The sequence below is a fragment of the Ranitomeya imitator genome, chromosome 4, assembly GCF_032444005.1.
Source record: "Ranitomeya imitator isolate aRanImi1 chromosome 4, aRanImi1.pri, whole genome shotgun sequence".
NCBI classification, from domain to species: domain Eukaryota; kingdom Metazoa; phylum Chordata; class Amphibia; order Anura; family Dendrobatidae; genus Ranitomeya; species Ranitomeya imitator.
The window spans coordinates 322,826,212-323,114,569 of record NC_091285.1 but is presented as its reverse complement, the minus strand read 5'-3'; the positions used below and the strand labels follow the sequence as shown (position 1 = coordinate 323,114,569).

Sequence of the window (288,358 nt, the reverse complement as noted above, 5' to 3'; positions counted from 1 at the left end):
CCTTTAGTAAAATATGTATGTACAGAATGTATACATACATACCTACTTGCATACATACAGCCTTATGAAAGTATTTGGCCCCCTGGAACTTTTCAACCTTTTCACACATATTGTGCATCAAACATAAAGATACCAAAGCTAAATATTTGATGAAGAATCAACAAGTGGAACACAATTGTGAAGTTAAATGAAATTTATTGGTTATTTTACATTTTTGTGGAAATTCAAAAACTGAAAAGTGGGGCGTGCAATATTATTCAGCCCCTTTAACTTGATACTTTGTTGTGCCACCTTTTGCTGCGATTACAGCTGCAAGTCGCTTGCGGTATGTCTCTATCAGTTTTGTACGTCGAGAGACTGAAATTCTTGCCCATTCTTCCTTGGCAAACAGCTCGAGCTCAGTGAGGTTTGATGGAGATTGTTTGTGAACAGCAGTTTTCAGCTCTTTCCACAGATTCTCGATTGGATTGAGGTTTGGACTTTGACTTGGCCATTCTAACACCTGGATACGTTTATTTGTGAACCATTCCATTGTAGATTTTGCTCTGTTTGGGATCATTGTCTTGTTGGAAGACAAATCTCCGTCCCAGTCTCAGGTCTTTTGCAGACTCAAACAGGTTTTCTTCAAGAATGGTCCTGTATTTGGCTCCATCCATCTTTCCATCAATTTTAACCATCTTCCCTGTCTGCTGAAGAAAAGCAGGCCCAACCATGATGCTGCCACCACCATGTTTGACAGTGGGGATGGTGTGTTCAGGGTGATAAGCTGTGTTGCCTTTACGCCAAACATATCGTTTGACATTGTTGTCAAAAAGTTCGATTTTGGTTTCATCTGACCAGAGCGTCGTCTTCCACATGTTTCGTGTATCCCAGGTGGCTTGTTGCAAACTTTAAACAACACTTTTTATGGATATCTTTGAGAAATGGCTTTCTTGCCACTCTTCCATAAAGGCCAGATTTGTGCAGTGTATGAGTGATTGTTGTCCTATGGTCAGACTGTCCCACCTCAGCTGAAGATCTCTGCAGTTCATCCAGAGTGATCATGGGCTTCTTGGCTGCATCTCTGATCAGTCTTCTCCTTGTTTGAGATGAAAGTTTAGAGGGACGACCGGGTCTTGGTAGATTTGCAGTGGTATGATACTCCTTCCATTTCAATATGATCAGTGCTCCTTGGGATGTTTAAAGTTTTGGTAATCATTTTGTATCCAAATCCGGCTTTAAACTTCTCCACAACAGTATCACGGACCTGCCTGTTGTGTTCCTTGGTCTTCGTGATGCTCTCTGTGCTTCAAACAGAACCCTGAGACTATCACAGAGCAGGTGCATTTATAAGGAGACTTAATTACACACAGGTGGATTATATTTTTCATCATTATTATTATTATTATTATTATTATTTATTGTTATAGCGCCATTTATTCCATGGCGCTTTACATGTGAGGAGGGCATTTAGGACAACATTGGATCATTCAGAGATCCACAATGAACTTCTGGAGTCTGTTTGCTGCACTGAAAGTAAAGGGGCCGAATAATATTGCATGCCCCACTTTTCAGTTTTTGAATTTCCACAAAAATTTAAAATAACCAATAAATTTTGTTTAACTTCACAATTTTGCGTTCCACTTGTTGATTCTTCATCAAAAATTTACATTTGGCAACTTTATGTTTGAAGCATGATATGTGGGAAAAGGTTGAAAAGTTCCAGGGGGCCGAATACTTTCGCAATGCACTGTGTGTGTGTGTGTGTTCTCTCAAATAAAGGGAACACTAAAATACTACATCCTACATGAAATATTCCAGTAGTTATTCTCTATTCATGGCATAATGTAATGCGTTGAATAATAAAACCTAAAAAGGATAAATGTAAATCAAAACTAATATCCCATGGAGGTCTGGATTTGGAATGATACTCAAAATCAAAGTGGAAAATCAAATTACAGACTGACCCAACTTCAGTAGAAGTGTCTCAAGACAAGGAAATAATGCTCAGTAGTGTGTGTTTTCCACGTGCCTGTATGACGTCCCTACAACACCTGGGTATGCTCCTGAAGGGACCTGGTTTAAAACATCAGTGAGCTCTTGGCCAGTCTGTGGCATTGGTGGATGGAATGAGAGATGGTCTCCCAGATGTGCTCGATTGGATTCAGGTTTGGGGAATGGGCAGGCCAGTCCATAGCATCAATTCCTTCATCATACAGGAACTGCTAACACACTTCAGCAACATGAGGTCTAGCATTGTCATGCATCATAAATAACCCAGGGCCCACTGCACCTTCATATGGTCTCACAATGGGTCTGAGGATCTCATCCTGGTACGTAATGGCAGTCAGGATACCTTTGGTTAGCACACAGATGGCTGTGCGGCCCTCCAAAGAAATGCCTCCCCACACCATTACTGGCTCCAAAGAAATGCCTCCCCACACCATTACTGGCCCACTGCCCAACCGGTCATGCTGAAAGATGTTGCAGGCAGCAGATCGCTCTCCACGGCATCTCCAGACACTGTCACATGTGCTCAGCGTGAACCTGCTTTCATCTGTTAAGAGCACAGGGCGCCAGTGGCAAATTGGTATTCTGTAGCAAATGCCTAGCGTCCTGCATGGTGTTAGGCTGTGAGCAAAATCCCCATTTGTGGAAGTCGGGCACTCAGACCATCCTCATGGAGTCGGTTTCTAACCGTTTGTGCAGACACATGCACATTTGTGGCCTGCTGAAGGTAATTTTGCAGGACTCTGGAAGTGCTCCTCCTGTACCTCCTTGCACAAAGGCTGAAGTAGCGGTCTTGCTGCTGGGTTGTTGCCTTTCTACAGCCCCCTACACATCTTCTGGTGTACTGACATGTATCCTGGTAGCGCCTCTGGACACTACGCTGACAGACGCAGCAAACCTTCTTGCAACGATTTGCCATCCTGGATGAGCTGCACTACCTGACCCACTTGTGTGGGTTGTAGAGTCTGTCTCATGCTACCACGAGTGTGAAAGCACAACCAACATTCAAAAGAGACCAAAACATCAGCCAGAAAGCGTTGGTACCGAGATGTGGTCTCTGGTCCCCACCTGCAAAACAACTCCTTTATTGAGTGTGTCTAGATAATTGCCAATAATTTCCATCTGTTGTCTATTCCATTTGCACAACAGCATGTGAAATTGATTGTCAAACAGTGTTGCTTTCTGAGTGGACAGTTTGATTTCACAGAAGTTTGATTTACTTTAAGTTATATTCCGTTGTTTGTGTTCCCTTTATTTTTTTTGAGAAGTGTGTGTATATATACAGTACAGACCAAAAGTTTGGACACACCTCATTTAAAGATTTTTCTGCATTTTCATGACTGAAAATTGTACATTCACACTGAAGGCATCAAAACTATGAATTAACACATGTGGAATTATATACTTAACAAAAAAGTGTAAAACAACTGAAATTGTTTTATATTCTAGGTTCTTCAAAGTAGCCACCTTTTGCTTTGATGACTTCTTTGCACACTCTTGGTATTCTGTTGATGAGCTTCAAGAGGTAGTCACCAGAAATGGTCTTCCAACAATCTTGAAAGAGTTCCCAGAGATGCTTAGCACTTGTTGGCCCTTTTGCCTTCACTCTGCGGTCCAGCTCACCCCAAACCATCTCAGTTGGGTTCAGGTCTGGTGACTGTGGAGGCCAGGTCATCTGGCGTAGCACCCAATCACTGTCCTCCTTGGTCAAATAGCCCTTACACAGCCTGGAGGTGTGTTTGGGGTCATTGTCCTATTGAAAAATAAATGATGGTCCAACTAAACACAAACCGGATGGAATAGCATGCAGCTGCAAGATGCTGTGGTAGCCATGCTGGTTCAGTATGCCTTCAATTTTGAATAAATCCCCAACAGTGTCACCAGCAAAGCACACCCACACCATCACACTTCCTCCTCCATGCTTCATGGGGGGAACCAGGCATGTAGAGTTCATCCGTTCAACTTTTCTGTGTCGCACAACGGTGGTTGGAACCAAAGATCTCAGATTTGGACTCAACAGACCAAAGCACAGATTTCAACTGGTCTAATGTCCATTCCTTGTGTTCTTTAGCCCAAACAAGTCTCTTCTGCTTGTTGCCTCTCCTTAGCAGTGGTTTCCTAGCAGCTATTTTACTATGAAGGCCTGCTGCACAAAGTCTCCTCTTAACAGTTGTTGTAGAGATGTATCTGCTGCTAGAACTCTGTGTGGAATTGACCTGGTCTCTAATCTGAGCTGCTGTTAACCTGCGATTTCTGAGGCTGGTGACTTGGATAAATATATCCTCGGAAGCAGAGGTGACGCTTTGTCTTCCTTTCCTGGGGCGGTCCTCATGTGAGCCAGTTTTTTTGTAGCGCTTGATGGTTTTTGCCACTGCACTTGGGGACACTTTCAAAGTTTTCCCAATTTTTCAGACTGACTGTCCTTCATTTCTTAACCCCTTCAGGACATGCCCCGTACTAGTACAACGCATGCCGTGTCTCCCCGTTTGATGTGGGCTCCAGCGGTGAGCCCACATCAAAGTCGCAACATGTCAGCTGTTTTGTACAGCTGACATGTGCGCGCAATAGCTGACAGGCATTTAACCGGAGCTTCCGGCCGCGCGGCCGGAAATCCACGCATCGCTGACCCTCGTCACATGATCGGGGGTCAGCGATGCGTCAGGATGGTAACCATAGAGGTCCTTGAGACCTCTAAGGTTACTGATGCCGGTTTACTGTGAGCGCCACCCTGTGGTTGGCGCTCATAGCAAGCCTGCAATTCAGCTACGTAGCAGTGATCTGATGATCGCTGCTATATAGCAGAGCCGATACAGTTGTGCCAGCTTATATTGAAACTCACAGAAAAGAGCATGGGTCCCAAATAATGACAAGTTACTGTCAGATTGACTGAATGTATATACCCATATATTAGAGGACTAATAAGTGTATACTCCCAGAATACATTTTAACACAAAGAAAATTGGAGTTCCATACACATAGAGATGTGATAAAAAAGTAAGTACACTTTATTGAAAATACAAAGACATACAACAATGTAGATAAAAAGGACGAAAACATCTAGTAAAGAGGGAAGTTCCCACTTTGTGAACAAGCATACGCGAAACGCGCGTCAGGGGGGGTCGATCCGGTACCTCGGCATTTGCTTCTTCTACACCATGGGTAAGACAATTTCCTATTAGATATACTACTACCGCTCTATTACTTTTTTTGTGTGCTGGCCACTACGACAAGCATTAGGGCACACGTTTATATGTAGGCATTCAGTGATCTTAATACACACTGCTGATATATGAACTGGGTGCAATATAATCATTATAGAGCGGTATATACTAACACCTTGGTGTGAATCTGTTTACTTATTGGTTTTGCTGAGGATTTACTTATTTCTTTACTAGGTGTTTTCGTCCTTTTTATCTACATTGTTGTATGTCTTTGTATTTTCAATAAAGTGTACTTACTTTTTATCACATCTCTATGTGTATGGAACTCCAATTTTCTTTATGTTAAAAAGTTGTGCCAGCTTCTAGCCTCCCATGGAAATAAAAATGAAATAAAACAAAATCAAACCTACACATATTTGGTATCGCCGCGTTCAGAATCGCCCGATCTATCAATAATAAAAGCATTAACCTGATCGCTAAACAGCGTAGCAAGAAAAAAATTAAAAGCGCCAGAATTACGTTTTTTTCGGTCGCCGTGTCATTGCATTAAAATGCAGTATGGGCGATCAAAAGAACGTATATCTGCACAAAAGTGGTATCATTAAAAACATCAGCACGGAACGTAAAAAATAAGCCCTCACCTGACCCAAGATCCCGAAAAATGGAGACGCTACGGGTATCGGAAAAACGGTGCAATTTTTTTTTTTTTTTTAAGCAAAGTTTAGAAATTTTTTTTCACCACTTAGATAAAAAATAACCTAGTCATGTTAGGTGTCTATGAACTCGTACTGACCTGGAGAATGATAATATCAGGTCAGTTTTAGCATTTAGTGAAACTAGCATAAAAGCCAAACAAAAAAAACAAGTGTGGGATTGCACTTTTTTTGCAATTTCACCGCACTTGGAATTGTTTTCCCGTTTTCTAGTACAAGACATTGTAAAACCAATGGTGTCGTTCAAAAGTACAACTCGTCCCGCAAAAAATAAGCCCTCAGATGACCATATTGACAGAAGAATAAAAAAGTTATGGGTCTGGGAAAGAGGGGAGCGAAAAACAAAAAAGGGCTGCGGCGTGAAGGTGTTAAAGTAATGATGGCTACACGTTTTTCTTTACTTACGGTAGCTGCTTTTTTCTTGCCATAATACAAATTCTAAGGCTGCCTTCACACTAGCAGTATTTGGTCATTATTTTACATCAGTATTTGTAAGCCAAAACCAGGAGTGGGTGATAAATACAGAAGTGGTGCGGGTGTTTCTATTATAAAAAAATAAATAAAACCAATTCTTCAGCTGTGATTTGTATATTCAGCCTCCCAAAGATCGTAGTAAGGCTCAGCTCATGTTTATCCTACGCTCCATGCTGAGTGCTTGCACCCGGGTTTCCATGTAAATCTTTGAAATATGTCATTTAGGCGGAAGATTCCCTATAATGAGGCAGATGGAGGCCATGCAGACCTATGATCTGGCGGAGTCCGTCTTTTTAGGCATGCATAAAAGTGTGGTCCATCAGTTTTCTGCACCTCTGAAAAGGACAACGCTGAATAGGGGCCAGAGTAACTTTGCTGCTGCATTATAGTGAATGGAAGCCTCAGTGGGTTTCGTCTGAACCACTTCACTCGGAGATTTAGATGTGACCCCTGTTGTAAGTGATCATTGTAGAGCGCTGGATAAATGTGATCCCAAATGTTATGTAAAATGTTCCCAACAAAGGCTTCAACTCAATCCAGAATAAAAAATGTCCCCACTCCGGTCCGTCATCTGTTAATGAAAATATAGGGGACGTCCACCTTACTGGTAGTACAAAGGCTCTGGAAAAGTGCTCTAGCTCCTCGCCCCTCAAAAGAAATTCAGCAAATTCTGCACTCCGAAATCCGAAAGTTCCCTCCATTCTGGGCTCCAGTTACCGAAACCACTTTTAGCATCCACATGTTTGGCATTTCTGTAGTGATGACGGCATGCCTAAAATTTATAGGTATATGTTTTCTGAAGCTGGGGCTGGGCACCGCAAAACACACGCACCCGTGGAGTCAAAATAGTCACTACAGCTGTAGATAAATTCCCAAAGGGGTATAATTTCCAAAATGGGGTCACTTGATGGGGGATTCTGCTCTTCTAGCACTTGAAAGCTCTGTGTATGCTCTGTCTGCAAACTATTTTAGCAAACTCTGCGCTCCAGGAGGATAGCCCTCTGTTCCTCCCAAGTCTCACCGTATGGCTAAGGCCAGGATCACACACAGCAAGATACGGCCAAGTCTCGCTGGTTGAAACCAAGCTCTGGCACCAGCACTCCGGAGCGGAGCGTGCAGCCGCACAGCAATACATGGAGCCGCACGCTCCGCTCCGGAGTGCCGGTGCCAGAGCTTGGTTTTAACCTGCGAGACTCGGCCGTATCTCGCTGTAGTGTGACTCCGGCCTAAGCAGTACTGTGCAGCCTCATATGGGAAAACAAAAAACTTAGTGAAAAAACTAAATAAAAAAAAAAAATACAAAAATTGTTTCCTCCATTTCCTTCCACTCCCTTATTTATTTTAGGGCTACTTCCAGTATGGGAGCACTCAGAACTATGATTAAGAACCAGTCGAAACACGTAAGGCCATGAGTTTCCCTGGTTACTTGCCTTTTTTTCTAAATTTAATGGTTTATGCCAAAATTTTAACCATGTTATACATTAAAGATTTTTGCTTTTAAATAATTTTTCACCAATGGATCTGCTGGTGGATACCTTTCCTTCTTTGATGCAGCCACGTATGGGGTATTTCCACATTCTGATTTCGTTGTCATTTTTATTAGTTTCCCAGTGTGAAAATGTAAGATCTGGGGCTAAAACAACATTTTGGTGGTAAAAACGTGATTCTTTTGTCTTCGCTACCCAATGGTATAAAATTCTTTGGTGTCAATATGATCACTGCACCTTTAGATTAATTCATTAAGAAGAGTAATTTGTAAAACGGGGTCACTTATGGGGGTATTGCTGTTCTCGCACCTCAGGGGCTCTACCAATGTGACGTGGCACCCTCAAACCATTCCAGCAAAATCTGAACTCCAATATGGTGCTTCTTCACTTCTGACCTTTGCACTGTGCCTCAAAAGTCATTTTTGACCACATATGTCGTATTGGTGTACCCTTGCGAACATGCACTACTAATTTTGGAGTCCATTTTCCCCTATTAACCTTGTGAAAACCAAAAGTTGTGGCTAAAAAATGTTTTTGTAATTTTTCCTTCCACATTCCAGTAATTCCTGTGAAGCACCCGAAGGGTTAATAAGCTTCTGGAATATGGTTTTGAGTACCTTGAAAGTTGCAGTTTTTAGAATGGTGTCACTTTTGGGTATTTTGTGTCATATCGGCTCCTCAGTCACTTCAAATGTGATGTCCCTGTACATTTTGTTGGAAAAAAGATTGCTGGTCAATTTTTAACCTTTATAACTTCCTAACAAAAAATAAAGTTTTTTAAAAAATGGTGCTGATGTAAAGTAGACATGTGGGAAACTTTATTTATTTACTATTTTCTGTAACATAACTCTTAGGCATAATAAAAGTTTGAAAATTGAAAAATTTTCCAAATTTTGGCCAAATTTCTGATATTATCATAAATAAATGTAAGTCATAACGAACAAGTTTTACCGCTATCATAAAGTATAATATGTCACAAGAAAACATTCTCAGATTGTAGATCTGTTGAAGCTTTCCAGAGTAAGGCTATGTGCACATGTTCAGGATTTCTCGCAGAAAATTCCTGAGAAAAACCTGAAATTTTCTGCAAGAAATCTGCATGCGTTTTTGCCGCGTTTTTGATGCGTTTTTTTCTGGACATTTCCCAATGCATTTTGTAGTGGGAAATCCTCAAAAAAAACGCAAAATTAATGAACATGCTGCGTTTTTTACCGCGATGCGTTTTTTTCGCGGGAAAAAACGCATCATATGCACAAAACATGCGGAATTCATTCTAAATGATGGGATGCTTATTGTATGCTGTTTTTTGCAGTTTTATAGCGTTTTTGTCGGGAAAAACGCGAAAAAACAGCAACGTGTGCACACAGCCTAAATGCCTCACAAAGTGACACTGGTCAGAATTGTAAAATTTGGCCTGGTCATGAAGGTAGAAAACAGGCTTCGGGGTGAAGGGGTTAAAATGTGACCAGTCTCTTGGCAAATGGGAAACCACTGGCTGTGTTTATTCCACTGCTTTACTATGGATTCTACTGGAGAATCTTGCTACAAGCAACCCCACAAATTAGCTGTGCGTTTAGACCGAACACATTGAAGATAAAGGGAATGTCAGCAGGTATTTATGTAATCTGGCAGCAGCACTATATAGGGACAGAGACCCTGATTCTAGCAATGTTTCACTTAAAGGGAACCTGTCACCTGAATTTGGCGGGACTGGTTTTCGGTCATATGGGCAGAGTTTTCGGGTGTTTGATTCACCCTTTCCTTACCCGCTGGCTGCATGCTGGCCGCAATATTGGATTGAAGTTCATTCTCTGTCCTCCGTAGTACTCGCCTGCGCAAGGCAAACATATAACCTTTTTTGATACATTTTTATTTGCCATTTGTTACTATTCATATACTTTGGTATTCTAATCACCTTCACAGCAAAAAATGAAACTATTTCAGTGAAAAATCATTGCAGTAGATGTTTAATCTGTTTGGCATTTTTTTGCCATTTTCCTTAACCCCTTTCTGACCTCGGACGGGATAGTACGTCCGAGGTCAGATCCCCTGCTTTGATGCAGGGCTCCGCGGTGAGCCCGCATCAAAGCCGGGACATGTCAGCTGTTTTGAACAGCTGACATGTGCCCGTAATAGGCGCGGGCAGAATCGCGATCTGCCCGCACCTATTAACTAGTTAAATGCCGCTGTCAAACGCAGACAGCGACATTTAACTACCGCTTCCGGCCGGGCGGCCGGAAATGACGTCATCGCCGACCCCCGTCACATGATCGGGGGTCGGCGATGCGTCAGGATGGTAACCATAGAGGTCTTAGAGACCTCTATGGTTACTGATCACCGGTGGCTGTGAGCGCCACCCTGTGGTCGGCGCTCACAGCACCCCTCCATTTCTGCTACATAGCAGCGATCAGCAGATCGCTGCTATGTAGCAGAGGCGATCGAGTTGTTCCAGCTTCTAGCCTCCCATGGAGGCTATTGAAGCATGGCAAAAGTTAAAAAAAAAAAGTTAAAAAAAATATAAAAGTTTAAATCACCCCCCTTTCACCCCAATCAAAATAAATCAACTAAAAAAAAATCAAATCTACACATATTTGGTATGGCCACGCTCAGAATCGCCCGATCTATCAATTAAAAAAAGCATTAACCTGATTGCTAAACGGCGTAGCGAGAAAAAAATTAGAAATGCCAGAATTAAGTTTTTTAGGTCGCCGCGACATTGCATTAAAATGCAATAACGGGCGATCAAAAGAACGTATCTGCACCAAGATGCTATCATTAAAAACGTCATCTCGGCACGCAAAAAATAAGCCCTCAACCGACCCCAGATCACGAAAAATGGAGACGCTACAAGTATCGGAAAATGGCGCAATTTTTTTTTTTTTAGCAAAGTTTGGAATTTTATTTCACCACTTAGATAAAAAATAACCTAGTCATGTTAGGTGTCTATGAACTCGTAATGACCTAGAGAATCACAATGGCAAGTTAGTTTTAGCATTTAGTGAACCTAGCAAAAAAGCCAAACAAAAAACAAGTGTGGGATTGCACTTTTTTTGCAATTTCACTGCACTTGGAATTTTTTTCCCGTTTTCTAGTACACGACATCCTAAAACCAATGAGGTCGTTCAAAAGTACAACTCGTCCCGCAAAAAATAAGCCCTCACATGGCCAAATTGACGGAAAAATAAAAAAGTTATGGCTCTGGGAAGGAGGGGAGTGAAAAACGAACACGGAAAAACTAAAAAACCCAAGGTCATGAAGGGGTTAATATTCAAGACAATGTAGAAATATGATTGCTCCAAAATGGCACATGAGAATGTACCTTTCTAGAAATAAAAAAAAAAAGTCTATAGATTTACCACAAAAAAAAACAAAATCCAGAAAATCACATTATATGATTTTTAAATAATGAAATTGCATATTATAGAACAAAATAAGTACGGTATTTGCTCACCTACCATGTGACAACCTACATGGTGAGCTGCAGCATGTGCTACATGTTCACAGATCGACCAGAAGAAGAATTAAATTTCACCTGTCAGAAGTGTAGACTAGTGGCCCTTTTAGAAGAAAAGGTGCGGGGTCTGGAAGAAAGAATAGCAACTTTGAAACTCATCAAAGAGAATGAAGACTTTCTAGACAGAACAGAAGCATCTCTACTGGTCACAGAAGGTGAAAAAAGTGTCAGAGAACCTCCAAAAGCAGATGAGTGGAAGCATGTGACCAAAAGAAGCAAGAAGACCATGGAGAAATCACCAACCACACAACTGAAGAACCGATATCAAATCTTTGTAGAGGATGAAGATGGCACACCTAAGGATGAAGCAATACCAGCAAGCAAAAAAGAAAAGGGCACACAGCAACAAGTGACAGCAAAAAGTACAGCCAAGAAGCAACGAAGAGTGGTGGTGGTGGGAGACTCACTACTGAGAGGCACAGAAGCAGCCATCTGCAGACCGGACATAACTGCAAGAGAAGTATGCTGCCTTCCAGGTGCGATGATCAAGGATGTGACCGATAGGATACCAAAGCTCTTCAACTCCAAGGACGTCCACCCATTTCTTCTGATACATGTTGGCACCAATGACACGGCAAGGAAGGACCTACCGACAATCTGCAAAGACTTTGAAGAGTTGGGGAAGAAAGTAAAGGAACTGGATGCACAGGTAGTTTTTTCTTCTATCCTTCCAGTAGACGGACATGGCACCAGGAGATGGAACAGGATCCTTGATGCAAACAACTGGCTAAGACGATGGTGCAGACAACAAGGATTCGGATTCCTGGACCACGGTGTGAATTACTTGTACGATGGACTCCTCGCCAGAGACGGACTACACCTCAACAAACCTGGGAAACACACATTCGCCAGAAGACTCGCTACACTCATCAGGAGGGCGTTAAACTAGAAGAAGAGGGGACGGGAAGAAAAACATTAGACTTGAACAAAGAAGATCCAGGAAAACATACTCAGAAGGGAGGTAAGAACATTTCTAAAACAATCCACAGCGAGGAGATTGGAACAAAACAAAATCCTCTAAACTGCATGCTCGCAAACGCCAGAAGCCTGACAAACAAGATGGAAGAACTAGAAGCAGAAATATCTACAGGTAACTTTGACATAGTGGGAATAACCGAGACATGGTTAGATGAAAGCTATGACTGGGCAGTTAACTTACAGGGTTACAGTCTGTTTAGAAAGGATCGTAAAAATCGGAGAGGAGGAGGGGTTTGTCTCTATGTAAAGTCTTGTCTAAAGTCCACTTTAAGGGAGGATATTAGCGAAGGAAATGAGGATGTCGAGTCCATATGGGTCGAAATTCATGGAGGGAAAAATGGTAACAAAATTCTCATTGGGGTCTGTTACAAACCCCCAAATATAACAGAAACCATGGAAAGTCTACTTCTAAAGCAGATAGATGAAGCTGCAACCCATAATGAGGTCCTGGTTATGGGGGACTTTAACTACCCGGATATTAACTGGGAAACAGAAACCTGTGAAACCCATAAAGGCAACAGGTTTCTGCTAATAACCAAGAAAAATTATCTTTCACAATTGGTGCAGAATCCAACCAGAGGAGCAGCACTTTTAGACCTAATACTATCTAATAGACCTGACAGAATAACAAATCTGCAGGTGGTCGGGCATCTCGGAAATAGCGACCACAATATTGTACAGTTTCACCTGTCTTTCACTAGGGGGACTTGTCAGGGAGTCACAAAAACACTGAACTTTAGGAAGGCAAAGTTTGACCAGCTTAGAGATGCCCTTAATCTGGTAGACTGGGACAATATCCTCAGAAATAAGAATACAGATAATAAATGGGAAATGTTTAAGAACATCCTAAATAGGCAGTGTAAGCGGTTTATACCTTGTGGGAATAAAAGGACTAGAAATAGGAAAAACCCAATGTGGCTAAACAAAGAAGTAAGACAGGCAATTAACAGTAAAAAGAAAGCATTTGCACTACTAAAGCAGGATGGCACCATTGAAGCTCTAAAAAACTATAGGGAGAAAAATACTTTATCTAAAAAACTAATTAAAGCTGCCAAAAAGGAAACAGAGAAGCACATTGCTAAGGAGAGTAAAACTAATCCCAAACTGTTCTTCAACTATATCAATAGTAAAAGAATAAAAACTGAAAATGTAGGCCCCTTAAAAAATAGTGAGGAAAGAATGGTTGTAGATGACGAGGAAAAAGCTAACATATTAAACACCTTCTTCTCCACGGTATTCACGGTGGAAAATGAAATGCTAGGTGAAATCCCAAGAAACAATGAAAACCCTATATTAAGGGTCACCAATCTAACCCATGAAGAGGTGCGAAACCGGCTAAATAAGATTAAAATAGATAAATCTCCGGGTCCGGATGGCATACACCCACGAGTACTAAGAGAACTAAGTAATGTAATAGATAAACCATTATTTCTTATTTTTAGGGACTCTATAGCGACAGGGTCTGTTCCACAGGATTGGCGCATAGCAAATGTGGTGCCAATATTCAAAAAGGGCTCTAAAAGTGAACCTGGAAATTATAGGCCAGTAAGTCTAACCTCTATTGTTGGTAAAATATTTGAAGGGTTTCTGAGGGATGTTATTCTGGATTATCTCAATGAGAATAACTGTTTAACTCCATATCAGCATGGGTTTATGAGAAATCGCTCCTGTCAAACCAATCTAATCAGTTTTTATGAAGAGGTAAGCTATAGGCTGGACCACGGTGAGTCATTGGACGTGGTATATCTCGATTTTTCCAAAGCGTTTGATACCGTGCCGCACAAGAGGTTGGTACACAAAATGAGAATGCTTGGTCTGGGGGAAATTGTGTGTAAATGGGTTAGTAACTGGCTTAGTGATAGAAAGCAGAGGGTGGTTATAAATGGTATAGTCTCTAACTGGGTCGCTGTGACCAGTGGGGTACCGCAGGGGTCAGTATTGGGACCTGTTCTCTTCAACATATTCATTAATGATCTGGTAGAAGGTTTACACAGTAAAATATCGATATTTGCAGATGATACAAAACTATGTAAAGCAGTTAATACAAGAGAAGATAGTATTCTGCTACAGATGGATCTGGATAAGTTGGAAACTTGGGCTGAAAGGTGGCAGATGAGGTTTAACAATGATAAATGTAAGGTTATACACATGGGAAGAAGGAATCAATGTCACCATTACACACTGAATGGGAAACCACTGGGTAAATCTGACAGGGAGAAGGACTTGGGGATCCTAGTTAATGATAAACTTACCTGGAGCAGCCAGTGCCAGGCAGCAGCTGCCATGGCAAACAGGATCATGGGGTGCATTAAAAGAGGTCTGGATACACATGATGAGAGCATTATACTGCCTCTGTACAAATCCCTAGTTAGACCGCACATGGAGTACTGTGTCCAGTTTTGGGCACCGGTGCTCATGAAGGATATAATGGAACTAGAGAGAGTACAAAGGAGGGCAACAAAATTAATAAAGGGGATGGGAGAACTACAATACCCAGATAGATTAGCGAAATTAGGATTATTTAGTCTAGAAAAAAGACGACTGAGGTGCGATCTAATAACCATGTATAAGTATATAAGGGGACAATACAAATATCTCGCTGAGGATCTGTTTATACCAAGGAAGGTGACGGGCACAAGGGGGCATTCTTTGCGTCTGGAGGAGAGAAGGTTTTTCCACCAACATAGAAGAGGATTCTTTACTGTTAGGGCAGTGAGAATCTGGAATTGCTTGCCTGAGGAGGTGGTGATGGCGAACTCAGTCGGGTTCAAGAGAGGCCTGGATGTCTTCCTGGAGCAGAACAATATTGTATCATACAATTAGGTTCTGTAGAAGGACGTAGATCTGGGGATTTATTATGATGGAATATAGGCTGAACTGGATGGACAAATGTCTTTTTTCGGCCTTACTAACTATGTTACTATGTTACCAACCAGCAAGAATTCTGTCTCTCATAGACCTGTTAGTTTTTCTTTATTCTTCAAATTCTTATTTTTGTGTATGTATGTATATGTGTGTGTATTATAGTTTTGTGTGTATACCAAAATGTTTCTTTAAAAACAAAGAAGCATACATTTTACGTGGCAGACAGAAGTGCTGTAAGCACAGAAATGAGTAGTAAAATTAGCCTGATCCCCATATCAAAATTAGCTGCCTTTATTTGGACCTTTTAAAAGTGTATTCTCATGTTTTTAAATTGCTTTATTTAGCATGAAAATAATTAGTTTTGCAATTGACTTGCTTTGTCTATCTTCTACTGTGATAGCTTTTAGCTTCCATAGTGTAATCCCTTGAAAATAAGCTGTAAACAGTTAACTCCTAAGATCCCAGTCAGCTCCTTCCAGCTTATTGATTTCTATAGTCGTTAGCTGTTCACCTCCTTGTCAGATCCTTACAAGCTGCTCTTATCAGGCCTGCATAATCACAATTCTTACAAGCTGCTCAAGAGTAGAGACAGTTACAAAACGTTTGGGTTCAGGTACCAGAACAGTACCCGACCCCATTCAATTGAATGGGGGGCCCAAACATCCAGTGTTTACCACATGTGCATGACAGCGCGGCAAACACCGCTTCTGGTTGGATGTGAAATCATCCCTGACGGTCAAAAGACAGCGTGAGTGCTCAGCTGAGATCGGAGGTATAAAGTTTACCTCCGGTCACTGGTTTCAACGGATGGGACTAACGCTCCCATCATCCACCTGCTGCCGCTAATAACAGCGAGAGCAGGAGCAGCTGATGGGTGTATTCATTAGCCGCTCCTGCGCAATAAATTAATAAAAAGCCGGCTTGGGTTCTCTATTTTTAATAACCAGCCAGGCAAAACTCACAGCTGGGGGTTGTAACTCTCAGCTCTCAGCTTCAACAAGGCTGGTTATCAAGAATAGAGGGGTCCCCACGCAGAAATTTTTTAATTACTTAAATAATTTTTTTTAAAAACGGCATAGTTTCCCCCATATTTTTGACAACCAGTCTGTTAGGAGTCGAGTTTCCTCTGCTGCACAGGGGGAATCTCGATCCGTCTCCGCTGCGGTCTCCCATTCTCCAGCCGCAGTGGAGTCTGCTCAGCAGGGACGTCGATCCCAGCGTCTCGCTCAGTCTGACTCTGTGCGAAGAGTTACTGCTGCTTTTCCTGCTTCTGCCATTGAAGCCAGTGCTGGGCAGCGGCGAGTGGACGTTTCTGGATCTAAGTCCTTATTTGCACACACTGAGCATGCCCAGGGCAAGATCTCCTGTTGGAGATCGAGGGTCACATGCTCAGGTACTGCAGCACATCCCATTGGTCCTTTTGGCAGGTCCTGAAAGGGCAAAACTTCTGTAGCTGTTTCCTGTGCTGCAGCTATATAAACTGCGCATGACCGCACGGCCATGCGCTAGTATTGTCTTGTAAATATGTGTGTGTGTTGTGAGTGAAAGTCGCTCTTTAAATACCCTCCCTATTGAATGTCTGTTCGCGGAAGGTGTATGTTTGCTATCTAGCGCCCGACTTATCCAACAGCACGTAACACACATTACAGCTACCAGTTGCTGTGTCCGCCTGTACGGCGCCGTGCGCTTGCTCTGCGCTTTCCTGACCCAAGCCTGGGTGGTTAGTGGCGTCCGTCTGTGCGGCACCGCACGCACTCTTGTGCCTTTATATTATTATTTAGTTTCCTTACACACCCAGTTGCGGTGTTGTGCCAGCAAGTGTCTAATCGGACTTCAATCCTAGTTGGGGTTGAGTTCGCTGACTTATTGCTCGTGCTCTATGTGCGGTACCGTGGTCCTGTGACGCAACAGGATCGCTTCCTTCACGCAGGGTGCAGTTAACCCGTACGTGTATACTTGTAATACCGCCATATAGTCCGTCTTACTAGCAGCAGGGTTTTTACCTGCACGGTGGACCTCGGACTGCGAACGCTCCTAGTTCCATTTCATCGTGTACTTGGTGCGTTCCACCAGTCCTAACATAATACTAGCGCCAAGGTCTGGCTAGTAAATGGTGGACGATCAGCGTTTACAGCGGTACATCCAGCAGCTGGAGGGAAGGTTGGCGGCTCTAGAGCGTTCAACCTCAGCTGTGGATGTCACTGCTGTCGCTGTTCAGGCTGCTAGCGTGGCTGCAGCTACCTTGTCCACTGCCACCCCTGTTCCGACTCTATCTCACCTCCCGCTACCAGAGAAATTTTCTGGTGACAGTAAGTCTTGTAGGGGTTTCGTGAGTCAGTGCTCTATACATCTCGAGCTTCTGGCCTCTCGTTTCCCTACAGAGCGGGCAAAGGTGGGGTTTATCGTGTCTCTCCTGTCGGACAGGGCGTTGCAGTGGGCTACGCCGCTGTGGGAGCGTGGCGATCATGTGGTGCAGAGTGCTCCGTTATTCCTGAGCACTCTGAAACAGGTCTTTTTAGGACCTCGTGTCACCCATGATACCGCGCTCCAACTGTTGGCATTGACTCAGGGCTCGTCCTTGGTCAGCCATTTTGCCGTACACTTCCGCACCCTAGCATCTGAGCTGGAGTGGTCGGATAAAGCCCTTATTCCTATATTTTGGAGGGGGCTGGCTGACAACGTTAAGGATGCTCTGGCCACTAGGGAGATTCCCGCCACACTGGAGGAATTAATAACAGTATCCACTCGTATTGACCTCCGTTTTCACGAGCGGAGGTTAGAGCGAGCCCAGTGTAGGCAGAGGTTTCGGCTGGCTCACACCTTCGCCAAACCTTTGGAATCTCCAGTCCAGGCCCCTGAGTCCCATGAGCCTATGGTAGTGTCACGAGCGGGATCTAAGTCCCGGACCGCTCGTGAACTCCAGGTTTGTCATGTGTGCCAGCAGTCAGGACATCTTGCCACCAGATGTTCCCAGCGGACGAGGAAACGTCAGCGTCTAGTGGTAGTAGGTGGAGGTACACTAGACACGGCGACGATTGCCTCCAAATTGTCCTTTAAGGGGACAATAACATTAGGCTCATCCTCCCACTCGGTAGAGCTCTGCGTGGATTCTGGGGCGGAGGGCAATTTTATGTCTTCTGCCTTCGCCCAACGTCATGCAATACCCCTGGTTATGCTACCTCAACCAGTAACGGTACGAGTGGTGAATGGGTCGACACTGCCCTCACAGATAACACATCAGACCATCCCTTTTACTCTGTCCATGTCGCCATCCCATCAGGAGATTATATCTCTGCTCATCATTCCTGAGGGAATTGATGAGGTCCTGTTGGGGATACCTTGGCTACGGTACCACTCTCCTCCCATCGAGTGGTCCTCAGGCAGAATTCTGGGATGGGGTGAATCTTGTGGGGGTAGGTGTTACCGAGAGTGCGTTCAGGTTGCTACTACAGAGGTACCCGCAGATCTATCCTCTCTCCCCAAGCAATATTGGTCTTATGCAGACGTGTTCTCCAAAAAGGCGGCGGAGACCCTTCCGCCCCATCGCCCCTACGTCCTATTGATCTCTTGCCTGGTGCTGAGCCTCCCCGGGGTCGAGTCTATCCATTATCTCTCCCGGAGACGGAGGCAATGTCTCAGTACATTCAAGAGAATCTGGCAAGAGGGTTCTTCAGGAAGTCGGTGTCACCTGCTGGGGCAGGGTTCTTTTTCGTGCAGAAGAAGAATGGGGAACTACGTCCATGAATAGACTACAGGGGTCTTAACGCTATCACCGTTAAGAACAAGTATCCTTTGCCCTTGATATCTGAGCTTTTCGATAGGCTTCGGGGAGCAAGGGTGTTTACTAAACTAGATCTGCGGGGTGCTTACAACCTGATTCGCATCCGTGAGGGAGATGAATGGAAAACGGCGTTTAACACCAGAGATGGGCACTATGAGTATCTGGTAATGCCCTTCGGGCTCTGTAATGCCCCAGCCGTTTTCCAAGACTTTGTCAACGACATCTTCCGGGATATGCTTTCCACCTCAGTTGTAGTCTATCTGGATGATATTCTCATCTTTTCTCCAGATATTGACTCCCACCGGAGAGATGTTGGCAGAGTCTTCGACCTCCTACAGGCAAACTCTCTTTATGCAAAGTTGGAGAAGTGTATGTTTGAGCAGGAGTCTTTACCTTTCCTGTGCTATATCATCTCCGCCCAGGGATTGGTTATGGATCCTGCCAAACTACAGGCTGTGATAGACTGGAGAGAGCCCCATTCTCTTAAAGCGGTGCAGCGCTTTATGGGGTTCATAAACTATTACCGCCAGTTCATTCCCCACTTCTCAACTCTGGTAGCTCCCTTGGTAGCCCTCACCAAGAAGGGAGCGAATCCCAAATTGTGGTCGGAAGAGGTCTCCAAGGCCTTCACTTCTATTAAGTCCCACTTTGCTAGCGCTCCCATCTTACATCGTCCCGATGTGGATAAGCCATTCCTAATGGAGGTGGATGCCTCGTCCGTTGGTGCTGGAGCAGTCCTCTATCAAAAGGATGCTCAAGGTCGGAAGCATCCATGCTTCTTCTTCTCTAAGACCTTCACACCAGCGGAGAGAAACTACTCCATCGGGGACAGGGAGTTGCTAGCAATGAAGTTGGCCTTTTCGGAGTGGAGACACCTTCTGGAAGGTGCGCGGTTTCCCTTCCAAGTTTACACGGACCACAAAAATTTGGTCTATTTGCAGACAGCCCAGCGGCTAAATTCTCACCAGGCCAGATGGTCCCTGTTCTTCTCCCTGTTCCACTTTTCCCTTCATTTTCTCACCAGGGAGAAGAATATCCATGCTGACGCTCTCTCTCGCTCCCTTATGTCAACTGAGGAGGAGGAAGAGGAGCCTCGGCTTATTGTCCCTTCCGAGAGCCTGAGAACCGTAGCGCCGGTTTCGCTAGAGTCTGTGCCTCCGGGCAAGACTTTTGTGTCCATTAATTTGCGACTGGAGGTTCTCTCTTGGGCTCATTCGTCCAGGGTGGGTGGACACTTTGGGACAAAGAGGACATCTGAGCTACTGGCGAGGACGTACTGGTGGCCGCATATGGTCCGAGATGTCAGAGATTACGTTCTGGCGTGTGTCTCATGCGCCAAAAAAAAGGCTCCTCGACAACGGCCATCTGGGTTACTCTATCCCTTGCCGGTGGCAGACAGGCCCTGGGAGATGGTCAGGATGGACTTTGTAGTGGGTTTGCCCAAGTCTCGCGGCTGTACCGTCATTTGGGTTATTACCGATCATTTCTCGAAAATGGTGCATTTGGTGCCGCTCCCACGGTTACCTTCTGCACGGGCCTTGGCAGCGTTGTTCATAAGACACATCTTCCACCTACACGGCATGCCAGACAAAATTGTCAGTGACCGGGGTCCCCAGTTTGCGTCTCGGTTCTGGAGAGAGCTTTGTCGTCTTCTCAGCATTGAGTTAAATCTCTCTTCCGCATATCATCCCGAGACGAATGGGTTGGTAGAGAGGGCCAACCAGACATTGGTCACATACCTGCAACATTTTGTTTCAGCCAGGCAGGATGACTGGGCATCCTTGCTATCATGGGCAGAGTTTGCACTGAACAACGCCGTAGCCGACTCCACTGGACAAACCCCATTCCTCAACTATGGTCAGCATCCACGGGTACCTGTGCCTATGCCCGTGTCTTCCGCAGACTCCAGGGTGGCAGACTGGGCTGTGGAGGCACGGGATATTTGGGACCGCACTCAGGATGCCATTCGGGCCTCTAAGGAGAGAATGAGGTCCTCCGCCGATGCTCATCGGCGCCCCGCTCCGACCTTTGCTCCTGGCGACTTGGTGTGGCTCTCCGCCCGTAACATCAGGCTGCGAGTTGAGTCCACTAAATTTGCTCCTCGCTACTTGGGCCCATTCAAGGTCCTCGAGCAGGTTAATCCTGTGGTCTATCGTTTGGCCCTTCCGCCACGCCTGGGTATCACCGACACCTTTCATGTGTCCCTCTTGAAACCCGTGTATATGTCCCGGTTCTCCGAGTCATCTGCTGGGACATCGGGTTCGTCTACGGACGATTATGAGGTGAACGCTATTTTGGGGTGCAAGGTGGTACCTGGCAAAAAATTTTATTTGGTAGACTGGAAGGGTTATGGCCCCGAGGACAGGTCCTGGGAGCCTGTTGAGCACATTCGGGCCCCGCAGCTCATTGCTGCCTTCGAACGTAGCGAGGCCCAAGGAGGGGGGGGGGCCCTAGGAGAGGGGTAATGTTAGGAGTCGAGTTTCCTCTGCTGCACAGGGGGAATCTCGATCCGTCTCCACTGCGGTCTCCCATTCTCCTCCAGCCGCAGTGGAGTCTGCTCAGCAGGGACGTCGATCCCAGCGTCTCGCTCAGTCTGACTCTGTGCGAAGAGTTACTGCTGCTTTTCCTGCTTCTGCCATTGAAGCCAGTGCTGGGCAGCGGCGAGTGGACGTTTCTGGATCTAAGTCCTTATTTGCACACACTGAGCATGCCCAGGGCAAGATCTCCTGTTGGAGATCGAGGGTCACATGCTCAGGTACTGCAGCACATCCCATTGGTCCTTTTGGCAGGTCCTGAAAGGGCAAAACTTCTGTAGCTGTTTCCTGTGCTGCATCTATATAAACTGCGCATGACCGCACAGCCATGCGCTAGTATTGTCTTGTAAATATGTGTGTGTGTTGTGAGTGAAAGTCGCTCTTTAAATACCCTCCCTATTGAATGTCTGTTCGCGGAAGGTGTATGTTTGCTATCTAGCGCCCGACTTATCCAACAGCACGTAACACACATTACAGCTACCAGTTGCTGTGTCCGCCTGTACGGCGCCGTGCTTTCCTGACCCAAGCCTGGGTGGTTAGTGGCGTCCGTTTGTGCGGCACCGCACGCACTCTTGTGCCATTATATTATTATTTAGTTTCCTTACACACCCAGTTGCGGTGTTGTGCCTGCAAGTGTCTAATCGGACTTCAATCCTAGTTGGGGTTGAGTTCGCTGACTTATTGCTCACGCTCTATGTGCGGTACCGCGGTCCTGTGACGCAACAGGATCGCTTCCTTCACGCAGGGTGCAGTTAACCCGTGCGTGTATACTTGTAGTACCGCCATATAGTCCGTCTTACTAGCAGCAGGGTTTTTACCTGCACGGTGGACCTCGGACTGCGAACGCACCTAGTTCCATTTCATCTTGTACTTGGTGCGTTCCGCCAGTCCTAACACAGTCTTTCTTAAGCAGACCGCTGGTGGCCATGGATCATCTATTAGATGCACCAGAATGGTGCTTTGCCCGGCTCTTCCCACTTGCCCTGTAGCGGTGGCAAGTGGGGTTAACAATAATAATCTTTATTTTTATATAGCGTTAACATATTCCACAGCGCTTTGCACACATTATCATCACTGTCCCAGATGGGGCTCACAATCTAGATTCCCTATCTGTATGTCTTTGGAATGTGGGAGGAAACTGGAGTACGAAAGAGGAAACCCACACAAACACGGGGAGAACATACAAACTCCTTGCAGATGTTGTCCTTGGTGGGATTTGAACCTAGGACTCCAGCGCTGCAAGGCTGTTGTGCTATCCACTGAGCTATCCACAATCATCTCAGTTAATATTTGTGGAGGTGACATCAAGCCCACGACTTAGAAATGGAGAAGCATCTATAAGACACATCCAATCCATTAATAATCCTCTAGCTATATGGTAAATAAAGACAGCAAGAATAAGGTCCTTTATTACAAATAAAACAAAGCACACTTTTTTTTAAATGTAACAAACACCGTTACACTCACCAAACGCCTATTCCACGAAAGCCCTCGTTCTGTAATAAAATGAAAATAAAAAGCAACACTATCCCTCACCTATCTGTCGTTCTGTCCAACGCCGTATTCTATGTCTGGGGGAAAAACAGTTTTCAACTTAGACGGTGCCAAAATGCGACCGCCCTGGCTGAGAACCACTGGTAAATGAGCTGCTGCGAGTGCAGCGCCAGTGAACGGCGGTGACGTCATTGAGGTTACCTCCAGTCATGAGGCTCCGTTCCCAACTGGGCTGAACGGCCGTGACCTCAGTGAGATTCCCCCTAGCACCGTGAGAATTTCCTCTCATAAGCTCAGTATTTGGTCAGTATTTTACATCAGTATTTGTAAGCCAAAACCAGGAGTGGAACAAATAGAGGAAAAGTATAATAGAAACATATGCACCACTTCTGTATTTATTACCCACTCCTGGTTTTGGCTTACAAATACTGATGTAAAATACTGACCAAATACTGCTAGTGTAACGGCAGCCTTAAGCCGGCTTCACACTCAGCATATGAAAATACGGTCCGTATATTATGGCCGTAATACGCTGAAAAGTCCCGAAAATAGTGGTCCGTAGCTCCTCCGTAGGCAGGGTGTTTCAGCGTTTTTTGCGCATGGCATCCTCCGTATGTAATCTGTATGTCATCCGTACTGCGTGTTTTTATCGCAGGCTTGCAAAACCGACATACGGATATACAAGGGATCCATGTGTTAAAAAAAAGAAAAAATATATATACTGTCTATATATATATATATATATATATATATCAGTAGACACATATATGTATACATATTAATATTTCATCCAGCGCGATATAGCACAAAGCCGGTAATTCAATTACCGGCTTTTGCTTTCTCCTTCCTAAACCAGACATGATATGAGACCTGGTTTACATACAGTAAACCATCTCATATCACCATTTTTTTGTATATTCCACACTACTAATGTTAGTAGTGTGTCTATGCAAAATTTGGCCGTTCTAGCTAGTAAATTAAGGGGTTAAATGGCGGAAAAAATTGGCGTGGGCTCCTGCACAATTTTCTCCGCCAGAGTAGTAAAGCCCACGCCGATTTTTTCCGCCATTTAACCCCTTAATTTACTAGCTAGAACGGCCAAATTTTGCATAGACACACTACTAACATTAGTAGTGTGGAATATGCAAAAAAATGGTGATATGAGATGGTTTACTGTATGTAAACCATGTCTCATATCATGTCGGGTTTAGGAAGGAGAAAGCAAAAGCCGGTAATTGAATTACCGGCTTTAAAGCTGTCTAGCGCTGGAAGAAATATTAATATATATATATATATATATATATGTGTCTCACTGACATATATATATATATATTTATATATACCTATATATATATACCTATTCTATGTGTACACATTTATTCTACCTATTCTACTGGAAGCTGTCAGTGTGATTTTACTGTACACCGCAATGAATTGCCAGCTTTTCTCTCTAACAGCGCTGCATATTTCTCGCAAGTCACACTGCTGGTCCGTGTGTAATCCGTATTTTTGGGGCTTCCATAGACTTTCATTGACGTTTTATTTGCGCAATACGGTGACAAACGCAGCATGCTGCGATTTTCTACGGCCGTAGAAAGCCGTATAATACTGATCAGTTTAATACGGCAGATAGGAGCAGGGGCATAGAGAATAATTGTGCCGTATGTTTTGCGAGTTTTACGGACGTAGTTTCTGCGCTCTTACGTCCGTAAAACTCACAAGTGTGAAGCCGGCCTTAGAGTAACACATGCTGGGATTAGATACAGGGCTAAGTGAAGTGTATCACATGACTGGGATTAAACATTGAGCGCAGCAGTATGTACCACACTGGATGGGATTAGAGATACAGTATCTAATGTATGTAAGATGTGTTCCGGCTCTGTCCACTTTTATGGTCGCAGTGGTGTCATTTGACACCCAGTAGCGTAGCTACCGGACGGCGGTTGCCCTTAGCTCTGGGTGGACCACCCGGAGCTATGTTACTGTAAACTATATTGGCATGCGTCAATATAGTTAGACTCTGCAGCAGAGCAGGAGGCATGATCTCCCTGCACTGCCACGTGTCCGTTATGGGGCCCATGAGCCTGGGTGGCAGAACTAGGCTCTCCGCCCGTGATTGCAAGTTCAAAAGTATCGGCTGGATGCTGATACTGTTGAAAGCAATGATCATTGAGGTAGTGTGGTGCTCCCTATCCCAGAAATCCCTGCTGTGTTTGGCGTCACTGATGCAGACACTGACAACAGGCGTGATGATGTCGCTATATTGCATTATACTGTATGGAGGCCTATAGCACCCCACAGTACATTGGCCTCATATTGTACCCCACAGTATATATGGCCCCATATAGTACATCCTGGTATATGTCTCCCCCATCCGGTACATGGTCCCTCCATCCTGGTATATTCAAGGCACAGGAATAAAAATTCCTATGGAATGCTTAGGAATTGGGGCAGCACGGTGGTTCAGTGGATAGGACTGCAGCCTTGCAGCGCTGGGGTCCTTGGTTCCAATCCCACCTTGGACAACATCTGCAAGGAGTTTGTAATGACAAAAAAAATGCTTGAAGGTAAATTTAACAGCCACACTGAACACTAGCTAGCAACACTATCTGACTGATATACAACCACCTAGCTAAAATGTGGGATACGGTAGGCTTTTTCACATTTGGCTAGTGGAAAAATATTAATTAGAATCCTATACTAATGCATGGTGCATAATAGAAGCAGTGCGCAATATGTGCCCTTCTGGCTTTCTTTGTGGACCTCAGTAATGTCCAAAAAAGAAAAAAGAGTGCTGGAAGGTAAATTTAACAGCCACACTGGACAGTAGCTAGCTACAAATCTGACTGATATACAACCGCCTAACTAGCTAAAATCTTGCTGCTAACAGTGCCAGCATCAGGAGCAGCCTCTCTGCGCTGTTAGTTTCAAAATGGTGCTAAAACAAGATGTCTGCTCTTTATATGGAGAGGGACATGTGATTTCAGCAGCCAATGACACAAGCCATTGGGTCAGGACATTGTGGGTGTTTCCTGCGCCCTGATTGGCTAGTCGCCATGTGCACACATAAAGTTAGGGAAAAAAATGACTGTTTACAAATTGCCTCTGCAACTCTGCAAACCCCCTCCCCTCATCAAACACATGCCAAACGCTCATGATACCCCACCATTGTCGTTGCTAAAGTGCTGAAAATACTTTTGTGGCAACACAAATATTTTACCGAATGTTACAGATTTTTTAAAATTTTGCTCATGTTTCCGATCACAAATCCGAATATGCCATTTTTGTGCCGAATTTATTTTTGGCAATCGTTTTTCGAACACATTCGTTCATCACTAGTCATGACAACCCATCAGCGTCCCACGATCATGTCACGGCACACCAATGGGAGTGTGGAATGACGCGCACCCCTGTTTGCACTTGTTAAATCCCTCTGTCAGAGATTAATAGCGGGATTTAACAGGTTAACAACCACGGTCGTAGCTCCGCTCCATTTGCGGCTGTTAAAGGCACATGGTGGCTGATTCAATCAGCCACCATGAGCTGGGAAAGATCCGGGCTCAGTGTTCAGGTCCGCATCAAAAGCAGGGACACAACATGACTTAAATATATGTCCTATATCACGAAGGAGTTAAGTCTACTGTGGACCTATTTCAGTTAATTACTGCTTCAACTTACACATTGATGATCAACTGATTGGTATATTTGTTACTCGTACACCTGACTATAATCCTACAAATCCCTGACTTTGCACAAGTGTAACTAGAAGAATTTATGCTGTTTTGAAGGCAAATGGTGATCACACCAAATATTACCTTAATTTGATTTAGATTTCCCTTTTGATCATTTGCTCACTAATATTCTAGTAATACACCTAGTTGTGAAATCATTATTATTTTGCAACATTTTCTCCACACCTGCCTAAAACTTTTGCACAGTACTGTATGTCACAAACAATCAGGCTGAACATGTAGACCCTGGCTTGCAGATGAAGTTTACTTATGTTCCAAAACATGTCTAATCTTATCTCTAATGAATTCCTAGAATTCTATGCAAGTGCTGGGTTCATAAATAATAAAGACACAGATAAGCAATGTGACCAGAAAAGCTGTCCTTCCACTGCGATGAAAACTTTCTAAAAGTACAGTGATAACTGCAATCTCAGATCTCTGTCTAGTAATTCTCCACCATGTTGATCTATCCTTTATTTTAATAAATCCCAGCTAAATTTACAGACACAATATCAGGGCATCCTCTGTTGATTTGTTAATGCTGGGAATTCTACATAAAGCAGTTATCCAAGAAGTATCGTTTCTCCTTGCGGAAGGAGAAACGATACTTCTTGGATAACGGTCTGATGCCTCTCAAACAGCCAAACCAGATCTCCGCTTTGCACCGACAAGGGGCAGTACCCCGAAACACAGTGTCTGCAAATTGAGATTCTGGTTTGGCTATTATCCTAAGTCATGTGACAAGGCTCGTTAAAGGGTCAACATTGACTTGTAGGATTGCTACCTTCCAATAGGTGGCACTAGAGTTCTAGCTCTCTTCCTCTCTGAAGAGACAATTTGCATAAAGCGGAACACCGCAGAATGTGTCATGTCCATAATTAGATTTTTCCTACATCTCTACTGTTTGAACACTTGAGACACAGGACAGTACAATTGTGGCCAAAAGTTGTGACACTGACTCAAATTTGGATTTTCATAACGTTTACCGTTTCAGTGTTTTTAGATCTTTTAGTCAGCTGTTTCTATGGTTACTGAAGTACAATCATTTCAGAAGTTTTTATACTTACATAAAGTTTTCAAAAATATTCAATATTCATAGTGTTGACTCTTACGTCTCATGAATTCTGCAATTCGCCATGTTATGCTTGGTATCAGCTTCTGGGCCAAATCCTGACCGACAGTGACCGATACTTGCCTAATTAGTGCTTGGAGTTTATCATAATTTCTCTATATTTCTGTTTGTCCACCCACTTTTTGAGGATTGACAACAGATTCTCAATGGTATGAACTTTAAGCAGTTTCCTGACCATAGACTTAAAATATAAATGTTTTGTTCATCGAGCCACTGCGTTATGCCTTTTGCTTTGTGACCTAGTGCTCCATCATATTGGAAAAAGCATTGTCCATCACAAAATTGCTGCTTGTCCATTGGGAGAAGGAGGTTTAGATGCCATTCTTTATTCACATAAGTGTTCTTAGGCAACATTGTGAGTGAGCCCACTCCCTTGGATGAAAAGCAACTCCTAAAATGAATGGTCTTATGATGCTTTACTGTTCGCATGATACAGAACTCATTGCAGTACTCACCATTTTGTCTACAAACAATCATTTTTTTTCAGATGTCTGAAGGGTACTTCATCAGAGAAAATAACTTTACCCCAGACCTCTGCAGTTAAAACCCTTTTTTTCTGCAAATTTATTTTCTCTGATGAAGTCACCTTCTGACTGTTTGGGACATTTGGAAAAATTATTTTCCGGAGAAGAAAGGGCGAGTGCTGCCGTGTGTTCTGTGTTATGTCACTGCAAACATTGAATCAGCAGATTTTTATACCCAAAACTAATACACGTAATTTATGTCAAGTCACTGTAATGTTGATAATGTCCATATCTTTGTTTTATGTCAGTGTCTCCATTTTTTAGAAATTTTTATGCAAATGAGTCATAAATGCAAGGCACTTGGCCCTGCACTTACAGCTCTCTAGCCTCCCACCCTCCTTTCCCATCCACTGACAGCTTCTCTTCAGTTACTGACAGGTCACTCTTCTCAATGACCAGCTCTTCACCCGAGATCTTGCACAAGCACTGTTATGCCCATAGGCGACACATGCGCAGATCGCTAGTCTGGCTTTCATAACCATGACCTTATTGCACATGCACTTGCCCCAAGGAATGACGATGTGTACATGAGATCTTGGGCGGGAATGCAGGTTAAGGTACCGTCACACTAGACGATATCGCTAGCGATCCGTGACGTTGCAGCGTCCTGGCTAGCGATATCGTCCACTGTGACACGCAGCAGCGATCAGGCCCCTGCTGTGCTGTTGCTGGTCGGGGAAGAAAGTCCAGAACTTTGTTTCGTCGCTGGACTCCCCGCAGACATCGCTGAATCGGCGTGTGTGACACCGATTCAGCGATGTCTTCGCTGGTAACCAGGGTAAACATCGGGTTACTAAGCGCAGGGCCGCGCTTAGTAACCCGATGTTTACCCTGGTTACCATCGTTAAAGTAAAAAAAAACAAACGCTACATACTTACCTACCGCTGTCTGTCCTCGGCGCTCTGCTTCTCTGCTCTGGCTGTGAGCACAGCGGCCGGAAAGCAGAGCGGTGACGTTATTTTTTCCATAACAGAAACCTGCCATTTACAGTTAGGGCCAGAAATATTTGGACAGTGACACAAGTTTTGTTATTTTAGCTGTTTACAAAAACATGTTCAGAAATACAATTATATATATAATATGGGCTGAAAGTGCACACTCCCAGCTGCAATATGATAGTTTCCACATCCAAATCGGAGAAAGGGTTTAGGAATCATAGCTCTGTAATGCATAGCGTCCTCTTTTTCAAGGGACCAAAAGTAATTTGACAATGGACTCTAAGGGCTGCAATTAACTCTGAAGGCGTCTCCCTCGTTAACCTGTAATCAATGAAGTAGTTAAAAGGTCAGGGGTGGATTCCAGGTGTGTGGTTTTGCATTTGGAAGCTGTTGCTGTGAGCAGACAACATGCGGTCAAAGGAACTCTCAATTGAGGTGAAGCAGAACATCCTGAGGCTGAAAAAAAAGAAAAAATCCATCAGAGAGATAGCAGACATGCTTGGAGTAGCAAAATCAACAATTGGGTACATTCTGAGAAAAAAGGAATTGACTGGTGAGCTTGGGAACTCAAAAAGGCCTGGGCGTCCACAGATGACAACAGTGGTGGATGATCGCCGCATACTTAATTTGGTGAAGAAGAACCCGTTCACAACATCAACTGAAGTCCAGAACACTCTCAGTGAAGTAAGTGTATCTGTCTCTAAGTCAACAGTAAAGAGAAGACTCCATGACAGTAAATACAAAAGGTTCACATCTAGATGCAAACCATTCATCAATACCAAAAATAGGCCAGAGTTAAATTTGCAGAAAAACACCTCAAGAAGCCAGCTCAGTTCTGGAAAAGTATTCTATGGACAGATGAGACAAAGATCAACCTGTACCAGAATGATGGGAAGAAAAAAGTTTGGAGAAGAAAGGGAATGGCACATGATCCAAGGCATACCACATCCTCTGTAAAACATGGTGGAGGCAACGTGATGGCATGGGCATGCATGGCTTTCAATGGCACTGGGTCACTTGTGTTTATTGATGACATAAGAGCAGACAAGAGTAGCCGGATGAATTCTGAAGTGTACCGGGATATACTTTCAGCCCAGATTCAGCCAAATGCTGCAAAGTTGATTGGACGGCGCTTCATAGTACAGATGGACAATGACCCCAAGCATACAGCCAAAGCTACCCAGGAGTTCATGAGTGCCAAAAAGTGGAACATTCTGCAATGGCCAAGTCAATCTCCAGATCTAAACCCAATTGAGCATGCATTTCACTTGCTCAAATCCAGACTTAAGACGGAAAGACCCACAAACAAGCAAGACCTGAAGGCTGCGGCTGTAAAGGCCTGGCAAAGCATTAAGAAGGAGGAAACCCAGCGTTTGGTGATGTCCATGGGTTCCAGACTTAAGGCAGTGATTGCCTCCAAAGGATTTGCAACAAAATATTGAAAATAAAAATATTTTGTTTGGGTTATGTTTATTTGTCCAATTACTTTTGACCTCCTAAAATGTGGAGTGTTTGTAAAGAAATGTGTACAATTCCTACATTTTCTATCAGATATTTTTGTTCAACCCTTCAAATTAAACGTTACAATCTGCACTTGAATTCTGTTGTAGAGGTTTCATTTCAAATCCAATGTGGTGGCATGCAGAGCCCAACTCGCGAAAATTGTGTCACTGTCCAAATATTTCTGGCCCTAACTGTACCATGCGTGTGTAGACTTTTCATAGCCACTGTTACTAAATTCTAGTTTTCCAATTAAGATTTAGAATTACATTAAAAGTGAGATGTTTCAGTGTAAAGCTATACGTTTTCAAGTATCCACCTGCCAAATTTTGCAAATAAAGCACTGAGAGCTGTAAAATTACCACACATTATATGATATATAGAATAACATTGTAAAATCATGTATGGCTATGCTTTACTGTCTCAAGGAAAAAAAGAAGTGTTAAGATTTTCAGTTCTCAACCTGTGATTTACAGGTCTAGACCACTTGTACTGTATGATCAGATATTTAGTTGGAGGGAGGAAATGCTGGCAGCTTTACAACTGCAACATAATATGTTATACTATGTATAGCTTCCGAGTCTAGGACTATCCGAGATTATATGGTAGCACCAGAATAATACATGATATCTTGTTAACTTGAATTTTTTCCAAGGTACAAAAGGATCTGTCTGAAACATTTGTAAATCCTCTCATAATAATCCTATGTCACCTGCTTCATTTGTAAAGAGTCTGTACATGGGTGTACAACAATATTAGAAAGTATAGAGGACTCTCATAAATACACTACTTAACATTGAAATTGCAAAACCTAGGAGGAAAAGTTGTGAAATTATGTAAATCATGGGATCAATAGACATGTTAATGATATGAAAATATAAAAAAATGGTAGCTACATTTTAAAAACATTTTCATGTATTCACTATCGTATATGAGCACCGCATGCAGAAATACATGCAGTTACTTGCCTTGGCATGCTATTAATTATTATTATTTATTATTATGGCGCCATTTATTCCATGGCGCGTTACATGTGAGGAGGGGTATGCATAAAAAAACAGGTACAATAATCTTGAACAATACAGTCATGGACAAAAATTTTGAGAATGAGACAAATATTAATTTTTCCAAAGTCTACTGCTTCATTTTTTCTAATGGCAATTTGCATATACTCCTGAATGTCAGAGTGATCAGCTTAACAGCAATTACTGTACTTGCAAAGTCAATATTTGCCCAGAAAATGAACTTTAACCCCCAAAACACATTTCAACATCATTGCAGTCCTGCCTTAAAAGGAGCAGCTAACATCGTTTTAGTGATTGATCCATTAACACAGGTGTGGGTGTTGATGAGGATAGGGCTGGCGATCAATCAGTCATGATTAAGTAAGAATGACATCACTGGACACTTTAAAGGGAGGCTGGTGCTTGGTATCATTGTGTCTCTTCAGTTAACCATGGTTATCTCTAAAGAAACACATGCAGCCATCATTGCACTGCACAAAAATGGCCTAACAGGGAAGAGTATCGCAGCTACAAAGATTGCACCTCGGTCAACAATCTATCGCATCATCAAGGACTTCAAGGAGAGAGCTTCCATTGTTGTCAAAAAGGCTCCAGGGCGCCCAAGAAAGACCAGCAAGCGCCAGGACCGTATCTTAAAACTGTTTCAGCTGCGGGATCGGACTACCAGCAGTGCCGAGCTTGCTCAGGAATGGCAGCAGGCTGGTGTGAGTGCTCTTTGAGCAAGGCCTGGTTTCAAGGAGGGCAGCAAAGAAGCCACTTCTCTCCAGAAAAAACATCATGGACTAATATTCTGGAAAAGGTACAGGGAATGGACTACTGAGGACTGGGGCAAAGTCATTTTCTCTGATGAATCCCCTTTTCAATTGTTTGGGACATCTGGAAAACAGCTTATTCGGAGAAGAAAAGGTGAGCGCTACCACCAGTCTTGTCTCATGCCAACTGTAAAGCATCCTGAAGCCATTCATGTGTGGGGTTGTTCTCAGCCAAGAAAATCAGCTCACTCACAGTCTTGCCTAAAAACACAGCCACGAATAAAGAATGGTACCAGAATGTCCTCCAAAAGCAACTTCTCCCAACCGCCCAAGAGCAGTTTGGCGCCCAATAATGCCTTTTCCAGCATGAGGGAGCACCTTGCCATAAAGCAAAAGTGATAACTAAATGGCACATGGAACAAAACATAGAGATTTTGGGTCCATGGCCTGGAAACTCCCCAGATCTTAATCCCATTGAGAACTTGTGGTCAATCATCAAGAGACGGGTGGACAAACAAAAACCAACAAACAAATTCTGGCAAAATGCAAGCATTGATTATTATGCAAGAATGGACTGCTATCAGTCAGGATTTGGTCCAGAAGTTGATTGAGAGCATGCCAGGGAGAATTGCAGAGGTCTTGAAGAAGGGTCAACACTGCAAATATTGACTTGCTGCATTAACTCATTCTAACTGTCAATATAACCTATTGGTACTCATAATATGATTGAAATTATATTTCTGTATGTGATATAAACATCAGACAAACACTAATAAAAACCAGAGGGCAGCAGATCATGTGAAAATATAATTTTGGTGTCATTCTCAAAAATTTTGGCCATGACTGTACAAGTCACAACTGGTACAGGAGGAGAGAGGGCCCTGCCCACGAGGGCTCACAATCTACAAGGGATGGGTGAGGATACAGTAGGTGAGGATAGAGCTGGTCGTACAGTGGTTTGGTCGAACAGTGGTTACTGTAGGTTGTAGGCTTGCCAGAAGAGGTAGCTCTTCAGGTTCTTTTTGAAGGTTTCGATGGTAGGTAAGAGTCTGATATGTTGTGGTAGAGAGTTCCAGAGTAGGGGTGATGCGCGAGACAAATCTTGTATGCGATTGTGGGAGGAGGAGATAAGAGGGGAGTAGAGAAGGAGATCTTGTGAGGATCGGATGTTGCGTGCAGGAAAGTACCGGGAGACGAGGTCACAGATGTATGGAGGAGACAGGTTGTGGATGGCTTTGTATGTCATGGTTGGCTTTTGTACTGGAGTTTTTGGGTAATGGGGAGCCAGTGAAGGGATTGACAGAGGAGAGAGGCCGGGGAATAGCGGGTGGACAGGTGGATTAGTCGGGCAGCAGATTTGAGGGGTGCAAGAGTGTTAGGCCGGGATCACACACAGCGAGATACGGCCGAGTCTCGCAGGTTAAAACAAAGCTCTGGCACCGGCTCTCCGGAGCAGAGCGTGCAGCCGCATAGCAATACATGGAGCTGCACGCTCCGCTCCGGAGTGCCGGTGCCAGAGCTTGTTTTTAACCTGCGAGACTCAGCCGTATCTTGCTGTAGTGTGACTCTGGCCTTAGAGGGGAGGTCACAGAGCAGGAGGTTACAGTAGTCGAGGCGGGAGATGATGAGGTCATGGACTAGGGTTTTTGCAGATTCTTGGTTAAGGAATGTACGGATCCGTGAAATATTTTTGAGTTGAAGGTGGCAGGAAGTGGAAAGGGCTTGGATATGCGGTTTGAAGGAGAGATCAGTGTCAAGGATTACCCCGAGACAGCGAGCATGTGGGACTGGGGAGAGTGGGCAGCCGTTTACTGTAATGGATAGGTTCGTTGGGGGGGTCGCGTGAGATGGGGGAAAGACAATGAATTCTGTTTTGTCCATGTTAAGTTTTAGAAATCTAGCAGAGAAGAAGGATGAAATAGCGGATAGACATTGAGGGATTCTGGTTAGTAGGGTGGTGATATCTGGTCCAGAGATGTAGATCTGTGTGTTATCAGCATAGAGATGATACTGACAACCGTGAGATTCTATGAGCTGTCCCAGGCCAAAAGTGTAAATGGAGAAGGGCAGGGACCCTAGAACAGAACCTTGCAGGACTCCGACAGATAGGTGAGATAGGCGAGGTGAGGAGGTGGTGTGTGAAACGGAGACACTGAATGTTCGGTCAGTTAGGTATGACGAGATCCAGGATAGGGCCAAGTCTGTGATGCCAAGGGATGAGAGGGTCTGTAGTAATAGGGAATGGTCCACTGTGTCAAAGGCAGAGGACATGTCCAGGAGGATGAGGATAGAATAGTGTCGCTTGCTCTATTAATGAGGTTGTTAATGATTGTCTGAGGAATGTTCTTGAAGGTACATCACACATGTCCTACGCCTAGGATTATGGAGAGGGGTTGTATAATTTGTAGGAATCAGAGCCCTTTAGTCATCATTCCAGGAACTCTAACAGTTTTGTATTACATTGATTCTGTTGTTGAACTATTGGCACAGCAATTTCTTGCCCAATGCCATCAAGAGGCCTTCAGGAGGCACCATCAGTCCACTTCTACTACTGTAATTATGGTGTGGGGAAGCATAATTTCCACTAGCCAGACACCTCTATTCTTAATTCCAGGTACATTGACACCTTGACGATACATTGATTTGGTCATAAAACCAATAATTCAGCCATTTCTCCAAAGGCTCAAAACAGATGTTTTTTTCAACACAACACCAAGCTGCATGTTGCTTATTCTACTGTAAGCAGCCTGCATGGTTCTAAACATGCTGCATTGGCCTGCAGCGTCTTTATACTTGTTTCCAATCAAACATATTTGGAACATCACTGGTTGGCAATTTTAAATGGAGCTTCCAGCATTGGATATTGATGATTTGCATTCTGAAGTGCATTCTTTATGGCAGAACATGTCTCTACCAACCATTACTAACTTTAATAATGTCAAGGCATGTACTGTAAGTGCGTGTATTTCTGTGCATGGTGGTCATACTCAATACCGAATAAACGTAGATGTTTTGAAAATATTGTTTCCATTTTCTCATTATTAAAACGTCTATTTGAGATAAGCAGATATTTTTTCCTGGGAAATTTAATGTCCGCTATTATGCTGTAGGGTCTCTATATCCCAGAACATAACAAACATGTAAAAAAAATAAAGTTCATCCTTATGATCAATTTAAGGATATCAACATCCATTAACAATGTGTGCAGAATTATTAGGCATCCTGTTTTCCTCAGGCAAGATGGACAGAAAAGAGATTTAGCTGACCCTGAAGTACAAGGTGTTCAGGGATCAGAGACATGGTCAAAATAAGAAGGGCTGACACTCGACCACCACTAGACAAGACACAGAAGTTGAAACATAAAAGCTGGTCCAAGAAATATCTGAAGGCAGATTTTTCAAAGTTTTTATGGACTGATGAGATGAAAGTGACTCTTAACAGACCAGATGGATGGGTCCGTGGTTGGACCAGTAACAGGCACAGACTTCCACGTCGACTCAGCAGCTAGCAAGGTGAAAGTGAGCTACTGCAAAAGGCTTGTATTATTAAAGATGATGTTACTGTATGACTTCTAAAGCACATTCATACTGGTAATGTACAAACCAGAGAGACAGACACCTGAATCTGACAGGTCCCTGTTCAGACTAGAAAACATGCTTCTGTGACCCTGGTCTGTCCCTGCCTGACCATGGAGGTTTGCACACTAAGTGCAATGGCACCTCCACTCGATGGCGGCTTACCCTGAATGTCCTTAGCAGCTCCTAAGTTCGTTAGTGAAGCAGTTCCCTAATGAGTAAAGGAATCACACACAAAACAACTGCAACCAAAATAAAATAATAATGCTTATACTCAACTCCTGTGCCGGCTCTGTTCCAGCTGTTAGCACTCACGGTCCCAGGGCTGTGATGCCGTGGAATGATCCATGATGCCCGGTGCTCAATCAGTGCTAGCGTCACTGTCTCCACCTTTGGATAGACTGAGCATGAAGAGAAAGTCCAGGTTGCAGCTGATCCCTGGCTTTCTCTTCATTTTCAGTTTGTCCAAAAACGGAGAAAGTGACGCCAGAGCTGAGTAGGCACCAACGTCACGTGTCACAACACCACATCACAGCTCTGGGACTGCGAGTGCCAACACCGTTGTAACGAAGCGGGCACAGGAGTTAAGTATAAGCTTTATTATTTTATTGGGCCAAACATTTAGTTTAAGACGGGGTTGTCCTAGTGGTTGACAACACCTTTAAGAAAAAAAACGGATGTGACGATAAATAGAAATTCAGCACTTGGCAGGCACTGACCAAGCTATATCTGAACATGGAGGTAATCAGACCACTGATCAAAAGGTCTTCTGCTCTTCTAGCACTTAGGTATTTCTACATTCAGCAGAAATTGTGGGACAAATGTTGCTGCTATTTTTACTGATTTACCACTGTGAAAATGTACAATATGGGACTCAAACTAAATTTTTGTGGTAAAAATGTAATTATTTTTTCTTCACTGCTCAATGGTATAAAATTCTGTGACACACCTGTGATGTCAATATGATCACTGCACCACTAAATGAATTCATTGAGTGCTGTTGTATTGTAAAATGAGGTTAATTATGAGGGGTTCTACTGTTCTGGCACCTCAAGGGCTCTACCAATGTGACATGGCATCTTCAAACTAGTCCAGCAAAATCTGAACTCCAATATGGTGCTTATTCCCTTATGAGCTTTGCACTGTGCCTCAAAAGTAGCTTTCAACCACATATGGGGTATTTATGTACTCAGGAGAAATTGAACAACAATTTTTGGTGTCCATTTTCTCCTGTTACCCTTGAGAAAATAAAACATTTGGGGCTAAAAGAACATTTTTGTGGGGAAAATTTGATTTTTTTTATTTTTTATTTTCATCACTCAACATTACACATTTCTGTGAAGTACCTGGGGGTTCAAGATGCTCACCACACATATAAACAAATTCCTTGGGGGTCTATTTCCCAAAATGGGGTCACTTGTGGGGAGTTTCCACTGTTTAGGCACATCAGGGGCTCTCCAAACATGACATGACAGAACATTCCATCAAAATCTGCTTTGCAAAATGTCTGAGCCCTGCCGTGCACCCACACAGTAGTTTTCTCCCACATATGGTTTATAGTCATACTCAGTAGAAATTTCACAAAACATTTTAGGGTCCATTTTCTCCTGTTACCCTTGTGAAAATAAAAAATTTGGGGCTAAAAACATTTTTGTGTGGAAAATGTGATTTTTTTATTTTCACGGCTCAACATTGTAAACTTCTTTGAATGAAGCACCTGGAAGTTGAAGGTGCTCAACACACATTTACATAAGCTCCTTGAGTTGTTTATTTTCTAAAATGGGGTCACTTGTGGGTTGTTTCCACTTCTTAGGCACATCAGGGGATCTCCAAACATGATATGGTATCTGCTAATCATTCCAGCAAATTTTGCATTCAAAAATTCAAATGGCGCTTTTCTTTCTGAACCCTTCGTGCGCTAAAACCGTTTTCCCCCACATATGGGATATTGGCGTACTCAGTAGAAATTGCACAACAAATTATATTGTGCAATTTCTCATGTTTCCCTTGTGAAAATGCAAAATTTGGGGCTAAAAAACATTTTTGTGGGAAAAATGTGATTTTTATTTATTTTCACGGCTCAAAGTTATAATCTTCTGTAAAGCACCTTGGGGGTTCAAGATGCTAACCACACATCTAGATAAATTCCTTGAGGGGTACAGTTTCCAAAACGGTGTCACTTGTGAGTAGTTTCCGCTCTTTAGGCATATCAGGAACTCTCCAATCATGACATGGCATCTGCTAATTATTCCAACAAATATTGCATCAAAAAAATGAAATGGCGCTCCTTCTTTTCTGAACTCTCCCGCATGCCCAAGTAGTGATTTTCCCCCACATATGGGGTATCATATTGAGGTCCATTTTTTCCTGTTACCCTTGCGAAAATAACAAATTTGAGGCTAAAATAAAAATTTTGTGAAAAGAATTAAATGTTAATTTTTTCCTTCAACATCCTATTAATTCCTGTGAAGCACCTGAAGAGTTAGTAAACTTCTTAAATGTGCTTTTGAACACCTTGAGGGGTGCAGTTTTTAGAATGGTGTCACTTTTGGATATTTTCTGTCATTTAGGCCCCTCAAAGTCAAAATGTGATGTGGTGCCTAAAAAAGTGGTTTTGTAAATTTTGTTGGAAAATTGAGAAATCGCTGGTCAACTTTTAACCCTTATAACTTCTTAACAAAATCATTATTCTTAACAAACGTGCTGATGCAAAGTAGACATGGGAAATTTTACTTATTAACTATTTTGTGTGACATAACTCTCTGATTTAAGGCCAAAATTTAAAAGTTTGAAAATCGCTACATTTTTTAAATTTCTGCAAAATTCCTGCTATTTTCACAAACAAATGCAAATAATATTGAAGCAATTTTACCACTATAATGAAGTACAAGAAAACATTCTTAGAATCGATGGGATCTGTTGAAACGTTCTAGAGTTATTAACACATAAGTGGCGCTGGTCAGAATTGTAAAATTTGGCCTAGTTAGGAAGGTGAAAACAGGCTTCGGGGTGAGGGGATTAAAGTATAACACACCAAAAAGAGACAAAAAATGCAGTGTCAAAAACGCAATATAAATGCATGTTAAAAAAATGATCACAAAAACACAATGAAAAACCGCAAGTAATCTAATTTAAATAATAGGTGCCGAAATTCTGCCACGTCAAAAACTTACCAAAACCATATCGTGAAAACATAGCCCTAGAAGTGTCAAAACTTTTGCCAGCAATTTCTCACTTTTCCAACAAAATTTATAAAACCATTTTTTTAGGGACATCACAATTGAAGTGACTTTGAGAGCCAATGTGACAGAAAATATACAATTGAAGTGACACCATTTTAAAAACTATACCCTCAAAATTAACATTCAAAAAGTTTATTAACCCTTTAGGTTAATCATAGAAATTAAAGCAACGTGGAAGGAAAAAATGACGATATCACATTTTCCCACAAAAATATTGCTTTAGCACAAACTTTTTCATTTTGACAACGGTTATAGGAAGAAATGACCCCAAAGTTTGCTGTGCAATTTCTCCTGAGTATGCAAATACCCCATGTGGGGTGGAAAACTACTGTTTGAAAACATGGCAGGGCTTGGAAAAGGAGGTGCACCATTTGACTTTTGAAGCACAAAGTTGGCTGGAATAGATAGCAGACACTATATCGCATTTGCATATACCCTCATGTGCCTAAACAGTGGAAGCCCGCTACAAGTGACCCTAGTTTCGAAACTAAACTCCTTGAGGAATCTATGTAGAGATGTGGTGACGTTTTGAACAAACAGGTGCGTTACAGAATTTGATAACGTTGATCTGTGAAAAGATTTTTCCCAAAAATAGTTGCTTTAACACCAAATTGTTAATTTTCACAAGGGTAACAATAGAAAAAGGACTACTCAATTTGTTGTGCAATTTCTCCTGAGTACGACAATACCTCTTATGTGGTGTATAACTACTATTTTGGGCACACGGCAGGGCTCGGAAGTGAAGGAACACCATTTGCGGATCGGATAGACAGATTGCTGGGTGGGCAGAACCTCAAAGGTGGTGTTTTCAGAAATGCTGCCAGTGCAATGAGCATAACTAGAAAGACAGCGAGAGCTTTAGGGAGTTAAATCAGCAGCTTAGAAACTGGGGCAGGAAGGAAAGATTTAGGTTCATGGAGAACTGGGCTGACTTCTCCGTCCGCTACAGGTTCTACGATAGTAACGGGCTGCACCTGAATGGAGAAGGTGCAGCTGTGCTTGGGGAAAAAAATGGTCAGACAGATAAAAGGGCTTTTAACCCCTTACCGACATTGGGTGTAATAGTAAACCTACGTCAGTATCCCCCGCTTTGATGTGGGCTTAGGCGGTAAGCCCACATCTTTTGTTTTGAACAGCTGACATGTGCCCTCAATAGCCATGGGTGGAATCACGATCCACCTGCGGCTATTAACTAGTTAAATGTCGCTGTCAAACTCTGACAGGGGCAATTAAATCGCCCTTCCGGCCATCAGGCTGGAAATACGCACACCGGTGACCCCCGTCACGTGATCAGGGGTCATCGGTTCATCAGCATGACAACCAGAGGTCTCCTTGCCTCTATGGTTGTCAGTGCCGGATTGCTATGAGCGCCACCCAGTGGCCGGCGCTCAAAGCAAGTCAGCAATTCAGCTACATAGTGGCGAACTGAACATCACCTCTATGTAGCTGAGCCAATCGAGTTGTGGCAGCTTCTAGTCTCCTATGGAGACTATTGAAGCATGGCAATAGTAAAAAAAATGTTTTTAAAAATATAAAAAATATATAGAAGTTTAAATCACCCCCCTTTTGCTCCATCTACTATATAATTGTCTAAGGGTCACTTCCATCTTTCTGTCTGTCTGTCTGTCCTTCTTTCTGTCACGGTTATTCATTCGCTGATTGGTCTTGGCAGCTGCCTGTCATAGCTGCCGCGACCAATCAGCGACGGCCACAGTCCGGAAGAAAATGGCCGCTCCTTCTTCCCCGCAGTCAGTGCCCGGCGTCCGCATACTCCCCTGCGGTCAGCGCTCACACAGGGTTAATGGCAGCGTTGACCGCGGTGTAACGTACTCGGTTAACGCTGCTATTAACCCTGTGTGACCACCTTTTTACTATTCATGCTGCCTATGCAGCATGAATAGTTAAAATATCTGTTAAAAATAATTAAAAAAAATAAAAAATAGTTACATACTCACCCTCCGGTGACCCCCCGGATCAGGAACCGGCCTTTCCTGCTCCGTGCGACGCCCCGATGACCGCTGCATGCATTGCGGTCTCGCGAGATGATGAAGTACGGTCTCGCGAGACCGCTATGTCATCATCTTGCGAGACCGCAATGCAATCTTCAGACCGGAGCGCGCGACAAGCATCGGGAACCAGCCGCTTCGATCCGGAGGCTCCAGGAGGTGAGTATATAACTTTTTTTTTTTTTTTTACAGGGATATGGTGCATACTACATGACTAGGCTGTATACTACGTGGCTCTGCTGTATACTACGTGGCTCTCTGCTGTATACTACATGACTCTGTGCTGTATACTACGTGGCTCTGCTGTATACTATGTGACTGGGCAAGCTGGGCAATATACTACGTGGCTGGGCAATATACTATGTGACTGGGCAATATACTATGTTACCGGGCAATATACTACGTCACTGGGCAATATACTATGTGACTGGGCAATATACTACGTGGCTGGGCAATATACTACGTGACTGGGCAATATACTATGTGACTGGGCAATATACTATGTAAACTACGTGGCTGGGCAATATACTACGTGGCTGGGCAATATACTACGTGGCTGGGCAATATACTACGTGGCTGGGCAATACACTACGTGGCTGGGCAATACAGTTAGGTCCATATATATTTGGACAGAGACAACATTTTTCTAATTTTGGTTATAGACACTACCACAATGAATTTTAAACAAAACTATTCATATGCAATTGAAGTTCAGACTTTCAGCTTTCATTTGAGTGTATCCACATTAAAACTGGATGAAGGGTTTAGGAGTTTCAGCTCCTTAACATGTGCCACCCTGTTTTTAAAGGGACCAAAAGTAATTGGACAGATTCAATAATTTTAAATAAAAGGTTTATTTTTAGTACTTGGTTAAAAACCCTTTGTTGGCAATGACTGCCTGAAGTCTTGAACTCATGGACATCACCAGACGCTGTGTTTCCTCCTTTTTGATGCTCTGCCAGGCCTTCACTGCGGTGGTTTTCAGTTGCTGTTTGTTTGTGGCCTTTCTGTCTGAAGTTTAGTCTTTAACAAGTGAAATGCATGCTCAGTTGGGTTGAGATCAGGTGACTGACTTGGCCATTCAAGAATATTCCACTTCTTTGCTTTAATAAACTCCTGGGTTGCTTTGGCTTTATGTTTTGGGTCATTGTCCATCTGTAGTATGAAACGACGACCAATCAGTTTTGCTGCATTTGGCTGGATCGGAGCACAGAGTATGGCTCTGAATACCTCAGAATTCATTCGGCTGCTTCTGTCCTGTGTCACATCATCAATAAACACTAGTGACCCAGTGCCACTGGCAGCCATGCATGCCCAGGCCATCACACTGCCTCCGCCGTGTTTTACAGATGATGTGGTATGCTTTGGATCATGAGCTGTACCACGCCTTCACCATACGTTTCTCTTTCCATCATTCTGGTAGAGGTTGATCTTGGTTTCATCTGTCCAAAGAATGTTCTTCCAGAACGGTGCTGGCTTTTTTAGATGTTTTTTAGCAAAGTCCAGTCTAGCCTTTTTATTCTTGATGCTTATGAGTGGCTTGCACCATGCAGTGAACCCTCCGTATTTACTTTCATGCAGTCTTCTCTTTATGGTAGATTTGGATATTGATACGCCGACCTCCTGGAGAGTGTTGTTCACTTGGTTGGCTGTTGTGAAGGGGTTTCTCTTCATCATGGAGATTATTCTGCGATCATCCACCACTGTTGTCTTCCGTGGGTGCCCAGGTATTTTTGGATAGATGAGTTCACCAGTGCTTTCTTTCTTTCTCAGGATGTACCAAACTGTAGATTTTGCCACTCCTAATATTGTAGCAATTTCTCGGATGGGTTTTTTCTGTTTTCGCAGCTTAAGGATGGCTTGTTTCATCTGCATGGAGAGCTCCTTTGACCGCATGTTTACTTGACAGCAAAACCTTCCAAATGCAAGCACCACACCTCAAATCAACTTCAGGCCTTTTATCTGCTTAAATGAGAATGACATAACAAAGGGATTGCCCACACCTGTCCATGAAATAGCCTTGGAGTCAATTGTCCAATTACTTTCGGTCCCTTTAAAAACAGGGTGGCACATGTTAAGGAGCTGAAATTCCTAAACCCTTCATCCAATTTTAATGTGGATACCCTCAAATGAAAGCTGAAAGTCTGAACTTCAACTGTATCTGAATTGTTTTGTTTAAAAATTCATTGTGGTAATTTCTATACCCAAAATTAGAAAAATGTCATCTCTGTCCAAATATATATGGACCTAACTGTATACTACGTGGTTGTGCAATATACTACGTGAACATACATATTCTAGAATACCCGATGCGTTAGAATCAGGCCACCATCTAGTTTAAAATAAAACAATAAAGAAATCAAACCAGCTCAGAATCGCCCATTCTATCAATAAAAAAAGGATCAACCTGATCGTTAAACGGTGTAGTGATATAAAAAGTTGAAATGCCAGAATTAATTAATTTTTTTGGTAGCCGCAACTTTGTATTAAAATGCAATAACGGGCGATCAAAAGAACATATCTGCACCAAAATGGTATCATTAAAAACGTCAGTTCAGCACACAAAAAATAAGTCCTTACTCAACCCAAGATTATGAAAAATAGAGACACTACGAGTATTGGAAAATTGTGCAATATTTTTTTTTTTAGCAAAGTTTGGAATTTTTTTCACCACTTAAATAAAAAAGGACATGTTTGGTGTCTATGAACTCATAATGACCTAGAGAATCATAATGGGGCAGGGCAGTTTTAGCATTTAGTGAACCTAGCAAAAAAGCCAAACAAAAAACAAGTGTGAGATTGCACTCATTTTGCAATTTCACCGTACTTGGATTTTTTTTCCCATTTTCTAGTACAGGACATGGTAAAACCAATGATGTCGCTCAAAAGTACAACTGGTCCTGCAAAAAATAAGCCCTCATATGGCCATATTGATGAAAAATAAAAAAGTTATGGCTCTGGGAAGGAAGGGAGCAAAAAACAAAAACGCAAAACCGAAAAAAGCTCCGGGGTGAAGGGGTTAAACTAGGATCTGCAGGAGGAAGATTGTTGTGCTACAAAGGGGATACATAGAATAGATAGAGAGAGTAATGCTATGTGCACACGTTGCGGATTAGGCTTAGGAATTTTTGGTGCGGATTCTGCTTCTCCTGGCAGAAAACGCACCTGCAGATTTGTTGCATTTTTTGTGCAGTTCCGCAGCGTTTTTGTGCGTTTTTGCTGTGGTTTTCTTGCAGATGTGCTGCGTTTTTTTACCCCTGCGGTTTTCTATAATGGAATGGGTACAAAAACGCTGCAGGTTCACAAAAAAGAAGTGACATGCTACTTCTTTTAAACCGCAGTGTTTCCGCAGCGGGATTTTCCGCAAAGTGTGCACAGCATTTTTTTTTTCTCATTGATTTACATTGTACTGTAAATCGATTGCGGATCTGCAGCGTTTCTGCACCTCAAAAAACGCTGCGGATCCACAGAGAATCCACAACGTGTGCACATACCCTTAGACAGTAGGGGTCAATGAGCATTTATGGGGGGCGGGGACATGAAAGGAACATAGGAAGGTGAGGAGGAGTAATAAATGTTCTAATAATATTAAATGTCTGACAAATGCAAACAATATAAATGAATTGGAGACCCTTATATCAACAACAGTATACGATGTGATGGTATTACAGATATCTGGGTGGACAAAAGCCATGACTGGGCGAGAAAGGTAAATGGTTTATGTTTGTCACACTACATTTAGAAAGGACAGGAAAGACAGAAAAGGTACAGTGGTGTGTATTTTCTTTAAATCCAACTTAACAACTGTGCTCAATGATGACATTGGGGGATCTGCGACAATGTAGTGTCAGTGTGGGTAAATGTGCATGGGGATGGCAATAATGGAAAGCTGCTAATTAAAGTTTGCTACAAGCCTCTTAATATTGTTAAACAGGTAGAGGATGAAATGCTGCAAATTAAAAGGGCAGCAAATAATATTATGGTCCTTATTATGGGGGATTTTAACTATCCAGACATTCAATGAGACATAGAATCTTCTGGTTGTGCTAAAAGCTACAATTTCTTATGCACAGTTCAGGACAATTCCCTCTGTCAGCTGGTAGATGAACCAACCAGGGGAGGTATCTGCTGGATCTGGTTCTGTCAGATAGACCAGATACAATTTCAGATCTACAGGTCAGGGAGCATTTGGGAAGCAGTGACCATAATATGGTAAGTTTCAATGTAATCTTCAATTAATCATTCAAAAGGGGAAATTCAAGAACCTGGAAGTTCAGGAAAGCTGATTTTAACAAATTAAGGGAAGAGCTTAATTGTGTAGACAGGGACCATTCCATGGTAACTGTAGAAACCAAAAATGTTTAATGATATAGTAATAGAATCCTATTCATTGACTCCAAGCAGGGAGGGGGGAACACAGGAGAAAAGTTTTCCCCAAGTTGTGAAGTTGCTCCCCTGAAGGATGGACGCGCTCAAGTCTGCGGGAAGGGAGATCATCAGGAGCCCCAGCATCGCCAAGCAGTCGTGGGGTGGCGGGCGGCACAAGAAGCTTCCAGAAAATTGGACAGATTCCAGGGAAACTCTGTTAGAAGGAATGCTGTTTCATCTGAAGTATTTGGGAATGACCTTGGTAGAACAACCGAAAGGGGAAGAATTGTCTGCAGCTGCGGTGAAGAGGATTGTAGAAACAGCTTAAGCAGGTGGAAAGAAACTACAGAAGGTGCTTTTAAAAGTGACTCCTCGAGGAATAATCCTTCATGACAGCATCACCAACAAGCTGATTGAAAACGTGTCCATTTATAAAATATCATATTGTACAGCTGATAAGTTACATGACAAAGTCTTTGCCTACATTGCTCAAAGCCAACAGAATGAAACCTTGGAATGCCATGCCTTTCTCTGTACGAAGCGAAAAATGGCGGTTACATTAACAGTCGCACAAGCTTTTAAAGTGGCATTTGAGTTCTGGCAAGTTTCCAGAGATGGTAAAGAGAAAAGAGAGAAATCTGGCTCTGATGGTGAATGGACAAGTAGTTCTCAATCAGAAGGGTCCTCAAGTAATAGAATCCTGTAGAAAATGTATACCCTCTGGAAATAAAATGTCCAGGAATAAAAAGAAACCATAAAAAGGCAGTACAAAGTTTAATATGCCAAAAGAAAAATGCATTCAAAATCTTTAAGGCCGAGAATGCAGAAATAGCATTTCAGGAGTATAAAGATCTCAATAAGAAATGTAAAAAAAAATCAAGCCAGTAATGTTATCTACAGAGAAATAAATTGCCAACAACACCAAAATAAATCCCAACAAATATTACAAATACATAAATGACAAAAAGAAAAAAAAAGATTGTATTGGTCCCATAAAAGATGATAATTAGATAATTATAGAGGACAACGAAAAGGCTGAGATATTAAACAGGCACTTTTCATCTATGCTTACCAATGAACTGTCTGCTTAAGGGATCTTTCAACATGGCAAAAATCAAAGTTCACCACCTGATATACAGTGATGGAAATAATTATTTGATCCCTTGCTCAATTATTTGATCTCTCAATGTTAAAATTAACCTACCATTAAAATTATAGACTGTTCATGTTTTTGTCAGTGAGCAAACTTGCAAAATCAGCAAGGGATCAAATACTTATCTCCCCCACTCTATGTATATGACAATTCTTTTGCTTTCCCCGTGACTCATAATCCAGAAATCTCAGTGGCTGGATGAAGGATGGAAGAGTCTGTCTGGATCCCAGAAGCTCACTCAGCTTTTAAGGACACACACTGGTTACAAGCAAACAGGTCACAGGTGAGGATGTTACGCATCACTGGGAACGGAAGCTGGTGGCAGAATTGCACGAATCGGGACAGCTTCGATGGACGCTGGAGGGTGAGTATATAACTATTTTTTATTTTAATTTTTTTTTAACAGGGATATGGTGCCCATACTTCTATATACTACGTGGGCTGTTATGACCTGGTGGTGAGGACAATAATGGACCTGGTGGTTAAGAGCACACGGAATGACCTGATAGTTACTAATAATACAGACAAGCTCTGAGACGTGGGAACTCTGCTGACCGCAATCCCTAATCCTATCACACACACTAGAAATAGCCGTGGATTGCTCCTAACGCTCCCTATGCAACTCGTCACAGCCTAATGAACTAGCTAGCCCTAGAGATAGAAAAATAAAGCCTACCTTGCCTCAGAGAAATTCCCCAAAGGAACAGGCAGCCCCCCACATATAATGACTGTGAGTTAAGATGAATATTACAAACACAGAGATGAAATAGATTTAGCAAAGTGAGGCCCGACTTACTGAACAGACAGAGGATAGGAAAGGTAACTTTGCGGTCAGCACAAAAAACTACAAAAAGACCACGCAGAGGGCGCAAAAAGACCCTCCGCACCGACTCACGGTGCGGAGGCGCTCCCTCTGCGTCCCAGAGCTTCCAGCAAGCAATACAAAATCAAAATAGCAAGCTGGACAGAAAAAATAGCAAACAGAGAAAAACAAGCAGGAACTTAGCTTCTGCTGGGAAGACAGGTCATAAGAACGATCCAGGAGCGAACTAGACCAATACTGGAACATTGACAGGTGGCATGGAGCAATGATCTAGGTGGAGTTAAATAGAGCAGCCAGCTAACGAATTAACCTCGTCACCTGTGGAAGGAACATCAGAAGCCGCAGCCCCACTCACAACCACCAGAGGAAGCCCATGGACAGAACCAGCCGAAGTACCATTCATGACCACAGGAGGGAGCTTAACAACAGAATTCACAACAGTGGGCTGTGTTATATACTGCGTGGGCTGTGTTATATACTGCGTGGGTTGTGTTATATACTGCGTGGCCTGTGTTATATACTACATGGGCTGTGTTATATACTACGTGGGCTGTGTTATATAGTACGTGGGCTGTGCTGTATATTATGTGGGCTGTGTTATATACTGCCTGGTTGCTATATACTACGTGGGCAATGTTATATACTGCGTGGGCTGTGTTATATACTGCGTGGGCTGTGTTATATACTGCATGGGCTGTGCTATATATTACGTGGGCTGTGCTATATATTACGTGGGCTGTGTTATATAATACATGGCTGCTATATGCTACGTAGGCTGTGCTATATACTACGTGGGCTGTGTTATATACTGCCTGGCTGCTATATACTATGTGGGCAGTGTTATGGACCTGGTGGTTAGGAGCACCCGGAACGACCTGATGGTTAAACTAACACAGGACAAGCTCTGGGAAGTGGGAGCTCTGCTGACCGCAACCCCTAATCCTATCACACACACTAGAAATAGCTGTGGAGCGTACCTAACTCTACCTAGACGCCTCTTCACAGCCTAAAAGCTAACTAGCCCTAGAGATAGAAAATAAAGCCTACCTTGCCTCAGAGAAATTCCCCAAAGGAAAAGGCAGCCCCTCACATATATTGACTGTGAGTTAAGATGGAAGTCACAAACACAGAAATGAAACAGGTTTCAGCAAAGGAGGCCAGACTAACTAAACAGACTGAGGGTAGGTAAGGTATCTTTGCGGTCAGCACAAAAAACTACAAAAAGACCACACAGAGTGTGCAAAAAGTCCTCCGCACCGACTCACGGTGCGGAGGTGCCACTCTGCATCCCAGAGCTTCCAGCTAGCAAGGCAAAATCATGATAGCAAGCTGGACAAGAAAACAATGAACGAATAATTAACTAGCAGGGACTTAGCTTCTGCTGGAGTAGACAGGTAACCAGAAAGATCCAAGAGCGAACTGAACCAGTACAAGAACATTGACAGCTGGCATGGAGTAACGATCTGAGTGGAGTTAAATAGAGCAGCCAGCTAAAGAATAAACTAAGTCACCTGTGGAAGGAACCTCAGAAGCAGCAGCTCCACTCACAGCCACCAGAGGGAGTCCATGGACAGAACTCGCCGAAGTACCATTCATGACCACAGGAGGGAGTTCGATAACAGAATTCACAACAGTACCCCCCCTTGAGGAGGGGTCACCGAACCCTCACCAGAGCCCCTAGGCCGATCAAGACGAGCCAAATGAAAGGCACGAACTAGATCGGCAGCATGAACATCAGAGGCAAAAACCCAGGAATTATCTTCCTGACCATAACCCTTCCACTTGACCAGGTACTGGAGTTTCCGTCTCGAAATACGAGAATCCAAAATCTTCTCCACCACATACTCCAACTCCCCCTCGACCAACACCGGGGCAGGAGGATCAACGGATGGAACCACAGGTGCCACGTATCTCCGCAATAACGACCTATGGAACACATTATGGATGGCAAAAGAAGCTGGAAGGGCCAAACGAAATGACACAGGATTGAGAACTTCAGAAATCTTATACGGACCAATGAAACGAGGCTTAAACTTAGGAGAGGAAAACTTCATAGGAACATAACGAGACAACAACCAAACCAAATCCCCAACACGAAGTCGGGGACCAACACAGCGCCGGCGGTTAGCGAAACGTTGAGCCTTCTCCTGGGACAATGTCAAATTGTCCACCACATGAGTCCAAATCTGCTGCAACCTGTCCACCACAGTATCCACACCAGGACAGTCCGAAGGCTCAACCTGCCCTGAAGAGAAACGAGGATGGAAACCAGAATTACAGAAAAAAGGCGAAACCAAAGTAGCCGAGCTGGCCCGATTATTAAGGGCGAACTCAGCCAAAGGCAAGAAGGACACCCAATCATCCTGATCAGCAGAAACAAAGCATCTCAGATATGTTTCCAAAGTCTGATTAGTTCGTTCGGTTTGGCCATTTGTCTGAGGATGGAAAGCCGAAGAAAAAGACAAATCAATGCCCATCTTAGCACAAAAGGACCGCCAAAACCTCGAAACAAACTGGGAACCTCTGTCCGAGACGATGTTCTCCGGAATGTCATGCAAACGAACTACATGCTGGAAAAACAATGGCACCAAATCAGAGGAGGAAGGCAATTTAGGCAAGGGTACCAAATGGACCATCTTAGAGAAGCGATCACAAACAACCCAAATGACCGACATCCTTTGAGAGACAGGGAGATCTGAAATAAAATCCATGGAAATGTGCGTCCAGGGCCTCTTCGGGACCGGCAAGGGCAAAAGCAACCCACTGGCACGAGAACAGCAGGGCTTAGCCCGAGCACAAGTCCCACAGGACTGCACAAAAGAATGCACATCCCGTGACAAAGAAGGCCACCAAAAGGATCTAGCCACCAAATCTCTGGTACCAAAGATTCCAGGATGACCAGCCAACACCGAACAATGAACCTCAGAGATAACTCTACTAGTCCATCTATCAGGGACAAAAAGTTTCTCCGCTGGACAACGGTCAGGTCTATCAGCCTGAAACTTCTGCAGCACCCGCCGCAAATCAGGGGAGATGGCAGACAAAATTACCCCCTCTTTGAGACTACCCGCCGGCTCAGGAACACCCGGAGAGTCAGGCACAAAACTCCTTGACAGGGCATCAGGCTTCACATTCTTAGAGCCCGGAAGGTACGAAACCACAAAATCAAAACGGGAGAAAAACAGCGACCATCGAGCCTGTCTAGGATTCAACCGTTTAGCAGACTCGAGATAAGTTAAATGCTTGTGATCCGTCAAGACGACCATGCGATACTTGGCTCCTTCAAGCCAATGTCGCCACTCCTCGAATGCCCACTTCATGGCCAACAACTCTTGATTGCCAACATCATAATTGCGCTCAGCAGGCGAGAACTTTCTAGAAAAGAAGGCACATGGTTTCATCACCGAGCCATCAGAACTTCTTTGCGACAAAACAGCCCCTGCTCCAATCTCAGAAGCACTAACCTCGACCTGAAACGGGAGCGAAACATCTGGCTGGCACAACACAGAGGCAGAAGAAAAATGATGTTTCAACTCCTGAAAAGCCTCTACAGCCGCAGAGGACCAATTGACCACATCAGCACCTTTCTTGGTCAAATCAGTCAACGGTTTAGCAACACTAGAAAAATTAGCGATGAAACGACGGTAAAAATTAGCAAAGCCCAGGAACTTCTGCAGGCTCTTCACAGATGTCGGCTGAATCCAATCATAAATGGCCTGAACTTTAACAGGGTCCATCTCGATAGTAGAAGGGGAAAAAATGAAACCCAAAAATGAAACCTTCTGAACTCCAAAGAGACATTTTGACCCCTTCACAAACAAGGAATTCGCGCAAAGGACCTGGAACACCATTCTGACCTGCTTCACATGAGACTCCCAATCATCCGAAAAGACCAAAATATCATCCAAATATACAATCATGAATCTATCCAGGTACTTTTGGAAGATGTCATGCATAAAGAACTGAAACACAGATGGAGCATTAGAAAGCCCGAATGACATAACCAGGTACTCAAAATGGCCCTCGGGCGTATTAAATGCTGTTTTCCATTCATCGCCCTGTTTAATACGCACAAGATTATACGCCCCTCGAAGATCTATCTTGGAGAACCAACTAGCCCCCTTAATCCGAGCAAATAAATCAGACAGCAGCAGCAAAGGGTACTGAAATTTGACTGTGATCTTATTAAGAAGGCGGTAATCAATACAAGGTCTCAAAGAACCATCCTTCTTGGCCACAAAAAAGAACCCTGCTCCCAACGGTGATGACGACAGGCGAATATGACCTTTCTCCAAGGATTCCTTTATATAACTCCGCATAGCGGCGTGCTCTGGCACAGATAAATTGAACAGTCGGCCCTTAGGAAACTTACTACCAGGAATCAAATTAATAGCACAATCGCAATCCCTATGAGGAGGTAGGGCACTGGATTTGGGCTCATCAAATACATCCCGGTAATCTGACAAAAACTCAGGGACTTCAAAAGGAGTGGAAGGCGAAATTGACAGCAATGGAACATCACCATGTACCCCTTGACAACCCCAGCTGGACACAGACATAGATTTCCAATCCAATACTAGATTATGGACCTGTAGCCATGGCAACCCCAAAACGACCACATCATGCAGATTATGCAACACCAAAAAGCGAATATCCTCCTGATGTGCAGGAGCCATGCACATGGTCAATTGAGTCCAATACTGAGGCTTATTCTTGGCCAAAGGCGTAGCATCAATTCCTCTCAATGGAATAGGATACTGCAAGGGCTCCAAGAAAAATCCACAGCGCCTGGCAAACTCCAAGTCCATCAAATTCAGAGCAGCGCCTGAATCCACAAATGCCATAACAGAATAGGACGAAAAAGAGCAAATCAGAGTAATGGACAAAAGAAATTTAGACTGTACCGTACCAATGGTGGCAGACCTAGCGAACCGCTTAGTGCGCTTAGGACAATCGGAGATAGCATGAGTGGAATCACCACAGTAAAAACACAGCCCATTCCGACGTCTGTGTTCTTGCCGTTCAGCTCTGGTCAAAGTCCTATCACATTGCATAGGCTCAGGCCTATGCTCAGAGAATACCGCCAAATGGTGCACAGCTTTGCGCTCACGCAAGCGCCGATCGATCTGAATGGCCAAGGACATAGACTCATTCAGACCAGCAGGTGTGGGAAATCCCACCATGACATCCTTAAGGGCTTCATAAAGACCCTATCTGAAAATTGCCGCCAGGGCACACTCATTCCACTGAGTAAGCATAGACCACTTTCTAAACTTCTGACAATATACCCCCGCTTCATCCTGACCCTGACACAAAGCCAGCAAGATTTTCTCTGCCTGATCCACTGAATTTGGTTCATCATAAAGCAATCCAAGCGCCAGAAAAAACGCATCTACATCACGCAATGCAGGATCTCCTGGCGCAAGGGAAAATGCCCAGTCTTGAGGGTCGCCACGCAACAAAGAAATAATGATTTTTACTTGTTGAACGGGGTCATCAGAGGAGCGGGGTTTCAAAGCAAGAAACAGTTTACAATTATTTTTGAAATTCAGGAACTTAGATCTATCCCCAGAAAACAAATCAGGAATTGGAATTCTAGGCTCTAACATCGGATTCTGAACCACAAAATCTTGAATGTTTTGTACCCTTGCAGTGAGATGATCCACACAAGAGGACAGACCTTGAATGTCCATATCTACACCTGTGTCCTGAACCACCCAGAGGTTTAGGGGAAAAGAAAGACAAAGCACACTGCAGAGAAAAAAAAATGGTCTCAGAACTTCTCTTATCCCTCTATTGAGATGCATTAACACTTTGGGCCAGCTGTACTGTTATGGACCTGGTGGTTAGGAGCACCCGGAACGACCTGATGGTTAAACTAACACAGGACAAGCTCTGGGAAGTGGGAGCTCTGCTGACCGCAACCCCTAATCCTATCACACACACTAGAAATAGCCGTGGAGCGTACCTAACTCTACCTATACGCCTCTTCACAGCCTAAGAGCTAACTAGCCCTAGAGATAGAAAATAAAGCCTACCTTGCCTCAGAGAAATTCCCCAAAGGAAAAGTCAGCCCCCCACATATATTGACTGTGAGTTAAGATGGAAGTCACAAACACAGAAATGAAACAGGTTTCAGCAAAGGAGGCCAGACTAACTAAACAGACTGAGGATAGGAAAGGTATCTTTGCGGTCAGCACAAAAAACTACAAAAAGACCACGCAGAGTGTGTAAAAAGTCCTCCGCACCGGCTCACGGTGCGGAGGTGCCACTCTGCATTCCAGAGCTTCCAGCTAGCAAGGCAAAATCATGATAGCAAGCTGGACAAGAAAACAATGAACGAATAATTAACTAGCAGGGACTTAGCTTCTGCTGGAGTAGACAGGTAACCAGAAAGATCCAAGAGCGAACTGAACCAGTACAAGAACATTGACAGCTGGCATGGAGTAACGATCTGAGTGGAGTTAAATAGAGCAGCCAGCCAAAGAATAAACTAAGTCACCTGTGGAAGGAACCTCAGAAGCAGCAGCTCCACTCACAGCCACCAGAGGGAGTCCATGGACAGAACTCGCCGAAGTACCATTCATGACCACAGGAGGGAGTTCGATAGCAGAATTCACAACAGGGCAGTGTTATATACTGCGTGGGCTGTGGTATATACTACGTGGCCTGTGTTATATACTATGTGGGCTGTGCTATATATTACGTGGGCTGTGTTATATACTGTGTGGGCTGTGTTATATACTGCATGGGCTGTGTTATATACTGCGTGGCCTGTGTTATATACTACATGGGCTGTGTTATATACTACGTGGGCTGTGTTATATACTACATGGGCTGTGCTATATATTATGTGGGCTGTTATATACTGCCTGGCTGCTATGTACTACGTGGGCAATGTTATATACTGCGTGGGCTGTGTTATATACTGCGTGGGCTGTGCTATATATTACGTGGGCTGTGCTATATATTACGTGGGCTGTGTTATATACTACATGGCTGCTATATGCTACATGGGCTGTGCTATATACTACGTGGGATGTGTTATATACTGCCTGGCTGCTATATACTACGTGGGCAGTGTTATATACTGCGTGGGCTGTGGTATATACTACCTGGCCTGTGTTATATACTACGTGGGCTGTGCTATATACTGCCTGGCTGCTATATACTACGTGGGCAGTGTTATATACTATGTGGCCTGTGTTATATACTACGTGGGCTGTGCTATATATTACATGGGCTGTGTTATATACTACGTGGCTGCTATATACTATGTGGTTGTGCTATATACTATGTGGCTGTCTGTGTTACGTGAGCTCTGCTATATGCTATGTGGCTGCGCTATATACTATGTGGCTGTCTGCTATATACTATGTGGCTGTGCTAAATACTACGTGGCTGTGCTAAATACTACGTGGCTGTGCTAAGCGCGACGTACATGCATACATATTCTAGAATACCCGATGCGATGTACATGCATACATACATATTCTAGAATAGCCGATGCGTTAGAATCGGGCCACCATTTGGTATATATATATTTTTTTTTTTAGATTATCATTTAGCTTCTTTAGGGGACTTGAACCTGCGATTGTCCATTCACTTATAATATATACTGCACTACCATTGTGTTGCTGCAGTACATAGGGAAAATCTTGGTCTCCTATGGAGCTTAGATTCATAGGAATGCAAAGATGGCAGCAACAGTGGCCTTCAGCAGGCGCTCGACTGCTGTGGTGTTATTGGTACCCCACAATTATGTTACAGAAGAGCCATTGGGCTTGGGTACCAGTTCCATTTAATCAGAGATTGACAGCTGCATTTAAATGGTTAACTACAGCAATTGGAGCTCTAGCCATTGCTGTTAAACACAGATGCCGGCTAAATAATGTCTCTCCAAAAGCTGTCACCCTCACAATACAGGATATTGTGCTATGGGGTTAAAATGGATTACATAGAATGTGTGCTATGGCTTACACTATTCTTTCCAACATCCCTCAGTTATTTAGTCTACGTAGTAATTTAGTTTAGAAGTTAAGTGAAATTGTAAAAAGAGTGTTTCTCATTTATCTCGTGTGGTCACATTGTCTTTTAAACTGGGAATGATAAGCCTGGGAATTAGACTCTAGCACTTCTCTAGCCAATTTCCCATCAGAACTCTACACAGGTTAAGGTTTCACTTAACCACAGGATCCTGCAGCTGCTGTGAAGTTTATAATGTCAATCATTTCATTTATCAGTCATTTTGCACATCTTTTTTTCTGTGCCCCTCTTGTTTCTGAGTTATGCCTTCCTGGAAAAATGGTGTCAATTTTGCCTTCAACTAACTGGGCGTATACTACAGAACCTCTTTATGGGTCCGGCCATGGTTTGATTGACCAATGTAACAGGAGAAAAAGCAAACACCGAGAGGACAATTGGTATACTCCTATTTAGTCGTACTTAAAAAATGCACCATTATTAATGAGGGGCATTATTCTGGAATGTAGGGTAACCGAAGAAAAACTATCAACAGCTACACCAACACCACCACGGCCATGTCCACGTCCCTTATTTGGTGCTCATATTTGGACGTTGATTTTGTAAACACTACTCGTAAAGAGATTTTGGAAAAGTAGATTTATATATTTACAACAGAACAAGAAAAAACAGCGGTCCTGAAAACTTTTTTTATTTGACATAGAAATGGCAGCTTGATGTCTGATGCCAATTATGTATTTACCAGACTAATTATTTCCTGCAAAATAGGAATTAAATAAAATACAACTTTTATTCATAGCCATAAAAATCAGACCAACATATGACAGTGCAGACAAAACATAAAGTGCTGGTGCTCATAATAGCCAGTGCTCATATAAAAATTGATTTGATCTCACTCAAGTAGTTCTCCAGACTGGATACACAAAAGCAGGAGCAGGAGGGAAGCAATATTGGCAGAGGGGAGATAAATTACCGATTATTTCTATAGCTCCATGTCGTGCTCCTGCAGTGCTCCCACCCTGACAAGGGCAGTACCCAAGTATAACCTGTTCAAATAAACCCCCAAAAAGGGGGAATTGTATGACCTCCCCCTCCTCAACTTTGTAATCATAATATCAAGGAAGGGTAAAGCCCCCTCCTCGATCTCATAGGTGAAAAGTAGGCCAATTTCATTGTGATTAAGTAAATCACAGACATTTAACCCCTCTGATCCTGCTGTCAATAGTGACAGTGACAGTGACATCGAGGAGATCGCACGCAGGGACGGGGCTCCCTAGCTGCTCCTATGAGAACAATGCAATGCAATCATGTTGTTCTGATGGTCTCCATGGAGACCCCCGTCCCCAAGATGGCTGCAGGGTCTTTCAGGGTCCTGCAGGGAAGGTGGCTTTTGAGTGCCTGCTGAGAGCAGACGCTGACATGCCTCCTTCCCTGCCTGTCAGATGCTGCTCTGAGGCTCTGCAGTACAGAAGCATTGCAGAGAATCAGATCAGCAATCTGATACTGTATAGTGATGTCCCATCATGGGATAATGTACAATAGTTAAAATTAAAATTATTTAAACGTGTATAAATATTTTTTTTTTTTAAATCCCCAAATAAAGAACAAAAAAAGAAAAAAAAAACATTTTTTCCAATAAATACATTTATTTATGTAAAAACAGAAAAGTACACGTATTTGGTATCCCTGCGTCCATAACGATCAGCTCTATAAAACTTTCCCACTAATTAACCCCTTTAGTGAATACCGTAAAAAAAAACAAGGAAAAAAACAATGCTTTATCATCATACCGCTGAACAAAAAGTGCAACAAAACGAGATAAAAAAGATGATTGTAAATAAAAATGGTACAGCTGAAAACATCATCTTGTTCTGCAAAAAATAAGCTACCGTGCAGCTGTATCAGCAGAAAAATAAAAAAGTTATAGAAATGGGGTAATGCTGTAATCATACTGACCCAAAGAATAAAGCTGTCTTATCAATTTTACCACACACGGAACAACAGAAACCCTCCCAAAAAAACATTTCCTGAATTGCTGGTTTTTGTTCATTCTGCCTCCCAAAAATCAGAATAGAAAGCGATCAAATAATGTCATGTGCCCTAAAATAGCACCAATAAGAACATCAACTCGTCCTGAAATAAACATGCCATAACATGACACTGTTGGCCGAAATATGGAAAAATGATAGCTCTCAAAATATGGGAATGCGAAAACTAGTTTATGCAAAACAGGTGTCTTTTAGTGTGTGACAGCAGCCAAACATAAAAACCCGATATGAATCTGGTATCGCTGACCCAAAGATTAAAGTCATCTAATCACTTATACTGCATGAGGAGCGGTGTAAAAAAATAAAACCAATTCTTCACTTACTGTTGATCTGTTCATTCTGCGGCCCAAAGTAAGGTTCGGCACACATTTATTCGGTGCGCTGCGCTGGGCGCTTACAGCCGGGTTTCCATGTAAATCTCTGAAATACGTAGTTCAGACGGGATCCCCCGTGGAAGATTCCCTATATTGAGGCAGATGGAGGCACTGTGAATGCCATAGGACCTGTGATCTGTTGGTGTCTGTCTTTTTATGATTGCATAAAAGTGCCGTTTTGTGCACTTCTGAAAAGAAGGACACCGCTGAACAGAGCTAGACGGAGTACAGAGTAACTCTGCTGCCTCATTATAGAGAATGGATCCATTGAGGGTTTCATCTGTCACGTCATTCAGAGATTTAAATAGAAACCCCAAAGTGGTCAGCGTAGAGCGTTGGATAAATGTGATCCCAAATGTTATGTAAAATGTTCCCAATAAAAGCTTCAACTCAATTCACAAAAAAGCAACTCCCCACTCAGGTCTGTTATCTGTTAATGGAAATATAAGGGGCTTACATTTTACTGGCAGTAAAAAGGCTCCAAAAAAGCAAAATGGCACCTCACTCTCCAAAAGAAATTCAGCAAATTTTGCGCTCTCAATTCCAAATGCCCCCTCCCTTCTGAGCCCCAGTGTGTGTAAACCACATATAGCTTCCACATGTTTGGCATTTCTGCAGTGATGAGAGCCTGCCTAATTTACGGGTGCATGTATCCAGAAGCATGAGCTGGGCATAATGTACTGGTGACTGCAATGTACTGGTCTCTACAGCGTACTGGTCACTACAACAGCAGTTTGCAATTTTCAGTCAGCAACATCTGCTACTGCTTGTTACTAAAAAACATCCATGGAGTCGAAATTGTCACTACACCTGTAGATAAATTCCAAAAGAAGTATAATTTCCAAAATGGCATCACTTGAGGGGAGATTCTGCTTTTGTAGGACTTAGGGGCTCTATATATGAAGTCCACAAACTATTCTAGGAAAATCTGCACTCCAGAAGGCAAATAGCACCCTGTCCCTCCCGAGTCTCTCCGTATGGCTAGGCAGTACCATACATCCACATATGGAGTATTGCTTCATTCAGCAGAAATTGTGAGACAAATTTTGGTGCCATTCTTGCCCTTTTTCCCAGTATGTAAAGCTAACACACATTCTTGGTGGTAAAAATGTAAATTATTTTTTCTTCACTGCCCACACCCTCCAACAAGTGCAGCAAAATCTGCACTGCAATAGGGTGTTTCTTCCCTTCTAAGCTTTGCACTGTGCTCCAAAAGTAGTTTTTGACCACATAGGGGGGGATCAGTGAACTCAGGAGAAATTGCACAACAAATTTTGAGGTCCATTTTCACCTCTTACCCTTGTGAAAATACAAAATTTGGAGCAATGTTGTAAACTTTTATGAAGCACCTGGGAGTTCAAGATGCTCAATACACATCTAGATAAGTTCCCTAAGTGGTCTAGTTTCCAAAATGGTGTCACTTGTGGGGGATTTCTACTATTTAGGCACATCAGGGGCTCTCCAAACACGGCATGGCATCTGCTAATTATTCCAGCAAATTTATATTCAACAAGTCAAATGGTGCTCTTCCCTTCCAAGCCCTGCTATGCACCCAAACTGTTGTTTCACTCCACATATTGGGTATCTGCGCACTAAGGAGAAATTGCTCAACAAATTGAATGGAGCAATTTCTCCTGTTACCCTTATGAAAATGCAAAATTTGGAGCTAAAAAAGATTTATCTGGAAAAATGTGATTTTTTAAATTTTCACGGCTCTATGTTATAAACTTCTGTGAAGCACCTGTGGGTTCACGGTGCTCAATACACATCTAGATAAGTTCCCTAAGGGGTCTAGTTTCCAAAATGGGGTCAGCTGTGAGAAGCTTCCACTGTTTAGGCACATCAGGGGCTCTCCAAACATGACATGAAGTCCGCTAATTAATCCAGCATATTTTACATTCAAAAAGTGAAATTGTGCTCCTTCCGTTTCGAGCCCTGCAGTGGTTTCCCCTCACATATGGGGTATTGGCATGCTCAGGATAAATTGCACAACAAGTTGTATGGTCCATTTTCTCCTGTTACCCTTGCTAAAGTAAAAAAAAATTATGTCTAAAGGAAAATTTTTGTGAAAGAAAAGTAAATGTTTATTTTTTCCTTCCACATTCCAAAAATTCTTGTGAAGCACCTGAAGTGTTAAAACCACATTCAAGAAGTATATTAAGGACCTTGAGGCTCCAGTCACTCTATCAGTATTTGGTCAGTTTTTACATCAGTATTTGTAAGCCAAAACCAGGAGTGGTTGATAAATCCAGAAGTGGTGACGTGTTTCTATTACACTTTTCCTCTGATTGTTCCTCACCTGGTTTTGGCTTACAAATACTGATGTGAAATACTGACCAAACACTGCTAGTGTGACTGCAGCCTGAGAGGCGTAGTTTTTAGAATGGTGTCACTTTTGGGTACTTTTTCTGTAATATAGGCCCTTCAAAGTCACTTCAAATGTAATGTGGTCCCAAAAAAATGCTTTTGCAAATTTTGTTGTAAAAATAAGAAATCGCTGGTCAACTTTTAACGCTTATAATGTCCTAACAAAAAAAAAATTATGTTTCAAAAATTGTGCTGATATAAAGTAGACATGTGGGAAGTGTTATTTGTTAACTATTTTTTGAAATATGACTCTCTGATTTAAGGACATAAAAATTAAAAGTTTGAAAATTGCGAAAGTTTCAAAATTTTTGCCAAATTTCCATTTTTTTCACAAATAAATGCAAGTCATATCAAAGAACTTTTACCACCAACATGAAGTACAATATGTCATGAGAAAACATTCTCAGAATCAGTAGAGTCCATTGAAGCATTCCAGAGTTATGACCTTATAAAGTCATAGTGGTCAGAATTGTAAAAATTGACCTGGTCAGAAAGGTGAAAACAAGCTTTGGGATGTAGTGGTTAAATGGCAGTACTCCCATAGGTGGGGGGTACAGGGTACGCACAGCAGCTTAAAGGGCAGTATTACCACAAGCAGGGGTTGCAGAGTACACACAGCATTTATTTTTGCAGAGTGCACAGTCACTATCTGCCCCTGATTCCAGCTGCGTCCTATCCCTACACTAATGGGAGCATAATGGCGGCGGCGGCACTCGTGATCCAGCCTTTACACAGGCCGGTTCATGTGTTGCACAATCACACATGTCAATACTTGGCATGCCTGTAATGGCTCCAGAAGTTGTTGATTGTAGAGCAGCCAATCTTCCAACAAGCTTTATTAAAGTGGCGAACCTGAACAGGAAACCAGACAGACAATTAAAAGTATTGTAAAAGTAAAAGTACAGTAGGTGTCCGGTACGAACTCTAAACTTTCCAGTTCGGGTTCTCCCATCCTTAGACATGATGATAATTCTCACTCTTCAGCAAATTTTTAATTCACTAAATATAACACTTGCATCTACTAATGGAAACTGTTAGGGCTAGCGGAACGCACCAAATAATTAAATAGATACAATAAGGTGCGTTCGCAGCCTGGGGTCCACCGTGCAGGGATGGAACCTGCTGCTAAGTAATGACGGACTATATGGCGGTACAATGAGGATACACACATCGGTTAACTTCACCCTGTATGAAGAAAGCGATCCCTGTTAAGTCACAGGGTCACGGTACCGCACAGAGAGCGCAAGCAAGAAACCACAGAACTCTATCCCAGGACATAGGATTAGAGTTAGTGTAGACCTCTTGCGATCGACACCACAATTGGGGTATCAGAGTAACTAATATGCACAGAAGTGCATGATATGCCACACTAGCAGACGCCACAAACCACCCAGACTTGGGTAATGTAAGCGCTCTAATAACACACGGCGCTGCACTGGCGGTCACAGCAGTTAGACGCTGTTTTGTGCGTTAAAGCTGTGAGTTCAGCCGGGCGCTAGATTGCAGCCACACACCTTACGCGAACAGTCATACACAAGGGATGGTTTTTTTAAGGAACGACTTGCACTCATCAATACACACACGATAACAATTGTATACTAGTGCATGGCCGTGCGGTCATGCGAAGCTTATATAGCTGCAGCACGTTCAGGACCTTCCAATAAAGGACCAATGGGAAGCTGCCACAGAAGTTTAGCACCTTCAGGACCTTCCAATAAAGGACCAATGGGATCTGCTGCAGTATCTGAGCATGTGACCCCCGACCTTCAATGGGAGGTCATCCCGTGGGCATGCTCAGAAAGGGAAAACCTGGACTTAGTCCCAGAAAGACCTGCTCGCTGCTGAATATTGCTGGCTACAAGAACAGAGCCTGGAAGGGCAGTAGTAACCAGTCGTCCAGTATTAGCCTGAGCTAGACGCTGGGACCGACGTCTCCGCTGAGCAGACTCCACTGTGGCTGGAGAAAAATGGGAGACTGCAGCGGAGATGGTTCGAGATTCCCCCTGTGCAGAAGCGGGAACACGACACCTAACAGGAAACAATTATTCATTCTGATCGGGCAACATATTGATCCAAATATTTCTTAGTAATAGCAAACAGTACAATTTAAGTGTATAGTTCACTAATATAAAGAAAATACATAGATGGTTGATTTAAAGGATAATTGTTATGATATGAATAAGAAGTGGGAGTTACCTGTCCGTGTCCTAAGATTGTGGAGAATTGGCATGTAAGCAGCTCCTCTTTATAAAGTGGCTAAGTCACTCTCACGATGCATTTAGAAATGCAGATGTCAGCCAATCAATGCACAATTAAAGATCGCCAATCAGCATTCGGTACTCCTTTACCAACTTGTTTACACAGGTCAAAGGACAGTGACCGGGATAAAACCGTCATTAATATGATCGTTCTATCCTCATACAGTATTGTTATCGGCAATAACACATTCTCTGTGTACATGAGACGATGTGCTAGCGATAACACTGATTTTCTTTTTAGCAGACATAAGTGATGTCTTCACCCAACAGGTGAGCATTTTGTTTGTTCGAAGGGCAACCTCAAGCATGTTTAGGAATCAGTATTACTACACAGCCCTACCAAAACAAATCATGTAATGTATTCGCTTTCTTTAAACCCTTAACACTCCATGATGCATGATTATGGTACGTGTCAGGGTGTCTGTATCGGGTTCAGGAGCTAATCTCACTCCACAGAGAGCAAATGCCAGCTACATGGTAACACAAGCCCCACTCCCCAATAACAAAAGCACACAAGACACAATAATGAGATGGAATAAATGGCCGTGGAGTTTATTTTTGATTTACCATAAATCAAAATCTTTATTTAGTCATAACCAATAAATCATTTAAAAATTTCCATAAACTGAAGTGAAATCACCACTAAACGTCCAAATCCACCCGGAAACCCGGCGATTTTCTCACAAAATAAACGACACGACAAAGTGAAATGAAAAAAGGGGGAGGGAGGGCGGGATCTTGAATCTTCTTGAGGTAACTGATGAAATCGCTCCAAACAGCTGATATAATAGACAGAAATTCTTCCCGCTCAGGACCTTTCCACCAATAAAAATTCATAAAAAGAGCGGGAAGCCAAACCAGGAGAAAACCAGTTCCAACCTGCTCATGCATAGCATAGCTTACTAAATGTTATTAACCTTTTCAAGAACCCTCAAAAAACAAATACAGAATACTATATACAATAATTAAAAATATTGGGGCTGTGTTATTATGCGACCCCCCTTAGATTACACTAAGGGGAAGGCGTTCAATATATAATAGCAGCAATCAGTGCTCCCGTCGCTTGCAGCTGTTAACCTCTTAAATGCTGCTGTCAACCACTGACAGTGGCATTTAAGCACCAGAGCTCAACCTGGGCATCGATTCGGATGCCGATCGCCCCCCATATAATAATCACAGGGAGATGATTGGTTGCTATGTCATCTGGTGGCCTCTACCGTGAACTAGAGCTGAAGTTGTATCTGGTACCTGTGGGAAAGATGCCAACTCGTTGGGCCTTCTTTTCTACATCTGCCTGTAAATACTGTACAGATTGCCAATCACCAAGTAAATGTTTGGTTGTTTTTATGAACCTCGTGTCTTCTGGATTGATTGCTGCCCTGGTTCCAGAAGAGGGATTCCTGGAGTCAAAAGAGGCCTGCAGCCCTGAAGTAAGTGAGAATCACCTCACACACAGCAGCACACGGGATGGCGGATGAGTTGTCTGTAGGATGCCACAGTGAGTGCGGACTGAAGCTCACCCACAACTACCTTGCTTGAGCATCTTTCACAAGCAGTTCAATCTTTGGACAGCACCTTATAGAGAAGGAGAAATTGTATAGAATGATGATATATAGATTTGTTTTTCATTGCCAGAAAATAAATAATAGGCGGGTCATCTGCGCTGCTTATTGAGATCTGAAAGAATGGTCCAGGATACAAGGTAGACTTGATGCGGTTTTATTATCAACGCGTTTCGAAATCATCAGACTTCTTCATCAGAATATAACCACATACAAAAAGACTTGTTTTATTCATTGAAATCTCTAGTGTATGCATGCATATGAGTTCACTGGGCAGTCCTACTAGTGACTAACAGCTATCTGTGGGTAAACACATTAATAATAATAATAATCTCTGTGTGCACAGTCAAACAATAAAGACTGTCAGTCACTGCGTAGGACTGCCCACTGGACTCATAAACATAGTAACATAGTAACATAGTTAGTAAGGCCGAAAAAAGACATTTGTCCATCCAGTTCAGCCTATATTCCATCATAATAAATCCCCAGATCTACGTCCTTCTACAGAACCTAATAATTGTATGATACTATATTGTTCTGCTCCAGGAAGACATCCAGGCCTCTCTTGAACCCCTCGACTGAGTTCGCCATCACCACCTCCTCAGGCAAGCAATTCCAGATTCTCACTGCCCTAACAGTAAAGAATCCTCTTCTATGTTGGTGGAAAAACCTTCTCTCCTCCAGACGCAAAGAATGCCCCCTTGTGCCCGTCACCTTCCTTGGTATAAACAGATCCTCAGCGAGATATTTGTATTGTCCCCTTATATACCTATACATGGTTATTAGATCGCCCCTCAGTCGTCTTTTTTCTAGACTAAATAATCCTAATTTCGCTAATCTATCTGGGTATTGTAGTTCTCCCATCCCCTTTATTAATTTTGTTGCCCTCCTTTGTACTCTCTCTAGTTCCATTATATCCTTCATGAGCACCGGTGCCCAAAACTGGACACAGTACTCCATGTGCGGTCTAACTAGGGATTTGTACAGAGGCAGTATAATGCTCTCATCATGTGTATCCAGACCTCTTTTAATGCACCCCATGATCCTGTTTGCCTTGGCAGCTGCTGCCTGGCACTGGCTGCTCCAGGTAAGTTTATCATTAACTAGGATCCCCAAGTCCTTCTCCCTGTCAGATTTACCCAGTGGTTTCCCATTCAGTGTGTAATGGTGATATTGATTCCTTCTTCCCATGTGTATAACCTTACATTTATCATTGTTAAACCTCATCTGCCACCTTTCAGCCCAAGTTTCCAACTTATCCAGATCCATCTGTAGCAGAATACTATCTTCTCTTGTATTAACTGTTTTACATAGTTTTGTATCATCTGCAAATATCGATATTTTACTGTGTAAACCTTCTACCAGATCATTAATGAATATGTTGAAGAGAACAGGTCCCAATACTGACCCCTGCGGTACCCCACTGGTCACAGCGACCCAGTTAGAGACTATACCATTTATAACCACCCTCTGCTTTCTATCACTAAGCCAGTTACTAACCCATTTACACACATTTTCCCCCAGACCAAGCATTCTCATTTTGTGTACCAACCTCTTGTGCGGCACGGTATCAAACGCTTTGGAAAAATCGAGATATACCACGTCCAATGACTCACCGTGGTCCAGCCTATAGCTTACCTCTTCATAAAAACTGATTAGATTGGTTTGACAGGAGCGATCTCTCATAAACCCATGCTGATATGGAGTTAAACAGTTATTCTCATTGAGATAATCCAGAATAACATCCCTCAGAAACCCTTCAAATATTTTACCAACAATAGAGGTTAGACTTACTGGCCTATAATTTCCAGGTTCACTTTTAGAGCCCTTTTTGAATATTGGCACCACATTTGCTATGCGCCAGTCCTGCGGAACAGATCCTGTCGCTATAGAGTCCCTAAAAATAAGAAATAATGGTTTATCTATTACATTACTTAGTTCCCTTAGTACTCGTGGGTGTATGCCATCCGGACCCGGAGATTTATCTATTTTAATCTTATTTAGCCGATTTCGCACCTCTTCTTGGGTTAGATTGGTGACCCTTAATATAGGGTTTTCATTGTTTCTTGGGATTTCACCTAGCATTTCATTTTCCACCGTGAATACCGTGGAGAAGAAGGTGTTTAATATGTTAGCTTTTTCCTCGTCATCTACAACCATTCTTTCCTCACTATTTTTTAAGGGGCCTACATTTTCAGTTTTTATTCTTTTACTATTGATATAGTTGAAGAACAGTTTGGAATTAGTTTTACTCTCCTTAGCAATGTGCTTCTCTGTTTCCTTTTTGGCAGCTTTAATTAGTTTTTTAGATAAAGTATTTTTCTCCCTATAGTTTTTTAGAGCTTCAATGGTGCCATCCTGCTTTAGTAGTGCAAATGCTTTCTTTTTACTGTTAATTGCCTGTCTTACTTCTTTGTTTAGCCACATTGGGTTTTTCCTATTTCTAGTCCTTTTATTCCCACAAGGTATAAACCGCTTACACTGCCTATTTAGGATGTTCTTAAACATTTCCCATTTATTATCTGTATTCTTATTTCTGAGGATATTGTCCCAGTCTACCAGATTAAGGGCATCTCTAAGCTGGTCAAACTTTGCCTTCCTAAAGTTCAGTGTTTTTGTGACTCCCTGACAAGTCCCCCTAGTGAAAGACAGGTGAAACTGTACAATATTGTGGTCGCTATTTCCTAGATGCCCAACCACCTGCAGATTTGTTATTCTGTCAGGTCTATTAGATAGTATTAGGTCTAAAAGTGCTGCTCCTCTGGTTGGATTCTGCACCAATTGTGAAAGATAATTTTTCTTGGTTATTAGCAGAAACCTGTTGCCTTTATGGGTTTCACAGGTTTCTGTTTCCCAGTTAATATCCGGGTAGTTAAAGTCCCCCATAACCAGGACCTCATTATGGGTTGCAGCTTCATCTATCTGCTTTAGAAGTAGACTTTCCATGGTTTCTGTTATATTTGGGGGTTTGTAACAGACCCCAATGAGAATTTTGTTACCATTTTTCCCTCCATGAATTTCGACCCATATGGACTCGACATCCTCATTTCCTTCGCTAATATCCTCCCTTAAAGTGGACTTTAGACAAGACTTTACATAGAGACAAACCCCTCCTCCTCTCCGATTTTTACGATCCTTTCTAAACAGACTGTAACCCTGTAAGTTAACTGCCCAGTCATAGCTTTCATCTAACCATGTCTCGGTTATTCCCACTATGTCAAAGTTACCTGTAGATATTTCTGCTTCTAGTTCTTCCATCTTGTTTGTCAGGCTTCTGGCGTTTGCGAGCATGCAGTTTAGAGGATTTTGTTTTGTTCCAATCTCCTCGCTGTGGATTGTTTTAGAAATGTTCTTACCTCCCATCTGAGTATGTTTTCCTGGGTCTTCTTTGTTCAAGTCTAATGTTTTTCTTCCCGTCCCCTCTTCTTCTAGTTTAACGCCCTCCTGATGAGTGTAGCGAGTCTTCTGGCGAATGTGTGTTTCCCAGGTTTGTTGAGGTGTAGTCCATCTCTGGCGAGGAGTCCATCGTACCAGTAATTCACACCGTGGTCCAGGAATCCGAATCCTTGTTGTCTGCACCATCGTCTTAGCCAGTTGTTTGCATCAAGGATCCTGTTCCATCTCCTGGTGCCATGCCCGTCTACTGGAAGGATAGAAGAAAAAACTACCTGTGCATCCAGTTCCTTTACTTTCTTCCCCAACTCTTCAAAGTCTTTGCAGATTGTCAGTAGGTCTTTCCTTGCCGTGTCATTGGTGCCAACATGTATCAGAAGAAATGGGTGGACGTCCATGGAGCTGAAGAGCTTTGGTATCCTATCGGTCACATCCTTGATCATCGCAACTGGAAGGCAGCATACTTCTCTTGCAGTTATGTCCGGTCTGCAGATGGCTGCTTCTGTGCCTCTCAGTAGTGAGTCTCCCACCACCACCACTCTTCGTTGCTTCTTGGCTGTACTTTTTTCTGTCACTTGTTGCTGTGTGCCCTTTTCTTTTTTGCTTGCTGGTATTGCTTCATCCTTAGGTGTGCCATCTTCATCCTCTACAAAGATTTGATATCGGTTCTTCAGTTGTGTGGTTGGTGATTTCTCCATGGTCTTCTTGCTTCTTTTGGTCACATGCTTCCACTCATCTGCTTTTGGAGGTTCTCTGACACTTTTTTCACCTTCTGTGACCAGTAGAGATGCTTCTGTTCTGTCTAGAAAGTCTTCATTCTCTTTGATGAGTTTCAAAGTTGCTATTCTTTCTTCCAGACCCCGCACCTTTTCTTCTAAAAGGGCCACTAGTCTACACTTCTGACAGGTGAAATTTGATTCTTCTTCTGGTCGGTCTGTGAACATGTAGCACATAATGCAGCTCACCATGTAGGTTGTCACATCTGCCATGTTGCTCCTAGATCCTGCTGACTTGCTGTGTGTTTTCCTTCTTGTGTAATCTACTCAGCCAAGCTCTCTTGCAATAATATCCTACAGGCAAAAAATTCGCGCCGTAAGGCGCGCGGTTTGGTGATGCTTTCCAAGCAGCTGGTCCCGGCTGTACCCAACGATCTTCTAGCTTAGGGAGACTTCGCTTTTCCCAGAAGGCACCTGGAATATGCAAATTAGCCTCCTCAAGCTTGAATCCCTGGTTTGGTGATGCTTTCCAAGCAGCTGGTCCCGGCTGTACCCAACGATCTTCTAGCTTAGGGAGACTTCGCTTTTCCCAGAAGGCACCTGGAATATGCAAATTAGCCTCCTCAAGCTTGAATCCCTGGTTTGGTGATGCTTTCCAAGCAGCTGGTCCCGGCTGTACCCAACGATCTTCTAGCTTAGGGAGACTTCGCTTTTCCCAGAAGGCACCTGGAATATGCAAATTAGCCTCCTCAAGCTTGAATCCCTGGTTTGGTGATGCTTTCCAAGCAGCTGGTCCCGGCTGTACCCAACGATCTTCTAGCTTAGGGAGACTTCGCTTTTCCCAGAAGGCACCTGGAATATGCAAATTAGCCTCCTCAAGCTTGAATCCCTGGTTTGGTGATGCTTTCCAAGCAGCTGGTCCCGGCTGTACCCAACGATCTTCTAGCTTAGGGAGACTTCGCTTTTCCCAGAAGGCACCTGGAATATGCAAATTAGCCTCCTCAAGCTTGAATCCCTGGTTTGGTGATGCTTTCCAAGCAGCTGGTCCCGGCTGTACCCAACGATCTTCTAGCTTAGGGAGACTTCGCTTTTCCCAGAAGGCACCTGGAATATGCAAATTAGCCTCCTCAAGCTTGAATCCCTGGTTTGGTGATGCATTCCAAGCAGCTGGTCCCGGCTGTACCCAACGATCTTCTAGCTTAGGGAGACTTCGCTTTTCCCAGAAGGCACCTGGAATATGCAAATTAGCCTCCTCAAGCTTGAATCCCTGGTTTGGTGATGCTTTCCAAGCAGCTGGTCCCGGCTGTACCCAACGATCTTCTAGCTTAGGGAGACTTCGCTTTTCCCAGAAGGCACCTGGAATATGCAAATTAGCCTCCTCAAGCTTGAATCCCTGGTTTGGTGATGCTTTCCAAGCAGCTGGTCCCGGCTGTACCCAACGATCTTCTAGCTTAGGGAGACTTCGCTTTTCCCAGAAGGCACCTGGAATATGCAAATTAGCCTCCTCAAGCTTGAATCCCTGGTTTGGTGATGCTTTCCAAGCAGCTGGTCCCGGCTGTACCCAACGATCTTCTAGCTTAGGGAGACTTCGCTTTTCCCAGAAGGCACCTGGAATATGCAAATTAGCCTCCTCAAGCTTGAATCCCTGGTTTGGTGATGCTTTCCAAGCAGCTGGTCCCGGCTGTACCCAACGATCTTCTAGCTTAGGGAGACTTCGCTTTTCCCAGAAGGCACCTGGAATATGCAAATTAGCCTCCTCAAGCTTGAATCCCTGGTTTGGTGATGCTTTCCAAGCAGCTGGTCCCGGCTGTACCCAACGATCTTCTAGCTTAGGGAGACTTCGCTTTTCCCAGAAGGCACCTGGAATATGCAAATTAGCCTCCTCAAGCTTGAATCCCTGGTTTGGTGATGCTTTCCAAGCAGCTGGTCCCGGCTGTACCCAACGATCTTCTAGCTTAGGGAGACTTCGCTTTTCCCAGAAGGCACCTGGAATATGCAAATTAGCCTCCTCAAGCTTGAATCCCTGGTTTGGTGATGCTTTCCAAGCAGCTGGTCCCGGCTGTACCCAACGATCTTCTAGCTTAGGGAGACTTCGCTTTTCCCAGAAGGCACCTGGAATATGCAAATTAGCCTCCTCAAGCTTGAATCCCTGGTTTGGTGATGCTTTCCAAGCAGCTGGTCCCGGCTGTACCCAACGATCTTCTAGCTTAGGGAGACTTCGCTTTTCCCAGAAGGCACCTGGAATATGCAAATTAGCCTCCTCAAGCTTGAATCCCTGGTTTGGTGATGCTTTCCAAGCAGCTGGTCCCGGCTGTACCCAACGATCTTCTAGCTTAGGGAGACTTCGCTTTTCCCAGAAGGCACCTGGAATATGCAAATTAGCCTCCTCAAGCTTGAATCCCTGGTTTGGTGATGCTTTCCAAGCAGCTGGTCCCGGCTGTACCCAACGATCTTCTAGCTTAGGGAGACTTCGCTAAAAAAACAGGAATTTCAATGAATGAAAGTTTTACTAAAACTTTCCCCAGAAAAATCTAAATAGCAATCTGATTAGCTCCTCCTGCTCTATATCATCCTGTCTGCCTGTCAGATACCATTTTCACATGGCAGGCTACCCCACTTGTATTTCCCATGAAATGCCAGAGCTTTTCATGGAACCCTGCATTGTATAATTTCTCCATTATTTATCTTAGGAATTATGAATGAACATAACCCTGATGAAGAGGGCCTGAGCCCTTGAAATGCATTGGTTTGCTGACTAGCTATACTAGCACACCTGTCCTCTTTAGCCCCGTAGCGTGGTGACGTCACCAGCAGCTCTGCCCACCCTCTCCGACCGCTACCTCAGCGCTGCATCCCGCCGGGGCACGCAAGGTTTCGCGGTCGCACGGCTTCTGCCGCCACTCTCTCCTTAACCCACCGCTCTGTCATAGTGGTACACCTAGCGGTGGCTCAGACTTTCCGGAACCGCTTCCCTCCGCACTCAGCACCACAGTGAGTATAGCATATTTTATGTGCACATAGCAATTGTGGCATATTAGTGCTCCAACATACTAGGGGAGCATTTCTCCTCATCTCAACATATGGGCAATCAATTCTAATCACAGTAATCCTTGTCAGCCAGTATCTGATGGTCATCTTACTACCTTAACCTAACGGAATCCTGCACTACTCCCACCAGCAGTAAGTTTATTGTGTACTGGGAAAACTAGACCACATTTATTTAAAACCACCATTACCTATAAAGGTTGTACATTTATCCAAGCAGGGGCATCTACTATAAACCTCTGAAGATTAAGCAACCGTGGTCATCACAATACCCGCATCAATTGCAGATACACAGGGATCACATCTCTTCATTGCACATTTACATTTAATATCTGAGTGAGTATATATTATAAATCTATTTAGTCTCACTATATTCACCAATACAAACATTTACCCCCTTTTTTTTTTTTTTTTTTCTCTCCTCATTCCCCTAAGATTCTGGTAGTACTTTAAGGACCCATTGCAACATCCACTGCATAACCAATGATTACTCATTAAGTAAGTGCTCTCTTATTCATTTATTCATCTATTTTTCATTTTATTGTTCGTTTTTGTAGACAGCGCAGGTGAATACCACTCTTTTTCATTTTATATACTTTACAGGTCTACACAGAACCTGTCACAATCACCAGCAGCACGCTACATTCAGCAATTTTGTTTCCCCACTAGGGACTATCAGGAGCGCCAGTGCTTTTTACTTTCTTTTTTAGTATGAATGAACATAGTTTATTGACCAGTGGAATGTTAATATTCACTTGTCAATTGAGGAATAGCACAATGCAGACCTGTAAGAAAATATGCTTCGACTTTTCAATTGGAATACAAGTATTCATTAAAACAAAGAAGTCAATACAGTAAATTTCTTTAGGTTGTATTCCCTTTTTATGGAGATGTAATCAGATAACAGCAAAGCAGGGTGAATCATCAGGTTCTTTACAAGAGAAATTACAATGGCACAGTGGAAATTACTGATATTGTGAACATTTAAGCAAGTTGAAAATGAAATGATCTCTAAAAGGGCCTAAAGTTAAAGATGACATATTTTTCGCATTATAAGACATACTTGTCCCCACCAAAATTCTGGGAGAAAATGGGGTCTTACAATTTGAATATACCTTACCGACTGCGGTTGAGCGGGGTCCCAGGGTTGCTGCTGGTGCAGGTAGGAGTGGGTTGATGCTGTGGACCTCAGGCTGGGAGGAGGGGGTATTCGGAGGTGCGACACTGCTGGTGTTCGGTGGCCGAGATCTCAATCTTCGCATGCGCCACCCCCGGCGGCCATTTTCTCAGGGTTCACTGCAATGTAAACCATGGAAGTGCGGAGGCTTCGAGCTTTAACAAAATGTCAGCGGAGCCTTAGCACCACTGAACACCCACAGCGTCACTCCTCCGAATACCCATTCCTGCCAGCCTGGAGTCCACAAAATCACCCAACTCCTGCCTCCTGGGACCCTGCTCCACAGCAGCTGCCCCCCACAGTAAGCAATAAAACGCACGAATTATAAGAAGCACCACCATTTTATTACATAAGATTTTTCCTATTTTTCTCCCCAAAATTTGGGGTGCATCTTATAATCCGCAAAATACCGTGTATATTATCATTTTTTACATTTTAAAAATTACAAAAAGGATAATGGACCGATGCAAATGTTTGGCACCCTTGGAGATTTATGTGCTCAGATAATTTTGACCAAGGTTTCTGACCTTAATTAGCCTGTTAGGGTTATGGTTTGTTCGCTATCATTGTTAGGAAAGGCCTGGTGATGCAAATTTCCCAGCTTTATAAAAACCCACCCTCCTCTGATTTTGTGCAAAAAACAGCAGCCATGTTTCACCTAAGCAGCTGCCTAGCACTCTGAAAATGAAGCTCATGGAGGCTCACAAAGCAGGAGAAGGCTGTAAGGAGATAGCAAAGTGTTTTCAAGTTGCCCGAGATAGCAGCTAACAGGAACGGTGAAGGTTAAGATAAGGTCTGGAATATCAAGCAAAATATCAGTGAGCTGCTCGTAGGATTGCTAGAAAGGCAAATCAAAACCTCCTCTTGACTGCAAAAGACCTTCAAAAAGATTAGTAAACTCTGGAGTTGTGGTACATTGTTCAACTGTTCAAAGACACCTGCACAAATATGGCCTTCATCGAAGTGATCAAAAATAAACTTTGCCTGCATCCTCAGTATAAAATTCAGCGTCAGACATATGCAAAAACACATCTAAACAAGCTTGATGTATTTTGGAAACAACTCCTGTGCACCAATGAGGTTACAATAGAAGTCTTTCGCCACAATAATCAAAGGTATAGGTGTAGAAAAAAGAATCAATCATGCTTTGGGGTTGTGTTGCAGCCAATGGCACAGGGAACATTTCACAGGTAGAGGGAAGAATGGATTCAATGAAATTTCAACAAATTCTTGATGCAAACATAACACTATCTGTAAAAAAAAGCTGAAGTTGAAAAGAGGATGGCTTCTACAAGTGGATAATGATCCTAAACACACGTCAAAATCCACAATAGACTAGCTCAAAAGGTGCAACCTGAAGGTTTTACAATGTCCCTCACAGTTCCCTGATCTGAACATCATTGAAAATCTGTGATTAGACCTCAAAATAGCAGTGCATGTAATAGGACCCAGGAATCTCCCAGAACTGGAATAATTTTTCAAGGAAGAATGGATTAAAATGTCTAAAACAAGAACTGAAAGTATGCTACTAATCATGCCGGGTGACAAATCTTTTGCATTGACCCATTTTCCTTGTTGTAATTTTTAAAATGTAAAAGATGAATATATACAGTATTTATATATATATATATATATATTCATCTTTTACATTTTTTAAACTTACAACAAGGAAAATATGGGTCAATGCAAAAGTTTTGACACCGTGCATGATTACTAGATAGTAGTATATAGGGGTGCCAAAACTTTTACATGCCAGTTTTTGTGAACTTTGTTAGATTCCCTTTATACATTTTTTTTATAGTGGAGTTCTTCAAATTCCCAAATCTTCACTCTTAAACCTAATAAATACTTATCAAAGCGGATGCTTGAACGCTGTCGTAGACAGAGAATTATTGCACATCCTTCATATTGCCACTGTAGTTCTGCTCAGAGTAATAACTTTTCAACGGAAATATTATTATTTTTATTGCATATTCCTAAAAAGTTGTAAGCCAAACAAATAAAGCGTTTTAGTGCAAATCACAAGGCTCGTGACCATTTTGAACATAGTTTATTCTACAATACACAAAAGTAAATATGTAAAAAAAAAAAGTTATTTACATAAGTTTTTTTTCAGTCGGTTAAAATGTTGGAGATGTATGTTTCATCTTGAAGAGTGCAGGTTGCTAGGTCACGGATATATTTCATAAATTGCGTATAACTTGGGAAAGCTTTTTATTTTTTTCTAGAATGGGCTTTTATCGGAGTACATTTGGAATATCCACCTGCAAAACAAAGAGATTGTTACTAGACATCCAGGCAGTGGTATTTCTCTACAAAAAAATGTTATTTTCTTAAAAATAAAGCTTATCTAATCAAAGTGTATGTGTTCTGTATGCAAGCTGTATGTGTTCACTATTTTGTTAGACACAGTGACCCCAAGCTAATGGAAAAGGTGTTAGCCTCTGTTCACACTAGCCTTATGGCTTCAGTTTCTGCAATTGATACCAGTGAATGCTGATGGATCCTCTTGACTTTAATGGGGTCTACCAGTTTGCTGATATTACTGGCCTTGTTGACCTCATAAGTCTGTTGTTTTAACTCTTTCTTTTCCAGATTGCTGACCGCAATAAGCTTAGAGTGAACAGAGTTAAACGATTAAATCACATTTTCAAACATTTTTCTGCAAAAGTAGACTCTAAGATTGTTTTGCTTGCTATTATGCCAAGGCTTCTCAGTCCTTTAGATCTATCCTCAATGGATACGACTTCAGAGTTCATTACAAACTGTGGGCACATACAGTTCTCTTCATTCAACCTTATTTGTATGAAATAATGATGGATCCCTTTAAATAGAACGGACACTATTCTCCTGAGTGATAATACATGGATTGGAATTATTTAGTATGTATGTTACAGGCAGGGTCTGACTGGCCCACCGGAGAACCGGAGGATTCTCTGGTGGGCCCAGGCACTGACACCTGCTGGCATACAGGGCCAGCAGCTGCCTAGGTCCCCAGCTGCTCCAGGGGCCCCCAGCCAGTGGCGTGTTGCTAATAGCGGCACACCACACAGCTGTTGTGGGAGCCCCCGGTGCCAGCGGAGCAGCAGCAGGTGATAGGAGGCTGGAGTCAGCTGCTGCCGCTAAAGCCTTTCCCCACTGCTAAAATGAAATGAATATTCACTCTTCCCTGTGGAGAGGGGTGAATATTCATTTCACTTTAATAGTGGCAGCAGCCGGCTAACACTGCCAGCTATCAGGGCCAGCAGATCAGGGCCCCCGATCCTCCAGGGGCCCCCAGCCCACACAGCCTCTATGGAACCGTAAGTCATAGATGCCGTTATAGTTGAAAGCAATAATGGTGGAGAGAGCGTTAGATGACGCTTCCTCTCCCATCATTCCCCTCTGCCTCTGACACAACAGGTGCGTGATGATGACGTCACTTCATCGCGCATCTGCTGTGTGTCTGGCAGACGGCAGTGAGTGCAGCTGCTGACACCAAAGCCGGAATCAGCCTGGGAGAAAGGAGGAGAGGTGAGTATTGTATTTGTTTTTTAATATATATATATATATATATATATATATATATATATATATATATATATATAGATAGATATATGTCAGTGAGTCCTGGTTGCATTATACCCAATGAGGGGGGCAGCATTATACTCAATGAGGGGGGTGCATTATACCCTATGAGGGGGTGCATTATACTCTATGAAGGGGATGCATTATACCCTATGAGGGGCAGCATTATACCCTATGGGGGTGCCTTATACCCTATGAGGGGGGCAACATTATAGCATATGAGGGGGGTACATTATACCTTATGAGTGGGGCAGTATTATATCCTATGAGGGGGGCAGCGTTATACCCTATGAGGGAGCAGCATTATACTATGTGGGGGCTACATTATATTCTGTTGGGGGCTGCATTATGCTATATGAAGGGGGCTACATTATACCCTATGAGGGGGCTACATTATATTCTATGGGGGGGGCTACATTATATTATATGAGAGGGCTACATTATATTCTATGAGGGGGCTACATTATCTTCTATGAGGGAGCTACTTTATACTCTAAGAGTGGGCTACTCCAACTCCTGCTACATAATTAAGACATGTACTATCTTATATTATACCCGGATATTAGTACTATATCAGGCTGGCTGCATTATACCCTATGAGGGGACTACATTATAGTCTATATAACTGTATTATATTCTATGAGGAGGCTACTTTATTTTCTATGAGGGGGCTACATTATATTCTATGGAGGGGCTGCATTGTACTACTTGAGGGGGCTACCTTATATTCTATGAGGGGGCTACATTATATTCTATGGAGGGTGCTGCATTATACTCTATGAGGGGGCTATATTATATTCTATGAGGGGGCTACATTATGTTCTATGAGGGGTCTACTTTATATTCTAAGAGGGGGATACCCCAGATCCTGCTACATAATTAAGATGTGTACTACCTTATACCGGATATTAGCACGTCTTATCGCACAATTGGTGGTCTTGTATTTATTTCTATGTAGCTACATAGTGGGGCCCAAGAATTATTTTCTCTGGTGGGCCCGAGGTTCTCCAGTTTGATGCTGATTACAGGCTAAAAAATGTGACACAGATGCAGAGCCTGTGGCTTAGTGTTTAAGTAGTCGCAGGCTTAGCTAAAATTGGAAGATTTTAGTGCTTAACATTCTTAACAAAACCACAGAATGGTTATGACAATGTGGAGGTTTTATTCTTTTACAAAATGTGTACTTTGGTTTGGACAATAAAATATTATAAATCTTGCTGATAAAATCCCTTCCCCTTTCAGATCATAAGGTTCATGCACACATCCATGTTAGAGACTTTTATTGTATCCCCTCTATGTTTTTAAGATCGTTTTCTTTAACTAATGTGAGTTGTAGTAATGCAGCAAAGTTATTTTTACAAGTTAACATGTAATTTTTGGAATCTATTAGGCCTATTGCCCATAGGAAATCACAGGGTGTATATAGCACTGACCAATGGCTGACTTATTGTGGTTATGTTCAATTCATGACTTTGCACTACAGAGCTGTAATACTGCCATTAATCACTTCCAAAATTTTCATGCATCGGTACTTTGTTTTTGCTAAGGTGATCACTGCAATTGGCAAATGTCTCTGACTAATTACAGCGAATAGTATAGTTCAGAAAAAGGGGCATTTACATTGCTGATCGGTTGGTGTGTGGCTCTGTCTATGGCAGGACCAATCATAATGGGCCTCATTAATGACACAGTAGTAGTCACAACGGTTGTAATGACTGTGCTCATAGTCACTCTGTGCAGACCGCCTACGCGCAGCCTATATGTCAATAGTAAAATATTTAAAAACTATTTAAGATCAGTGTGTCCATGTCCATATTCACCATCAGTGTGTCCGTTTTTACCATCAGTGTGTCATTAGTGTGTCCATTTCTACCATCAGTGTGCCCATTTTTACCATCAGTGTGTCCGTTTTTACCATCAGTGTCCATTTTTACCATCATTTGTGTCTGTTTTTACCATCAGTGTGTTTGATTTTTATCAGTGTGTCCGTTTTTACCATCAGTTGTGTCCGTTTTTAACCATCAGTTGTGTCCGTTTTTACCAGTGTGCCCATTTTTACCATCAGTGTGTCCGTTTTTACCATCATTGTGTCCGTTTTTACCATCAGTTGTGTCTGTTTTTACCATCAGTGTGTCATTAGTGTGTCCTTTTTTGCCATCAGTGTGTCTGTTTTTACCATCAGTGTGTCTGTTTTTACCATCAGTGTGTCTGTTTTTACCATCAGTTGTGTCTGTTTTTACCATCAGTGTGTCTGGTTTTACCATCAGTGTGTCTGGTTTTACCATCAGTGTGTCATTATTGTATCCATTTTTACCATCCGTGTGTCCGTTTTTACCATCAGTTGTGTCTATTTTTACCATCAGTGTGTCCGTTTTTACCATCAGTGTGTCTGTTTTTACCATCAGTTGTGTCTGTTTTTACCATCAGTGTGTCTGGTTTTACCATCAGTGTGTCTGGTTTCACCATCAGTGTGTCTGGTTTTACCATCAGTGTGTCTGGTTTTACCATCAGTGTGTCTGGTTTTACCATCAGTGTGTCATTATTGTATCCATTTTTACCATCCGTGTGTCTGTTTTTACCATCAGTGTGTCTGTTTTTACCATCAGTGTGTCTGTTTTTACCATCAGTTGTGTCTGTTTTTACCATCAGTTGTGTCTGTTTTTACCATCAGTGTGTCTGGTTTTACCATCAGTGTGTCTGGTTTTACCATCAGTGTGTCATTATTGTATCAATTTTTACCATCCGTGTGTCCGTTTTTACCATCAGTTGTGTCTGTTTTTACCATCAGTGTGTCCGTTTTTACCATCAGTGTGTCTGTTTTTACCATCAGTTGTGTCTGTTTTTACTATCAGTGTGTCTGGTTTTACCATCAGTGTGTCTGGTTTCACCATCAGTGTGTCATTAGTGTGTCCTTTTTTACCATCAGTGTGTCTGTTTTTACCATAAGTTGTGTCTGTTTTTACAATCAGTGTGTGTGGTTTTACCATCAGTTGTGTCTGTTTTTACCATCAGTGTTTCCGTTTTTACCATCAGTGTGTCTGTTTTCACCATCAGTTGTGTCTGTTTTTACCATCAGTGTGTCTGGTTTTACCATCAGTGTGTCATTAGTATGTCCTTTTTTGCCATCAGTGTGTCCATTTTTACCATCAGTGTGTCCGTTTTTACCATCAGTTGTGTCTGTTTTTACCATCAGTGTGTCATCCATGTCCATTTTTACCATCAGTGTGTCATTAGTGTGTCCTTTTTTGTCATCAGTGTGTCCTTTTTTACCATCAGTGTGTCTGTTTTTACCATCAGTGTGTCATTAGTGTGTCCATTTTTACCATCCGTGTGTCTGTTTTTACCATCAGTTGTGTCTGTTTTTACCATCAGTGTGTCTGGTTTTACCATCAGTATGTCATTAGTGTGTCCTTTTTTGCCATCAGTGTGTTCATTTTTACCATCAGTGTGTCTGTTTTTACCATCAGTTGTGTCTGTTTTTACCATCAGTGTGTCATTAGTGTGTCCTTTTTTACCATCCGTGTGTCCGTTTTTATCATCAGTTGTGTCTGTTTTTACCATCAGTGTGTCTCGTTTTACCATCAGCGTGTCATTAGTTTTGTCCATTTTTACCATCCGTGTGTCCGTTTTTACCATCAGTGTTTCTGTTTTTACCATCAGTGTGTCATTAGTGTGTCCATTTTTACCATCCGTGTGTCCGTTTTTACCATCAGTGTGTCTGTTTTTACCATCAGTGTGTCATTAGTGTGTCCATTTTTACCATCAGTGTGTCTGTTTTTACCATCAGTGTGTCATCCATGTCCATTTTTACCATCAGGGCTTATTTTTTACTATCAGTGAGTCATCAGTGTGTCTGTTTTTACCATCAATGTCATCAATGCCCATTTTTACCATCTGTGTGTCATTAGTGTGACCATTTTTACCATCAGTGTGTCCGTTTTTACCATCAGTGTGTTATCAGTGTGTCTGTTTTCACCTTCATTGTGTCAGTATTTACCATCATTGTCTTCCATGTCCATTTTTACCATCAGTGTGTCCATTTTTATCATCAGTGTGTCCGTTTTTACCTTCAGTGTGTCTGTTTTTACCATCAGTGTGTCATCCATGTCTATTTTTACCTTCAGTGTGTTATCAGTGTGTTCGTTTTTACCTTCATTGTGTCAGTATTTACCATCATTGTCATCCATGTCCGTTTTTACCTTCATTGTGTCAGTATTTACCATCATTGTCATCCATGTCCATTTTTACCATCAGTGTGTTCATGTTTACCATCATTGTGTCCGTTTTTACCATCAGTGTGTCCGATTTTACCATCAGTGTGCCATCAGTATGTCCATTTTTACCATCAGTGTGTCCGTTTTTACCATCCGTGTGTCATCAGTGTTTTTCACGGATGGATACTTAAATGGCAAAGCTTCTTCTCAACTTTGCGATGTTAAACACAGACAGCGCACTGAGAGTACATGGATGCCATCCGTGTGCTATACGTGTTTTTACGGACCCATAGACTTGTATTGTCCCTTTTCATTCATGCTGTGAGAGGAAAACTAGATGTCTCTGTGAGTTTTGCACTGACACACAGTTTGTTAAAAACAATGACATGTGAATAACACTATAGATTACAACTGGTGCATGCTATATCCATAAAAAAAAAAACAGATACAACATGTATGTGCAACACAGATGTCTGCATGAGGCCTTATGCTCATTTTTTGGTGCAGAGAATTTTTTCCTGTCAGTTTTATTTTTTACTTCGCACCACCTCTATGTCTGCATCCTGCAGCTTCATAGTGCCGATTAGTGATGTACATCACAAAACAGCATCCGTGCTCGATTTTTGGTCAGGAATTGTATTCTTCGGTCAGCTTGGATTTTTGCATTTGTGCCATTTCTCTGTCTTTGTCCTAATCACTTATTAGTGACACACATCTTTGATTGCCATCTCTGTTATCTTTGTTCCAGAATTTATTTAATTTTTCTTTGCATTTTGTCCCCACCAACTAATTGTTTGTAACTTGCAGCTGCTGTAATCTGATTAGAATTTAAAGAAACATTCCCATGAAAATATTTATCCTCTTAATATATTGCTGCCATCATATTATATAGCACTGTGTACTTACAATTGCTCATTTTGCCTTTCTACCCATTTAATTATTCTCTTTTCATTGCGCTATGTAGAAATATGAAGTCTTTTTTTCCCTGCATGAGTCTTCCCCCTCTTTAACTCCAGACCCAGCTGCTCCTCCCCCTATCAGGGACTTTTGCAGTGACATATGACTCATACAGGGAAAATCTACCTCTTGTTTCTACATAGGGCTAAGAAGAATTCAGCTAGTCAGTTTTCAATCACATGATATCATAGAACTAATGGAAAAGAAAAGAATTAGCTGGGTAGAAAGGCAAAATGAGCAATTGTAAGTACACAGTATTATGTAATATGATAACTGCAATGTATTAATAGAATAAAATTTTTGAAAGGAGAGCTTCTCTAACAACATACATCAGAGTCCATGTTAAAATTTTGTTCCAGGATTTTTTTTTTCAAATAGTGTAAAAAAAATACATATATAATTTAGATTAACAAATATGATTAGATATAGAGACAACATAATCTAGTAAAAATTTACTGTAATAATTGGCGTATACCACAGTGTGTTTACTAATACATAGAATTACAATACAACATAGTTGATTTTAAGAAATCTTATGGATTAATATAGCATCGTTTTATTGAAGAAGTGAGCAACGGCTTTCTACTTGGATTTATACTACAGTTTTTCTATTATAATAATATGTAGAAATAAAGCTAGCATCAGTTAGTTGCAGGCATTAAGTATTACTTTCCTGATATTCGCATAGTATATTTTATATTTTATTACATTTTTAGATTCTCTTATTATTTTTTCTATTTATATTTTTTTAATTTCTATAATCTGTCCTTTTTATTCTTCCATTTTTCAGTTATTCTATTCTTTTATTTTTCTACTTTTCTTTTTTTCTCTTTTCTTATATTCTAATCTAATCAAGTATATATCAAACACACCCTAGAATAAAGTTTGGTTACACAAGAAAAAAAAAACCTCAAAATAAGTTTGGTTACATGAAAAACACTACAGACACACACAACACGCCCATGAAAAATAAAATGGCTCAATCAATCCAAAGGCTGTATTCAGCGGAGGATTCATACTCTTTTCTTGCCTTCAACACAGATTGAGGGACGGCATTTCCCATTACTCTATTTTTTCCTCTTAAGGCCCCTTCACATTAAGCGACGCTGCAGCGATACCGACAACGATCCGGATCGCTGCAGCGTCGCTGTTTGGTCGCTGGAGAGCTGTCACACAGACCGCTCTCCAGCGACCAACGATGCCAGTAACCAGGGTAAACATCGGGTAACTAAGCGCAGGGCCGCGCTTAGTAACCCGATGTTTACCCTGGTTACCATCCTAAAAGTAAAAAAAAACAAACACTAGATACTTACCTACCGCTGTCTGTCCTCCAGCGCTGCGCTCTGCTTCTCTGCTCTCCTCCTGTACTGGCTGGGAGCCGGAAAGCACAGCGGTGACGTCACCGCTCTGCTTTCCGGCTCACAGCCAGTACAGGAGGAGTGCAGAGCACAGCGCTGGAGGACAGACAGCGGTAGGTAAGTATCTAGTGTTTGTTTTTTTTTACTTTTAGCATGGTAACCAGGGTAAACATCGGGTTACTAAGCGCGGCCCTGCGCTTAGTTACCCGATGTTTACCCTGGTTACCAGTGAAGACATCGCTGGATCGGTGTCACACACGCCGATCCAGCGATGTCTCCAGGGAGTCCAGCGACGAAATAAAGTTCTGGACTTTATTCAGTGACCAACGATCTCCCAGCAGGGGCCTGATCGTTGGTCGCTGTCACACATAACGATTTCATTAACGATATCGTTGCTACGTCACAAATAGCAACGATATCGTTAACAATATCGTTATGTGTGAAGGTACCTTTACTCCTTTAGTGAAATTAATTCCCCAAGATGCCCCAGAACTCCAGTTGAGACAACGCCCAAGGACAGTGATCACATATGGACCACCTCTTGTTCCCTCCGAAGGCTATGAGCCTCCGATTTCTGATTGTGTGGCTAGCCCTGGAATCCAGTTTGAAAATGCAGAAATTGACTATTTCAAAGTCTTTTTCTCCAAGGATTTTATAAATTTATATGTACACCATTTTTTCCCAAAACCCCACTTCATCATTTGCGAACTTCACATCCATAGGTGAATGAAAAAATGATGCTAATGAAAAATATAGACATTCGGCAATACTGGAGTGTCTATATTTTATACAGTTCTCCAGTTTTCCACATAGCTATGACCTGTACACGGTGTAAGGCCATTTTGAGTTTTAGCATAATAAAGATAATGCACAGTGCCCGCCCAGAAACGACTCCCAACTTTAACTGCCTATTCAATATTAGGTCAATCAATGATCACTTCAACAACAAATCTAAGTTTACAAATGCCAAAAGTCAAAAGGACAACTGCATACATGAATTCCTAATCCGCATCAAGGGGAGGCTTAAAGGGGTTTTCCCATGAACAATGTAAATTCTAATCAACATTTTAATTAGTAGATCTTGGCATAATAAGAATTACCACAATTGGATGTATCTAAATAATATGTTCCTATGCTGAGATAATCTTATAAATATGCCCCTACTGTGTGCTGTGTAATGGCTGTGTCTGACCATACAGGGACATGATCTGATTATACCACAGCTCCTGGGCAGGAGAGGAAGGAAAAGAGTATACAGACAGGACAGCATGGGACCACAGCTGATTCTTTCCTTGAGGTAAAACACTGCTTAAAAACATGCAGGGAAATGTTTTACCTCACAAAAAGAATCAGCTCTGATCTCATGCTAATTCTCAGACTATAATGTCTGTATACTCTTTTAGCATTCCAAATTTATAACCATATAAAGCGACATATGTGAGAGTGAGATTTGATAGGAAAGGAAAGTTAAAAGTGGCTTCGGGCAGAAGGGGTTAAAAATATTTTCCATGAAAAGAAAGCTACAACTTGTAGCAGTCTTCAGATTACAGCCAGCTTGTCTTAGTTTTTGAATGATACTCAAACTCAATTAGAATAAATCCCTTTCTATATACTGGTAATATGAGTGTTGATTTATATGCTTGCCTTTTTGGCCAAATATAACCATGACTTTAAATGTATTAAGATTATTAATTTGTGTGATCTCGCAGCATGCTATGTAAACGCTTCATTTTCTGAAACATATATGTGCATGTGATCATACATACCTTCCTAAGCTGTCTCATACTGCTGCCTCGTATAGCTTCCATAAGATCATCATGTGCAGATCTTTGGGGCGTAGATGGTCTAGAACTTTCTTCACCTTTCTTGTCTGAAATTGATCTTAATGAATTTTTAATTTCCTTTAAAATATTATTTTGTTCTTTTTTGCTTTTTTTACCCTTTGTCTTACTGTGTCCATTTTGAATTTTTTTGGCTGATCTTTCATGTTGCTTAATAACTTCAGCTATATTTCTAGTCGGAATCTTTTTTTCTTGAATTATTGGAAGTAGTGGAGGAGCAGGGGGTGGGGGTGGTGGCGGTGGTGGTGGAGGCGGTGGTGGTGGTGCAGATATAGTGACAGTAGATTGAACTTTTCTATTGACTTTTGGAGATGACCATGGGGAGCTTTTAGGAGAAGGGTATGGCGAGGACCCTGGAGTTCCTAACTGCAAAGTCTTGGTCCTTAGGTTAGATGCAGGATCATAACCGGATTCCTTTTGTTCTTGTATTCTTTTCTGTCTCTGTTTGTCCATATTTCGAGTAAGGATGCCTGTCATAGACATGCGAGGCCCTGGCAGCTCAAAATGATAACCCAGCTTGACAATACTTGTATTGTCTCTTAGCAACTTTCCTATTTCCATTTCTACTTGACTTCCCATAATGTGTCTTTGATTGTGAAATCGCAGTTCTGTTAGCACATTGTTTGCATACTGAAGAGCTCTGATGATGGCTAATATTCCCTTCCCTGTTATAAAATTGGATTCAATATTTAGGGATGTGATATTCCTATTAACCCTCAGCATATTAGCAATCGCTATTGCCACATTGTCATCAGCATGAGTGTTGGCTAAACTAAATATTTTAACATTAGTGTTGTTTTTCAGAGCTTCTGCAAATGCTACCAATGTGTCTGCTTTTGCATTTTCCATGTTATTTAGGTTGATTTCGAAAGTCTCAGGATCATTGATTTTGATGCTTTCTAGAGCTTCTTCAATGACAGTTGGGTTTGAGAGCCCAAGACTTGAAAATGTCTTATTGTTCACTGTTTCATCAGCTTGTCTGTTATATTTGCTGTGATTTGCACTGATGCCATTACATGTTGGTTTCTCAATAGCAACTCCATTGCACTTTATTTCTGGTATCTGAATAGGAATTTTTATAGCTTGGCAATCATTTTCCACACATGCAGCCTCTTCTTTTATGTCTTCCTTTTCACTATCCTCCTTTCCACTTTCTTCTCCCTGCTCCTCTTCTTCAGTCACTGCTTCCTCTTCTTCAGTCACGGCTTCCTCTTCTTCTTCTTCCTCTTCTTCTGTATAAACCTCCTCAGAAATCTCACTGTTACTTCCTGTAAAGTCATCTTCTTCACTTTCCTCATCTTCTTCCTCCTTGTAATTCTGAAGGAAAAAGTGTGTCAAGTTACATAATTAAATGCTTCCTTTGTGTTGTCAGTTTAACACTGTACAGTGTAGACCTTCTGTTATGCTAGCTTTATGAAGTACCGGTACCGTCATAGTAGGGCAAAACCAGGAATGTAACTTACAGAGAAAAACTATTATTGCAAGCTTGACACATGTTCTGTGTTTTGGAGACACTTCTGGTTTTGCCTTAGGGTATGTGTCCACGGGCCGGATTACATCCGGATAAGCTGCAGATTGAACACAGATGTTACAGCATAGTGGAGGGGATTTTATGAAATCCTGTCTCCACTATGCGTGTGAACACGCATCCAGTGTCCCTGCATTTACAGACATGCGGCTTGTCTTTTTAGAACGCAGAATGTCTGTTTACCTTGCGGCAACGCTCCGTCGCCGCAAGGTAAATAACAGGGTCCTATGTATAGGGTGCGGTGATTCCGGATGTGTGCAATGAACAGATCCGGAATCACCGCACGTACTGATGGGGGCAGCGCTTTGGGCGGAGCGGGTTTTCCGCTCTGTCCAAAGCACCGACAATCCGGACAGTGGACACGCACCCTTACAAATACTGATGAAATACAGATCAAAATACTTATGTGTGAATAAGGCCTAAGGCTGCACTCACACTAGCAGTATTTGGTCAGTATTTTACATCAGTATTTGTAAGCCAAAACCAGGAGTGGAACAATCAGAGGAAAAGTATAATAGGAACATATGCACCACTTCTGTATTTATCACCCACTCCTGGTTTTGGCTACAAATACTGATGTAAAATACTGACCAAATACTGCTAGTGTGACGGCAGCCTAAGAGAGGGCAAACTGTTCATAGATGTGCATGACTCTCATAAAATACCCTCTTCTGTCATTTAAAAAAATTAATAAAATGCAAACATTTTTCTAAATTCTCATCGGAGGCTACATCTGACAAAAAGGGCTATACATTTAAATACTTTTATAGTAATTTTGGAAGAAATAAGGCTGACAAATTATAGAAACAATTTGAAGTGACATTTTGAAAAAAAAAATAATTGTAAAAAGGGATTAACACAGAAATGTAGCAGAACATCAATATACGCTACAAGAAACACTGACAAACAAGCCTTAGTTTACTACTTCCTATAAAAACTAAGCTTTTAGAGACTCCACTAAGAGCTAAAAAAGAAAGCGGTTTTCAACGACACCATACATTTGATGACAAATAAGGCCAACTGTCATCCAACACATTGTCATTCTACTGAGGTAGAACCAGAAGTGAGATTATACGGAGGCTATATATAGAAGCCAAATAATAGCCCCCGATAACTACCATGTTTGGAAAACAATCAAATACCAGACACAAGTGGAGGGCTTTGACTAATCAGGCGGGAATCCAAGAGACAACTGGAAGCTTTTTATCGGAGCCTTGTGCTTCCTCTCTCTGTCCCTATATTGTATTACATTATTTTTAAAAATTATGTTTTACATACAATTACTAGTGATTTGCATCTACTTACAGTATTTATGTTGGCAACTACAACTGTAATAACAAGACTTTATATAATTGAAAAAATGTTTACTCATCTTCAGCCATTTTTATTAAATTTTTTAAAATATATCAATATACTTTATCAAATATATATAAAATCTATGTACCGTAAATGTTATATATAAATGAAAACATATGTAAATGAATGATAGATACAATATATATGTATATATTCTTAATATTTTCTCAGATCAAAAGTTATTAAACAAAATGCCATAGAGGTTTCAACTAATATTATAATAGTATGTGATCAAATATATTGACATTTGCAGAATGAAACATTGAGGGTATGTGCACACGTTCAGGTTTTTTTGCGTTTTTTTTTCCGCGATAAAAATGCATTAAAAACCCAAACATATGCATCCTATCATTTAGAATGCATTCTGCAATTTTTGTGCACATGATGCGTTTTTTTTCCGCGAAAAAAACGCATCGCGGTAAAAAAAAGCAGCATGTTCATTAATTTTGAGGATTTTTCACGTTTTTTCCGCTATTCTATGCATTGGGAAAAACGCAAAAAAGGCATAAAAAACGCATGCGGATTTCTGGCAGAAATGTCCGTTTTTTGTCAGGAAATTTCTGCAAGAAATCCTGACGTGTGCACATACCCCGATTGTTCCTTTTTACCCTTATCTAAGTTTAGATGTAAACAGTATAGTAACCTACCTCCGAGCTTGCACCAATTTCTCTTTCCATTAATTTTTGGGTTTCTTTCTCCCAGTATGCCATTAGTGCTTCTCTGCTGAAGTTAACAGTTGGAGATTTTTCTGTTAAACTTTTTTGCCTCATTCCAACCGGAAGATTGCGGTCTGGTTCAATGTCCTCCAATTCTCTTTCCAGCTCTTGGAGCTCCTCTGGTGACAGGGAAGCAAGTAGCTCATCTTCATCAATATCTTCATACTTGCTGATCTCTCTCCTGTATCCAAAGGCAGACATGGTCCCCTTGGGTGCGACAGAGAAGGCTAGAACCAGCCAATACAGGCAGCTAAAAAGTATCAAAAGGGAAGATCAAAATAACAGAGCTGTCTGCCCTGTCCTTTGTGAGCACGAACTGAGAAAATAGATGGGATGAGCCTGCCTTTAAAGAAATGCTCAATGGGTGTTCCCTTATAACAAATGGGATGAAGACATATTCTATTTAAGCCTCAAACGTCAGCTGGATAGAGGGACAGTGACATAGTGACATCACATGTGAATTACAGCCTGGGACTGCGGACACACTATATGGTTCCTTATAAAGGGAACACTGATAACCTTACACTTCCTGCCAGTTGTCAAAAATCAAATATATAATCCTGTACTGTAAGGAATGTGGCCATTTTCTTTATAAGCTGACATTTTAAGAAGCTTTTAAACATTCTGATAAGTTATCAGCATCCTCACTGTAATGAATACTATAGAGCTGTCTGCCTTCATCTGAAAATGGATATCACTATGATTCTAATGCCAATATGAAAGGGGAAAGTGGACTTTAACTTGCGCTGTGGGATTGCCAAAAACAAGGATCCAAAGACCAGAGATTAATAAAAGTAATTTACTGTCAACGTTTTTAAACGTCAAACCTTCTTCAGGACAACCACATGTAAAAAGAACAGTGAACGTACGCGCAGTTAAGTAAGAAACAGTAAGGTTGCACCATTATGGTGCAACCTTACTGTTTTTTACCTACCGGTATATGCTTTCTTTGGTTGGCGCCTGTTCACACTAGCTTAGATGTGCCGGTCCCTTTTCTCTATTTGTATTACGTGCAGTTAAACACATGAAAAAATTCAAATAAAGGCGCCAAAGAAAAGGGGGGAACAGTCATGTGCGACGTACGTCAGTTATTTACATTCATTTTATTATGTGAAATAAAAACAAAATACTGTAATTGTCCTTCTGTCTGATGTTTTCAGTAATTATTATAAACTAAATAAAAGGAAAAAAAAGAGAAAGAATAAATTGTGTTTGAGTGTTTTGTATAAAATTGGATTTGAACTCATGTACTGGTGATGTGTGGCTGAAGAGAAGAAATACACTAGTGATTAGCATACCCAAAATAATTGCCAAAATTGTGTTAATGACAAAGAAAACCCATACAAAATCATAGAATAATTTAAAATCAAAGATCAAAACGGGGCAAATGCTGGCACACAATAAACAGTCATGCAGAGTAAAATAACTCATACATATATAAGGATGATTGCCCAACCGGCTATAAATACAAAATATGAAACTCTAACAACCACCCAAAGTAAAAAATAAGACCTACCCATGTGTAGGAACTGAGTAGTTCTTACTAGGGTTGAGCGACCTTGACCTTTTTAGAGTCGAGCCGTGTTTCGCGAAACCCGACTATCTTAGAAGTCGAGTCGAGTGGAATCGGCCGATTATCGCGAAAAGTCGGGTATCGCCCGAAACACGAAACCCAATGCAAGTCAATGGGGGAGCATAGTTGGCAGTGAGTGGAGGCCAGGAAAACACCTACACTGCCCATTTTAATGGCAAAAACATCCATTCTTGTTAAAGAAGCTTGTCAATCGTAATTTACCTTATAATAATTGGAAGGCATTTGAAATTGGGGGTCATTTGGCTAAAGTTGTGGGGGGTAGGGCTGGTTCAAGTAATTAGTGGGCCCAGTAAATCTGGACCACGTCACGGCAGTGGAGCAGGGAGAGGTAAGTATTTCAACTTTGCAAGTGCTGTGATCCTGAGCAAGCAGGGGGGGCCCACTCGTTGGCATTGGCACTGGCACAGGGCCCCTCAAAGTACAGCGGTGTGTTTGCATGGCGGGGGCGCCTCCCACCGGCAGCAACACTTTTGCGTACTATGAGAGGCCCTGTGCCAGTGACGTCGCCAACTAGTATTCCTCCCCCTACCTGATGAAGGAACCTGCACTTTCATCTGCACCTTCCTCTTTGTCCCCGTGTAAGGTGGTATGGTATGCGGGAAGAGGAACCTGACTTTCAGCAGGATCACAATCTTGCTGTGTAGCGTGCACGGGGAATTTTGCGTTATGGGTCAATGCACCAGCAGACTCATCTATCACTGGCTGGGCAATGGGCAGGATGAGGAGGAAACACAGATATAGGCCCAAAGAATAAAGTTGGCTAAATGCAGTTCAAAATTGGTAACACAGGACTAACCAGGGGGCATTGCAGTGGAGGACAACTGGAATGAGAGGCTGACACAGAGAGTAGGCCCAAATCAGTAAGTAGTCGAAATGCAGTTCAAAATTGCCAACCGTAGTAAACAGGCGGCACAGCTTTATTCAGTGGAGGAGAACAGCAAGGAGTGGCAGACACCGATAGTAGGCCCCAACCCAACTAGTAGGCCAAATGCAGTCTAACATTAACAACTACTTAACGAGAGCCTGAAAATGGAATTTCAGGACAGGAAACCAGGAGAACAGCAAGGAGTGGCAGACACCGATAGTAGGCCCCAAACCAACTAGTACGCCAAATGCAGTTGTTCCGTTTAACCACAATTTAATGAGAGCCTGAAGATAGAAGTTCAGGAAAGGCAACCTGGAGAACACCTTGGAGTGTAACACACCATCTCGCTACACCCCATACCCAATTTGTAGGCCTAATGCAGCGTAGTTTCCAACAACTACTAAACGAGAGCCGGAAGATCGAAGCTCAGGAAAGGCAACCTGGAGAACACCTTGGAGTGGAACACACCATCTCTCTACACCCCATACCCAATTTGTAGGCCTAATGCAGTGTAGTTTCCAACAACTACTAAACGAGAGCATGAAGATCGAAGCATTGGCGAGGAAACCTGGGGAACACCTTGGAGTGGAACACACCATCTCTCTACACCCCATACCCAATTTGTAGGCCTAATGCAGCGTAGTTTCCAACAACTACTAAACGAGAGCCGGAAGATCGAAGCTCAGGAAAGGCAACCTGGAGAACACCTTGGAGTGGAACACACCATCTCTCTACACCCCATACCCAATTTGTAGGCCTAATGCAGTGTAGTTTCCAAGAACTACTAAACGAGAGCCAGAAGATCGAAGCTCAGGAAAGGCAACCTGGAGAACACCTTGGAGTGGAACACACCATCTTTCTACACCCCATACCCAATTTGTAGGCCTAATGCAGTGTAGTTTCCAAGAACTACTAAACGAGAGCCGGAAGATCGAAGCTCAGGAAAGGCAACCTGGAGAACACCTTGGAGTGGAACACACCATCTCTCTACACCCCATACCCAATTTGTAGGCCTAATGCAGTGTAGTTTCCAACAACTACTAAACGAGAGCATGAAGATCGAAGCATTGGCGAGGAAACCTGGGGAACACCTTGGAGTGGAACACACCATCTCTCTACACCCCATACCCAATTTGTAGGCCTAATGCAGCGTAGTTTCCAACAACTACTAAACGAGAGCCGGAAGATCGAAGCTCAGGAAAGGCAACCTGGAGAACACCTTGGAGTGGAACACACCATCTCTCTACACCCCATACCCAATTTGTAGGCCTAATGCAGTGTAGTTTCCAAGAACTACTAAACGAGAGCCAGAAGATCGAAGCTCAGGAAAGGCAACCTGGAGAACACCTTGGAGTGGAACACACCATCTCTCTACACCCCATACCCAATTTGTAGGCCTAATGCAGTGTAGTTTCCAAGAACTACTAAACGAGAGCCGGAAGATCGAAGCTCAGGAAAGGCAACCTGGAGAACACCTTGGAGTGCAACACACCATCTCTCTACACCCCATACCCAATTTGTAGGCCTAATGCAGTGTAGTTTCCAACAACTACTAAACGAGAGCATGAAGATCGAAGCATTGGCGAGGAAACCTGGGGAACACCTTGGAGTGGAACACACCATCTCTCTACACCCCATACCCAATTTGTAGGCCTAATGCAGCGTAGTTTCCAACAACTACTAAACGAGAGCCGGAAGATCGAAGCTCAGGAAAGGCAACCTGGAGAACACCTTGGAGTGGAACACACCATCTCTCTACACCCCATACCCAATTTGAAGGCCTAATGCAGTGTAGTTTCCAACAACTACTAAACGAGAGCCGGAAGATCGAAGCTCAGGAAAGGCAACCTGGAGAACACCTTGGAGTGGAACACACCATCTCTCTACACCCCATACCCAATTTGTAGGCCTAATGCAGTGTAGTTTCCAAGAACTACTAAACGAGAGCCGGAAGATCGAAGCTCAGGAAAGGCAACCTGGAGAACACCTTGGAGTGGAACACACCATCTCTCTACACCCCATACCCAATTTGTAGGCCTAATGCAGTGTAGTTTCCAAGAACTACTAAACGAGAGCCGGAAGATCGGAGCTTAGGAAAGGTAACCTGGAGAACACCTTGGAGTGGAACACACCATCTCTCTACACCCCATACCCAATTTGTAGGCCTAATGCAGCGTAGTTTCCAACAACTACTAAACGAGAGCCGGAAGATCGAAGCTCAGGAAAGGCAACCTGGAGAACACCTTGGAGTGGAACACACCATCTCTCTACACCCCATACCCAATTTGTAGGCCTAATGCAGTGTAGTTTCCAAGAACTACTAAACGAGAGCCGGAAGATCGAAGCTCAGGAAAGGCAACCTGGAGAACACCTTGGAGTGGAACACACCATCTCTCTACACCCCATACCCAATTTGTAGGCCTAATGCAGTGTAGTTTCCAAGAACTACTAAACGAGAGCCGGAAGATCGAAGCTCAGGAAAGGCAACCTGGAGAACACCTTGGAGTGGAACACACCATCTCTCTACACCCCATACCCAATTTGTAGGCCTAATGCAGTGTAGTTTCCAACAACTACTAAACGAGAGCCGGAAGATGGGAGCTCAGGAAAGGTAACCTGGAGAACACCTTGGAGTGGAACACACCATCTCTCTACACCCCATACCCAATTTGTAGGCCTAATGCAGCGTAGTTTCCAACAACTACTAAACGAGAGCCGGAAGATCGAAGCTCAGGAAAGGCAACCTGGAGAACACCTTGGAGTGGAACACACCATCTCTCTACACCCCATACCCAATTTGTAGGCCTAATGCAGTGTAGTTTCCAAGAACTACTAAACGAGAGCCAGAAGATCGAAGCTCAGGAAAGGCAACCTGGAGAACACCTTGGAGTGGAACACACCATCTCTCTACACCCCATACCCAATTTGTAGGCCTAATGCAGTGTAGTTTCCAAGAACTACTAAACGAGAGCCGGAAGATCGAAGCTCAGGAAAGGCAACCTGGAGAACACCTTGGAGTGCAACACACCATCTCTCTACACCCCATACCCAATTTGTAGGCCTAATGCAGTGTAGTTTCCAACAACTACTAAACGAGAGCATGAAGATCGAAGCATTGGCGAGGAAACCTGGGGAACACCTTGGAGTGGAACACACCATCTCTCTACACCCCATACCCAATTTGTAGGCCTAATGCAGCGTAGTTTCCAACAACTACTAAACGAGAGCCGGAAGATCGAAGCTCAGGAAAGGCAACCTGGAGAACACCTTGGAGTGGAACACACCATCTCTCTACACCCCATACCCAATTTGAAGGCCTAATGCAGTGTAGTTTCCAACAACTACTAAACGAGAGCCGGAAGATCGAAGCTCAGGAAAGGCAACCTGGAGAACACCTTGGAGTGGAACACACCATCTCTCTACACCCCATACCCAATTTGTAGGCCTAATGCAGTGTAGTTTCCAAGAACTACTAAACGAGAGCCGGAAGATCGAAGCTCAGGAAAGGCAACCTGGAGAACACCTTGGAGTGGAACACACCATCTCTCTACACCCCATACCCAATTTGTAGGCCTAATGCAGTGTAGTTTCCAAGAACTACTAAACGAGAGCCGGAAGATCGGAGCTTAGGAAAGGTAACCTGGAGAACACCTTGGAGTGGAACACACCATCTCTCTACACCCCATACCCAATTTGTAGGCCTAATGCAGCGTAGTTTCCAACAACTACTAAACGAGAGCCGGAAGATCGAAGCTCAGGAAAGGCAACCTGGAGAACACCTTGGAGTGGAACACACCATCTCTCTACACCCCATACCCAATTTGTAGGCCTAATGCAGTGTAGTTTCCAAGAACTACTAAACGAGAGCCGGAAGATCGAAGCTCAGGAAAGGCAACCTGGAGAACACCTTGGAGTGGAACACACCATCTCTCTACACCCCATACCCAATTTGTAGGCCTAATGCAGTGTAGTTTCCAAGAACTACTAAACGAGAGCCGGAAGATCGAAGCTCAGGAAAGGCAACCTGGAGAACACCTTGGAGTGGAACACACCATCTCTCTACACCCCATACCCAATTTGTAGGCCTAATGCAGTGTAGTTTCCAACAACTACTAAACGAGAGCCGGAAGATGGGAGCTCAGGAAAGGTAACCTGGAGAACACCTTGGAGTGGAACACACCATCTCTCTACACCCCATACCCAATTTGTAGGCCTAATGCAGCGTAGTTTCCAACAACTACTAAACGAGAGCCGGAAGATCGAAGCTCAGGAAAGGCAACCTGGAGAACACCTTGGAGTGGAACACACCATCTCTCTACACCCCATACCCAATTTGTAGGCCTAATGCAGTGTAGTTTCCAAGAACTACTAAACGAGAGCCGGAAGATCGAAGCTCAGGAAAGGCAACCTGGAGAACACCTTGGAGTGGAACACACCATCTCTCTACACCCCATACCCAATTTGTAGGCCTAATGCAGTGTAGTTTCCAAGAACTACTAAACGAGAGCCGGAAGATCGAAGCTCAGGAAAGGCAACCTGGAGAACACCTTGGAGTGGAACACACCATCTCTCTACACCCCATACCCAATTTGTAGGCCTAATGCAGTGTAGTTTCCAACAACTACTAAACGAGAGCATGAAGATCGAAGCATTGGCGAGGAAACCTGGGGAACACCTTGGAGTGGAACACACCATCTCTCTACACCCCATACCCAATTTGTAGGCCTAATGCAGCATAGTTTCCAACAACTATTAAACGAGAGCCGGAAGATCGAAGCTCAGGAAAGGCAACCTGGAGAACACCTTGGAGTGGAACACACCATCTCTCTACACCCCATACCCAATTTGTAGGCCTAATGCAGTGTAGTTTCCAAGAACTACTAAACGAGAGCCGGAAGATCGGAGCTCAGGAAAGGTAACCTGGAGAACACCTTGGAGTGGAACACACCATCTCTCTACACCCCATACCCAATTTGTAGGCCTAATGCAGCGTAGTTTCCAACAACTACTAAACGAGAGCTGGAAGATTGGAGCTCAGGAAAGGTAACCTGGAGAACACCTTGGAGTGGAACACACCATCTCTCTACACCCCATACCCAATTTGTAGGCCTAATGCAGCGTAGTTTCCAACAACTACTAAACGAGGGCCGGAAGATCGAAGCTCAGGAAAGGCAACCTGGAGAACACCTTGGAGTGGAACACACCATCTCTCTACACCCCATACCCAATTTGTAGGCCTAATGCAGTGTAGTTTCCAAGAACTACTAAACGAGAGCCGGAAGATCGAAGCTCAGGAAAGGCAACCTGGAGAACACCTTGGAGTGGAACACACCATCTCTCTACACCCCATACCCAATTTGTAGGCCTAATGCAGTGTAGTTTCCAACAACTACTAAACGAGAGCCGGAAGATCGAAGCTCAGGAAAGGCAACCTGGAGAACACCTTGGAGTGGAACACACCATCTCTCTACACCCCATACCCAATTTGTAGGCCTAATGCAGTGTAGTTTCCAAGAACTACTAAACGAGAGCCGGAAGATCGAAGCTCAGGAAAGGCAACCTGGAGAACACCTTGGAGTGGAACACACCATCTCTCTACACCCCATACCCAATTTGTAGGCCTAATGCAGTGTAGTTTCCAAGAACTACTAAACGAGAGCCGGAAGATCGGAGCTCAGGAAAGGTAACCTGGAGAACACCTTGGAGTGGAACACACCATCTCTCTACACCCCATACCCAATTTGTAGGCCTAATGCAGTGTAGTTTCCAACAACTACTAAACGAGAGCATTAAGATCGAAGCAATGGCGAGGAAACCTGGGGCACACCTTGGGGAGGCAGACACCGTTAGTAGGCCCTACCAAAGTTGTACCCCCAATGCAGTTTTAAAATTCCTAGAGGCTGAAATCAAGACTATTGACGCTCAGCTTTTTTCAAAGGAACACAGCTGAATTGAGTGGCGCAGACAGACACAGGTAGTAGGACTTAACCCAAAAATGTGGCTCACTGCAGCTTAAAAAAGTTACAGGGGTACACAAGCAGCAGTGCTCTGGGCAGTGGAGGACAATTTCAATAGTTGACCGCAGACAGACTTTGTACGCCTACTATTAAAAAAAGGATGCTCTATGCAATTAAAAATAGGTTCCAGGGGTCCACGGGCAGCAGTGGTGTGGTCAGTGGACGAGTATTGGAAGGAGGGACCGCAGACAGGCGTAGTAGGCCTAACATAACAAAATTAGGCTGTAGACACTGTAAAATTGGTTCCAGGGGTACACGGGCAGCAGTGGTGTGGTCAGCGGAGGAAAATTGGAATTAGGGACTGCAGACAGACTTTGTAGGCTGTCCCCTGTGGACCATGCATCCAACACGTTAACCCAGTGCGCCGTAATGGACACGTAACTTTTTGTGGACATGCCTACTGGTCCATGCGTCTCTTGTCAGGTGCACCTTTCTACTGTTTGATTGCCTGAGTGCTATGACAATGCAGACTTTTTCATGCCGGTGGAGGGCTGGGATGGCTTTTCTCGCAAAAGAAATGTCGACTGGGTAGCTTGAACCGTTGCACAGCGTAGTTCATCTGGGCTTTCTAAATATAAAACAAAGAAAAAAAGGAGGCTACATGCACTTTCAGCTGGGTTCCAGGGGTACACGGCCAGCATTGGTCTGGTCAGTGGAGAACTATTGGAAGGAGTGACCGCAAACAGGCATCGAAGGCCTAACATAATAACACATTGCTGTTGGCAATTTTAAATTGGTTCCAGGGGAACACGGGCAGCAGTGGCCTGGTCAGTGTAGTAGTAGTAGAAAGAATGGACCGCAGACAGGCATCGAAGGCCTAAAATAAAAAAATTGGGCTGGCTGTAGGCAATTTTAAATTGGTTCCAGGGGTATACGGGCAGCAGTGGTGTGGTCAGTGGAGGCCTAGTGGAAGGAGTGACCGCAGACAGGCATCGAAGGCCTAACAATAATAACACATTGCTGTTGGCAATTTTAAATTGGTTCCAGGGGAACACGGGCAGCAGTGGCCTGGTCAGTGTAGTAGTAATAGAAAGAACGGACCGCAGACAGGCATCGAAGGCCTAAAATAATAACACATGGCTGTAGGCAATTTTAAATTGGTTCCAGGGGTACACGGGCAGCAGTGGTGTGGTCAGTGGAGGCCTAGTGGAAGGAGTGACCGCAGACAGGCATCGAAGGCCTAAAATAATAACACATGGCTGTAGGCAATTTTAAATTGGTTCCAGGGGTACACGGGCAGCAGTGGCCTGGTCAGTGTAGTAGTAGTAGAAAGAACGGACCGCAGACAGGCATCGAAGGCCTAAAATAAAAAAATTCGGCTGGCTGTAGGCAATTTTAAATTGGTTCCAGGGGTACACGGGCAGCAGTGGTGTGGTCAGTGGAGGCATATTGTAAGGAGTGACCGCAGACAGGCATCGAAGGCCTAAAATAATAACACATGGCTGTAGGCAATTTTAAATTGGTTCCAGGGGTACACGGGCAGCAGTGGTGTGGTCAGTGGAGGCCTAGTGGAAGGAGTGACCGCAGACAGGCATCGAAGGCCTAAAATAAAAAAATTGGGCTGGTTGTAGGCAATTTTAAATTGGTTCCAGGGGTACACGGGCAGCAGTGGTGTGGTCAGTGGAGGCCTAGTGGAAGGAGTGACCGCAGACAGGCATCGAAGGCCTAAAATAATAACACATGGCTGTAGGCAATTTTAAATTGGTTCCAGGGGTACACGGGCAGCAGTGGCCTGGTCAGTGTAGTAGTAGTAGAAAGAACGGACCGCAGACAGGCATCGAAGGCCTAAAATAAAAAAATTGGGCTGGCTGTAGGCAATTTTAAATTGGTTCCAGGGGTACACGGGCAGCAGTGGTGTGGTCAGTGGAGGCATATTGTAAGGAGTGACCGCAGACAGGCATCGAAGGCCTAAAATAATAACACATGGCTGTAGGCACTTTTAAATTGGTTCCAGGGGTACACGGGCAGCAGTGGTGTGGTCAGTGGAGGCATATTGTAAGGAGTGACCGCAGACAGGCATCGAAGGCCTAAAATAATAACACATGGCTGTAGGCAATTTTAAATTGGTTCCAGGGGTACACGGGCAGCAGTGGTGTGGTCAGTGGAGGCCTAGTGGAAGGAGTGACCGCAGACAGGCATCGAAGGCCTAAAATAATAACACATGGCTGTAGGCAATTTTAAATTGGTTCCAGGGGTACACGGGCAGCAGTGGTGTGGTCAGTGGAGGCCTAGTGGAAGGAGTGACCGCAGACAGGCATCGAAGGCCTAAAATAAAAAAATTGGGCTGGCTGTAGGCAATTTTAAATTGGTTCCAGGGGTACACGGGCAGCAGTGGTGTGGTCAGTGGAGGCCTAGTGGAAGGAGTGACCGCAGACAGGCATCGAAGGCCTAAAATAATAACACATGGCTGTAGGCAATTTTAAATTGGTTCCAGGGGTACACGGGCAGCAGTGGCCTGGTCAGTGTAGTAGTAGTAGAAAGAATGGACCGCAGACAGGCATCGAAGGCCTAAAATAAAAAAATTGGGCTGGCTGTAGGCAATTTTAAATTGGTTCCAGGGGTACACGGGCAGCAGTGGTGTGGTCAGTGGAGGCATAGTGGAAGGAGTGACCGCAGACAGGCTTCGAAGGCCTAACATAACAAAAATGTCAATACAATGGTATTGTCAGTGGCAGGCATTGAAGGATGTCAGCGCATAGACTAAACATTGGTGGAGCTGTGAGATAATTTTGCAAGTGGTAGAGCACTGTTTGAGCTGGGGGGGGGAACTGTCTTGTGGCCGGCGGTACAGGCCCAGGGCCCCTCATATTACAACGGTGTGTCTGACGTTGGGTGCGCACCACCACCGCCAGAGACACTTTATTGTACTAGGAGGGACCCAGTGGCAGTGCCGTCGACCAAAAGCGGGCACACCCACCTCTTCAGACAAACAGCACTCTCACGGGTGCTGTCGCCAAGTGTCGATACCACGGCCCCGTGTGGGGTGTTTGGCCATTTAGTGAGGTGTAAACATGTCGTATGCTGGACAATCAGGTGCAGAAAATTACGAGATTGGAAAAGGCATTCAGAATAGTCCACAGGCAAGACCTTTTCATAGGAAAGCTAGGTGTCAGCCGGGCAAGGTGGGGCAAAAGATTTCAAAATCCAGTTGTGGTTCATTTTAATGAAGGTTAGATCATCTACATTTTGGGTAGCCAGACGAGTCCTTTTTTCTGTTAGTATTGAACCTGCAGCACTGAATACTCTTTCTGATAGGACACTAGCTGCCGGGCAAGCAAGCTCCTGCAATGCATATTCTGCCAATTCTGGCCAGGTGTCTAATTTGGATCCCCAGTAATCAAATGGGAATGACGGTTGAGGGAGAACATCGATAAGGGATGAAAAATAGTTTGTAACCATACTGGACAAATGTTGTCTCCTGTCACTTTGAATTGATGCTGCAGTACCTGTCCTGTCTGCGGTCATAGCAAAATCACTCCACAACCTGGTCAGAAAACCCCTCTGGCCAATGCCACTTCTGATTTCTGCCCCTCTAACTCCTCTGGTCTGCTGGCCCCTGCAGCTCGTGTGGGAACGATCACGGGCGCTGTGTGCAGGGAATGCCAGAAGCAAACGGTCAACAAGAGTTGATTGTTTGGTTGCTAATATTAGTTCCAAGTTCTCATGTGGCATTATATTTTGCAATTTGCCTTTATAGCGAGGATCAAGGAGGCAGGCCAACCAGTAATCGTCATCGTTCATCATTTTAGTTATGCGTGTGTCCCTTTTGAGGATACGTAAGGCATAATCCGCCATGTGGGCCAAAGTTCCAGTTCTCAAATCTGCGGTTGTGCTTGGTTGAGGGGCAGTTTCAGGCAAATCCACGTCACTTGTGTCCCTCCAAAAACCAGAACCCGGCCTTGCCGCGCCACCAATTTCCAGTGGCCCCGGAAAAGCTTCCTCATTAAAAATATAATCATCCCCATCATCCTCCTCGTCCTCCTCCTCCTCTTCGCCCGCTAACTCGTCCTGTACACTGCCCTGGCCAGACAATGGCTGACTGTCATCAAGGCTTTCCTCTTCCTCAGCTGCAGACGCCTGATCCTTTATGTGCGTCAAACTTTGCATCAGCAGACGCATTAGGGGGATGCTCATGCTTATTATGGCGTTGTCTGCAATAACCAGCCGTGTGCATTCCTCAAAACACTGAAGGACTTGACACATGTCTTGAATCTTCGACCACTGCACACCTGACAACTCCATGTCTGCCATCCTACTGCCTGCCCGTGTATGTGTATCCTCCCACAAAAACATAACAGCCCGCCTCTGTTCGCATAGTCTCTGAAGCATGTGCAGTGTTGAGTTCCACCTTGTTGCAACGTCTATGATTAGGCGATGCTGGGGAAGGTTCAAAGAACGCTGATAGGTCTGCATACGGCTGGAGTGTACGGGCGAACGGCGGATATGTGAGCAAAGTCCACGCACTTTGAGGAGCAGGTCGGATAACCCCGGATAACTTTTCAGGAAGCACTGCACCACCAGGTTTAAGGTGTGAGCCAGGCAAGGAATGTGTTTCAGTTGGGAAAGGGAGATGGCAGCCATGAAATTCCTTCCGTTATCACTTACTACCTTGCCTGCCTCAAGATCTACAGTGCCCAGCCACGACTGCGTTTCTTTCTGCAAGAACTCGGACAGAACTTCCGCGGTGTGTCTGTTGTCGCCCAAACACTTCATAGCCAATACAGCCTGCTGACGTTTGCCAGTAGCTGCCCCATAATGGGAGACCTGGTGTGCAACAGTGGCAGCTGCGGATGGAGTGGTTGTGCGACTGCGGTCTGTGGACGAGCTCTCGCTTCTGCAGGAGGACAAAGAGGAGGAGGAGGGGGTGCGAACGGCTACAGCCAACTGTTTCCTAGACCGTGGGCTAGGCAGAACTGTCCCAAACTTGCTGTCCCCTGTGGACCCTGCATCCACAACATTCACCCAGTGTGCCGTGATGGACACGTAACGTCCCTGGCCATGCCTACTGGTCCATGCATCTGTTGTCAGGTGCACCTTTGTGCTCACAGATTGCCTGAGTGCATGGACGATGCGCTCTTTAACATGCTGGTGGAGGGCTGGGATGGCTTTTCTGGAAAAAAAGTGTCAACTGGGTAGCTCGTAGTGTGGTACAGCGTAGTCCATCAGGGCTTTGAAAGCTTCGCTTTCAACTAACCGGTAGGGCATCATCTCTAACGAGATTAGTCTAGCTATGTGGGCGTTCAAACCCTGTGTACGCGGATGCGAGGCTAAGTACTTCCTTTTTCTAACCATAGTCTCATGTAGGGTGAGCTGGACTGGAGAGCTGGAGATCGTGGAACTAGCGGGGGTGCCGGTGGACATGGCAGACTGAGAGACGGTGGGAGATGGTATTGTTGCCGCCGGTGCCCTAGATGCAGTGCTTCCTACTACGAAACTGGTGATTCCCTGACCCTGACTGCTTTGGCCTGGCAAAGAAACCTGCACAGATACTGCAGGTGGTGCGGAAAATGGTGGCCCTACACTGCCGGAAGGGATGTTGCGTTGCTGACTAGCTTCATTGGCCGAGGGTGCTACAACCTTAAGGGACGTTTGGTAGTTAGTCCAGGCTTGAAAATGCATGGTGGTTAAATGTCTATGCATGCAACTTGTATTGAGACTTTTCAGATTCTGTCCTCTGCTTAAGGTAGTTGAACATTTTTGACAGATGACTTTGCGCTGATCAATTGGATGTTGTTTAAAAAAATGCCAGACTGCACTCTTTCTAGCATCGGATACCTTTTCAGGCATTGCAGACTGAGCTTTAACCGGATGGCCACGCTGTCCTCCAACAGGTTTTGGCTTTGCCACGCGTTTTGGGCAAGATACGCGCCCTGCAGATGGAACCTGTTGCGATGTTGATGCCTGCTGCGGCCCCTCCTCCTCCGCTTCAGAACTGCTGCTGCCTGCACCCTGTTCCCCCAATGGCTGCCAATCGGGGTCAAGAACTGGGTCATCTATTACCTCTTCTTGTAGCTCGTGTGCAACTTCGTCTGTGTCACCGTGTTGGTCGGTGGTATAGCGTTCGTGATGGGGCAACATAGTCTCATCAGGGTCTGATTCTTGATCATTACCCTGCGAGGGCAATGTTGTGGTCTGAGTCAAAGGACCAGCATAGTAGTCTGGCTGTGGCTGTGCATCAGTGCACTCCATGTCAGATTCAACTTGTAATGGGCATGGACTGTTAACTGCTTCACTTTCTAAGCCAGGGACGGTATGTGTAAAGAGCTCCATGGAGTAACCCGTTGTGTCGCCTGCTGCATTCTTCTCTGTTGTTGTTTTTGCTGAAGAGGACAAGGAAGCGACTTGTCCCTGACCGTGAACATCCACTAACGACGCGCTGCTTTGACATTTACCAGTTTCACGAGAGGAGGCAAAAGAGCTAGAGGCTGAGTCAGCAAGATAAGCCAAAACTTGCTCTTGCTGCTCCGGCTTTAAAAGCGGTTTTCCTACTCCCAGAAAATGGAGCGTTCGAGGCCTTGTGTAGCCAGACGACGAACCTGGCTCCACAGCTCCAGACTTAGGTGCAATATTTTTTTTCCCACGACCAGCTGATGCTCCACCACTACCACTACCCTCATTACCAGCTGACAATGAACGCCCCCGGCCACGACCTCTTCCACCAGTCTTCCTCATTGTTTTAAAAACGTAAACAAACTAACGGTATTTGTTGCTGTCACACAACTTACACGGTGAGCTATAACTTCAGTATGATTTAGCTACCCCTTTACAGGTGAGTGAGACCACAACGAAAATCAGGCACAATGTTACACACTCTGTTGTTGGTGGCAACAAATGAGAGAGATGCCACACACGCAGGACTGTCACTGAAGCACAAATGTAAATATTAATCTCCCACTGATTTGATTTTTTTTTTTTTTCAGGGAGACTTTAGGAAAAAAAAATAATAGAATAAAATGATTTTTTCAGGAAGAATTTAGAAACCAAATAAAATAAAATGATTTTTTCAGGGAGAATTTAGAAAACAAATAAAACAAAAAAAGGCTTTCTATGGCCCACTGAGTGAGAGATGACGCACACATGAGTCAGGAGTGGCACACAAGCCCAGAGGCCAATATTTATCTCCCACTGATTGATGTAGTGATTTTTTCAGGTAGATTTTGGAACCCAAATCAAGCTAAAAAAATAATAGGCTTTCTATGGCCCACAATTGGAGAGAGAGAGAGAGATGGCACACCCAGGAGTCAAGACTGGCACACAAGCAGAAAGGGCAATATTAATCTCCCACTGATTTGTTTTTTTTTTTTTTTTCAGGGAGACTTTAGAAAAAAAAAATAATAGAATAAAATGATTTTTTCAGGAAGAATTTAGAAACCAAATAAAATAAAATTATTTTTTCAGGGAGAATTTAGAAAACAAATAAAACAAAAAAAGGCTTTCTATGGCCCACTGAGTGAGAGATGACGCACACAGGAGTCAGGAGTGGCACACAAGCCCAGAGGCCAATATTTATCTCCCACTGATTGATGTAGTGATTTTTTCAGGTAGATTTTGGAACCCAAATCAAGCTAAAAAAATAATAGGCTTTCTATGGCCCACAATTGGAGAGAGAGAGAGATGGCACACCCAGGAGTCAAGACTGGCACACAAGCAGAAAGGGCAATATTAATCTCCCACTGATTTGTTTTTGTTTTTTTTTCAGGGAGACTTTAGGAAAAAAAAATAATAGAATAAAATGATTTTTTCAGGAAGAATTTAGAAACCAAATAAAATAAAATGATTTTTTCAGGGAGAATTTAGAAAACAAATAAAACAAAAAAAGGCTTTCTATGGCCCACTGAGTGAGAGATGACGCACACAGGAGTCAGGAGTGGCACACAAGCCCAGAGGCCAATATTTATCTCCCACTGATTGATGTAGTGATTTTTTCAGGTAGATTTTGGAACCCAAATCAAGCTAAAAAAATAATAGGCTTTCTATGGCCCACAATTGGAGAGAGAGAGAGAGATGGCACACCCAGGAGTCAAGACTGGCACACAAGCAGAAAGGGCAATATTAATCTCCCACTGATTTGTTTTTTTTTTTTTTTTTCAGGGAGACTTTAGGAAAAAAAAATAATAGAATAAAATGATTTTTTCAGGAAGAATTTAGAAACCAAATAAAATAAAATGATTTTTTCAGGGAGAATTTAGAAAACAAATAAAACAAAAAAGGCTTTCTATGGCCCACTGAGTGAGAGATGACGCACACAGGAGTCAGGAGTGGCACACAAGCCCAGAGGCCAATATTTATCTCCCACTGATTGATGTAGTGATTTTTTCAGGTAGATTTTGGAACCCAAATCAAGCTAAAAAAATAATAGGCTTTCTATGGCCCACAATTGGAGAGAGAGAGAGAGATGGCACACCCAGGAGTCAAGACTGGCACACAAGCAGAAAGGGCAATATTAATCTCCCACTGATTTGTTTTTGTTTTTTTTCAGGGAGACTTTAGGAAAAAAAAATAATAGAATAAAATGATTTTTTCAGGAAGAATTTAGAAACCAAATAAAATAAAATGATTTTTTCAGGGAGAATTTAGAAAACAAATAAAACAAAAAAATGCTTTCTATGGCCCACTGAGTGAGAGATGACGCACACAGGAGTCAGGAGTGGCACACAAGCCCAGAGGCCAATATTTATCTCCCACTGATTGATTTATTGATTTTTTCAGGTAGAATTTAGAACCCAAATCAACCAAAAACATAAATAGGCTTTCTATGGCCCACTATTTGTGAGAGAGATGGCACGCTCAGGACTGGCACACAAGCCCAGAGGCCAATATTAATCTCCCACTTTTTATTTTTTTTCAGGGAAAATTTATAAACCCAATAAAAAAATAAATAAATAGGCTTTCTATGGCCCACTATCTGAGAGAGAGAGATGGCACGCTTAGGACTGGCACACAAGCCCAAAGGCCAATATTAATCTCCCTTTTTTTTTTCAGGGAGAATTTATAAAACCAAAAAAATAAAAATAAATAGGCTTTCTATGGCCCACTATTTGTGAGAGAGATGGCACGCTCAGGACTGGCACACAAGCCCAGAGGCCAATATTAATCTCCCACTTTTTTTTTTTTGTTCCAGGGAAAATTTATAAACCCAATAAAAAAAATAATAAATAGGCTTTCTATGGCCCACTATCTGAGAGAGAGAGATGGCACGCTTAGGACTGGCACACAAGCCCAAAGGCCAATATTAATCTCCCACTGATTGATTTATTGATTTTTTCAGGTTGAATTTAGAACCCAAATAAAGCAAAAAAAAAAAAAAAAAAAGGGCTTTCTATGGCCCACTGAGTGAGTGATGATGCACACAGGAGTCAGGAGTGGTACACAAGCCCTGAGGCCAATATTTTTCTCCCACTGATCACTGATTGATGTAGTGATTTTTTCAGGTAGATTTTAGAACCCAAATCAAGCAAAAAAATAAATAGGCTTTCTATGGCCCACTGACTGAGAGATGGCACACACAGGAGTCAAGAGTGGCACACAAGCCCTGAGGCCAATATTTTTCTCCCACTGATTGATGTAGTGATTTTTTCAGGTAGATTTTATAACCCAAATCAAGCAAAAAAATAAATAGGCTTTCTATGGCCCACTGAGTGAGAGATGGCACACACAGGGATGGCACTCTAGCAGAAATGTCAATCTTAATCTCCCACAAAAAAAAAAACAAAAAACAAAAAAAAAACAGGGAGTGTCCAACAACTACTATCTCCCTGCAGTAATCTCAGCCAGGTATGGCAGGCAGCAATAAGGAGTGGACTGATGCACAAATTAAATAAAAAGTGTGGACAAACAAAAAAGATAGCTGTGCAGAAAGGAAGGAACAAGAGGATTTGTGCTTTGAAAAAAGCAGTTGGTTTGCACAGCGGCGTACACACAGCAATGCAGCTATCAGGGAGCCTTCTAGGGCAGCCCAATGAGCTACAGCGCTGAGGGGGAAAAAAAAAAAATGTAGCTTCCACTGTCCCTGCACACCGAAGGTGGTGTTGGGCAGTGGAAATCGCTACAGCACAAGCGGTTTGGTGGTTAATGGACCCTGCCTAACGCTATCCCTGCTTCTGACGAAGCGGCAGCAACCTCTCCCTAAGCTCAGATCAGCAGCAGTAACATGGCGGTCGGCGGGAACGCCCCTTTATAGCCCCTGTGACGCCGCAGACAGCAAGCCAATCACTGAAATGCCCTTCTCTAAGATGGTGGGGACCAGGACCTATGTCATCACCCTGCCCACACTCTGCGTTTACCTTCATTGGCTGAGAAATGGCGCTTTTCGCGTCATTGAAACGCGACTTTGGTGCGAAAGTCGCGTACCGCATGGCCGACCCCGCACAGGGGTCGGATCGGGTTTCATGAAACCCGACTTTGCCAAAAGTCGGCGACTTTTGAAAATGAACGATCCGTTTCGCTCAACCCTAGTCCTTACAGATCCCAGAGCCAGGCATGTGGAAGTGGAAAACCTAAAGCGGGAATGAGGAAATGTCCATCACTATAAGCGGTACGTTCGGTGTATCAGTCGATGCAGATACACTAATGCCAATTTTTGGTAATTTTATCTATTCTTGTGTGCGCTAAATACACTTTTTGCTGATGCAGTACCAATTTGCACCATTGCCATGCGCCATGTATCTGTGGCCACACTGGTCTTGGATAATCTGTAATGCGCTAGAAATTTTTATTATATAGTTGCACCAATTCTGTGCACCAATAGATACTACAAAACTATTTTATAGTTGTCGTTTCGTTGATACTATAATTGTTCATTATTCAGCTGCATCATTTCTTTGTACCAACAGATTCTGCATGCTCACTATGTGCACCGCTTCACTGAGTTACCTGGCACACTCCTTAGGCAGTTCGGGCCGGCCGCCACAGGCATGTATCGGTATAGATTGATGCTTCGGTGCTCCGATTACATCAGCAGGGGAAGGTACGCTCCGTGCATTCTGATTGGACACTATGTATCTATTCTATAGGCACACACCCCTTTTGATGGCTCTCATATATCTGGAGTGCGCATGTTTTGTATTGGCATTTACTTTGACCTTTTTGGCATCTGATAGTGAGTGTACCGGCGCGCCCCATCTCAACAGATATACATAATTTAATGCTGTACAGTAGTAGTTATTGCATCTGCCTCGACTGATAGACCGGACGTACCGCTTATAGTGATGGACATTTCCTTTTCGCTTCCTTGTCCACCTGTAACAACCACTGGTAATTAATTATTCAACTATTATATGTATATTTACTTATTGTTTGTTGAGTCCACACACTTTCCCTGATGAAGCTGTGACACACAACGATACACATGGGGTTCTGTTTCGCATTTAGGTACCATGTTGTTTCTTACATTTCACTACTACCCTCCTTTCTTTTGCTATTCTGACCATAAGGTTTCTCAGGCATTGTGGGACTTTTACATGGGAATGTCATCTTCATTCCTGCTTTTTTGGTTATTCCACTTCCACATGCCTGGCTCTGGGTTCTGTAATGATTACTACACACTCAGTTCCTGCACATGTGTAGGTCTTTATTTTTGGCCTTGGGAGGTTGTTAGTTTTACATTTTGGTGAGTATTTTTATGCTCTGACCTTTTGTTTTTGCTCCCGTTTACTTTGTGTTTCAGTTTGATGCTGTGTTAAAGGGAACCTGTCACCCCGTTTTTTAAAGATTAGATAAAAATAGTGTGAAATAGGGGCAGAGCTGGGCTTTACATTAGTGCCTTTTTGGTGCCTTTATTCCCCCGTTAGGCTGCCGAAATACCTTTGTGTAGTGGCCGTTTTGTCCTGTCACTCAAGTTGGTCAGGTCGGATGAGCGTGGTCAAATAGCGGTTCCTCCCCCACCTCTTACGTTTCCCTGCGCAATTTAGTCCCGCCGTTGGCGTTGTGTTTAGTGCCTGCGCAGTAACGTCTAATTTGGCGCCTGCACATTATGCTTTGCCCAACTGTGGGCATAGCATAATTTACATCACTGCGCATGCGCGGGTTGTAACTTTAGCCTGGGTGCCCCGGAAGTGATCATATGGGCATAGTGTTTATCTGGATGCCGGTAAAATTTTCTCAGCCCGAACTGCGAGCGATTTTGGCTCCAAACTTAAGCTCGCAGGTCGGGCTGAGAAAATTTTACCGGCATCCAGATAAACACTATGCCCATATGATCACTTCCGGGGCACCCAGGCTAAAGTTACGACCCGCGCATGCGCAGTGATGTAAATTATGCTATGCCCACAGTTGGGCAAAGCATAATGTGCAGGTGCCAGAGGCGAATTCACTATGCAACTGCTAAGAAAGAGCGCGATCTGTGCGATTCACAGATCGCGTTTACGACAGACACGACGAGAAGCAGGGGGGAGGAACCGCTATTTGACCACGCCCATCCGACCTGACCAACTTGAGTGACAGGACAAAACAGCCACTTCACAAAGGTATTTCGGCAGCCTAACGGGGGAATAAAGGCACTAATGTAAAGCCCAGCTCTGCCCATATTTCACACTATTTTTATCTAATCTTTAAAAAACAGGGTGACAGGTTCCCTTTAAACAGAGAGCACTATCTTAAGAATGGAGAAAAATTGCCTGAAAGAAGTGTAAAGTCTGGAAAATACGTGATTTAGTGGAGAAAAAAGGGGGAGTTAGAGATTGTTGGAGAATTTCAGCCTATCTGTTTTTATTTTAGACAGAGTGAAATAATAAAGTGTGTAAAAGGAATCTTTCTGACAAGGAGCCAAAGGGAAAATAAAATAAGAAATTGCGAATAGCAGTAATAAGTTGTGTGCACACATGCATTGATATAAAAAATATATATCTTACAGGTTCTGTGGAAATGTAGCAAACTGTAGTAGAACATCTGGTTGTGCAGTACATTTATCGTGGTGGACCGTAATAGAAGTGTAGAAGGAAAAGGAATGAAACCCATAGAAAAGAAGAATAAAGCATTGAGAGGAGTGCACATTGTGTGTGCATAGACTGAGGCAAGATCCATAGTGTGGGAAGAGCTGGTTAGTATTTTTTTATGATTCTAATATATAATTTACTAGTGGCTAATAAAAGAGAAATACGCCTTGCACTGTGTGCACAATTATTAGACAAGAGAGTATTTTCATCACATTATCATTTTTACACAATTTTTCCAACTCCAATCTGTATACATTTGAATGCTTATTGGATGAAGCATAACAGGTGATATGTATCTATGTAATAATGGAGGGGGACCTAAGGATATCAGCAACCTTTAACCAGTTGTGCAGTATTATTAGGTACCATATTTTCCTTGTAAAAACCGTGTTGAGCAAAAAATATGAACAATAACTTTCAAAAATTTGAGAAAAATCAAATATGAAGCGTCCAGGAACCAAATATCCTCCAGCGCTGTCACATTCTAGAACTGCAATGTCCCTGGAGCACCCAGAAGTACAAGGTGTTCAGTGCTCAGTCATGGCCGAGGTAAGGGAGGATGAAACCCAAAGATTTCTCTCTGAACAAAACACAAAAGTTCAAACATCAAGACTGGGCCAGGAAAGAACTGAAGACAGATTTTGCAAAGGTTTTATACATTGATGAGATGAGAGTGACTCTTCATGGTCCAGAGGTATGGGCCCATTGCTGAATCGCTAACAGGCACAGACCACCACTTTGATTCCAGACCCCAGCAAGGTGGAGATGGGGTACTGCTTTTGACTTGTATTATTAAAGATGAGCTAGTTGGACCTTTATGGGTTGAAGAAGACTCAAAATCAACTCCAAAACCTACAGCAAAAGGTCTGCATCTTTCAAGAAAACAATGATTTTTATGTAGGACAATGCTCCTTTGAATGCATAAGTGTCCTCCACTAATGGATAGCCAGTAAACGCCTTAAAGATGAAAGAATAATTAGCTTGCCTGACCAAAACCCTATTGAGAACTTGAGGGCTCTACTTATACAGCAGATTTACGGTAAAGGAAACCGTGTCTGAACAGTGTCTGGGGATCTGTGGTTGGTGCTGCCCAAAGAGTTGATCATCAACAGATTTAGAAACTGACAGACTCCATGAATGGAGCTTATGACTGTTATTGAAAAGAAGGGAAGCTATATTGGTCACTAATATTTTTTTAAATAAATCAAAAATATATTTTTGTACATTTTGAGCTGAATGGTTATTATTCTCACTTTATCAGATGAAAATAAACAATTGAGATAGAAAAACTAACATTTCTTATTTAGTTGCAGAATAATTCTGCACACTGATAGTTGCCCAATAACTATACAAACGGACATAAAGGCAAAACCTCACTTTTACATGTTTAAATATTCAGGTTTATTAACCTTTTGGCTTGGCCATCAGCACTAAACTTATTCAATAAGTTAAATTAACCATGAGAAATACAAATTGACTAATACTTGTGCACACAGTGTACAATGGGACTGATTTACTAAGCTACATACTCCAAAGATCTGACTTAATTTGTGCCAACAAACTGTCTTTCATGCCATGCACAATATTTAGTTTTTGTTTTAGACCCATTTAGCGACATGCTGAAGAATGGGACGTGGTCTATCTGAAAATTGTTTGAAAAAAGGGGTATGGTCTAATCATGATATCATGATACTCACACCACAGTTTTCCTAAATTGAGCCAACTAAAAGATGGTATAAACTTAAATTATGCAGACTTAAGATGTAGTAAGTCTATGCAGTCAGGGCTCAATCTGGCACAGTATATCAGACTGTCTAGTACAAGTATGCACTGTCAAAAAGATAGACAACTTTAGCAAATCCGCTGCACAGTTTTCCAGATGTACAACGTTTTCCCAGTCTAGCCTGTTCCAGATGTCATAACTCCCATGAATATTCAGGTCCAGGCTGGGTTCTCAGGGCACATTTTTTAATAATTTTGTGACAAAGGGAATGGAAGCCGAGACATGTGGATCCAGTCTGACATTGCGAACATTACACACAAGTGACGTAGGCTTTTTCTCTCCTGAGTGTTAGCTGCCCCAGCTTCTACACTAGTACAGAGGGCCCATAACAAGAGTGAGGAGTAAGTATTTGTCATATTAACTTTACTTTGCAGTCACAATCTTCAGCATATCTCTTTGTGACTTTTAGCTCAGATACACAATGGGCATTGTATTGTAAATGACAGATCCACTTCAATGCTGCTTTGAGATTTCAGTAACATGGCTGCTTTTTTGAAGATTAAACTTCTATGATGCAAAACCTCCAAGTCTGGTGATCTGTGGGAGGTCCAGACATCTCATGGTCCTTAGTGTAATCCTTTAAATATGAGACAGGGTGGACTACTCTTAGCACCCCTCTGATAAGCTATTTAAAGTGGCAGTGTTTTTGAGAATTCTGTTCCACCTTCAATTCTGACTCTCATCTGATCCCCACAGCACCTTATGTTCATTAGTGGCTATGCTCCATATTAAAGCTTTGCAGGTCAAGTGAATGGCATAAATTGTCAAACAGCTGATCATTGGGGGAGCTGAGAAAATTATTTCATTTTCTATGGCCATTAATATAAAAACAAAAAAAAAAATCACTTTCATATGTAAAACACCAGCCTTTGCTATCAGCGAATTGGGGTTCTAACAATTGTTTTCAGTCCAGGTAAATATATGTGAACTTAATACATGCCCTTTCTGTATTGTGCATCAATGTACCATGTTTGCTAAATATATCAGTATAATATAAGTGTACAGTATGAAGGACTTTAGATGCAGACATGAGAAGGTCCTTTAACACTCCGAGCAGACATTGTGCGTACAGACAGAACATCATGTTTTATCTTTCATGATACTGCACAATTCAAAGACGCAATGATCTCAAATGGCTTAAAGTGGTTTAATAATGCATTAGGGCAACTTGCTGTTCTGAAAAAGGCTCTCAATTCTGGAAACTAATTTAACAATTTATAGAACCTTTCTGATATAATCAGAGAGGTATCTTTTACACACACACAAGTTACATATACCTTCCTATTTTAATTATTGATCCTTGAATCCTCCAGACCACCTAATGCAATGAACTAAGTTTCTTTATTCTGTTTTTTAGCAATAAGAATGTTTGTGTTTGTGAAAAGATCTAGTGCTATTAGTGCCTATATCAGTGAAGAATTGTTACAACCAGTTGCTGACACCAACCACATATCCTGCTTCCTAAATTGGAGTAATTTGTATACTTAGAGTTAGCAGATGGTTTGAATGGTTCACACTGAATTGTTCCATAAATCGGTAGTGCATCCAAAGTTACCAGATTTTTTACACTAACTTGTTAATTAGAAACACTTTTTTCTATTCTTATTACACAGCTTTTTAGCGTAATTCATTGGCATAACTAGAGACTGATGGGCCGCTGTGCAAAGTTTAGACTTGGCCCCCACCTACATGTTGGACAGATGTACAGGTCTTTGTAACACTCTACACTGTGTTCCAAATTATTATGCAAAATGGATTTAAGTGTCATAAAGATTTAATTGTTTTGTTTTTCAAATAAACTTGTGGATGGTATTGTGTCTCAGGGCTCAATAGATAACTGAAATCAATCTTAAACATGTGATAATTAGTTTTCCAGGTGATTCTAATTAAAGGAAAACTACTTAAAAATTATGTTCCACATTATTAAGCAGGCCAAAGGTTTCAAGCAATATGAGAAATAAAAAAGATCTCTCTGCTGCTGAAAAGCGTTAAATAGTGCAATGCCTTGGACAAGGTATGAAAAAATTAGATACTTCACAAAAACTTTGTGGTCTTCATACTGTGAAGAGATTTGTGACTGAAACAGAGCACAGACAGAGTTCATGCAGATAAAGGCATAATGAGGAAGGTTTCTGCCAGACAAATTCATTGGATTAAGAGAGCAGCTGCCAAAATACCATTACAAAGCAGCAAACAGTTATTTGAAGCTGCTGGTGCCTCTGGAGTCCCTCAAACCTCAAGGTGTATGATCCTTCAAGGGCTTGCTGTGGTGCATAAACCTACTATTCGGCCACCCCTAAACAGTGTTCATGAGCAGAAACGGTTGCAGTGGGCCCAGACATACATGAAGACTAATTTTCAAACAGTCTTGTTCACTGATGAGTGTCGAGCAACCCTGGATGGTCCAGATGGATGGAGTAGTGGATGGTTTGTGGATGGCCACCATGTCGCAACAAGGCTGCGACGTCAGCAAGGAGGTGGAGAAATCATGCTTTGGGCCGGGATCATGGGGAAACAGCTGGTGGGGCCCTTTAAGGTTCCTGAAGATGTGAAAATGACCACTGTAAAGTAAATAGCGTTTCTGACTGACAACTTTTTTCTATGGTCTAAAAGCAGAAACGTGCCTTCAGGAGCAAAATCATCTTCATGCATGACAATGCCCCATCTCATGCTGCAAATAATACCTCTGAGTCATTGGCTGCCATGGGCATAAAAGGAGATAAACTCATGGTGTGGCCACCATCTTCCCCTGACCTCAACCCTATAGAAAACCTTTGGAGTATCATCCAGCACAAGATCTATGAGGGTGGGAGGCAGTTCACATCAAAACAGCAGCTCTGGGAAGCCATTCTGACTTCATGCAAAGACGTACAAGCATAAACTCTCCGAAAACTCAAGAATGCAAGAATTGTGAAGGTGATATCAAAGAAGGGGTCCTATGTTAACATGTAACTTGGCCTGTTAGGAGGTTTTGGAGTTAAATAGCTTTTTTGTTCAGTGAATGTGACCTCCTAATGCTGCAAATTCCACAAATGAGCATTTTCAGTTCTTTAAAACATCAAATGTTTAGAAATTCTACTGTGCCTAATAATTTGGAACAATGCATTTTCAGTTTTTATTCATTTTGGAGATTATACTGTTATCATTGGGAGGTTTCTTCAATAAAATTCGATGTATACTCTAACGGGTGATGACTTTTATTAGACTGACTGTCATTTGCACCGACCATTTAGGAAAATCCGAGAAAAATGTCATCTGCATAATAATTTGGAACACAGTGTAGATCCTATAAAGACATACGTGGTCACCCCCTATGTAATAATGTTCCTATTCTGACCTCTACCAGTAATAAAGTCCCACATCCTGGCCCCTTTATTTAATAATTTCCTCTATCTGGGCCCCTTCCTGTAATAATATCACTCATCTTGACCACTTAATTTAATTATAGCCCCCATCATAGGCCCCTTGCCATATTATTACCACCTATTATGTGCCCCATTATCTCATAATGTCCCCCATCCTGGACCTTTTCGTGTAATAATGCCAAGGATCTTGGGTTTTTAATAATGTCTCCCATACCAGACCCCTTCCTGTAGTAATGTCCTCTATTCTGGCCCTTTTTGTTAATAATGCCCACATCCTGGTCCCAATCCTATAATAATGTCCCCAGTCCTGGGCCCCTTCTGGTTACAATGTCCTTCATTCTGGGTCCTTCCTGTAACAATGTCCCCCATCCTGGACCCCTTTCTGCAATAATATCCTCCTTCCTAGCCCCTTTTTTTAGTAATGTCCCCCATCCTGGACCCCTTCCTGTATTAGTGTCCCCAATCTTGGACCCCTTCTTGAAATGTCCTACATCCAGGCCCCTTGATTTAATGTTCCCATTCTTGACCCCTTCCTGTTTTAATGTCCTCCATCCTAGGTCATCCTGTAATAATGTCTTCCATCCTGAGCCACTTTCTGGTAAAATGTTCCCCGTCATGGGCCTCCAGCAGTAATTTTCTCCATTCCTCTCCAACAAATTAAAGAAAAAAAAAGATTATTTTAACCTTCCTCTACTCCCACAGTGTGCGGCCTCCTCTTCCATAGCTGGCGCAGAGGCATACAACGTAAGCTTCTGGACTCTGATTGGTCAGCCGCGTGTATTGAGACGCAAGGGGCCGGCAGTGCTCTGTGCCGTGATACATTTCAGCTGAATGTAAATCAAGGTGAAAAAGGTGCTGCTGTCGGCAGACTTTCCCCCCCCCACAGACCTTTTTGCACCCTGTCCGCCTGATCGTTATGCCCCTGTCTTTATTTGTCTGTTCAGAATCTCTGCACTCGCTGACAAAAAAACAAAATAAGAAGGAACAGAAAAGTACTGCTTCTCACTGAGCATCATATTACAAAGAAATATGTCACTAGTATACTGTCACTGGTATCCGCTGATGGGGCTATTACTCCCATCAGTTGAAGCCTGCTGCCGCTCATAATAGTGAGAGCAGGAGCAGCTGATGGGAGTATTCATCAGCTGGAGCCTGCACTGTAAATAAATATATTTTTTTTAAAAACAGCGTGGGTTCCCCTGTATTTTTGATAACCAGTCAGGCATAACTAACAGCTGGGGGCTGCTACCCTCAGCTGTCAGCTTCAGCAAGGCTGGTTATCAAGAATCAAGGGTTTCCCACATTTTTTTTAAATTATCTAAATAAATAATTTAAAAAATGGCATGGGGTCCCCCATAATTTTAATAATTAATATGTACAGCGCATGCCAGAAAACAAATAGGTTATTCTGCAGTAGACTGTGTATAACAGCATGTTGGTCTACTCTAGACTGTTTATATGCCATGTTTGGGTATAGAGTACCATATCAAAACAACTAGATATTGTTACCCTTTTGTACTGTTATCTGCTAAAGAATCCTCTTGATACAACATATTGGTGATCCGCTACATAACTATGCAATCCTGACCATAGCCTCCGGCCACTGATTTCCCTTCACCTTTGGATCAAAACTTTGTGTACCCACATAAAATCTCATAGAATTAAGTGTGTCGTTCTAATAAAAAAGTTTTTTGTATTAAAATCTTTAAATTGTTATGTAAAATGATTCAGATCCTCCTTTTTAAATAATTTAGTACAAGAGTCAATAACTTTATGGGTACATTGCCAACTTTGGAACTGGTACTTTACATCTTATCATATATTAGAGTGGGGGAAATGAGTATTTAATCCCTTGCTGATGTTGTAAGTTTGCCTACTGAAAAAGACATAAACAGTTTATAAGGGTAGGTTAATGTTAACATTGAGAGATAGAATATCAAAAATAAAATCCAGAAAATCAGATTGTATAAATTCTATACATTTATTTCCATTTTGCAGTGAGAAATAAGTATTTGATCCCTCTGGCAAACATGACTTAATACTTGGTGGCAAAACCCTTGTTGGTAAGCACTGCAGTCAGATATTTTTTGTAGTTGATGATGAGGTTTGCGCACATTAGAAGGAATTTTGGTCCACTCCTCTTTGCAGATCATCTCTAAATCATTAAGATTTTGAGGCTGTCGCTTGGCTACTCGGAGCTTCAACTCCCTCCATAAGTTTTCTATGGGATTAAGCTGCTTCTTTTTGAGCCACTCCTTTGTTGCTTTGGCTGTATGTTTTGGGTCATTGTCTTGCTTGAAGACCCAGCCACAACCCATTTTTAATGTCCTGGTGGAGGGAAGGAGGTTGTTACTCAGGATTTTACAGTACATGGCTCCATCCATTCTCCCATTGATGCGGTGAAGTAGTCATGTGCCCTTAGCAGAGAAACACCCCCAAAACATAGTGTTTCTGCCTCCATGCTTGACAGTGGGGACGGTGTTCTCTAGGTCATTGGCAGCATTTCTCTCCCTCCAAACACAGCGAGTTGAGTTAATGCCAAAGAGCTCAATTTTTGCCTCATCTGACCACAGCACCTTCTCCCAATCACTCTTCCAGGTGTTTGCATTGGCAAACTTCAGACGGACCTGCACATGTGCTTTCTTGAGCAGGGGCGGGTACTGCGGGATTTTAAATCTTTACAGTGTAATGTGTTACCAATGGTTTTCTTAGTGACTGTGGTCTCAGCTGCCGTGAGATCATTAGCAAGTTCCCCCCATGAAGTTTTAGGCTGATCTCTCACCTTCCTCATGATCAAGGATACCCCGCGAGGTGAGATTTTGCATGGTGCCCCGGATCAATGTCGATTGACAGTCATTTTGCATTTCTTCCATTTTCTTACTATTGCACCAACAGTTGTCTCCTTCTCACCCAGAGTCTTATGTATAATTTTATAGCCCATTATAGCTTTGTGCACGTCTATGATCTTGTCCTTGGCATCCATAAAGCTCTTTGGTCTTGCCAATGTTAGACGTTAGAGTTTGACTGATTAATTGAGTCTGTGGACAGAAGTCTTTTATAAAGGTGACTATGTAAGACAGCTGTCTTTAATGCAGGTTATGAGTTGATTTGGAGCTAACTGGTCTGTAGGATCCAGAACTCTTAATGGTTGGCAGGTGATAAAATACTTATTTCTCACTGCAAAATGCAAATAAATTTATATAATTTATACAATGTGATTTTCTGGATTTTATTTTTGATATTCTATCTCTCAATGTTAAAATTAACCTACCCTTAAAATTATAGACTGTTCATGTCTTTGTCAGTGGGCAAACTGTACATTTAGTATTGGATATCAATATGTGCTATCTAATGAACAGCAATAATACAATATGTGATATATATAAATTAGTAAAGGGAAATGGAAAGAAAAGGGAAACGAAAAAGCAGGGGAAAAAAGAGGAGAAAGTTAAAAGGGTAAAAAAAAGCGTGACCCAGAGAATCTGCAGAGTGGTGACTACACTGAGAAGCAAAGCAGAACGGCGCTGGATCCAAAGAAAGCAGCGGTTGGTGAGTATATTAATACACTCACACTACACACCATATGCATAGACACACATTTATTGAAAATAAAATATTCATGGGAGCTCTTTTTAACATCTCCCTCTCTTTGCACAATGACCTCTGTGCAGATCACAGACATGTCCTGAAAACCATTGAACAACTCCAGCACAATGTTGTTATTGTTCATGCGGCCGCTCAGGCAAGATGGCTGCCCACTTATCCATGTTTCGAAAATAAAGACATATTAGAAAAAACAATAGGTTTCACTTGGTTTTAAGTATTAACAGTACATTAGATAATACATAACAGTAACCAAAAGAATTTATTCTGATTTCTAAAAATTCTCTTAAACTGCAGATATCTTGTAATTAGATGCAGCCACATGAGGTGACTGGAACGAGACCGCATCATCGTGGATGATAATTTCCTATTTCAGCCACCGGTCTGCTGCAGCCAATCAGAGGCCCGGAGGTGACTGAATGGGACATCCCCACTTGCTGTTGCCAGAGCACTGTTGATGATTATACTGTATTTTAATAGTTTAGAATATTCCTCTCTTTTTTATATAAAGAGAATATCATAAAATAAGTCAATAATTATTTTACAGATCAAAATTGGAGGGATACTATCACCCTCAAAATACAAACAGAACTAATTAAACAGTTATTTTAGCAACCTATAAAAATATTAGCAGTATACATTTCACTGTTGTGATTGGTTTGAAAACTGTTTATATTCCATATGCAAATTAAGATGCTTTGGTGCACCGTGGCATGGCCACTGAGCAGTTTCCTGATTCTGACTGGCTGTGCTTACTTGGCCCGAGCAGGCGCTGCCTGAACCCTAACAGCAGTACTGGGTGTGCACACACATTATGGGGGGCAGGTCCTGCTGTTATCTTTGCCTCCTGTTGTGACACCGACTCTTCTACTCCCAGTAGTGTAGCAAGCAGCTTCATCGGGAAGGAGAGATCAGTTATTTGCTCCTCCTGTCATCAGTGAATCACAGAGTAGATTTGCACAGAAGGCAGGAGGAGTACGCAATCATTTCTCCTCCCCTCTGGAGCCGTTCTCTAAACTTCGGGGTGTAATGGTGCACCAAGATCTTGACTGCAGCAAAGCCCCCTGGTTTGCACGTGGCCTATAAGAAGTTTTTAAACTAATTATAACAGTGAAAATTATACTGCTAATAAGATTTTTATAAGGTCTAACTCCACTAGATAACTATTTACTTAGGTCATTTTGCATTTCCGGGATAACAGACTCCCCTTAAGGGGATGATTTGTTAACTACAAACATCCCATGCTTTTACAGAACTTTCCAGCAAAGGCCTTGCTCACATGAGTGTATGACAAGGCAAAGTGCTATGCGATGTTCTATTGGATAGCACTCAGCCCAATGTTATACTATGGGGTCATGAAAATCTGCTATTTTTTTCTCATGCCAATTCAGGACGAGAAAACTATCCCAGCATGATTTGAATGGCTCTGGAGGTCGGATCAAGTGCACCCTTTTCAAGTCTATTCAATCATCCGAGTGCAGTCCGACATTTGCAGACTCACACAATGGAGAAGATGAAGAAATTAAGTTCTCGATCTTCTCCATACCTGTGGTACAATTTTCTCAAGTGAGAAAATTGGATCCCACTAAGATGACACTCAGATCAAACTCTGACATAGTTTGAGCCAAGTGTCATTCGCATAATCATCCCGATTCTCTCGCATAAGAGAATTTACGCTGGTGAGGCACACGCCTAAATGATAGAATTCCCCCTGCTTGATGGAGGATACTGCTGTAGGTTTTTACACAATAAATTAGTATGCAGTGAACTCCCATAATGTCCAAGAAGTAATTTTTGTGTTCTACATACCTCAGACTAGAAAGATAAAATACTAAAAATGTAAAATAGGCCTTATAAGGCAGCATACAGTGTAATATAAAATTTCACCATGTTTACTTGCAGTTATCAAACATTGTAAACCAACTTATAGACAAGAAAGTGCACTTATTAGTTCATTAGGTGTCAAAATGCAATCCCTTCCCATATAAATCATACTCTTTATACAATAAATAGGACTTCAGGAGAGGAGGCACGGGAACTCTCTTCACAGATGACAGGTTTTGTAATCTCTCCAAACCAAAAAGTTTACGCAGTTTAAGCCGGCACAAATGCTTCAGTTGACGTGGATTTCCTAGAAACAAATTACACTTGTAATCAGAAAAATGAATTCAACAGTCTATATAATCTAAATGACCCCATACACATTAGAGGGTCAGCCAATCTTACCAATATCGGTGGGTTTCACTGACATTAGTCTAATAAGTACTGGGGCCTTTACTACGGGGAAAGAGGTTAGCAAAGAACTAGAACAAGCCCCAAGTTTATGCGTACCGGATTGCATACGGTACAATGCTTCTCTATGCCCCAGCTCCTATCAGCCGTATTTTACTGATCCGTATTATACGGTCTTCTACGGCTGTAGAAAATCGAAACATGCTGCGTTTGTCACCGTATTGCGCAAAACAAATCGCCAATGAAAGTCTATGGGGGCCAGAAAAATACGGATTACACACGGACCAGCAGTGTGACTTACAAGAAATACGCAGCGGTGTTAGAGAGAAAAGCCGGCAATTCAGTGCAGTGTACAGTAAAATCACACTGACAGCTTACAATAGAATAGGTAGAATAAATGTGTACACAAAGAATAGGTATACACATATATGTATATATTAATATTTCATCCAGCGCGAGATAGCTTAAAAGCCGGTAAATCAATTGCCGGCTTTTGCTATCTCCTTCCAAAACCCGACATGATATGAGACATGGTTTACATACAGTAAACCATGTCATAGTCCCATTTTTTTTGCATATTCCACACTACTAATGTTAGTAGTGTGTATGTGCAAAATTTGGGCGCTCTAGCTATTAAATTAAAGGGTTAAATGGTGGAAAAAATTGGCGTGGGCTCCCGCGCAATTCTCTCCGCCAGAGTATTAAAGCCAGTGACTGAGGGCAGATATTAATAGCCTGGAGAGGGTCCACGGTTATTGGCCCCCCCTGGCTAAAAACATCTGCCCCCAGCCACCCCAGAAAAGGCACATCTGGAAGATGCGCCTATTCTGGCACTTGGCCACTCTCTTCCCATTCCCGTGTAGCGGTGGGATATGGGGTAATGAAGGGTTAATGTCACCTTGCTATTGTAAGGTGACATTAAGCCAGATTAATAATGGAGAGGCGTCAATTATGACACCTATCCATTATTAATCCAATATTCTAAAGTGGTTAAAAAAAACACAAACACATTATTAAAAAGTCTTTTAATGAAATAAAAACACAGGTTGTTTGAATATTTTATTATTAGTCTGGTAATCCACCTGAAGACCCTCGCTCTGTAACAAAGAAAAAATAATAAACCAACAATATACATACCTTCCGATGATCTGTCACGTCCCACGATGTAAATCCATCTGAAGGGGTTAATTTTTTTTACAGGCAGGAGCCCTGCTATAATGCAGCTGTGCTTCAGGCTGTAAAACCCCAGCGAATGATTGTAAAGTAGGTCAATGACCTGTAGTTACCTTCATTCGCGGTGATGCGCCCTCTGCTGGATGTCCCTCGAGCATGGGAAAAAAATCAGAAAAGTTCCCAGGCTTGAGTTCATTATAGCAGAGCTCCTGCCTGTAAAAAAAATTAACCCCTTCAGATGGATTTACATCGTGGGACGTGACAGATCATCGGAAGGTATGTATATTGTTGGTTTATTATTTTTTCTTTGTTACAGAGCGAGGGTCTTCAGTTGGATTACCAGGATAATAAAATATTCAAACAACCTGTGTTTTTATTTAATTAAAATACTTTTTAATGTGTTTGTGTTTTTTTAACCATTTCAGACAATTGGATTAATAATGGATAGGTGTCATAATTGACGCCTCTCCATTATTAATCTGGCTTAATGTCACCTTACAATAGCAAGGTGACTTTAACCCTTCATTACCCCATATCCCACCGCTACACGGGAATGGGAAGAGAGTGGCCAAGTGCCAGAATTGTGCCTTTTCTGGGGTGGCTGGGGGCAGATGTTTTTAGCCAGGGGGGCCAATAACCATGGACCCTCTCCAGGCTATTAATATCTGCCCTCAGTCACTGGCTTTACTACTCTGGCGGAGAAAATTGCACGGGAGCCCATGCCAATTTTTTCCGCCATTTAACCCTTTAATTTAATAGCTAGAGCGCCCAAATTTTGCACATATACACTACTAACATTATTAGTGTGGAACATGCAAAAAAATGGGAATATGACATGGTTTAATGTATTTAAACCATGTCTCTTATCATGTCGGGTTTTGGAAGGAGATAGCAAAAGCCGGCAATTGAATTACCGGCTTTTAAGCTATCTAGCGATGGATGAAATATTAATATATATATATATATATACATATATATGCATGTGTCTCACTAACATATATATATATATATATATATATAGACAGTAAAAATGTTTTTATTATTTTTTGAGCACATGGATCCCTTGTATATCCGTATGTCGGTTTTGCAAGCCTGCGAGAAAATCTCGCAGTGCAGATGCCATACGGATTACATACGGAGGATGCCATGCGCAAAATACGCTGACACACCCTGCCTACGGAGGAGATACGGACCACTATTTTGGGGACTTTTCTGCGTATTACGGCCGTAAATTACAGATCGTATTTTTATACGCTGAGTGTGACGCCGGCCTAAGGCTGATGCTTTCAAGAAAGCGCGTGCAATTTCCAATGTAAGTTATCTTACCTATAATCTCCTGGATCTCTTCCCATTCATTTTGTACTTCAAGGATAGATTTCAGTTTTGAACAAATTGGAACATAATCCATATAATCCACTAACACGCGAATAATTTTTCCGATCAAATGCCTCATCCATGATACTGTGATGAAATCACAAAACTAAAAAAAACATAGAAAATATCAGCAACATTTACTATAATCATTCTTCTTTTTTCTGTGATATAAACATAACATGAATCTGTCAGCAGGTTTTATCTACCTCATCGGAGAGCAGCATAATGTAGGCAAAGAGAAGCTGAATCCTACGATGTATCACTTAGGTTACTGGATGCAGCCATTCTGACACAATCAGAGGTTTTAGATTTAGAAGGAAGCAGAGCTGAGAAAGCAAATCCTGCCCACATAGAGCTATCCCTGTACTAAGTCCATAGTCAGTGAGGTGCCTATCACAGGAGGGGGTGTTGCTGGACAAGTGTAGTCCGGCAATGTTAGTCACTTAGTGATAAAGCCTTCACAGAAACAAAAGCACAAAGTGACAAATCCCTGAATTCTGTGTTCCAGCCTCTATCTCCTGCTGTCTGCAGATTACATAGTAAAAACTGCTGACGGATTCACTTTTCTTGCAATCATCAGAACGGCTTTCCCCATTGACAGACTTGTGTACTTCTTTCAAGGGTATTAAAAAATAGTGTATCTTCTTATACTAAAATCTATATTCTAACAATATCATTATCTGAATCCCAACTATGGGTCAGGCTAGGTTCACATTTTTTCTGCTGAACATCTACATCTGAACTGCAAAAAGCTGTGTTAAGATGCACATGACTGCGTATCCATAGACTAAAATGGGAGCCACTTAGGAAAAAATTTGGCTATGCTTTGTCAGGCTTACATCATTTTGAGTTATTTTTAGGCATCCAAAAAACATAGTCCACCACATTTTTAGGTCCCCCAAAAAACACGTGAAAGACGTGCACATTTTTTTCCATTATTCTCATAGACATAGATGCATAGACATTTCTAAAACATCTACCGTATATGCTCGAGTATAAGCCGAGATTTTCAGCCCACTTTTTTGGGCTGAAAGTAACCCTCTCGGCTTATAAGCGAGTCATACCCAGGGGTCGGCAGGGGAGGGGGAGCGGAGCTGTGTAATATTCACCTGCTCCTGGCGCGGTCCCTGCACATCCCTGGTTCCCCGGCGCTGGCAGCTTTTTCCTGTTGTGAGCAGTCACATGGTACCGCTCATTACAGTAATGAATATGGACCCGACTCCACTCCCATGGGGGTGGAGCCGCATATTCATTACTGTAATGAGCGGTACCATTTGACCGTTCACTACAGGAAGAAGCTGCCGGGGAACAGACCTGCAGAGACAGTGCCAGGAGCAGGTGAATTTAACTCAGTGCAAATATTCACCTGCTCCCCATTTCACAGTCAGCGCCGCTGCGTCTTCCCCGTCCTCTGCAGTGACGCTCCGGTCAGAGGGCACAATGACGCGATTAGTGTGCACTGCCCTCTGCCTGAACGTCAGTGCAGAAGACAGGGAAGATACAGCGGCGCTCAGAGGTGGAACGGGAAAGGTGAGTAGTATAGTAAGTGCCGAGGGCCTGAGAGGTGAGTATGTCATTTTTTATTTGTTTAACCCCTCTGTGACCTTGGACGTACTATCCCGTCGAGGTGCCCTGGGCCTATCTGACCCTTGACGGGATAGTACGTCCTGCCCTTTAATGCGATACCGCGACTTAAGTCGCGGTGATCGCATTAAAATTCCGACGCCATCTCACCTGGGGGGAGATGGCCTCGGCATCCAGGGCATTGTCGCCGCCCACCCGCCCTCTCGATCGCTGTGATTGGCTGTTCAATTCTGAACAGCCAATCACAGCCATTCTCATTGTTTCAGCCAATCGGAGCGGCTGAAACAATGAGGTGACAGGCTAGGATCGAGTACCGATGTACTCGATCCTAGGTCCGGTGCCTGGCAACGCCAGGCACCGGCAAGAACACCCCGGATTGGCGCGATCGCCGATCGCATCGATCGCGCCAATCGCAGGGCACCGCGCGGTATTACCGCGCTGTGCCCTGCCGGAACCTGCGTGGATTGGTGCTCTAATAGCACCGATCCTAGGATAGGACACAGTGCAGGCCCAGCAGGAGCCGATTGGCGCGATCGATGTCATCGTCGATCGCGCCAATCACAGGGCGCAGCGGCGATCACGCTGTGACCGCTCTGTGCCCTGCAGGTGACCTGGCTGTGACCTGCCTAGGATGGCGCGAACAGATCCGATCCTAGGCAGGTCACAGCCAGGTCACCAGGAAAGCTCTGATTGGTGGGATCGATGTTATGGTCGATCCCACCAATGACAGGTCACAGCAGCAGCATGACCGCTCTGTGACCTGTCTGTGTCACCTGCCTGACCTGTGTATGACCGCTCTGCAGGGTCCTCATTCTAGCTGAGGATTCCTACAGAGCGGTCATACTGCTGGATCTCCCTGCTGGATTTTGTGCCTGGATCTCCCTGCCGTGCTGGGTATTGTGGTGCCACAGCAGCCTGTAGCACCACAATCCCTGCTAAAGAAAGAAGACAACTAAACGTAAGTTTTATCCCTGATCCCTGCCCAATCCCCGTTCATCCACCCCAATCCCCGTTCATCCACCCCAATCCCCGTTCATCCACCCCAATCCCCGTTCATCCACCCCAATCCCCCCTTCCCCCTCTTTTTACCCCCTCCACCCCCATTTGTGCCGCCTCCGTGCGCACATTTAGTAGCCGCCGAGCGTTGATTGGTGACGCAGTTCACCGATCAACGCTCGCGCTCGCTTTTTTTCCCTCGCCCCCGTTGCGCCAACTCCGTACACACATTCCGCAGCCGCCAAAGTTTGATAAGTGACGCAGTTCACTTATCAGAGTTTGTGCCTGCCGTTTTCCTTTTTTTTTTTTTCACCCCCCTTTTGCGCCACCTGACTACAACCGTACGTTTTGATCACTGATCCCTGCCCAATCCCCACTTCCACCCCCATCTCCCTTCCCCCTCTTTTGACCCCCCTTTGCACCTCCTTCCGTGCGCCCATTTAACAGCCGCCGAACGTTGATTGGTGACGCAGTTCACCGATCAACGCTCGCGCTCGCTTTTTTTCCCTCACCCCCGTTGCGCCAACTCCGTACACACATTCCGCAGCCGCCAAAGTTTGATAAGTGACGCAGTTCACTTATCAGAGTTTGTGCCTGCCGTTTTCCTTTTTTTTTTTTTCACCCCCCTTTTGCGCCACCTGACTACAACCGTACGTTTTGATCACTGATCCCTGCCCAATCCCCACTTCCACCCCCATCTCCCTTCCCCCTCTTTTTACCCCCCTTTGCACCTCCTTCCGTGCGCCCATTTAACAGCCGCCGAACGTTGATTGGTGACGCAGTTCACCGATCAACGCTCGCGCTCGCTTTTTTTCCCTCACCCCCGTTGCGCCAACTCCGTACACACATTCCGCAGCCGCCAAAGTTTGATAAGTGACGCAGTTCACTTATCAGAGTTTGTGCCTGCCGTTTTCCTTTTTTTTTTTTCACCCCCCTTTTGCGCCACCTGACTACAACCGTACGTTTTGATCACTGATCCCTGCCCAATCCCCACTTCCACCCCCATCTCCCTTCCCCCTCTTTTTACCCCCCCCTTTGCACCTCCTTCCGTGCGCCCATTTAACAGCCGCCGAGCGTTGATTGGTGACGCAGTTCACCGATCAACTCTCGCGCTCGCTTTTTTCCCTTCAGCCTTTTTGCGCAACCTCCGTACACACATCCCGCAGCCGCCAAACTTTGATAAGTGACGCAGTTCTCTTATCAGAGTTTGTGCCTGCCTTTTTTTTTTTTTTTACAGGTTTTTCTTCTCCTTTTAGCATTTTCTTTTCAGATAAGTTTGCACAAATCACTATCCCCCCACACATACACATACAGTTATCAATAAAGTGCACCCAATCACCATATTCACACAAAAATGTCCCGCTCGTCCCGTTCGTCCCAACAGCGCTATTCATTGGAGGAGGCATATGCTTTCCTTGCCTCCGACACTGATAGCGAGGGAGAGGATCCCACTTTTCTTCACTTTTCTGATTCTTCATCCTCTTCCTCCTCCTCCTCCTCTTCCTCCTCGGGTCCTGCGGAACCACCACGCAGACGCCCCAGGACAGAAGATGAGGCAGCCCCCACCACTCCTGAACCAGCGCTCCCCACTGCGGAACCCACATGGACCTCGCCCCCCGAAAATTACGAGCCACTGATTCCTGATTTTGTGGCAGAATCAGGAATCAAGTTTGACACCACGGGCCTCACAGAAACAGACTTTTTCAAAGTCTTTTTCTCTGAGGATTTTATTAACCTCATGGTGGAGCAAACTAATTTGTATGCTCGTCAATTTTTGGAGCAAAACCCCGGTACATCATTTTCCAACTGGTCTCCTGTAGACGCAGTTGAAATGATGCAGTTTTGGGGCCTGGTCCTCCACATGGGGATCGTGAAGAAGCCAGAAATGCGGCAATATTGGAGTGTAGATGTTTTATATAACACTCCAGTATTCCGAATGGCCATGGTTCGGAGACGTTTTGAGGCCATCCATAAATTCCTGCATTATTCCGATAATGCACAGTGTCCCGCACGAGATGACCCCAACTTTGACCGTCTGTTCAAAGTTCGGCCGGTCATCGAACACTTCAACAAAAAGTTTTCTGAAGTGTACGTGCCCAAAAGGGACATCTGCGTGGATGAGTCCTTGGTCCATTTTAAGGGGCGGCTCGGATTCCGTCAATACCTGCCCAACAAAAGGGCCAGGTACGGAATCAAACTCTACAAGCTGTGTGAGAGTGCCTCAGGGTACATCCACAGGTTTAGAGTGTATGAAGGGAAGGACAGCAGGATTGAACCCCCTGAGTGTCCTCCTGTCCTGGGAGTGAGTGGGAAGATCGTGTGGGATTTGGTGCACCCACTGCTGGATAAAGGTTATCACCTCTATACTGATAACTTTTATACCAGCATCCCACTCTACAAATCCCTCTCTGCGCGAGGTACCGCAGCCTGCGGTACTGTGCGCAAAAATCAGAGAGGCCTCCCAAAGACGCTACTTCGGCAGATGCTCAGAAAAGGTGAGAGCAAGGCCCAATGTAGCGACCACCTGCTGGTGGTCAAGTACAAGGACAAGAGGGATGTCCTTCTCTTGACCACCATACATGGTGATGGCAGAGCCCTCAGCACTGTACGGGGTACCTCTACACAGGTCTGCAAACCGGACTGTGTACTGGGCTACAACAAAAGCATGGGGGGGGTTGATCTCTCTGATCAACTCCTCCAACCATACAGTGCTTTGAGAAAGGCCAAGGTGTGGTACAAAAAGTTGGCCGTCCACATCGTACAAATGGCAATGCTCAACGCTTTCCTGCTGTTACGATGTGCACGCCACACCGATACGTCGTACCTTCAGTTCCAGGAGGTAGTGGTTAAGGCCCTGATATTTGGTACTCCGGAAGGAGAGGGCCCCAGTACTTCCGGAACTGAAGGTGCTCGTATCGTACCAGGCCAGCATTTTCCGGGGGTGGTCCCGCCAACCGGCAGAAAAGGTAAGCCGCAAAAAAGGTGCCGAGTGTGTTACAAAAGGGGAATACGCAAGGACACCATTTATCAATGCGACACCTGCCCCGAAAAACCTGGCCTGTGTATGAAGGATTGCTTCAGATTGTACCACACCTCCATGCACTACTAATTTACTTTACAAGAAAGCGTACATTAGTTCCAAAAAGGGGGCACATCTAGATAAGTTCCTTGGGGGGGGTCTAGGTTCCAAAATGATGTCACTTGTGGTTTTTTTTTACTGTTTAGGCACATCAGGGGCTCTGCAAACGGAACATGACGACCGCAGACAATTTCTGCATTCCAAAACGTCACAACTTCCCTTTCGAGCCCCAACGTGTGCCTAAACAGTTTTTTCCCACATATGGCGTACCAGCGTAATCAGGACAATTTGGACAACAACTTTTGATGTCCAATTTCTCCTGTTACCTTTGGGAAAATTAAAAATTGGGGACTAAAATATCATTTTTGTGGGAAAAAATAGGATTTTTTATTTTCACGCCTGGGCATTATAAACTTTAGTGAAGCACGTGGGGGTTCAAATTTCTCACCAAACACCTAGATAAGTTCCTTAGGGGGTACAGTTTCCAAAATGGGGTCACTTGTGGGGGGTTTCTACTGTTTAGTCACATCAGGGGCTCTGCAAATGGAACATGATGCCAGCAGAACATTCCATCAAAGTCTGCATTCCAAAACGTCACTACTTCCCTTTCGAGCCCCAACGTGTGCCCAAACAGTAGTTCCTCCCCACATATGGGGTATCAGCATACTCAGGACAAATTGGACAACAACTTTTGGGGTCCAATTTCTCCTGGTACCCTTGGGAAAATTAAAAATTGGGGACTAAAATATCATTTTTGTGGGAAAAAATAGGATTTTTTATTTTCACACCTGGGCATTATAAACTTTAGTGAAGCACGTGGGGGTTCAAAATTCTCACCACACAACTAGATAAGTTCCTTAGGGGGTACAGTTTCCAAAATGGGGTCACTTGTGGGGGGTTTCTACTGTTTAGTCACATCAGGGGCTCTGCAAATGGAACATGATGCCAGCAGAACATTCCATCAAAGTCTGCATTCCAAAACGTCACTACTTCCCTTTCGAGCCCCAACGTGTGCCCAAACAGTAGTTCCTCCCCACATATGGGGTATCAGCGTACTCAGGACAAATTGGACAACAACTTTTGGGGTCCAATTTCTCCTGGTACCCTTGGGAAAATTAAAAATTGGGGACTAAAATATCATTTTTGTAGGAAAAAATAGGATTTTTTATTTTCACGCCTGGGCATTATATACTTTAGTGAAGCACGTGGGGGTTCAAAATTCTCACCACACAACTAGATAAGTTCCTTAGAGGGTCTAGTTTCCAAAATGGGGTCACTTGTGGGGGGTTTCCACTGTTTAGGCACATCATGGGCTCTCCAAACGCGACATGGCGTCCGATCTCAATTCCAGCCAAAGTTAGCTTGAAAAAGTCAAACGGCGCTCCTTTCCTTCTGAGCCCTGCCATGCGCCCAAACAGTGGTTCCCCCCAAATATGGGGTATCAGCGTACTCAGGACAAATTGGACAACAACTTTTGGGGTCCAATTTCTCCTTTTACCCTTGAGAAAATAAAAAATTGGGGACTAAACGATCATGTTTGTGGAAAAAAATAGGAATTTTTTTTTTCACGCCCGGGCGTTATAAACTTTCGTGAAGCACTTGGGGGATAAAAGTGCTCATGACACATCTAGATAAGTTCCTTAGGGGGTTTAGTTTCCAAAATGGGGTCACTTGTGGGGGGTTTCCACTGTTTAGGCACATCAGGGGGTCGCCAAACGCGACATGGCGTCCGATCTCAATTCCAGCCAAAGATAGCTTGAAAAAGTCAAACGGCGCTCCTTTCCTTCTGAGCCCTGCCATGCGCCCAAACAGTGGTCCCCCCCACATATGGGGTATCAGCGTACTCAGGACAAATTGGACAACAACTTTTGGGGTCCAATTTCTCCTTTTACCCTTGAGAAAATAAAAAATTGGGGACTAAACGATCATGTTTGTGGAAAAAATAGGAATTTTTTTTTTCACGCCCAGGCGTTATAAACTGTCGTGAAGCACTTGGGGGATAAAAGTGCTCATGACACACCTAGATAAGTTCCTTAGGGGGTCTAGTTTCCAAAATGGGGTCATTTGTGGGGGGTTTCCACTGTTTAGGCACATCAGGGGGTCGCCAAACGCGACATGGCGTCCGATCTCAATTCCAGCCAAATTTAGCTTGAAAAAGTCAAACGGCGCTCCTTTCCTTCTGAGCCCTGCCATGCGCCCAAACAGTGGTCCCCCCCCCCACATATGGGGTATCAGCGTACTCAGGACAAATTGGACAACAACTTTTGGGGTCCAATTTCTCCTTTTACCCTTGAGAAAATAAAAAATTGGGGACTAAACGATCATGTTTGTGGAAAAAATAGGAATTTTTTTTTTCACGCCCGGGCGTTATAAACTTTCGTGAAGCACTTGGGGGATAAAAGTGCTCATGACACATCTAGATAAGTTCCTTAGGGGGTCTAGTTTCCAAAATGGGGTCATTTGTGGGGGGTTTCCACTGTTTAGGCACATCAGGGGGTCGCCAAACGCGACATGGCGTCCGATCTCAATTCCAGCCAAATTTAGCTTGAAAAAGTCAAACGGCGCTCCTTTCCTTCTGAGCCCTGCCATGCGCCCAAACAGTGGTCCCCCCCCCACATATGGGGTATCAGCGTACTCAGGACAAATTGGACAACAACTTTTGGGGTCCAATTTCTCCTTTTACCCTTGAGAAAATAAAAAATTGGGGACTAAACGATCATGTTTGTGGAAAAAATAGGAATTTTTTTTTTCACGCCCGGGCGTTATAAACTTTCGTGAAGCACTTGGGGGATAAAAGTGCTCATGACACATCTAGATAAGTTCCTTAGGGGGTCTAGTTTCCAAAATGGGGTCATTTGTGGGGGGTTTCCACTGTTTAGGCACATCAGGGGGTCGCCAAACGCGACATGGCGTCCGATCTCAATTCCAGCCAAATTTAGCTTGAAAAAGTCAAACGGCGCTCCTTTCCTTCTGAGCCCTGCCATGCGCCCAAACAGTGGTCCCCCCCCCACATATGGGGTATCAGCGTACTCAGGACAAATTGGACAACAACTTTTGGGGTCCAATTTCTCCTTTTACCCTTGAGAAAATAAAAAATTGGGGACTAAACGATCATGTTTGTGGAAAAAATAGGAATTTTTTTTTTCACGCCCGGGCGTTATAAACTTTCGTGAATAACTTGGGGGATAAAAGTGCTCATGACACATCTAGATAAGTTCCTTAGGGGGTCTAGTTTCCAAAATGGGGTCATTTGTGGGGGGTTTCCACTGTTTAGGCACATCAGGGGGTCGCCAAACGCGACATGGCGTCCGATCTCAATTCCAGCCAAATTTAGCTTGAAAAAGTCAAACGGCGCTCCTTTCCTTCTGAGCCCTGCCATGTGCCCAAACAGTGGTCCCCCCCACATATGGGGTATCAGCGTACTCAGGACAAATTGGACAACAACTTTTGGGGTCCAATTTCTCCTTTTACCCTTGAGAAAATAAAAAATTGGGGACTAAACGATCATGTTTGTGGAAAAAATAGGATTTTTTTTTTTCACGCCCGGGCGTTATAAACTTTCGTGAAGCACTTGGGGGATAAAAGTGCTCATGACACATCTAGATAAGTTCCTTAGGGGGTCTAGTTTCCAAAATGGGGTCATTTGTGGGAGGTTTCCACTGCTTAGGCACATCAGGGGGTCGCCAAACGCGACATGGCGTCCGATCTCAATTCCAGCCAAATTTAGCTTGAAAAAGTCAAACGGCGCTCCTTTCCTTCTGAGCCCTGCCATGCGCCCAAAAAGTGGTTCCCCCTCACATGTGGGGTATCAGCGTACTCAGGATAAATTGGACAACAACTTTTGAGGTCCATTTTCTCTTTTTACCCTTGGGAAATTAAAAAGATTATTGCTGAAAGATCATTTTTGTGACTAAAAAGTAAAATGTTAATTTTTTCCTTCCATGTTGCTTCTGCTGCTGTGAATCACCTGAAGGGTTAATAAACTTCTTGAATGTGGTTTTGAGCACCTTGAGGGGTGCAGTTTTTAGAATGGTGTCGCTTTTGGGTATTTTCTGCCATATAGACCCTTCAAAATGACTTCAAATGTGAGGTGGTCCCTAAAAAAAATGGTTTTGTAAATTTGGTTGTAAAAATGAGAAATTGCTGGTCAAATTTTAACCCTTATAACTTCCTTGAAAAAAAAAAGTTTGTTTCAAAAATTGTGCTGATGTAAAGTAGACATGTGGGAAATGTTATTTATTAACTATATTGTGTCACATAACTCTCTGGTTTAACAGAATAAAAATTCAAAGTTGGAAAATTGTGAAATTTTCAAAATTTTCGCCAAATTTCCGTTTTTTTCACAAATAAACGCAAGTTATATCGAAGAAATTTTAGCACTATCATGAAGTACAATATGTTACAAGAAAACAATCTCAGAATCGCTAAGATCCGTTGAAGCGTTTCGGAGTTATAACCTCATAAAGGGACAGTGGTCAGAATTGTAAAAATTGGCCTGGTCATTAACGTGCAAACCACCCTTGGGGGTAAAGGGGTTAATCGCAGCAACAGCATATGGGGCAAATGTCTGTATGGAGCATCTTACGGGGCCATGTGCAGCATTATATGGGGCAAATATCTTATGGGGCCATGTGCAGCATTATATGGGGCAATTATCTGTATTGACTGCACCAAATAATAATAAGATATAAGGTGTGTTCGCAGCCCGGGATCCACCGTGCAGTGATGGAACCTGTTGCTAAGTAATGGCGGCACTCTATGGCGGTATTACACCCAAGTACACATGGGTTAACGTGTGTGAACAAACGCGATCTCTGTTGCTCCACAGAATCACAGAGCACAATAGGAATGCTGAACCCTGTTAGCTGTCACAGGGCTCAGCAGAGAAGCTAGTGGGATCCCTAGCACTCACCCCCCCTAAGCTGGTGGTTGAACCCGCTCTGTCACTCAGTGGCTTTTGAGCCCGCGCCTGAGGACGCCCAGAGACAAATGCTGGGTTCAATTGGGATTTCCCACCCTACTCTGAACAGAAATTGTGCTCAGCTTGTAAGAGCGGACGCAAATGTGGAACCACTAACTGAAAGCTATAGCGCACAGAGAGTGCGCAGCGTCACGCTTGCGTACGCCGCTAAAGACACTGAACAATTGTGTAGCGGTGGCTAAGCCACTGACTGGCGCTGTCTCCTAACTCCATTCACCCAAATGCCCATGCAATAACCGGAGGGAAGGGGAACATTAAGGAGCTTTCACCAGATACAGTCATGCAAGTACACACACACCATTTTGGTTTATACTAGCGCATGGCCGAGTGACCATGCAAACCTTTTATAGCTGTAGCCTTCCGGGACCTTCCTAGTGGTCCAATCAGAGCCGCTACAAGACCTGAGTATGTGACCTCCGACCTCAATAAGAGTTTGTCCCACCGGCATGCTCAGTACACGAAAAGCAGGACTTAGTACCTGGAACGTCTGCTCGCTGCTGATCAATGCTGGTTACAAAGGCTGAACCTGGGACGGCAGCTGTAACCAGATGCACAGTATCAGCTTGAGCCAAACTCTGGGACCGACGTCTCTGCTGAGCAGACTCCACTGCGGCAGGGGCAGAATGGGAGACCGCAGAGGACATGGTTCGAGATTCCTACTGTGAAGTGGTGGGAACTCAACACCTAACACACACCCCCTTTCAATTAATTATTCTAATACACAGACTCAAAAACATGGTGATCAAGAATGCTGAGTCTGTTGGTTTTCTTAGAATCTACTGCACCAATTAGTAAATTGTTCGACATGTGGTAATATAATTTATACCAAAAACAGTGATTAATCTGGTTAATCACATTGGACTGCTATTATTTTGAACACTACTGTATATAGTAAAAAAAATACTTTCATCTAGTATGGAAACTCACATGGGTGTCCTTTATGACACATGATGTCCAACCAGGCAGCACTTCTTCAGAGGTTGTCCAAGTAAATGATCCTCCATACATGTCTCCATGCAGGCAATCAAAACACCTCTCAACTTGGTATCCATTATTTAACAACATGCGTAGCATTATTTCATCATTTAGAGCATACTGTATAGCACTTGGAAAATGAGTATCATTTACAAGCATGAAGTAGCAGTTGACGTTGGCATTATGAACTAGGAGGAGTCTAACAATTTCATAGCTTCCAGATCGTACAGCTACTAAAATACAGTTCAGAGGGTCCAAATTTGGATTAGCACCAGCTTTTAATAATATCTCTGTGCATAAAACATCTTTATTGGATACTGCAAAAAACAATGCAGTCATTCTTTTATCACCATAATTTTCAGATAAATGTTCAGCTAAGAGTTCATTGACATCAAAACCATTGTCAATAAGTAGTTCAAGGCACTGCATACTTTGACCATCCACAGCAGAATGAACAGGACTTAATCCGCTTTTTTGAATTGCATGCCGTGATGTGACAGGAATAAGGAACTTCAGTGCACTAAAAGAAAAGATAAAATAATAAAATGTGACACCACACAAAACACTTACTTCTCACATTACTTGGTAATTTAGTGTATCACTATTATACTTAGAAGCATAAAGGGAGGTCTATAGAGTTTACACAGAAGTATAAAGGGAGGTCTATAGGGTTTACAAAAAAGTTAGCTAGATGATCAAGTCTTGTGAGATTTGAATTTACTGGGTCCAAAAAATTTTTATGAAGAATTTGATTTGCATTGAATTGATTCACAACAAACTGGAATATTACAAATACTCAATTTGTCCTGAAAAGACATGTGGAACCAACCCTTTTATTAAGTTGATTGACACAAACATAGCCAATGTAAAAAAGACCTAACCCCCGAAACAAATAGTACCGATAGTAACTAATTATAAGTAGCTGACAAACTGTCCAAAAATTAGCTCTCCTAGTCATTTGTGATCAGAAAGATCATTCTGTACTAGTGATGAGCAAGTATACTCGTTGCTCGGGTTTTCCAGAGCACGCTCGGGTGACCTACGAGTATTTGTTAGTGTTCGGAGATTAAGTTTTCATCACCACAGCTGAATGATTTACAGCTACTAGCCAGGCTGAGTACATGTGGGGGTTGCCTGGTTGCTAGGGAATCCTCACATGTAATCAAGCTGGCTAATAGCTGTAAATCATTCAGCTGCGGTGATGAAAATTTAATCTCCGAACACTAACAAATACTCGGAGGTCACCCGAGTGTGCTCGGGAAAACCCGAGCAACGAGTACACTCGCTCATCACTATTCTGTACGGAACACTAATTCAAATATAGTGGGGAAAATAAGTATTTGATACACTTGTGATTTTGCAAGTTTTCCCACCTTCAAAGAATGGAGAGGTCTATAAATTTTATCGTAGGGACACTTCAACTGAGAGACAGAATCTTAAAAAAAAAAAATCCAGAAATTCACATTGTATGAGTTTTACATAATTAATTTGCTTTTTATTGTATGAAATAAGCATTTGATACAATAGAAAAACAGAACTTAATATTTAATACGTTGCTTGCATTACAGAGATCAGATGTTTCCTGTAGTTCTTGACTAAGTTTGCACACGCTGCAGCAGGGATTCTGCCAATTCCTCCACACAGATCTTCTCCAGATCGTTTTGGGGCTGTCGCTGGGCAACATTGAATTTCAGCACCCTCCAAATATTTTCTGTTGGGCTCAGGTCTGGAGACTGGCTAGGCCACTCAAGGAACTTGAAATGATTCTTAATTAGCCATTCCTTAGTTGCCCTGGATGTTTGTTTTGGGTCATTGTCATGCTGAAAGACCCAGCCAGGATCCATCTTCAATGCTCTTACTGAGGGAAGGAGGTTGTTGGTAAAAATCTTGTGGTACATGACCCAATCCATCTTCCCTTCAATACGGTGCAGTTGTCCTGTCCCCTTTGATGAAAAGCACCCCCAAAATATGATATTTCCTCCGCCATGCTTCACGGTTGGGACGGTGTTCTTGAGGTTGTACTCATCCTTCTTCTTCCTCCAAACACGGGGAGTTGGCACCAAAAAGTTCTATTTTGGTCTCATCTGACCACATGACCTTCTTCAATGCCTTCTCTGAATCATCCATATGGTCATTGTCAAACTTCAAACAGGTCTCGACATGAGCAGGGGAACCTTGAATGCACTGCAAGATTTTAATCAATGTCAGCATAGTGTGTTACTAATAGTAATGTTTGAAACTGAGTTCCCAGCTCTCTTAAGGTCATTAACCAGGTCCTCTCTTGTAGCTCTGGGCTGATTCCTGACCTTTGTCAGAATTATCCTTATCCCACAAGGTGAGATCTTGCATGGTGCCTGAAAACCGAGGAAGATTGACAGTCATCTTGTGTTTTTTCCATGTTCTAATAATTGTGCCAACAGTTATTACCTTCTCCCCAAGCTGCTTGCCTATTGTCCTTTAGCCCATCCCAGCCTTGTGCAAGTCTAGCATTTTGTCCCTGGTGTCCTTAGACAACTCTTTGGTTTTGGTCAAGGTGAAGAGGTTGGAGTAATTGAGTGTGTAGACCGATGTCTTTTATACAGGTAACTAGTTCAAACAGGTGCAATTAATACAGGCAATGAGTGCAGAGTAGGAAGGCATCTTAAAGGAAAACTAACTGGCCTGTGAGAGTCAGAATTCTCGCTGACTGGCAAGTGATCAAATACTCATTTCATGCAATAAAATACTATTTAATTATTTAAAAATCATACAATGTGATTTTCTGTTTTTAGATTCTGTCTCTCACAGTTGAAGTGTACCTACGATAAAAATTACAGACCTCCCCATTATTTGTAAATGGGAAGACTTGCAAAATTTGCAGTGCATCAAATACTTATTTATCTCACTGTAGATGGTGTCAATGTCAGAAGTAAAATTATCCTGATGTGATTTAGACAAGTGTTGTGTCATATCTACTATATAATTGTCTAAGGGTCACTTCCGTCTTTCTGTCTGTCCTTCTGTCTGCCACGGATATTCATTGGTCGCAGCCTCTGTCTGTCATGGAATCCAAGTCGCTGATTGGTCTCGCCAGCTGCCTGTCATGGCTGCCGCGACCAGCGAAAGCCACAGTCCGATTAGTCCCTCCCTACTCCCCTGCAGTCAGCGCCCGGCGCCTGCTCCATACTCCCCGCAGTCACCGCTCACACAGGGTTAATGCCAGCGGTAACAGACCGCATTATGCCGCAGGTAACTCACTCCGTTACTGCCGCTATTAACCCTGTGTGACCAAGTTTTTACTATTGATGCTGCCTATGCAGTGTCAATAGTAAAAACATCTAATGTTAAAAATAATTTTAAAAAAACAAAAAAATTAATATATACTTACCTTTCACGACGCTCCGGTGACCGCTCCATGCAAGCAGCAGGTTCCGGTGGCAAGGATGGTATGGGAGAAGGACCTGCCATGACGTCACGGTCATGTGACCGAACTACAAGGGGCCCTCGGGAGGTGAGTATATGTTTATTTTTTATCCTGTGACATATGTGGCTGGGCAATATACTACGTAGCTGGGCAATATACTACGTGACTGGCCAATATACTACGTGGCTGGGCAATATACTACGTGACTGGGCAATATACTACGTCGCTGTGCAATATACTACGTGGCTCTGTGCTGTATACTACGTCGCTGTGCAATATACTACGTGGCTCTGTGCTGTATAGTACATCACTGGGTAATATACTACGTAACTGGGCAATATACTACGTGGCTGGGCAATATACATCACTAGGCAATATACTACGTGGCTGGGCAATATACTACGTGACTGCGCAATATACTACGTGACTGGGCAATATACTACGTGGTTGGGCAATATACTACATGGTTGGGCAATATACTACGTGGGCTGTGCAATATACTACGTGGCTGGGCAATATACTATGTGGCTGGGCAATATACTACGTGACTGGGCAATATACTACGTGGCTGGGCAATATACTACGTGGCTGGGCAATATATTACGTGGCTGGGCAATATACTACGTGGTTGGACAATATACTACGTGGCTGGGCAATATACTACGTGGGCTGTGCAATATACTACGCGGACATGCATATTCTAGAATATCCGATGCGTTAGAATCGGGCCACCATCTAGTAATGCATAACACCCTCCACTCCTTATTCACTAATAAACTTGTCAGAGGCAGAGGATGCCAATTTTGCCCTGCATTTGGTTATAAGAAATGCTAGATAGGTAGGTACACATATAGAAAGCAAAACGTGGTGTCATGCTTTTGTGTATTTGCGGCATCTATGGTTGTCAAATTGGACTAGTAAAATAGGTATGAAAAACACATAAAAGAACAGGTAAATGTCTACATTTCTTTTTTTTTTCAACAATATTCAACCTCCCTTTCCAAAAATGATGAAATTAGAAATGCTACATAGGCACACATTCAGAAGCCAGCATCTGCAAAAATGCACTGTATTAGTGTGGTATGTATGTTTGTAAAATTCGACTAGTGGATGTGTAAAAAAATTTTTTTGCAACACGCTCACTTTGTGAGTTATACAGAAACAGTTAAATATCTGGATTTTGGTGAATTTTATTTTGGATTAACCCCTTTCTGCCATTGGATGTACTATCCTGTCCATGTGACCTGGGACTTAATTCCCATGGATGGTATAGTACGTCATAGGCGATCAGCCGCGCTCATGGGGGGAGCGCGGCCGGGTGTCAGCTGATTATCACAGCTGACATTCGGCACTATGTGCCAGGTGCGGTCACGGACAGCTCCCGGCACATTAACCCCCGGAACACTGTGATCAAATCATGATCGCAGCATTCCAGTGGCATAGGGAAGCATCGCGCAGGGAGGGTGCTCCCTGCGTGCTTCCCTGAGACCCTCGGAACAACGTAATGTGATTGCATTGTTCCGAGGGTCTCCTCCGTTCTCCTCCCTGCATGCCCCGGATCCAAGATGGCCGTGGGAGTCCTTCCGGGTCCTGCAGGGAGGTGGCTTACCAGCGCCTGCTCAGAGCAAGCGCTGGTAAGCCTGCAGCCCTGCATGTCACATCGCTGATCTGACACAGTGCTGTGCAAAGTGTCAGATCAGCGATCTGTCACTATAACATGATGCCCTTCCCTGGGGCAATGTTATAAAGTAAAGAAAAAAATATTCAGATGTGTAAAAAAAAAAAATATTCCTAAATAAAGAAGAAAATGCAAGCCTCCAGCACTGCCTATCAGATCGCTGATCTGACACAGGGGTCTGCAAAGTGTCAGATCTGCGATCTGACACTATACAGTGATGTCTCACCCTGGGGCAAGGTAAAAAAGTTAAAAAAAAAAATTACACTGTGTAAAAATAAAAAAATTTAAAAATTTCCTAAATAAAGAAAAAAAAATATTGATCCAATAAATACATTTCTTTATATAAATTTTAAAAAAAACACAATAAAAGTACACATATTTAGTATAGTTGCCTCTGTAACGACCCGACCTATAAAACTGTCCCACTAGTTAACCCAGGGGCAGACACAGACAGCTTGGGGCCCCTGTGCAGGAAATGTGTCTGGGCCCCCCTCCTTTTAAAGGTGACAAAGCTAAGGGACTGTGCTATACATAAATGAGTACACTTTATACTAAGGAACTGTGTTAGACATAATAATCGATAATAATGTCTTCCTCCACCTCCCCCTGTTCTTAAACCCATTTTAAATCCCCCACATCCCATTATTGCCCTCTTCACCATCTCCATTATTGCTTTCTACCCCATCACCTCATACCATTGCCCATTCCACCACCTCCATCAATGCCTCCTCCCCACCACCCTCATCATTGTTCTTTCCACTGCCACCATAATTTCCTCCTGCCCCACCACCCCTATCATTGCCCCCTCCATCAACCCAATCATTGCCTTCGGCCCCATCACCCCCATCATTGCCCTCTCCTCCACCTACACACACAGCACCATTCACCTCTCTGCACACACACACCTCACCTCTGCTCGCACGGTATCCTGAAGCCGCAGCTTCCTGTCTCGCACAGCCGTGGCGCTGAATGATGATGTAATTCAGCCGCTGCTGTGTGACAGGAAGCATGGGCAGGAAGCAGGATGGATCCATTCCCTATAGCTCCGCTGCCTTTTTCTCCAGCAGGCAGCGGAGCTGCAATCCCATGATGGCAATCTGGCCAGGGGCCCCCACGGAGCCAGATAAACTGGCCAGTTTGCCCTCATTATTAGCCACTCTGCAGGCAGGGCCGGTTTTAGGCAAAGTGGGGCCCTAGGCAAAGTTTAAAATGGGGCCTCAAATGCTAACATATTGCACATCACACAGAAGCATTTCGGTTGTATTTACATTCCCTGAGTTCAGGCCGCTAAAGGAGTGTGATCAACAATATTAAAATCGTTCAACACTTGTTTCCCAGCCTCTTTCTTCCGTTTTGAGAAAGAATGATGGGAACAGAATGATCACTACTAGATCATTAACAGATCACCATACAGTATCATGTTACCAGCAGTACATCTACTGTTTACACCAGCGATGTGCTGCTGAGAACAATGATTTCTGTTCCGGCATAAACTATCCAATCACTCAAAGAATAGGTAGCATTTTACTTGTTTAGTATAATACACCCCGTAGTCCTCAATATATTATAATGTGCACCACAGTCCTCCATATTGTAAAATGCACACCGCATAGTCCTCCATATAATATAATGTGCCCTATAGTCCTCCATATAGTATAATGTGCCTTATAGTCCTCCATATAGTATAATACACTCCCCATAGTCCTCCATATATTAAAATATAATACACTCATAGTGCTCCATATAGTATAATGCACCGCCATAGTTATCCATGTAGTACAATTCACTTCCCATAGTATAATGCACCTCATAGTTCTTCATATAGTATAATGTATTCCCCATAGTCCTCGATACAGTATAATGCAGCCCACATATAGTACAATGCAGCCAACTGATAGAGCATAATGCAGCCACCCCACGGATTATGCAGCCACCCCACGGATTATGATGTAACCCCCATAGAATATAATGCAGCCCTCCTCATATAGTATAATGTAGCCCCCTCATAGAGTATGATGCAATCACCCCTCATATAATATAAATATAATACAGCCCCCCAATAGAATATAATACAGCCCACCTCCCCATAGAATATAATGTAGCCCCATCAAAGAGTATGATGCAATCCTCCCTCATAAAATTTAATACAGCCCCCCATAGATTATAATACAGCCCACCTCCCCATAGTATATAATGTAGCCCCCATAGAATATAATGCAGCCCCCCATAGTATATAACACAGCCTTCCTCATAGAATATAATACATCCCCATAGTATATAACACAGCCTCCCCCATAGAATATAACGTATAATGTACCCACCATAGTATACAACACAGCCCGCATAGTATACAGCACAGCCCGCATAGTATACAGCACTGCCCGCATAGTATACAGCACTGCCCGCATAGTATACAGCACTGCCCGCATAGTATAAAGTACAGCCTCATAGTACACAGCGCAGCCTCATAGTATACAGCACTGCCCTCGAAGTATACAGCACAGCCTCATAGTAAACAGCGCAGCCTCATAGTATACAGCGCAGCCTCATAGTATACAGCGCAGCCTCATAGTATATAGCACTGTCCGCATAGCATACAGCACAGCCTCATAGTAAACAGCACTGCCTCATGGTATACAGCACACAGCCTCATGGTATACAGCACACAGCCTCATGGTATACAGCACACAGCCTCATGGTATACAGAACACAGCCTCATGGTATACAGCACACTGCCTCATGGTATACAGCACACTGCCTCATGGTATACAGCACACAGCCCCATGGTGTACAGCACACTGTCTCATAGTATACAGCACACTGCCTCATGGTATACAGCACACTGCCTCATGGTATACAGCACACTGCCTCATGGTATACAGCACACAGCCTCATGGTATACAGCACACTGCCTCATAGTATACAGAACACAACCTCATAGTATACAGCACACAGCGTCATAGTATACAGCACACAGCCTCATGGTATACAGCACACTGCCTCACGGTATACAGCACACAGCCCCACGGTGTACAGCACACTGCATCATGGTATACAGCACACTGTCTCATGGTATACAGCACACAGCCTCATAGTATACAGCACACAGCATCATAGTAAACAGCACACAGCCTCATGGTATACAGCACACAGCCTCATGGTATACAGCACACTGCCTCATGGTATACAGCACACAACCTCATAGTATACAGCACACAGCCTCATAGTAAACAGCACACAGCCTCATGGTATACAGCACACAGCCTCATGGTATACAGCACACTGCCTCATGGTATACAGCACACTGTCTCATGGTATACAGCACACAGCCTCATAGTATACAGCACACAGCATCATAGTATACAGCACACTGCCTCATGGTATACAGCACACTGTCTCATGGTATACAGCACACAGCCTCATAGTATACAGCACACAGCATCATAGTAAACAGCACACAGCCTCATGGTATACAGCACACAGCCTCATGGTATACAGCACACTGCCTCATGGTATACAGCACACAACCTCATAGTATACAGCACACAGCCTCATAGTAAACAGCACACAGCCTCATGGTATACAGCACACAGCCTCATGGTATACAGCACACTGCCTCATGGTATACAGCACACAGCCTCATAGTATACAGCACACAGCCTCATAGTATACAGCACACAGCCTCATGGTGTACAGCACACTGCCTCATGGTATACAGCACACTGCCTCATGGTATACAGCACACAGCCTCATAGTATACAGCACACAGCCTCATAGTATACAGCACACAGCCTCATGGTATACAGCACACAGCCTCATAGTATACAGCACACAGCCTCATAGTATACAGCACACAGATTCATAGTATACAGCGCACAGCCTCATAGTATACAGCGCACAGCCTCATAGTATACAGCGCACAGCCTCATAGTATACAGCGCACAGCCTCATAGTATACAGCGCACAGCCTCATAGTATACAGCGCACAGCCTCATAGTATACAGCGCACAGCCTCATAGTATACAGCGCACAGCCTCATGGTATACAGCACACAGCCTCATAGTATTCAGCGCACAGCCTCATGGTATACAGCACACTGCCTCATGGTACACAGCACACAGCCTCATGGTATACAGCGCACAGCCTCATGGTATACAGCACACTGCCTCATGGTATACAGCACACAGCCTCATGGTATACAGCACACTGCCTCATGGTATACACCACACAGCCTCATAGTATACAGCACACAGCCTCATAGTATACAGCACACAGCCTCATGGTGTACAGCACACTGCCTCATGGTATACAGCACACTGCCTCATGGTATACAGCACACAGCCTCATAGTATACAGCACACAGCCTCATAGTATACAGCGCACAGCCTCATGGTATACAGCACACTGCCTCATAGTATACAGCGCACAGCCTCATGGTATACAGCACACTGCCTCATGGTATACAGCACACTGCCTCATGGTATACAGCACACAGCCTCATAGTATACAGCACACAGCCTCATAGTATACAGCACACAGCCTCATGGTATACAGCACACAGCCTCATAGTATACAGCACACAGCCTCATAGTATACAGCACACAGATTCATAGTATACAGCACACAGCCTCATAGTATACAGCGCACAGCCTCATAGTATACAGCGCACAGCCTCATAGTATACAGCGCACAGCCTCATAGTATACAGCGCACAGCCTCATAGTATACAGCACACAGATTCATAGTATACAGCACACAGCCTCATAGTATACAGCACACAGCCTCATGGTATACAGCACACAGCCTCATAGTATTCAGCGCACAGCCTCATGGTATACAGCACACTGCCTCATGGTACACAGCACACAGCCTCATAGTATACAGCGCACAGCCTCATGGTATACAGCACACTGCCTCATAGTATACAGCGCACAGCCTCATGGTATACAGCACACTGCCTCATGGTATACAGCACACTGCCTCATAGTATACAGCGCACAGCCTCATGGTATACAGCGCACTGCCTCATGGTATACAGCACACTGCCTCATAGTATACAGCGCACAGCCTCATGGTATACAGCACACTGCCTCATGGTATACAGCACACAGCCTCATAGTATTCAGCGCACAGCCTCATAGTATACAGCACACAGCCTCATAGTATACAGCACACAGCCTCATAGTATACAGCACACAGCCTCATAGTAAACAGCACACAGCCTCATGGTGTACAGCACACAGCCTCATGGTATACAGCACACAGCCTCATAGTATATAGCACACTGCCTCATGGTATACAGCACACAGCCTCATGGTATACAGCACACAGCCTCATGGTAAACAGCGCACAGCCTCATAGTATACAGCACACAGCCTCATGGTATACAGCACACTGCCTCATAGTAAACAGCGCACAGCCTCATGGTATACAGCACACTGCCTCATGGTATACAGCACACAGCCTCATGGTATACAGCACACAGCCTCATAGTATACAGCACACTGCCTCATAGTAAACAGCGCACAGCCTCATGGTATACAGCACACTGCCTCATGGTATACAGCACACAGCCTCATAGTATTCAGCGCACAGCCTCATAGTATACAGCACACAGCCTCATAGTATACAGCACACAGATTCATAGTATACAGCACACAGCCTCATGGTATACAGCACACTGCCTCATGGTATACAGCACACTGCCTCATGGTATACAGCAAACTGCCTCATAGTATACAGCGCACAGCCTCATGGTATACAGCACACTGCCTCATGGTATACAGCACACAGCCTCATAGTATACAGCGCACAGCCTCATGGTATAAAGCACACTGCCTCATGGTATACAGCACACAGCCTCATAGTATTCAGCGCACAGCCTCATAGTATACAGAACACAGCCTCATAGTATAAAGCACACAGCCTCATAGTATACAGCGCACAGCCTCATGGTATACAGCACACTGCCTCATGGTATACAGCAAACTGCCTCATAGTATACAGCGCACAGCCTCATGGTATACAGCACACTGCCTCATGGTATACAGCACACAGCCTCATAGTATACAGCGCACAGCCTCATGGTATAAAGCACACTGCCTCATGGTATACAGCACACAGCCTCATAGTATTCAGCGCACAGCCTCATAGTATACAGAACACAGCCTCATAGTATACAGCACACAGCCTCATGGTATACAGCACACAGCCTCATGGTAAACAGCGCACAGCCTCATAGTATACAGCACACAGCCTCATGGTATACTACAGCACACAGCCTCATAGTATACAGCACACAGCCTCATAGTAAACAGCGCACAGCCTCATAGTATACAGCACACTGCCTCATGGTATACAGCACACTGCCTCATGGTATACAGCACACAGCCTCATGGTAAACAGCGCACAGCCTCATAGTATAAAGCACACAGCCTCATGGTATACAGCACACAGCCTCATAGTATACAGCACACTGCCTCATGGTATACAGCACACAGCCTCATGGTGTACAGCGCACAGCCTCATAGTATAAAGCACACAGCCTCATGGTATACAGCACACAGCCTCATAGTATACAGCACACTGCCTCATGGTATACAGCACACTGCCTCATGGTATACAGCACACAGCCTCATGGTAAACAGCGCACAGCCTCATAGTATAAAGCACACAGCCTCATGGTATACAGCACACAGCCTCATCATGGTATACAGCACACTGCCTCATGGTATACAGCACATTGCCTCATGGAATACAGCACACAGCTTCATGGTATATAGCACAGATTTGCAGCAGTTTTCCATGAGTTTACAGTACCATGTAAACCTATGGAAAACAAAATCTGCAGTGCCCATGCTGCGGAAAAAAAAGCGTGGAAACGCTGTGTTGTTTATTCCACAACATGTCAATTCTTTGTGCGGATTCCGCGGTGGTTTACACCTGCTCCATAATAGGAATCCGCAGGTGTAAAACTGCAGGTGAAATCTGCATAAAAACCGCGGAAAAACCTCACTGCGGATTTACCAAAATCAGTATGGAAAAATCCGCACACCTTTCCGCAACGTGTGCACATACCCTAACTCTCAAAATGTGATGCTGCAAAAACTATTTTTTGCAATAAAAAGCGTCTTTTGTGTGTGACGGCTGCCAAATATAAAAACCCACTATAAATAGTAAATCAAACCCCCCCTTTAAATCCGCACAAAAACCGCGGTGCCGGGCCTCTGTGACCTTTCCCAGTGCCTGCGCACTGCAGTACATTGCTCTGCCATCAATAGGGCAGACAAAGTACGCCTGCGCAGGAGCCGCGGCAAGAAGACAAGAAGAGGACGTCATCGTATGAAGATAGGAGGCGCCGAACCCGGACCAACAGCGGGACCGCCCCTGGGTGAGTATAATCTAACTTTTATTTCTCATCTTTCAGGTTACATCTACAGCATTACAGAATTCTACAGATAACCCCGTAATGCCTGTGGCCGCAGCTCATATACGATTTTGGGGGTGACAGATTCCCTTTAAAAACATATACCGTATATACTCGAGTATAAGCCGACCCGAGTATAAGCCGACCCCCCTAATTTTGCCACAAAAAACTGGGAAAACTTATTGACTCGAGTATAAGCCTAGGGTGGAAATGCAGCATTTACCGGTGAATTTCAAAAATAAAAATAGATCATTATTTCCCCATAGCTGTGCCATATAGTGCTCTACACCGTTCATTATTTCCCCATAGCTGTGCCCCATATAGTGCTCTGCACCGTTCATTGTGCCCCATAGCTGTGCCATATACGGTGCTCTGCACCGTTCATTGTGCCCCATTGCTGTGCCATATACAGTGCTCTGCACCGTTCATTGTGCCCCATTGCTGTGCCATATACAGTGCTCTGCACCGTTCATTGTGCCCCATAGCTGTGCCATATACGGTGCTCTGCACCGTTCATTGTGCCCCATTGCTGTGCCATATACAGTGCTCTGCACCGTTCATTGTGCCCCATTGCTGTGCCATATACGGTGCTCTGCACCGTTCATTGTGCCCCATTGCTGTGCCATATACGGTGCTCTGCACCGTTCATTGTGCCCCATTGCTGTGCCATATACGGTGCTTTGCACCGTTCATTGTGCCCCATTGCTGTGCCATATACGGTGCTTTGCACCGTTCATTGTGCCCCATTGCTGTGCCATATACGGTGCTCTGCACCGTTCATTGTGCCCCATAGAAATCTCTGCCACCGCTGCTGCAATAAAAAAAAAAAACACATACTCACCTCCCTTGATTGCAGCTCCCGGCGTCTCGTTCCGGCGCCTCCATCTTCCCGGCGTCTCTGCTCTGACTGATCACGCAGAGGGCGCCGCGCACACTGTATGCGTCATCGCGCCCTCTGCCTGAACAGTCAGAGCGCAGACGCCGGGAAGATGGAGGCGCCGGCCGGGAAGATGGAGCGGCACCCGGCGGCTGGAACGAGGACAGGTGAATATGCTATACTTACCTAGTCCTGGCGATCCTCGCGCTGTCCCTCTGCCTGGTCTTCGGTGCCGCAGCTCTTCCTGTCAGCGGTCACCGGCACCGCTGATTAGAGGAATGAATAGGCGGCTCCGCCCCTATGGGAGGTGGAGCCGCTTATTCATATCTCTAATGAGCGGTCCCACGTGACCGCTGAAGAGGGGAAGAAGCTGCAGCACAGAAGCCCGTGGGACGGCAGGGACAGCGCGAGGATCGCTGGGACTAGGTAAGTATACCTCAGCGCCCTCACCCCCTCACCCGCCGACCCTGCCACCCACATTGACTCGAGTATAAGCCGAGAGGGGCACTTTCAGCCCAAAAATTTGGGCTGAAAATCTCGGCTTATACTCGAGTATATACGGTATATCAAAAAAGGTAAAAAAGACAGGATATAGCATAATAATTATAAAAAAAATCAAATAGAATAAAAACAATAAAGTGCATAAAAATAATAAGAGAACGGGGCAAAAGTGCAGCCATTATGTGACTTTTTCAATGATGAGATTTAACCCCTCAGGTGCCAGTGTACCGAGTTTAAAAATCCAATAACTTTCTCTTCTTACTAGACCAGGCATATCATTTGGTATCTGGTCTATGATAGTAAGCTTTAGTGAACTTAGGTTCCTATTATGCACTACGAGAAAGTATTTTGACAGACTATGCGTTAAATACCCATTCCGGATGTTCTGACGGTGTTTATCCATCCTTGCATGCATAGCCTGTATTGTCCGCCCGACATATTGCACCCCACAACCACATCACAGCAAGCCGGCATCAGTAACCATAGAGGTCTCAAGGACCACTATGGTTACTATCCTGATGCATCGCTGACCCCCGATTATGTGACAGGGGTCGGCGATACGCGCATTTCCAGCCACGTGGCCGGAAGCGGTAGTTAAATGACGCTGTCAGCGTTTGACAGCGGCATTTAACTAGTTAATAGTGGCAGGTGGATCGCGATTCCACCTGCCGCTATTGCGCGCACATGTCAGCTGTACATAACAGCTAACATGTCGTGACTTTGATGTGGGCTCAGCGCCGGAGCCCACATCAAAGGGGAGATACGACATGCGCCGTACTAGTACAGGGCATGTTGTGAAGGGGTTAATTAATCATGTGATCCCATTTAATCATGTGTTCCGAATAATTGCTCCTTAAATCTCATTGGTTGGTGTTCCTTTATCTACTTACTCTGGCCCACTCTCTGTATACTGCCACCTGATGAAGATGGAGCTGTTCCGTCGAAACACGCTGTGGATTTCAATAAACAAAGAAACTTTTAATCCCTTCATCTGTCCTGTGCGCTCCCATGTGACCGGAGTATCGTGCAACTCACTGTTTATTCCTCTCCTGAGGCACCCGGCAGGAGCTGCATAGGACCTTTCTCAATCAACATCTCCCCTGACCGCCAGCTTGGCGCTCCGTTAGCCTGTCTTCTCTGTATCTATCAGCAAGAAAACTAAGGCCCACAGCGCCGTCGCAGTGAGTAACTGTACAAGCACCTCCCTACGTTCCGGCGCCTAAATACAGTACTCAAGACTGAAATAGAGCTTGTAGTTAGATAGGCATATTTACTGTTTCGGGTCACACATATTGCCAAAATCAGTGTTCGGAAATTCTGGATTTGCTGCCATGTTTCCGTTTTGTTCCATAAATTAGAATCCTAACTCACACTTAGGTGCCTACACTGCACGCAACGGACTTTAGACAAAACTTGAACTTCTTTTTTTTTCAGGAGAGAGTTTCTGAAGAACATTATAGTATGGGATAATTGTTCAACTTCGAAAGACTATGTTCACAGCTAAGTATCAGTCGCAGTTGGTTAACTGTTATTTTTGGTATAGTTGAGGAAGGATTGTTCTTCTGAGTTCCCTGAAGTCAAATTTGGAAGCGATATTTGGCTGGGGTATAGAGGTAATTGATTGAAAGATTGTAAACTATTGTGCTGTATGGCAGGCGAACCCACCCCTTAGCAGATGTCACTAATAAAATAATGTAATTAATTTTGCTTACTTCACATGTCAGTGGCTTTATTATTAAAGTTGTTTTAATTTGTTTAATTGATTCTATTTCATTTTTAGCGACTAACTACCAACTCCTTTAACCCCTTTCTGACATCAGACGTAATATTCCGTCCATGTGACCTGGGCCTATCTGACCATGGACGGAATATTAAGTCTGAGCGAACGCCTCCGCTCACGGGGGTGCGCGGGCGATCGCCGCCGGGTGTCAGCTGACTTTGACAGCTGACACCCGGCACTAGGTGCCAGGAGAAGTCACAGACCATTTCCAACACTTTAACCCCTGAAATACTGCGATCGAACACGATTGCAGCTTTCCGGAAGCCGGCAGAGGGCCAACAGCCTTTCTGTCTTTGAATCGGAGACCCCGTGGCGTGACATGGGGTCCCGATCGTTGCCATGGTGAGCGGATGTCGTCATGATGACATCCGAGTCACCAGAGCAAGGAAATTTGTTGATCATGCGCAGTGCATAATTAGGCCGGTTTCACATTAGCGTTTACCATTGCGGCTGTATGCGGATGCTTCCGCATGCGTCATTTTCACGATGCGGCGACCAGCATAGACGCAGCCTGTAACATTTTTTTTCTGCATCGTCAAAATGACGCATGCGGCAGCATCCGCATACAGCCGCACGACCTGCGTACCTAATGTTAAAGATAGGTACGCAGGCCGCATGCGGGCCGCATGCAGAAGTAGGCGGAGCTAGCGGCAGAGGTGCGGCAGAGGGCGGGGCTTCATGGAGGAAGTCCACAGCCCGCCGCAGATCAGGTAAACGCTAGTGTGAAACTAGCCTTAGCAATTTTCTCTAAGTGCAGCACTGACAGCTTCTATGGCATGCAGATGCTGCTTCATCTGCATGCTGTAGGAGCGATCAGTCTGCAAAAAATGAAAAAAAAGTAAAAAAGTTAGAAAAAAGTAAAAAAAAAAGTTTTGAAATAACTGTTAAAATATTTTTAAAAGTAATAAAAAAATAATATAATTGATCTCTAAATAAATATTTGAATGAAAAAAAACCCCCAAAACAATAAAAGTACACATATTTGGTATCGCCGCGTCCGCAACAACCTGACCTATAAAACTGTCCCACTAGTTAACCTCCCTAGTGAACACCATAAAAAAATTAAAAAACAAGGCAAAAAACAATGCTTTATTATCATACACAAAAAGTGGAATAACACGTGATTAAAAAGATGGATATAGACAAGCATGATACCGCTGAAAAAGTCATCTTGTCCCGCAAAAACACAAGCTGCTTTACAGCTCCATCAGCAGAAAAATAAAAGTTATAGCTCTCAGAATAAAGTGATGCAAAAATAATAATTTTTTCTGTAAAATAGTTTTTATTGTATAAAAGCGCCAAAACATAAAAAAACTATATAAATGAGGGATCGCTGTAATCATACTGACCTGAAGAATAAAGCTGTCTTATCAATTTTACCACACACGGAACGGCATAAACTCCCCCCAAAATAGAAATTCATGAATGGCTGTTTTTTGTTCATTCTGCCTCCCACAAATCGGCATAGAAAGCGATCAAAAAATGTAATGTGCCTGAAAATTATACCAATAAAAACGTCAACTCGTCTCACAAAAAACAAGCCATCACATGACTCTGTGGGTGAATATATGGAAAAATTATAGCTCTCAAAATGTGGTGATGCAAAAACTATTTTTTGCAATAAAAAGCGTCTGGCTGCTGTCCTACACTAAAAAACATAAAAACCCGCTATAAGGTCTTTTTCACACGTCCTGATATTTCCGGTACCGGATATGTCAGTGTCCATGTTTGTAATACGTATGACACATCAGTACCACACAGACAGGCGCCAGGGAAGAAGCGTTACAGTAAGTGCTGTTCCCCGGCGCCGGGTGCTAAACAGAGCTGTCATCATTTTCAAAATGATGAGAGTTATACTTAAGTACTAAAAGAGACAGCAGGTGGCGGCTAATTGGACTATTACTCCCATCAGCCTACCTCTCCTGCTGCTATAACAGTGACAGCAGGAGCGGCTGATGGGAGTATTCATCAGCCGCCGCCTGCGCTATAAATAAATATATGAAAAAAACGACATCTTCTGCAAGGTTGGTTATCAAGAATAGAGGGGTCCCCACGCATTTTTTGTAAAATAATTAAAAAAAATAATTTAAAAAAACGGTTTGGGGTTCCTCCCTTTTTTGACAACCAGCCTTGCCAAAGTTCACAGCTGGGGGCTAGAATTCTCATGCTGGTAAGGGCCATGGATATTGACTCCCCCAGCCTAAAAATAGCAGCCCGCAGCTGCCCAGAAAAGGCACATCTATTAGATGTGCCAATTCTGGCACTTTGCCTGGCTCTTCCCACTTGCCCTGTAGCGGTGGCAAGTGGGGTTCATATTTGTGGGGTTGATGTCACCTTTGTATTGTCCTATGACATCAAGCCCATGGCTTAGTAATGGAGAGGCGTCTATAAGACACCAATCTATTACTAATCCTACAGTTACATGATAAATAAAGACACAGTCGGAATAAAGTCCTTTAATGGAAAAAATGACAGACTCCTTTAATAATCTTAAACCATACTTGCAACCTCGCCTAATTCCCCCAAAGCCCTCGATCTCCTGTAATAAAACTAAAATAAAAAAACAACAATAAACCATACCTGTCTGTTGTTCTGTCCCACGCTGTGATCCATGTCTAGGGGATAATTAGTTTTCAATCTGGACGGCGCCAAGATGTGACCGTCCAGGCTGAGAACCACTGGTGAATGAGCTGCTGGGAACGCAGCGTCAGTGACCGGGGGTGACATCATAGAGGTTATATTCTGTCCATGAGGCTGTTTTTTTGTGGGTCACAATTTTAGATATAGTAAAGCATAACCATGAAGCAAAATATATTTATACATACATGCTTCTAAAATCATTTGTGCATATGCTGAGACAAAACGTTCCAAATTAATTAAACTTCTTAGTTTATGTTCTTTTAGTCTATCTGGTGTTTTAAATGTACTCACTGCAGCTTTCCAGCAATATAATACTTACAGATAATGTCCCCCATAGGCTGCTTTGTGAATGGGAAGATAACCCTCTTTATCTGGCATATTTCCACTAGCGCCATATTCTAAAAGGAGAGCAATGCAATCTGGATTTCCTCCAGTAGCTGCATCAGAGAGCACCGTAGAGCCATCATCTGCTTCTATGTTGATATCTCCACCTGGAAGATTTTTAAGTCAATGATATCAAAGAGAAATAAATTGGAAGGTAACATAGAAAACAGGCTAAATTTTAAATACTTTAAAGAGAACCAGTCATGTAAAATAATCTATTAACCTGTAGATTTGATGTTAATCTGCAGGTTAATTTCGTTCTGACACCATGCAGCGTCGGCACTAAGAGCTCCGCTGCTGGAAGGAAATTAACTTTATTTCCTGCCCCCCCCCCCCCTTCGCAGCATTCTGATTCCAGTCATAATGGTGACGCTGGCGCGGTTTTAGCCACCACTCAGTGTGTAGAGAGCGGTGGCTGTAACCGCGCTACCGTCACTGACTGACAGCGGCCCTAATGCTGAGCTTGCTGTCAGTCAGTGCCGGGGGCACGGTTACAGCCATTGCTCTATATACACTGTGTAGTGACTGAAACCATGTCGGTGTCATCCCTGTAACTGGTAGCCGAACACTGCCGGGGCCGCATGGTGTCAGAACATTATTAACCTGCAGATTAACCCCATATCTACAGGTTAATACCATTACTTTACATGAGAGTTCCCTTGAAGTACTTCAAAGAATAGGATATACTAACCACTAACATGTATTATGAATTATTTTTCTGCTACTTTCAGGTCTACTAAGCTAAACTCTCTCCTATGTAGGCCTCAGATAGCATAGGAGATTGGACAGATCTACTTGAGAGAAAACTGCGCTTTTATCCTGTTCCCTATGTACAGAAATGTGACATGTTGGCCACCATTGTGTCTGGGACTAGGTAAAGCAATTACGTGACAGTATTTAAGGAACACTACAAAAACAAAAAAAGCTTCTATACCATTAGTAAGAAATTAATGTATAGGTGCACAAACATGCTGTTGTCAAAATATAAACATATACACACAGTATGAGTCAGCACACTATGTTTAATGAATACATGAACTCCACTATTGCTATTCATGTTCAAAACGTACTTAGTTAACATTTTTTTGAACAAAAAGTACAAAAACCAACGACAAAAAGGTGTATCTTTAATTTCGATGTCCCCTATTCCTTAGGCTATGTTCCCACCGTCAGTAATCGGCAGCACTTTGGACGCAGCACATGTCTGCTCCATCCAAAGTGCTGCTGGCGCCCCAGGGTCCTGGTCGTCGCAGTGGTATTGCTTTCCTCTCGTGGAGAGTGATGCTACGTTTGGAGGCAAAGAAGGATAACTGCATCCAGGTATCACAAACATGCAACACATTTCACACTCCAGACCACCAGGGGGAGCTTCTGCTCTTATTTATTAGGTCACTCCCCATATATATAGAACTGGTAGTCTGTAGGGAAAGTTTGAACGTTCCAGACCAGAGTCTGAGGAGGATGGAAGGTTAACGGAGCTGTGCATGCCCTCATAGCTGCAGCTCCCAGAAAGAGACATTGAAGGCAGAATTGTAATGCAGTGAGTGTGTAAGGAGAGGAAGCAAAGGAGAGGATACCAGAAGGGGTAGCCGGAACACTGAGGGAGTAAGGACCTTTATGCTTTACTTCAGAGACCGGCAGGACAGCTAATTTCATGTTACCTGTCCGCCCCTACACCCAGGAGCCACGGTGGCACCCCTTAGAGGCTGGGGCATGATAGAGTCCCTATAAACCGCCTCAAGCCACCAGTCATACGGGTTTCTCGTATCCTATCTGGGGGACAGAGAAAGACAGAACATCTACAACAGTTGTGAGGATCTTATGAGAAGCTTAGCAGTAAGGGACTACAACACCACGGCACTAGAGGAAGGCTTTTATTTCCACCTGGACAAGGGGACTCTGGACTTGCCTCCAAACCGGCCGGACTCTGCCTGCCCTGTGATCTGGTTCCCTGGACTGTGGATGCTGAAGTCTTCAGTAAAGGTAAAGAGACTGCAACCTTGTGTCCTCGTTCTTCCATGCGCCTCTAACCATCCACCATCTACACACCGGGAAGCCCTGGGGATATACTTCACCTGTGGGAAGGTATACCATCTAGCAGCCATAACATCACCCCAGCAGACCCTGACCGAATACCACAGGTGGCATCACGAACACAAACTTTATCCCTTTTAAAGACCTTTCCCTTTAACACGGACGTCCCAGAGCCACGGACCGGGTCAGCCACCGTGACATCCCCCTGTGAACCGCAGGACCCGGTACCGAGTACCCCACGGGGTGATCCACTGCCAGCTTCTGAACACAGGTGATTCCGCATGTGTTCATTGAACTGTGCGGAATCACCGCGTCCGATACATTGTACAGGTGAAATTTATCTTGTGGATATATGTACGCAGCAGATGTTGTAGATGTACGCAGTGTCCAACCCTCAGCGTTTACTGACCGTGGGAACATACCCTAACATCTCACCTCTCTGAGAAGCCAGGTCTCTTGTGCACTTGGAAAGTAAAAGTAAACTAGACATAGCTCAGGACTAAAACCTCATTTGTGAAATAATCGGTGGAAAAGGGTACCCAGCCTGGGTGTCTATCTGTGTGTCAAGCTATATATATAAAAAGGTACACCTTGATGTGGCTGGATGGCTGTTGCATTTTCTGGTCCAAAAGCGGTAACTAAGTACCTTGCGCCTTTACATATAATGCAGTAGCGTTCAAGCACTAATTAATTGCTGATGCATGACGTGTTTGGGAAGGGGTACTACCTTCATCTACAGACTTGACATGAAACTTTTATGTATGTGCTTGTAAAATATTTCAAATTTATTACACAAAACTAGAAAATGGAAGGGTCAGCAGTGTTTTTAATATATTTCACATACCTTTATGTATTAGTTGTTCCAATACATCACAGTGACCAAATTCAGCAGCAACTCCTAATGGTGTCACACCAAAACCATCTCTAAGGTTGAGATTCGCACCATTCTTTAGGAGTAAAGAGATTATTTCTTTGTTCCCCTGTTTTGCTGCTTCATGTATTGCTGACCATCTTTTCACACAGGGCTGGTTAATAGTGCAATTGTAACTGATCAAAAGGGATATAATTTCATAACTTCCTGACCGTACAGCTGAAACACAGAATAATTAAAGAATAGTTGGTGATGTGTTCTCAGAATCAAAAACTGTCACAAAATATATTTATACAGTTGCATGGGCACCCACTTTTCCTTTCTATTTTAGGCAAAATACATATACCGTATATACTCGAGAATAAGTCGACCAGAGTATAAGCCGAGGCACCTAATTTTGCCTTGAAAAACTGGGAAAACGTATTGACTTGAGTATAAGCCAGGTATGCATTGTCCCCTCATCCCTATCCTGGTATGCATGGTTCCACATCCCCATCCTTGTATGCATGGCTCCCCGTCCATCCTTGTATGCACGGCTCCCCATCCTAGTATGCCTGTTCATGGCATTAACCCCTTAAGCTTTTTACAATTCTGACCACTGTCTCTTTATGAGGTTATAACTCTGGAAAGTTTCAACGGATCCAGGTGATTCTGACATTGTTTTCTCGAGACATATTGTACTTCATGATAGTGGTAAAATTTCTTTGATATTACCTATGTTTATTTGTGAAAAAAACGGAAATTTGGCGAAAATTTCGCAATTTTCCAACTTTGAATTTTTATGCCCTTAAATCACAGAGATATGTCACACAAAATACTTAATAAGTAACATTTCCCACATGTCTACTTTACATCAGCACAATTTTGGAAACAACAATTGTTTTTGTTAGGGAGTCATAAGGGTTAAAAGTTGACCAGCAATTTCTCATTTTTACAACACCATTTTTTTTAGGGACCACATCACATTTGAAGTCACTTTGAGGGGTCTATATACCGTAATAGAAAATAACCAAGTGTGACACCATTCTAAAAACTGCACCCCTCAAGGTGCTCAAAACCACATTCAAGAAGTTTATTAACCCTTCTGGTGTTTCACAGGAACTTTTGGAATGTTTAAAAAAAAATGAACATTTATTTTTCTTCACAAAAAATTTACTTCAGCTCCAATTTGTTTTATTTTACCAAGGGTAACAGGAATAAATGGACCCCAAAAGTTGTTGTACAATTTGTCCTGAGTACCCCGATACTCCATATGTGGGGGTAAACCACTGTTTGGGCGCATGGCAGAGCTCGGAAGGGAAGGAGCACCATTTGACTTTTCAATGCAAAATTGGCTGGAATTGAGATGGGACGCCATGTTGAGTTTGGAGAGCCACTAATGTGCCTAAACATTGAAACCCCCGACAAATGACAACATTTTGGAAAGTAGACCCCCTAAGGAACTTATCCAGAGGTGTGGTAAGCACTTTGACCCACCAAGTGCTCCACAGAAGTTTATAATGCAGAACCGTAAAAATAAAAAATCATATTTTTTCACAAAAATTATCTTTTCGCCCCCAATTTTTTATTTTCCCAAGGGTAAGAAGAAATTGGACCCCAAAAGTTGTTGTACAATTTGTTCTGAGTACGCTGATACCCCACACTTTTTCAACGCAAAATTGGCTGGAATTGAGATCGGACGCCATATCGCGTTTGGAGAGCCCTGATGTGCCTAAACAGTGGAAACCCCCAATTCTAACTGAAACCCTAACCCAAACACACCCCTAACCCTAATTCCAACCACACCCCTAACCCCAACTCCAACACACCCCTAACTCTAATCCCAACCATAACCCTAACCATACTCCTAACCCTGACACACCCCTAACCCTAATCCCAACCGTAAACGCAATCCAAACCCTTGCCCTAACCCTAGCCCTAACGGGAACATGGAAAGAAATACATTTTTTTAATTTTTATATTTTCCCTAACTAAGGGGGTGGTGAAGGGGAGTTTGATTTACTTTTATAGTGTTTTTTTAGCGGATTTTTATGAATGGCAGCCGTCACACACTAAAAGACGCTTTTTATTGCAAAAAATATTTTTCTGCATTTTCACATTTTGAGAGCTATAATTTTTCCATATTTTGGTCCACAGAGTCATGTGAGGTCTTGTTTTTTGCGAGACAAGTTGACGTTTTTATTGGTATCATTTTCGTGCATGTGACATTTTTTGATCGCTTTTTATTCCGAATGAATTTCTTCTGGGGGGGGGGGGGGGGCGTTTATACCAGTTCCGCGTTTGGTAAAATGGATAAAGCAGTTTTATTCTTTGGGTTAGTATGATTACAGTGATACCTCATTTATATCATTTTTTTTTTATGTTTTGGCGCTTTTATATGGTAAAAAGTATTTTAAAGAAAAAATAATTTTTGCATTGCTTTATTCTGAGGACTATAACTTTTTTATTTTTTCGTTGATGATGCTGTATGGCAGCTCGTTTTTTGCGGGACAAGATGACGTTTTCAGCGATACCATGGTTATTTATATCAGTCTTTTTGATCGCGTGCTATTCCACTTTTTGTTCGGCAGTATGATAATAAAGTGTTTTTTTGCCTCAATTTTTTTAAATTTTTTTTACGGTGTTCACTGAAGGGGATAGCTAGTGGGACAGTTTTATAGGTCGGGTCATTACGGACGTGGCGTTACTAAATATGTGTACTTTTATTGTTTTTTTATTATTTAGATAAAGGAATGTATTTATTGGAACAATATATACTTACTTACTTTGCCCCAGGGAAGGACATCATAGCAAAGTGACATATCGCTGATCTGACAATTTGCTGCGCACTGTGTCAGATCAGCGATCACACAGCACAGCAGGGAGGCTTCCCGACGCCTGCTCTGAGCAGGCGCTTGTAAGCCACCTCCCTGCAGGACCCGGATGCAGCCCCGCAGCCATTTTGGATCCGGGGCCTGCAGGGAGGAGATGCTCGGTACAAGGTGAGCACACGCCTTGTACCGAGGGTCTCAGGGAAGCCCGCAAGGAGCCCCCTCCCTGAGCGATGCTTCCCTATGCCCCCGGAACACTACGATCATGTTTGATCGCAGTGTGCCGGGGTTAATGTGTCGGGGGCGGTCCGTGACCGCTCCTGGCACACAGTGCCGGATGTCAGCTGCGATAGTCAGCTGACACCCGACCGCGATCGTCCGTGCTCCCCCCCCGTGAGCACGGCCGATCGCTATGACGTACTATCCCGTCGCTGGGAATTAAGTCTCAGGTCACATTGACAAGATAATATGTCAAATGGGATTAAGGGGTTAAGCACCGCTGTCCAATGTGGGTTCAGATTTGGACACTGCCATAACATATGGAGAATTCCAGCCCCCTCCATTCGGCACCGAGGACACTCAGAAGTCTGTCTCAGACCTGCTCTATACAGCCGTTCAGGAGTCCTATATACTCTATGGAGTACATATATCTGCGAGAGTCTGCCCGGTTCACTCAGCGATAATTGGGGTATATATTCCATAATCACTTCCCATTTATCTTCCTCTATCCTACCTAACTCCTCCTTCCATTTCCCCTGTGCTCTAATAGGATAATTATTAAAAAAAGTATGCATTAGATTCTTATAAATGCCCGACACTACCCCTTTTGTTCCCCCCTCTGCGCAGACATAATCAATCAATATATCCTTGTGAATCTCCATATTCATTGTCCTACTCTGCATGACATAAGCATGCCTAAACTGCCCGTATTGAAATCTGCAGACCTCCAATAGCCCATAATCTTCCTGCAACTTTCCAAAGGGCACCAGTCCCTGCGCGTCCTGCACCTGAACCATGTACTGTATTCCCAGTCTCATCCAATTTTTAAATTCTCCCAATTTAACAAATTCCAGTAGAGTCTCGTTTTGCCATATCGGGGAAAAATTTGTGAAGTGCTCCAAATCCCTAATTTTTTTAACTGCCTCCCAGACTTTTTGTATCAGTGCTAAAGTAGGATACACCAAACCCATCTTCCTAAAATTTCCTGCCTCCAACCCCTGAACCTAGGGATCGCTCTCCATCACCTGGACCAAGACCCCATGTATTGAACCAGCACCCGACACATCCCTCCAACCCCTTATCTGTTGGCCCTGAGCAGCTAAGTAATAAATCCAAGGGTTCGGTAGCGCCAGTCTCCCTCCATCTTTGGGCCTCTGCAATATATTAAGTCTGATCCTCGGCTGCTTTTTCCCCCACACAAGATTCCTAAATATAGAGTCAATAGTACGAAACCACCGCTTAGGGAACCATATAGGGGCATTGTGCAAGACATACAGCAGTTGGGGCATCAAAATCATCTTAATCAAATTAATTCTTCCCACTACTGAAAGATACAGTTTACACCACTCCCCTACTTTACTCCTCAACTTACTCAGCAGTGAAATCAGAGTCAAACTGCATAGCTCGAAATCGGGATTGCTACCTGAATGCCCAGGTATTTTTACTGTTGCACCACAGCCAACCTACTATGCTTCCCCGACACTGGCAAATCAACAACACGATCATCTACAGCCATGACAGTGAATTTTTCCCAGTTAATTTCTAATCCCGATATAGACTCAAATGTTTTAATAATATCTAATGCTCTCAACAACACATCATCTGCATACAGTGATACTTTTTCTTCTAGCAAGCCATATCTGAACCCTTTAACCGAAGCCATCCTCCTAATTGTCTGCACCAAAGGCTCCACTGCCAAAGCAAAAAGAAGCGGGGACAGTGGGCACCCTTGCCTAGTCCCCCTATGATGCGCAAAACTGCCACACATTTGCCCGTTAACTCTGACCCTAGAGGTCGGGGAAGTATATAGTAACCGTATCCATGAAATAAAGGTCGGCCCAAAACCAAACCATTCCAACACCCTCCAAAGATACTGCAACCCAACACTATCAAACGCTTTACGCGCATCCAATGATAGCACAACCCTACTGCCCCTATTGGCCGACAGCAGCTGCGAATTCAGAAAAAGTCTACTCAAGGAAAGTGGAATATTTACCTAGGGTGGCCTCAGATCATAAACCGGTAGAGGTCGTAATTCAGATTGGTTCGGGAAGTGTGGGACAAAAAGGGAAGTGGAAGGTTCATCCAGCCTGGTTAAAATCAATTGACTTGGAGAAAATTAAGGGGGAGGTGGAATTGTTTTTTCAGGACAATAAATGGAGCGTGCATGAGGGAACTGTATGGGACGCCATGAAGGCCTTTCTTAGAGGCTTGTTCATTAGGGATATTTCCAGACGTAAGAATAAATCTAGGTGGGAGGAGCGCCAGGCACTGGAGGATTTGAGGAGTGCAGAAAGTGAAGCGGTGAGTTGGCCCACACCAGAGACGCAGGGGAGCCTAAAGGGAGCCCAAGGAGTAGTGGATAAGATTCATTTAAAAAAACGCTAAAAAGAGGTAAGAGTTCCAGAGGGTGTCATTCTACGAGGACGGTGGAAAGGTTGGCTATCTCTTGTCGTTGGTAGCAGCTGCCCAGAGGGAGTCGTCTTATGTGTATAGTCTGTATGATGAGGAAGACAGGCTGGTAGTGGAGACAAAGGACATTCTGAATGTATTTGGGAGGTTTTATGGAGAGTTGTATAATTCCAAGCTATCTGCTTCAAGGGAAGAGATTTTAAGCTTTCTGGAAGGGGCGGGCCTGATGCAACTCAGTGCAGAGGATAGTGACAGTTTGGAAAAACTTTTAACAGTAGAAGAGCTGGAGGAGGCGTTGGCTTCCATGGCGAATGATAAGGCTCCTGGGGCAGATGGCCTACCAGTTGAAGTATACAAGCAGCTTAAGAATGTGATGTTACCTAGATTGTGCAAGGTATTTCAGGGGGACTTTGGGGAGGGACGGCTACCAGAGTCCATGAGGGAGGCAACAATTGTGGTTTTGGCCAAGGAGGATAAAGATGCTCAGAGACCGAAGTCGTATAGGCCCATTTCACTTCTGTTGGTGGATGCCAAGTTATTGGCTAAGGTTTTGGCAGTTTTATGCTCTAATTTCTGCACTATACCTTCTAGTTGAAATGTTTTAGCTCCAAAATGTGCCATTCATCATTTCACCTATGCAAAATTGTATGTATGATGGGATGGGCACAGGCGCTATAACCAATGCTAGTGGGGACAGCTATAATAGATTATCTTATAAAAGAGCTGTGTAATAACTGACCAGGTATAACTGGGATATATGGTGCTTATTGGTTCATCTATTGAAGTGTGCTATCTGAACGCAACAAATAGTTTACCAAAATCCCGCACTGTCTGTCTGCCATTTCAGCCTTCTTTTCTGCTCGCTTTCTACAACTGAACATGGACAAAACAGAATTCATCATCTTTCCCCCATCTCACTCTACCCCTCCACCAGACCTATCCATCAATGTCAATGGCTGCTCACTATCCCCAGTCCCACACGCCCGGTGCCTCGGGGTGATCCTCGACTCTGCCCTCTCTTTCAAGCCACATATCCAAGCCCTTGCCTCCTCCTGTCGTCTCAAACTCAAAAATATTTCCCGGATCCGTGCTTTCCTTGACCGCAACACTGCAAAAACGCTAGTGCATGCCCTTATCATCTCCCGCCTCGACTACTGCAACCTCCTACTCTCTGGACTCCCCTCTAGCACTCTGGCACCGCTCCAATCCATCCTACACTCTGCTGCCCGACTAATCCACCTGTCCCCCCGCTATTCCCCAGCCTCTCCCCTGTGTCAAGCCCTTCACTGGCTTCCTATCGCCCAGAGACTCCAGTTCAAAACCCTCACACTGACATACAAAGCCATCCACAACCTGTCTCCTCCATACATCTGTGACATGGTCTCCCGGTACCTACCTACACGCGACCTCCGGTCCTCCCAAGACCTCCTTCTCTACTCCCCTCTCATCTCTTCTTCCCATAACCGCATCCAAGACTTCTCCCGTGCTTCCCCCATACTCTGGAACTCTCTACCCCAACACATCAGACTTGCGCCTACCATAGAAACCTTCAAAAAGAACCTGAAGACTCATCTCTTCCGACAAGCCTACAGCCTGCAGTGATCCTCAACCTACTGAACAGCCGCACAGCCAGCTCTTCCCTCTCCTAGTGTATCCTCACCCACCCCCTGCAGACTGTGAGCCCTCGCGGGCAGGGTCCTCCCTCCTTATGTACTCGTGTGCCTTGTTATCTGCTCATGTTTAATGTATTTGTCTATATTTGCCCCGTATTCACATGTAAAGCGCCATGGAATAAATGGCGCTATAAAAATGTATAATAATAATAATAATAATACTAGAGCCTGGGCCAAAGATACCATCTACTTTGCTGTTAGACGTATATTGTTTACTAAAGTCTATCCAAAATCAGAGATAAGCTTAAAAATCTGCCGCCTAGACGCCTTAGTCACATGTTCTCCTATTGTTTTAAATATTTAAGTGTGGGGTGAAGGGTTCCCTAGTGATAGGAGTGGTCTATGTTTAGCGGATAGGGGTACCTTTAGTACTATTGTGTCTGGGTAGCAGGACCCGGTGGGTGCATCAGGGTTATCTAGGGACCCCAGGGTCAGCCATCGCGGAGCGCCGCTTCCCCTAGGGTGCCTACCCCCGCAGATAGCCGGCTCTTCAGCATAGACACACAATAGGGTCTACTCTCCTCCCCACCCGAGTTTGTTCACAGTGTGTTGTTTTTCGTTGTGGGTAGCCATTGGTTGTTGGCTTTTTAGATATATATTTAATAAAATTTGTTCTTTTAGGGTAACTTATGATTTCTTAAGGTTTTGGCAGGCAGTCTTTTTTATTTTTAAGTCAATATGGCCATGGGAGGGCTTGTTTTTTTGCAGGACAAGTTGTACTTTAGAACAACACCATTGGTTTTAACATATTATGTACTGGAAAACAGGAAAAAAATTCCAAGTGTGGTGAAATTGCAAAAAAAGTGCAATTCCACAGGTGTTTTTTTACCATGTTCAATAAATGTTAAAACTGACCTGCCATTATGATTTTCCAGGTCATTACGAATTCACAGACAGCAAATATATATACCGTATATACTCAAGTATAAGCCGACCCGAGTATAAGCCGACCCCCCTAATTTTGCCACAAAAAACTGGGGAAACTTAATGACCCGAGTTATAAGCCTAGGGTGGAAAATGCAGCAGCTACCGGTAAATTTCAAAAGTAAAAATAGGTACCAATAAAAGTAAAATTAATTGAGACATCAGAAGGTTAAGTGTTTTTGAATATCCATATTGAATCAGGAGCCCCATATAATGCTCCATAAAGTTTGATGGACCCCATTAGATGCTCCATATTAAAATATGTCCCATATAATGCTGCATAAAGGGTAATAAGGGCCTCATAAGATGCTCTATAGAGATATTTGCCCTATATAGTGCTGCACAAGTGTTATGGCCCCATTATAGTGCTCCGTACAGCCACTTGCCTCATATAGTGCTGCACAAGCGTTATGGCCCCATACAGATGCTCCGCACAGCCACTTGCCCCTTATAATGCTGCACAAATATGGCCCCATAAGGTGCTCTGCACAGCTACTTGCCCCATATAATGCTGCACAAGTATGGCCCCATAAGATTCTCTGCACAGCTACTTGCCCCATATAATGCTGCACAAGTATGGCCCCATAAGATGCTCTGTACAGCTACTTGCCCCATATACAGTGGGGCAAAAATGTATTTAGTCAGTCAGCAATAGTGCAAGTTCCACCACTTAAAAAGATGAGATGCGTCTGTAATTTACATCATAGGTAGACATCAACTATGGGAGGCAAACTGAGAAAAAAAAATCCAGAAAATCACATTGTCTGTTTTTTTTAATCATTTTATTTGCATATTATGGTGGAAAATAAGTATTTGGTCAGAAACAAACAATCAAGATTTCTGGCTCTCACAGACCTGTAACTTCTTCTTTAAGAGTCTCCTCTTTCCTCCACTCATTACCTGTAGTAATGGCACCTGTTTAAACTTGTTATCAGTATAAAAAGACACCTGTGCACACCCTCAAACAGTCTGACTCCAAACTCCACTATGGTGAAGACCAAAGAGCTGTCAAAGGACACCAGAAACAAAATTGTAGCCCTGCACCAGGCTGGGAAGACTGAATCTGCAATAGCCAACCACCTTGGAGTGAAGAAATCAACAGTGGGAGCAATAATTAGAAAATGGAAGACATACAAGACCACTGATAATCTCCCTCGATCTGGGGCTCCACGCAAAATCCCACCCCGTGGGGTCAGAATGATCACAAGAACGGTGAGCAAAAATCCCAGAACCACGCAGGGGGACCTAGTGAATGAACTGCAGAGAGCTGGGACCAATGTAACAAGGCCTACCATAAGTAACACACTACGCCACCATGGACTCAGATCCTGCAGTGCCAGACGTGTCCCACTGCTTAAGCCAGTACATGTCCGGGCCCGTCTGAAGATTGCTAGAGAGCATTTGGATGATCCAGAGGAGTTTTGGGAGAATGTCCTATGGTCTGATGAAACCAAACTGGAACTGTTTGGTAGAAACACAACTTGTCGTGTTTGGAGGAAAAAGAATACTGAGTTGCATCCATCAAACACCATACCTACTGTAAAGCATGGTGGTGGAAACATCATGCTTTGGGGCTGTTTCTCTGCAAAGGGGCCAGGACAACTGATCCGCGTACATGAAAGAATGAATGGGGCCATGTATCATGAGATTTTGAGTGCAAACCTCCTTCCATCAGCAAGGGCATTGAAGATGAAACGTGGCTGGGTCTTTCAACATGACAATGATCCAAAGCACACCACCAGGGCAACAAAGGAGTGGCTTCGTAAGAAGCATTTCAAGGTCCTGGAGTGGCCTAGACAGTCTCCAGATCTCAACCCTATAGAAAACCTTTGGAGGGAGTTGAAAGTCCGTGTTGCCAAGCGAAAAGCCAAAAACATCACTGCTCTAGAGGAGATCTGCATGGAGGAATGGGCCAACATACCAACAACAGTGTGTGGCAACCTTGTGAAGACTTACAGAAAACGTTTGACCTCTGTCATTGCCAACAAAGGATATATTACAAAGTATTGAGATTAAATTTTGTTTCTGACCAAATACTTATTTTCCACCATAATATGCAAATAAAATGTTAAAAAAACAGACAATGTGATTTTCTGGATTTTTTTTTCTCAGTTTGTCTCCCATAGTTGATGTCTACCTATGATGTAAATTACAGATGCCTCTCATCTTTTTAAGTGGTGGAACTTGCACTATTGCTGACTGACTAAATACTTTTTTGCCCCACTGTAGTGCTGCACAAGTATGGCCCCATAAGATGCTCTGCACAGCTACTTGCCCCATATAATGCTGCACAAGTATGGCCCCATAAGATGCTCTGCACAGCCACTTGCCCATATAGTGCTGCACAAGTATAGCCTCATAACATGCTCTGCACAGCCACTTGCCCCATATAGTGCTGCACAAGTATGGCCCCATAAGATGCTCTACACAGCTACTTGCCCCATATAATGCTGCACAAGTATGGCCCCATAAGATGCTCTGCACAGCTACTTGCCCCATATAATGCTGCACAAGTATGGCCCCAGAAGATGCTCTGCACAGCCACTTGCCCCTTACAGTGCTGCACAAGTATGGCCTCATAACATGCTCTGCACAGCCACTTGCCCCATATAGTGCTGCACAAGTATGGCCCCATAAGATGCTCTGCACAGCTACTTGCCCCATATAATGCTGCACAAGTGTTATGGCCCCATAAGATGCTCTGCACAGTCACTTGCCCCATATGCTGTGGCTGCCATTAAAAAAAAAAAATCACATACTCACCTCTCCGTCGCTCAGGACCCCGGCACTTTTACCTGCTCCTCGTGCGGCTCCGTCTTCGGCATGGACGTTCAGCAGGGGGCGCGCACTGACTACGTCACCGCGCCCTCTCACCTGAGCGTCACTGCTGAAGACAGAGCGACACCCGGACCGAGGAGCAGGTGACTATCGCGCAGCGCAGCACTCCCCCTCCCCGAATACTTACCTGGTCCTGGCGCTGCGTCCCTGCTTCTTCCCCGGCACTGCATCTTCTTCCTGTATTGAGCGGGCAGCGTCACCGCTCATATACGGTAATGAATATGCGGCTCCACCTCTATGGGGGGTGGAGCCGCATATTCATTACTGTATATGAGCGGTGCCATGTGACCGCTCAATACAGGAAGAAGATGCAGCGCCGGGGAAGCCAGGGACTGCAGGGACCGCGCCTGGAGCAGGTAAGTATAATTACACCTGCCGACCCCCGGGTATGACTCGAGTATAAGCCGAGAGGGGGACTTTCAGCCCCCAAAAATGGGCTGAAAATCTCAGCTTATACTCGAATATATACGGTAGGTTCTTTTTTAAGTGGTGAAAAAAATTCCAAACTTTGTTAAAAAAAATGGCGCCATATTCCACTTTTTGTGATCTGAGACTGGGTGAGAGCTTATTTTTTGCACGCCAAGCTGTTGTTTTTATTGATACTATTTTGGTGTAGATACGATCTTTTCATCCCCCGTTATTGCATTCTATTGCAAGGTAGCGGCAACCAAAAAATCGTAATTCTGTAATTTTTACATTTTTTCTCGTTACGCCGTTTAGTGGTCGGGTTAATTATTTTTTATATTGATAGACTGGTCGAATCTAACGGCGTTATAAAATATTTGTATACTTAATTTTTTATTGTTTTATTTTGAATGGGGAAAAGAAGGGTAATTTGAACTTTTATTTTATAATTTTTTTTTTTATAATTTTTTTATATTTTTAAAAACATTTCTTTTTTACTTTATGCATGCTTCAATAGTCTCCATGGGAGACTAGAAGCTGCAGTTGTCTAATCGCCTCTGCTACATACAGGCGATGATCAGAAATGCTCACTTGCTATGAGCGCCAACCATAAGGCGGTACTCATAGCAAACTGGCAATGACAACCATAAAGGTCTGGAACAGACCTCTGATTGTCATGCTGACCGATCGGTGACCCGCTATCATGTGAGGGGGTCACTGATGGGCGGGATTAGTGATGTGCTTCCGGTAAGCACGAGTTAATTACATTTAACTAGTTAACAGCTGCTGTAAGATGTCAGCTGCATAGATCACCTGTCATGTGCCCGGAAAAATGCGGGCTCAGTACTGGAGTCCGACATGGGCGTACTATTACACCCAACGTTGGAAAGGGGTTAAAACATAAATTAAGCATGGTTTATCACATCTTTGGGAACCTGAGTTCAAATTCACATGAACGCCTGATTACTGCCACACCTGTTCTCAATCAAGAAATCACTTAAACAGGATCTGCCTGACCGAAAGGTCCTCAAAAGCTAGACATCATGCCACGATCCAAAGAAATTCTTGAACAAATGAGAAACAAAGTAATTGGAAACGCTTATAAAGCCATACTTCAAGCTATGAGACTCCAGCAAACCACAGTGAGAGGCATTATACACAAATGGCGAAAACATGGAACAGTGGTGAACCTTTCCAGGAGTGGCTGGCTGTATAAAATTACCCCAAAAGCGCAAGTGCTACAAGTGCTAATAAAACTTGAATGTAGAAAGGAGAGGAGCTGACATATGATATCTCATCTGCTCTTTTCATTACTTTCATTTTGGGGACTGTATCCTCTTTATGGAAGTGGGCATGGCAACTCAATGAAAAATACAGAAGTGGTGATGTGTTTCTGTTATACTTTTTCTTTGATTGTTCCACTACTGATTTTAACTTACAAATACTGATGTAATATACTCACCAAATACTGAATGCGTGAACGTAGCCTAAAAGTAACTATTTGGGTACATAACAGGGTAGTGTTGTAATTGCAATTGCAAAATATCTAAGATGGTGAAGAATCAATAAAACACAAAGCTTGTAAAAATATAAGGGCAAAGCAATACCTGTAAGAAGAGGAGACTCCCCCCTGCGATTCTTGGTGTTTGGCCAAACACCCTTCTCTAGAAGAGCTTTCACATTTTCAACCAATCCAGACTTCGTAGCAAGGGTCAGTGGTGTCTCCCCATCATTTGTCCTCTGTTCACACTGTGTTTTATGTATAGCTGTAGGAAATTAATAATATCACAAATTAGTAGGCTATTAAAGCTATGACACAAAAATGAAAAGCCTCTATACACATTAGATTTCACTGGTACTGGCTAACCACCTGATGCGTTAGAAGATCTCCTGACCATTCCCACACTTGTGATGTTAGGGAGATAAGGATTGAGGAGTTTGAATTTAATCACAAGATTATTTAGTTCTCGTGGTGGTAAGCTGCAGTCAGGGTGTCTGTCAGCACCTTTCTCCCCTATTCCTAATGAAAACATATGAACGCTCGCTGCTGCTTTTCGTGAGGTAAAACATTTTCCTGCCTGTTTCATCACAGAAGCGAGTGTTTCTGCTGCGTCTCCAGCACTCTGAGCTCATTATAAATCAAGTCAGTAAAGTAGGAGCTTTGACTGTTGCTGAGCAACAGAAACACTTGCTCATGTGATAAAAGAGGCAGAGAAGTGTTTTACCTCACAGAGCGTAGCAGCCGGCAGCCACTGCTATGTCACATGTACACGGTAATTACTTACTCTTCTCACCTGTCCAGGAGATGTGGTATGGTCAAACCATGTTCCTGCACGATCAAACACATTCATTAGGGCAGTCTCACACGTCCAGATATTTCCGGTACCGGAAAAATCGGTACCGGAATTATCCGTGTCCGTGTGCCGGTGCGTTTCTGTGGCACATCAGTGTGGCACACGTGTGCCGCCCGTGTGCCCACTGGGTACTACACGCACCATGCCGGAGACAGCGCTAAAGTTTAGCGCTGTCCCCGGCATCGTGCTGAAGCCCCATTCATATCTTCCCTGCAGCAGCGTATGCTGTAGAGAAGATATGAATATTGGTGTGTAAAATCAATATCCAGGTCCCCGCCCCCCTCCCACCGCCTGTGCGCCCCTCCCCCCCCCCCCCCCCGCTGTGATTAAAATACTCACCTAGCTTCCGGATCCCTCGCAGCATCCTGTCCTGGCGGCACCTTCTACTGTATGAGCGGTCACGTGGGGCCGCTCATTTACAGTAATGAATATGCGTCTCCACCCCTTTGGGAGGTGGAGCCGCATATTCATGATTGTAATCGGCGGCACCACGTGACCGCTCATACAGTACAAGGTGCGGCCAGGACAGGACGCTGCGAGGGATCCGGAAGCTAGGTGAGTATTTTAATCACAGTAGGGGGGGGGGCGCACAGGGGGAGGGAGGGGGGTGCACAGAGGTTGGGAGGGGGTGGGGACCCGGATATTGATTTTACACACTAATATTCATATCTTCACTACAGCAAACGCTGCTGCAGGGAAGATATGAATGGGGCTTCAGCGCCAGTGGGGGGGACAGCGCTTAATGTAGCGCTGTCTCCTGCACGGCACACGGACTGCACACGGACAACGTCCGTGTGCGGTACGTGTTTTACATGGACCCATTGACTTTAATGGGTCCGTGTAATCCGTGCGCTCCCACGAACACTGACATGTCTCCGTGTTTGGCGCAAAAAATCAATGACATCTGAAAAGATGCATTGATTTTAATGTGTCTACATGTGTCCGTGGCTCCGGTACGTGAGGAAACTGTCACCTCACGTACCGGAGCCACTGACGTGTGAAACCAGCCTTACACAGTACACAGCAGGGGCACATTTTATGAAGATTATCTCAGCACAGGAACATTTTATTTAAACACATCCAATTGCGGAAGTTATTATTAATCTGTGATCTATTGATTAAAATATACTTAGTTTTTCTTACTATGTGCTTAAAAAGGCAGGTAGTTGCTAACAGAGGCAACTACCTGCCTGTTCAACTCGGCGCAGGCACAGAGTGGTCACCGACTGCTGCTGCTGGCGATTCAGTTGCTCCACATCACTAGAGCAGCTCTTCGGCTATGTGCACACGTTGCGGATTTCCTGCAGATCTGCATCGTTTTTACCGTGCAGAAACGCTGCAGATCCGCAAGTGATTTACAGTACAATATAAATCAATGGAAAAAAAATGCTGTGCTAATGGTTACATAGTTACATAGTTATTAAGGTTGAAGGAAGACTATATGTCCATCTAGTTCAACCCATAGCCTAACCTAACATGCCCTAACATGTTGATCCAGAGGAAGGCAAAAAAAAACCCACGTGGCAAAGAGTAAGCTCCACATTGGGGAAAAAAATTCCTTCCCGACTCCACATACGGCAATCAGACTAGTTCTCTGGATCAACGCCCTATCAAGGAATCTAGTGTATATACCCTGTAGCATTATAATGGTGTGGAAAACTCCGCACTGAAAATGCTGCGGGTTAAAAGAAGGAGCATGCCATTTATTTGTGCGGATCTGCAGTGTTTCTGCACCCATTTACTTGCATTGAGTCAGGCACATCCGCAGCAAAACCGCAGATCTAAAAAAGATCTGCGGTTTTGCTGTGAGAAACGCTGCAGATTGGGAGGGGGGAAGAGTGTGTGGGCGGAGACTGTGTGTGGGCGGAGACTGTGTGTATGCGGGGAAGATGCGGGTGTTTGTGGTCATCTGTGGGGCGATCGCAGGGGTCTGCGGGGATCGCGGGGCTGTGGGGGGTCTGCGCTGGGCTTTGGGGGGTCTGTGCCGGGCTTTGAGGGGGTCTGTGCCGGGCTGTGGAGGGGTCTGTGCCGGGCTGTGGGGGGGTCTGTGCCGAGCTGTGGGGGGTCTGTGCCAGGCTGTGGGGGGTCTGTGCTGGGCTGTGGGGGGTCTGTGCTGGGCTGTGGGGGGTCTGTGCCAGGCTGTGGGGGGTCTGTGCCAGGCTGTGGGGGGTCTGTGCCGGGCTGTCAGGGGTCTGCGGCGGGCTGTCGGGGGTCCTTGGGGGTGTGTGTGTGCGTGGAGGCATCGTCCGATGGGACTACAAGTCCCATCGGGCGATGCCTGCTACAGTGACAGTGATTGACACATTAGCCAATGATGGGACAGTAGTAGTCCCATCATCCGGCTAATGTGTTGAATGTAAAAAGAAAAAAAAAAACACGAACAAACTACATACATACTACATACATACAACATACTACGTACATACAACATACTACATACATAGATACTACATACAACATACTACATACATACTACATCCAACATACTACATACAACATACTACATACATACTACATACAATACATTCATACATTACATACAATACATACATATAACACAGTACATATAACATAGATTACATACTCACCATCACTTGTCACTTTATTCCCCGAATCCAGTGTAATCTGTAAAAAATATTAAAATAAAAAACAAACAATATACTCCCTGATCCGCAGAAATCCACGAGTGTCCCACGACTATCTCCTGTAAAGAACAGAAGCATCAGCTGATGTGACTGCTCTCTAGGTGCTCCAGGAATACAATGACGGGAGGAAGGTATCCTTTCGCACTGTATTCCTCCGCCACTGTAAAAAAAATAGTCCCTAGTCTCACTTTTGGCATTGCTGTGTGAGAAAGTTCCCACGCAGCTTTTGCCATAAATTGAGACCAGTGAACTAAGGTAACCTTTCAGTGATGCACTGCAGGAGCCATTGTCTCCTGTCAGTGTGTCACTGAGGGTCCTATAGAGCAGTGACATGACATCTGATATCACTATTCTATAGGGGAGATCATCGTGGGACACTCGTTATTAATTGGACTGCGTTGGTCAGGGAGTATACGGTTTATATTACGTTTTTTGCAGGTGCTGAAGTATGGTAAGTATGGTGAAATTAAGAATAATAAAATACTTTTTTCTGGCTGTGTTTTTTTTTAAACTATTTCACTACTGAAGGATTAATAATGGATAGGCGTCTTATTGATGCCTCTCCATTATTAACCCGGCTTAATGTCACCTTACAATAGCAAGGTGACATTAACCCCTTATTATTCCATATCCCACCGCTACACGGGAGTGGCAAGAGAGGGGCTAAGTGCCGGAATTGGCGCATCTTACAGATGCACCATTTCTGGGGCGGCTGCGGACTGGTATTTGTAGCCGGGTGGGGGGGATAATATCCATGGCCCCTCTCTAGGCTATGAATATCAGCCCGCCTTTCTGGCTATAAAATATAGGGGGACCCCACGTCATTCTTTTTTGGGGTCCCCCTATTTTAATAGCCAGTAAAGGCTACGCAGACAACTGCAGGCTGATATTCATAGCCTGGGAGGGGCCATGGGTATTAACCCCTTCCCAGGCTACAAATATTGGTCCCCGGCCGTCGGCTTTCATCCTCTGGCGCAGAAAATTGCGCAGGAGCACAAGCCATTTTTTTCCCCCGTTTTTTTCTTTATGTTCATTATTCAACATCGGCCTATCTATGGATATATCGGCGCAGTGGTTAGCACAGCAGCCTTGCAGCGCTGGAGTCCTGGGTTCAAGCCCCACTAAGGACAACATCTGCAAAGAGTTTGTATGTTCTCTCCGTGTTTGCGTGGGTTTCCTCCGGGCACTCCGGTTTCCTCCCACATTCCAAAGACATGCTGACAGGGAATTTAGATTGTGAGCCCCAATGGGGACAGCAATGATAATGTGTGTGTAAAGCGCTGCGGAATATGTTAGCGCTATATAAAAATAAAGATTATTATTATTATTATTATCTATAGATATATCTATAGATACATAGATGTTTCTATCCATAGATCTATCTGGCTAATTTCACACATCAGGTTTTTGCTGTCAGGTACAATCTGGCGAGTTTCTGCTGGATCCGTTTTTTCTCATAGAGTTGTATTAGCGTCGTATTGCGCCTGATGGCCACATGTTTCATCCGTTTTTTGCCGGATCCGTTAGCTGTTTGCGCCGGATGGAAAACATACACAGAAATGGTATTTCTGTCCGGTGAAAAAACGCACAGCGATGGATCCAGCGAAAAACGTATAAAACTGAGATGTTAAATGATGAATCCGGCCTCCGATTCCGGTTTTTCATGCATGTTTCCATTCAGATCATGCACATTTTCCGCTCTCCTTTGTAAAAAAAACAAAAAACGGATCAGTTGCATCAGTTTTTCACTATTTGCAACGGATCCGTTTTTTCAAAAATTCGCCGGATCCTGCCTGACGGAAACAAACTTATGTGTGAAAGTAGTCTAAGGCTTCTTTCACACTTGTGTCGGTACGGGTCCGTCTGTAAGCGTCGGTGCGACGTACCGACGCACGTTGTGAAAATTATTCACGACGTGGGCAGCGGGTGCAGTTTTTCAACGCATCCGCTGCCCATTCCAAAGTCCGGGGAGGAGGGGGCGGAGTTCCGGCCGCGCATGCGCGGTAGAAAATGGCGGACGCGTCGTTCGAAAAAACGTTCCCTTGAACTTTTTTGTGCCAACGGTCTGCAAAAATACGACGCATCCAGTGCATGACGGACGCAACGTATGGCCATACATCGCGATCCGTCGGCAATACAAGTCTATGGGAAAAAAACGCATCCTGCAGGCACATTTGCAGGATCCGTTTTTTTTTCCCAAAACGATGGATTGCGACGTACGTCACACGACGCTAGTGTGAAAGAAGCCAAACTATCTATATATCTATCTACATCTATACAGCTCATTCCTTTTATCTATCTATCTTAGGCCAGCGTCACACTTGGTGTAGGAAAATACGGTCTTTTTTTTTACGGGCGCAATACGCAGAAATGTTCCCAAAACAGTGTTCTGTATATAATTCGTTGGCAAGGTTGGCAAGACTTTCATTGGCGGAATTTTTCGCAATACGCTGATAAACGCAGCATACTGCGATTTTCTATGCCCATAAAATGCGGCTGCGAAATATACAGCAGATAGGAGCTGCCCATAGAGAATCATTGGTCCGTGTGCAATGCGTTGTTTTTGCGCCTCTCATACGTCCGTAAAACTCTCTAGTGTGACGCCGGCCTCATTCCTTCTATCTATCTCATTCCTTCTATCTGTCTATCTGTGTGTAATGGAGTGTGGGTTGGACAAATGTAAAAGAGGTTGGACAAGAAATGACATCACAAATCTTTTTTTTTTGTCAATAATATATCTTTATTTAGCTTTCAAAAATGCATACAAATCCGCATGGAAAAAAACGCATCAAAAAAAGCATAAAAAACGCATTGAAAACCGCAACAAAACCGCACCAGCGTTTTCTGGCAAGAAAGGGAAGAATCTGCAGCAGAAATACCTAAGGCAAATCCGCAACGTGTGCACATACCCTTCATCTTTTGGGTTGCTCTATGGATGAGGCAGGACAGCAGGCATTATGTTGATTGAGAGACGGCTTCCATCAGTTAGACAGCAGGGTGCCAGCTTTTAACCAGTATGATATCGACAGTCACGCCCCGTCAACAGAGCAGAGCATATGAGAAGGAATAGTTCTGTTGACGTGATTTCAGTGGAGGCTGCTGAATAGCTGGCAGGAGTTGTCTGTGACGGCTCTGTGCTGGTAGAGATCAATGCTGGGCACAACAGACAGATAGTAAGCAACTACCTGTCTGTTAGTTCTCTGGCCTATAGTTAAAATTTTATTAGTTCTGGATAACACTATTAAAGGGGTATTCCCTTCTCCAAGATCCTATCGCAATATACAATAAGGAGTAACAATAATACCAGTCGGGGATTTGTTTTGTTCAAGATTATTGTACTTGTTTTTTTGTTATGTATATTCTCCTATTCACATGTAAAGCGCCATGGAATAAATGGTGCTATAATAATAAATAATAATAATATTAAATAACTCCATTTAGAAATTGGGATTTTTGTGTACTCATCGTAAAATCCTTTTCTCCGAGCCACTAATTGGGGGACACAGATCCATGGATGTTATGCTGCTGTCACTAGGAGGCTGACACTAAAGGTACCTTCACACTCAGCGACGCTGCAGCGATACCGACAACGATGTCGATCGCTGCAGCGTCGCTGTTTGGTCGCTGGAGAGCTGTCACACAGACAGCTCTCCAGCGACCAACGATGCCGGTAACCAGGGTAAACATCGGGTTACTAAGCGTAGGGCCGCACTTAGTAACCCGATGTTTACCCTGGTTACCATCGTAAAAGTAAAAAAAACAAACACTACAGACTTACCTTCCGCTGTCCTCGGCGCTGTGCTTTCCTGCACTGACTGTGAGCACAGCGGCCGGAAAGCAGAGCGGTGACGTCACCGCTGTGCTTTCCGGCTGGCCGGCGCTCACAGCCAGTGCAGGAAAGCACAGCGCCGAGGACAGACAGCGGAAGGTAAGTATGTAGTGTTTGTTTTTTTTACTTTTACGATGGTAACCAGGGTAAACATCGGGTTACTAAGTGCGGCCCTGCGCTTAGTAACCCAAGGTTTACCCTGGTTACCAGTGAAGAAATCGCTGAATCGGCGTCACACACGCCGATTCAGCGATGTCTGCAGGAGGTCCAGCGACGAAACAAAGTGCTGGACTTTCTGCAGCGACCAACGACATCACAGCAGGATCCTCATCGCTGCTGCCTGTCAAACTGAACGATATCGCTAGCCAGGACGCTGCAACGTCACGGATTGCTAGCGATATCGTTCAGTGTGACGGTACCTTAAGTTGAGACAAAAAAGTTAGCTCCTCCCCTGCAGTATACACCCTCATGCTGGCTTCCAGAGACCCAGTTCAGCGTAAAAGCAGTAGGAGATTATTAATAAGATATAACATAACAATATTAGGGTATAACATGATAAAGTAAGCAAAGAGCCAAAAAGAAAACAAGGCTAACAGGGTGGGAGCTGTGTCCCCCAATTAGTGGCTCAGAGAAAAGGATTTTACAGTGAGTACACAAAAATCCCTATTTCTCCTTCGCCACATTGGGGAACACAGAACCATGGGACGTCCCAAAGCAGTCCCTGGGTGGGGAACAATATAACCCAATAACTCCATGTACCAACTGACTATAAATGCGCAACGGCCACTTGCAGAACACGTCTGCCAAGGGCCGCATCCGCAGATGATTGAGTGTGGACATTGTAGTGCTTCGTGAAGGTATGCAGGCTGGACCATGTTGGGCCTTGCAAACCTGCTCTGTCGATGCCTAATGGCCCAGGAAGCACCCACCGACTGAGTTGAGTGTGCCCTAATCCCTTCTGGAATAGCTGATAGGATCCATCTGGCTATCGTGGCTTTAGAAGCGGCTAAACCCTTTCCGTGACCCTCCGGGAGCACAAAGAGGGAGTCAGACTTGCGGAAGAGGGCAGTTCTAGAAACGTACCTCCTGAGGGCCCTTACCACGTCCAAGGTGTGAAGGGCCTTTTCAACCCTATGTCTTGGCTGCGGGCAGAAGGAGGGAAGAACGATATCTTTATTAAGGTGGAAGGATGAAACCACCTTGGGAAGAAAAGACAGAGATGGACGCAGGACCACCTTGTCCTGGTGGAAGGAAAGGAAGGGCGCCCGGCAAGAGAGGGCGGCCAGCTCTGAGACTCGCCTGATAGAGGTTACTGCCACAAGGAAGGCGACCTTCCAGGAGAGGACAATCAGCAGAACATCCCGGAGAGGTTCAAAAGGGGACTCCTGAAGAACACTCAGAACCAAATTGAGATCCCAAAACTTAATGGCATTCTGTAGGGGGGTACCACGTGAGAGACCCCCTGAACTAAAGTCCTGACCTGCAGGATAGCAGCAATCCTACATTGGAACAACACGGATAATGCCGAGATCTGACCCTTGAGAAAACTGAGCGCCAGACCGGAATCCAAGCCGGACTGGAGAAATTCCAGAATGGAGGGAATAGAAAAGGCGAGAGGAGGACGTCCACGGAGCCTGCACCATGAGAAGAAGGCTTTCCAGGTGCGGTGATAAATGCGAGCAGAAGACGTCTTGCGAGCACTAATCATGGTGGCAATGACTTGCTGGGAGAAACCAGCTTGAGTTAGGATCCAGGTTTCAACAGCCACGCCGTTAAACGTAGGGCCCCTGACTTCTGGTGGTAGATCGGCCCTTGGCGAAGCAGATCTGGGCGATCTGGTAGCCGCCAGGGAACGTCGGATACAAGTTGAACGAGCTCTGATGAACCACGCGTGACATGGCCGATCAGGAGCGACTAGGATCAAAGGAACCCCCTCAGTCTTGATTTTCCGAATTACCTTCGGAAGTAAAGGAAGCGGAGGAAACACGTACGGGAGATGGAACTGATGCCATGGGAATATCAGTGCGTCCACCCCAATGGCCCCGAGAACGCGCTATGAAGTTGGGAACCTTTACGTTCAGTCTGGACGCCATCAGATCCACGTCCAGAGTCCCCCAGTGAAGACAAATCTGCGGTAAGATCTCCGGATGGAGTTCCCACTCCCCCGAGGCGAGACCCTGACGACTGAGAAAGTCCGCCGCCCAATTCTCGATGCCCGGAATGTGCACTGCAGAAATGGTGGAGCGGTTGTGATCGGCCAAGCGGAGAATGTGAGAGACTTCCCGCATCGCCGCCCTGCTGCGGGTACCCCCCTGATGGTTTATGTACGCCACAGCTGTGACGTTGTCTGATTGAATTCAAATTGGGTGACCCGCAAGGAGGAAGTGGAAATGTTTCAGTGCAAATCTGATCGCTTGAATCTCCAAGATGTTTATCGGAAGTCTCGATTCTCGAATCGTCCAACGTCCCTGGGCAGTGTGGTGGCGAAATACTGCTCCCCAACCGAGGAGACTGGCATCGGTAGTTACCACCAGTCAGTGAATTGGGAGAAAAGACCTTCCCTGGCTGACGATGACTCCAAAGTCCACCATTTGAGTGCTTACCTGATCTGCAGGGACAGGGGACATGGCCGATCGAGAGATAAGGGACTCCTGTCCCAATTGTCCAGTAGGGCCTGGTGTTAGGGAGCGAGATGCAGTTGGGCAAAGGAAACCGCTTCCATTGCGGCCACCATTTTCCCCAGGATCCGCATGGCAAAACGAATGGAATGAGGGAAGGGACGACAGTGTCCAGGTTCCCTGTTGAAGCTCTTGGGCCATGGACCAAGGAAGTAGAACCAGCCCCTTGGATGTGACCAGGATAACATAGTAACATAGTAACATAGTTAGTAAGGCCGAAAAAAGACATTTGTCCATCCAGTTCAGCCTATATTCCATCATAATAAATCCCCAGATTTACGTCCTTCTACAGAACCTAATAATTGTATGATACAATATTGTTCTGCTCCAGGAAGACATCCAGGCCTCTCTTGAACCCCTCGACTGAGTTCGCCATAACCACCTCCTCAGGCAAGCAATTCCAGATTCTCACTGCCCTAACAGTAAAGAATCCTCTTCTATGTTGGTGGAAAAACCTTCTCTCCTCCAGACGCAAAGAATGCCCCCTTGTGCCCGTCACCTTCCTTGGTATAAACAAATCCTCAGCGAGATATTTGTATTGTCCCCTTATATACTTATACATGGTTATTAGATCGCCCCTCAGTCGTCTTTTTTCTAGACTAAATAATCCTAATTTTGCTAATCTATCTAGGTATTGTAGTTCTCCCATCCCCTTTATTAATTTTGTTGCCCTCCTTTGTACTCTCTCTAGTTCCATTATATCCTTCCTGAGCACTGGTGCCCAAAACTGGACACAGTACTCCATGTGCGGTCTAACTAGGGATTTGTACAGAGGCAGTATAATGCTCTCATCATGTGTATCCAGACCTCTTTTAATGCACCCCATGATCCTGTTTGCCTTGGCAGCTGCTGCCTGGCACTGGCTGCTCCAGGTAAGTTTATCATTAACTAGGATCCCCAAGTCCTTCTCCCTGTCAGATTTACCCAGTGGTTTCCCGTTCAGTGTGTAATGGTGATATTGATTCCTTCTTCCCATGTGTATAACCTTACATTTATCATTGTTAAACCTTATCTGCCACATTTCAGCCCAAGTTTCCAACCTATCCAGATCCATCTGTAGCAGAATACTATCTTCTCTTGTATTAACTGCTTTACATAGTTTTGTATCATCTGCAAATATCGATATTTTACTGTGTAAACCTTCTACCAGATCATTAATGAATATGTTGAAGAGAACAGGTCCCAATACCGACCCCTGCGGTACCCCACTGGTCACAGCGACCCAGTTAGAGACTATACCATTTATAACCACCCTCTGCTTTCTATCACTAAGCCAGTTACTAACCCATTTACACACATTTTCCCCCAGACCAAGCATTCTCATTTTGTGTACCAACCTCTTGTGCGGCACGGTATCAAACGCTTTGGAAAAATTGAGATATACCACGTCCAATGACTCACCGTTGTCCAGCCTATAGCTTACCTCTTCATAAAAACTGATTAGATTGGTTTGACAGGAGCGATTTCTCATAAACCCATGCTGATATGGAGTTAAAGTTATTCTCATTGAGATAATCCCGAATAACATCCCTCAGAAACCCTTCAAATATTTTACCAACAATAGAGGTTAGACTTACTGGCCTATAATTTCCAGGTTCACTTTTAGAGCCCTTTTTGAATATTGGCACCACATTTGCTATGCGCCAGTCCTGCGGAACAGACCCCGTCGCTATAGAGTCCCTAAAAATAAGAAATAATGGTTTATCTATTACATTACTTAGTTCTCTTAGTACTCGTGGGTGTATGCCATCCGGACCCGGAGATTTATCTATTTTGATCTTATTTAGCCGGTTTCGCACCTCTTCTTGGGTTAGATTGGTGACCCTTAATATAGGGTTTTCATTGTTTCTTGGGATTTCACTTAGCATTTCATTTTCCGCCGTGAATACCGTGGAGAAGAAGGTGTTTAATATGTTAGCTTTTTCCTCGTCATCTACAACCATTCTTTCCTCACTATTTTTTAAGGGGCCTACATTTTCAGTTTTTATTCTTTTACTATTGATATAGTTGAAGAACAGTTTGGGATTAGTTTTACTCTCCTTAGCAATGTGCTTCTCTGTTTCCTTTTTGGCAGCTTTAATTAGTTTTTTAGATAAAGTATTTTTCTCCCTATAGTTCTTTAGAGCTTCAATGGTGCCATCCTGCATTAGTAGTGCAAATGCTTTCTTTTTATTGTTAATTGCCTGTCTTACTTCTTTGTTTAGCCACATTGGGTTTTTCCTATTTCTGGTCCTTTTATTCCCACAAGGTATAAACCGCTTACAGTGCCTATTTAGGATGTTCTTAAACATTTTCCATTTAATATCTGTATTCTTATTTCTGAGGATATTGTCCCAGTCTACCAGATTAAGGGCATCTCTAAGCTGGTCAAACTTTGCCTTCCTAAAGTTCAGTGTTTTTGTGACTCCCTGACAAGTCCCCCTAGTGAAAGACAGGTGAAACTGTACAATATTGTGGTCGCTATTTCCTAGATGCCCGACCACTTGCAGATTTGTTATTCTGTCAGGTCTATTAGATAGTATTAGGTCTAAAAGTGCTGCTCCTCTGGTTGGATTCTGCACCAATTGTGAAAGATAATTTTTCTTGGTTATTAGCAGAAACCTGTTGCCTTTATGGGTTTCACAGGTTTCTGTTTCCCAGTTAATATCCGGGTAGTTAAAGTCCCCCATAACCAGGACCTCATTATGGGTTGCAGCTTCATCTATCTGCTTTAGAAGTAGACTTTCCATGATTTCTGTTATATTTGGGGGTTTGTAACAGACCCCAATGAGAATTTTGTTACCATTTTTCCCTCCATGAATTTCGACCCATATGGACTCGACATCCTCATTCCCTTCGCTAATATCCTCCCTTAAAGTGGACTTTAGACAAGACTTTACATAGAGACAAACCCCTCCTCCTCTCCGATTTTTACGATCCTTTCTAAACAGACTGTAACCCTGTAAGTTAACTGCCCAGTCATAGCCTTCATCTAACCATGTCTCGGTTATTCCCACTATGTCAAAGTTACCTGTAGATATTTCTGCTTCTAGTTCTTCCATCTTGTTTGTCAGGCTTCTGGCGTTTGCGAGCATGCAGTTTAGAGGATTTTGTTTTGTTCCAATCTCCTCGCTGTGGATTGTTTTAGAAATGTTCTTACCTCCATTCTGAGTATGTTTTCCTGGGTCTTCTTTGTTCGAGTCTAATGTTTTTCTTCCCGTCCCCTCTTCTTCTAGGATCATGCCTAGGAAGGAGATTCGTCAGGATGGAATCAGGGAGGACTTGTCTAAGTTGATTAGCCAGCACAGGCGTGAAAGAGTATCCAAGGTAATGCGGACGCATGCCTGATAGGACAGACCTTTGATCAGGTATGGCAACACGACCACTCCTCGGGAATGGAGAATGGCCATGACCGCCGCCATGACCATTGTGAATACCCTGGGCGCGGTGGCAAGTCCGAAGTGTAAGGCCGTGAATTGAAAATGGTCTTCTTGGATGGCAAAACGCAGGAACCTTTAATGTGGCGGGAAGATCGGGATATGGAGATAAGCATCTTAGATGTCTATTGATGCTAAAAATTCTCCTCTCTCCATTGAGGAGATGACTGACCGGAGGGATTCCATCCTGAAATGCTGGACCTTTACGCATTTGTTTAGGAGCTTTAGATCCAAAATAGGGCGTACCGTCCCGTCCTTTTTTGGAACGACGAAGAGGTTCGAGTAAAAACCTCTGAACTTCTCGTGTTCTGGAACCGGAACAATGACCCCGTTTTGGCGGAGAGACTCGATGGTGCGGTGAAGCGTGCGAGACTGAGCTCCTGAACTTGGAAGACGAGAGGGAAAAAAACGAGCTGGAGGGGAGGCGATGAATTCTATTTTGTAACCGGAAGACACCTGGTCTCTGACCCATTTGTCGTGAATGATGGAAAGCCAGACATGCTGAAAGAGAAGCAGGCGTCCGCCAACTTTGGTGGTGTCGACCGGAAGACTCCCCGAGTCATTGTGAAGGAAATCTGGAGGGCCTGGATCCCCTTTGCCAGGACTGATTTGGTCTGTAAAAGGGGCGAGAGTCTCTGTCTGTATGTGGAGATCGTTCTGATCTGGACGAGGCTGTGGAGCAGGACCAGAAGGGGCTACTGCGAAAGGGCCGAAAACGAAAATATTGCTGACGATGAAAGGCAGTTTTAGGTCTGTGCTGTGGGAGGAATTTGATTTTCCCTCCTGTAGCATCTGAAATAAGCTGGTCTAGTTTTTCTCCAAACAGACGTCTGCTCTGAAAAGGCAGAGAAATCAGAGACTTTTTAGAAGATGAATCCACGTGCCACTCTCTAAGCCAGTGTTCCCCAAGTCCGGTCCTCAAGAACCACCAACAGGTCATGTTTTCAGGATTTCCTTAGTATTGCACAGGTGATAATTGCATCACCTGGACAGTAAAGCATTCAATGACCTGTGCAATTCTAAGGTAATCCTCAAAACATGACCTGTTGGTGGCTGGAGTTGGGGAACACTGCTCTAAGCCATAGTGCTCTCTTAATGGTGACGGGGTTTGAGGCAGTAATTGCCGCACAGTCTGCTGTGTCTAAAGACGTGTACATCACATAGTCTCCAGCCATAGCGATTTGTTTGGCGAGATCCGCCGCCTCAGACGGAAGAGCCTGGTCCTGAACGGATTTTGCAAGGGCATCTGCCCAGAAAACCATTGCTTTTGCGACCCATGCGGCAGCGAAGGAAGGGAATAGTGAGGAACATGAGACACTGAGCGAGCCATGGACTCTATTTGGCGTTCTGTGGGATTTTTGATTGAAACACCATCAGGTACAGACAAAAGCATTTTGGTAGCCAAACGTGATACCGGAGGATCAACTAGTTGAGGTTTCGTTTAATCTTTGACAAGATCTGCGGAAAAGGGATACTTCATTCCCAGGGTCTTTTTACCCGTAAAACGCTTATCCAGTCGCTCCCTGTGTCGCCTGACTATCTCCAAAAAGTCCGGATGAGAGGCGAACACCCTATGGGACCGCTTGGTTCTTGTAAAAGAAACCGCATGATCCGGAGCTGAATTAGGGTCCTCATCGACCTTTAGCGCATGATTGACAGCTTCAATGAGAGAATCCACAGTAGTTTGAAACTCCGGAGAATCCGGGTCCAAAGATGCCTCAGACTCATACTCAGAGTCATGATCGCTGCGAACCCCTGGAGAGGGTGAGCGAGAAGTGGAACTACCAGAGGCTGAATGGTGTGGTGAATGCTCAGGAGAGGTAGTGCGGATCCGTTTTTTGGATGTCCGTACCTCCGTCGGGTGAGAGCGGCCCCTGCTGTCCGATGATTCCCCTGTAATGGAGGGGTCTCTTAACCCAGTTAGATGAGTGCCCCGCTCCCCAGAGGGGTCATGGAGGGATTCAATCGCTTTGGCCAGCGAAGCCATGGATTGTGACAGTGACGCAGCCCACTGAGGGGGGCTAGATACACTGGGATCGGTAGCGGCGGAGGGCTTCTGGACACATTGGGCATCACAGGCCGGGCAGCGAGGGGAGCTTTGAGGCCGAGTGAGAGGAGCCTGGCAGGTGCTACACGCAGTGAAAAAGGTAGTATGTACCTTTGTAGTCTTCTTAGACTTTGACTGCGACATGATGTACCCCAATATAAGTGAAAAAAACACTGCTAGTGGAAGCGATGTGGGGTAAAGCTGCAGTGAAGCACCTAGTGCCGTCTCCTTACCCAGGTCCTGTGTCCCGCAATACGAAGATGATGGCGCTGAGTAAACCGGCATCCAGGGCGACACGTGCAGAGGGCGGCAGAGCTGCTTACAGTGGGAAAAAAGATGGCTGCCGAGAGCTGGGAGGTAGTCTTGCAAGGAGCGAGAAGCACCAGTACTGGGGGCAGAGCCGCCGGAGTGATGCGAGCAGTGGGTGGAGCTTACCGGGATGCGGCCTACACAAGGCCGAAGCCGGGGACTAAATTTATCGCTTCGGCCGGCGCGCACCCGCGGACCGCCGGAAAGAGTGCCGCGGAGCTGTTGCGACCCTGCTGCTATGGAGCCCTCGTACCGCCAAAGAAACGACCCCTCCCAATGCACTTACCCCTGTAATGCAGGTCAGCGCTGTGCCCGGGGCAGTTAGGATGGTTCAGGGTTGGGGGAGCCTCCATTCACCATCCCCTGAAAGGGGGATGGAGAGGAACCGTCTGCCTCCTTCCATCATCCGCTTTCAGTGGTGATGCAGTGGGGGCTGCACGGATGCCACAATAGAGAGTGCCTCTGAACAGCCGAGGGTAAAACCTGGTGGGCAGGGCGAAATGTCCGGCAATATGACCTGGCTGCAGAAGAGGATATTGGAGGTACAACTCCAGTGCTCGTCTGAAGAGAGGGGGGGGGATCGGTGCCCTTGAAGGAGCCCGTCGCCCCTAAAATCAGCCCAGGCAGTGGCATCCCACGTAGTAGGAGTGGATACGGAGAGGTAATTCTCCCGTGCTCGCCTGTTGATGGTTCGGGGAGATCGGAGCCTTGAAAGGTTCCGTCGCCCCTTCGTCCAGGTAAATGGATAAATTGTGGGAAAAAATCCGAAAAGCTCTGGTCTGAATAGCAGACCCAGTGTGCCTCCTACGGACACTAAGCTTGAACTGGGTCTCTGGAAGCCAACATGAGGGTATACTGCAGGGGAGGAGCTAACATTTTTTTTGTCTCTACTTAGTGTCAGCCTGCTAGTGACAGCAGCATAACACCCATGGTTCTGTGTCCCCCAATGTGGCGAAGGAGAAATGTAGCATAGTTCGCTTGATTCGCTATGTTGCAGGGCATTGCAGTAGCTTAAGTATCCATGGTTACGGCCACTGATATAGTAATAGTTAGTTGTTAGTGGCCATAACCATGGATACCTAAGCTACAGCGATAACCTGTATGGGGAAAGCAACATAGCAAATCAGAAGAACTATACTACATTTATAATTGGAATGATTTGATGATATTACTATTATTACACCTGAACTTCACCAGCAGGATCTGCAAGCGATGCAGATTCCAACCCTCAACATCGAATGACATGATGTGGTGAGCTCACAGTCCCCCCCCCCTTCTATCAAACTTATTACTGTATTTCACCTACTACATATTGGGATCGTATCTTGAGATGGAAATACCCCTTTAACGTTCTATTTCAATTAAAATATATTAACACCTGAGCTACATGTACAATTTTTTGTAACAGAATCATTAGACTAGAGTTATGGGAAGTGGCATACTGTACTATATTTCAGCATGTTTATGGATCAGTTATGAAGTATAACTGAGAGACAGACAAAATATTAACCTTCCATTTATGATCTGTTTGTGACATATAAATATGTATTAAAACTCACAGTAATTTAAATCTTTCTGAATTTCAAAAACTTACCGTCAAGGATGATTTCTGTTATCTGACGGACTGGTTGGACAACTGCTTCATGTATAGGAAACCAGCCTTTTTCATCAGCCTCATCTAAAGCGTATTTATATTCCATATATTTCTGCAATTCTGTAATTTCTCCTAAAAAGGATACATTTAGCTATTTCTCTATCAAATTTACGGTAATTTTATTTCTGCAACCAAAATGTATTAGCACAAGTTTGGAACGTACCTTGCTTTATACAAGCCACTATTTTTCTGTTGATGTCACTTGAAGGTACATATCTGTGGAAATATTTCAGCATCATATCTTTATTTCTATCACAATAGAGGTTTCTTATCTAACTGAAAATTGTCTTTGAAAACATTTTGAAATGCATTTAGGGTCAGCCTTAATGGTATGTGACCTGTGCTATCACACAGGGCTTATCAAGCACTAGTGCTGAAGGGGACAGGCACCACCAATGACCTGGTACCCTAAGCTTGTGGCCTCCATGAATCATAAAGTGAATCATATAGCAGTTATATTTAGACATTAAAGCACTTTTATTATATTATAAGATTATTAGATCACTATCCACAACATCTTTGTATTCATTTGCACAGTCTGAACTAAAACATAAGGTAAAATGTGGCATGTTGTGGTCTTAGTGTATGTGTGTTACTGTAAAAATCGCTAGGACTTGAAGGGGTATTCCCATCTCCAAAATCCTATCCGAAAATGTAGTAGATGTAGTAATAATAATAATACTATTAGCAAATACCCCCAATTAGAAATGTAGTATAGTTATTCTGATTCGCTGCGTCTCTATTCTCATCTGCAGGACCTTACGTAGCCATGGTTACGACCACTAGCAACTGGCTAACTAATTGCCATTTTATCAGTGGTCATAACCATGGATACCTAAGATCCTGCAATGCCTGCACATGAGAAAAGAGACATATCGAATCATAAACACTATAATACATTTTTAATGGGAGGTATTTGCTAATATTATTATTACATCAACTACATATTGGTATAGGATCTTGGACATGGGAATACTCCTTTAAGGTCAGTTCATTCCCTGTACCACCCATGCAAGACCTAATTTCGGTCTGATAGATGGTTGATCACCCTGAAAGAGCTCTCACACCTAAAATACCCTGGTAATTCTTCCCATGAGTTTTAAATCCATCAACAGGAACAGTGGGTAATGCACAACTGCTAAATGTGAAAGGCATACAGAGAAATATGGGGGTGAATTCAGGGTCAGTGCGGCAATGTTATGCAGGATGACTTCTCCACCACCAATCAATATGAAAAGAGCCTGCCAAGGTGGATACAATTATTGACAGTCCATACCCGCACAGAGGCCACAGACCAACACATTTTTTTATCTTTTTGGTTGTCATGCTGTTTTTTTTTAGAAATCGCTCCAAAAAAAGAAGGCGTTTTTATACTTCTTAATGAGAGTTACTATTTAGTTCTAAGTGTAATTAAAGTGGTTGTCTGATGAAAGCAAATGATCATTTATTCTGATGATAGGTGATAACTTATTGAATGGTGGGGTCTGATCACTGTGAGCCAGACCCGAAAGGCAGAACATGGAATTTTAATCCCAAACATTATTTTTTTCTTGTTAGAGTGGGTCAATTGTGTGAAAAAGTGCTGTTCTCAGCTGCCCTATATGGAGTTAATGAATGGAGCTGCATTTTGGCGGAGATTAAAAATTTCCATTTTGCTGATCAGTGCGAGTCCATCAGTGGGACCCCCATTGATCAATAAGTCATCATCAGACAACTCCTCTAAATTGCTTTATGTGCAGATCTGTTACTTTTTTGGCAGGGTGAATCTTAGTGTTTTTTGAGCCCTGTTCATAAAATATTACATAAAAAGCCAAATTTGCCAAAGCAGAGAATGTTGAGTTTCAGCCCTGTAGCCACGGTGGAGTTTGTGCATCTTCATGATGTTCATATGTCCTAACATGACACATGTAACGTGGTTGTCTTAGAACTCTAATTGGTAGCCAAATTCACCAGCACTTGTACACGCTCATGTATTATCCATTTTTTCACACCTCTAAGAAGCAATAGTTTCTCTAATATCCAATCCACTATCCGCACAATAATTCCACTAATCCATAACAACCTCTAAAATAACTTATAACAATAAGCTTAAACCAGGATGTTCTTCTTCTAATTTTATCTTGACATAACAATTCCAGTCATTTGGAACATACAAATCAGCATCTAAACCTGAGACAGTTCTGTGCAAACCATTTGGTCATCTGACATTTTTGGTCTATGACACAGAATTCCTAGCAGGCCTGCATTTTCTATTGAGCTCTCCAAGCTTAAGTGCATGACTGTGTTGGAAACGCTGGGTGCTAAAGCTTGCTCCATTAGTTACTTCAAAGGGAGATTTATTGAAACCATTGGAAAAGTGTAAGGGTATATGCACACGTTGCAGATTTGCCTGTGGAATTTTCTGCACAGATTCTGCATTTCTTGGCAGAAAACACAGGTAAAAATCCGAGCGGTTTTTGATGCGGATTTTCATGCTTTTTTTATGCGTTTTTGCAAGCTAAATATAGATCTATCATTTAACAAAAGAAAAACAATTGTGATGTAATTTCTTGTCCAACCTCTTCATTTGCATACTCCATTGAACAATAACATTTACACACACAGATAGATAGATGATGGATAGATGATAGATCTATAGATAGATGATAGATCAATAGATAGATCTATCTACAGATCTATCATCTATCCCATATCTATCTCTCCATCTATTGATATATCTATAGATATATCTAATAGGAAAAAAGGAACAGCACAGAAATACTTAGCTTCAGGTGCAGAGCCCCAAGACAATCAGTCCAGCGATCATCCACATTTATAGGTATCCAAAAATGAGGCAGCACTCCATAGTTCAGTATAAGAACATGCAGGGTTTAATTTACCCACATATTGTGGCAACGTTTCAGCTACCGGTGAATTTCAAAAATAAAAATAGATACCAATAAAAGTAAAATTAATTGAGACATCAGTAGCTGCGTTCATATATCCCCATATCTGCCCCATACTGTGCTCTGCTGCGTTCATATATCCCCATAGATGCTCGGTATAAGTCTGTGCCATGGCCGCTGCTGCTGCAATAAAAAAAAAAAAAAAAAAGCCATACTCACCTCTCTTGCTTGCAGCTCCCCAGCGTCCGGTCCCGGCGTCTCTGCACTGAGAGGGTGCCGCGCACACTATATGCGTCATCGCGCCCTCTGACCTGCACAGTCAGAACGCAGATAGACGCCGGGAAGATGGATCGGCGCCCGGCGGCTGGAACATGGACAGGTAAATATAACATACTCACCTAGTCCTGGCGATCCTCGCGCTGTCCCCGCCTGTCACAGCTGTCTTCGGTGCCGCAGCTTCTTTCTCTATCAGCGGTCACCGGCACCGATTAGAGAAATGAATAGGCGGCTCCACCCCTATGGGAGGTGGAGCCGCCTATTCATTTTTCTAATGAGCGGTCCCACGTGACCGCTGAAGAGAGGAAGAAGCTGCAGCGCCGAAGCCCGTGGGACGGCAGGGACAGCGCGAGGATCGCTGGGACTAGGTAAGTATGCCTCAGCGCCCTCACCCCCTCACCCGCCGACCCCACCGCTACCGTGACTCGAGTATAAGCCGAGGGGGGCACTTTCAGCCCAAAAATTTGGGCTGAAAATCTCGGCTTATACTCGAGTATATACGGTATTTGTTGTTATTCCAAAGTTTGTTTTTGAGGTAAAAGGAGTACGGTATTTTTCAGTGGCATCATTTTGCTGTATATATTTTTTATTTAGTAACTTTTATTAATGTCATATATGGAAGGAATGGAAAAATAATAATTTTAATAATTATGCTTTTTATTAGATTTGTTTACTGTTCATCTTATAATAATAAAAGAATCTTCACAAAATACTTTAGCATTCCCCATTCTTCTGTTTTACAGCATTTTTTTCAATACTTTTTATTATTTATTTTTTTTAGTAAACTTACTTTATTAAATAGCCGATGTAGTCCAAGCCACTAAGCTCAGTGATTGGCTGCAGTGCTGTTTACAAGACGTCACCACTGCTGCCAATCAACAAACATCACAGAAGTGGCAGACATATAGCAAAGATGAGAATCAGGTGAGATTCATCTCAACATATAATTGCCAATGGCAAATGCTCACAAACATAATTCAAAAACATTGGGAGGTATTGATGGTTGATCCTATTTTGAAACGGGCATTACCTCCGACTCCATCATTTGTGGCCAGACGTTCCCCAAATTTTAAAGACATTTTGGTAAAAAGTCATTATGAGGCCCCCAGACCTGGACCATATAGATCTGTTGGTGGAGACCGCAAAGGTTTTTTTCCCCATGCGGACTTTGTAAAGGATGCCTTAACCACATTAGATCCACGGAATTTGGCAATTTTGATGGATCAAGAATATACGAAATTAGAAAACATCTCAGTTGCAATTCTCGGGGGGGTTATTTACTAGGCTCAATGCCCCTGTGGTAAAATATACGTAGGATTGACAACTAGGGAACTTAAAATTAGGACAAGGGAACACGTCAGGGACATCAATAAAGCCAAGAGGTTGGAAAACGAAACCTTGTTGAAGACGTTACCCAGGCACTTTAAGAAACACCATGATGGACAGGCCAGAGGTATTGATGAAATTAATTTGGATTTGCAGGGGGGGGGGGGACTTAGGTAGGACCCTGGCCCAACTAGAAAGTAGATGGAACTACAGGCTGGGGATAATGGCTCCGCAAGGACTTAACGAGAGCTTGGGATCTGCCTCATTCCTGTGAAAATGATTAGGTCTTCTTTTACTTTTCTGCTTTATTTTCCTGTTCTGTTCTTTTGAGACATTCTTTTAGGGGATAGGGTAGGGTTTTTTTTTTGCGTTGGTTTTAATATTAAAGTATTATTGATTTTACTAATTTTTGTTTTATATTTTTGTAGGAGTCTGGTTTATGTGGTCTAGTTTGAGATTGCTTTTCTTTCCTGCCATGTCGTACCGCATAGGGAGGAAGTTCCTTCACCTTCCGTTATGCACGGGATGAAGATATCCTATGGGAATCATTAAGCCTGATGTCCACATCCATATCTTCAGAGATTAAAGAATTGAATGAATTTTATATGGACACTAATTTGCTCCCATTTTATTAGTGATTTTTTTTATTATGGTACTTTATGTAGGAGTATTAATAGTGTTCCCCATATATGGATCTCATTAATTAAGTTAAGGATGGATATTGGAGGGCTCTTTAGAGAGAGATATGGGTGTAATATGAAGTTTGCAATAATGTATTTAAATTTAAGGTTAGTCACTATATATATTTAATTTGGGATAGCTATAGATTTTAAATGTGACAGTGATCACTATTTGCACTTTATCACAGTACAATTATAATATCATTACAAGCACTGTCACTGTATGATGTTGAATATTATAAGGACACTATTTGGCATCAGCAGTCTCGTTGCCATTTCTAGGCCAAAGAAATAATTTTCCAAAATCGGTGTGTATTTTAAAGGAGTCTGGGAAATAAATAATTGGCAACAGTCAGCTCCTGTCACGCAGTGTGGGAAGACTAAGTGCAACACGAGGGGAAGAGGGGAAGAAAGCACAAACACTAGGGAAAGTGGGGAGTGGCGCCCCCTAGGCAGATCTAATAGCACCCTGCCTCCCCTACCATCCCTATATTTGCTCCATACCAATCGCCGAGCAGGAACCTAAGCCCTGTACATCCCTAGAGCTAGGCCCTGAGTAGGGAAGTGGGGTGAGCAATGGTCAGTACTAGGGTTGAGCGACCTTGACTTTTTTAGGGTCGAGCCGGGTTTCGCGAAACCCGACTATCTCAAAAGTCGAGTCGAGTGAAATCGGCCGATTATGGCGAAAAGTCGAGGATCGACCGAAACACGAAACCCAATGCAAAGCCAATGGTTTTTTTTTTTTTTTTTCTTCTCTCTCTCTCTCTCTCTCTCCGTCCGTCCGTCCGTCCCTGAACTGAAAAGCTGGTGTTACACAGTGCAAATCGCTACAGCGCACAAGCGACAACATGGCGATAGGCGTCCACGCCCCTAAGACCTATGTCATCACTCTGCCCACGCCCCTTCATTGGCTGAAAAAAATGGCGCCAAGCGCGTCATACGAAACGCGACTTTGGCGCGAAAGTCGCGTACCGCATGGCCGACCCCACACAGGGATCGGGTCGGGTTTCATGAAACCCGACTTTGCCAAAAGTCGGCGACTTTTGAAAATGAACGATCCGTTTCGCTCAACCCTAGTCAGTACCCAATGTACACTAAAGAGAAGAAGGGAGACAAGCAGGGGGAAGCAACTTACCTTCAGCAGACTCAGAGAGGTAACATCAAACGTCCTCCAACAGCACCAGAGATAAAGTAAGCTGACTGCTATAGCACCAAGCCTTCACAATGGGAAAATGTGAATATCACTGGTGGCTCCCTGAAGCAGACTGGGATTCTATAAACAACCATGTCCAGGTGTGGCAATTAGATCCGGAGGGAAGTTGCCACTGGGTAGAAATGTCAGAAGGATTAAGAAGGCGTCTGCAGTGCCAAATGCAGAGACCTTCAGCAGTCAGATGCAAAGCGACTGTCTGTAGTGTCTGACACACTGGTGACAGCTCCTTGCCATTTATAGGCCAAATAAATAATTTTCCTAATCTGGTGCGTGTTTTATAGTAGTCTGGGAAACGAATAATTGGCATCAGCCAGCTCGTTGCCATTTTTAGGCCAAATAAATAATCTTTCTGGACTAGTGTGTGTTTTCAGTAGAGTTGCAAATAAATAATTGGCATCATCCATATCGTTGCCATTTCTAGACCAAGGAAATAATCTTTCTGGATCAGTGTGTGTTTTTTAGTAGTCTGGGAAACGAATAATTGGCATCAGCCATCTCGTTGCCATTTATAGGCCAACGATATAATTTTTCAGGACCACTGTGTGTTTTCTAGTAGTGTTGTAAGCAAATAATTGTCATCAGCCAGCTTGTTGCCATTTATAGATCAATTAAATAGTTTTTCTGGACTGGCGTGTGTTTTCTTTTAGTGTTGTAAGTAAATAAGGTTGTTGCCATTTACAGGCCAAAGAGACAATTTTTCTGGATCGATGTGCATTTTCTAGTAATCTGATCTAATAAATAATTGACATCAACTACATCTTGTAGTCATTTTTAAGCCAAAGAAATAGTTTTGCTGTACCACTGTGTCTATATGAGCAGTGTTTTTAAAAAAAAAAAAAAATTCCGCTCTGCAATGGTGTTTTTAAGAGTAGTGTTTCTTATACAAATTCTACTCTGCAGCCGCCACTTTTCCATTTGTGGGCAGGAACAAATATTTTATTCTATTGCTGGGTCTATATGAGTAGGGTTTAAAAAAAAAACTACCCTGCAGCCATCCTTTTTTGAGTGGTGTGTTTAAAAAAAAAATTCTAGTATGCATGTCTTTCCCATTTGTGTACCAAATTTCTACTTTGCCAAAAAGCCTGTATGACTACTATGCCAAAAAGCATCTGTTTGTACTGTAACAAAAACATCTGTTTGTACTGTACCAAATTTGGGATCATATCAGATGGTAATGCTGGATTTTGCTATGTGCTCAGAAAGGTTGTACACATTTCTGCCATGCTAACCATCCCTTCTGAGGTTCTGCCAATGCCCCAGCTGTGTTGGCAACTTCATCCTCCTCTGCCTTGTGCTTCCGCTGAGACCCCACTGTCTGGCGAGGACGCCATGAGTAGTGCATCTACTAGCATGCGCTTATATTCCCGCATTTTCTGATCTCGTTCTACTGACGGAAGCAAGGATGGCATGCTGTAGTTGTAACGGGAATCCAGCAGGGTGGCCATTCAGTAATTAGCACTCGTAACAATCCGGGCAAAATAGCACAACAGTATGTATTGCCTCATGTGTACCAGGCTGCCCAGAGGCAACAACACGCTGTTCTCGGTGAGAGGTGTATCATCAGACTCCTCTGTATCCCCCCTGCCATGCCCCAGTGATGCCCGTGTGACAGTTTGAGTGCCAGCGTGCTGTGGACACGGTTGTTTCTCATCCTCCTCATACTCCTTTTCATCCTCCAAAACTGTCCCCTGGCTAGACATTTGTGTAACTGTCCGCTTTTGGTACAGGAACCCATCCTCCAAGACATGTGTGGATGCCTGGCCTGATAATGGTTTGAATGGTCCCTGTTCCTTCTCCTCCTCCTGTGCCAGCACCTCATCCATCATTGCCTGAAGGTTTGTTTTTCTAGGATCCTTGGAAGTGGCATAGTAACAATAATGAGGACATCATCAGTGCTTAAAGCAGCACAACACAGCACACAAATCCCGCATGGACGACCACTCGGTCTTGACATGGTGGTGTTGTTGTTGAGAGCGACTCAACCTTGCGTGCTCAAACTCCACTATCGGGTGCTGCTGCTCGCACAGTCTTTCCAGCATATGCAAGGTGGAGTTCCATCTTGTAAGTGCGTCACATGTAAGCAGAAAGGCAGAAGTGAAGGTGCACTGCAGACAGGTAAGCAGCATCAGGATGAGAATGCCGAAAGCGAGTGCAGATGGCCCGCTCTTTCAGCAGCAGCTCTGACATGTCTGTGTAATTTTTAAGGAAGTTCTGAACCACCAAATTCAGCACATGCCCCCGTCAAGGCATATGTGCCACACCAGCTAGGCCCAGAGCTGCTACAAGATTTCACTCGTTATTGCACACAAGGCCGGGCATGACGTTTATTGGCACTAACCACACATCTGTCTGCTTTTTGATCACCATCCACAGCTCCTGCATGGTGTGAGATTTTTCCCACAAACAGATGATTTTCAGAACAGCCTGTTGTTGTTTCCCCTGGCTGTGCTGATGGTGGCTGTGCAGGTGTTATGTTGACTGGATGAGGAGCCGGTGGAGGAAGAGGAGGCAACATGGACAGAGAAACATTCAGCCCAGCTGCCTCTACATTTACCCAGTGGACAGTTAGAGAGATATTACCTCTCTTATCAAATAGTGTGATGACTTATCTGATGAATCCCCTGCAAGACTAACTTACAGCACAAGTCTTGTAGAGTTTGGACAGTGCCAATTTCAATTCCTCAAATTTATGTGTAATAGGAATGGCAATCACCAAATGGCACCCGTGACACATAAATAATTTCTACTTGTTTTAACTACAATTAATTGATATGTCCAAATCTTTCTCTGAACCAGGTGACAATATTCAACAAATATGTAGGTGCAATATTACTGCCCATAGCAATACCAGATAACTGTTTATAAAAAGCTCCACTATCGACTGCTTGCACAGTTTCTCCAGCATATGCAAGGTGAAGTTCCACCTTGTGGGTACATCGCATATGATGCGGGGAGAGGGAAGGCGGAAGTCAGACTGCACTGAAGAAAGAAGAGTAGCAGCAGGGTGAGAACGCCAAAGGTGAGCACAAACTGCCCACACTTTCTGACCGCATGAGGAGACGGTGGAGGAAACGGAGTAGGAGGAGGCAACATGGTAAGAGAAAAAGCTATGGGTCGGCCGAAGTGCGCAATAGCAGCCAATTTAATGCCTAGGAGCCAGCATCTGCACTTTTGCACCCAGCTCCTTTTTTTGCTGTGCAGCTAGGGCAGCGTGACCACCACCTCTTCCTCTGAATTGCCCAAGTCACTCGGATGGCATTAATGGCATGTGGGGTCTAGGACCTCATCGTCCCCCATTGCATCATCACACCTCCCCAGTCTGTCCGTAACACTGCTGCCCTACTAACCCACTTCTGTCCTCGCTACTCCTGTGCTTCTCCCTTCAGAAAATCACTTAATTGCCTCCCAATTCCACAAAGTATCCACTTCAAGCTAGTAACATTGACCTACAAAGTTGTCCATAATCGGTCTCCCCCATATATATCTGAACTTATCTTTCGATATCTCCCACCACATTATCTCTGGTCCTTCTAAAACCTCCTTCTCTCCTCCACAATCGTACGTTCCTCATCCAATCGCCTGCAAGACTTCTCCCAAGACTTCTCCTATACTGTAGAATTGTGTGGCCCAACACATCTTATTATCCCCTGCATTCGGCACTTTCAAGTGGAACTTGAAAAACCCATCTCTTCAGAATAGCTTACAGTCTGCAATGACCCTGCTGCCACATCACCAACAACAGAGCAGCTGCAACCCCTGAACCGAATTATCCTGTAGAATATAAGGCAGCAAGGATAGGATCCTCTCCCTCTGTACCTGTCTGTTACTATTAGTTTGTTCATTGTAATTTCTATTTGTGTTTTGTATGTCACCCCTCTTGATGTACACCACCATGGAATCAATGGTGCTCTAAAAATAAATAATAATAATCCCCGCATGATGTTCCACTCAGTCTTCACCCCTGCGCTCCTCACCAATGTACACATAGCATAAAGTTGAAGCAGTTGGCACCTGTGTTTCGTCATCAACATTATCAGAGATGTTCTGCGGTGGTCGGCTGACTATTTGCACTACCCCTCCCACGCACTCATCCTCCAACAGAACAAGTGGTTTTGCATCATGACTCAGACTGCTTTCCTGATTTGTAAGAGGGTGAAGTTGAAGACAGATGCCGATGAGCCACAAATGTCAAATCTGCGCTTTCAGCAAGGGACCAGGTGGAAGACAAAGCAAACGGACTGAAGGCACTCACATCCAACCAATTTAAAACCACCTCTACTTGTTCGGCTTCACCATTCATCCAACTGTACTAGTGCCTACGAAGTTACACAAAACGTACTGTCGCCTGCTTGCAGCAGAGTAAGATGTTTCATTTGGGCACATAGCAGACACATATTGAACATGCCCTCTCTCTCTCTGTAGCAGCTACATCACCATCACCAGCAACATGGCACATCTATTTGATGCTCTCCTCATTTGATGCTCTCCAAAATTGCAGCGTATCACGTGGCCTGTATAAAGAAAGAGAGTTGCCAGCAGATTATTATACTGCCTGTTTTCAGTGTTGGCTACCTCCTCCTACTCCGCCTCTTCCACCTACCCCACCACCTCCTCCTCAACCTCCTGCTCCACTTGGACCTCCGCCACCTGGTTCAAGATGATGATTTTTTTTCTATGCTATTTTAAGTCATTTTCCTATCCACATTTATTTGCAGGGCAATTGTCCTGCTCTTACCCCCATTTGGCTTCCTATTGCAGCCCCCTAGCCCTTATTATCACCATTTTACAAGAATTTTGAAGCACAAGTTCAGGTCCCCATTGACTTCTATTGGGTTCAGGTCAAGTTTGGTCCCAAAATGAACTTTTCACTGTAGATTCGTCGAACCCGCTGAGCCCGAACATCCACTGGTTTGCTCATCATTACTCTTGAGTTATCTCTCTTTCTTTAGGAACACTTTTTCTTACTTACGCCTACTCAATGGAGTGAATCTGATAGTGAAATGGACATGCCAGTCTTTAATCTTACAGCTCAGATTCAAGCATAGATCTGTAACTGACCCCTGGCAATTTTATCCAAGCCATCTTATCACTCTATACTAAAATAGAGTTTAGCCTTCTCATATTCTTCATCAGACAGGATCCATTATTCATTTACACAATTTGCATTACATATAACTTGCTTTTATCTTTCTACATGCAGGTTTTTGGCACACTAAATGGCTTTTATGTTTGTTACATGCATCTTCCCAGATTGCTATTTTGGGCTACAAAATCGCCTGCATCTATACAGCCACCATGCTCTACTGATTGCCTAAACTACACAAAACCTTTCTCAATTAAAGGGTTATTCCCAAAAGCATGATGTGGTCTGTTTTCTGTACATGCAGAATGATTCATGTGCCAGTACACGCTATTTTTAAATGTGCACAGATTTGCAACTATCACCCAAACTGATTATTTTCTCTCCCACCCCAAGTCCTTTTTACCCTCCGTTGCTATTGGATCTGTCCTGCAGTAGTTCTAATGCAGTTAGATTAGCATTAGTGATGAGCGAGTATATTCGTTGCTCGGGTTTGCCCCAGCACGCTTGGGTGGTCTCCCAGTATTTGTTAGTGCTCGGCAATTTAGTTTTCGTTGCAACAGCTGCATGACTTACGGCTGCCAGACAGGCTGAATACATGTGAGGAATGCCTGTTTGTTAGGGAATTCCCACATGTATTCAGGCTGTCCAGCAGCCGTAAATCATGCAGCTGAGGTGACGAAAACTAAATTTCCGAGCACTAACAAATACTCAGAGATCATCCGAGCGTGCTCAGGAAAACCCGAGTAACGAGTATACTCACTCATCATAATTAGCATGCTTAGATGCACCTTTCTTGAAAAGTATAATGTTACAGGGTATATACACTAGATTCCTTGATAGGGCGTTGATCCAGGGAACTAGTCTGATTGTCGTATGTGGAGTCGGGAAGGAATTTTTTTTCCCCAATGTGGAGCTTACTGTTTGCCACATGGTTTTTTTTTGCCTTCCTCTGGATCAAAATGTTAGGTTAGGCTATGGGTTGAACTAGATGGACTTAAAGTCTTCCTTCAACCTTAATAACTAATGTGATATAAAACATCTGATAGCTGGGTTGTAGCACAGCTCAGCTATGCTATGCTGAAAATCCTACTGACATGCGCAACTCTGCAATGCATGAACGCAAGACCATGATTAAGCTTTGAAGATCCCCATGAACCACAAATGACATGTGGAGTTTGCAAATAAAAATATTGGTCAAATAGCTGGTGACAGTCACTATATTGTAAACTATCAATGGTCACCTCACCACATGCATTTAAATAAATATTGCCCATGTTGAGATATCTATGTCTATTATAATGCATTCAGGACAGCATAGGGAGGGGCCTGAAGCACTGAGAAGAAGCAGTGAGTTACTGGAAAATGTAGTGTTAGCAGATAAGAATAGGATTGTGAAGCTGGTTGTACAGAGAAGCAGGAAGAGATAAAATTAAAAGACACTATGGTACAAGAAAGAAACGTTATGTTGGGCTTGTACAGTACATTATATAGTGAAACAAATACACTGCTTTGTAAGAAAAAAAAATATTGACATTGTGGGAATAACTCTTAAGTTATTAAAATGTAAGACTTCTTCTGTATGAAATATCATTCTTGGTATAGTAAGTGAGCTTTTTACCTACAACTAAAACCTAAGCATGGCTTGCTACTTAGGAAGCCTATAAACATTAAAAAACACAAAATCATAGAGTATGATTATCCTGCTTGAGAAAAGAAATCTGCTTTCTTACCCATCTTGAAGAACAGGAGGTTCAATAGCTTGGAGAGATTCTTGAATACTTAATTGGATTTCATAACTATCTAACTGCTCTTCCTCAGTTTCCTCCATATCTAAAAACAATTTGATATTTAAACGATAAATACATGAACAACTAAACAATGACAGAAATTTGTAAAGCTTGTAGTAAACCAATTTACTATAGAGGACACATTATGAAGCGTGAGCATATACAGTGCGGTGTTCACTTCAATAGCTCTAGTTGCTAGTCCCAGAGAAAATCTAGAAAAAATGCAATATAATAAGTCGTCCGTTCAGTTAAACAGTTTGCAGATTTTACAATGAATATGTTTCAAATCAATAGATAAAGCTTTCCTCACCTTTTCCAGTCCTCGTGACTAAACAGAGGCCTCTACTTGTGTGCAGAAGCCTGCTGAACACAGGCCATACATGCCTTCTAAAATTAAACATGAAGTGCCGGGTTATATATAGCTGTGACCTTGTGAAGCAGCAAACCAAGAACATGTGCTCTCAGAGAAAAGAACAACACGAGAATTACAGCAAACACTGTCATAGTGTCAGTGAGTAACAAAATAAAACATTGCATAACATACACAGTGACATGTAAAAGTTTGGGCACCGTTCATCAAAATTACTGTTATTGGGAACAGTTCAGCAAGTTGAAGATGAAATTATCTCTAAAAGGCTTAAAGTTAAAGATGACACATCCTTTATATTTTAGCCATAACAATTATACACTTTCATCTTTTACATTTAAAAATTACAAAAAGGAAAATGGTCTGTCAATGATTTCTTTGTATCAGTATCAGTAAAAGGGCAATGTCACTGTAAGCCTGTTTTACTTACCTTTATCTGACTGTGCTTTCTTTCTGAATATAAATAATGGACATAAAGATGCACATAAACTGTCACTGTCAGTTGCATTTAGACTGGCCAATTATTTTAGCTTGCATAAAAATCATTGATCTAGGCAGCACATTGTCCATTGTGCTGGGGAGTACAGTATTCAGCACCGTACAGTAAACAGGGAGCCAAGTAAAAAAAAACGAAAAAAAAGTCCAGATTCTGAAAAGTCTCAATATATATGAATATACTGTATATATATTGTGGGAGATCGGCTCTCTCGGCTGCTCATAGAAGTAGACATAGGAACGCTGTCTCTTTAAATTTTCCACTTGCTTATTAAGGTACAGCATAAACCAGGGGAGAGTTAGCAACATAAACATGGCTTTTCTGGCCTAAGGGGGAAACAAAAAGAAATTACACAGTCCATGTTGCTGCAGGAATCCACCCGATCAGGGAACAAACAAAAGGCTCAACTTTCCTTATCCTCAAACACAGCAATGAAGCTCCTATCTCCAGGTACACAAAACTTTGAATGAGTCAGAAGGCTGTGGGGTGGAGATGTGATCTAAGTGTCAGAGCGTTGGCGTCACCGCTGTGCTTTCCGGCCGCTGTGCTTACACAGGGCAGAGAAGCAGAACGCCGAGGGACAGACAGCGGAAGGTAAGTATGTAGTGTTTTTTTTTTTTTTACTTTTACGCTGGTAACCAGGGTAAACATCGGGTTACTAAGCGCGGCCCTGCGCTTAGTAACCCGATGTTTACCCTGATTACCGGCATAGTTGGTCGCTGGAGAGCTGTCTGTGTGACAGCTCTCTAGCGACCAAACAGCGACGCTGCAGCGATCCGGATCGTTGTCGGTATCGTTGCAGCGTCGCTAAGTGTGACGGTACCTTAAGTGTGCTGGAGCATTTTTCTAGATTCATATCACTGAAGCTAATAACCTTAGTGATACACATCTACCCTCCAGTAGTTTGTCAGTAACTTTGTCACTATACCCCCCTGTGCCCAAAGCCAGGGGCTTTGTCATCTTCAGTCACCAGACTGGGAAGTCTAGACAGGGCATCTATGTTACCGTCCAGTTTCCCAGGCCTGTGCTCCACATGAAAGTCCTGGAGCCTTAGAAACCACCTAGTCACCTGGGCATTCCTCTCCTTCCTTTCCCTCATCCATCTCAGTAGTGCATTATTGGACATTAGCCTGAACTTCAGGCCTCAGGGTGTCAAACTGCCCATTTGATGGCCAAGCATTCTTTCTCTACAATGGCATAGTTTTTCTCACAGGAGGAGTGTTTCCTACTTAAATACAGATGTGATGATAATGTATAATATGATTTTTAGTTTTCCCTGCTACCACACATACTGTGGGCTCTGACCCCCCTTCTCTCTGTGTTTCTGCTGGCTGTGTGTGTGTGTGTAGAAGAGGTTTTATTGCTTCTAGCTGCAAATTCCCGGCTCTGGGCAACTTACTCATCCCTCCTCCCATCTAGCACTAGCTGAAACTGGTCTAATCTCCCTCAAAAGACATGAGGTTCTTTGTTCTATTATAATAAGATATTGGGCCACCAATTTGGGCTAGGAAAATAAGGAGTATATATTGCTAACTTCCATCGGTAGATCTGTCAAACTCTGTAAGCGTGAGCGGTTAAACACAACGAGTACAAAGTGCGGATTTCTCCGGAACCGTGTGGAACAACTAGGACGAATTTGGTATCATTAGAAAGCCAATTTTAAAATCAGAGGAATGATGGGTGTGCTGTGATTCTGACATGTCCTCAAACTAAGATATGAGAATTACAAGTATTGTTGGTACAAACTGTACATCTGAGGAGAGGGGAGGGCAATGGTAACTCAGCCCCTTTCGTGGTGTCACAAGCCTGCAGATATAAGTGACTGCCAGTGAGCCCAACCTTCAGTCTTGCTTGAGGAGCTGTTACAGCAGGTCTTGTCTGATGAACTGGGACATTTGGCTCCGCCTACCAGCCTGGTTAGCCTGAAATGACTTAAGAAAAATGTGAGTTTTATCTTTCTTTAATCCCTGTTTATTTTATAATTGCTGTACATACGTTAAATTGTCTCATATTGTAACATCCTTATATGCCTTTTATAAACACTGCCTAATCTTTTATGGAGTAAAATATATAAAATACTAGCTTTGTTCTCCTGCTCTAAAACATACTCTAAGTCTTCTGAAGTGAATTGCACTACTGAATTGGGTTGGCTTCGGACCCTTTTAATCAGAGCTGGTGGCAGCATACTTGTTCTGTGCATTTGGGAGTCGTTGTAGCGACAGCGGCATTGATAATTATTGTTCCTACCTGAGTGGGAGTAGTTATATCGCCCTTGCTGCAGTGTGCCCAATAGCCAGTACATAGCAGGCAGCCTTTCTGGCGACTAATTACCCTAGGTGCAGTACCTAGACTGACCTGAGGGTAAGGGGGGCACCAGAGAGCTGCAAAGTCCAAACCGGAACTGGAAAGCGGGATATACATAAATCCCTGCAGTTCGTGATACTGTAGCAGCAGTGGGATAACTAAAATAAGCCCCTGCGGTAAATTGATAGGTCAATAGCCTTTGTTTGTGTTTTCATCACATTGTAGCAGTGGAGGGATAACTAAGATAAGCCCCCCTGCACATGTGATAGCCGGGTGCTGGCCAAAGGTCACCCCCGATCCGTGACATAGCTGTGTCAGCACGGTGTGAATCCGTGACAACAGGACTGGATGTTCCTTCCCATTTACTTCATTGGCTCCTAACCCGACCTCTGAGGTGTCCAACTGGACCACAAATTTCCTACTGAAGTAAGGTGCAATCAAGACCGATTGCTTACACAGGGCGAGCTTCAACACTTGGAATGCCATCTCTGCTTCAGGACACCTTCTGCCCATCGATATCTTTGTGTCTTTAAGAAGGTCAATCAGGGGTGCGGCTGTCATGGCGAAATTCGGGATAAACTGCTGATATTATCCCAGAATCGCCTAAACCTGTTTCTTGGAGATCGGTTGTGGCCAATTTTGGATTGCCTCCACCTTATTCACTTGTGGCTTTATTTCACCTCTTCCAACAATGTAGCCAAGTATTTTGGCCCGTTTTCTCATGGCACACTTCTTTGTGTTTATGATAAACCCCACCTTTCTCAGTGAATCTAGTACCGCCTGGACCTTCTGCAGGTGATTTCCCCAATCTGGGCTGAAGATAACAATATCATCGAGGTAAGCTGCAGTGTACTTTTTGTGAGGGGCTAGGATCCAGTCCATGGCCATTTGGAAGGTAGCGGAGGCTCCTTGCAACACAAATGGTGCTGTGGTATACAGGAAGCACTCATCAGGTGTAGAAAAGGCCGTCTTCTCCTTGGCACTTTGGGAGAGGTGGATTTGCAATTACCCTTTCGTTAGGTACAGGGTGGTGATATATCTGGCTGACCCTAGCCTCTCAATGAGTTATTCGATGTGAGGCTCCGGATATGCCTTGAATTTGGACACCTCATTAAGTTTCCTATAGTTGTTACAGAAACGTGACTTTCCATCAGGCTTCAGAACAAGGACAACGGGGCTTGACCAGCCTCTCTTTGACTTCTCAATGACGCCCAGGCTGAACATACTCCTCGCCTCCTTCTAAATCACCTCGCGGCGGGCTTTGGGGATTCTATACCGCCTTTTGTTCACCCTCACATGCGGTTCCGTCAGGATTTCATGCTTCACAACCTGCGAACGTCCTGGAAACTAAACAAAAATAATTCCCAATTCTATTGAAGTAGTTCTCGGTTCTTAGCACTGTTTTTACAGGGCAGGTGACAATGTCTCTGCCACTATGATATCCTCGACCTTGGCTTCTGGATTGGCCTCCAGACACGTAGCTTTCACCAGTTCCCTGTATCGCCATGGTATAAGCAGGTTGATGTGGTACACCTGATACTACTTTCTTCTCCTAGGCTGATGGACCCTAAAGTTGACGTCACCCTCTCAGTTTAGTCATCTGATATAACAAATCTTCATTTACTGTCGGGACACGCCTGTGGCCCCTCACCGGACTGATAATCTACACTGCAGCTTTTATAAACATATTAGGAACAGCACCTTCCTAGGCTGCAATCCATCTGTTTGGTGAACACAGGACAACATACGGCTATATGCCCAAGACTTTAACACCTCCAATAAATGAAGTCCATTCCAGCGGCCTTTGGCAACCCCTCAGCGACCCTTTGGGACCTGAGACTCCCCACAGTTGTGGCTCTATTACCTTTCTTTTAAGAACCAAGATCCTTCTGGGTACCCCAGTATGGTAATGCCACACCATTCGGTTTTCTTAAGGACTTCTCAACCACCTGGTAGCTTTCCACAAGGCCAAACAGGTCATATGCATTCTGGGGGTCTCCTTGGGCAACCCAGGTCTGCAGTGGCCTAAAAAGGGAGTGGATGAATCTGTCCATATCAACTTGCTCGACCATCTGGGCTTGCGATGGAGGACTCTAGCTGCAACCAATTCTGTACCAGATGTAGTAGGTCGAACATTTGGTAGTGAGGGGGTTTGTCATTGCAATGTGCCCAGTGGTAGACCCTTTGAGCTCTGACATGGTCACTCCTGAGTGTGCCAATATCTCAGTTTATAATTTGGCATACTCCTGTGCATTCTATAAGGCCAAGTCCTAATAAGCCTTTGGGGGTTCATCAGTTAAAGGGACTCTGTCACCTGAATTTGGAGGGAACAATTTTCAGCCATAGGGGCGGGGTTTTCGGGTGTTTGATTCACCCTTTCCTTACCCGCTGGCTGCATGATGGCTGCAATATTGGATTGAAGTTCATTCTCTGTCCTCCATTGTACACGCCTGCGCAAGGCATGTACTATGGAGGACAGAGAATGAACTTCAATTCAATAAGTTGTCTGCACTTCTAGCACCAACTGTGGTAGATCCACTCACTCAGCTGCTCATAGAAGAAGACAAAGGAAAGCTGTCTCTTTAAATTTTCCACATTTTCATTGCTGGAGCATTTTTCTAGGTTCATATCACTAAAGCTAATAAACTAAGTGAAACATATCTCCCCTCCTGTACTTTGCCATTATATTACTCAACACTGCATTCAAGCATCAAGAAAAAAAGTAATGGAATTATGGAAAACTAGATTGTGGCCCGATTCTAATGCATCGGGTATTCTAGAATATGCATGTCCCCGTATTATATGGACAATGATGATTCCAGAATTCGCGGCAGACTGTGCCCGTCGCTGATTGGTCGAGGCAACCTTTATGACATCATCGTCGCCATGGCAACCATTATGACATCCACATCGATACTGTGCCCGTCGCTGATTGGTCGAGGCGAATTCGCGGCAGACTGTGCCCGTCGCTGATTGGTCGAGGCAACCTTTATGACATCATCGCCGCCATGCTGTGCCCGTCGCTGATTGGTCGAGGCCTGGCGGTCTCGACCAATCAGAGACGTGGGATTTCCAGGACAGACAGACAGAAAAACCCTTAGACAATTATATATATAGATTATATGCAGGTGATGAAAAGTGCAAACAAACTTTCAGCGTCTTCACAGCAGATCACCAAGAATTTCTGTTATCTGCTGTGAACACACTGAACTTGAACTGAGGTGATCTCATCACTGGCATTTTCCCACAGTCACCGCAGTTCAGCCCGGCTGGGAACGCAGCACCACTGACAGGCAGTAACATCGATGATGTCATCACTGGTCAATGATGCTGGGCTCGCAGAAGCTCATTCACCAGTGGTTCTCAATCTAGATGGTCGCATCCGTAGATGACAACAGGTACCCCAAAAACTGTACCTCCTGGACGGCGAAGACAACATTTTCTAGTTTGGCATAAGGCTTGTTATCCCTTAACATCTGAAGCACCTGTTTAACATGCCCTCGATGTGTCTCCAAATCCTTCCTTACTGACCAAAATCCCACAATATCTCTCTGCTATTCCATCCTTCTTTTCTGCTCCTTTTCTAAAACTGAACATGGACAAAACAGAAATCATCATCTTTCCCCCATCTCACTCTACTCCTCCACCCAACCTAGCCATCAATGTCAATGGCTGCTCACTTTCCCTGGTCCCGCACGCTCGGTGCCTCGGGGTGATCCTTGACTCTACCCTCTCTTTCAAGCCACATATCCAAGCCCTTGCCTTCTCTTGCCGATTCCAACTCAAAAACATTTCCCGGATCCGTGCATTCCTTGATCATGAAACCACAAAAACACTAGTACATGCACTTATCATCTCCCACAGGTGAAAAAAACTAAAATGTCATCCAGATAGACCACCACAAACTTACCCACCAAATGATGGAAAATATAATTTATGAAATGTTGGAACACCGCCAATTCATTGGTCACACCGAAAGGCATAACCAGACTCTCGAAATATCCCTCATTTTGCATTCATCCATTTCCCTCATTCTAACCTGGTTATAGGCCCCCCTTAAATCCAACTTGGAAAAAACTTCAGGTCCCACAACCTGGTTGAATAAATCTGGAATAAGAGGAAGATGATATGGATCTCGGATAGCAATTAGATTCAATTCCCTGAAATCTAAACAGGAACGGAGACCGCCATCTTTCTTTTTCACAACAAAGAACCCTGCCGCCATAGGCGAAGATGAAGGTCTGATATGTCCCTTATCAAGACTCAGTAATAAAATCTTTCATGGCTTGTCTCTCAGGACCAAATTGTATAGTCTAGATGTGGATAGTTTAGCTCTGAGTCAGGTTAATAGGACAGTATCATGATTCACACCGTGCTGACACCACTATGTCACGGATCGGGGGTGACCTTTGGCTAGCACCCAGCTATCACATGTGCAGGGGACTTATCTTAGTTATCTCTCCACTGCTACAATGTGATGAAAACACAAAGGCTATTGACCAATCAATTTACCACAGGGGCATATTTTAGTTATCCCACTGCTGTTACAATATCACGAACTGCAGGGATTTATGTATATCCCACTTTCCAGTTCCGGTTTGGACTTTGAAGCTCTCTGGTGCCCCCCCTTACCCTCAGGTCAGTCTAGGTACTGCACCTAGGGTAATTAGTCGCCAGAAAGGCTGCCTGCTATGTACTGGCTATTGGGCACACTGCAGCGAGGGCGATATAACTACTTCCACTCAGGCAGGAACAATAATTATCAACGCCGCCGTCGCTACAATGACTCCCAAATGCCCGGAACAAGTATGCTGCCACCAGCTCCGATTAAAAGGGTCCGAAGCCAACCCTATTCAGTAGCGTAATTCACTTCAAAAGACTTAGGGTACGTTTTAGAGCAGGAGAACAAAGCTAGTATTTTAAATATTTTACTCCATAAAAGATTAGGCAGTGTTTATAAAAGGCATATAACGATGTTACAATATGAGACAATTTAACGTATGTACAGCAATTATAAAATAAACAGGGATTAAATGAGAAATTAACACTTACATGTGCTCAGATCATTTCAGGCAACCAAGCTGGTGGGTGGAGCCCCAAATGTCCCAGTTCATCAGACAAGACCTGCTGTAACAGCTCCACAGGCAAGACTGAAGGTTGGGCTCAGTGGCAGTCACTTATACCTGCAGGCTTGTAACATCACGAAAGGGGCTGAGTTAACACTGCCCTCCCGTTTCCCTCAAAGTTACAGATTTGCCAGCCTAACTTATTATCATATCTTCCCTGGACAACCTAGCAGAGTAACGGCACCCACATCATTCATCTTGTATTTAAATTTGCTTTCTAATGATACCGCACTTGGACTAGTTGGTCCATACGGTTCCGGAGAAATCCGTTCTTTGTACAGTTATACGAAAAAGTTTGGGCACCCCTAATAATCTTAAGCTTAATGTTTTATAAAAATTGTTTTTTCTTGCAACAGCTATTTCAGTTTCATATATCTAATAACTGTTGGACACAGTAATATTTCTGCCTTGAAATGAGGTTTATTGTACTAACAGAAAATGTGCAATCTGCATTCAAACAAAATTTGACAGGTGCATAAGTATGGGCACCCTTATCATTTTCTTGTTTTAAATACTCCTACCTAGTTTTTACTGACTTACTAAAGCACTTTTTTTGGTTTTCTAACCTCATTGAGCTTTGAACTTCATAGCCAGGTGTATGCAATCATTAGAAAAGCTACTTAAAGTGGCCACTTGCAAGTTGTTCTCCTGTTTGAATCTCATCTGAAGAGTGGCATCATGGGCTCCTCAAAACAACTGTCTAATGATCTGAAAACAAAGATTGTTCAACATAGTTGTTCAGGGGAAGGATACAAAAAGCTGTCTCAGAGATTTAACATGTCAATTTCCACTGTGAGGAACATAGTAAGTAAATGGAAGAACACAGGTACAGTTCTTGTTAAGGCCAGAAGTGGCAGGCCAAGAAAAACATCAGAAAGGCAGAGAAGAAGAATGGTGAGATCAGTCAAGGACAATCCTCAGACCACCTTCAGAGAGCTGCAGCAACAACTTGCTGCAGATGGTGTCACTGTGCATCGGCCAACTATACAACGCACTTTGCACAAGGAGAAGCTGTATGGGAGAGTGATGCGAAAGAAGCAGTTTCTGCAAGCACGCCACAAACAGAGTCGGCTGAGGTATGCAAAAGCACATTTGGAGAAGCCAATTTCTTTTTGGAAGAAGGTCCTGTGGACTGATGAAACCAAGATTGAGTTGTTTGGTCATACAAAAAGGTGTTATTGCATGGCGGCCAAAAAACACAGCATTCCAAGAAAAACACTTGCTACCCACAGTAAAATTTGGTGGAGGTTCCATCATACTTTGGGGCTGTGTGGCCAATGCCGACACCGGGAATCTTGTTAAAGTTGAGGGACGCATGGATTCCTCTCAGTATCAGCAGATTATTGACAATAATGTTCACGAATCAGTGACAAAGTTGAAGTTACGCAGGGGATGGATCTTTCAGCAAGACAATGATCCAAAACACCGCTCCAAATCTACTCAGGCATTCATGCAGAGGAACAATTACACTGTTCTGGAATGGCCATCCCAGTCCCCAGACCTGAATATCATTGAACATCTGTGGGATCATTTGAAGAGGGCTGTCCATGCTCGGCGACCATCAAACTTAACTGAACTGGAATTGTTTTGTAAAGAGGAATGGTCAAAAATACCTTCATCCAGGACTCAGGAACTCATTAAAAGCTACAGGAAGCGACTAGAGGCTGTTATTTTTGCAAAAGGAGGATCTACTAAATATTAATGTCACTTTTCTGGTGGGGTGCCCATACTTATGCACCTGTCAAATTTTGTTTGAATGCAGATTGCACATTTTCTGTTAGTACAATAAACCTAATTTCAAGGCAGAAACATTACAATGTCCAACAGTTATTAGATATATGAAACTGAAATAGCTGTTGCAAAAAAAACAATTTTTATAAAACATTAAGCTTAAAATTAATAGGAGTGCCCAAACTTTTTCATATAACTGTACTCGTTGTGTTTAGCTGCTAGCGCTTACAGTGGTTGACAGATCTACCAATGGAAAGTCGCAATATATACTCCTTATTTTTCAAGCCCAAATCGGTGGCTCAATATCTTATTATAATAGAACAAAGAACCTCATGTCTTTGGAGAGAGATTAGACCAGTTTCAGCTGGTACTGGAGAAAGATTTGTGCAGCTACAGGCGCAATAAAAGTTCTTGTAGTTCGGGCCATGAGGATTTGGGATCCACACACACACATCTCAGCAAGCAGAAACACAGAGAGAAAGGGGGTCTGAGCCCACAGTATGTGTGCTAACAGGGAAAACTGAAAATCATATCATACATTATCATCACAGACAGTCATATGCACCATGGGGGGGGGGGCAAATCATGACACCCCTTCTCAGAAAATACACCCTCAAAATTAGACAAAAACACAGGTAAGGTCCCTGTAGATACTGCAGAAAGGGAAATGTTTAGACAATTACCACTCCACAATTTATTTGGATTTCCAATCCACAATTGGATTATGTTTCACCAACCAGGGTAAACTCAGCCTCCAACGACTCTGACATTTCATACACTGCCAAAGCATCTTTTACCCTTTCAGTAAGATCTTGATAAAATTGGCTTCTAAGAGCCCCTCAAACCATTCCAACAAAATCTGAATTCCAATATGGTGCTTCTTCCGTTCTGAGCTTTGCACAGTGCTTTGAAAGGTGATTTCTCCGTACAAATGGGGTATCGGTGTACTCAGCAGAAATTGCACAACAAATTTTGGGGTCCATTTTCTCCTAATATCCTTATGAAAATGAAAACATTTGGAGCTAGAACAACATTTTTGCGGTAAAAATATTTTTTCTGTCCCTAAACAATGGTTTTGGAAATTTTGTTTGAAAAATAGAGATCGCTGGTCAACTCTTAACTTCATAACAAGAAAAAATTATGCTTCCAAAATTGTGCTGATGTATTGTAGACATGTAGGAAATTATTTATTAGTTATTTCTCTGGTTTAACCCCTTTCTGCTAGCTGATGGGATAATACGTCAGCTGGCAGTATCCCCCGCTTTGAGGTGGGCTCCGGTGGTGAGCCCACCTCCAAGCCGCGACGTGTCAGATGTTTTCAACAGCTGACATATGCGCGCAATGGGCGCGAGCACAATTGCGATCTGCCTGCGCCCATTAACTAGTTAAATGCCGCTGTCAAACTCTGGCATTTAACAAGCGCTGCTGGCCGCGCGGCCGGAAGTACGCGCACCGCTGACCCTGTCACATGATAAGGGGTCAGTGGTGAGTTGTCATCACAACCAGAGACCTCTATGGTTGATGGCAGATTGCTATGAGCGCCACCCTGTGGTCGGCGCTCATAGCAAGCCTGTAATTTTGCTGCATAGAGGTGATCTGTGCATCACCTCTATGTAGCAGAGGCGATCGAGTGGTGGATGCTTCTAGCCTCCCATGGAGGCTATTGAAGCATGCCAAAATTTAAAATAAAAAATGTGTTTAAAAATAAAAAAATATAAACGTTAAAATCACCCCCCCTTTGGCCCCAATCAAAAAAAAAAAAAAAAAAAAATCAAACCTGCACATATTTGGTATCGCCGCGTTCAAAATCGACCGATATATCTATAAAAAAAAGGATCAACCTGATTACTAAATGGCATAACGAGGAAAAAAATCAAAACGCCACGACATTGCATTAAAATGCAATAATGGGTGATTAAAAGAACATATCTGCACAAAAGTGGTATAATTAAAAACATCACCTCGGCAGATCATGAAAAATGGAGACACTACGGGTATCGGAAAATTGTGCAATTTTTTATTTTTAGCTAATTTTTTTTTTTACCACTTAGATAAAAGAGAACCTAGACATGTTTGGTGTATATGAACTCATAATGACCTGGAGAATCATAATGGCAGGTCAGTTTTAGCATAAAGTGAACTTAGCAAAAAATTCAAATAAAAAAACAGTGTAGGATTGCACTTTTTTTGCAATTTCATCGCACTTGGAATTTTTTTCCTGTTTTTTGTTACACGACATGGTAAAACCAATGATATCTTTCAAAGGTACAACTCGTCTCGCAAAAAATAAGCCCTCACATGGCCATATTGATGGAAAAATAAAAAAGTTATGGCTCTGTAAAAAAGGGGAGCGAAAAACGAAAAAAGCTCCAGGGGTTAAGGACATAAATATTAAAAATTTTTAAAATGTGTTATTTTCTAAATTTATGCCAAATTTCCGATATTTTAACAAATAACGCAAAGTCATATTGCACAAATTTTACCACTATCATGAAGTACAATATATCACGAGAAAACAATCACAGAATCAGCGGGATCCATTGAAGCGTTCCAGAGTTATTACCAAATAAAATTGATACTGGTAAGAATTGTAAAATTTCATGATGAAAAAAGTCATGAAGGTGAAAACAGGGTTGGGTTGTAAAGGGGTTAAACCACAAAGGATTTGAATATTTCAATACTTTATTATGACATGATTATTTTAAAAATATAATAAAATAGAGCAGTACTAGCACAAAAGAAAGCATCCGCATAATGAACTCGGAACAATATCTCTTAATGGGCAAAAAATACCACTAATCAATAGTAATGCATTAAAATGGGACAAATGATATACCAACATCCAAAGTGTAGTACATGGAAAGTAATAATACATATTTTTAAAAACGAGTCTATGTGCTTAGGCAATATATTATTGAAAAATATGAACTCTTATTGAGCAAACAAGATTGTATTGCTTACACCCTCAAAATATCCACTTATCAAATAGATGAAATAGATTAGACTAAAGGCCCTAATGTATTTCACAATACATTAAACAATTGCCATGCATTATCTTAATGCCACAAAGTGCTGGGTGTGCACTGATTAGGCTACTTTCACACTTCCGTCTTTTCAGATCCGTTGCAATGAGTGTTTTGGGAAAAAAACGGATCCTGCAAATGTGCCCGCAGGATCCGTTTTTTCCCCATAGATTTTGTATTAGCGACGGATCGCGACGGATGGCCACACGTCACATACGTCGTGCGACGGATCCGCCGTGTTTTGGCAGACCGTCATCTGGAAAAAAAGTTCAATGTAACGTTTTTTGTCTGCATCAAGAAAAGTCAAATGACGGAATCCAGCAACAGATTCCTTTTTTTACACTGAGCATGTCTGGAAGGATTTCTATTCCTTTAATGTAACCCATTATTCCTGCAGCTGCTGCATCGACGAATCCGTCAAAAAACAGGATCCAGTGCATCCGTTTTTTACAATCTGCACAGGATCCGTCTTTTCAACACTTTGACGGATTCTGACCGATTCTAAAAGATGGAAGTGTAAGGCTACTTTCACACTAGCGTTGGCCCGACGTAAACTCCGAAAAAAAATGAACAACGGGGGCAGCGGATGCAGTTTTACAATGCATCCGCTGCCCCATTGTAAGGTCCGGGGAAGAGGGGGTGGAGTTCTGGCCGCGCATGCGTGGTTGGAAATGGCGGACACGACGCACAAAAAAAGTTACATGCAACTTTTTTTGTGCTGACGGTCCGCCAAAACACGACGCACATACGTATCTGCACCAAAATGATAGTATTAAAAATGTCAGCTCAGTGCGCAAAAAATAAGCCCTCACCCGACCTCAGATCACGAAAAATGGAGATGCTACAGGTATTTTTTTTTTAGCAAAGTTTGGAATTTTTTTCACCACTTAGATAAAAAATAACCTAGTCATGTTTGGTGTCTATGAACTCGTACTGACCTGGAGAATCATAATTGCGGGTCAGTTTTAGCATTTAGTGAACCTAGCAAAAAAGCCAAACAAAAAACAAGTGTGGGATTGCACTTTTTTTTGCAATTTCACCGCACTTGGAATTTTTTTTCCTGTTTTCTAGTACACGACATGCTAAAACCAATGATGATGTTCAAAAGTACAACTCGTCCCGCAAAAAATAAGCCCTCACATGGCCAAATTGACGGTAAAATAAAAAAAAAGTTATGGCTCTGGGAAGGACACAAAAACACAAAACCAAAAAAAAGCTCCGGTCACGAATGGGTTAAACACTGCCCAGGTGGCAGACTCCTAGCCATCTGTATGTGGGCAGCATTCCCTCGTACTACTCAGGCAGTGTACATGGCGCCAGCAGCGCACTATGCAGTGATACACCGCTCATTACTGTGGGTCACGTCCCAGCTTTCCATGCAGCGTACAATGGTACATCAGCACCACACACTGCAGTATCAAGCAAAGCTACGTGATGACGTCACACGCAGGATGCGGACGTCGGCGCATCCGATCCGAGCCTGCACATGATCGTTCTCGTGCTCGGGGATCGCTTGCTTGAGTCTAGCAGTGTCATCTACCCACAGTGCAGCGCGCAGCAGCCATGGCCGGCGTCCTAAAGAAGGTGAGACGGGAGGTCGCGGGGACAGTGCGCAGCGGTGCGTGTATTGTGTGCAGAGCCTGGGGCGCCGGTGCACATATGGCGTCCCCCAGTCCCGCAGCCTGCTGAGCATGTACCGCCACTCAGGACTCCGGAAAGCTGGGTGAAGACAGTGCACTAAATGGACTAGAGCCTCCATGTTCTTGGCACTTTTGTGTATGTCCTTGTGCAGCACGGTGCCTGACTGCACTATGGGCAGGTACATAGCAGTGCAGGGTGCAGCCGGCCTGGTGCTCTTCAGGCTGGAAACTTGCTGTCACATAGCTTCTGTTATTCTTTCATTGAAAGATCAGATCTTGGCTCCGCAGCCATGCACCGGCTCCAGCTGACAGCGGCCGTGCACACAGGCTGCCCGCTCTGGGCCCTCTCCTAGGGTACACCCTAGACAATGACTACTGGTTGGGTGCAGACTGGCTGGGGTACCCGAATCACAAAATGTAAAGAAGTCCTGTTATAAAAGTGTACCAGGAGAGGTCGATGCGATGGATGCCACTGTTGTCCTCCATTATATATATATATATATATATATATATATATATATATATATATATATATATATTTTGCTTCCATCCATAAGAGGTGGTGACTCCAGGTGCAGTCGTGGCCCTATGATTGTAGAATACATCAGGCATTGCCCACAGTGGTCCAGCGCTGCCCTCATGAAGCCTGAGGATCTGCTTGCTGTGCGGCATCAGTCTATGTACACATATATTCTAACAATCTGCATGAGCGCTCTGTGATTAATGAACACATGAACCCCCCTATTGCTACACAAAGAATGTGAGCTACTTTAATGACCTTGTTGGATGGATTCCAGCCCTCCATGCGCCCCAAAGCCTCATATGTAGTGGTGAAGAGATGCAATCATGCTAAGCGCTGAGTAAAGCATGCCTGGGATAGATGCGTAGCTATGGATGCACGACCCAGGGGGGGAAACACATCACAATGCTACAAATCTATACGGACAAGGCTCGCGCTCCTCTGGTGTTAAGTGAATGCACAGGTGCACATACGCCATGGCCACTATACAAACTGTATGATAAGATGCATCCGCAACGACTACACAAATCCCACTATTGAAAATGTGAGCTAATTGGTTAACGGTTTTTGATAAAAAAATGTATGTCATCTGCCAGCGACAGAGTGATTGGACCGTAGCCAGACCTCTGTACTGCTGCAGTAACAGCTCCTGATGTTGTAAACACACTGCAATATATCATAATGTTTTCAGGGAAATCTACAATGTTTTAAAACTATCTAATTCTGTATTTGGAGCACAACTTCTTAATCCAGAAACTCATATATATGAGGTAACTGTAATTTTACCGCTATGTACATAATTGTGCATCATCTGCAGTGTAGACACTAGTCTTTGCTCTGTGAATAGTATATGTACTGCTATATATGGTTGTCCACTTATAATTTCTGTTACCATTCAACTGGACTTGGACTCTCATTGTATGTGGAGCTCTTGACAAAAGTGAACAACTCTTTCAAAATATTACCTTAATATGATACTGTGAGGCATATCCTTCTTTACTGAAACGTGTGCTCTGTTCTCTTTTAGACCACTGGCTTGGTTGGTTTGGCTGTGTCTCCAAATCCACATGACGTAAGTTTATTTTGAGAGTGTTTTGTCAAATAAGTTAGGAAACTGCAGAAGAAAAAGTAAGTCAAACCACAGTGTATACTTAATTCATACACTGGGTGTGGGTATATGGAGTGGGTGCCGGGGTTAAACAGGGAAAAATATACATATTTTCTCAAAACTATAACCTCTGCCAATAGGTCCCAAATCCATCAGTGTAGTAAGTTCTCTTGTTAACCCCTTTAATTTTCTGTAACTGTATATGCTGTATTGTTTTGTCCCTTTTGTAAAACGTTTTGTATATTTTTGGATAAAATATAAAATTTAATAGTTCTGTTCCTTTTGTTCTGTAAGCCACGTTTCAAAGCCATACACTACCTATCAGGTGACCAATCGGTCTATATAAACGATTGGTGGTGGCAGTGGGTAGTGTTGGTTTATCATGGAGTTAGCGTTGATTGTACTGGAGTAAATACACATATTCCATTATTCTATGTGTTCGAATCCGGAAATGTATATACCATATGCATACTGTTAGTTTTCCGACAACCGGCCTGGTGGTGTGAACAACCTGCGGTCTCTTCCATTGATCGTCGTCCAAGCGCGTAATTGTCCAGACGATAGGGGGCAGCAGAGAGCTGCTTGCTCCAAAGATCACAGCGTGTGGTTCTGCATGACCTTTCCAGCCTGTGATATTGTAAATTTGTATGATTCAATCCTTGGCAAGGGGTTAAATGAGCTTTAAAAGATCGATGTCAGAATGTAAATACCTCAAATGCCTGTAATAGTTAGGCCGGCCTCACACTACCATGTTTTACGGACGTATGAGAGGTCCTGAAAATACGGATTGCATACGGTACAATGCTTCTCTATGCCCCAGCTCCTATCAGCCGTATTTTACTGATCCGTATTATACGGTCTTCTACGGTCGTAGAAAATCGCAGCATGCTGCGTTTGTCACCGTATTGCGCAAAGAATATGCCAATGAAAGTCTATGGGGGGAGAGAAAAATACGGATTACACACGGACCAGCAGTGTGACTTGCGAGAAATACGCAGCGGTGTTCTATAGAAAAGCCGGTAATTCAGTGCGGTGTAGAATAAAATCACACTGACAGGTTAGAATAGAATAGGTAGAATAAATGTGTACACACAGAATAGGTATGTGTATATATATATATATTTCATACAGCGCGAGATAGCTTTAAAGCCGGTAATTCAATTGCCGGCTTTTGCCATCTCCTTCCTAAACCCGACATGATATGAGACCTGGTTTACATACAGTAAACTATCTCATATCCCCATTTTTTTGCATATTCCACACTATTAATGTTAGTAGTGTGTATGTGCAAAATTTGGGCGCTCTAGCTATTAAATTAAAGGGTTAAATGGCGGAAAAAATTGTCGTGGGCTCCCGCGCAATTTTCTCCGCCAGAGTAGTAAAGCCAGTGACTGAGGGCAGATATCATTACCCCATATCCCACCGCTACACGGGAATGGGAAGAGAGTGGCCAAGTGCCTTTTCTGGAGTGGCTGGGGGCAGATGTTTTTAGCCAGGGGGGTCCAATAACCATGGACCAGGCTATTAATATCTGCCCTCAGTCACTGGCTTTACTACTCTGGCGGAGAAAATTGCGCGGGAGCCCACGACAATTTTTTCCGCCATTTAACCCTATAATAGCTAGAGCACCCAAATTTTGCACATACACACTACTTACATTAGTAGTGTGGAATATGCAAAAAAAATGGGGATATGAGATGGTTTACTCTATGTAAACCATGTCTCATATCATGTCGGGTTTAGGAAGGAGATAGCAAAAGCCGGTAATTGAATTACCGGCTTTAACCCCTTTCTGACCTCGGACGGGATAGTACGTCTGAGGTCAGATCCCCTGCTTTGATGCAGGGCTCCGCGGTGAGCCCGCATCAAAGCCGGGACATGTCAGCTGTTTTGAACAGCTGACATGTGCCCGTAATAGGTGCGGGCAGAATCGCGATCTGCCCGCACCTATTAACTAGTTAAATGCCGCTGTCAAACGCAGACAGCGGCATTTAACTACTGCTTCCGGCCGTCACATGATCGGGGGTCGGCGATGCGTCAGGATGGTAACCATAGAGGTCCTAGAGACCTCTATGGTTACTGATCACCGGTGGCTGTGAGCGCCACCATGTGGTCGGCTGTCACAGCACACCTCCATTTCTGCTACATAGCAGCGAACAGCAGATCGCTGCTATGTAGCAGAGGCAATCGAGTTGTGCCAGCTTCTAGCCTCCCATGGAGGCTTTTGAAGCATGGCAAAAGTAAAAAAAAAATGTGAAAAAAATAAAAAAAAATATAAAAGTTTAAATCACCCCCCCTTTCGCCCCAATCAAAATAAATCAATAAAAAAAAAAAAAAAAAATCTACGCATATTTGGTATCGCTGCGCTCAGAATCGCCCGATCTATCAATAAAAAAAATGCATTAACCTGATCGCTAAACGGCGTAGCGGGAAAAAAATTAAACGCCAGAATTACGTTTTTTAGGTCGCCGCAACATTGCATTAAAATGCAATAACGGGCGATCAAAAGAACGTATCTGCACCAAAATGCTATCATTAAAAACATCATCTCGGCACGCAAAAAATAAGCCCTCAACCGACCCCAGATCACGAAAAATGGAGACGCTACGAGTATCGGAAAATGGCACAATTTTTTTTTTTTTTTTTTTTTTTTTAGCAAAGTTTGGAATTTTTTTTCACCACTTAGATAAAAAATAACCTAGTCATGTTAGGTGTCTATGAACTCGTACTGACCTGGAGAATGATAATGGCAGGTCAGTTTTAGCATTTAGTGAACCTAGCAAAAAAGCCAAACAAAAAACAAGTGTGGGATTGCACTTTCTTTGCAATTTCACCGCACTTGGAATTTTTTTCCCGTTTTCTAGTACACGACATGCTAAAACCAATGATGTCGTTCAAAAGTACAACTCGTCCCGCAAAAAATAAGCCCTCACATGGCCAAATTGACGGAAAAATAAAAAAGTTATGGCTCTGGGAAGGAGGGGAGTGAAAAACGAACAGGGAAAAATGAAAAATCCCAAGGTCATGAAGGGGTTAAAGCTATCTCGCGCTGGATGAAATATATATATTTTGGGGACTTTTCTGAGTATTAAGGCCATAAATTACGGACCGTATTTTTATACGCTGAGTGTGACGCCGGCCTTATAAGTAGTTCAGTCTCGATAATTTATCTGCTGTAGCCAGAAATCATTTTATGCAGGTAAACACAGCCTCCACCTTCATTTACCTCCTCTTACTGGGAGTTCCTTCCCAATAACCTTATCCCACTCCCATAACTTCTTCTCTGGCTTCTCTCCACCTCTGCACATTGTCTGTGGTGATATGCAACTTTCTCCTGCAGCATTGTTAAAAGATAAATATATATTTATACGCACACCTGTGGACAAAATTGTTGGTACCCCTTTGTTAAAGTAAGAAAGAAAACAACGGCAACTGAAATAACTTAAGTGACACAAGTAATTTTCAATTTATATTGCTAAATATCAACTCTTTAATATCAGACCACGCTTTTGAATTGTGGGTTAACAGAAAAAAGGGCCACTGAGCACCAGACTGGACGCCAGGGCATCTCTTATGTATACAGCATACATTCCAAGTTTGACCCGTGAAAAAATGCCAGATAATCTGCAGGATAGCATAGAGGGTGGCAGCAACTTATGTCTCCCTTTTGAGCACTTATCTCTACAATCAAGCAGGTCCCCTGATGATTAGCTTGGAGGAAACGCGTCGGGACTGACCACAGGGAGAGTGCAGTGCATGTTTTTGCAGGGGTAGTTGTGGACTGCCCTTGTAAGGGCAGGAGTTCTGGGGATAGACTACTGTTAGCCCCATAGGGAATGACAAGGGTTTTGTCAGTTCCCTTCTTCATGTTCCGGACCGTTGCCTGTGCAAGAGGCGTTCCGGGTCTCCTGCCTGTTTACCCTGGAGTCGGTGAGAATGTTCCATTTTCTTTATCCTGACTCCTATTAATGACACCGTGGTTTAGGTGCCGTTTTTTGTGCCATTGTGCAATATTTATCTATTTACATGCAACCAATTATATGTAATATTGCTTCATGACTCTAATGTAGTTGTTTCTGGTAGCTAGCTTGTGAATCATATATTGGTCTGCTTTTTATCCGCAAGCACCTTTGCAGGCGGTATCTTTTGAATCCTTCTAGGGGTTTTTTGCGGGGTCTCTTTGTTGGGACCTTACCCTATGTGTTTTATATCACTTTTGGGTGGCTTTTTTGATTTGTACTTTTATATTGTTCTAGTAAAAGTTATGTTTTATTTCCACTTGTGCTGTATTTAGTTAACTGTTCTAGTGGGTATATCTGTGTCGTTAATCCACATACAGAGTTATTGCTATTTTTTTTCTAGAGACGACTGGGGTAAAGGTTATTTTCACTAATGAAAACCCTGTTTTGATTAGGATATCTAGAAAAATATTTTTTCAGAGAAGAAAAGGTCAGCACTATCAGAAATCATGTGTTATGCCAATATTAAAGCATCCTAAGACCATGTAAGTTTAGGATTAAGTCCACTCCCTTGGATGGGAAGCGATCACAATAACAAAGCTTCAATGAATAAAGTCAGGATTTGTCCCAGTAGCTGATATCCAGCATGCCAGGTCTTGATAATGAAGGGTCAGCACTGTAAATATTGAGTTTTTGCATACACTTGATGTATTTGTACAAAGTGTAACAACTTATCAAATGCTTATAATTGTACTTCAGTAACCAAAGAAACATCTGACTTAAAGATTGAAAAACACTGAAATGGCAAACTTTGTGAAAACCAAAATTAGTGTTAGGCTACTTTCACACTAGCGTCGCAGTGCGTCGGGCCGAGGTTACCGACGCTAGCGTTGTTTGCGCCGCACAACGGGTGCAGCGGATGCAGATTTTCATCGCATCCGCTGCCCCATTGTGAGGTGCGGGGAGCTGGGGGAGGACTTCCCATAGATTTTGTATTTGCGACGGATCGCGACGGATGGCCACACGTCACATACGTCGTGCGACGGATCCGTCATGTTTTGGCAGACCGTCATCTGGAAAAAAGTTCAATGTAAGGCTACTTTCACACTAGCGTCGGAATCTCCCCGTCGCAATGCGTCGGGCAGAGATTCCGACGCTAGCGTTTAACGCACTGCACAACGGAGGCAGCGGATACATTTCTCTGGCGCATCCGCTGCCCCATTGTGAGGTGTGGGGGCGGAGTTCCGGCCGCGCATGCGCGGTCGGAAAAAGCGGTCCGTCGGCAGCAAAAAACGTTACATGTAGCGTTTTTTGCTCCCGACGGTCCGCCACAACACGGCGCAACCGTCGCACGACGGTTGCGACGTGTGGCAATGCGTCGCAATGCGTCGCTAATGTTAATCTATGGGGCAAAAACGCATCCTGCAAACAACTTTGCAGGATGCGTTTTTCCCCATAAACTACGCATTGCGACGTATTGCAAAAAACGCTAGTGTGAAAGTAGCCTAAGTCTGTAACCGTTCAGCCACAACCAAACAGAAGCAGTGGACGTGGGCATCACACTCCTCACACATTCATGCCTGATTCCGGCAACAAGAACTGAGGCAGAGCAGGGACACAGCCACCATAGCGCATGCGCCATCCAACTTGTTCTGCACCGCTCAGACTGCATGTGAGCAATCTGAGATCTTGCTTGTGTGATCCTAGAACTTCAGGAAGAAATACACGAACGTCAACAGTGATGTTATGTATACTCGGCAGTGACCTCACAAACCAGATGAGCAGCGGACGTAATAGACTGACTGAATTTTTGATACATTTTAAATTGTTTAATATTGCTAACAAAAAGTTTAGGGATAAATACAATTTTTTGAGGGGACAACTGCTTTAAGACTAAATCTCCAGTAATAATTACATTATTGCTCTGAGGGGTGTTTTTCCTTGTGTAATGGTTTAAAATGATTGTTCTGCTTTTTTTCCATTGACAGCGCTTGAGAATATTATACACAAAAATACTTGCGGCACTACAGACTATTCCGAAAGATGCAGCATACCGGAAATACACTGAGCAGATTGTAAATGACAGATTCAGCGCTGTAAAAACTGTAAGTGAATTCAGCAGTCATCATTAGTTGTCTTTATACGGAATTTATTTTCCCTTATTTGTAAAGATGTTGTCACATGTCAATGATGCTCTGAATCTTACACGCACTAACCTGTTTTATTCTTCAACTACTAGTTTGAACCAGTTACTTACATAGATTTATCTGGGGTTTTTTTGTTAAGTTTTCTTTTGAGAATCTATTGATTTTTTTACAATCTGTGCTCCATTGGCAAACTTGATTAAGGCTTTATTTGCAAATAATGCCACAGGCCGTAGACTGGTGTAAATTGCAGCACATCTACATGTAATTTATTATGCTCTCTCCATCCCTGAACGGAGCATAAACGTGTGGATCTATGGTCACAATGCTTAGGGTAGTGCAAACTGTTAGTGTATTCCTACCTTTACCATTATTTAATACTAATATCACATAGGTAAAATATGTTTAAGGCTTAGGCTTTGTTCACACTAGCGTTGTGGCTTCAATTATAAACGGAAGCCATAATAGTCTGCTTGAGCCAAGGTATGAAGTATAATACAACCAGTGCTCTACTAACCTCAGTGATGGGCAGAATAGTTACATGCCAGTCTTTTTTTTTCTGTCTAATCTGCTGAAACTACATATGATGCATGTGAATAGAGCCCCTGATCCGGTGTGACTTGTCATACTTTTTTTGTACGTATGTATTGCTCTGTAGTGATGAATCATTTCCTTTATTAAAGAAGTTTGGAAATTGCAGAAAATAATTCTGCTCTCATGATACTTTTCCTATGGATTTTGATACCCATTTCATTCAGAAGAAAACCCATTACATAGTAGGAATCATATCTTGGGTGGGATATCCAAGAATCCTGAGGCACCAGAGGATAATCCTTAAAACGTTAGATATTTAGTCCATAACATTAAAAAATCAGAATAATGGGAAGACTTCTGGTGCCTCAGGATTCTTGGATATTCTACTCTTTTTGGGCCTAGTGGGAGACCCTACCGAGCAAGCACATAATTTATCAATGTTTCATGGGATTGGATACTGCATTACGTATGTCTTGGTTGAGATATTACAAGTAATAAAGAATCAGAATGGACCCCTTATCTGTTGGGAGGATTTATTGGACCCTAGTTTAGAGCACCTGTTTAAACGTGCATTCCCATATCTGAGAGGCCATATCTTCAAATGATGTATCTCTGGATTGAAACACCATCATATCAGAATGGAAAAGTAGGCATATCCGGAACAAGTGGCACTTGTTTCCAAAATTGCTATAAATGCAGTATGTGTCAATGTATTTATGCCAGCTAGCTGAATAACTCCCTCACTATGTTACACCGAGTGCAGAGTCTAAGAAGGAGGTATGTGACACCTGTCCTGATGTCTTGCCCAGCCCCTTAGGCAATGAATAGTTTGAGTTTTGTCTGGTGCGTTGCATCTATCTTGGTGACAGACTGTTGGTCATCTGGTATTGGCTGTCTTCCACAAAATACTGATGCTTCACAAAATTAGAATATCATCAAAAAGTGAAGTTCTTTCAGTTCTTCAATATAAAAAGTCATTACAGAGTGATCTATTTCAAGTGTTTATTTCTGTTAATGTTGATGATTTTGGGTTTTCATTGGTTGTAAGACAGTCATTATCTCAGTAAATTAGAATAACAAAGGCTTCCTAGGCATTTGAAAAGGTCCCTTAGTCTGTTTCAGTAGGGTCCTTAATCTTGGGGAAGACTGCTGACTTGACAGATGTCCAGAAGGCAGTCACGGACACACTCCACAAGGAGGGTAAGCCACAAAAGGTCATTGCTAAAGAAGCTGGCTGTTCAGAGTGCTGTATCCAAGCATATTAACCCCTTTACCCCCAAGGGTGGTTTGCACGTTAATGACCGGGCCAATTTTTACAATTCTGACCACTGTCCCTTTATGAGGTTATAACTCTGGAACGCTTCAACGGATCCCAGTGATTCTGACATTGTTTTCTCGTGACATATTGTACTTCATGTTAGTGGTAAAAATTCTTTGATATTACCTGCGTTTATTTGTGAAAAAAACGGAAATTTGACGAAAATTACGAAAATTTCGCAATTTTCCAACTTTGAATTTTTATGCAATTAAATCAGAGATATGTCACACAAAATACTTAATAAGTAACATTTCCCACATGTCTACTTTACATCAGCACAATTTTGGAACCAAAATTTTTTTTTTTGTTAGGGAGTTATAAGGGTTAAAAGTTGACCAGCCATTTCTCATTTTTACAACACCATTTTCTCTAGTAACCCCCCACGACAGCACACCTGGAGGATGTTACCCCTTTCCTAATAGGGACAGGAAATGACAAGAGGTTAAATAACCCCTCCCTCATCCTCCCCTCAGTGTTCTTTCCTGTCCCTACTAGGGATGAAGAGGTTATCCCAGGTGCACTGTGCCGGCAGCGGTCACCGGGGGGAATAGTTAGCTAGCCGGGCAGCGGGGATCAGACTTACGTCCATTCCCTGTCGCTGCTCCCGTCTCCTCCGACTCGGGACTCTTCACCGCCGCCATTCCGAGCCTGCGGGTAAGGTCTGGGGCGTTCTTCGGCTGGAGGCCTCTCGGAGCTCTCCAGCCCTTCTCCTCCTCCGCACCGCACGCGCGTGTGTGGGACTTCTGGTCTGAAGCCGGCGGCCGGATAGATAGCATGGAAGACGTCGGCGTTCTCCCCCCACGTACTTCCGGACACCGGAGGAGGAGGTCCTCATCCAGGAGGACATGTGCTGCGTCCGGTCGCCTATATATTCAGGCCCTGGACAGGAAGACATCGCAGGTAGGACCACTGTGTGGTGAAGACTATGGAGATGTCTGCTTCCTCGCGCTCTGCACCTGCAGAACACAGCACCATCCCGGCCCCAGTGAGTAGTCTGGCCCCGGGTGTCCATTCCCTGATGTGGGTTGTAGTCTTATGATTCCTTCTCCCCTTCCTTTTTAGGGGGACAAGGAACCCACATCAGGAAGCAAAACAAAAACGACCCGCAAATGCGCAGTTTGTATGAAGAAGCTGTCCTCTTCATACAAGAAATCATTGTGCAAAGAATGCACAGACAAAATTATCAGCGAGGAACAGCCATCCCTGATAGAGGAGATTAAAACCTTAATCCAGCAGGAGATTAAAACATCTCTGGCCACTCTTTCCCAGCCTACACCATCTCCTAGTGCCCCTCCTGAGGCTAAGAAAAGGAAACTTAATCCACAGGAGGAAGAGCAGGAGGACTCTCAGGGAGAGACGTCGGGACGAACCCCCAGAGGAGGGTGAATTATCCCTGGACTCTGAAACTGTCCAGCAAGAGAGATACTACTTCTCTTCATCTGATATAGAAGAACTCCTTACGGCTGTAAGGAAAACTATGGAGGTTGAGGAAGAGAAGACGGCCCAGACAGTGCAAGAAGAGATGTTTGGAGGTCTTCGTTCTAGGAAGCGTCAGGTGTTTCCTATTCACCAAAACATCCGAGATTTAGTTCTGGACGAGTGGGAATCTCCAGAAAAGAAGCTGACTACTCCAGCGGAAATTAAAGACAGATTTCCTGTGGATGCCGAGACAGCGTCATGCTGGTCAGAAGTCCCAAAAGTGGACGTCCAGAGTAGCCAAAAAGACCACGCTACCATTCGAGGATGCCTCCCAACTAAGAGACCCTCTAGAACGTAAGATGGACGGACTACTAAGGAAGTCGTGGGAAACGTCAGCGTCTTTACTGAACATCAATTCAGTATCCACTTGCGTGGCTAGATCGATGCATCGCTGGCTGGGGCAGCTAGAGGAGCACTTGTCCTCAGGTACTCCGAGAGAAGATATTCTGGCCTCCTTCCCTATCTTCCAGAAAGCAACAGGCTTTTTAGCAGATGCTTCCGCAGAATCCGTGAGAGTGACGGCGAGATCATCCGCACTGTCAAACTCGGTAAGGCGTGCACTCTGGCTAAGATCCTGGTCTGGGGATATGACTTCCAAGATCAGGCTGTGTTCTATTCCTTTTAAAGGAAAGTATATGTTTGGACCAGCCTTGGATGATCTTTTGGAGAAGGCTTCAGACAAGAAAAAGACCTTACCAGAACCTAGAAACCCTAGGAAAAGACCCTTCCGCGCTCAGCAGGAACATACTCCTCAATACAGAGGAAAGGGTAAGACAGGTCGCTGGAGCTATCCGAAAGGAGGGAAAGACAGGAATCTTTTTCTTTCACAACCCCAAAACCAGAGAAAGCAATGACGCAGTCATAGTGGGGGGGGAGAGGGGGTCGGATTTCGAACTTCCTCCCAGTCTGGCAAGAGATCGGGGTGGATCAGTGGACCTTAAGATTGATCAAAGAGGGGATGAAAATAGAGTTTACATCATACCCCCAAAAAAGAATGAAAGCTACAACGTTATCAACACCGAAGCTACAGTCCACCCTGATAACTGGGATAGAAGATCTCTTAATCAACAATGTGATCTCCACAGTCCCAAAAGACAAAAGAAACAAGGGCCATTATTCCATCCTATTTCTGATAAGGAAACCAAACGGAACCCATCGGATGATAATCAATCTGAAACCGCTGAATCAATATGTAACCTACAGAAGATTCAGAATGGAGTCCGTCAGATCGACAGTACCCTTAATAGGGCAAGACTTCGTCATGGCAACCATCGACTTACAGGACGCATATTATCACGTCCCAGTCCATCCAACCTATCGGAAATTTCTAAGGTTTGCAGTCACCAGAGGAGAAGTTATAGACCACTTCCAGTTCAATGTCCTCCCATTCGGACTATCATCAGCTCCAAGGATCTTTACAAAGGTCATGTCCGAGGTGATGGCGTACATCAGAAGTCGGCGGATATGCATAATCCCATACATCGACGACCTCTTGGTAGTGGCTCCCACGGTTCCAATTCTACAGGAACATCTTCAAACAGTCCAGATCCTGTCATCCCTGGGTTGGGTGATAAACCCCAAAAAATCGCATATGGTTCCGTCCACAACGAAGATCTTTTTAGGGGTCTTATTAGACTCCCACAGACAAACATCTTTCTTGCCCGAACAAAAACGGTCCCTGCTTACATCAAGGATAAGAACATTGCGGGACAAGAAGAGAGTATCTCTAAGATGGGCCATGTCGGTTCTAGGTACCATGACATCTTGCATCCAGATGGTGGCATGGGCTCAAGCCCACACCAGGATACTTCAGACACATATTCTGTCAAGCTGGGACGGATCCCCAGGTTCTCTAGACAAAAAGATCCGGATACCACCGCATGTAAAGTCCTCATTAACATGGTGGCTACAAAAAGAGAACTTAATAAGAGGAGTTCCCTGGTTGCAGGTCCCAGCAGTGACCATAACCGTAGATGCCAGTGGAAAAGGTTGGGGAGCTACGGTAGACCAGCACATATTCCAGGGATTCTGGTCAGCCGAAATAACACAACAATCCTCGAATTTCAAAGAGCTAATAGCAGTAGAAGAAGTTCTCAAAGCGGCAGTAACTCTTGTACAAAATTCCCACTTAAAAATATACTCAGACAACATGACAACAGTTGCCCACCTTCGCCACCAGGGAAGTACAAGACACGAAGATCTAAAAAGAATATCAGCAAAAATATTTTTTTGGGCCGAAGAACATGTTCTCTCCATATCCGCCCTACACATAAAAGGGGAGATAAACATACAAGCCGACTTCCTGAGCAGAACAGAGGTCCATCCAGGAGAATGGAGCCTAAACCCAGAAGTCTTTCAGATACTAGTCAAAAGATGGGGACAGCCAGAAGTGGACTTGTTCGCGAACAGTCAGAACGCAAAGGTAGACCAGTTCTTCTCGCTAGATCCGATGAATCCGGGGTTAGCTGTGGACGCATTGGTCCAGCCATGGACATTCTCGCTAGCATACGCTTTCCCGCCATTGCCGGTCCTACCAAAAGTCCTGCAGAAAATAAGGACAGAAAAACTCAGTGATCCTAGTGGCTCCACTTTGGCCCAAAAGAGGTTGGTTTGCGGCCCTCATCAGTCTAAAGATAGATGGGCCAATAGCACTTCCACTGGTCAAAGACCTTCTCTACCGGTGGCCAATACTGCATCCAGATCCCGAGAGGCTACACCTAAATGCCTGGCTTCTGAATTCTCAATTCTGAGAACTAGAGGACTATCAAAGAGGGTAATTGAAACATTACAAAAAAGTCGCAAAACGGTTACTAATTCTATTTACCAAAAGATCTGGAAGACGTTCATCACGTGGTGTGCTCCTGAGCAACCTAACCCAGAGACCAAAACATCCAACACCGCGGAGACACCATCACGTGTTTCTCAACGCAGTGATCCCTGATGGGGATGGGGGCAGTGTTCTGGAATCACTGCGTTGAGAAACACGTGATGGTGTCTCCGCGGTGTTGGATGTTTTGGTCTCCCCGAGGCCAATCATCTGTGTCTTTATAGCCTTTTTACTAGGCACTGCTCCTAATAGCCAGATTCCTACTCCACACTGATGAGGGGCAAAAACCCCGAAACAGCTGTCTGTGGATGGATACCATGCTCGGCATAGGTGGCTTTCCTTCATAGGATGCTGCCCTTCCCGTGGTTGTTCCTTCCCGGGGAAAGGCCTGGCTATTCACTGCTTGCGTCGAGAAACACGTGATGGTGTCTCCGCAGCTTCTTTACATGCATCACTACAGTTTATAACGCAGAGCCGTGAAAATAAAAAATCTTTTTTTTTTTTCCCACAAAAATTATTTTTTAGCCCCCAGTTTTGTATTTTCCCAAGGGTAGCAGGAGAAATTGGACCCCAAAAGTTGTTGTCTTATTTGTCCTGAGTACGCCGATACCCCATATGTTGGGGTAAACACCTGTTTGGGCACACGGGAGAGCTCGGAAGGGAAGGAGCACTGTTTTACTTTTTCAACGCAGAATTGGCTGGAATTGAGATCGGACGCCATGTCGTGTTTGGAGAGCCCCTGATGTGCCTAAACAGTGGAAACCCCCAAATTATAACTGAAACCCTAATCCAAACACACCCCTAACCCTAATTCCAACGGTAACCCTAACCACACCTCTAACCCTGACACACCCCTAACTTTAATCCCAACCCTATTCCCAACTGTAAATGTAATCTAAGCCCTAATGGGAAAATGGAAATAAATACATTTGTTTAATTTTTCCCTAACTAAGGGGGTGATGAAGGGGGGTTTGATTTACTTTTATAGCGAGTTTTTTAGCGGATTTTTATGATTGGCAGCCGTCACACACTGAAAGACGCTTTTTATTGCAAAAAATATTTTTTGCGTTACCACATTTTGAGAGCTATAATTTTTCCATATTTTGGTCCACAGAGTCATGTGAGGTCTTGTTTTTTGCGGGACGAGTTGACGTTTTTATTGGTAACATTTTCGGGCACGTGACATTTTTTGATCGCTTTTTATTCCGATTTTTGTGAGGCAGAATGACCAAAAACCAGCTATTCGTGAATTTCTTTTGGGGGAGGCGTTTATACCGTTCCGCATTTGGTAAAATTGATAAAGCAGTTTTATTCTTCGGGTCAGTACGATTACAGCGACACCTCATTTATATAATTTTTTTATGTTTTGGCGCTTTTATACGATAAAAACTATTTTACAGAAAAAATAATTATTTTTGCATAGTTTTATTCTCAGGACTATAACTTTTTAATTTTTTTGCTGATGATGCTGTATGGCGGCTCGTTTTTTGCGGGACAAGATGACGTTTTCAGCGGTACCATGGATATTTATATCTGTCTTTTTGATCGCGTTTTATTCCACTTTTTGTTCGGCGGTATGATAATAAAGTGTTGTTTTTTGACTCGTTTTTTGTTTTTTTCTTACGGTGTTTACTGAAGGGGTTAACTAGTTTTATAGGTCAGGTCGTTACGGACGCGGCGATACTAAATGTGTACTTTTATTATTTTTTTTTTATTATTTAGATGAAGAAATGTATTTATGGGAATAATATATATTTTTTTTTATTATTTAGGATTTTTTATTTATTTTTATTTTTTTTTACACATTTGGAAAAAAATTTTTTTAACTTTTTTATTTTGTCCCGGGGGGGACATCACAGATTGATGATCTGACAGTTTGCACAGCACTCTGTCAGATCACCGATCTGACATGCAGCACTGCAGGCTTCACAGTGCCTGCTCTGAGCAGGCTCTGTGAAGCCACCTCCCTACCTGCAGGACCCGGATCCGCGGCCATCTTGGATCCGGGGCTGGAGCAGGGAGGGAGGTAAGAGACCCTCGCAGCAACGTGATCACATCGCGTTGCTGCGGGGGGCTCAGGGAAGCCCACAGGGAGCCCCCTCCCTGCGCGATGCTTCCCTGTACCGCCGGCACATCGCGATCATCTTTGATCGCAGTGTGCCGGGGGTTAATGTCCCGGGGCGGTCCGTGACCGCTCCTGGCACATAGTGCCGGATGTCAGCTGCGATAGGCAGCTGACACTCGGCCGCGATCGGCGGCGCTCCCCCCGTGAGCGCTGCCGATCGCATATGACGTACTATCCCATCGGTAGTCATAGGGGCCCACCCCACCTCGACGGGATAGTACGTCTAATGTCAGAAAGGGGTTAATGGAAAGTTGAGTGGAAGGAAAAGGTGCACAAGCAATCGGGATAACCGCAGCCTTGAAAGGATTAAGAAAAGGCCATTCAAAAATTTGAGGGAGATTCACAAGGAGTGGACTGCTGCTGGAGTCATTGCTTCAAGAGCCACCACACACAGATATGTATCCAAGACACGGGCTACAAGTGTCGCATTCCTTATCTCAAGCCACTCATGACCAATAAGACCAGAAGCGTCTTACCTGGATCAAGGAGAAAAAGAACTGGACTGTTGCTCAGGGGTCCAATGTGTTGTTTCAGATGAAAATACATTTTGCATTTCATTTGTAAATCAAGGTCCCAGAGTCTGGAGGAAGAGTGGAGAGGCACACAATCCAAGCTGCTTGAGGTCTAGTGTGAAGTTTCCACAATCTGTGATGGTTTGGGGAGCCATGTCATCTGCTGGTGTAGGTTCACGGTGTTTTATCAAGACCAAAGTCAGCGCAACCGTCTACCAGGAAATTTTAGAGCACTTCATGCTTCCCTCTGCCGACACGCTTTTTGGAGATGGAAATTTCATTCTCCAACAGGACTTGGCACCTGTCCACACTGCAAAAAGTACCAATACCTGGTTTAAAAACAAAAATATCACTGTGCTTGAATGGTCAGCAAACTTGCCTGACCTTAACACCATAGAGAATCTATGGGGTATTGTTAAGAGGAAGCTGAGACACCAGACCCAATAATGCAGACGAGCTGAAGACTGCTCTCAAAGCAACCTGGGCTTCCATAACACCTCAGCAGTACCACAGACTGATCGCCTCCATGCCACGCCACATTGATGCAGTAATTGATGCAGAAGGAGCCACGACTAAGTATTGAGAGCATTTACTGAACATAAATTTCAGTAGGCCAACATTTTGGATTGTAAAATCATTTTTAAACCTGGTGTCATAAAGTATTTTAATTTACTGAGATAATGACTTCTTGGTTTTCATTGGCTGTAAGCCATAATCATCAACATTAACAGGAATAAACACTTAAAATACCGTATATACTCGAGTATAAGCCGAGATTTTCAGCCCCCAAAAATGGGCTCTTGGCTTATACTCGAGTCATGGAAGGCGGGGGGGGGTCGGCGGGTGAGGGGGAGCGACGCCTGTCAAATACTCACCTGCTCCCAGCGCTCCTGACGCAGTCCCTGCATGTCCTACAGTCTTCAGGCGCCTGCAGCTTCTTCCCCTGTTCAACGGTCACTGGTACCGCTCATTAAAGTTATGAATATGGACTCCACTCCCATAGGGGTGGAGCCGCATATTCATTACTGTAATGAGCGGTACCATGTGACCGCTCACTACAGGAAGAAGCTGCCACTCCCGAAGACAGTGGGACATGCAGGGACCGCGTCAGGAGCGCCGGGAGCAGGTAAGTATGTCATATTCACCTTTCCACGTTCCACCGCCGCCTCGTCTTCCCGTCCTCTTGCTGTGACTTTTCAGGTCAAAGGGCGCGATGACGTGTTGGTGTGCGCGCCGCCCTCTGCCTGAACAGTCAGTGCGGAGAGGTGTGACGCTAAGGAGCAGCGACAAGAGGTGAGTATATCATTTTTTTTTTTTTTTTTTTTAAGTGCACATTACATGTGGCACAATGCATGGCAAGAACTGCATGGAGCGTCTATGGGGCCATAACTGCATGGAGCATTATATGGGGCATCTATTGGGCCATAACTGCATGGAGCATTACATGGGGCCATAACTGCATGGAGCATTATATGGGACATTTATGGGGCCATAACTGCATGGAGCGTTATATGGGGCATCTATGGGGCCATAACTGCATGGAGCATTATATGGGGCATCTATGGGGTCATAACTGCATGGAGCATTATATGGGGCATTATATGGGGCCATAACTGCATGGAGCATTATATGGGGCATCTATGGGGCCATAACTGCATGGAACATTACATGGGGCCATAACTGCATGGAGCATTATATGGGACATTTATGGGGCCATAACTGCATGGAGCGTTATATGGGGCATCTATGGGGCCATAACTGCATGGAGCATTATATGGGGCATCTATGGGGCCATAACTGCATGGAGCATTATATGGGGCATCTATGGGGCCATAATTGCATGGAACATTACATGGGGCCATAACTGCATGGAGCATTATATGGGGCATCTATGGGGCCATAAAGAACTGCATGGAGCATTATATGGGGCATCTATGGGGCCATAACTGCATGGAGCATTATATGGGGCATCTATGGGGCCATAACTGCATGGAACATTACATGGGGCCATAACTGCATGGAGCATTATATGGGACATTTATGGGGCCATAACTGCATGGAGCGTTATATGGGGCATCTATGGGGCCATAACTGCATGGAGCATTATATGGGGCATCTATGGGGCCATAACTGCATGGAGCATTATATGGGGCATCTATGGGGCCATAATTGCATGGAACATTACATGGGGCCATAACTGCATGGAGCATTATATGGGGCATCTATGGGGCCATAAAGAACTGCATGGAGCATTATATGGGGCATCTATGGGGCCATAACTGCATGGAGCATTATATGGGGCATCTATGGGGCCATAACTGCATGGAGCATTATATGGGGCATCTATGGGGCCATAACTGCATGGAGCATTATATGGGGCCATAACTGCATGGAGCATTATATGGGACATCTATGGGGCCATAACTGCATGGAGCATTATATGGGGCATCTATGGGGCCATAACTGCATGGAGCATTATATGGGGCATCTATGGGGCCATAACTGCATGGAGCATTATATGGGGCCATAACTGCATGGAGCATTATATGGGGCCATAACTGCATGGAGCATTATATGGGGCATCTATGGGGCCATAAAGAACTGCATGGAGCATTATATGGGGCATCTATGGGTCCATAAAGAACTGAATGTAGCATATGGGGCATATTTGTATATGGAGCATCTTATGGGGCCATAATGAACTGTATGGAGCATTATATGGGGCCTATTTTGTATGGAGCATCTTATGGGGCCATAATGAACTGTATGGAGCATTATATGGGGCTCTTGATTCAATACGGATATTCAAAAACGCTTAACCTACTGATGTCTCAATTAATTTTACTTTTATTGGATTCTTTTTTTATTTTTAACATTTACCCGTAGCTGCTGCATTTTCCACCCTAGGCTTATGCTCGAGTCAATTAGTTTTCCCAGTTTTTTGTTGCAAAATTAGGGGGTCGGCTTATACTCGGGTCGGCTTATACTCGAGTATATACGGTAGATCACTCTGTTTGTAATGACTTTACAAACCTTAATTGGACCTTAATTGGCGCTCGTCGAAGTCAAGCCAATGCATCCTTGGGGACATCAAAGAAATGCATCTCGTTAAATGCAGCAATTCTCAGCTTAGCAGGATACAACATGGCATATTGCACTTGAAATTGGCACAATCTTCTCTTGATATCCTGAAACTGCACTCGTCATTTCTGCACTTCTGAGGAGGAATCCAGGAAAATGGACAGCTTTGAATCCGCAATATGGATATCCTGAGGATTTTGTCCCTGTCCCTAAAATGCAGGAGCCTAATTATAACGGGTCTTGGCGGTGCCCCTGGTGGCAGCGGCCTGGATGACTGTGTGCCCTTTCAAAAGCCAACAAGTTGGAGAGTTCCTCTTTTTACCAAACGTGAAGATAAGCCATTTTTCAAAGAATTCTGCTGGGGCGTTCCCCTCTGCTTGTACATCTAGGGTATAATTTTGTATCTGACACATTGATCATACTTATTGCTGATTTTATATTTTGGGACAAATATTTTTAATGTAGTTACAAATTATTTTACCACCATCCACTGTACAATTACTGATGTCTACCTCTTTTTGGCTTATTGGGGTGCTGCAACGTTGTCTTAGTTGTGAAGTGGAGGATGTCCTATGATTTCACATCGAGGCGTAGCAATATTATTGAACCAAGATGATTTGACAAAGTGTTCCCCTTGCCTTGTCCCCACAGTTACCGTGAAGCACCACTAACAAACAACTCTAATGTCCACACATTAATGTTTTGTATTTGTTGTTTTTTTTTACCTTTTTAGGAAAGCAGTATTGAGAAATTGGAAGAGAAGATTAACTGTGGCCAAATAGAAGAAGTTATTGCACAGGTACAACAAAGGGTTCTTTTGTTTATATTGGATCCTCTATTATGTTGGTAAAAAGCTAAATACAATCAATTCTGCATTATTATTTTTTTGTGAACGGCTCTGAAGATTTAATCAAACTTCACAGCTCTCTTCAGTAGTTGTGTATGAGCTGATCATGGAGGAGTTCCCTTGTGCACAATGGCATGATTTAGCCAAAGCTAGAAGTCGATCCATCAGGAAAAGGAATAGTCCTTCCTATATTTCACATTCTTCTTGAATGCACTATTGCCTTTAGGCCATGTTCACACTTTGCGGCGTCCCTCTGCGGGTTCTCCCGCAGCGGATTTGATAAATCTGCAGGGCAAAACCGCTGCGGTTCTCCCTGCAGATTTATCGCGGTTTGTTCCGCGGTTTCCGCCTATACTATTGATGCTGCATATGCAGCAATATGCAGCATCAATAGTAATGTTAAAAATAATAAAAATTGGTTATACTCACCCTGTGATGTCCGGATCTCCTCGGCGCTGCACCCGGCGGTCCGGTTCCAAAGACGCTATGCGAGAAGGACCCTTCGTGACGTCACGGTCATGTGACCGCGACGTCACCGCAGGTCCTGGTTGCACAGCAACTCTGACCGGACGGCCGGGTGCAGCGCTGAGAGGTGAGTATAACATGATTTTTTATTTTTATTCTTTTTTTTTACCCCAGATATGGTTCCCGGGGCCTGGAGGAGAGTCTCCTCTCTTCCACCCCGGGTAGGAACTGCACATTATCCGCTTACTTCCCGCAACGTGGGCACAGCCCCATGCGGGAAGTAAGCGGTTCAATGCATTCCTATGGGTGCAGAATCGCAGCGATTCTGCACAAAGAAGTGACATGCTGCGGGTTTTAAACCGCTGCGTTTCTGTGCGGTTTTTCCCGCAGCATGTGCACAGTGGTTTGCGGTTTCCATAGGGTTTACATGTAAATGGAAACGCTATGGAAACTGCTGCGGACCCGCAGCATCAAAATCACGGCGGTTCCGCGGTAAAAAACGCAAAGTGTGAACCCAGCCTTAGTCTACACAACAGCACTGGTATTTTTTGTTTTTGTTTATTTTTGTAAAAAAAAACAAAAAATAACTAAAACACTCACTGTGAAACCACCTGTGAAGAGGCTTGGTCTTTGGAATTCACATAGTAAACCGAATAAATTCTTGAAATAATGTTCGGTCCAGAAATATTTGGACAGGGACACACATTCTGCCATTTTTGTTGTTTACATAACTGCATCTTGAATATGTTTTGGTAATTAATATGGGCTTAACGGGAATCTGTCAGGTAATTTTTGTGTAGCATGCTAATGGTATCCTGAAATATGGCTTGGGCAGCCCTTTCAGAATATGTAACGTTTATTGCTGCGTGTTGCCCCGTTGTCTTGCTGTAAGCCCCATAAAATAATTTCACTTGCCGGCTAGTCAAGCATATGCAAATCCAAAATGAATATTCGCACTCTCTGCTGACATCCATGATTGGGTGCAGTCAACGGCCGTGTCATTCGCCCGAAAATCGCATCGGACTGGCCGTCTGCTCTCCTGATCTAAGTGTGACAGCATGGATAGAAATATAGGCTGGTCCTAACTGTATATCTTAGATTCATTGAGGCTGGGGTACTTGCCTTGAAAGCTCATTTTATACTGGCTGTATAATCATTTTCGTAGTTTTCCTGCCTGATTTTAAAATGACCGTTTTTATGAATTCAGCTACTTTTTAACAATTCATTCCTGAATGGCTCTATAATCCATCTTGAAACTTTCCTGCCTGATATTAAGATACCGTATTTTGCAAACTAGAAGACCAGAAGATGCACCCCAAGTTTTGGGGAGGAAAATAGGGGAAAAAATGTGTTAAATAAAATGGTGCGCCTTTAATATCCGATTTTACGGTAGCTTTCCTTGGTAGGCAGCTACAATGGAGCTGTGTCCCAGTCAGGTGGCTGTTGCAGTAGGCCGGTGGCAGGAGTGGGGCGATGTTGCTGGCCCCGGCTGGAAAATGGGAAGGGGGGGAGGGGGGGTGTCTCCGTGGTGATAAATCTCAATCTGCGCATGAGTTTCCTCCGACATCCATTTTCTTGAAGTCCACCGCAGTTAAATGGATGGGAAGTGCGGGGACTACCGACATTTTGTGGAATTCCAGGGCCCGCCACAGCCTTGCACCCCCGAACACACCCTCCTTTCAGCCCGAGGCCCACAACATCGCCTCATTCCTGCCGTCACCAGCTTCCTATAGCAGCGACACTCTCAGACCCCGCTCCACCGCAGTGGCCCCCCCCCCCCCATGCCACGGTGAGCTACATTTGGATTATAAGATGCCCCCTCATTTTTCCCAAAAATTTTGGAGGGAAAAAGTGTGTCATATAAACTGAAAAATGTTTTGCTTGCATTGTGAAATATGAAAACGGGTTACGCTTCTTAGATATCTGTCATGGCTAGAAATTAAGACTGGATTTATGCAGGGCAATGTTTTCTGCTATGTATAAATATCAGACATTAGGTTATATTGATTTTATTTAGTTAAACTGCAAGTTTATGCCATGCCCTACCGTGCTGTATAAATCAAGCCAGTAAAAAATAAATTAAAAAAATGCAGTTCTCGAGGAGGAGTATGAATAAGGGCGCAGTCAGACAGCCATAATACTCGTGCAAGGATCGCATTTGCCGTCGGCGCAGTGCAAAGAGATGCATGCTGTCAGGAAAGCGGACTGCCAGTCCAAGGATTGCAATGCAATCCTCTCGCGAGTATTATGGCCCACTGACTGCACTCTAATAGTTGTCCTGTGGACAGATTCACCTGAATTGTGGCTCTCTGCCGCTCTTCCAGAGTGACCATGGGCCTCTTGGCTGCTTCTTTCATTAGTTCTTACCCTTGCTTGGGATGTAAGCTTAGGCGGACGGCCATATCTTGGTAGGTTTGCAGTTGTGCCATACTACTCTCCATTTTTTATGATAAATCGAACAAGATGTTCAGAGCTTGGGCTGTTTTTTTTTTGTTTTTTTTACTACCCAACTCTGCTTTACTCTTCCCCATAATTTTATCCCTGACCTGTCTTGTGTGTTCCTTTGTTTTTATGATGCTGTTTAACCCATTAATGACCGAACCAGTTTTGACCATGAAAATCAAGCCAAATTTTACAATTCTGATCAGTGTCATTTCATGAGGTAATAACTCTGGAATGCTTCAACGTATCCCACTGATTCTGAGATTGTTTTTTTTCGTGACATATTGTACTTTATGATAGTGGTAAACTTTCTTTGATATGACTTGTGTTTATTTATAAAAAAAACAGAAATTTGACAAACTTTGATAATTTAGCAATTTTCAAACTTAATATTTATGCCCCTATACGAGACAGTTATGTCACACAATATAGTTAATAAATAACATTTCTCACGTGTCTACTTTACATCAGCACAATTTTGGAAACATTTTTTTTTTTTTGGTTAGGAAGCCAAAAGGGTTAAAAGTTGACCAGCGATTTCTCCCTTTTCCAACACAATTTACTAAACCATTTTTTTAAGGGACAACATCACATTTGAAGTGAGGGGCCTACATGACAGAAAATACCCCAAAGTGCAACAATTCTAAAATCTGCACCACTCAAGGGGCTCAAAACCACATAAAAAAAGTTTATTAACCGTTCAGTTGCTTCACAGGAACTGAAGCAACGTGGAAGGAAAAAAATGAACATTTTTACCTTTTTTCACAAGAATTTTACTTTAGCCTCAAACTTTTTATTTTCACCAGGGTAACAAAAGAAAATCGACCTCAAAATTTGTTGTGCAATTTCTCCGGAGTACGCAGATACTCCATATGTGGGTTAAAACTACTGTTTGGGGTGGAGAGAATATGGGTGATAGACCAGCTTTAGTAACATTAGATGCAGAAAATGAGTTTGAAAAAATAAAGTGGAATTGGATAAGACCAGTACTAGACAAAGCAGTGATGATAGGTAATTTCCGAAACTTTGTAAAAGTCTCGTATACAAATAAATCCCAAGACAAAAATTAAAACCCATGGACATCTCTCATAAAGCTTCCCACTGGAAAAAGGGGTGCGCCAGGGATGTCCTTTGGCACCCCTTATATTTGATTTAGCACTTTAACCTTTGCCACGCTACTTGGAACACAAGTTATTTCAAGTAATAACGGTAGGGGGCATGATGGTCAAAGTCTCAAATTTTGTGGATGACATACCCGTATATACTCGAGTATAAGCCGACCCGAGTATAAGCCGACCCCCCCCCCCCCCCTAATTTTGCAACAAAAAACTGGGAAAACTTAATAACTCGAGTATAAGCCTAGGGTGGAAAATGCAGCAGCTACGGGTAAATTTAAAAAATAAAAAGATACCAATAAAAGTAAAATTGATTGAGACATCAGTAGGTTAAGTGTTTTTGAATATCCAGATTGAATCAGGAGCCCCATATAATGCTCCATACAGTTTATAATGGGCTCCATAAGATACTCAATATTAAAATATGCCCCATATAATTGCATAAATGTTGATTTTGACCCCATAAGATGCTCCATACAGACATTTGCCCCGTATAATGCTCCACAAATGTGGATTATGGCCCCATAAGATGCTCCATACAGATAACTGCCCCATATAATGCTGCACATGGCCCCATAAGATGCTCCATACAGATAACTGCCCCATATAATGCTGCACATAGCCACATAAGATGCTCCATACAGACATTTGTCCCCATATAATGCTGCACATGGCCCCATAAGATGCTCCATACAGATAACTGCCCCATATAATGCTGCATATAGCCACATAAGATGCTCCATACAGACATTTGTCCCCATATAATGCTGCACATGGCCACATAAGATGCCCCATACAGATATTTGCCCCCATATAATGCTGCACATGGCCGGATAAGATGACCCATACAGACATTTGCCCCCATATAATGCTGCACATGGCCGGATAAGATGCCCCATACAGACATTTGCCCCCATATAATGCTGCACATGGCCAAATAACATGCTCCATACAGACATTTGGCCCAAAAGCTGTTGCTGCGATTAAAAAAATAAAAAAATGACACTCACCTTTCCCGTTCCACCGCTGACCGCCGCTGTGTCTTCCCATCCTCTGCACCGACGTTCAGGAAGAGGGCGGCGCGCACTAATCGCGTCATCGTGCCCTCTGACCTGAGCATCACTACAGAGGACGCGGAAGACACAACGGCGCCGCCGATGGCATGAGGAGCAGGTGAGTATCGCGCACTGCCCCCCCATCATACTTAACCTGCTCCTGGCGCCGTCGCTGCAGGTCTGTTCTCCAGCGCCACATTTTCTTCCTGTAGTGAACAGTCACCGTTACCGCTCATTACAGTAATGAATATGCGGCTCCACTTCTATGGGAGGTGGAGCCGCATATTCATTATTGTAATGAGCAGTACCATGTGACCACTCAATACAGGAAGAAACTGCAGCGCTGGAAGAAGCAGGGACCGCGTCGGGAGTAGGTGAGTATAATTACACAGCCCCCGCTCCCCCTCCCCTGCCGATCCCTGGGTATGACTCGAGTATAAGCCGAGAGGGGGACTTTCAGCCCAAAAAAGTGGGCTGAAAATCTCGACTTATACTCGAGTATATACTGTACTTTATATGGCAGCTTTCGAGAGAGACTTGCCAGAAGTATTAGATCTCTTAGAAGTTTTTGGTAGATTTTCAGGCTTCACCTTTAAAAAAGAAAAAAAAATGCAAAATTCTACAATTGTCAGGCAAAGATAGAAATGATACAGGAAAAAAGAAATGTGTGGTATTCCGGTATCTGGAATGCATATCACATTTTTGGGTATCACGTTGGGTAGAAAACCGGAAACAGTCTATATTTTAAATTTCCCTCCAGCTACATCTGAAATAAAACAGGAACTGGAAAGATGGCACAATATGCATCTGAGCTTATTGGGAAGGATACACCTTTTTAAAAATGGTCAGTATTTCAAACCGTGTAGACTTGGAGATGACAAATCCAGCTATCAGGAAATTCATATGGAAGTGTCGGTGGACGCATATAAAATTTAAAAACGCTAATGGCAACAAAAGAGTAGGGTGGCAAATCTACCAGACATAAGAGATATCCTGGTGTGCATCTCCCGGCACATAATAATAGACTGGTTGAAAGATGCTAATAAACTCTAACACGGCCCTGGATAAATCCTATGCAGATCCGTGGAATCTAGTTGCAGTATTGCACACACCACAAAGTCTAATTCCTAGCAAAATTAAAAACTTACTAGTTTACCGGTACACAATGGCAACATGGAAAAAAAAATCAGGAAAAGACTAAAGTTATTGTGGCGAATTTCAAGGGATTTGCCCTTGTGGAGGAATCCAGTGTTACGGCAATTAGGGGACAACAAATTATTCCAGGAATAGAAGCTGAAGGGAATATTAAAAATAGCTAATTTACCTTACGAGGAAGAAAGTAGGTGGTTGACCAGAGAAGATATTGTATCAAAATTTAAATTAAGTAAACAGCAATTTCTACAATTCGAACAAATTAGAGGAACGATTATGGCGCATCTGATAAATGTAAGGGAAGAAACTAAAAGAAATGCAATGTATACTCTACTCTATTATTTAACCGAGCAAGCACACAGAGTATATCTACGTTATACAGAGGTTTAAAGAAATTCTAGGGAAATTAGAAACCGTATAAGTATTTAGGTCACAGTATAGGCAAATAGAGGGAGAGGAAATTGGGGAACAAAATGATAGTATGGTGGAAGGCACAGTGCTGTGCAAATTATTGGGACAAAACATTTTTTTAAGTAAAATCGTAAGTTGGTTACCACCAGTTTTAATATATAATAAATACATCTTTGTCAACTAGCCAGTGGAAAAAGGTAATTTTCAGAATTAGTACGTGTATTATAACATTTTATTTTTTTGCTTTGTCCCAATTCATTTGCACAGCACTGTAGTATGAAAGAACATTTTGAGTTAGGTTTGAAGGGCAGAGTTTAGGATCATGCATAGAGCAGTCTTGGTCTTTTAATATACCAATTTCCAAAAATATGACAAATCGTCTGACACATTGTCCAAAATGCAAACTTAAAGGGAACCTGTCAACTGAATTTGGCGGGACTGGTTTTGGGTCATATGGGCGGAGTTTTCGGGTGTTTGATTCACCCTTTCCTTACCCGCTGGCTGCATGCTGGCTGCAATATTGGATTGAAGTTCATTCTCTGTCCTCCATAGTACACGCCTGCACAAGGCAAGATTGCCTTGCACAGGTGTGTACTATGGAGGACAGAGAATGAACTTCACTCCAATATTGCAGCCAGCGGGTAAGGAAAGGGTGAATCAAACACCCGAAAACTCCGCCCATATGACCCAAAACCAGTCCCGCCAAATTCAGGTGACAGAGTCCCTTTAAAGATTCAGACTTAATACATGGGTTGTGGACCTGTCACAAAGTACAAGAACTCTGGAAAGACATTACAACCTATATTGAAAAATACGGGTGTTATTGTTCCTCTATATCCGTTACCGTTTCTTTTCCATTACTGGAGGAGTGCTAAAGGTGTACAACACTAAAGGTACCGTCACACTCAGCAACTTTGCAAAGAGAACGACAACAATCCGTGACGTTACAGCGTCCTGGATAGCGATCTCATTGTGTTTGACACGCAGCAGCGATCTGGATCCCGCTGTGCCATCGCTGGTCGGAGCTTGAAGTCCAGAACTTTATTTCATCGCCAAGTCGGCGTGTATCGTCATGTTTGACATCAAAAGCAACAATGCCAGCAACGAGCATAGGGCCCCTAGATGTGTGTCGGATCGGTACACTCCGGCTGTTTGACATGGAGCTAACAACCAGCGAGAACGAGAAGTGAGTCGCCGTTACGTCACTGGATCGCTCCTGCATTGTTCTGGAGTTGCTGTGTTTGACGTCTCTACAGCGACCTAAACAGCGACGCTCCAGCGATCTAGTTTAGGTCGGCTCGTTGTCTATATCGCTGCAGCGTCGCTGAGTGTGACGGTACCTTAAGAAAAGGAAAAACTAACCCCAGTATTCTGTACAATCTGTTTATTAGTCAAAATAAGCTTGTTAAAACATTGGTTATCTGAATCTATTCCAAATTGGAAAGAGATAATAGGCCAAGTGAAGGCCATATTCCACTTGGAAAGAATGGAAGCAGAATGTGATAAGGAAAGATATGTAAAATTCAAAAGTAGGAGTGATCAGAACTGCCAGGCACAGCTGCACTGCTCCATGACTATGAATAGACGCCAGCTCCAGGACCTCGGGAGCCATTCCACATAAAGTCCAATGGTGAATCTCCAAATTCAAATATGAGGAAGAAGTGGTACAGGCACTCACCGTCCCATTTATGTCCTGTATTTGGAAATCGCATAAAAACAGCAAGGAAGTGTGAAGAGGAGACGCAATGGACGACGGCCGTTTCGAGCCGGTGTGTGCTTCTACAGGTCCTAGGTCCTTGTAACAAAAGTTTTTTGTTGTTGCTAGATAGATATATAATTGCCTGGAATACTACTTCCTGCAATTTGTGCCAACTTCCTGTCCGGAGCTAATGTCCGGAGCTAAGTGACGTCAACAGTGTCCAGTGTCTGATTGGTTGCCGCCTGCTGCGAGCGACCAATCAGAAACGTGCCGTACTGTGACACACTCCGCCCGCCATTTTGGTGTGATTTTTGAATTTTTACCTCACAGCAAGTTTCTACTGCGTGGAGGCGGGCCCAGTGACGTTGCTCTTCAAGCTCCTGCCGAATTTCAAGTATATATGGATTCTAGACTCCCGATTCTTTAGAATCGGGCTGCCATCTAGTATATATATATATATATATATATATATATATATATATATATATATATATATATATATATATATATATATATATATATATATATATATATATATATATATATATATATTAAACAAATGTCAATTTTATCATTAAATCCCGCTGCACTTTGCGCCCTTGTATGCATAATCCACCTATCTTCTTTTCTCAATAACATCTTATGCAGATCTCCTCCTTGTGCAGGTAAAACAACTTTTTCAACCCCTGCAAAACTTCAAACCTCTGGATTGCCCACATGTTTCTCTCTTATATGAGTGATTAATCATGGGACCGCTTTACCTGATGTTACTGAATTGAAATGCTCTCTAAATCGCACAAATGGGGAGCGAATTGTTTTTTCCAGTAATGAAAACCACATGGACAGGACATGTACAACAAACTGCATACGGCAAGAAATAAAGTCCTTTATTACATGCGTCATTCCCCCTATTTTTAAGGACTTGCTGGTAAAAAAAAAATGCACCAAAAGAGCAATAACCACACTTATAATTACCTATCGGTACATTCTTTTGTAGCCAATTTCTAGATTCTGCTCTAATTCGATTGTGTACCAATACATCTCTAAGGTTTTTTTGAACTCTTGTTTGTTACTAGAGGTCCCCTTGCTATTATATCTGAGATACCTTCATCTTTTTCCAGGATATGCCAATTCTTGTTAATTGCCGTTTTAATTTCTGTGAGTTGGCCCAAATTCAATATTGAAAGTAAATCTGATTTCTCCTTTTTGAGTATCTTTTCTTTTCCCAACCAATTAACCACCCATAGGGGCAAATCCACTGTTGTGGCCCTTACTAGGGCCCTGTCAAGGAGGTTTTTGGGAAACCCTCTTTCGGAAAATCTAGAATATAAATCTTTCGATAGCGGTTCAAAGCGTTTGGGGTCATTATTAATCCTTTTTACCCTCAAAAATTGGCTGTATGGTAATGATTTTTTTTTTATATGCAGAGGGTGCTCACTATCATAATGCAATAAGAAATTTGTGGAAGTGGGCTTCCTAAATAATTATGTATTAATCCTGTCTTCGCAAATCTGCACGTTCACATCAAGAAATTCTAATTCCAATCCTCCAAACACCAAGGTAAAATGCATGTTCATGGAATTTGACCTATTCAAATAGTCTGCAAATTCATGAAACACCTCTCTCGTTCCATCACAAACAATGAAGATGTCATCGACAAATCTGAGGAACAACTTGGTGTGTTTTAGGAAGGGGTTCTTCAAGGAATAAACATATTTTTCTTCAAAAACCGCTAGATATTAATTAGCAAAGGTACATGCAACGGGCATCCCCATAGCGGTACCCACCCGATGCACTTACCAGGTGTCCAAGAATTTGAATGCATTGTGCTCCAAAATGAAACCAATTCCTTCACTAGTGAAGTTGATCAAGCCCTCACTGTTGTTAGTACTAGCTAATATCTTTATAGCCTCTAATCCTTCAATTTTGGGGAATTCTCGTATACAGGCTTTCTACATCTACTGAAGCCAATACAAAGCTGTCCTGCCACTCAATTACGCATGACTGATAAAAATTCACCTGTATCTTTAATGTATGACTGTACTGTTTTTTAAAAGTGGATGCAATAACCAAGCCATATACTGGGATTGGGGCTCAGTGATTGACCCTAGCCCGCACACGATTGGACCTGTAGAAGCGCACACCCAGCGAAACGGCCATCGTCCGTTGCGTTTCCCCTTCACACTTCCTTGCTGTTTTTATGTGATTTCCAAATATAGGACAGAAATGGGACGGTGAGTGCCTGTACCACTTCATCCTCATATTTGCAAGATATGTAAAATTACTTAAAATAAAATGGAGAGGCTTTTAACTGCATTATTATACAAAGGAGGAACTTCATAAAATCATGAAGCCCCTTGACCAGACCAGTTGGTACTTGCTGGAAGACTTGGGTGGAACATTGGGAAGTTAAAAATAATTGATCTGAATATGGAGGGAAAAGAGGGAGAGATACAGGCTAGCAGAATATTGTGTAGATATTAAATAAGGAAGTGCAACATCCGAGGGCTTACTTTGGTCAAGAGAGTGAGAGGATAGAAGTGAACACTGGAATTATAAATAGTTTTTTTTCAATTACTCTGTGATCCTTTCATTAAGAAAATGTGGAATAAAGGAAACTAAATCTGAGAGTTTGTAAACAAAGTTTTTATAACTTGATTATTGATTTTTAAAATATATAATTATATAAGGTATTGTTAAAAAAAAATAATACTGTTTGGGCGCATTGTAGGGCTCGTAAGGAGTAGTGTGACAGATTTTAGTTAAAAGTGCAAGACCTCACATCATGTGGGATTGTGCTCTGCATGAGAGGATCCCTTTTTTGTAGAAAGTTACATCCTTTACACTTTAATTAACCCCTTCATGACCCAGCCTATTTTGACCTTAATGACCTGGCCGTTTTTTGCAATTCTGACCAGTGTCCCTTTATGAGGTAATAACTCAGGAACGCTTCAACGGATCCTAGCGGTTCTGAGATTGTTTTTTCGTGACATATTGGGCTTCATGTTAGTGATAAATTTAGGTCAATAAATTCTGTGTTTATTTGTGATAAAAACGGAAATTTGGCGAAAATGTTGAAAATTTCGCAATTTTCACATTTTGAATTTTTATTCTGTTAAACCAGAGAGTTATGTGACACAAAATAGTTAATAAATAACATTTCCCACATGTCTACTTTACATCAGCACAATTTTGGAAACAAAAATTTTTTTTTGCTAGGAAGTTATAAGGGTTAAAATTTGACCAGCGATTTCTAATTTTTACAACGAAATTTACAAAACCATTTTTTTTAGGGACCACCTCACATTTGAAGTCAGTTTGAGGGGTCTGTATGGCTGAAAATACCCAAAAGTGACACCATTCTAAAAACTGCACCCCTCAAGGTGCACAAAACCACATTCAAGAAGTTTATTAACCCTTCAGGTGCTTCACAGCAGCAGAAGCAACGTGGAAGGAAAAAATGAACATTTAACTTTTGTCCTAAAAATGATCTTTTAGCAACAATTTTTTTATTTTCCCAATGGTAAAAGGAGAAACTGAACCACGAAAGTTGTTGTCCAATTTGTCCTGAGTACGCTGATACCTCATATGTGGGGGTAAACCACTGTTTGGACGCACCGCAGGGCTTGGAAGGGAAGGAGTGCCATTTGACTTTTTGAATGAAAAATTAGCTGCACTCTTTAGCGGCCACCATGTCACGTTTGGAGAGCCCCCGTGTGCCTAAAAATTGGAGCTCCCCCACAAGTGACCCCATTTTGGAAACTAGACGCCCCAAGGAACTTATCTAGATGCATACTGAGCACTTTAAAACCCCAGGTGCTTCACAGAAGTTTATAACGCAGAGCCATGAAAATAAAAATTCTTTCCTCAAAAATTATTTTTTAGCCTTGAATTTCCTATTTTGCCAAGGGTAATAGGAGAAATTGGACCACAAATGTTGTTATCCAGTTTGTCCTGAGTACGCAGATACCCCATATGTGGGGTAAACCACTGTTTGTGCGCACGGCAGGGCTCGGAAGGGAAGGCACGCCATTTGGCTTTTTAAATGGAAAATGAGCTCCAATCATTAGCGGACACCATGTCGCGTTTGGAGAGGCCCTGTGTGCATAAACATTAGAGATCCCCCACAAATGACCCTATTTTGGAAACTATACCCCCAAAGGAACGAATCTAGATGTGTGGTGAGCACTTTGAACCCTCAAGTGCTTCACAGAAGTTTATAACGCAGAGCCATGAAAATAAAAATTCTTTTTTCAAAAATGATTTTTTAGCCCGCAATTTTTTATTTTCCCAAGGGTAACAGGAGAAATTTGACCCCAAAAGTTGTTGTCCAGTTTCTCCTGAGTACGCTGATACCCCATATGTGGGGATAAACCACTGTTTGGGCACACGTCGGGGCTCAGAAGGGAAGTAGTGACGTTTTGAAATGCAGACTTTGATGGAATGCTCTGCGGGCGTCACATTGCGTTTGCAGAGCCCCTGATGTGGCTAAACAGTAGAAACCCCCCACAAGTGACCCCATTTTGGAAACTAGACCCCGAAAGGAACTTATCTAGATGTGAGGTGAGCACTTTCAACCCCCAAGTGCTTCACAGAAGTTTATAACGCAGAGCCGTGAAAATAATAAATACGTTTTCTTTCCTCAAAAATAATTTTTTAGCCCAGAATTTTTTATTTTCCCAAGGGTTACAGGAGAAATTGGACCCCAAAAGTTGTTGTCCAGTTTCTCCTGAGTACGCTGATACCCCATGTGTGGGGGTAAACCACTGTTTGGGCACACGTCGGGGCTCAGAAGGGAAGTAGTGACTTTTGAAATGCAGACTTTGATGGAATGGTCTGCGGACGTCACATTGCGTTTGCAGAGCCCCTGGTGTGCCTAAACAGTAGAAACCCACCACAAGTGACCCACTTTTGTAAACTAGACCCCCAAGGAACTTATCTAGATATGTGGTGAGCACTTTAAACCCCCCAAGTGCTTCACAGACGTTTACAACGCAGAGCCGTGAAAATAAAAAATCATTTTTCTTTCCTCAAAAATGATGTTTTAGCAAGCAATTTTTTATTTTCTCAAGGGTAACAGGAGAAATTGGACCCCAATAATTGTTGCACAGTTTGTCCTGAGTATGCTGGTACCCCATATGTGGGGGTAAACGACAGTTTGGGCACACGTCGGGGCTCGGAAGTGAGGGAGCACCAATTGACTTTTTGAATACAAGATTGGCTGGAATCAATGGTGGCGCCATGTTGCGTTTGGAGACCTCCTGATGTGCCTAAACAGTGGAAATCCCTCAATTCTACCTCCAACTAACCCCAACACACCCCTAACCCTAATCCCAACTGTAGCCATAACCCTAACCACACCCCTAACCCTAACCACAACCCTAATTCCAACCCAACCCTAAGGCTATGTGCCCACGTTGCGGATTCGTGTGAGATTTTTCAGCACCATTTTTGAAAAATCCGTGGGTAAAAGGCACTGCGTTTTACCTGCGGATTTACCGCGGATTGCCAGTGTTTTTTGTGCGGATTTCACCTGCGGATTCCTATTGAGGAACATGTGTAAAACGCTGCGGAATCCGCACAAAGAATTGACATGCTGCGGAAAATACAACGCAGCGTTTCCGCGTGGTATTTTCCGCACCATGGGCACAGCGGATTTGGTTTTCCATATGTTTACATGGTACTGTAAACCTGATGGAACACTGCTGCGGATCCGCAGCCAAATCCGCACCGTGTGCACATAGCCTAATTCTAAAGGTATGTGCACACGCTGCGAAAAACGCTGCGGATCCGCAGCAGTTTCCCATGAGTTTACAGTTCAATGTAAACCTATGGGAAACAAAAATCGTTGTACACATGCTGCAGAAAAACTGCACGGAAACGCAGCGGTTTACATTCCGCAGCATGTCACTTCTTTCAGCGGATTCCACAGCGGTTTTACAACTGCTCCAATAGAAAATCGCAGTTGTAAAACCGCAGTGAAATGCGCAGAAAAACCGCGGTAAATCTGCTATAAATCCACAGCGGTTTAGCACTGCAGATTTATCAAATCCGCTGCGGAAAAATCCGCAGAGGAGCAGAATACGTGTGCACATACCGTACCCTAACCCTAACCCTAGTTCTAACTCCAACCTTAGTGGAAAAAAAAAAAATCTTTATTTTATTATTGTCCCTACCTGTGTGGGTGACAGAGGGGGGGGTCATTTACTGTTTTTTTTTTTATCACTGTGAGGTGTTATCACAGTGATCAAAATTCACATTGGAACGAATCTGCCGGCCGGCAGATTGGGTGGGCGCACTGTGCATGCGCCTGCCATTTTGGAAGATGGCGGCGCCCAGGAAAGAAGACGGACGGACCCCGGGAGGCTCTGTAAGTATGATGGCGTGGGGGGGGTGGATCTGACAACGGGGGGTGGGTCGGACTACGGGGGGGGGGGGGTGTTATGTTTGCTAATGACAGGTGTTATGAAGGCAATCCAGAAACACAGTGTGCTTAGCGATCAGAGCGCACACAGTGATCTGACAAATACCCAAAAATACAAGAACGAGCTCTGAGCCGTGGAAACTCTGTAGACTGCACACCTGATCCTATCCTAAACACAACTAAAAGCGGCTGTGGATTGCGCCTAACAACTACCTAGGCAACTCGGCACAGCCTAAGAAACTAGCTAGCCTGAAGATAGAAAAATAGGCCTGACTTGCCCCAGAAAATTCCCCAAAGGAAAAGGCAGCCCCCCACATATAATGACTGTGAGTAAGATGAAAAGACAAAACGTAGGGATGAAATAGATTCAGCAAAGTGGGGCCCGATATTCTAGGACAGAGCGAGGACAGTAAAGCGAACTTTGCAGTCTACAAAAAACCCTAAAGCAAAACCACGCAAAGGGGGCAAAAAAAACCCACCGTGCCGAACTAACGGCATGGCGGTACACCCTTTGCGTCTCAGAGCTTCCAGCAAAACAAAAGACAAGCTGGACAGAAAAAAAGCAACAAAAAAGCAAAAGGCACTTAGCTATACAGAGCAGCAGGTCACAGGAACAATCAGGAGAAGCTCAGATCCAACACTGAAACATTGACAAGGAGCAAGGATAGCAGCATCAGGCGGAGTTAATGAAGCAGTTAACGAGCTCACCAGAACACCTGAGGGAGGAAGCTCAGAAGCTGCAGTACCACTTGTGACCACAGGAGTGAATTCAGCCACAGAATTCACAACAGGGGTGGATCGGAGCGCAGGGGGGGTGGATCGGAGCACGGGGGGAGCGGACAGGAGGACGGGGGAGCGGAGCACAGGACGGAGGGGAGCGGACAGTTTCAGTTTCAACAGCCAATCAGAGCGATCGTAGCCATGGGGGGGGGGAGGGGGGTGAAGCCACCCCCCCTGGGCTAAAGTACAACTCCTCCTGTCCCTGCAGGCCGGGTGAAATTACAGTTAACCCTTTCACCCGGCCTGCAGGAGCCCAATCCGGCCATGACGCATATGCTGCGTCACAGGTCGGAGTGGCACAGGTTTTCATGACGCATACGGTGCGTCAAAGGTCGGGAATGGGTTAAGGACTGTTAGTCTAGAGCTACATGGCAACTTTAGCCAAGTACAAGTGAATGGAGTCACATTGTGACCCTCAAGGTTCTGCACCGAAATAAGCGCTTTGAAAAAAATCCAATGGTTTTCAACTTTTTTTTACTTGTCATGGCACATTGGGGTTTACAATATGACCCTGTACAGTTGTGCTGAGTGCTGAGCACTTGTGTCTGGGTTTCAGTGTAAATCCCACAAAAATGCGATTCAGATGAGACTCCAAACGGAACCACCCACCATGGGGCAGATGGAAACACTTCGTATTCTATTTGACGTCTGCTCAGGTGGTATCCATCATTTTAGGCATGCATAGATTTGTGGTCACCCACACTTATATGCTAAAAAGATGCCTTAAACGATGGAACATCTCCAAAACAGAGACCAGTCCAAAGTGACTCCATCTGCCTCATAAGGGACTGGTTCCATCAGGGGTCTGAATCGCAATTTTGCGGAATTTGCTCTGAAATCCCGACTTAGAGCTCAGCATAGAGTGCAGGATAAATGTGACCCAAGCCTTGTTCCGATTTTTTGGAGGTTGAGTGAACAAATAGACATCAGTACAAGAATAGTTCAACATTTATTCATTTTTGCGCAGTTCACCATGCGGTATAAGTGATAAGGCAGATTTATTCTTCGGGACGGTGCAATTACAGTGATACTAGATGTCTTCTTTTTTTAAGGTTTTGCTGCTATCACTCAGAAAATATTCATTTTTTTTATTTTTTTTATAAAAATTAGTGTTTTTTTATCACCATATTATGTAACTTTTATTTTTTTTGGCAAACAGGGCAGTATGAGTGCTTATTTTTTGCAGGACAAATTGCAGATTTTTTGGTACCATTTTGAGATATATAATATTTTGATTGCTTTTAATTCAGATTTTTTTCAGACACAGAACAAAAACCAGCAATTCAGTTATTGTTTGTTTTTTTGCGCCGTTCACCGTGCGGCAAAACTGATAAGACCTATTTGTTCGTCGAGTCGGTATAATTACAGCGATGCCAGATTTATATTGTGTTTTTTTTTTTTTTGTTATGCTTTGCTATTTTTACATACTAAAAGTGTTTTACAAAATGAATTTGTTTTTGCAATACCATATTCGGAGAGCTGTAACTTTTTTTATTTTTTTGCCCAGTGAGCCATATTAGGGCTTGTTCTTTTGCGGGACAGTTTGGCGTTTTCATTTATACCATTTTTTTTTTTTTAATACATATGACTAGTGTTGAGCATTCCGATACTGCAAGTATCGGGTATCGGCCGATATTTGCTGTATCGGAATTCCGATACCGAGTTCCGATATTTTTGCGATATCGGAATCGGCGTGTGCGGTGCGTATGGTTCCAAGGGTCTGGAGGAGAGGAGACTCTCTTTCAGGCCCTGGGATCCATATTCATGTAAAAAATAAAAAATATGGATATACTCACCCCTCCGGCAAACCCTGGCTGTCACCGCTGCTAGCGTCTGCCTCCGTTCCTAAGAATGCAGTGAGTGGAGGACCTTCGATGACGTCACAGTCACGTTAGCGGTCAGGTGAGCGGTCATCTGACCGCGACGTCATCGAAGGTCCTTCACTCTCTGCATTCTTAGGGACGGAGGCAGACGCTCGCAGCGGTGACAGCCAGGGTCCTTCGGAGGGGTGAGTATATCCATATTTTTTATTTTTATTCTTTATTTTTTCCTCTCCTTCAGACCCTGGGAACCATCCAGGATACCTTCCGATATTTGTGTCCCATTGACTTGCATTGGTATCGGTATCACAAACACTGTGTTTTGTGTGACAAAACGGCTTTTCGTGATTTGTGTGCGCTTTTTTTTTACTTTTTTTTTTTTTTACATTTATTTTGTTTTTTCACTTTTTTACTTGGACCCACGAGAAGGTCCGTATCTCACTAACACACCATGTGAGACCCAGCTTATAGCAGAATCTCACAGGCCACTGTACCCTTGGATCATCACACGACATCAGGGTACCATGGTAACCATCGGCACATTTGAATCTCATCGCAGAGGTCCGATAGTTACTAAGGGTTTATTGTGACCAATTAGATACTACTGTCATGATGGACTGTGGTATTTAAGGGGTTGTTTGTCCGAGATCGGCTTCAAAACTGGCCAGGGCCGATACTGCAGGGTGTCTGCTGTCATGTGCAGCTGATACCTGCACAAATTATGCGTGGGCGGGCGGTGCTATTCCCTTATTCCCGACCTTCATCGTGAATAAAGTCTCTTCGTGATCAGCGGTCATTAAGGGGTTAATCACTGATGTTCTCTAACAAACCTCTGAGGCCTTAACATAAGAGCTGTAGTTATACTGAGAATAAATTACATACAGGTGCACTTAATTTACTAATTATGTGACTTTGGCAATTGGCGCCTCAGGATTTTATTTAGGGGTATTGAACTACAGGGGGGCTGAATATAAATGCACATCACAATTTTCAGACTTATCTTTCTAAAATAATTAGAAAACATGTATCATTTCCTTTACACTTCTTACTTAGTATTGGTATATCACATAATATCCCCAGAAAACACTTTTTTTTGCGGTTATAACTAGAAAAAAAATGTGGAAAAGCTCATGGGGTATGAATACTTTTTCAAGATACTGTATGTGGCAGCACTAGTGAATTGGAAACAGTCAGATCGCTTGCTATGGAGGAATTCCATTGATGACACAATATGAATGAATTACTGATGTATGTGAATTATGAATTCAGATTCATGTTTATTATGCATAAAAATAATGGAACTTTTCAAATTTTTTACAGGCAGAAAATGAATTGTATCTGGTGAGAAAAATGTCTGCGTGGAAGCCCTGGGAGCCGCTTGTTGAAGAACCTCCTGCAGATCAATGGAAATGGCCAATCTAGTTAATGTTATCTGTACATATTTGTGTATACATTAGGGACATCAACGTAATGTCTTCTAAATTCAAAATAAAAACAATACCTTATTCTTATTCAGTTTTATTTTGTGTTTAAGTATTTTTCTTTGTTAGAGTTTAGAAAAAAAAACCTCAAAGGACCCTGGTTAAGATACCAGTCAGTGTCGGCTTGATCTGAGTCCTTTTCTTACCTCCCTGGCACCCAGGCCTATTGGATCAGGTATTGGTGTTGCAGGTATGCTGAGATTTGGAGGGCTCTGTTCCAGCAGCACAAACTACAGACATAAGCCTGGAACAGGGTTCTTTTATTCTTTATGCTCAACACTACCATTTTGTTATATTTCTTTTTCAAATGTTAAGCTTGTATTAAATATATTGAATCTATTACAGAGAAATATGACTGATTTATTATTCAGCTTTGCAAGGCATAGACTAATCAATATTTACCCCTTTTTGACATTTGTAGTAATACATCCACGCGCCCTGGCTTTATTGAGCAGGAATATATTATTACTGCATTTGCGATCATTAACGCACACAGGCTATGCACGCTCGATCGCCGCCGAGTGTCCGCTGATTCTGACAGCTGACACCCTGTACTCAGTGTCAGGAGTGGTCCCGCCGCTTGAACTCCCTAAATCCTGCAATCGAAAGCAATCTCAGCATTCCGGGAGCATGCAGAGGTATGACAGCCTCTCTGTCCTTGGATCGGAACCCCGCATCACGATCGTTGTTATGATGGATCCGGGTCTCCAGAGCTAGTAAAGTTCCTAGATCATGCTCAGAACATAATCAGCAACTTTTATCTGTCAGTGCAGAGCTGACAGTTTGCATAGCATAGGGATGCTGCTGCATCCCCATGCTATACAAGCAATCAGCCTGCAAAAAATCAGTCTCATAGTTAAAGAATGTTTAAAAAAAAAAAAAATCAATATATTGTACCCATAAGTAATTTGGTATCTCGGCATCTGTAACGCCCTGACATATAAAACTGTCCCACGTGTTAACCCCTTTAGGGAACACCATAAAAAAAATCTAAAAGAAGGCAAAAAAACAATGCTTTATCATCATACCACTGAACAAAAAGTGGAATCAAACAGGATCAAAAGAAGCATATAAATAAATATAGTACCACTGAAAATGTCATCTCGTCCCACAAAAAAAACGCTCCATCAGCTGAAAAATAAAAAGTTACAGATCTCAGAATAACGCGAAATTTTCTGCAAGAAATCTGCATGCGTTTTTGCCGCGTTTTTTGTGAGTTTTTGATGCGTTTTTTTCCGGACATTTCCCAATGCATTTTGTAGTGGGAAATCCGCAAAAAAACCCGCAAAATTAATGAACATGCTGCGTTTTTTTACCACGGAAAAAAACGCATCATGTGCACAAAACATGCAGAATTCATTCTAAATGATGGGATGCTTATTGTATGCGGTTTTTTTTTTTGCGGTTTTATAGCGTTTTTATCGGGGGGAAAAAGGTGAAAAAAACGCGAAAAAACAGCAACGTGTGCACACAATCTTATTGTGTAAAGGTGCCAAAACATTAAAAAAATTATTTTTCGGACTATAAGGGAATGTGCACACATTGCGTATTTTCCCATGCGGATTCTGCAGAGTCCCCAGGTAAAATGACCTGCATTTTACCTGCGGATTCCCTGCTGGTTTTCTGCAGACTTTGTGTGGATTTCGCCTGCATTTTTACACCTGCGGATTCCTATAATGGAATAGGTGTAAAACGCTGCGGATTCTGCACAAAGAATTGACATGCTGCGGAAAATAAACCGCTGCGTTTCTACGTGGAATTTTCCGCAGCATGTGCACAGCGGATTTGGTTTTCCGTAGGTTTACATGGTACTGTACACTGCATGAAAAACTGCTGCGGATCCGCAGCCAAATCCACAATGTGTACATACCCTAAGACACGCCTTTTTCCTCCAAAAATGTGGAGGAAAATGGGGGGTGCGTCTTATAGTCTGGATGTACCGTCTCTGGCTGTGGTGGGGAGCGCTATCGAAGCAGCGTGTCACAGAGGCAGGAGCTGGATGCTGCAGCTAACTCCATTGCCCACTGCTAAAGAGAAATTAATATTCACTGCATTCCATGCCCATGGGCATGGAGGGCAATGAATAGTCATACCTCTTTAATAGCATACTGGTATGATTGGCCCCATTCTCTATGCTGGTGTGATTTGGCTCCCACCCCCATCCTGGTATGCATGTCCCCATCAGAAACAAACCATTACACTTACCTTCCCGACGCTTCCTCCCAGCATCTTTTCCTGATGCCAGCAGCTGATTTATGCTTCTAAGCAGCGCATGGCAGGGACATCATGCTCTGCTTGCAAGCCGAAGAGCAGCTGCCGGAATACTTAATGCCTTGCATGCAGGGACTGTGTGCGTGAGCAGAGCAGTGAGTATTCATTGCTCTCCAGCGAGCACAGTGTTGGCCGGAGCCTTCCTGCAACTGCCAGCAGTCACGTGTGCCACTACTTAAATCTTAACGCCCATGGGAGTGGAGCGATGTAAATATTCATCTCAAGTAGCGCACATGTGACTGCCGGCAGCTGCAGGAAGGCTCCTGCTGACACTGCTCGCTATTAAAGAGCAATGAATACTTTCTGTTCTCCGTGCACACAGTCGCCCGAGTGCAGGGCATTGAATATTCCGGCAGCTGACCTTCGGCTTGTAAGCAGCGCATGACGTCCCTGCCATTTGCTGCTTACAAACATGAAGCAGCTGCTGGCACCGGAGTAGGACACTGCGAGGGATAGCGCCGGGAAGGTAAGTGTAATGATTTATTTTCTTTCTAATGTTTTCTGATGGGGCCATGCATACCAGGATAGGGGTGGTGGGGACCAATCATATTAGGATAAAGATGGAGCCATGCATACCAGGACCAGGATGGGGGCAATCATACCTGGTTAAGGATGTGGCCCTCTATACCAGGGTAGGGATGGGGCCATGTTTACCAGGATAGGGATTAGGGTGATCATTCCTGCCAGGAAAGGGATGAGGGACATGCATGCCAGGATTGGGGATGAGGGCCATGCATACCAGGGTAGGGATGAGGGGGGCCATGCATACCAGGATGGAGATAAGGAGGCCTTGTGTATCAGGATTGGGATGAGAGGACCATATACAGTTACGTCCATATATATTTGGACAGGGACAACATTTTTCTAATTTTGGTTACCACAATGAATTTTAAACAAAACAATTCAGATGCAGTTGAAGTTCAGACTTTCAGCTTTCATTTGAAGGGTATCCACTTTAAAATTGGATGAAGGGTTTAGGAGATTCAGCTCCTTAACATGTGCCACCCTGTTTTTAAAGGGACCAAAAGTAATTGGACAGATTCAATAATTTTAAATAAAATGTTCATTTTTAGTACTTGGTTGAAAACCCTTTGTTGGCAATGACTGCCTGAAGTCTTGAACTCATGGACATCACCAGACGCTGTGTTTCCTCCTTGTTGATGCTCTGCCAGGCCTTCACTGCGGTGGTTTTCAGTTGCTGTTTGTTTGTGTGCCTTTCTGTCTGAAGTTTAGTCTTTAACAAGTGAAATGCATGCTCAATTGGGTTGAGATCAGGTGACTGACTTGACCATTCAAGAATATTCCACTTCTTTGCTTTAATAAACTCCTGGGTTGCTTTGGCTTTATGTTTTGGGTCATTGTCTATCTGTAGTATGAAACGACGATCAATCAGTTTTGCTGCATTTGGCTGGAACTGAGCACACAGTATGTCTCTGAATACCTCAGAATTCATTTGGCTGCTTCTGTCCTGTGTCACACCATCAATAAACACTAGTGACCCAGTGCCACTGGCAGCCATGCATGCCCAAGCCATCACACTGCCTCCGCCGTGTTTTACAGATGATGTGGTATGCTTTGGATCATGAGCTGTACCACCCCTTCGCCATACATTTCTCTTTCCATCATTCTGGTAGAGGTTGATCTTGGTTTCATATGTCCAAAGAATGTTATTCCAGAACTGCTGGCTTTTTTGATGTTTTTTAGCAAAGTCCAGTCTAGCCTTTTTATTCTTGATGCTTATGAGTGGCTTGCACCATGCAGTGAACCCTCTGGATTTACTTTCATGCAGTCTTCTCTTTATGGTAGATTTGGACATTGATATACCTACCTCCTGGAGAGTGTTGTCAACTTGGTTGGCTGTTGTCAAGGGATTTCTCTTCACCATGGAGATTATTCTGCGATCATACACCACTGTTGTCTTCCGTGGGCGCCCAGGTCTTTTTGCATTGATGAGCTCAGTGCTTTCTTTCTTTCTCAGGATGTACCAAACTGTAGATTTTGCCACTCCTAATATTGTAGCAATTTCTCGGATGGGTTTTTTCGCAGCTTACGGATGGCTTGTTTTACCTGCATGGAGAGCTCCTTTGACCGCATGTGTACTTCACAGGAAAACCTTCCAAATGCAAGCACCACACCTCAAACCAACTCCAGGCCTTTTATCTGCTTAATTGAGAATGACATAACGAAGGGATTGCCCCCACCTGTCCATGAAATAGCCTTGGAGTCAATTGTCCAATTACTTTTGGTTTAAAAACAGGGTGGCACATGTTAAGGAGCTGAAACTCCTAAACCCTTCATCCAATTTTAGTGTGGATACCCTCAAGTGAAAGCTGAAAGTCTGAACTTCAACTGCATCTGAATTGTTTTGTTTAAAATTTATTGTAGTAATGTCTATAACCAAAATTAGACAAATGTTGTCTCTGTCCAAATATATATGGACGTAACTGTATACCAAGATAGGGGATATTAAGTACAGAATTGACCACATTTTAGCTTCATTTATTTTTACCTAATTTCCTCCTCTGAAACCTAGGTCTTATAGTCCGAAAAATACGGTAAATGAAGTATTACTATAATAGTACTGACTGAAAAATAAAACTGTCTTATCAATTTTACCACAAGTGGAATGATATAACCCCCACACCACCCAAAAGAAAAAAAAATCCTGAGTTGCTGGTTTTTGTTCAGTCTGCCTCCCAAAAATCTGAATAGAAAGCGATCAAAAAATGTAATGTGTCTGAAAATGGTACCAATAAAAACGTCAGCTCTTCCTGCAAACAATTCGGAGACGTTGTCAGAAGTCTATAGAATAAAAGAACAATTTACATTTTACTCAAAAATATACCTATAAAGAGAAAAATCAGATAAACTGAACATTTTGCAGTGATCTCTTAATTTTTGCCAGAGCTGTATTTGTTCATATTAAACAATTCGTAAACCGTATTAAGCGGTTTTAAGTTTTCTGTCATAAAACCGCTTGAAATGTCAACTCGCAATTGTGCCCAAATTTTGCTATTTTCACGCTAGTCTCATTTCACCCCTCTAACACTTTGGAAAGTGGGTGGTGCTTAGCTGAGAGGAGCCATAACAGACAAATTCATTATAATTTAAACCCAAAAATTGCATTAATTACGACAGAAATGTACTCCAGCACCTGACTGGAATACATTTTTTGTGGTGGTGCACGCAGCTGAAAGATGTAACATAGTAACATAGTTAGTAAGGCTGAAAAAAGACATTTGTCCATCCAGTTCAGCCTATATTCCATCATAATAAATCCCCAGATCTACGTCCTTCTACAGAACCTAATAATTGTATGATACAATATTGTTCTGCTCCAGGAAGACATCCAGGCCTCTCTTGAACCCCTCGACTGAGTTCACCATCACCAACTCCTCAGGCAAGCAATTCCAGATTCTCACTGCCCTAACAGTAAAGAATCCTCTTCTATGTTGGTATTAAATTAATTTTGAAACACATGACTCCTAATGAATTTGGCATGTTGTTCACCAATCAGACCTTTTATCAAGTATAAAGCAAATGTATTTTTCCAGGAGCCACAACAAGAAAGCTTTTAAAAATATCAGGACATTGATGATTTAACACTACAGATACTATCAAATTCTCATTTTGATTTATTGCAGACTACATAAGACAAAAAACTGACTGGCACATCCAGACTAGTGTGAATAAGTGCATTCCAGGAGGAGCTACCTTCATCTACAATATACAAAAAAAGAAAGAGTGCAACCTTTTTTTGTATATTGCAGACTACATAGAGATTTTTAGATTTTGTATGTTGGCTTGAGAGTTTATAGATGTGGATTATATATATCATTGATATGAACTGATGTAATCTTATAATCATTCTGACATCCAGCTTTGATTATTTCTTGCAAGGTGTGAGATGAAGCAACCTTTAGAAAAAAATGTATGGCACCTCATCAAAAAATAACAACTTTTGAATTATTTGTGTCTTGTATGACATTTCGAAGATGCGTAACACACAGTAAAATAACCTTTAGGTGTTTCGGCGCAGCTCTGTATTAAACAAAAATAGCAACTTAATCAAGGCTTTAAAAGGCTCCTAAATGTAAAAAAAGAATAAGTACAAGAAATGCACAAGTGAAGGAGAAAAAAAAGAATCAGTAGGTTTCCATATCCTAACCTTCCCTGGAAAAAAAAATAGAATAGGGCAGGCTCATATAAAATATTGGTTTAGCATCATCTACCTATTTATCTTAGAGTCTGTCCCTTCTGGAACAATTATGACATATCCACAGGTTATGTTTTAGGAGTCTTACCGATGCACCTCAGCCAGTGAGGTCCTCACAATTAAACTGGGAGTTGAGACTAGCTGTGTTGGGCAGTAGCAATACACCTCGCCCCATGCGGTCCTCCCAGGGGAAGATGCATCTTCCCATAATGGTTTTCTAGACTTATGTAACATAAAATAGAAGCAATGTATCTTCACATGTAACAGTGAAGTTCCTTCCTCCGGATTATGCAGAAGGATTTTTGAAGTGTTATGCCTGCTATCTGATGTATATACGTCTCAAGTTGTTCAGTAAAGAAAATGTATTCTTGGACTCTGGTCTCCCTCATTCATCTCTATATCATCTGGTCCTGGCCTGCTATGTCAGGCAGCAGCATTTGGTCTGCAAAGAGGTATCGTCAAGGTATCATCAGCACACACAAACAGCCAAGACCTGCATTTTCCTATAGCGTGATGGGGAATGGAGGATGTGCACCTCATCCGCAGCTGCCAACCCCCACGTTACACATACATGCTTGCTCTCTACATTAATTTCTATGGGGGCTCCAAAAATTGCTGATCATAATTAAGGACTCCTGTGAGGTTAGACAATAGCTACAGTATCACAGCTTCAAAAAAGTTATTTCTGGACACCTCAGATATCTGTAGAGGTCCGTGCCCAATTGATCAAAGCTATTTTGGGGGCACAAAGGGATCTAACACAATATTAGGCTTGGTTAAAATGCTATGTTAATCTCAATATAAGTGTTTACTTTGTACTAGATGGTGGCCCGATTCTAACTCATCGGGTATTCTAGAATATGCATGTCCACGTAGTATATTGCCCAGCCACATAGTATATTGCCCAGCTACGTAGTATATTGCCCAGCTACGTAGTATATTGCCCAGCTACGTAGTATATTGCCCAGCCATATAGTACAGTCATGGACAAAAATTTTGAGAATGAGACATATTAATTTTTCCAAAGTCTACTGCTTCATTTTTTCTAATGGCAATTTGCATATACTCCTGAATGTCAGAGTGATCAGCTTAACAGCAATTGCTGTACTTGCAAAGTCAATATTTGCCCAGAAAATGAACTTTAACCCCCAAAACACATTTCAACATCATTGCAGTCCTGCCTTAAAAGGAGCAGCTAACATCGTTTTATTGATTGATCCATTAACACAGGTGTGGGTGTTGATGAGGACAGGGCTGACGATCAATCAGTCATGATTAAGTAAGTGACACCACTGGACACTTTAAAAGGAGACTTGTGCTTGGTATCATTGTTTCTCTTCAGTTAACCATGGTTATCTCTAAAGAAACACATGCAGCCATCATTACACTGCACAAAAATGGCCTAACAGGGAAGAGTATCGCAGCTACAAAGATTGCACCTCAGTTAACAATCTATCGCGTCATCAAGAACTTCAAGGAGAGAGCTTCCATTGCTGTCAAAAAGGCTCCAGGGCGCCCAAGAAAGACCAGCAAGCGCCAGGACCGTATCTTAAAACTGTTTCAGCTGCGGGATTGGACTACCAGCAGTGCCGAGCTTGCTCAGGAATGGCAGCAGGCTGGTGTGAGTGCTTCTGCACGCACTGTGAGGCGGAGACTCTTTGAGCAAGGCCTGGTTTCAAGGAGGGCAGCAAAGAAGCCACTTCTCTCCAGAAAAAACATCAGGGACCGACTGATATTCTGCAAAAGGTACAGGGAGTGGACTGCTAAGGACTGGGGCAAAGTCATTTTCTCTGCTGAATCCCCTTTTCGATTGTTTGGGACATCTGGAAAACAGCTTATTCGGAGAAGAAGAGGTGAGCGATACCACCAGTCTTGTCTCATGCCAACTGTAAAGCATCCTGAAACCATTCATGTGTGGGGTTGCTTCTCAGCCAAGGTAATCGGCTCACTCACAGTCTTGCCTAAAAACACAGCCATGAATAAAGAATGGTACCAGAATGTCCTCCAAGAGCAACTTCTCCCAACCGTCCAAGAGCAGTTTGGCGCCAAACAATGCCTTTTCCAGCATGATGGAGCACCTTGCCATAAAGCAAAGGTGATAACTAAATGGCTCATGGAACAAAACATAGAGATTTTGGGTCCATGGCCTGGAAACTCCCCAGATCTTAATCCCATTGAGAACTTGTGGTCAATCATCAAGAGACGGGTGGAGAAACAAAAACCAACAAATTCTGGCAAATTGCAAGCATTGATTATGCAAGAATAGACTGCTATCAGTCAGGATTTGGTCCAGAAGTTGATTGAGAGCATGCCAGGGAGAATTGCAGAGGTCTTGAAGAAGAAGGGTCAACAACACTGCAAATATTGACTTGCTGCATTAACTCATTCTAACTGTCAATATAACCTATTGGTACTCATAATATGATTGCAATTATATTTCTGTATGTGATATAAACATTAGACAAACACTAGTAAAAACCAGAGGGCAGCAGATCATGTGAAAATATAATTTTGGTGCCATTCTCAAAACTTTTGGCCATGACTGTATATTGCTCAGTCACGTAGTATATAGCATTGTGGGCATCATATCCCTGTTAAAAAAAAGAATTAAAATAAAAAATAGTTATATACTCATCTTCCGTTGGCCCCTGGATCCAGGAAGCGTTTACCAACGCTCCTCGCGCGCTCCGGTCTCAAGAGTGCATTGCGGTCTCGCGAGATGATGACGTAGCGGTCTCGCGAGACCTATATGTCATCATCTCGCGAGATCGCAATGCAGGGAGCGGTCACCGGAGCGTCGCGAGGAGCGGGAAAGGCATCGGAAGGGGAGTATATGATCTTTTTTTTATTTTTTTTATTATTTTTTAACATTAGATTTTTTTACTATTGATGCTGCATAGGCACGTTACACCGCGGCATAACGCGGTCCATTAGCGCTGCCATTATCCCTGTGTGAGCGCTGACTGGATGGGCGTATGGAGCGGGCACTGACTGCGGGGAAGAAGGAGCGGCCATGTTGCCGCCGGACTACGCCCGTCGCTGATTGGTCGTGGCAATGGTCGTGGGCGTTTTGCCACGACCAATCAGCGACTTGAATTTCCATGACAGACAGAGGCCGCGACCAATGAATATCCCAGACAGACACAGACGGAAGTGACACTTAGACAATTATATAGTAGATTATCTATATGTTCTCTAGTAGCCTTCCACGACAGCGCAGGATGTTGTCTCCATACCCTAATGGGGGACAGGAAGCGCAAGAGGTTAAAAACCCCTCCCACCTCCCATTAACCAGTGTCTTTCCTGTCCCCCATGGGGCATGGAGAGGTTTTTGGTGCACAGCACTGCCGGCTCTGGTAGTGTACCTTATATTTCTTAGCCGGGCACTGGTGGTCGGGCCCCCAGGGCTTCCTCCTCAGTTTTGCTCCCGTCTCCTCTGGATTCTGGGACCGCATTCCCGGTCCTCCTGCGTCCCCTTGCGGGGGTAAAGCGGGCCGGTGATCCCATCCCGGAGGCCTCCCTGAGCTCTCCGGCGTCTCCCCCTCCTGTGCGCGCTGTTCGGCGACCCGGAAGTCACGTGGTGCCTTCACTTCCGGGTCGGCGCTCCTGCATAGGAGCGATCTCTGTCCGGTATTATGGACTACCGAACGGCGTGTGAGGCACGCTGCACCCTCGCACGCATGCCTGGGACCGCGGAGGGGGAGGGGCGGCTAATTGCCACACGCTGGTGCAGTCTTATTTTTCTATATAAGCTGCGAAGACGTCTCAGGTAAGCCTGCCAAAGCATGGATTCGTCTTGCCCTGCAGCTGCAGAGTCCAGCGCTCCTCAAGCCCCAGTAAGTGGCAGGGATGGGTCCCATTTAAAGGTAGATTACATATACCTTCTTATACCGCTTCCTCTCTCGTTTCAGGGAGACAAGCCTGGCCATAAAACCGTTACCAAACGCAAATGTGCTACCTGTAATGTAAAAATGCCCTTAAACTGGGAGAAAAAGTTGTGCCAACCTTGTACGGATAAAGTAATCCAGGCGGAACACCCTCTTTGGCCACGCTCGCCCCCCCCCCCCCCTCCACTGCCACCACCATCCTCACCTGGTCCATCACTTCCCAAAAAGAGAAAAATCCAGGAATATTCCGGGTCAGAGTCTGAAGGGTCTTATACGTCATCTTCAGTCAAATGGGAAGACGTGTTACCCCATAAATCTGCGGAAATTGGAAAATATCTTTTTTCCTCTGAATACATTGAGGAATTGGTGTCTGCAGTGAGGAATACTATGGGGCTAAAGGAGGAACCAGTTCCTCAGTCTATACAAGATGAATTATTCAGTATACATACTGAAAAACAACCTGGGTTTCCCGTACATAAAAGTATAGTAGACATGATCAATAATGAGTGGGAACTGCCTGAGAAACGGCTAACTACTCCTTCAGACTTTAAACATCGGTTTCGTCTAGATGAGGATTCAATTAAATGGAACATCCCAAAAATAGATGTTCAGGTGGCTAAAAAGACGGCTCTGCTGCTCGAAGATTCCTCCCAGTTAAAAGACCCCTTAGATAGGAAGATTGAGAGCCTTCTCAAAAAATCCTGGGAAACTTCTACCTCGGCCCTCAGATACAACATTGCATCCACCTGCGTGGCCCGCTCTCTCTTCCGCTGGATAGAAGAGCTAGAAAACCACATCTCTCAGGGTACTCCGAGAGAGGAAGTGTTGGACTCCTTGCCTATTTTACATAGAGCAACTGGTTTTCTTGCAGACGCCTCACTGGAATCCATCTGTGTGGCCGCCAGATCTCTAGTCCAGACAAATTCCGCCAGAAGAGCTCTCTGGCTAAAAATGTGGAGCGAAGACGTCACTTCAAAGATAAAACTCTGTTCCATTCCCTTTAAGGGTGACTATGTGTTTGGGCCCTCATTATAGATGACATCCTGGAAAAAGCCGAGGACAGAAAGAAAACTCTTCCTGAAAAAAGACCTCCCAGGAAGCGTTTTTTTTTTTAGCCTCCCAGTCCCAGCCCTCCCAGGGTAAAGGAAAAGGGAAAACCGGGAGGTGGAGTTATGCCAAGGGGAAACCTAAAAACATCCTTATTCCCCAACAAACACAACAAGAAAAACAATGACTCCGATCCGGAGGGGGGGAGGCTTTCGAACTTCGTTCACAGTTGGCAGAATATCTCGAACAGCCCTTGGGTAGTGAGTGTTAGGTTGCCGTCACACTAGGAGTATTTGGTCAGTGTTTTACATCAGTATTTGTAAGCCAAAACCAGGAGTGGAACAGTCAGATGAAAAGTATAATAGAAACATATGCACCACTTCTGTATTTATCATCCACTCCTGGTTTTGGCTCACAAATACTGATGTAAAATACTGACCAAATACTGATAGTGTGACGGCAGCCTTATGCAACAGGGTCTTCTGATAGAGTTCGATGCGCCTCCTCCCAGGATCTTAAGAGTCACCTCCCCGTCATCTCGGGAGACTCAAAAACTGATGATGGCAGGAATACAGGACTTACTAAACTCGAGAGCTATTTCCATGGTCCCGGTAAACGAGAAAGGGAAAGGGCATTATTCCCGTATCTTCATGGTAAAAAAGCCTTCCGGGCAAGCTCGGATCATAATAAATCTAAAAGCTCTCAACAAATACATTACTTACCGCAAATTCAAAATGGAGTCAGCAAAAACAGCCATCCCTCTGATAGCTTCTCATTCCTATATGGCAACAATAGACCTCAAGGATGCCTATTTCCATATTCCAATGCATCCTCGCCACAGGAAATACCTAAGATTTGCGGTCCGGTTCAATCAAAAAATCTTACGTTTCCAATACAATGTTCTCCCCTTCGGGATCTCCTCGGCCCCAAGGGTTTTCTCCAGAGTCATGGCGGAAGCTGTAGCTCATATCAGGAACCAAGACGTCGCTATAGTGCCGTACTTGGACGACCTTTTAATAATTGGTCCTTCCGCCGAAATTCTCAATCAGAGAATTTCCAAAACTCTGAACATCTTACAGCTTTTGGGTTGGATACCCAATCTGAAGAAATCTCACCTATTACCATCAAAGGTGATAAAATTCCTCGGAGTCCTTTTGGACTCAGGAAGTCAAAAATCTTTCCTACCAGAGGAACACCAGAGGAACCTGATATCCAAGGTCCTAGACTTCAAGAAACAACGGTCTCCGACTCTGCGGACTGCAATGTCTCTTCTGGGGTCGATGATGGCCTGTATACAATCAGTCCAGTGGGCTTAAAGCCACTCCAGAGTTCTGCAGGCACACATCCTAGGAAACTGGAACGGAAATCCAAATTTCCTGAACAGAAGAGTGTACACTCCAGGGAAAGTAAAAGCCTCGTTAACCTGGTGGGAGATCCAAACAAACCTGCTAAAAGGAGTGGACTGGATACAAAATCCGCTGGTGACAGTGACAACGGATGCCAGTCAAAAAGGCTGGGGAGCAGTTGTCTCGCAAATGCCATTTCAAGGTCACTGGAATCGGAAAGAAAGGTCCAATTCCTCCAACTTCAGAGAATTGATGGCAGTGGAGAAGGCCCTTCTGGCCGCCAGCAGTCTCATTATAGGTCAACATGTCAGAGTCTACTCAGACAATATGACGACTGTAGCGCATCTAAAACACCAGGGGAGTCCGAAGTTCAACCAATTGAGAGCAATATCAAATAGAATTTTTTGCTGGGCAGAGAAACATCTCTCACTATCAGCAATACACCTCAAAGGGTCAGTAAACATTCATGCGGATCACCTAAGTCGTCACGATTTACATCCAGGAGAATGGAGCCTGAAGGCGGACGTTTTCAGAATGTTGACGGACAGATGGGGACTTCCCGACATAGATCTTCTAGCGTCAAGCCAGAATGCACAGGTTGAGAACTACTTCTCTCTGGACCCCAAAGACAGGTCTCAGGGAGTAGACACCTTTGCTCATACATGGAGGTTCCATCTAGCGTACGTGTTTCCTCCATTACCGTTGCTTACAAAGACCCTCCGAAAGATCCGAGATGATCAGGTCCAGACTATTCTAGTAGCTCCGGCATGGCCAAAGAAGAGCTGGTATCACCTCAGAGAACTGAAGGTGGATGGTCCAGTCTTTCTTCAAACATCAGAGGATCTACTCTGCCAGGGCCCTTTTATCATCCGGAACCGCAAAAGTTCAAGCTGGCAGCCTGGCTATTGAAGCCCAGGTACTAAGAGCTAAAGGTCTTTCAGAGTCAGTAATCTCTACCTTACAGAAATCTAGAAAACCTGTCACCAATGCTATATATAGCAAAATTTGGAAGAGATTCTCCTCGTGGTGTCATCCTCATAATCCTGACCCTTTCCATCCTAATATCTCACAAATATTAGATTTTCTACAAAAAGGATTGGAGTTGGGGCTGAAGCCAAGTACCTTAAAGGTTCAAGTGTCAGCTTTGAGTTCTGTCTTCGACCAAGAACTTGCAGGTCATCGTTGGATAAAAAGGTTTATGGTCTCAGCATCAAGGCATTGTCCAAGAAAACAAATCTTTGTACCATCATGGGACTTAAACATAGTTCTAAAGGGCCTTACGGCTCCATTTGAGCCGTTATCATCTTGCACCTCACAGCATCTGTCCTGCAAGACTGCCTTCTTAGTTGCAATTTCTACTGTAAGACGAGTGGGGGAAATACAAGCCCTTTCAATTAGAGAACCTTATCTTACCATAAGAGATGATTCCATTGTGTTCCGACCAGATCCATGTTTTCTTCCGAAAGTAGTGTCAGAATTTCATCGATCACAGGATATAGTCCTCCCATCGTTCTGTCACAATCCTTCAAATCCGGAAGAACACAGATTTCATACCTTGGATGTACGGCGTATAGTGTTATACTACTTGGAACAAACTAAATCCTTCAGAATTGACAAAAATCTCTTCGTTCATCTATCTGGCCGAAATAAGGACAAAAAAGTAGCGAAGAGTACCATTGCCAACTGGATAAAAAAGGCCATTACTGAAGCATACCTAGCTCAGAATATTGCGATTCCTGCGGACCTAAAGGCTCATTCCACCAGATCTACTTCCGTCTCTTGGGCTGAAAGGGCTGGTGCTTCAACAGAGCAGATTTGCAGGGCTGCAACATGGTCTTCTTTGCACACTTTTACCAAGCATTATAGATTGGACTTCTGGTCCAACCGGGATCTTGCCTTTGGCCAAAAGGTTCTCCAGGCTGTGGTCTCTCCCTAAATACAGAATTGGTTGGCATTCCTCCTGCGCTGTCGTGGAAGGCTACTAGAGAAAATGGAATTATTCTTACCGTTAATTCGGTTTCTAGGAGCCTTCTACGACAGCATTAATTCCCTCCCGATGTTCTTGGATATTTTTTCTGAGAACCTAAAGGTATCCGGTGCTATGGGTTCAGTTGTAAGTCATTGGTTAATTGGAGGTGGGAGGGGTTTTTAACCTCTTGTGCTTCCTGTCCCCCATTAGGGTATGGAGACAACCTCCTGCGCTGTCGTGGAAGGCTCCTAGAAACCAAATTAACGGTAAGAATAATTCTATTTTTGACTTCAATCTATCAGTCAATCTATGTATCTATGTACATAGATACATACAGAGTGGCGGCATGAGGGCGCATTATTTTACACACCCATCTTCACCCTATGTCACGTAATCGAGGGGCGCAAATGGGTTTCTATGACAGCTGGAGATCTGTTGAAGAACTCTTGTGCTTGATGCTTGTCATCATGGAGCACCTTTAGAAACTCAGATTTTTACTCTGCAGCAATACTGCGGTAGACAACTGCAGGTTCTAGTCCCAAAAAAGGGACTAATAAATACAGTATAGGGTAAAAAAATGAAACAAGCTTTCAAAAATATAAAAGTTTAATCACCCCCTTTTCCCCTAATAATAAAAAATACACCTATGTGGTATCATCAAGTGCAAAAGAGTCCAATCTATCAAAATATAAAAAAAATTAATAATTCATACACCGTAAACAGAAAAAAATGTTAAATGTAAAAACTGCGTAGTTTTGGTAGCCACACAACTGCAAAGCTACTGTAGGAATCTATCAAAATGTCATTTATCCCAAAATGGTATCAATAAAAACCACATAGTTCTATCAACCAAAACATGAAAATGTTATGGGTCTCAAAAGATTGAGACGCAATAAAACATTGTTTCTTTTTACACATTTATGATTTTTTTTTTTTACCAGTAAATAAAACTGGGCAAGTTTGGTATGTATAAATATATATAAATATAAATAGCATAATAGTGATAATCATATTGCCTGGTCTTTTTTCAATAAGATTTTATTCATTTTGGTGTTCCATTCTACTGCGATTGCTTAAGACTATAGAGAGATTTTTGTAGTTTGTAAAAAAGATTCTCTTCACCCTCTTTGATATAACCCTCAGATTGAGTCAAGTACAAGTCCCCTTCAATGTCACCATTTAAAAAGGCAGTCTCGATGACCAAATGTATGATAAGCATGTTTTGTGCAGCAGCTATAGCTATTTGAGTCCTGAATGTGGTCTGCTTAGGAACAGGAGAAAATGTGGCATTATTTACTATATTTCTCAGAATATCCTTTTCGACTAATCTTGCTTTAAATCTGCGAATATTGCCTTCAGAGTCATACTTGGTCTTTAAACCAATTTACATATTTACATTTGATTACTTTATTGCTTTGTGGTAGTTTGATGAGTTTTCAAGTTTGAAGTTGATGAAGGGACTTCATGTCCTCATTAGCAGCATTAGTCCACTTCAGTTTTTCATGAGCAGGTAGTTGTTGCATCTCATCCCATGACTGCTGCTCTCTTTGACAAAGTATGATAGACACTTAGCTGTTATACCCTTGTTTGATCTTGATGTACTTCTGACTTCAGGTTCACTTGATTTTTTGTTTTTGAGGTTGCTTCTTCAGTGGTTGAAGAACCTAACCAAACTTATACATCCTTTTTCTTGTTCTGAAATTGTGACTGAGATTGCTGTTGCTTCAGCGGGACAACTGGTATGATGTCATGAAACGTGAGCAAGACGGAGTTCTCCTCAATCTTTACATCTCTGCCTATTGTGACCTTGTTCATTTCTGGGTGCAGGATTCTATATCTTATCTGGGTTTCACTGTAGCCCACCAGGATACCTTCTTTTGCAAAAGATTCACACTTGGTAAGTTTATGTTTGAGAATATGAACAAATATTTGTGTTGTAGTTCAGGCTAATTGCTGTTTCATTGCTCAAATGGAGTTTTCTCAGTAGCTTTACCTGATAGTCTGTTTTGAAGATAGCTTGCTGTCATAAATGTTTCACCCCAATATGTTGCTGGCAAATCTGCTTAAAATAGCATATTTCTTCCACTTTCACAAAATGCTTCTTCTATCCACTACATCATTTTGTTCAGGGTTGAATGATACAGTGGTCTGCACCTATTTTCCCCATCTGATTGTGATTGTTTTTTAAGGAAACATTTATTAATGATTTTTTTCTCAATAAAGTTGATAATTTTATTTAAGTGGTAAAACTTCTGTTAATATGTAGGTTGGTCATGTTTAGCAACGTATGCACTTTCATTGCATTAACCCCTTAGTGACAGAGCCAATTTGGTACATAATGACCGAGCCAATTTTTGCAATGCTGACCACTGTCACTTTATGAGGTTATAACTCTGGAACGCTTCAACGGATCCCGCTAATTCTGAGATTGTTTTTTCGTGACTTATTGTACTTCATGTTAGTTGTAACATTTCTTTGATATTACTTGCGATTATTTATGAAAAAAGCGGAAATATGGCGAAAATTTTTAAAATTTTGCAATTTTCAAACATTGTATTGTTATGCCCTTAAATCAGAGAGATATGTCACAAAAAAATAGTTAATAAATAACATTTCCCACATGTCTACTTTACATCAGCAGAATTTTGGAAACAAAATTTTTTTTTGTTAGGGAGTTATAAGGGTTAAAAGTTGACCAGCAATTTCTCATTTTTACAACACCTTTTTTTTTTTAGGGACCACATCACATTTGAAGTCATTTTGAGGGGTCTATATGATAGAAAATAATTAAGTGTGACACCATTCTAAAAACTACACCCCTCAAGGTTCTCAAAACCACATTCAAGAAGTTTATTAACCCTTTACGTGCTTCACAGGAACTGAAACAATGTGGAAGGAAAAAATGAACATTTAACTTTTTTTTTGCAAACATTTTAATTCAGTACCTTTTTTTTATTTTCACAAGTGTAAAAACAGAAATGTAACCATAAATTTTGTTATGCAATTTCTCCTGAATACGCCAATACCCCATATGTGGGGGTAAACCACTGTTTGGGCGCACCGCAGAACTTGGAAGTGATGGAGCGCCGTTTGACTTTTTCAATGCAGAATTGGCTGGAATTGAGATCGGACGCCATGTCACGTTTAGAGAGCACCTGATGTGCCTAAACAGTGGAAACCCCCCACAAGTGACACCATTTTGTAAACTAGAGCCCTTACGGAACTTATCTAGATGTGTGGTGAGCACTTTGAACCCCCAAGAGCTTCACAGAAGTTTATAACGTAGAGCCGTGAAAATAAAAAATCGCATTTGTTTACACAAAAATGATATTTTCGCCCACAAATTCTTATTTTCACAAGGGTAACAGGAGAAATTAGACCACAAAAGTTGTTGTGCGATTTCTCCTGAATACGTCGATACCCCACATGTGAGGGTAAACCACTGTTTGGGCGCACCGCAGAGCTTGGAAGTGAAGGAGCGCCGTTTTACTTTTTCAATGTAGAATTGGCAGGAATTGAGATTGGATGCCATGTCGCGTTTGGAGAGCCCCTGATGTGCCTAAACTGTAGTAACCCCCCACAAGTGACCCCATTTTGGAAAGTAGACCCCCCAAGGAACTTATCTAGATGTGTGGTGAAAACTTTGAATGCCCAAGTGCTTCACAGAAGTTTAGAATGCAGAGTCGTGAAAATAAAAAAATATTTTTTTTCCACAAAAAAGATTTTGTAGCCCCCAAGTTTTTATTTTCACAAGGATAACAGGAGAAATTGGACCCCAAAAGTTGTTGTCCAATTTATCCCGAGTACGCTGATGCCCCATATGTGGGGGTAAGCCACTGTTTGGGTGCACGGCAGAGCTCAGAAGGGAGGGAGCACCATTTGACTTTTTGAGCGCAAAATTGGCTGTCGTGTTTGGAGACCCCCTGATGTAACTAAACAGTGGAAACCCCCCAATTCTAGCTCCAACCCTAACCCCAACACACCCCTAACCCTAATCCCAACCTGATCCATAATCCTAATCACTAACCCTAACGATAATCATAACCCTTACCCCAGAACAACCCTAATGTCAACCCTAACCATAACCCTAATCAAAACCCTAAATCCAACACACCCCTAATCCTAATCTCAACCCTAACCTCAAACCTAACCCTAATTCCAATACACCCCTAATCACAACCCTAACCTTAACCCTAATCCCAAACCTAACCCTAATCCCAAGCGTAACCCTAATGCCAACCCTAACCCTAATACCAACTCTAATCCAAACCCTAACCCCAAATCTAAACCTAACTTTAGCCCCAACCCTAGCCCTAACTTTAGCCCCAACCCTAACCCTAGCCCCAAGGCTACTTTCACACTTGCGTCGTTTGGCATCCGTCGCAATCCGTCATTTTGGACAAAAAACGGATCCTCCAAATGTGCCCACAGGATGCGTTTTTTTGCCCATAGACTTGTATTGCCGACGGATCGTGACGGATGGCCACACGTGGTGTCCGTCGTGCACTGGATCAGTTGTGTTTTGGCGGACCGTCGGCACAAAAAACGTTCAATGTAACGTTTTTTTGTACGTCGCGTCCGCCATTTCTGACCGCGCATGCGTGGCCGTAACTCCGCCCCCTCCTCCCCAGGACATAGATTGGGCAGCGGATGCGTTGAAAAACTACATCCGCTGCCCACGTTGTGCACAATTTTCACAACGTGCGTCGGTATGTCGGGCCGACGCATTGCGACGGCCCCGTACCGACGTAAGTGTGAAAGAACCCTAACTCTAGCCCTAACCCTAACTCTAACCCTAGCTCTAACCCTAGCCCTAACCCTAGCCCTAACCCTAACTCTAGCCCTAACCCTAGCTCTAACCCTAGCCCTAACCCTAATTTTAGCCCCAACTGCTCTTCTCCTGTCGGCGGCAGATGGCGATAGATGGCGGGCGCACTGCGCATGCGCCCGCCATTTTCTTTTCCCCGGCAGCCAGGAGGAGCAGCAGGAGGATCCAGGGACACCGGTAAGTATAATAGGGTCCCCGAATCCCCCTATTTCTCTGTCCTCTGATGTGCGATCACATCAGAGGACAGAGAATTACACTTTGATTTTTTTTTTTTGCGGTCGCCGGTAAACAGTTAATTACCGGCGATCGCAAAACAGGGGTCGGTAAAACTGACCCCGATCATGTTCTTTGGGATCTCGGCTACCCCCGGCAGCCGAGACCCCAAAGATTCTCCCGGTGCCGGCCGGCGGGCGCACTGCGCATGCGCCCGCCATTTTGAAGATGGCGGCGGCCACTGGGAGCCACAAGGAGCACCGGAGGAGATAGGTGAGTATCGGGGCAGCCGAGACCCCGACTCTGGGGGGCGCTATTTACTTTTTCCACAGCACCGTTAATTAACGGCGCTGTGGTTTAAGTACCCTTAGCGACCGCCGTTAAAAGGCGTATCGGCGGTCGCTAAGGGGTTAAAGCTGGTAGAAATCATTTTGATTTTTCATTTTGCAAGTGTGTGACCTTCTTTTGAGATGATACAGCTGCTGTTTAACCCCTTATTGACAGAAACAGGAACACATGGGCTACTTGCACAGTGAACAAGTCTGTATGATCATGTTCACACACCACCAAGAAACCTGAAGACACAAAAGAGAATAGTAAAACCAAAAACACTCAGTTTGAAAAAATGTTGCAGTAATCCACAAGTGCTAGTAAAAGATGTAAAAAACAGGGTATTTGGTTGATACGTTTTTTGCAAAAAACGTATCAACCAAATACCCTGTTTTTTTGCAAAAAACGTATCAACCAAATACCCTGTTTTTTACATCTTTTACTAGCACTTGCGGATTACTGCAACATTTTTTCAAACTGAGTGTTTTTGGTTTTACTATTCTCTTTTGTGTCTTCAGGTTTCTTGGTGGTGTGTGAACATGATCATACAGACTTGTTCACTGTGCAAGTAGCCCATGTGTTCCTGTTTCCATAATTGTTCTCTTGTGTCTACAAGACTGGGGAGTTCCACCACTCCTCTTGGGCTATCTGCACAAAAGCTGTTCTACCCTCTATGCACACATGGATTTTTCCTCTCTGAACCCTGTTCACACAGGTTATATACAGATGATCAGGTTTTTAAATACATCAGATAGGGATTGCATACATTAGTTAGGACTGCTCTGATAAGGGTATACCGTGAAGATTGGTAGAGCAGCTTAGTATACATTTTTTGCAAAAAACGTATCAACCAGATACCCTGTTTTTTACATCTTTTACTAGCACTTGCGGATCACTGCAACATTTTTTCAAACTGAGTGTTTTTGGTTTTACTATTCTCTTTTGTGTCTTCACCCTTATTGACAGAGCCAATATGCAGCTTAATGACTAGGCCAATTTTTACAATTCTAACCACTGTCACTTTGAGGTTATAACTCTGGAACGCTTTAACGATCCCGCTGATTCTGAGATTGTTTTTAGTGACATATTGTACTTAATGTTAGTGGTAAAATTTCTTCGATATGATAATTTTTATGCCCTTAAATCAGAGAGATATGTCACAGAAAATAGTCAATAACATGTCTACTTTACATCAGCATAATTTTGGAAACTTTTTTTTTTTTGTTAGGAAGTTAAGGGTTAGAAGTTGACCAGGATTTTTCTCATTTTTTACAACAATATTTACAAAACCATTTTTTTAGGGACCACATCACATTTGAAGTCACTTAGAGGCGTGTGCATGACGGAAAATACTCAAAAGTGACACCATTCCAAAAACTGCACCCCTCAAGATGCTCAAAACCACATTCAAGAAGTTAATTAATCCTTTACGTGCTTCACAGAAACTGATGCAATGTGGAAGGAAAAAATGAACATTTAACTTTTTACATTTTTAAAAATTAAAAAGAAAAAAAATAAGTGAAAATGAATCACAAAATTTGTTGTGCAATTTCTCCTGAATACGCTGATACCCCATACACTACCATGTAAAAGTTTAAGGGTCACTTAGAAATTTCCTTATTTTTAACAGAAAAGCACAGTTTTTTCCAATGAGGCTAGCATTAACCCCTTCATGACCTTGGGATTTTCTGTTTTTCCGTGTTCGTTTTTTGCTCCCCTTCTTCCCAGAGCCATAACTTTTTTTATTTTTCCATCAATATGGCCATGTGAGGGCTTATTTTTTGCGAAACAAGTTGTACTTTTGAACGACATCATTGGCTTTAGCATGTTGTGTACTAGAAAACAGGAAAAAAAATTCCAAGTGCGGTGAAATTGCACTTTTTTTTGCAATCTCACACTTGTTTTTTGATTGGCTTTTTTACTACGTTCACTAAATGCTAAAACTGACCTGCCATTATGATTCTCCAGGTCATTAAGAGTTCATAGACACTTAACATGTCTAGGTTATCTTTTATCTAAGTGGTGAGAAAAAAATTCCAAACTTTGCTAAAAAAAAAAAAAAAATTCCCGTAGCGTCTCCATTTTTCATGATCTGGGGTTGGGTGAGGGCTTATTTTTTCCGTGCTGAGCTGGCGTTTTTAATGATAGCATTTTGGTGCAGATACGTTCTTTTGATCGCCCGTTATTGCATTTTAATGCAATGTTGCGGCGACCAAAAAAACATTCTGGCGTTTCAAATTTTTTTCTTGCTACACTGTTTAGCGATCAGGTTAATCCTTTTTTTATTGATAGATCGGGCGATTCTGAACGCGGCGATACCAAATATGTGTAGGTTTAATTTTTTTTTTTTATTGATTTATTTTGAATGGGGCGAAAGGGGGGTGATTTAAACTTTTATATATTTTTTTAACTTTTTTTTAACTTTTGTCATGCTTCAATAGCCTCCATGGGAGGCTAGAAGCTGGCACAACTCGATCGGCTCTGCTACATAGCAGCGATCAACAGAAATGCAGGTGTGCTATGAGCGCTGACCACAGGGGCGGCTCACAGCAGGTCGGCATCAGTAACCATAGAGGTCTCAAGGACCTCTATTGTTACCATTCTGACGCATCGCTGACCCCCGATCATGTGGCGGGGGTTGGCGATGCGCTCATTTCCGGCCACCCGGCGGGAAGCGCCGGTTAAATGCCGCTGTCAGCGTTTGACAGCGGCATTTAACTAGTTAATAGCGGCGGGTGAATCGCGATTTCACCTGCCACTATTGCGGGCACATGTCAGCTGTTCAAAAACAGCTGACATGTCCCGGCTTTGATGCGGGCTCACCGCCGGAGCCCTGCATCAAAGCGCGGTATCCGACCTCGGACGTACTATCCTGTCCGAGGTCAGAAAGAGGTTAAATGATTCAGAAATAAACTCTAGCTGCAAATGTCTGGTTTGTAATGCAAAATCTTCATAGGTGTATAGAGGCCCATTTCCAACAACCATCACACTGGACCCCCAGGCTTCCCTGGATAACAAGTGTGAAAGGCCCAGACCAGCCGATCTGTATGGACCGACCGCACCGGCACCCACGACCGGTCCTCAGTATCGTATCCTTTCCAATGGACCAAGTACTGCGGAGCATACAAGAATCCACCACCCGTTCCACCTCATACTCGGTCTCGCCATCTTCCACAACAGGTGGCGGGTGCGCGGGAGACTCACCTGAGGAAGGCACCGACTACTTCAGAAGCACCTTATGGAATACATTAGGGATCCGCAATGACGGAGGCAAGTGCAGACGGAAGGCCACAGGGTTAACCACCTTCAAAATTTCATAAGGGCCAATAAACTTGGGACCCAACTTAGCAGAGGAAATCCTCAATCTAATATTCTTAGTGGATAACCATACCTTATCCCCCAGCTGGTAAGCCGGCCCCACAGAACGTCATTTGTCAGCAGAAAATTTATACTTGCTCTGTGCCTCCCCATCTGTTTCTCTGAACATTATTGCAAGAGAGCTTGGCTGAGTAGATTACACAAGAAGGAAAACACACAGCAAGTCAGCAGGATCTAGGAGCAACATGGCAGATGTGACAACCTACATGGTGAGCTGCAGCATGTGCTACACGTTCACAGATCGACCAGAAGAAGAATCCAATTTCACCTGTCAGAAGTGTAGACTAGTGGCCCTTTTAGAAGAAAAGGTGCGGGGTCTGGAAGAAAGAATAGCAACTTTGAAACTCAAAGAGAATGAAGACTTTCTAGACAGAACAGAAGCATCTCTACTGGTCACAGAAGGTGCAAAAAGTGTCAGAGAACCTCCAAAAGCAGATGAGTGGAAGCATGTGACCAAAAGAAGCAAGAAGACCATGGACAAATCACCAACCACACAACTGAAGAACCGATATCAAATCTTTGTAGAGGATGAAGATGGCACACCTAAGAATGAAGCAATACCAGCAAGCAAAAAAGAAAAGGGCACACAGCAACAAGTGACAGCAAAAAGTACAGCCAAGAAGCAACGAAGAGTGGTGGTGGTGGGAGACTCACTACTGAGAGGCACCGAAGCAGCCATCTGCAGACCGGACATAACTGCAAGAGAAGTATGCTGCCTTCCAGGTGCGATGATCAAGGATGTGACCGATAGGATACCAAAGCTCTTCAGCTCCAAGGACGTCCACCCATTTCTTCTGATACATGTTGACACCAATGACACGGCAAGGAAGGACCTACCGACAATCTGCAAGGACTTTGAAGAGTTGGGGAAGAAAGTAAAGGAACTGGATGCACAGGTAGTTTTTTCTTCTATCCTTCCAGTAGACGGGCATGGCACCAGGAGATGGAACAGGATCCTTGATGCAAACAACTGGCTAAGACGATGGTGCAGACAACAAGGATTTGGATTCCTGGACCACGGTGTGAATTACTGGTATGATGGACTCCTCGCCAGAGACGGACTACACCTCAACAAACCTGGGAAACACACATTCGCCAGAAGACTCGCTACACTCATCAGGAGGGCGTTAAACTAGAAGAAGAGGGGACGGGAAGAAAAACATTAGACTCGAACAAAGACGACCCAGGAAAACATACTCAGAAGGGAGGTAAGAACATTTCTAAAACAATCCACAGTGAGGAGATTGGAACAAAACAAAATCCTCTAAACTGCATGCTCGCAAACGCCAGAAGCCTGACAAACAAGATGGAAGAACTAGAAGCAGAAATATCTACAGGTAACTTTGACATAGTGGGAATAACCGAGACATGGTTAGATGAAAGCTATGACTGGGCAGTTAACTTACAGGGTTACAGTCTGTTTAGAAAGGATCGTAAAAATCGGAGAGGAGGAGGGGTTTGTCTCTATGTAAAGTCTTGTCTAAAGTCCACTTTAAGGGAGGATATTAGCGAAGGGAATGAGGATGTCGAGTCCATATGGGTTGAAATTCATGGAGGGAAAAATGGTAACAAAATTCTCATTGGGGTCTGTTACAAACCCCCAAATATAACAGAAAGCATGGAAAGTCTACTTCTAAAGCAGATAGATGAAGCTGCAACCCATAATGAGGTCCTGGTTATGGGGGACTTTAACTACCCGGATATTAACTGGGAAACAGAAACCTGTGAAACCCATAAAGGCAACAGGTTTCTGCTAATAACCAAGAAAAAATATCTTTCACAATTGGTGCAGAATCCAACCAGAGGAGCAGCACTTTTAGACCTAATACTATCTAATAGACCTGACAGAATAACAAATCTGCAGGTGGTTGGGCATTTAGGAAATAGCGACCACAATATTGTGCAGTTTCACCTGTCTTTCACTAGGGGGACTTGTCAGGGAGTCACAAAAACATTGAACTTTAGGAAGGCAAAGTTTGAACAGCTTAGAGATGCCCTTAATCTGGTAGACTGGGACAATATCCTCAGAAATGAGAATACAGATAATAAATGGGAAATGTTTAAGAACATCCTAAATAGGCAGTGTAAGCGGTTTATACCTTGTGGGAATAAAAGGACTAGAAATAGGAAAAACCCAATGTGGCTAAACAAAGAAGTAAGACAGGCAATTAACAGTAAAAAGAAAGCATTTGCACTACTAAAGCAGGATGGCACCATTGAAGCTCTAAAAAACTATAGGGAGAAAAATACTTTATCTAAAAAACTAATTAAAGCTGCCAAAAAGGAAACAGAGAAGCACATTGCTAAGGAGAGTAAAACTAATCCCAAACTGTTCTTCAACTATATCAATAGTAAAAGAATAAAAACTGAAAATGTAGGCCCCTTAAAAAATAGTGAGGAAAGAATGGTTGTAGATGACGAGGAAAAAGCTAACATATTAAACACCTTCTTCTCCACGGTATTCACGGTGGAAAATGAAATGCTAGGTGAAATCCCAAGAAACAATGAAAACCCTATATTAAGGGTCACCAATCTAACCCAAGAAGAGGTGCGAAACCGGCTAAATAAGATTAAAATAGATAAATCTCCGGGTCCGGATGGCATACACCCACGAGTACTAAGAGAACTAAGTAATGTAATAGATAAACCATTATTTCTTATTTTTAGTGACTCTATAGCGACAGGGTCTGTTCCGCAGGACTGGCGCATAGCAAATGTGGTGCCAATATTCAAAAAGGGCTCTAAAAGTGAACCTGGAAATTATAGGCCAGTAAGTCTAACCTCTATTGTTGGTAAAATATTTGAAGGGTTTCTGAGGGATGTTATTCTGGATTATCTCAATGAGAATAACTGTTTAACTCCATATCAGCATGGGTTTATGAGAAATCGCTCCTGTCAAACCAATCTAATCAGTTTTTATGAAGAGGTAAGCTATAGACTGGACCACGGTGAGTCATTGGACGTGGTATATCTCGATTTTTCCAAAGCGTTTGATACCGTGCCGCACAAGAGGTTGGTACACAAAATGAGAATGCTTGGTCTGGGGGAAAATGTGTGTAAATGGGTTAGTAACTGGCTTAGTGATAGAAAGCAGAGGGTGGTTATAAATGGTATAGTCTCTAACTGGGTCGCTGTGACCAGTGGGGTACCGCAGGGGTCAGTATTGGGACCTGTTCTCTTCAACATATTCATTAATGATCTGGTAGAAGGTTTACACAGTAAAATATCGATATTTGCAGATGATACAAAACTATGTAAAGCAGTTAATACAAGAGAAGATAGTATTCTGCTACAGATGGATCTGGATAAGTTGGAAACTTGGGCTGAAAGGTGGCAGATGAGGTTTAACAATGATAAATGTAAGGTTATACACATGGGAAGAGGGAATCAATATCACCATTACACACTGAACGGGAAACCACTGGGTAAATCTGACAGGGAGAAGGACTTGGGGATCCTAGTTAATGATAAACTTACCTGGAGCAGCCAGTGCCAGGCAGCAGCTGCCAAGGCAAACAGGATCATGGGGTGCATTAAAAGAGGTCTGGATACACATGATGAGAGCATTATACTGCCTCTGTACAAATCCCTAGTTAGACCGCACATGGAGTACTGTGTCCAGTTTTGGTCACCGGTGCTCAGGAAGGATATAATGGAACTAGAGAGAGTACAAAGGAGGGCAACAAAATTAATAAAGGGGATGGGAGAACTACAATACCCAGATAGATTAGCGAAATTAGGATTATTTAGTCTAGAAAAAAGACGACTGAGGGGCGATCTAATAACCATGTATAAGTATATAAGGGGACAATACAAATATCTCGCTGAGGATCTGTTTATACCAAGGAAGGTGACGGGCACAAGGGGGCATTCTTTGCGTCTGGAGGAGAGAAGGTTTTTCCACCAACATAGAAGAGGATTCTTTACTGTTAGGGCAGTGAGAATCTGGAATTGCTTGCCTGAGGAGGTGGTGATGGCGAACTCAGTCGAGGGGTTCAAGAGAGGCCTGGATGTCTTCCTGGAGCAGAACAATATTGTATCATACAATTATTAGGTTCTGTAGAAGGACGTAGATCTGGGTATTTATTATGATGGAATATAGGCTGAACTGGATGGACAAATGTCTTTTTTCGGCCTTACTAACTATGTTACTATGTAACCTCCCTCCAGATCTCCCCCAACCGTAGAAAGACCGAATCAGCCCCTGGACACCCCGAATCCAGCCAGGAAACTGAGGGTGAAACCCATAGTTGCAGAAGAACGGGGAAGTACCAGTGGACTGATTAACACGATTATTGAAAGCAAATTCCGCAATGGGTATCACAGAGCACCAATCATCCTGTCTGGACGTAAAAAGATATCACAATATCTGCTCCAAAGACTGATTAGTCCTTTTAGTCTGACTGTTGGTCTTGGGATGGTAGGCCGATTAAAAGGACAGACTGATACCCAGCTTTTTACAAAAGGCCCTCCAGAATTTTGCCACAAATTGCACCCCTCTATCAGCACCACACTGACAGGCACACCATGCAATCGGACCACATGCTCAATGAATAGTTTTGATAGTCTCGGCATTGGGGAGGCCCACCAAATGTACAAAATGTGCCTGCTTACTGAACCTATCCACAACTACCCAGATCACGTTTTTGCCATTAGAGGGGGGAAGATCAGTGATTAAATCCATGGACAGATGAGTCCACAGTCTATCTGGAATTGTCAGGGGCACCAATTCCCCGGCCGGCCGGTTTCGGGAGGTTTTAGCGTGAGCACAAGTTTCACAGGAAGACCCAAACCCAATGACGTCAGAAGCCAACGAAGGCCACAAAACAGCCTAGTGATGGCTTCACTCGTGGCCGAGATTCCAGGATGCCCACTAAGAGCCGAGTCATGGGAATCCCGAAGCACCCTTAACCGATACTGGACAGGTACAAAGAGCTTATTATCGGGTATGGATGAAGGAGCAAGAGATTGGGCCTCACGAATCTCTCGTTCCAAGTGGACACTGCAGCCACCTCCACTCCGAGCTGAAGAATGGAGGAAGGAGGTTCAGGAGGTGAAACAAGGATCCAGGATAAAGCATCAGCCTTCACATTCTTGGACCTTGGTCTGAAAGTAATAGAAAACTGAAATCGGGGAAAAAAAGTGACCACCTAGCCTGTCTTGGGGTCAAATGTTTGGCAGATTTGATGTAAGACAGATTCTTGTGATCAGTAATGACAGTGATATGATGGGCAGCCCCTTCCAAAAAATGCCTCCATTCTTCAACTGCCAATTGAATGGCCAACAGCTCCCGGTTACCCACATCATAATTCCTTTCAGCAGAGAAAAATTTTCTCGAAAAGAAGGCACAAGGTATTTAGTTAGTCAACGTGGTGGGCCCTTGGGACAACACAGCCCCCACTTCCACCTCCGAGGCATCCACCTCTATGATAAATTGTTTAGACAAATCAGGTTGAACCAGCACAGGAGCAGTCATGAAACAGTTCTTCAAAGAACAAAATGCCACCAAAGCTGGAGCTGACAAGTTTTTGAGATCAGCCCCCTTACGAGTTAAATCCGTGAGGGGTTTGACCACCTGAGAAAACCCCTTAATGAATTTTCTATAATAATTGGGAAACCCAGAAAATGCTGAAGACCCTTTAGATCTCTGGGATGCACCCAATCCACAATAGCCTGTACCTTCCTAGAGTCCATACGAAACCCCTTAGCGGATAAAATGACCCCTAGAAAGGACAGTTCATGAGCAAAAAATTAACACTTCTCTGGTTTAGAAAATAGTGAGTAATCCCTAAGCCTCAGAAGAACCGCACGGAGGTGGTCCATGTGACTCTGTCAGAAGAGTATATGAGGATGTCATCCAAATAAATTACCATGAAATGCCCAGTAAAATCTGAGAAAACATGATTCATGAAATTCTGAAACACTGCTGGCGCATTAGTCAGGCCAAAGGGCATAACCAAATTCTCAAACAAACCTTCAGAGGTGAGAAAAGCAGTTTTCCACTCATCCCCCTCCCGCATATGGATGAGATTGTATGCCCCCCTGAGGTCCAACTTAGAGAACCACCTTGCCCCCGACAATTGATTGTACAAATCTGGTATCAGTGGGAGGGGATAAGTATTTCTTATGGTGATTTTATTAAGTTCTCGAAAATCAAGGCATGGGCATAAACCATCATCCTTTTTCTTCACGAAAAAGAACCCCCCAGCCACGGGAGAGACAGATGGCTGAATGTGCCCTTGGCGGAGGCTATCGGAGATATACTCCTTCATAGTGGCCCACTCAGGGGCAGAGAGATTGTACAGATGGGCTTTGGACAATTTGGCACTGGGAACAAGATCAACAGCACAATCGAATGGGCGGTGTGGTGGCTGAACCTCAGCCTCTTCAGAGAAAACATCCTCAAAGTCCTTCAGGTACTCCGGAATACCCTCCAGTCTGACGGATGACACAGATACAGTAACAAGACATCTCTTAGAAGAATTGTGACCCCATTTAACAATGTCCCGAGATTCCCAGTTTATCACAGGATTATGTAATTGCAACCAGGGGAACCCCAACACCAGTCCCGCAGGCAGATTGTCCATAACGAAACATGAAATACGTTCCTGGTGCAAGGAACTCACTTTAAGGAGAAACTCCTCTGAAACCATTTTGATGACATTCTTAGCCAGTGGTGTATTGTCAATGGCAACAACATGAATAGGAGTCTTCAGCCTAACTGTCCCTAACTTACACCTGGACACCAAGTCAGAGGTAATAAAGTTCATGGAGGACCCGCAATCCACGAAGGCAGAAGTGGACACGGAGCCACTCCCACAACAAAGTTCCACTTCCAACAAAATTTTCAAAAATGCAAAAAAAAAAAAAGTACCAGAGTCGGGGTGACTACCACGACAATCACCCAGACTCAGCCGCTTGTTAGTTGATGGAGGAGGAGGAGCAGTCTTTATTCCAATGTCCAGGATCTCCGCAGTAGAAACACAACTTTGCTTCAAGCTGTTGTCTCCTCTCCTTGAGATTAGTGGCTCCCACCTCCATAGGTTCATACGGGGGTAAAACAGGACCAGCAGAGCACAACAGAACCTCTCGCTGTGCAATGCTTTTCTCCCGCAGCCTCTGATCCATGCGGATAGCCTGAGTCACAGCTTCCTCCAATGAGCTGGGAGGTGGATGGAGAGCCAGAGCGTACTTAAGGTAATCCGCCTGCCCACACCTGAACAGACATCTCAGCGCGGAATCATCCTTGGACACCTCAGTGGACCATTGACGGAACTCGGAGCTGTACCAGTCGGCTGAACGCTTCTCCTGAACCAGACCCATAATAGTGTCATCTGCCAACCTGACATGGTCCAGTTCGTCATAGATAGATTCTTTGAGGCCCTAGGACTTATCTACAGACATCCTTTTAGGAGCAGTGAGGGGCAGCCCAAGATTGGGGACCCTCCCTAAGTAAGGAGATAATAATCCCTACCTGCTGAGTCCCATTCCCAGATGATCGTGGTCTAAGTGAAAACAATAATTTACCACTCTCCCTGAACATAAGAAATGCATCTTTTTCTCCAGAAAAGGTGTCAGGAAGCTTAACCAACAGTTCGGCAGAGTGCAAACTAACATCTACTGACTCACCAGGTTGACTAACAGCAAGAGGGGTGGTTCCCTGCATGGTCTTAACAGTCTCCGTCAGTTTTTTGTGAGTATGAGACGTGACAAGGGCCCGATGTTCCACCGAAAAATCCCGCAACATCTGTGTCAAACTGGACACTTGATCCGTCAGATTACAAAAAAATGCAAAAATCCCCTTTAAATGTGTGGTCAGATATAATGTAATGTACTGCTGCAGTGCAGTATAGTGCAACCTCCACCAGGGGGTGCTGGTGAGGGAAGAGGTTGTACATACAACATAGCAAAACTGAACAGCAGCACAGGTGCCACAGGTAACGAAAGAGAAGTCAGACAAGCCAAGGTCATACACAGAGAGGTCAGCGCAGTACACAGGGGCAGTCAGAATAGTCAGAGACTAGCAAGAAATCAGAGCCTACCGGTAACATGGTAACCAAAACGCGAGACGTAAGATGAAGTCGGGGTATAAGCCAGAGTCAAAGCCAGTCGGGAAGCGTGGTATCAGACGGGAAACAAGGGGTGAAGTCCAGAGATCAGATCGAGTCATACATGGGTACAGGAAGTCAGAGGCACAAGGATCACTAATACAAGTATACAGGTCAGGGGCTCAAGCCGGAAAGCATGAACTATAGCTGACACTGGCCCACAGGATGCAGAGGACTGAAATAGCCCAGCCAGCTTCAAAGCGAGGCAGAGGGGATTAACTCCCGCATGACTAGTCCAACAAGGCAGCTGAAAAGAAAACTCAGGACTGGATCATGACAAGGGCCTTTTCTTTTAGCTGACTTTGACAAGTCCATTTCTTCAATAAGGCTAGCTTCACACTAGCATTCGGCAGGGCTGTGAACAGCAGCCTTCTTCCTCTGTGAAGCCTCGCCCACTGCTGCGCCTCTTCCTTCAGCTCCGCCTACGTCTGCGTGCATTCTGCATACCCTGTCTTTAACATTGGGTACGCAGGCCAAAAGGTATTCGATAGTAGGAAGAGTGCAGTGTGGGAATTTTTTAACCAAGATCCGAATGATCAGCGCAAAATTATCTGTAAGAAATGCTCAAAGACCTTTAGCAGAGGGAAGAATGTCCAAAATTTAAATACAACGTGCATGCGTAGACATTTAACCAGCATGCACTTGCAAGCCTGGACTACCAAACGTCCCGTACCGTTGGTGCACCCGCTCAGAATGAAGGTAGTCAGCAACGCTACATTGCTTCTCTCATTGTAAGCCCACCGGTTAGGACACCACCAACAGCAAATGTGGAGGTATCGTCGCAAGGCCAAAGCAGTCAGGGAATCACAAGGTTCTTGGTAGGAAACACTGTAGGTAGGACAACATCAAGAATACCATCACGAACCCTCTCTCAATCTGCCATGTCCACCACCACCCCCGCTAGTTCCACCATATACAGCTCTCCAGTCCAGCTCACCCTACAAGAGACTCTCGTTAGGAAAAGTTAGTACTCATCCTCTCAACCGCGTACACAGGGTTTGAACGCCCACATTGCTAGAATAATCTCGTTAGAGATGATGCCCTACCGGTTGGTTGAAAGCGAAGCTTTCAAAGCCCTGATGGCCTATGCAGTACCACGCTATGACCTACCCAGTTGACACTTCTTTGCGAGAAAAGCCATCCCAGCCCTCCACCAGCATGTCAAAGACCGCATTGTCCATGCACTCAGGCAATCCGTCAGTAGAAAGGTGCACCTCACAACAGATGCATGTACCAGTAGGCATGGCCAGGGACGTTACGTGTCCATCACGGCTCACTGGGTTAATGTGGTGGATGCAGGGTCCACAGGGGACAGCCATAGTGGGACAGTACTGCCTAGCCCACAGTCTAGGAAACAGTTAGCAGTAGGCGTTCTACACCCCTCCTCCTCCTCCTCCTCCTCCTCCAGAAGCAAAAGCTCGTCCACCGAGCGCAGTCGCCCGACCACTCCATCCGCAGCTGCCAGTGTTGCACACGAGGTGTCACATTATGGAACTGCTAGTGGTAAGCGTCAGCAGGCTGTGGTGGAAATGAAGTGTTTGGGCGACAACAGACACACCGCAGAAGTACTGGCCGAGTACTTGCGGCAAGAAACTTAGTCATGGCTGGGCAGTGTACATCTTGAGGCAGGCAAGGTAGTCAGTGATAACGGAAGGAATTTTATGGCTGCCATAGCCATTTCAGAACTGAAACACATACCTTGCCTGGCTCACACCTTGAACCTGGTGGTGCAGTGCTTCCTGAAAAATTATCCGGGGTTACCAGCCCTGCTCCTGAAGGTGCAAAGACTTTGCTCGCACATCCGCCAGTCGCCCGTACACTCCAGCCGTATGCTGAACCATCAGCGATCGCTGAATCTTCCCCAGCACCGCCTAATAATCGACGTTGCAACAAGGTGGAACTCCACACTGCACATGCTTCAGAGGCTGTGCGAACAGAGGCGTGCTGTAATGTATTTGTGGGAGGATATACATACACGGGCAGGCAGTTGGATGGCAGACATGGAGTTGTCTGGTGTGCAGTGGCCGACGCTCCAAGACCTCTGTCAAATCCTTCAGTGTTTAGAGGAATGCACACGGCTGGTAAGTGCAGACGACGCCATCATAAGCATGAGCATACCACTAATGAATCTGCTGATGCAAAGTTTGATGCACATTAAGGAGCAAGCGTCTGCGGCCGAGGAGGAGGGAAGCCTTGATGAAAGTCAGCCATTGTCTGCTCAGGGAACTCTCCTGGACGAGGTGGCGGACGAAGAGGAGGAGGAGGATGATGGGGATGAATATTTATGGGAGGAGGATGCTTCTCAGGGGGCAATAGAAACTGGTGGCGTTGCAAGGTCAGGTACAGGGTTTTTGCGGGAGACAAGTGATGTTGATTTACAAGAAAGTGCTCCTCAACCCAGCACAAGCAGTGAATTGACACCTGGAACTTTGGCCCACATGGCTGATTAGGCCTTGCGTATCCTAAAAAGGGACTCCCTCATTATAAAAATGATGACCGATGACGATTACTGGTTGGCCTGCCTCCTGGATCCACGATATAAAGGGAAATTACAAAATATCATGCCACATGAGAACCTTGAGCAAATATTGGCTACCAAACAAACAAACTCTTGTAGACCGTTTGGTTCTGGCATTCCCAGCACACAGCAGCGTTGATGGTTCTCACACGAGCTGTGGGGGGCAACATGGCAGAGGTGTTAGAGGTGCACAAATCAGAAGTGGCGTTGGACAGAGGGGTTTTATGATCAGGTTGTGGAATGATTTCGCAATGACCGCAGACACGACAGGTACTGCTGCATCGATTCAAAGTGACAGGAGACAGCATTTGTCCAGTATGGTTACGAACTATTTTTCCTCCCTTATCGATGTTCTCCCTCACAGGTCATTCCCCTTTGATTATTGGGCATCAAAAATAGACACTTGGCCTGAATTGGCAGAATATGCATTACG

The 288,358-nt window shown here is 43.6% G+C and overlaps 3 protein-coding genes and 1 pseudogene across 4 annotated transcripts; 2 read left to right on the top strand and 2 right to left on the bottom strand.

The window, feature by feature from the left end:
- The first annotated feature begins 45,830 nt into the window (after positions 1-45,830).
- Positions 45,831-46,489, top strand: LOC138674506 (low density lipoprotein receptor adapter protein 1-B-like; annotated as a pseudogene).
- A 28,226-nt stretch (positions 46,490-74,715) lies between these two features.
- Positions 74,716-88,537, bottom strand: LMOD2 (leiomodin 2). Its single transcript, XM_069764905.1, has 3 exons — positions 88,151-88,537; positions 84,545-85,936; positions 74,716-74,946 (listed from the first exon to the last, which is right to left on the bottom strand). Exons 1-3 carry the CDS (start codon positions 88,418-88,420, stop codon positions 74,920-74,922), a joined length of 1,689 nt encoding a protein of 562 aa, XP_069621006.1. The 5' UTR covers positions 88,421-88,537; the 3' UTR covers positions 74,716-74,919.
- Positions 88,538-118,360: 29,823 nt separating this feature from the next.
- Positions 118,361-200,194, bottom strand: ASB15 (ankyrin repeat and SOCS box containing 15). The gene is made up of 10 exons (XM_069764904.1): positions 200,140-200,194; positions 199,773-199,872; positions 186,743-186,795; positions 186,520-186,651; positions 169,255-169,413; positions 156,340-156,585; positions 153,397-153,568; positions 134,725-135,292; positions 123,110-123,263; positions 118,361-120,509 (listed from the first exon to the last, which is right to left on the bottom strand). The coding sequence occupies exons 2-10, from the start codon at positions 199,868-199,870 to the stop codon at positions 120,334-120,336; spliced, it is 1,758 nt and encodes a 585-aa protein (XP_069621005.1). The 5' UTR covers positions 199,871-199,872; positions 200,140-200,194; the 3' UTR covers positions 118,361-120,333.
- Positions 200,195-214,325: 14,131 nt separating this feature from the next.
- NDUFA5 (NADH:ubiquinone oxidoreductase subunit A5) lies at positions 214,326-253,844 on the top strand. 2 transcript variants are annotated; one of them, XM_069764899.1, is made up of 5 exons: positions 214,326-214,460; positions 216,064-216,108; positions 222,092-222,208; positions 234,857-234,922; positions 253,654-253,844. In XM_069764899.1, the coding sequence occupies exons 1-5, from the start codon at positions 214,440-214,442 to the stop codon at positions 253,753-253,755; spliced, it is 351 nt and encodes a 116-aa protein (XP_069621000.1). In that variant the 5' UTR covers positions 214,326-214,439; the 3' UTR covers positions 253,756-253,844. The 2 variants fall into 2 exon arrangements, with proteins under 2 accessions (XP_069621000.1, XP_069621001.1); XM_069764900.1 differs by lacking the exon at positions 234,857-234,922.
- The last annotated feature ends 34,514 nt before the right edge of the window (positions 253,845-288,358 follow it).

What these genes read in the sequence shown, in the direction of transcription:
- LMOD2 (XM_069764905.1), bottom strand. Translation starts at nt 88,420, where the DNA reads ATGTCTGCCTTTGGATACAGGAGAGAGATCAGCAAGTATGAAGATATT. An exon ending in AAATTGGTGCAAGCTCGGAG is followed by an intron (nt 85,937 to 88,150) that starts GTAGGTTACTAT and finishes TTTTTCCTTCAG; the next exon opens with AATTACAAGGAGGAAGAAGA. An exon ending in GTATGAGACAGCTTAGGAAG is followed by an intron (nt 74,947 to 84,544) that starts GTATGTATGATC and finishes TTTGTTTTGCAG; the next exon opens with GTGGATATTCCAAATGTACT.
- ASB15 (XM_069764904.1), bottom strand. Translation starts at nt 199,870, where the DNA reads ATGGAGGAAACTGAGGAAGAGCAGTTAGATAGTTATGAAATCCAATTA. An exon ending in AACAGAAATCATCCTTGACG is followed by an intron (nt 169,414 to 186,519) that starts GTAAGTTTTTGA and finishes AATTTCCTACAG; the next exon opens with CTATACATAAAACACAGTGT. An exon ending in AGAGATCCAGGAGATTATAG is followed by an intron (nt 120,510 to 123,109) that starts GTAAGATAACTT and finishes ATTTGTTTCTAG; the next exon opens with GAAATCCACGTCAACTGAAG.
- NDUFA5 (XM_069764899.1), top strand. Translation starts at nt 214,440, where the DNA reads ATGGCCGGCGTCCTAAAGAAG. An exon ending in TGTCTCCAAATCCACATGAC is followed by an intron (nt 216,109 to 222,091) that starts GTAAGTTTATTT and finishes TTCCATTGACAG; the next exon opens with CGCTTGAGAATATTATACAC. An exon ending in GATTCAGCGCTGTAAAAACT is followed by an intron (nt 222,209 to 234,856) that starts GTAAGTGAATTC and finishes TTACCTTTTTAG; the next exon opens with GAAAGCAGTATTGAGAAATT.